Consider the following 247,336-nt stretch of genomic DNA (forward strand, 5'->3'; position numbering starts at 1 on the left):
TGCCTTGTACGTTCTCATCCATGTTGTTGACAAAAACCACAAACAGCAGTGAGCCCAGTACCAATCCCTGAGGCACAGTCTCAGTCTCAGACCTCCAGTCTGAAAAACAACCACCCCTCCACGATACGATACGATAAAACTTTATTCATCCCCGGAGGGAAATTGGTCTGCCGACAGTTACAACACACAAGGTGCACAAAAACTTGAAATTAAAGTGAAAAGAAAAAGAAAAAGGCCAGCGACTGTTGGCTGGCTGCCGTGTGCACAGCGCCTTCACCGGAACAAATGAACAAACAAACAGAGACCTATCCCCTGGGCGGAGGATTCTAAACTAGAGGGCCCCGCACCCTCCCCCACACCGGGTCCCCCTTTGATCTCCCACAGTCCCATACAGCGGTCCCCCCATGCCGGGTTCCTATTGTTCTTCATGGCCATCCCCCCACAACGGGTCCTCATTGTTCTTCACGACAGACCCCCAATGCCGGTCCCGATTGTTTTCCCCTCCCCCCATCATGCTCATCGACCGTGAGGCCCCACCACCACCAAGGTTCCTGCTGCCACCGAGTCTCCCGCTGCCGCCGAGGCATCTGCTGCCGCTGCCAAGGCTCCCATCGCCGACACATCTGAGGCTCCTTCTGCCTAGACAGGCCTCGCCGCCGGGCTTCACTACAGTCCCGTGGGAGGCCTGTAGAGTGAGCCGGGCATATCGGGACGCATTCCGGTCTTTGGTCGTCGCTCTAGTCGTCGGTGCCACGGTTGTTCACCACCATTTGACTCCATCCATGAAGCCAATTCTATATCCAGTGAGCTCGCTCTCTCAGGATCCCATGTGATCAAACCTTTCAGAGCAGCCTCCCATGTGGAGGCATATTAAAAGCTTTGCCGAAGTTCATACAGACAATGTCTATGGCCTTGACCTTGTTAACCTTCTCGAAGTGAAGTCAAAGTGTAGTCAAATTCACGAGACAAGATCTCCAACAATGAGACAATGCTGATTATCTCTGATTATCCCATGTCTATCTTAAATGCCTATATATTTCTTCCATCAGAATCATCTGCCTACCACGGATGTTAAGTTCACTACTTCATAGTATCCAGGGTTTGCCTGCTGACTGCCTTATAGCGGCACAGCATTAGCCAGTTTCGAGTCTTCCAGCAACTCACCCGTACCTAATAATGATTCAGTTCACTGGCACAACGGTAGAGTGCCAGAGACCTGGGTTCGATCCTGACTACATTCTCCCTGTGACCGCATGGGTTTTCTGAGGACACACATTCCAAGGATCTGCAGTTTTGAAGTTTTGAAGGTTAACTGGCTTCTGTAAATTGTCTCTCGTGTGATGGATGCAAAGGTGGGATAGCATAACAGTGTTTCCACACTGTATATCTCTACCTATATCTCTCCCTGTCTTTCTCACTCCCTCCTTCCCAATTTAACTTGTCAACCCAGGCTTCCATGACTAATGAGTTTGCAGATGACACCTCAGAAGGCGGTACTGTAGACGGTGTAGATGGTTATCAAAAATTACATCAGCATCTAGATCAGTTGGGAAAGTAGGCGTTTAAAGGATAAGTATGAGGTGTTGCAATTTGGAAAATCATACAAGGACAGAGCCTTCACAATAAATCATAGGGCCCTGGTGAGTGTTGTAGCAATGGAGCCTGAAAGTGGCATTACAACTGGCTAAAGGGGAGATGCAGGTCTTTTAGCATGCTGGTCTTCACTGAGCAGAGAAGGAGTGTAGAGTTGGAAGGTGAAGAGGATCTTCTACCTCAGTAGTCCCCTTATTCTTTGAATGTCTGATATTCATCATTCTATTCAACGATATTCATTTATATTCATTAAACCTCACCTTTACTCATCGAACAACCGAAAATATAATTAAGGACATTACAATCTCCATCTCCTTCCGATTCACAACTCCCTCTGTGAGACAGGGGAGTGGACGGGGCTCTTAGAAGATGGTCTGAGATTAAAACAATGGGAGAAAGGGAGGTCTTCAGTCGCCAAACCCAAAGAAAGTGCAGCCCTGGCTTTTCAGAGCGTACACCACATCCCATGTGGCCGAGCGCAGTGACAGATGGCTGATTTGGTGATAGCCTGGATGTTTTCTCTGGAACATCAAGGACTGAGGGGAGATCTTGTAGTTGTGCATACATGAGGAATGGATAGGAGAGAGTCAGAACCATTTTCCCAGGATGGAACTGTCAAAGACTATAGGCTATAGCTTTAAGGTGAAAGAGGGAAAGGTTAAAGGAGGTGTGCGGGGCAATGATTTTACACAGAGAATGGTGAGTACCAGGAACGCATTGCCACGGGTGGTGGAGCAATTCAAATGCAATCGGATTAAGGGCATGGAAATCAAGTTACTGGTCGCCTCTCTATTGAAATTAAGCTAACCCAATGCAAGTATCCGAAACGCAGAATGAAACTTTGGCTAGTAGTAGTGCCGTAACAAACAAAATGATACGATAAAGGCACAAGTAAGGCAGCCAGTAAGAAAATGAAATATGACTGAGAATTAATGCTTGGCTCCGTTATTTCTGCATTGTTTCAAACTCAGACCATCTTCCCACAATCCAAATGCCTCTCTATGGGAATTGGAGCAAATGCCCCTCTGTGGGAAGTGGAGCTGTGCTAGTGGAGCATCTAAACAGTCATTTTCGGCATAGTTTAATTTTATTGGTTGGAATGTGGCTATGATACAGATTTTTGATTGGCTGTTGCTCTGCAGCTTTCAGGTATATTTTGATCCATCTATGCAAATGAGATGTCCGGTTGCTCCACAAATGGTTGACTGTTGGCTGCGGATTCAGACAACAGAGTTAGAATAACAAGGTATTATATTACACTAGCAAATAGGCCACATAGACTCACATATCCACATATGCACTCGCAAACCCCGAGTACACAGCCCACTGCCAGATCGTCCTGTTGTTGGCACCTTTGTGGACACGGTCCAAGGCTGGGGTTCTCTCCTCTCTGGAAGGGCGCCTGACACGGTCCTTTATGCCATTTCTCGTTTGTTCAGGCCGTGCCATACCCCCTCCCGTGAGCCAATCATGAGCCCGTCCTCCGCAACGTTTCTGGTAGGGGGTGCAGGTGGTCCGCCCAGCTGTTGCAGTGTTCTGCTCAGCAAACCCAGACATGACCAGACATTGTTTGGGAACATCTACTGAAACATCCTCTGCTTGTTTGGGAACATCTACTTGTTTCCGAAGGGTTTGGAAAGCTGTTAATTTAGCTCCCAACTCAATTTTAGCCAACATGGTCCACTTGACCCTTCCAATTGGAGTCGTCAGCCCACATAGCGCCCATCTAACTACATGAAACTGAATATACAAATAACAATTATCAAAGGTTCAGTTTAATAATTTTAGCTCTATGAATGTGAGGTGATTATGTGTCAAACTAACTATCCGTACCATAATGGCATGAGTTATGCGTTCTATCAGACACCGAGCTAGTTTTGCATGTATTGTTGAAAGGAAAGCTTATCTTAATCACCTCGCAGGTGTCCTCAGCCCGAGTATGTGAAATGGTGTTTTAATCATCAATCACCAAAGATTAACCCCATGCACCCCTAACCGCAGAACATTCGTCCCTCAGGCTGTACCATTGCATACGACCCGCTGGTTCAATACCACCCCTCTACCTTCCTGGCACTTCTCACGTAGGTACGCATGCAGGAACGAGAGATAGGTCTTTGATTCTGTGCAGACAGGCAGTGCAGCAGCCAACACTGCCAGATGTATCAACCACGCCATAGTTCGGTATACATGCTGGGCCTCGCGGTTGTTCCGTAAAGTTAGGGCGGAGCAGGGTCACTCACGCCTGGTTAAACGCTATCAGGGTAAACATATAGGTTTATCCTCCGCGGTCACCATAAGCCACTGCATACTGGCCTGGGCTGCGGCAATTACTTCCCCCTTGCGAGTGCTCCCCCGCCGGGGTCTGCAACCCACACCCTCCAGGCGTCTTCCTGTTGTTCTGTCGTTGGTGTAGTCAACTGTGGCAGCCAGATGTAAGCTCATGGGTGATCCCCTGCCACAGGTCGTTGGTTCAAGTTGTTTACTGCTTACTAATGCAAGGGCCCACTCCTTGAGCGTGTGGGAGGGAGGTAGCATACGTATCAGCTGTTTGAGTAGACCATTCACATGTTCCACCAGCCCTGCTGCTTGCGGATAATATGGGATGTTGAGGGTCCACCACATCCCATTATCAGCTGCTCACTGTCGTACTTTATTACCGGCAAAGTGGGATCCGTTGTCAGATTGAATTTCCCATGGGGTGCCACACATGGCCATTAACTGTTGCAGGCCAGGCAATGTCTGGTCCTGATCGACCTTACTAGCTGGAAAAGCTATTAGGATACCAGAGAAGGTGTCCACCATGGTCAGTGCATTTCTCTTTATCTGACACATGAGCATTGGGCCAATATAATCCATTTGCCAGATTCTTCCTGCGCCAGTTCCCCACTTATTCTGAACCACTGGGCACTTCCGGGGTTGCACTTCCTGACACACGCCTGGACAGCCTTTCATACCTCATCCTGGCAAAGGGCCATGACCTCCTCATGCTAATCCCGTTGGGGCCTTTTGCAGCCCTTTCAGATATGTACCATTTCCATTTTATAATAGAGGAGTACTGTGCGTGACCCTCCTTATATGAAACGTCGGCAGACATAACCCAGGTTACAATCGGTAAGTGAGGGCGCATAAACCACTATCCCACTCGCTGTAAGGTGTTCGGCAGCAAGGAAGCTCAAGTAACATGCAAGCAACTGTCGTTTAAAGGGCAAATATTGCGCAATGGGATCAGGTAACATCTTGCTCCAGAATCCGAGAGGCGCCCACCGTCCATCATGCTTTTGCCACAAACTACCCTCTGCCGAGAGGTTATGGGGAGAAGGCAGGAGAATGGAGGGAGAGTTAAATCAGCCAATGGTGAGTAGACTTGATACTCCATTGGCCGAAAGGTCTAATTCTACTCCTATCACGCATGACCTTATGACCTCTTGCTTCACTTTTCTCCTTGTCTAACAAGTTATCGTGAATAGAGAAGCAGTTAATTCTCATACAGGTCATGTTTAATTTACTCTTACAGTTTCAAGAACCAGCGGACAAAGTGTTTAGGTAAGAGGGGAAAGATTTCCATTGATTGGAAAATTGCAAATATTACTCCGCTGCTCAAAAAAGGGAGCGAAGCAGAAGAGTGGAAACTATAGGCAGGTTGGCCTGACTCAAGTGGTTGGTAAGATTTTAGTGTCCATTCTAAAGGGTGTTTCTGATTACTTTGAAGCTCATGATAAAATAGGCCAAAGTCAGCATGGTTTTGTGAAGGGAAGATCTTGCCTGACTAATCTGTTGGAGTTTTTTTGTGGAAGTAAGTAGCAGGATAGACTAAAGCGAGTCAATTGATGTTTTTTACCTAGATTTGGTGCTGCACGTGAGGTTGCTAAAGAAGACGAGAGCCCATGGTACCAGAAGGAAGGATAGCAGGTTGGCTGGATGGCAGAAGACAAAGAGTGGTAATAAAGGGGGCTTTTTCTGTTTGGCTGCCAGTGACTAATGGAGTTCCACAGGGGCCGGTGGGGGCAGCTACTCTTCACATTGTATATCAATGATTTGGATGCAGGAATTGAAGGTTTTGTGGCCAAGTTTGCAGATGATACGAAGTTAGGTGGATGGGCAGCTAGTGTAGAGAAAGCAGGGACTCTGCAGAACGACAAACACGTTGGGAGAGTGCGCAAAGAAGTGGCAGATGGAATACAGCGTAGCAAAGTGCGGAGTCATGCATTTTTGGTAGCAGAATTAAAGATGTAGACTATTTTTTAAATTGGTTGAGAATTCGGAAATTGGAGTTGCAAAGGGACTGGTTGCAAGATTCCCAAAAAGTTAATTTGAAATTCGAATCAGTAGGAGGACAGGCAAATGCAATGCTGGCATTTACTTTGAGTAGATTTGATGGGCCAAATGGCCTAATTCTGATCCGATCATTTATGAACTTGTATTAGGAATCTGAGGGGCAAACTTTTCATGCAGGAATGAGTTACCAGAGGAGGTAGTTGAAGTACACACTGTGACAACATTTAAAAGACATTTGGACAGGTACATGGATAGGAATGTTTTTGTGTGATATTCGCCAGAAGTAGGCAGGTGGGACGTGCGTAGATGGTGGTTCTTGTTCGGATTGGGAAAGTCGGGTCGAAGGGCTGGTTTCTACACTGTGACTCTGTGACATGTTGAAAAAGAATTGTATGATCTAATAAAATCGGAGTAGGAGTAGATTAGTGGCCCCCTCAAGCCTGCTGCACCATTGAATACGGGGTTTTTGGCAGATCTACAATAAACCTCATCTCCCCTTTTACGCCATTTCATTCATTGATCTACCCCTTTCAGTTAAAAAAAATCTACCGCTTCTTTAAATACCTCACCCCCACAACCTACCAGGGGAGAAAGTTCCAGATATTCACCAATCTCTGCAAGAAGCAATGTCGTCTGTCCATTCTCTCCACTGATACTGCCTGACCTGGTAAGTTCCTTCAGCGCTTGTTTTTTGCCCTGATCTGCAGTTCCCTGTGCCTCCAGTACACATATTTAAGCCTGGTTGCGAGATTTGTGTCTCACTATCCCCCCTCCCCCCCCTAAATCCAATTAATTCATTATCTTTTTACAAATCAGAAGTGATAAAAGTTATTGCTGCTACATTACATTATAGTATTTCAATGTCTAATATTAAGGAAACCTATTTAAATCAATTGTACACTTCAACTAATCAACTTAATATCCCTAATTACGTAGGGAAATACACTTCCCTAATCAACTTAATTTAATTGGAAGTCCAAAACGGACCATAAAATAAAAATAGATACCGTTTGAAATAATCAGCGGGTCAGACGGCGTCCAAGAGAAAGTGTCAAATTCTCGGGTTGATGCCATATGCTAATTAGTAATAAAGAGCTAAGATCTCGATTTTCATTCGCTGAGATTTTCGAGAACACCAATGAGAAACAAAGGGGAATCCATTGACCAATAAAAACGGTTCGAATTTCTATCAGTGACAAAGCTGCGACCGCGGAATCCGGTTCATTTCAGTTTATGAGGAGTGAAGCGAAGATGTCAGGAAGAGGTAAAACTGGAGGAAAAGGACGCGCGAAAACCAAGACCCGTTCCTCGCGAGCTGGTTTGCATTTCCCGGTAGGTCGCATCCATCGATTGTTGCGGAAGGGTCACTATGCTGAGCGCATTGGTGCTGGCGCTCCGGTTTATTTAGCGGCGGTGCTCGAGTACCTGACAGCTGAGATCTTGGAACTGGCGGGTAACGCTGCCCGTGACAACTAAAAGACCAGTGTAGTGAGTCCAAAACGAGCGATGTTATCAAAAAGACTTTATTCTTGGTAAAATCCGTGACAAGACGCAACGCACTTACATTGGACACACACTACTTAACTAGCTAATATAATCTAATCTCATCTCTCCAGTTTGGCGCCAGACACAACTATACCTTGCGCTCCCGCACCACGTGACCCGTTAGCCCAACCGAGGGTTCTAGACCCCCCCGCCAATCCGTATGTCCCTACATGACCCCCCCCAGAACCCTCGAAACCATACCTCATGGGCGCCCGGACCTCCCTCCCGGAACGCGTACGGAGGGGGGAAACCGATACCGCCAACATGACAGGAGGTGGGGAGGGCGCCGCAGCCAGAGGTGATGAAGGGGGCACGGAAGCGGAGGGCGTAGGCGACAGAGAGCGCTTGATCGGGAACGGCGGCCCGGGCCCAACCATAGGTGGCGGGGGGCCGAGAGGTGGTAAACAAGGCGCCGCTGGCGGGACCAGTGGGGCGGCCACAGGCCGGCCCCTGTGCGGAGGCTGGGCCACCGACACAGGGAGGTCCTGGACCAAATGGGCCGGCTTGAGCCGGGATACCGAAACGAGCTCCTGGCGATTGCCCACCTGCAAGGTGAAGGTGACAGCCCCTCTTTTAAGCACCTGGAACGGGCCCTGATAAACCGGCCGAAGAGGGGGGCGGTGGGAATCTTTCCGAAGGAACACGAAATCGCAGTCCCGCAAGTCCGACGGGACGTGGACTGCCGTGCTTCCGTGCCTGGAGGTCGGGACTGGAGCCAGAGAACCCACCCGTGCCCGGAGGGAACCCAACACCGACGTGACGGGCGGCGGCAGGGCGGGGGCGGAAGGGAGAATGTCACCCGGCACCCGCAGGGGCGAACCATAGACGAGCTCGGCTGAGGATGTGTATAGCTCGGCCTTTGGGGCCGTACGAATGCCGAGGAGGACCCAAGGCAGCTGGTCAGCCCAATCGTGGCCGGTCAGTCGGCCACAGAGGGACGCCTTCAGCTGCCGATGGAAACGCTCCACCATCCCGTTGGATTGGGGATGGTAGGCGGTGGTCTGCTGTAAACGAGACCCATACAACTGTGCCAGCACGGCCCAGAGGGAGAAGGTGAACTGGGCTCCCCGATCTGTGGTGATGATAGCCGGGACGCCGAAACGGGCCACCCAATGCAACGCCAGGGCCCGTGCACAGGAGGCCGCCGAGGTGTCCGACAATAGGAGCGCCTCCGGCCAACGTGTAAACCGATCCACCACCGTCAGCAGATGAGTATAACCCCTGGAATAGGGCAATGGACCCACCAAATCCACGTGGATGTGAAACGGACTGGTGGGACCTCCAATCTCTGGTATGGGGGCTAGACATGGCGATGAACTTTGGATGTCTGGCACGGAATATAGGCACGTGCCCAGGCCGCCACCTGCTTCCGCAGGCCATGCCAGACAAACCGGGCGGCCACCATGGCTGAAGTCGCCCTGATGGACGGATGTGCCAGGCCTAAAATGGCCTCAAAAACCTTACGCCGCAGGGCGGCAGGCACCACCGGGCGAGGGCGTGAAAGGGAAACGTCACACCACAACTTGGTACCTGTGGGGCCACACGCCACCTGCTCCAAACGCAGTCCCGAGGCTGTGGAGGCGTACACCCTGGCAGTTCCTTCCAGGCGCTGAGCCTCCGCTAGCTCCTGGAAATCCACCTGTCCGCCTACCACGGCTACGGAGGGAATGGCCAGCCGGGACAGGGCATCAGCAACAGCATTAAGCCTACCCGCAATATGATGGACATCGGTGGTAAATTCCGAAATCAGGGTGAGGTGCCGCTGCTGGCGAGCCGACCACGGATCAGAAACCTTAACAAAAGCGAATGTCAGAGGTTTGTGATCCGTGTAGGCCACAAAAGAACGGCCTTCCAAAAAATAACGGAAGTGGCGGACTGCTAAATAGAGGGCCAGGAGCTCCCTATCAAACGCACTATTGTTTGAGATCGGCTCGCGAGAGCTGCCGGCTGAAAAACGCCAGGGGCTGCCATTGACCTTCGACCTGCTGCTCCAAAACCCCACCCACCGCCATGTCTGAGGCGTCCACCGTCAGCGACGTGGGGGCAGAGGAGCGCGGGTGCACCAGCATGGTGGCGTTGGCGAGGGCCTGTTTGACCGCGACAAAAGCCGTCTCTGCAGCTGCGGACCACGCAAACTCAGCGGGGTTACCAGCGAGGCATTGAAAAAGGGGGCGCCTGACCCGAGCTGCTGCAGGCACGAACCGGTGATAAAAGTTCACCATGCCCATGAATTCCTGCAAACCCTTGATGGTAGTAGGGCGTGGAAAAGAGCGTACCGCGTCCACCTTAGCTGGCAAAGGTGTGGCACCGGCCGGTGTAACCCGGTGGCCCAAAAAATCTACCGCCGACAGGCCGAATTGGCATTTGGCCGGGTGCAAAATCAGGCCGTGGTCCTGCAGCCTCTGGAATATAGTGCGGAGGTGGACTAAGTGCTCCTGGACCGAACGGCTGGCAATCAAAATGTGATCGAGGTAAATAAACACGAACGGCAAACCTCGACCCACACAGTCCATGAGACGCTGGAATGCCTGAGCTGCGTTTTTAAGGCCGAAAGGCATGCGTAACCACTCAAACAACCCGAACGGAGTAATGGTAGCCGTCTTTGGAATGTCCGGCGGGTGGACCGGGATCTGATGATATCCCCGCACTAAATCGATCTTTGAAAAAATTGTAGCCCCCTCCAGGCTGGCTGAGAAGTCCTGTATGTGTGGAATCGGGTAGCGGTCTGGCCGTGTTGCCGCGTTAAGTCGTCGGAAATCCCCACATGGTCTCCACCCCCCAGATGCTTTGGAAACTATATGCAAGGGGGAGGCCCACGGACTACTTGAAGGCCGCACAATTCCCAGCCTCTCCAAGTTCAGGAACTCCTCTCGAGCCATGGCCAGCTTGTCGGGTGGGAGGCGCCGTGCCCGGGCAAAAACCGGCGGCCCCTCGGTCGGAATGAAATGCACGACCCCATGCTTCTCGGAAGGTGCATCGAACCGCTGAACGAGGAGCTGCGGGAAATCCGCTAGGACCGCATTGAACTGACCGGGGGCCGTGGTGATGGCCTGGATCGCTGAACTGGGTGGGGCGGCGCGGCGCATGGAGGGGCCGCAGGCCCCATACTTCGGGGCCGTACGCCAGCCGAGGGCTGCAGGCCCCTACCGCGGACGTCTATGACCAACGAAAACGGCCATAGAAAATCCGCACCCAAAATGGCCTGGCCCACATCCGCCACGATGAAATCCCAACGGTAGGTCCTGGACTCGAAGGACAGGGACATAGCCCTTTTACCGTAAGTGCGGATGGGGCTACCGTTCACCGCAATGAGGGGCGGCCCCTTCCCCCCCGCTTGAACTTCGCAGTCGTAGAGGGGCACAATACTCACAACCGCTCCCGTATCCACTAGAAACACGATCCCGGTACCTTGGTCCGTCGCGTAGAGGCGGCAATTACGGCCAATCGAAACTGCCTCTACATTCGATGGGCCCAGGCATTTCCCGGAAACGCACACGGGGCTCTGCAGCTTTGGGCCTCACTGCCCCACCGCCGATGGAAGAAACACCAGCCGCGCCTATTCGGCCCTGTTGCTAGAGCCCGTGACCAATAAACATGTTCCGCAGCCCCTTCTTGGCGGGCTGACTGCGAAATAGCGGCCGATGCGTCGCTCTCTCGGCCGCTCCACCGACTGCCGCTGGGCCTCGAGACCCAATTAACCGAGTCGTCTCGGGTGTGCCGCTCCCTGACGAGCGCGTCGGCTTTCTCGGCGAACGCTACCGGATCTTCAAACGAGACATCGGCCAACACTAGCCTGACGTCCCGGGGTAGTTTCTCCCGAAAAGCCGCTTCAAAAACCATGCACGGCTGATGGTCGCCCACCAAGGTCAGCATCTCGGTCATCAACTCCGACGGTAGCCGCTGCCCCAGCTCTGGTAAATGGAGGAGCTTCAGAGCCCGCTGGTTCTGGCTCCAGCCGAAAGTCCTCAGTAGGAGCCTCTTGAGCCCCACGTACTGCTCCGTTTGGGGTGGACTGGTCAGGTATTGACTGACCCGCGCAGCCACCTCCGCCTGCAGACAGCTCACCAGGTGGTGGAACTTCTCCTGGTCTTTCTCCACCCTCTTAAGATGGAACTGGGATTCCGCCTGCACAAACCACAGGTGCGGCTGATGGGCCCAGAACGGCGGTAGGTGAACCTTGCCCGCGCTTGCTCCCACCTGTGATATTCTACGTGTTCGCTTCAGATCTTATGTTCGAGGTCACCAATGTAGTGAGTCCAAAACGAGCGATGTTATCAAAAAGACTTTATTCTTGTTAAAAACCGTGACAAGACGCAACGCACTTACTTTGGACACACACTACTTAACTAGCTAATATAATATAATCTCATCTCTCCAGTTTGGCGCCAGACACAACTATACCTCGCGCTCCCGCACCACGTGACCCGTTAGCCCAACCGAGGGTTCGAGACCCCCCCGCCAATCCGTATGTCCCTACACCAGGATCATTCCCCGCCACCTACAGCTCGCCATCCGCAACTATGAGGAGCTCAACAAGCTGTTGGGTGGTGTCACCATCGCCCAGGGTGGGGTTTTACCCAACATCCAGGCTGTGTTGCTGCCCAAGAAAACTGGCCACCCCAGCAAAATCTGCATCTGAATTACAATAACAAACCCAATTTGACACAAAAGGATCTTTTAAAAGCCATTAAATATGTCATGAAGTAGTTTTATCGTGGTGTAATATTTGTTTTAATAGTTAAATTTCTGTTGTAGTTTAAAAATACAACATGAAAAAATACACGAAAACGGCCCACCGAGTCCACGCCGACCATTTATCACCCGTTCACCGTAGTGTTCTGAGTTTTATGAATTTGTCATCCACTCCATACATAATAAGGGTATTTTGAAGAAACTGCAAAATTCTACAAACCCACACATCTTTCTGATGGAACACCAATAGTTTCACTTGGTCACAAGACTGTGGTCCACATAAACAATAGCAGAAGTCAGGATCGAACCTGGGTCTCCAGCTACTGTGCGGTCCACAGGAATCCATCGTGTATTCTGTTAACACTTTAACAACCTGACTGCGGGCGAGGACAGCAGGAGAAGGGAAAGACATTGTGGCCTTCCATCACAGTGAGGAGAGGACTGGAGGAGACTCACTGTGATGGATGTTTCTTTGATGGATGTTTCTTTTTTTGTGTGTTTTTGGGGTTGTGTAATTTTAATGCCTATTTAATGCTTTTATTGTTGGACTGTGTTTTTGGGGTTGTGTAATTTTAATGCCTATTTAATGCTTTTATTGTTGGACTGTGGGTGGCTGAATTTCGTCCAATATTGGATGACAAATAAAGCTATCTTGAATCTTGAATCTTGAATTTGAGATGTTTTTACTAAAATAAGAGGAGTATTTGAAAAACAATGAACACAATCATTAAGTTTAAGGAATGCAGAAGGGTCTGACCTACAAGGAGAGGTTGGGCAGGTCTTGGAACATCGGAGGATGAGATGTAATTCAAAAGAGGTGTTCAAGATCATGGGAATAGATATGGTAGATGCACTGTATTTTCCCAGAGTAGGGAAATGAAGAACCAGAGGACATAGATATAAGGTGCACGAGGAATGACTCAGGAACTCGAATGGCAACTTTTTTTACAAAGAGCGTTGTGGGTAAATGGAACAATCTGCCAGAGGAGGTATTTGAGGGAAATACTATAACAATGTGGGTACCATCTAGATTGCACTCACCAATCCATTGAATCACCAAGGAAGAGAAGGGAATAGACTAAATGCTTGTAAATGGAATTCACTATATAGGGGTGTGATTTCAGAATATTGTTGAATTTTGAAATTCTATCCCACTATAGCCTGAGCCACCTGTTTCAAAACTGGATGTAGTGTTCTTGGGTCTTTAGTGGTGTTGGACTGGTCGATTTTCATTTAATGAATATTACTCCTCTTGATAACTAATTTAACTTCTACTTCACTTGTTAACACTTTAATTAGTATAACAATTGTTTCCAGTAAACCCGCTGGGAATCAGGGAAACTGGATATACACAAGCTCTCTGGACCCTGGCTCCATCTGCATATCCACCCACAATCTTGACCTCATCAAAACATCCACAGCCAATCAGTGCGTACAATTTGTTGCCTACGGCGGGGCTCTGGCGCTCTGTCCCGGCCGAAGCTGGCGGATCCGTTCCCATAGCCAACTTCTGCGGCCGGCCTTCCAATCAGAGGGCTGAATTTGCCTCCTCCAGCTGGAACTATAAACTACGGAGGTAGTTTAGAATACTCTTGCAGATGTCAAGTCAAGTCAAGTCAAGTCAATTTTATTTGTATAGCACATTTAAAAACAACCCACGTTGACCAAAGTGCCGTACATCTGATTAGGTACTAAGGAAAAAAAGAAAAGAAACATACAGTAGCACGCAAACAGTTCACAGCGTCTCCTCAATGAGCCTCAAACGCTAGGGAGTAGAAATAGGTTTTGAGCCTGGACTTAAAGGAGTCGATGGAGGGCGCAGTTCTGATGGGGAGAGGGATGCTGTTCCACAGTCTAGGAGCTGCAACCGCAAAAGCGCGGTCACCCCTGAGCTTAAGCCTAGACCGCGGGATAGTGAGTAGCCCCAAGTCGGCCGACCTGAGGGACCTGGAGTTAGAGAGGGGGGTTAGAAGATTTTTGATGTAGGGGGGGATGTCCATTTAGGGCTATATACGTGAATAGGAGGAGCTTGAAGTTGATTCTGTATCGTACAGGGAGCCAGTGGAGAGAGGCCAGAATCGGGGTGATGTGGTCCCTTTTACGGGTACCCGTCAGGAGTCTCGCTGCGGCGTTTTGGACCAGTTGCAGGCGGGACAGGGAAGATTGGTTGATCCCAGTGTATAGGGAGTTGCAGTAGTCTAGGCGGGAGGAAATGAAAGCGTGAATGATTTTTTCTGTGTCGTCGAATTGGAGGAAAGGTTTGATTTTAGCTATAGTTCGAAGTTGGAAGAAGCTGGCTTTTACCACAGCGTTGACTTGCTTATCAAATTTTAATGCAGAGTCAAATATCATGCCGAGGTTTTTGACATGCGGTTTGACTAGGCAGGATAGACTTCCAAGACTGCCTGTTATCGATTTGATGGAGTCGGGGGGGCCGAATAGGATGACCTCAGACTTGCTCTCATTTAATTGGAGGAAGTTCTGTGCCATCCAACATTTTATGTCCTCAAGGCAGTGTAAGAGGCTGTTTAAATTTGACTGGTTGTTGGGTTTCAGGGGGAGGTAAAGCTGAGTGTCATCGGCATAGCAGTGGAAAGAAATGCTGTGCCTTTGAATGATTTGGCCAAGGGGGAGCATGTATAGAGAGAAGAGAATGGGGCCTAGGATGGAGCCTTGTGGAACTCCGCAGGAGAGGCTAGCTGGAGCAGAGGAATAACTGCCTATGTTGATGGCGAAACTCCTATCTTTGAGGTACGAAGCGAACCAGCTCAGGGCAGTGCCATCAATGCCAACCGCGTACCGGAGACGGTCAATAAGGATGGTGTGGTCCACTGTATCGAACGCTGCGCTGAGGTCGAGAAAGAGCAGGATTGCACAGTCGCCGGTGTCGATGGCGAGAAGCAGGTCGTTGTGTACCTTCAACAAGGCAGACTCTGTGCTGTGGTGGGCTCTGAAACCTGACTGGAAACTTTCCAGGATGGTGTATTGGTGCAGGTAGGGCACTAATTGGTTTAGAATTGCCTTTTCAGGGACTTTTGACAGGAATGGCAGTTTGGAAATGGGTCTGTAGTTGCTAGGCAAGGTGGGGTCTAGGTTAGGTTTTTTCAGTAGGGGCTGGACCACCGCGTGCTTGAAACTGGTTGGAACAGTGCCAGTGGCCAGAGAACTGTTGATAATAGAGAGGATGCTGGGACCGGCTATTGCAATGACATCCTTCAGAAGGGCAGTGGGGGCAGGATCAAGGGGGCAGGTTGCAGGTTTCATAGCGGAGACAAGCTTTGCAAGGGAGGATAGAGTGACGGGTTGGAAGCAGTCCAATTTAGATGAACAGACTAGTGAGACAGCTAGGTCACGGGTGGGAGGGGAAATGTTCATTCTAATGTTCTCAACTTTGTTGGTGAAAAATTTAGCGAATTCTTCGCACTTAGCAGGGGACCCAACTAAGCTGGTACTGGGGGCGGGACATATGACAGAGGTAATTGTTCTAAATAGGACCTTGGAGTTATGAGAGTTTTTGGAAATAAGGTCGGAGAAGTATTGTGCAGACTTTACTGCTTCCTGGTATTTGAGAAGATTGAGAAGATTGTTTCTCAGAATTTCGAAGGAAATTTGAAGCTTGTCACATTTCCACCTCCTTTCTGATTTTCTGCACTCCCTTCTTAGGGCTTTGGTGGTGTCATTGAGCCACGGCCGACCTTTGGGCTTAGGCTTTTTCATTTTAAGGGGAGCGATAGAATCCAGGATGGAAGAGCAAGTGATATTAAATAAAGAGGCGAGATCTTCAGTGCTGAGATGGGGGGGAGAGGCCTCAATAGTGCAGATGTTGGGGGCAGCTGTGAGAGCCTCGGAGAATTTACTAGCAGTCAATGAATTTATGTCGCAGTAGTAACGAACAGGGAGATGAGATTTTGCGGGAGATAAAGGCAGAGATGCGTCAAAAATGATAGCGCTGTGGTCCGATAGACAGGCTTCAGTAGTTTCAATGTTGTTGATTGGGAATCCGGACGATAACACTAGGTCGAGAGTATGGCCTAACTTGTGTGTGGGTCCCGTGGTGTGAAGAGTCAGATTGAAGGACTCAACCAGGTGCATAAATTCACTCACAAGAGGCTTAGTGGGACAGCAAACATGAATATTAAAGTCACCAAGAATCATGATCCGGTCAAATTTGGGCAAAATGCTAGAAATCAGATCAGCAAATTGGGTGATGAAGTCCTTATGCATTTTTGGTGGGCGATACACAAGAACAATTAAGAGGGGATAGGCTAGGCCTACTTTAATTAGTTGCACCTCGAAACTGGAGAAATGATCAGCGTTCAGGAGGCGGCAGTTGAAATGTTTCTTAAACACAGTGGCTAAGCCCCCACCGCGTCCGGAGAGCCTAGGCGAGGTGAAGAAGTTACAGTCATCAGGACAGAGTTCCACGAGTGGAGCAAGCTCACCAGGGTTAAGCCAGGAAGAGCAGTAAGAAGTCCAATCCACGGGTGGTGAAGAAGTCGTTGAGGATGAAGGTCTTGTTCTGTAAGGATCTTGCGTTGATCAGGGCCACTTTAGCAGGGACAGCAGGTGAGCTTCGGTCTGGTAGCGGCTCCCACGCCAGCGGGCGGAGGTTCAGGGAGACCACGCCGCTGCGCTTCACAGATGGCCTTGCTGGGAGCCCACGGGCCGGCAGTCCAGGGACCAGGATGATCGGTCGAAGAGCGGCATACCTGAGCTCGAGGGAGCTCCGGTGGATGGAGCAGTAAGGTCGACCAGGTCCGACTTCGCAGCGCTGGGCGAGGTAGGCCGCTGTTGGATGAGCGCGGGCGAGGTTTTTTAAATTTTCGAATGTTCCCGCGCGTTTACCCCACCTCCTAGCGCGGTGCGTGCGGCGGTGGATGTAAGGCTGGGCCCGCACATCTACCGGGAGTTGATCGAGGAGCGATCGCTGGAAGAAACTTTGTCCGGGACCTGGACTGAAGAAGTCGACGACGGAGAGTCGGATCAACAGGAGGGTTCGGCGGTCATAAACCAAAGTGGCTCGAAGAACACTACGATCTCCAGGTGAGCGACGACAGGCAGCCAAACACAACGGCGCGGCCATCTTGGTGGTAGTGAAAGCGAATGTAATAGTGGCACATGCGACATCTTTAGATAAGGAAATTGAAACACAGAGAAAGGAGGAATATGGGTCACATGTAGGCAAAGGAGATTAACATGGCATCACAGCAAGCACATATATTGTGGGCTGAAGGGCCTCTTCCTGTGCTGTATGCAGTACATTCTATATTCTCTACAAGGAATGGTAACACCTTGGAATTCAGATGTTAAGAGTCGAAGAGCAATCTTTAGTCTGTTTTCTGGGTGTTAAAACCTGATGAGATAAAACTCCTTGAACCTGTGGAAATCTCCCTACATCCCTGAAGCACCTTTTTGCAACAAAAAATACCTTTTGCAACAGCAAACTAGATAAACTGTAACAAATGAAAGTCTGAAGGTAATTCAGAAAAAGCTGGAATGGAGATGAGGGAAACTATAGCTGTCAATCAGAATTTTCTCCGCTCCACCAGCTTATTTAGTTAAATTAGCTAAATAATGAAATAGCTCAATGTTGCTCCTTGTTTCAAGCTCTTAAACTCTGTCAGTAACAATATTGAAAATTAAAATGGTACAGTTATTGACTAACATTGGTGATTGTGGAGGCAAGGATGTGAATCACATTGAATAAGAGCCAACTTTGGCCCACCAAAATCACTATTCAGTGAATTTCATTAATATTCATACTTTATTGAATAGTGAATGATAGTGGTGAGAGATGCAAGTGTCTGTTTGTGTAGAATCAAATGGGGGTTGAGGATTCATTGTATCTGTTGGATAAAGCCGTTTAGGTTCCACCACATTTCAGCTGGCTCACCCCATGCATTTTGCAGTGGTTAGAAAAAGACTTTGGGTTATTTTCAGTTGAAACCACTCGAAGAAATTTAGATGCACTTGCCACGAATGTGCCAAATGTCCTTGATGAGCTAGGTGTGGATTGTTCATAGGTTGGTGTTCTATGGCACAGGGTGTTGTGGTAAAGACAGCACAAACATCGGGGTTGCTGTGTGCTATATACAGCAACTTGTCTACTTGTCAATTTTACTTCAAAACCACTTTCCATTGCAATGACAACCAGACTTTGACCATTGTTACTAATTAGCACACTTATTTTAGACTTTAGAGATCCAGCTCTGAAACAAGCCCTTCGGACCACCAAGTCCGTGCCAACTGTCATGCACTAGCACTATCCTACACACTAATGACAATTTTACCAAAGCCAATTTACCAACAAAACCTGTACGTCTTTGGAATGTGGTAGGAAACCGGAGCACCCAGAGAAAACACAAGCGATCACAGGGAGAACGTACAAACTCCGTACAGACAGCACCCGTACTCAGGATCGAACCCGGGTCTCTGGTGCTGTCAGGCAGCAACTCTACTGCTGCGTCACTTTGCCACCCTCAATTGCTTATATTACAATTCCTTGCTTTTGCTTTAGACATTTTTCTTGTTAATGTCTTGCTGATTTTTCATGTGCACTATGTATATGTTTGTTCACAAAATGCTGGAGTAACTCAGCAGGTCAGGCAGCATCTCGGGAGAGAAGGAATGGGTGACGTTTTGGGTCGAGACCCTTCTTCAGACTGATGTCAGGGGGGCGGGATAAAGGAAGGATATAGGTGGAGACAGGAAGATAGAGGGAGATCTGGGAAGGGGGTGGGGAAGGGAGGGACAGATGGACGATCTAAAGTTGGAGAAGTCGACATTCACGGGAATGTATATGTGAGAGAGGGATAAAAAGGGATAATTGATTTAGACTAAGGACCCTGAGAAATAGCTGACCCGACCGTGCTCGGCTAGAAAAAAAGGGACCCTGAGAAATAACTGACCCGACCGTGCTCGGCTAGAAAAAAAAAACGCAAGAACAAATGGTGACAGTCCAAGGACAAGTGTTAGAAGATAATCAGAGAACTAGGAGGAAGGGCAAAATAATCAGAGAACTAGGGGAGAGGAAGGGCATGAACTACTCTGTACTGCGCTTGCCTAATGAGATAAATGAATATTACAAAAACGTCCAGCATGACAAGATGTCTCATTTAAATGCACATGCGATGTATGATGTGGGAGGCAACAGGGGCGATGACGGTGGATTGTGCACCTCAGTGCTCCGATTGGAAGGAGCCCGAAGGGGAGGAATTAAAGGAGTGACAATTGTAAATTGAAGTGAATAAAAAGAAGGGATTTTCCCGACCTCGGTGTGTCTCGAGAGGGGAGGCACCCAACTCTGCAGACTTGCAAATAAACTATATTTGTTTCTCTAGATTGTCTCGAGCATCGTGATTGTGAGCACTCACATTTGCATCTCACAGCTTGGGGACTCGTCCGGGATCGCCACTCCGGCCGGCTGACGGGAGTATACGGAAGAAGGGACGGTGCACCCCGCTGAGTTCAGCGGTCTCAGACTCCTTGCTTGCCATCAGCGGTTTGAGCGAGTGATACCTAGACCAGAGACTCGAGAAACAAGTGGGAGTAGCAGGAAATCGCGAGGAGCTAAATCAAGTGATTCTTGTGCACAGGACCCGGGTAAGAAAACTGACTATTAAGTACTACTCGGGCGATTACAGCTAAGATCGGAGAGGAATTCCGATCGGGAGGATAAAAGATCGGAGGGGAATTCCGATCGGGAGGATAAAAGATCCGAGGGGAATTCCGATCTGGAGGATGGGCAGTGAAAACGTAAAGCCCAAAAGGGAGGGGAAGGGCGGTAAGCCCAACCCCCGCATTCCGCCTGATAGTCCGTTGGGGCGAATGCTGAGCCATTGGGGGCGGGGAAAAACCCAGGGATTGGAGAAGACAAAAATGATTCAACTCTGTTATTTTGTGTGGCAGAAATACCCGATCAAAGGGAGTTCAGTCTGGTGGCCACGACTGGGCTCCGATGAGGATTGAGTACGGCAGGCATTAAATGTGTTTGTTAATTGAAAAGCTTCCCCTAATCTGGAGGAAAGTTGTTATGCTTGTAAGGGGAAAGCGAAGAATAAATCCTGAAAGAATCGCAGGAATCACAGGCTTGCCGATGCCTCGGAATAAATATTAAAGGAATATAGTAGAACTATAGAAGATAGAAATAGCGTAATAGGTAGCATAGTGACTATAGAGACGGAACGGAGTGAGAACAAGGACTGCATTTAAACTGACTGACCAAGTGCACTAACATAACATAAGACGAATACAATGAATAAAATAACTGCAGTTGAACTACTACGAAGTTCCCCGTATCCAAAGAGGATATTAAAAAAAACACTGAGAAATGGGAAAAAAAAAAAAGGACGAAAAAAATCGGTTACGAAATGGCCCACGGAATGATATAAATATGATATAAATTTTGATATAAATTTTGATATATTTATATTTTGATATAAACATGTGTGATGAAATCGGAGTGTTAATTAAGAACTATAAGCCTAAGGATAAATCAGAAACCCGAGTAACGAAAAAGGAAAAAGAACTAGACGTACTTAAATTGTTTAGAATAGAAGGAGAAAGGCTGAGGAAAGCATAGCAGGAAAAGAATACCACCCCAAACTAGGGTGAAAGACCCCCAAAACAGCATGAAAGTCAGGAGCTTCAGGAGAAAAAAATCAACTCTGCCTATGGGACCCTGGGTATCCCCCTCCCTATTCCGGCCAGGACGGAACAAAGTAGTGCCCTTTGGTAAAAGGGAATAGTGGAGATAGAGGGAGAAGTCACAACTTGGAACGATGAGCAAGACATAAAGGAATATAGACAGAGAAGGCGGCAGCGAGAAAAGGAAAGGATGAAGCAAGAAGCACACTCCAAAGACGTACAGGTATGTAGGTTAATTGGCTGGGTAAATGTAAAAATTGTCCCTAGTGGGTGTAGGATAGTGTTAATGTACGGGGATCACTGGGCGGCACGGACTTGGAGGGCCGAAAAGGCCTGTTTCCGGCTGTATATATATGATATGATATGATATGATATGATAGAAGCAGACATCAAAAGGCTGCAGGACCTCAGGGACCTCAGGGACAGAAAGATTTATGGGACCCGTCAGGCAGCAAATGAGGAGTATGAGGGAGACAGCAACACAGAAACACAGGCGAGTAATCAGCAGGCATCAGAGAGAAGGCAAAACTGTGAGAATGAAGCAGAATTAGAAAGTGATGGGGAAAGAACAAGGGAGTGTAGAAGGGAAATAGAGGCATCCATAAAGCGCTTAGAGATAGAGATAAGGGAGATGGAAAAAGATATGGAAAGAAAAGAAAGGAAAGCCAGGGGTACGCCCAGAGAAGAATGAGGTGGGAAAGTATACAGATAGAACCACAACAGGAGATGGTGAACGAGAGACAGGAGCTGAGGGGGAGAATGATGCCATTACTTTTGAAAAAGGCAGGACAAACCCAGTATATTCCTTGGGCGACCCGAGACCTAGAGGGGCTGAGAAACGTCTTGCCCAACATATGTTTGTAAATGCGGAAAATGGGATAGCCTTCGGGGTATTGACTCAAAGGAGGGGGGGAAACCGGCAGCCCGTGGCATTTTTATCAAAAATATTGGACCCAGTGTCACGAGGATGGCCTGTCTGTATACAGGCAGTGGCAGCCACAGCGGTCCTAGTAGAGGAGAGCAGGAAATTGACCTTCGGGGGGGTTTTGGTGGTCTCCACCCCACATACGGTGAGAACAATATTGGCTCAGAAATCCAACAGATGGTTAACGGACTAGAATTTTAAAATATGTAGCTATCCTGATGGAAAAGGACGATTTGACCATGATTACAGACAAAAATTTAAACCCATCTCAGTTTCTGTACCCGCCCGAAGAAAGAGAAAACGAGACAGGGAAGCCAGAACACTGCTGTAGTGATATAATAGATTTACAGACAAAAAGTAGAGAAGACTTGGAAGAACAACCTCTGGCTGAGGGTAGCCGGTGGTTTATAGACGGGTCCTCCAGATGTATAGATGGAAAAAGACATAGTGGATACGGTATAGTGAATGGGGAAACTATGGAGGAAATTGAAAGCGGCAGGCTGCCTGGTAGATGGTCAGCCCAATCTTGTGAATTATACGCATTAATGAGAGCTTTGGAACTATTGGAGGGAAAGGAAGGAACAGTGTATACCGACTCAAAATACGCCTTTGGGGTAGTACACACCTTTGGGAAGATCTGGAAAGAGCGAGGAATGATAACAGCTCGGGGGAAAGAATTAGCGCATGAGCAATTGATAGGACAGACATTGGAGGCCTTGCAGAAACCAGAACGGGTAGCCATAGCACATGTGGCAGGGCATCAGAAGGGTAACGCCCTGGAAGCCCGAGGAAATAGGGCAGCGGATGAGGTGGCAAAGAGAGCAGCCACAGATCAGACGGTAGAAATGTTGTCACTGATACCTTTAAGGGAACCCGAGGAAAAGATACCTATCTTTGGTGAAAAAGAGCAGGAACACTTGAGAGAAATGGGAGCCCGGCGTACCCCAAATGGGAAATGGTGGACACCGGATGGAAAGCAGCTATTGAACAAAGAAATTATAAGGGAATTATTAGGGAGGCTGCACGGGCAAAGCCATTGGGGAATCCAAGCCCTCTGTGATACCCTCCTCAGGACCTACGCTTGCCGTGGGATGTATACCATGGCCAAACAAGTCATAGGGGGTTGTGTAATATGTCAGCAAATCATCAAGAAAATCATTAGAGCAGTCCCAGGAGGAGGACAACCATTGGCAATAAGGCCCTTCCAAAGAATACAGATAGACTTCACCGAGTTGCCCCAACTACAAAGATGGAAATACCTGTTAGTGGTAGTGGACCATTTCACTAGATGGGTAGAGGCATTCCCTACAGCAACTGCCACCTCACAGTCGGTAGCCAAGGTATTATTGGAGCAAATTATACCCAGATATGGGATTGTGGAAACAATAGACTCGGATAGAGGGACCCATTTTGCCTCTAAAACACATAAAATGATATGTGAAGCATTAGGAATTGAATGGAAATTGCATACACCATGGCATCCCCAGAGTTCCGGAAAGGTGGAAAGAATGAATGGCACCTTTAAGACCCAAATCACCAAGTTAATAGAGGAAACGAGTGCCTTCCGATAGCCTTGTTAAGAATCCGAACGGCACCTCGGAAAGACATAGGGGTATCACCATATGAAATGTTATTCGGGCTCCCGTACTTAGGAAAGATAGAAGGGAACAATACCAGGGAACGACGTGTTCCTAAGGAACTATTTACTGGCAGTATCCCAATCTCTTGCAGAACTAAAAACTAAAGGATTACTGGCCCAGAGCCCGCCACTGGATTTCCCGATTCACTCAGTCAAGGCTGGAGACTGGGTACTAATAAAAACGTGGAAGGAAGAAAAGTTGCAACCTAGGTGGACTGGACCCTACCTTGTGTTATTAACCACCGAGACAGCAGTACGAACAAAAGAAAAAGGGTGGACACACACAAGTCGATTTAAGGGTCCCGTGGAGGCCCCACCATACAATATCAGCCCGTGGACGGTACGTGGAGGAAAGGAGCCATTGACTTTGGTATTCACCAAAACCCCGCACGGAAAATGAAAACTTCGTGCTGGTGGATCGGGTGCTGGGTGGTTACCCAACTTGTGAGTAATGTAGCATGTATAAAAATCACTATACCACAGAATAGAAGGGCCACCACCATCCCATTTGATGTATGTAAAGGAAAATCGTGGTGTGGTTATAGAATGTATGTATGCACCCATCCCTGTAAAAATTGGCGCGAGGTATTCACTTCATCCAGAGAAGGGTGGCATAAGTCCACCTATCAAACTGATAGGTGGAGAGTATATCAAAACCCAAACAAGGGATTGCCAGGACGTGTATATGTAAGCATACAGAGGGTTCAAATAAAGGAAAGTGGTAGATATTGGATATGTGCAGATAGAACAGGGAAGGACGCATGCCTGAAATAGAGGTAGAACGGGACGGATATATAGTAAAATATGAGGATAAGGGGGAAATGTTCCGGATAGATGACAGTCAGAGTAGGGATCCCTGGTGTAAGATTTGAGAAGTTTTCCCTCATTCGGAAAGCAACACCAAACCAAAGAGCATAAGAAAATAACTGCAGATGCTGGTACAAATCGATTTATTCACAAAATGCTGGAGTAACTCAGCAGGTCAGGCAGCATCTCGGGAGAGAAGGAATGGGTGACGTTTCGGGTCGAGACCCTTCTTCAGACCAAACCAAAGAGCTGCAGTTTGGACATTTTAAACGGGAGACTGGGGCTGATAGCGGAGAAAGGCTGCGGTCAGATTACCAAAGGATGTCACAATCCGTGGGTCCTAAAATGGCCGCAGGACCTCATGACCAGCCACAAAAAGTAAAAACCTTACAACCCAGTCTCTAGGTTTCTGCAAAGCCACGGCCAGAACAATGGATGGGTATTGGCCATGCAGAAACCTGCGAAACCAGGTCGAAGTCCAGACACTGGGGCGCTGACATCAGCATACTCACAATGCCCCAAGCCGACCTAAACAGTTCATCTCGTTAAGGGGGCACAATAGCCCATAGAAAACTACCTGGTAGGTGATGGGAAATCAGTTAAAACCCATCACCTCGCAACGAAATACCAATTAACACCGTCTGGCCATCCCCGTTATCCCTGGACATAAGCGCAGATCAGAGAAAGAACTCATATATATCTTTTTGAACAAAGAGATTCCAAGATCTGGCGGGAGATAGGACGGGTCAGAATATTATAACTGGCCACGACTTTTGGGTTCAAAGCGCGGAGAAAACCGGGTTCCAAGAAACGGACGCAAGAAGGAAGTCAAACAAATGCAGGAGGAAGAAACGACAGGCATGAAGAACGGATGCAAGAGAGAGGAACAGGCACGCAACTCGAGGAGAAATACTGAAAAACGAACAGCCAGTAACCCCAGTAATAGCCCCATGGTGAGCATGCACCCCGATCTTGCATATCCTGGACATAGTTTAGTGTAGAGGGGAGGGTGGTTTGAATAAACGTTGGGTGTGTAAAGAAATATGTGTTGGTCAATGTTGCGATGTGTCGTACGTTCCCCATCTTACAGTCGTGTATATGTCTTGTAGAACTGTGTGTTTAAGAATTCAGCGAAAAAAGGTATTCGTGTATATGTCTTGTAGAACTGTGCGTTTTATGATTCATAAGTCAAAGGTATTCATGTGATTCAATATGTGTTTAATAGATATGTCATATAGAAATGTATAAATATTCATGGACAATAGTCCCAAGCGCTAAATAAAAGCCTTTTTCATTTAAAACCTGGTTTTCAAATCTGGTCTGGTGGAATTTTTCTGCACTATAAAAGCTCCTGCATCTAAGTCCAGTGTCTAGAACCGTAAGGGGTGAGTGGGTCGAACCACTCAAGGGGAACCAGTGTGCGCGGCCTGGTGAAGGGATCAGAGCAAGGCACGGGGACCTTAGGTCGGGCGAAAGCTCGGCGCAGAAACCCCTTACATTGGGCAACCCCAGCACCACCGGTAGTCAGCAATGTCACCACGGAATATGAGCCTAAGGATTTGAAGATAATGATAGTAACAGGAGAAATAGAATTAATCCAATTGTATGGGGAGGGAATACCAACAGGGGAAAAGGAACCAACACCTGGCTTACCTGGATGATGTACACGGCCAGAAGTATGCAACAAACCAATTGCTACGCCTGCGCCGGAGCTAAGCCTCAGCTGGTCCCAGTACCATTTCCCCTGAATTGGAATAGGACACCTGGGACTATGTCATGTATACTACAACTATTCACGAATCCCATACTACCAAAGAATGAGACCTGCCAGAGCTACCATTACCTATTCCCGGCTAGCAACAACAACACGAAGGGCTGAAGGGAAGACCCTCGACCTCCCCCATTCACCATTCCCCTCGGGGAGGAGGAATTCAGTGCTATACAAGATATAACCCAGATGGACAGGAAATGGGGGAGGTGCTAAACTGCAATCAGATGTATAACATAACAGCAGAGGAACGGGGGTCACTGTTCAGTAGCTCCTGGCCGAGAAAGCAGATAGTCAGTAGAGCCGATGTCTGGTGGTGGTGCGGAGAAAATACCCTGTGGCCCCGGCTACCAGGGTCATGGACGGGAACCTGTACCCTCACACAACTGATGATGCCCTTCACCATAGCAGTAGAACATGCGGTCGAACTCAATGAAGGAGGCCGACGACAAAGGAGAGAGGTGAGAGGATCATTCGACACACACATCTATATAGATGCAATAGGGGTGCCAAGAGGGGTACCCGATGAATTCAAAGCCAGAAACCAGATAGCTGCTGGCTTTGAGTCCATACTCTTCTGGTGGTCCACAATTAATAAAAATGTGGACTGGATCAACTACCTATACTACAATCAACAACGCTTTATAAATTACACTCGAGATGCGGTTGAAGGATTAGCGGAACAACTGATAGCTACCAGCCTAATGGCCTAGCAAAATCGCATGGCCTTGGACATGCTACTGGCTGAGAAAGGGGGGGTGTGTGTAATGTTTGGGGAACAATGTTGCACCTTCATCCCCAACAACACTGCTCCTGATGGGTCCGTGTCAAGGGCCCTAGCAAGTCTCACCTCCCTGTCTATCGAATTGGCCGAGAACTCTGGAGTAGACACCTCCTGGACCGGGTTTCTAGACTCCTGGTTTGGGAAATGGAAGCACATCTTTACATCAGCCCTAACATCAGTGATAGTTATGATGGGGTTGCTGTGTCTATTCGGATGTTGCATCATTCCCTGCATACGGGGGTTGTCTCAGCGATTGATAGAGGTAGCTCTGACAAAGAACGACATCGCCATGATAGCCTTTAGAACACAGCATGACCAGCAGGAGGAATATAGAGAGGCAAAGACTCTGCTGCTAGCATTAGAAAAGGAGGAAATAGTATAAATCAAAGTAGCGTGGCATAAGAAAAAGGGTGGATTGTGAGAGAGGGGTAAAAAGGGATAATTGATTTAGACTAAGGACCCTGAGAAATAGCTATCCCGACCGTGCTCGGCTAGAAAAAAAGGGACCCTGAGAAATAACTGACCCGACCGTGCTCGGCTAGAAAAAAAAAACGCAAGAACAAATGGTGACAGTCCAAGGACAAGTGTTCGAAGATAATCAGAGAACTAGGAGGAAGGGCAAAATAATCAGAGAACTAGGGGAGAGGAAGGGCATGAACTACTCTGTACTGCGCTTGCCTAATGAGATAAATGAATATTACAAAAACGCCCAGCATGACAAGATGTCTCATTTAAATGCACATGCGATGTATGATGTGGGAGGCAACAGGGGCGGTGATGGTAGATTGTGCACCTCAGTGCTCCAATTGGAAGGAGCCCGAAGGGGAGGAATTAAAGGTGTGACAATTGTAAATTGAAGTGAATAAAAAGAAGGGATTTTCCCGACCTCGGTGTGTCTCGAGAGGGGAGGCACCCAACTCTGCAGACTTGCAAATAAACTATACTTGTTTCTCTAGATTGTCTCGAGCATTGTGATTGTGAGCACTTACATTTGCATCTCACAGTATATGTTTGTGTTTGTTTATATGTTTCAATGTGCCTGTGATGCTAGTGCAAACAAAATTTTATTTGGACCTGTACCTCGACAATAAACTTGATTTGACTTACATAAAATAACATTATCAACACATGATAACATTATCAACACATTCTAAATTTAGCTCGCAGGACAACCGAAATATTCTCCTGAAGTAAATCAAATATTCTGATTGAAATTGACCAACCAAACAGCCCTTGGGATATTTTAAAGCTATTCAATATCATTAAAATGTTGGCATTTCCCGTTTTCATTTGCAGGTTTGAACATTCAAATCATCCAACGGCCAACAGTGAACGTTTGGAGAGTAACCGGCATCTCATTTACATAAACGGATCGAAAAAACACCTGGAAGCTGCAGAGTAACAGCCAATCAGAAAGCTGTTCCCATGTCACATTTAACCAATAAAGGATGCCGATGACGACGGTTTAAATGCTCCAATAGCGCAGCGCCCCACAGAACATCTGGTCTGTGGGTGTTGAGACATCATGGGAAGATGGTCTGAGTTAAAAACCACGCAGAAACAACGGAACCAAGTATTAATACTCAGTGTCAAATTACAGTTTATTACTGGGCGTCTTCCTTGTGATTTTATCATTAACTTTTGTTTGAGTTAAGGCGCTACTAATTCAATGCCAAGGCTTAATTCCCCGTTTTGATACTTAGGTTTATTTTAATAGAGAAGCAACCAGTAATCCTCTTCCAGTGCCCTCAGTCCGATTGAATTTGAATTGCCCCACAACCCCTGGATGTGCGTTCCAGGAACTCACCACTCTCTGCCTAAAAACATTCCTCCGCACACCTCCTTTAAACTTTCCATCTCTCACTTTAAAACCATAGCCTGTCATCTTTGACAGTTCCATCCTGAGAAAATGGTGTCTCTCATGTCTGTCTCTCCTATCTATGCCTCGTAATTTTATATACTACTATGAGATCCCTCCTCAGCCTCCGACACTCCAGAGGAAACATCCAGGGCATCAACAAATGAGCCGTCCACCACTTAGCTCACCAGGTGGGGTCAAGTGAATCTCTGGTCTGATCCATGAGGAGACCCGCGGGATGCTGACGGATTTCCAGGAGAATGTGATCAGGGATGCGGTCACGTAGACCGAGCACGGCAAGCGCAAGATGGTCATGCCATGAATGTGATGTACGCTCTCAAAAGCCAGGGCCACTCTCTGTGGGTTTGGCAACTGAAGAACTCACCCTTTCGGTTTGGTTGGGATTCTGACTGATGAGAGGAAGAGGCAGGACGAAGCATGGCAGGTTATAGCTGGACATAAGCCAGGGTGGTGGGGTGGGTTTGAAGGACAGATGGTTGGAAGAAAGGCTAGAGATTAAAGCAGAAGGTGTGGGCGGCGTGGTGGTACAGAGGTAGAGTTGCCGCCTTACAACGCCTGCGTTGTGAGACCTGGGTTCGATCCCGACTATGGGTGCTGTCTCTTTGGAGTTTGTACGTTCTCTCCGTGAACGCTTGGGCTTTCTCCGAGATCTTCGGTTTCATCCCACACTCCAAAGACTTATTGGCTTTGTATGCGTAAATTGTTCCTAGTGTAGGATGGTGTTGATGTGCAGGGATCTACGGTCACGGTGGGCCGAAAGGCCTGTTTCCGCTCTATATTTCTAAACTAAATGAAATAAACTAAAAGGACAACAAGAAAAGCCATTAGTTAGCATCACCCTATCATTTGAAGAGTTGCAAATTTTGAAGCCAACGAAAGAAATAGAAGATAGACACAAAATGCTGGAGTAACTCAGCGGGACAGGCAACATCTCTGGAGAAAAGGAATGGGTGATGTTTCGGGTTGAGAAATAGAAGAGATGGTGGAGAAGAGAAGTAGGATTGAGTCCAGGTGGGGAGCGGAGAAGGATGAGGGGGGGGAGATAGAGGGGGGTGGGTGGGAGGAAGGGGGAGTGTAGGGTAGGAAGGGGAGGCGGAGGTGGGATGTTAGAGGTTACCAAAAATTGGAGATATTTATATTTCATTATTAATGCACAACACTCATATAGACTCAAACTTTCTTTTCTTTTTTTTTTTTTTTTTTTTTTTGAAAAGCATATGTACAGATAGAAATAAAAGACACATTTGTTACTAAGTTCTTACATAGCTTCAATTTTTAAATTTTTAAAGAGAGAAAATAAAAAATAAAGAAGAAAGAAAAAAAAACTATAAACTATTCAGGGATGGCGGTAGCGCAGCGGTAGAGTTGCTGCTTTACAGCGAATGCAGCGCCGGAGACTCGGGTTCGATCCTGACTACGGGTGCTGCACTGTAAGGAGTTTGTACGTTCTCCCCGTGACCTGCGTGGGTTTTCTCCGAGATCTTCGGTTTCCTCCCACACTCCAAAGACGTACAGGTATGTAGGTTAATTGGCTGGGTAAATGTAAAAATTGTCCCTAGTGGGTGTAGGATAGTGTTAATGTACGGGGATCGCTGGGCGGCACGGACTTGGTGGGCCAAAAAGGCCTGTTTCCGGCTGTATATATATGATATGATATGATATGATATGATATTGGGAAGAGAGAATTAAAAAAAAAAGGTATAACTATAAAAATTAAAGGGGGTAGATCCGGGAGACAATAACCACAGTTGTACATCCAACCCTAAACTCAAGTTTCAACTTTTAATTTAAAATTTTTATTTTAGTCCTGTGTCAAACCCATTTACTTTTCTAAAAATTCAATAAATGGAGACCATATTTTAAAAAATAAATCAGGTTTGTCAATTAAGGCAAATCTTATTTTTTCCAAATGCAGGGTCTCTGTCATTTCCGTAGTCCACATTTTAATTGTGGGGGTTATTGGTTTTTCCCAAAATTTAAGTATTAATTTTTTCGCAGTTATTAAACTGTAATCAAGAAAATGTACCTGACTTGTTGTAAAGTTTGTAATATGTTCTGATAATCCTAATATAATTAATTTTGGATCCATATCCAATTGCTTGTCGATAACTTTAGAAACTATTTAAAAAATATCCAACCAGAAATTTTGCATTTTTATGCAAGTTACGAAAATATGAGTTAAATTAGCTTCTTGAAATTGACATTTATCACAAATAGGAGAGATACTAGGAAAAATCCTATTTAATTTCGTCTTCGAATAATGTAATCTATGTATTATTTTAAATTGTATTAAGGAATGTCTAGTATTTAATGAACGTTGGTGTATATGTTGTAAACTTTCATCCCATATATCTTGCATTATGAGTTGGTTCAATTCGTCCTCCCATGCTCTATATGATTTTGATGACGGAATGTCAGTATCTAGGAGAGTATTATAAATAAAGGATATTAATTTATTTGAATTATAATGTCGATTCAGGCATACATCAAGAGTTTCTGGACCTCTAAATTTATATTCTTGCATGTGTAATTTTACATAATCTCTAATTTGTAAATATCTAAAATAATTATTAACATGTAATCCGTACTTCTGCTGTAAATCCTGAAAAGAAAGAAAAGTTCCCTTATGATAAAGATCTCCCACCCTTTTAATTCCATAACTTTTCCATTGAACAAATCCTCTATCTAAGACTGACGGTTTAAAAGAAGGGTTATTCGCAATAGGGAGGAAAGCAGATAATTTACTCAGTTTTAAAGTAAGTTTTAATTGTTTCCAGGTACGGATAACACTGTGTATAATCGGATTACATCCATATGTTTTTTTATTTAAATTTATTGGAGCTAAGAGGATCGCACCAATATCAAATGGTAAACAATCCTCTTTCTCCATCTTTAACCAATCCGGTTGTAGATCAGTGTCACCCAACCAGCAGGTTATATTTTTAATATTAACCGCCCAATAATAAAATAAGAAGTTAGGTAAGGCAATTCCTCCATTAGTATTAGACTTACATAGATGTCTTTTATTTATTCTATGAGTCTTGTCGTCCCAAATAAAATTAGTAATAATTGAATCGATTTTAAAAAAAAACTTTTGGAAGATAGATCGGAATTGCTTGAAATAAGTATAGTAGCTGTGGAAGAAAGATCATCTTTATAGCATTACTACGACCAACTAATGATATAGGGAGTGTTTTCCAAAATTGGATATTTCTGTGTAATTTAGTAAGTAAAGGAGGAAAATTTAATTTAAATAAAGAAGTATATTTCCTAGTCACGTAAATTCCAAGATATTTAAACTTTTCATAGGCAATTTTAAAAGGAAATTGTGGAAGTATGGCCGGATTTTGCTCCATTATTGGCATAATTTTACTTTTGTACCAGTTAATTCTATAACCTGAAAATGAACCAAATTGAGTTATGAGATTTAATAAATTCGGAATGCTAATTTCAGGATTTGTAATGTATATTAATACATCATTCGCATATAAAGAAATTTTATTGGTTGTATGTTTAGTGTTATAACCGTGAATATCTGAATTTGATCTAATACTCTCAGCAAGTGGTTCTATAACGAGGGCAAATAGAAGCGGAGATAGTGGGCATCCTTGTCTACAACCCCTAAATAAATGAAATTTGGATGACAGCATTTGATTAGTTAATATTCTAGCTGTTGGGGATGTATATAAAAGTTTCACCCATGAACAAAAATTTTCACCTAATTGAAATTTTTCCATTACTGAGAAAAGATAGGGCCATTCTACTTGATCAAATGCTTTTTCAGCATCTAGCGAAATGATTGCTAAATCTTCGTTTAATAGTCTATTTGAATATATTATATTGAACAAGCGTCTCAAATTGAAAAATGAATATCGTTTAGCTATAAAGCCTGATTGGTCGGGGTGTATCAATTTATCTATAACTAGACTTAATCTATGAGCTAAGATTTTTGCTAATATCTTCTGATCAGTATTTAAAAGAGCTATCGCTCTGTACGAACCAGGGTCTTCAGAATCCTTATCTTTTTTAGGAATAAGTATTATTGTTGATTCAGTCAGAGTTTGTGGTAATCTCTGTTGTTTAAAGGTGTAACTATATACAGTTTGCAAACGTGGAGAGATCAAATCACTACATTTTTAATAAAATTCATTATTTAAGCCGTCAGGGCCAGGAGTCTTCCCATTTTTCATGGATTTAATGGTCTCTTCAACGTCTTTCATAGTTATTTCTGCGCCCAGTAAGTTTCTGTCACTCTCATTCAAACCAAGGAGGTTACATTCCTGCAAAAAGTTTTGCATTTGCGCAGAGCTATCTGTTATTTTTGATGAATATAATGTCTGATAAAATTGCAAAAATCTCTGATTAATATCCTTGGGTAGTTTAAGCAAATCTCCGTTATCTGATCTAATTTTATGAATTGTAGATTCATCTTCTAATTTACGGAGTTGACGTGCTAGCAATTTCTGTGGTTTATCTCCAAATTCAAAATGTTTTTGTTTAGTATATTGAAAAAGCCTTAAAATGTGAGCTGAGAGTATAATAATAATAATAATAATATATTTATTTTATATAGCGCCTTAACACATGCACAAAGCGCTTTACAAATACAATTAACATAGAAACAAACAGACAAACAGACAAACTATCCTGACGGAAAAGCGGCGAATAATCAACGCCAGCGTCCTCTCAAGTATATAATTTAACTTATATTTGAGAGCAGCGATTTTATTATGTATTTCAATAGAGGGAGCGATGTCATTTGTTATGTCTAACTGTTTTATCTGTCTTTCTAGCTCATGTTGTTCAACCTGTTTCTTCTTGTTTTGAGACGCTTGAAAGGCAATAATACATCCTCTCACAAACGCTTTAAATGTTTCCCAAAGCAGGGACGCAGGTGTTTCAGGGAGGTCATTTGCATAAAAAAAGGTTTCAATTTGCGATTTAAGATAGTCATAACATGCTGTTTCATTTAAAATTTGAGGATTAAATCTCCAATTGGTCTGTTTCCCCGTTACTCCTTGGAGTTTTACCCTAAATGTTAAAGGGGCATGATCGGATATAATAATATTATGATATTTTGAATTATACGTATAAGGAATAAGTTTGGAGTCCACCAAGAAATAGTCAATTCTTGAGTAAGTTTTATGCACTGGTGAATAAAATGAATACTCTCGGCCTGAAAGGTTTTCAATTCTCCAAACATCTTTTATATTTGCACTATTTATATAAGAGTTTAATAATTCACACGACTTGGATTTTGTTTTCCTTTGAGTTGACGATCTATCCAAGTAAGGATCTAGTGTACAATTTAAATCTCCTCCAATTATCAAGTTATATTGTCCAAATTCTGGAATGGTATTAAATATATATTTTTTAAATAACGGATTATCAAAATTTGGTGTGTAGACATTCATCAATATCAATTTTGTGGAGTATAGTTCTCCCACTAATATAACATATCTACCTTCAATGTCAACTATAGAGGAGGTATGTATAAATGGTATACCCTTACGAATTAAAATGGCAACACCTCTTGATTTAAAGGGAAATGATGAGTGAAATAATTTATCAATCCATTTGCCTTTCAATCTGTTATGTGCTACATTTTTGAGATGAGTTTCCTGAAGGAACATTATATCAGCATCAATAGATTTTAAATGTGAAAGTACTTTACCTCTTTTAATTGGTTCATTAATACCCTTGACATTCCAACTACAAAATGTAATACCTTTACCCCCTGTTTTCATAGTAGTATCTTGCATCTTAACCGATAAATAGTCTATAATAAAGCAAATGGCCTGGCACCCTAACTACAACATTTTTCTTGAATGAAGGGTGGATGATCTTTTGTACTACGTGGAGTGTCTCCCGGAAATATCTCCCAAAAGTATATAAATTCTGAATAATGACATAATGATAAAAAATTGAATCTAAAAAAAAAATCAATATATAAAAGGTTAAAAGAGTGCAGGAAAAAAAAAGAAACAACTAAAACTACAACTACAATTAGTGCAGTTAATGATAGCCACCCTAAGGTTTTGCAAAAAATCTAAGGACTTCCGTGGGATGTAAAAAAAATAATAATACTAGCTCCGATTTTTAACGAAGTTGTTGTTTTTTAAAAAATAAAAGAGAGGTAAACGGGGCAGGCCCGAAACTAATTAGTCTATAATAAATCGATTTTTCTGTCTAAGGTATATTAATTAAGTGTTCGAAATAAAGTTTACATAAATCAAATATTACTTGTACTTCTTATTAGTAATGATTAATAATAATATATATGTTTTTTGATTAATAGTAATTAGTTACGATTAATATTCGTATAGTATGTACACTAAGCTTAAATCTTTAGATTTTAATATCTTAAAGTCCAATCAGTTGTCTGCCAATTAATAAAGCCGTGAAGTAATATTCAACCCTTCAGCGACCTTTCGATCTCCCGAGCGAATTCCAGTGCTTTATTGTGGTCAGTAAAAAAGGATTCTGTATGATTGTAGGTAACTCGGAGTTTTGCTGGATACAACATACCAAATCTGAGCGATGGGATCTTCCTAAGAATAGATCTTGACTCATTGAACAGTGCTCTTTTCTTGACCACCTCAGCAGGATAATTTCTGAAGATGCGAATCTCATCGCCTTGAAATGATAAAGTTCTGTTGCTAGCAATTCTCGACAGCATATCTTCTAAAACGTGAGGATAATGCATCTTCAGTATCAAATGTCTTGGAGGGGCGTTAGCACCTGGACGTGCTCTCAGTGCTCTGTGGGCTCGATCCAGCAAGGGCTTTGAGTCCATTTTCAAAACTTCTTGTAAAAGCTCAGCAGTAAAGTCACGGAGGATTTTAGCTTTCTCTTTACCTTCTTTAACTCCAAGAATTCTTAAATTTTGTCGTTTAGAATGACCCTCTAGGTCAGTACATTTTTCAGTTAATTTCATTAATAGATCAGATAAACGCTGAGTCTCCGTCAATACTGCTTTTGTTGTTTCAGCACTCGTCTCGGCTAAGGCTTCCAACTCACATATAGCCTCGTCATGTTGTTGTATTGACGCAGTGATGTGGTTCACCTTACCGGAAAAATCTGAGTCCAACTTTTGTAGCTTGGAGGTTACTTCCTCCAAGTGTTCATTCATGATTTCACATATTTCAACCTTTGATGAAGCCAACTGGTCCTTAATAATAGTTAGTATTTCCCCCTTCATTCCTTTAAGCGATACTAATTCAGCTTTCATCTCTTGGAGTTCAACCGTAATATTCATTACTTGAGACTTCATACCTGAAAGCTCCTCACCAACAACGCTACGAAATTCTTCCAAACCAATTTTTTTTGGCTGTGGATTCCGGGATCGTTTGGAAGTTTCTTCCTGAGTCAACGCTGAAGTTTGGGCTGCAGCAGAGGCTTCCATCTGTCCTGGTTCTTCTTCTTCCAACAGTCTTGTTTTAACCGTTCCTTTTTTAACGGTTTTTAACGGGGGGGGGTGCGACTTAGCGACATTTAATATTAAAAGTCGCGATCTGATGACGTCACCCACCCTTCGTTAAGAATTGCCGGTAAGTTACAACGGGCCCGTCCCGTTCCTCTCTCCTTAAGTCGAAATTTTCACGGAGCTAGTTGGCGTGCGACTTACTCAGTCCATAGCGCCACCGGAAGTCTGACTCAAACTTACAATCTCCAGTCTCCGGGGATCTGAACACCGGTCAATAAACAGGAAACAGGTATAGAATGAAAGATAAATCTGAACAATAGACACAAAATGCTGGAGTAACTCAATGGGGCAGGCAGCATCTCCAAAGAGAAGGAATGGGTGACGTTTCGGGCCGAGACCCTTCTTCAGACAAGTCAGGGGAAAGGGAAACAAGAGATATAAACAGTGATGTAAATAGATATAGAATGAAAGATATGCAAAAAAGTAACAAAGATAAAGGAAACATGCCATTGTCTGAAGAAGGGCCTCGACCCAAAACGTCACCCATTCCTTCTTCAGAGATACTGCCTGTCCTGCTGAATTACTCCAGCTTTTTGTATCTATCTTGGATTTAAACCAGCATCTGTAGTTCCTTCTTACACAGGCCATTGTTAGCTGTTTGTTTGGTGAGAACCTAGTGCGACTTGGGTGGGGGAGGGATGGAGAGAGAAGGAGTTCAGGGGTTACTTGAAGTTAGAGAAATCAATATTAATACCACTAGGTTGTAAGCTGCCCAAGCAAAATATTTAGCATCAGTCTTCACAGTGGAAGACACCAGGAATGTGCTTGAAAATCAGGAGAGTCAGGGGATGGAAGTTAGTGGAGTGGCTATTACTAAGGAGAAGGTGCTTGGGAAGCTGAAAGGGCTGAAGGTGGATGTCACCTGGACCAGATGGACTGCACTCTTGAGTTCTGAAAGAAATGGCTAAAGAGATTGTGGAGGCATTAATAATGATATTTCAAGAATCACTAGAGTCAGGGGTAGGATTCCAGATCATTGCAAAATTGCCAATATTACCCCACTGTACAAGAAGGGACCACAGCAGAATAGTGGGAACTATTGGCCAGTTAGTCTTACTTCAGTGGTTGGTAAGTTTTTAGAGTCCATCAAAAAGGATGAGGTTTGGGAGTATGATAAAATAGGCCGATATCAGCATGGTTTTGTAAAGGGGATCTTGCCTGACAAATCTGCTGGAGTTCTTTGAAGAAGTAAATCGTAGGACAGACAAAGGAGAGTCAATGGAGGTTGTTTACCAAGATTTTCAAAAAATCTTGGTAAGGTGCCACACATGACACCGCCAAGGAAGATGAAAGCCCATTGTATCAAAGGGCAGACACAAGCAGGGGTGGGAGAAGGTAAAGAAGGGGGCGGTAATAAAGGGGGCGTTTTTTGGATTGGCTGCCAGTGACTAGCAGAGTTCCGCAGGGGTCGCTGCTGGGACCGGTACGCTTCACGTTGCATATTAATGACTTGGATGAGGGGATTTAAGGCTTTGTAGCTACGTTTGCAGAAGATACAAAAATATGTGGAAGGCCAGGTGGAGCAGAGAAACCAGGGACTCTGCAGAAGGACTTGAACAGATTGGGAGAGTGGGCAGAGAAGTTGAAGATGGAATATAGTGTAGCAAAGTGTGGAGTCATGCATTTTGATTTAAATTTTAAAATGTGAATAACTTTTAAAAATATAACACCTATTTTAATGAAACTTCTTCCAATAAGACCATGGGACGACGGTAAGGTGGACCTAAAATTGTTGCACAACCGTGTACCGTTTTGGCTGTAGTTCAGGAACAAACTTTATTTGTATAAAGATTTTATTTGCTGCTGAGCTGCTAAAGATACCCCCCCTTAAAAACTCCCCCAAACCTTCCCTGCATTAACTAAAATTGAGTTAAGGTTGTTTTAAAGAACCCCACTCACCCACTCATCCCCCCTCCACCAACATTATCCCCCCCCATCTCCTCTCCCCACTCACGCACTCCATCCCCCCTCCATCCCCTTTATCCCCCCTCCCTTCACCTGATAAATACCTATCTCTTTTTAACATCATGCAAAGAGGGAGAAGACCTCCGAGGTTATGCAGACCTCCGAACACTTCCAAATTTGGAAGAAATCTTCTGCCTTCTTATTTCATTGCCGCTATTCCGATTTCGCCTCACATTTTTCCGGAAAACACATGCCTTGACACTTGCCCCGCCGCTTATCCCACCGCTAACCCCACCGTGCCTCTTGCCTGGCTTCGCCGCTCGCCCAGCATCGCCAGTCAGGACTGGGCCTCGCCGTTCACCGGGTCTCTCCTCGCCGTTACGCTCGCCAGGCCAGGCCTCGAAGCTCGCTGGGCCTTGACTCATCTCGCCGCTCACCGGGCCTCGCCTCGACACCCACTAGGCCTCTCCGCTCGGTGGGCTTCACCTCACCGCTCGCCGGGCCTCACCTCGGCTCACCGGGCTTCGCCTCGCTGCTTGCACCTTGCCGCTCGCCAGGACTCACCTCGTCACTCACCGGGGCCCTGCCTCGCCGGGCCTCACCTCACCTCACCTCGTCGCTCCCCGGCCTCGCCCCACTTCACCGCCCGCCGGTCCTCGCCTCGCCGCCCGCTGGGCCGTTGTGATTTGCTGTTGAAGACCATTGGAGCAAGTATGACTTCAATGAAATTAGGTATGTGCAGTTTTAAATTAAACTCTTTCTTCATAACTTAGTCATACATTTTATGACCATTGTTCTTTTATTCAATATCAAGAGAATTGTGATGTGTACGGAAAAACCAAAATAGAAAAACCAAAACGAAACAATTTTTTCTTTGTTGTAAAAAGTATTTCTGTTCAATGACCTTTCTATAAATACCAGAATATACTCATGATAGGCCTGACATTGTAAATATAGTCCAAAAACTCCAGACTGTTGGAAATAATAGTAATTTTTCACACATGAATGTAGCGCAGACGCGTATGTGCATTTTGCGTGCATGTTTTTTTTGCTGAAAAGTTGCATTACGGGCCATATTCTGAATTTGATGTAAAATTCTGAATTTTGGACATCAAAATTATGAATTTGTAAAACCAAATGTTGGGAGGTCTGTTCATGAACCATATTGCGACCACACCTCTCCATGTTGGAAGAATGGAAGATGCAGAAAGAGATTCCCAAAGCCGTTTATCGAAAGCACAAGGTGTGGAGATGAGTCACATCCTCTGTACAGGAGATGATCTCCAGATATGAGAGGATTTCAGGGACATCAAGAATGACGCCGGGATCGACCTGTAATGCTCAACTCTTGAAGTTGTTCAAATGTCACATCAATGTTGAGATATGCTCCTCTGTAAAGTCGGTCAAATGCGTGTTCAAGTACACCTTGAAGGGGTGTGATCAAGCAGTTTTTGGAGTTAACAGGGATGACAAAATTGCACAGTACTTTACTGGCAGATTCATTGGTCTGTCGGAAGCAGTGGGATCAATCCTTGGATTTCCATGAGAGACGCCCCACTGTCATTCGACTCCAGGTATATCTACCACAAGAACAACAAGTCGTCATCAGAGTCAAAGCTGGTTGGCTGGTGAGGAATGAGGATATCACGAGGACAACTTTAACTGAATTCATGGAATTGTGGTCTCGAGATCAATTTGCAAGAACGCTGTACTACGCTGATGTACCCTGATTTTACACATGGAACAATAAGAAATGGCAAAGAAGGAAGGTTGGGAAGATAGTGGAAGATCTCCCAGGTATTTATAATAATAATAATAATAATACATTTTATTTATATAGCGCTTTTCATATACTCAAAGACGCTTTACAGAGATTTTGAGAACATAGGGAAATTAATAAATAGATAAATAAGTAAATAAATAAATGAACAGAGAAAGGAGACAGTAGGTGAGGTGACCTTCAGTGGTTGAAGGCAGTACTGAACAGGTGAGACTTCAGCGATGTTTTGAATGTGGTGAGTGTGGGGGAGTCTCTAACGGTTTGGGGTAATGAGTTCCATAGGGTGGGAGCAGCGATGGAGAAAGCCCTGTCCCCCCAGGATCTGAGTTTAGTCCGGATGTGGGGGGATAGGAGATTGGCAGCGGCAGAGCGGAGGGTGCAGGTGGGAGTGTGCCTGTGGAGGAGGTCGGTCAGGTAGGATGGGGCCAGGTTATGGAGGGCTTTGTAGGTTATGAGGAGGATTTTGTACTGGATTCTCTGGGGGATGGGGAGCCAGTGGAGTTTATAAAGGACGGGGGTGATATGGTCACGGATCGAGGTGTGTGTGAGTAGACGGGCAGCGGAGTTTTGAATGTATTGAAGTTTATTGATGATTTTTGAGGGTGCGCCATAGAGGAGGCTGTTGCAGTAGTCCAGACGGGAGGTGATGAAGGCGTGGATGAGGGTTTCTGCAGCTGTGGAGGAGAGGGATGGACGGAGACGGGCAATGTTTTTGAGGTGGAAGAAGGCTGTCTTTGTGATGTGTTTGATGTGTTTGTCGAAGGAGAGGGTTTGATCAAGGATGATTCCAAGATTCCGGATGTGAGGTGAGGTGGATACTGGGAGACCATCAATGTTGAGGATGAAGTTTTGGGTGGATTTGGTGAGCATTTTTGGACCAATGATGATGATTTCAGATTTGTTGCAATTGAGTTTGAGGAAGTTTGATTGAAGCCAAGATTTTATTTCAGTAATGCAGTTTGTCAGTGTAGAGTGTGTGGTGGAGGAGATTGACTTGGTGGAGATGAGGAGCTGGATATCATCGGCGAAGCAGTGGAAGTTGAGACCATGACGGCGGATTAATTGACCAAGGGGGAACAGGTAGAGGATGAAGAGGAGGGGGCCAAGGACTGAGCCTTGGGGGACACCTTGGGGGAGGGGAGCGGTGGGGGATTTACAGTTGTTAATGGAGATGAACTGGTGTCTGTCAGAGAGGTAAGATTTAAACCAGGATAGGGCTGTGCCGGTGATGTTAAGGGAGGTTTCAAGTCGGGTGAGGAGAATGGAGTGATTTATGGTGTCAAAGGCGGCGCTGAGGTCAAGTAGGATGAGAATGTTGAGGTTGCCAGCGTCGGAGGAGAGGAGAATGTCGTTTGTGATTTTGAGGAGCGCAGTTTCAGTACAGTGGTTTGAGCGGAATCCAGATTGGAAAGTTTCATACAGCCAACGTTTTATGAAGCCAACGTTCTGGGACGAGTGTATACCATTTCTCCAAGATGTGACCTTTACTACTTGAGACTGCTTCTCCATCACGTAAAAGGGCCAGTATCCTTCGATTCATCGAGGACACATGACGGACATATTCTTCCTTCCTTCAAAGACGTCTGCATAGAAAGAGATTTGTTGCAAACTGACGACCATTGGCAACAGACGATGGAAGATGCTGAGCGGACTAGACTCCCCGAAGCAATGAGAGATTTGTTTGTTTTTCTGACGATTGCTGAGATCAACACTTCTCGACAATTCTGGGATCGCTTCAAGAATTCAATGTCTGAAGATTACCTTCAAAGAGAAGGAAGAACAATCGATGATCCAAATATCATGATTGATGAGAGGCATCATGATCAGGCTCTGTTGTATATTCAAGACAAGCTTGTGAATTACATCAAAACACTGGGATACTTTCATGTGCCACTAGCAAGACATGGAAGAATGAACCTTGATAGAATAGAATAGACAATAGACAATAGGTGCAGGAGTAGGCCATTCAGCCCTTCGAGCCAGCACCGCCATTCAATGCGATCATGGCTGATCACTCTCTTGATGGTGACAATCCAGAATTGCTGAAGAGAAGGAGCCTCTGCTGAATGCTGAGCATAGAGCAGTGTACAGCTGCTTGGGAAGGAATGTTCCTTGAATGTTTTTCATTGATACAGCAGCAGGAATGGGCAAAACAATTCTCACCAAGTGACCGATAATACAATGTGCAACATTGAGAAGAACTCCAACATGGTTCAATCTGATAGGAGTGTGAGACTAATTGTTTGGGATGAGTGCCCGATGATTAGGAGAGAGAACTTTGAAGCGTTGGACAGAACTCTTCGAGATCTATGCAAAAAGAACAATGAGCCTTTTGGCGACATTCTTACCTTTTGTTGTGGCGATTATCGACAACTCCTTCCTGTTGTGAAAAGAGGAAATGATGCTAATGTTGAAAATTCCTGCTTCAAGAAATCCTATTAACGTTCAAATTGGTATATTTTGTTATTCACATTTTAAACTTTATAAATGCCTTTTCCACTTGCTGTGCCCGTCAGCCGCCCATGCGCAGTAATGCCTCAATTTTTGACGTCACGATGGAAACCCGATGGGCGGGAATGGCAGCGCCACCGGAGAGCCCCTAAGAATGGAGAGGGGGGAGATAAGGGGGGGATGGAGTGGGTGACTGGGGGTTGGGAGGGGAAGGGGGGAGTTGGTGGGGAAGAAGGGGGTTTGAGGGGATGGAGTGAGGGAGAGGAGGGGAGGGTGCTAGACCAATGCAGAAAAAAAAATATTTTAAAGAAAAATCGCGATTTTCATTGAGATTTATTTAAATATATTTTTTAAGCCATTTATTTTAAAGAAAACAGTGCGATTTTCTCCACATCACAATGGCAATCAATGAGTTGTTGGCCGAACAGGTCCACTTGGTCTAGTTATAAATAAAAGTAAAGACAAGGATAAATTGTCATCAGTTTTCTGTGTAATCTTAACTGTTACTGTTGACTCGTCTGGTAGGAGCAGTGCTGGTTGTGCAGTCTCACAGCAGTGGGAAGGAAGGACCTCCTATATCTCTTCTTCACACACTTGGGGTGAAGGAGTCTGTCACTGAAGGAGCTACTCAGTGCAGTGACAGTGTCCTGCATGGGGTGGGAGTCGTTGTCCAGCAGCAATGTTAACTTTGCCATCGTCCTCCTCTCTCCCACCATCTCTACTGAGTCGAGAGGGTAACCCAGGACAGAGATGGCCTTCCTGACCAGCTTGTCAAGTCTCTTCCCCTCCGCTGCTGAGATGCTGCTGCTCCAGCAGACCACTACATAGAAAATGGCTGATGCAACCACAGTGTTATAGAAGGTCTTTAGGTGTGCCCGCTGCACTCCAAAGGACCCGAGTCTCCTCAGCAGATAAAGTCTGCTCTGGCCCTTTTTGTATAGCGCATTGATGTTTTAGGTCCAGTCAAGTTTATTGTTGAGGTATTGTTGAAGAAGTTCTCCTCCTCTCTTCATCCTTCCTTTGTCCCGCCCCCCTGACATCAGTCTGAAGAAGGGTCTCGACCCGAAACATCACCCATTCCTTCTCTCCCGAGATGCTGCCTGACCTGCTGAGTTACTCCAGCATTTTGTGAATAAAAACCTTCGATTTGTACCAGCATCTGCAGTTATCTCCTTATACTTATTGTTGAGGTAAACACCCAGGTACTTATAAGCGTCCACCCTCCCGATGTCTATTCCCTGGATGTTCACCGGTGTCGGGGGGACTTGGCTGCGCCTGCGGAAATCCACCACCATCTCCCTGGTTTCCCCATATATACCATGTGCTGAGAACCATGTGCTGAGACGTTTGTGCATGATATATATATACATGATATATATATATATCAGTCATGCACACACTTCTCAGCACATGGTTCTCCCGATCATGATCACTGTTCGCTCACATACCTTTCATTAGGGCCTACCCATACACATTCGCAATCAGTGACATCAAACCTATTTCCAGAAATCCTAATATTGTGAATAAAATAACTATGAACACCTGTCAAGATTTTTTTTCATTCTATATTAGTGTAATAAAATGTAATGCATACATACCTACACTGATACAGAAGCGCCAGCTTTAGACATGAATAATGTACATTGCTACCATAGTTTAGTTTTGAATTTAACATATAATTGAGGGGGTCAGTGCAATATAGTGTTCACCCTCACTTTTGTGAAAAATTAGTTACATGCATTAACACCATCCTTACCCACCACCCTACAACCTGTAACAATTTCATATTTAAATTCAACCGATAAGTTAGTCAAATAACATAGGCACCATCTTGTATTTTTTGCGATCTATGGATTTTTCAAATGTGAATATCTCATAACGACACATTTGTGGGTAAGCAGTATATTGCACCAACCCCCTTCAATTTTACATCATTCAAAAATGAACTTCATAAACAAGGAAAACACTTTTTATTTCTGTCTTTCATGGTAAGATTTACATCATTTTGTTTGCGAGATATACAGGGTGCATTGTTTCGCATATCAGTGAAAAGATCAGATCCTGATTTATACCAGCTCTTCACCCCCCCCCCCCCCCCCCCTTGTCTGAAGGTCCCAACCTGAAACATTACCCATCCTTTTTCTCCAGAGATGCTGCCTGACCCGGTGATTTACTCCAACACTGTGTCTATTTGAATTGGATTCATGCTTCTGTACCACGTCAGGCAGCATTAGTCATTTTAGTGGCTGTAACTAATCAATTCACCAATTGAAATTTTCTTGGCTTTAAGTATTAAGTTAAATGTCTTTTCAATTATATTGTGGATACAGTAGAGTCTAATCTCTGCTTCCATGACTTTTTACAATAAAACAAAAAGAGATACAGCTTGTGGAGGTGAAATTAAAATTAACGGAGAAAGCAAAGAAGAACAGTCCAATTGGCCTGATACAGACAGAGTGGATCTCTAGTGCAAATATTCAATCAGTAATATCCAAAGTTTAAAGATCACAAAGCAGCAACTCTTCAATAAATAGTTATAGATGTCAACTATCAACTTATCCAAGAAGTTGAACAAAAGCAATTGTTTGCAAACATTTTATACACAAAGAAATTGCAGAGTTATGAACACTGCCCAGTCTAGCACACAGAATCTGCCTACTAAAATGGCGCTGAAATTTACCCATGCCCTACTACGGTTTTTAGAGTCGAGTGGTCTATCTTGCTCCTGTAGTATCTTTGCTGTAAAGCAGCAACCCTACCATAATGCCACAGTGCCACCGCTTTCAGTACATGCTTGTAGCTTTACATTCTTTATTTAGTAGCTCCTTAAATGTCAGCTCATTCGTGTGAGAACAGACAGCATTCTCAGCATTCTCAGTTTGAAGTTCAAGGTGATAATAATATTAAACTGGGTGTTATAATTTAATTTTAACATCGCCGGAAGTGGCAGCGCTGCGCAGCAGCTGCGGCTCACCTGCAGTCCGTTTGTCTTTTTGTGGTTTTTTTTTGTTTTTGTCTTAATTGTAGTGTTTGGATGTGATGTAGTATTTTTTGTGGTTGTGTACTATGTGTGGGGGGGGTAAAACTATAAAAAATTGTCTCTAACGTACGGAGACGCGACCTTTTTTCTGGGTCGTGTCTCCATTCACGCTGCGGCCTACCATCGGCCAAATACCTGGAGCTGGCGGCCTACAGCTGGGAACCAGAGCCCCAGGTGTACTCACTGTACTCACCACCTGCGGAGCTGGCTGTCTTCGGAGGCTGTGGTGGAGCTGCGAGTGCGGCTGCGACTCGCCTTCGGAGGCTTCGCCGTGGACCATGTGGACATCGGAAGCTCGCAGGTCCCTGGGTGGGGGCTGACTTCGGGTGTTCCGGCAGTGGCAGCGTCTTCGTCCGCCCCGAATCGTGGGGCTTGGGTCGGCCCGCTGCGGAACTTTTACCGTCCGGCGCGGCTTGGAATACGCCGTGCGATTTTCCACCCCCGGCGGGGGCTTCAATGTTAGGAGCCCCGACCGCCCCGACGTGGCAATTTCGACTACCTGACCGCGGGAGAAGATGGCAGGGAAGAGAAAGACATTCTGGCCTTCCATCAAAGTGAGGAGGTGACTGGAGGAGACTCACTGTGATGGATGTTTTTTGTTTTTTATGTTGGTTTTGTGATTGTGTGTTTTATTGCTTTCTTTTTTATTGCCACTCATTGTTGTCTGTGGGTAACGTAATTTCGTCCAAAAACATGTTTTTGGATGACAATAAAGGCTATTCTATTCTATTCTATGCTATTTTGTGTATTTCCAAGATGCTATAGACAATAGACAATAGACAATAGGTGCAGGAGTAGGCCATTCAGCCCTTCGAGCCAGCACCACCATTCAATGCGATCATGGCTGATCACTATCAATCAGTACCCCGTTCCTGCCTTCTCCCCATACCCCCTCACTCCGCTATCCTTAAGAGCTCTATCCAGCTCTCTCTTGAAAGCATCCAACGAACTGGCCTCCACTGCCTTCTGAGGCAGAGAATTCCACACCTTCACCACCCTCTGACTGAAAAAGTTCTTCCTCATCTCCGTTCTAAATGGCCTACCCCTTATTCTCAAACTGTGGCCCCTTGTTCTGGACTCCCCCAACATTGGGAACATGTTATCCGCCTCTAATGTGTCCAATCCCCTAATTATCTTATATGTTTCAATAAGATCCCCCCTCATCCTTCTAAATTCCAGTGTATACAAGCCCAATCGCTCCAGCCTTTCAACATACGACAGTCCCGCCATTCCGGGAATTAATCTAGTGAACCTACGCTGCACGCCCTCCATAGCAAGAATATCCTTCCTCAAATTTGGAGACCAAAACTGCACACAGTACTCCAGGTGCGGTCTCACCAGGGCCCGGTACAACTGTAGAAGGACCTCTTTGCTCCTATACTCAACTCCTCTTGTTACGAAGGCCAACATTCCATTGGCTTTCTTCACTGCCTGCTGAACCTGCATGCTTCCTTTCATTGACTGATGCACTAGGACACCCAGATCTCGTTGAACTCCCCCTCCTCCTAACTTGACACCATTCAGATAATAATCTGCCTTTCTATTCTTACTTCCAAAGTGAATAACCTCACACTTATCTACATTAAACTGCATCTGCCATGTATCCGCCCACTCACACAACCTGTCCAGATTATATGTAGATTGGTTGGGAAGATGGGGTGCAAGGAATTGTTTCCCTCAGGCAAAAGGGTGTAGAAATTGTTTGTTTCGACAAACAGCTGTCAGGACTGACAACTCTTCTGGGGCATCAATCATTTAAAATGTTATAAGTATGTAACAGGGAATTTGAACTTTCAACTATTCATAACAATTGTTCTTCATTCTGCCATATCTACAGTTGTAGTGCCTTTGCGTTTCAGTTTAGGGAGCAGCTGCTGAAGAAATCTTGGTTAATTGGCCAAGATAGACTGGCAATTGATTCTTAAAGGGTTGACGGTGGATATGCAATGGAAGGCATTTAAAGACCGCATGGGTGAACTACAACAATTATTCATCCCAGTTTGGCAAAAGAATAAATCAGGGAAGGTAGTGCATCCGTGGCTAACAAGGGAAATTAGGGATAGTATCAAAACAAAGATGAAGCATACAAATTAGCAAGAAAAAGCAACCTACCAGAGGACTGGGAGAAATTCAGAGTCCAGCAGAGGATGACAAAGGGCTTAATTAAGAAAGGGAAAATAGATTATGAAAGAAAACTGGCAGGGAACATAAAAACTGACCGCAAAAGCTTTTATAGATATGTGAAGAGAAAAAGATTAATTAAAACAAATGTAGGTCCCTTGCAGTCAGAAACAGGTGAATTGATCATGGGGAACAAGGACATGGCAGACCAATTGAATAACTACTTTGGTTCTGTCTTCACTAAGGAAGACATAAATAATCTGAAGGAAATAGCAGGGGACCGGGGGTCAAATGAGATGGAGGAATTGAGTGAAATTCAGGTTAGTCGGGAAGTGGTGTTAGGTAAATTGAATGGATTAAAGGCCGATAAATCCCCAGGGTCAGATAGGCTGCATCCCAGAGTGCTTAAGGAGGTAGCCCCAGAAATAGTGGATGCATTAGTGATAATTTTTCAAAACTCTTTAGATTCTGGAGTAGTTCCTGAGGAATGGAGGGTAGCTAATGTAACCCCACTTTTCAATAAGGGAGGGAGAGAGAAAACGGGGAATTAAACACCAGTTAGTCTAACAGCGGTAGTGGGGAAAATATTAGAGTCAGTTATTAAAGATGGGATAGCAGCACATTTGGAAAGTGGTGAAATCATTGGACAAAGTCAGCATGGATTTATGAAAGGTAAATCATGTCTGACGAATCTTATAGAATTTTTCGAGGATGTAACTAGTAGAGTGGATAAGGGAGAACCAGTGGATGTGTTATATCTGGACTTCCAGAAGGCTTTCGACAAGGTCCCACATAAGAGATTAGCTTGCAAACTTAAAGCACATGGTATTGTGGGTTCAGTATTGATGTGGATAGAGAACTGGCTGGCAGACAGGAAGCGAAGAGTAGGAAGAAACGGGTCCTTTTCAGAATGGCAGGCAGTGACTAGTGGGGTACCGCAAGGCTCAGTGCTGGGACCCCAGCTATTTACAATATATATTAATGATTTGGACGAGGGAATTGAATGCAACATCTCCAAGTTTGCGGATGACACGAAGCTGGCGGGCAGCGTTAGCTGTGAGGAGGATGCTAGGAGGCTGCAACGTGACTTGGATAGGTTAGGTGAGTGGGCAAAGGCATGGCAGATGCAGTATAATGTGGATAGATGTGAGGTTATCCACTTTGGTGGCAAGAACAGGAAAGCAGACTATTACCTGAATGGTGGCCGATTAGGAGAAGGGGAGATGCAACGAGACCTGGGTGTCGTGGTACACCAGTCATTGAAAGTAGGCATGCAGGTGCAGCAGGCAGTGAAGAAAGCGAATGGTATGTTGGCATTCATAGCGAGGGGATTTGAGTATAGGAGCAGGGAGGTTCTGCTGCAGTTGTACAGGGCATGGTGAGACCACACCTGGAGTATTGCGTACAGTTTTGGTCTCCTAATCTGAGGAAAGACATTCTTGCCATAGAGGGAGTACAGAGAAGGTTCACCAGATTGATTCCTAGGATGGCAGGACTTTCATATGAAGAAAGACTGGATAGACTCGGTTAGTACTCACTGCTATTTAGAAGATTGAGGGGGGATCTTATAGAAACTTACAAAATTCTTAAGGGGTTGGATAGGCTAGATGCAGGAAGATTGTTCCCGATGTTGGGGAAGTCCAGAACAAGGGGTCACAGTTTAAGGATAAGGGGGAAGTCTTTTAGGACCGAGATGAGAAAGTTTTTTTTCACATAGAGAGTGGTGAATCTGTGGAATTCTCTGCCACAGAAGGTAGTTGAGGCTAGTTCATTGGCTATATTTAAGAGGGAGTTAGATGTGGCCCTTGTGGCTAAAGGGATCAGGGGGTATGGAGAGAAGGCAGGATACTGAGTTGGATGATCAGCCATGATCATATTGAATGGCGGTGCAGGCTCGAAGGGCCGAATGGCCTACTCCTGCACCTATTTTCTATGTTTCTATGTTTCTACCCCTCCCCTGGTCCAGTCACCCCTGCTGCAGCCCTTGCCGGCACATCCAGTACACTGCCCCACCTCCCCTCTCACAGCACTTGGGTCACAGTCACCGCCCACTGCTTCTGCTTCTCCTGCCCCAACCTCAACACCACCACCTCCTCCCCCACCTTCCCCCCACACCCCCTCCCCCTCTCAAACCCTTGAGCACCCAGCCCCTGTGCTGCAATCTGTCTTTCTCCACAGAATAGGTGAGAAATGAGCTCAGGATGATCAGTGAGAGGAAGGCGGCTGGTCCGGACAGCATCAGCTCGAAGCTCAAGTCCTGTGCAGACCAGTTGTGCGGAATAGTAGAGCATGTCTTCAATCTGAGCCTGAAACTGGGGAGAGTTCCACAGCTGTGGAAAACATCCTGCGTCGTAACGGTGCCAAAGACGCCACACCCGAAGGAACTCAATAGCTACAGGTCGGTGGTACTGACATCACACCTGATGAAGACACTGGAGTGTCTGGTCTTCGTTCATCTCCGCCTGGGTGTTTACCTCAATAATAAATTGGACTGGACCGAAAACACCGATGCGCTCCACAGAAAGGGCCAGAGCAGACTTTATCTGCTAAGGAGACTCGGGTCCTTTGGAGTGTAGGGGGCACTCCTAAGGACCTTCTACACACGGTGGTTGCATCAGCCATTTTCTTTGGAGTGGTCTGCTGGAGCAGCAGCATCTCAGCGGCGGAAGGGAAGAGACTCGACAAGCTGGTCAGGAAGGCCAGCTCTGTCCTGGGTTGCCCCTACGACTCAGTGCAGATGGTGGGAGAGAGGAGGATGATGGCAAAGTTAACATCGCTGCTGGACAACGACTCCCACCCCATGCAGGACACTGTCACTGCACTGAGTAGCTCCTTCAGTGACAGACTCCTTCACCCCAATTGCGTGAAGGAGAGATATAGGAGGTCCATCCTTCCCGCTGCTGTGAGACTGCTTCTCCCAGTCGAGTCAACAGTAACAGTTAAGATTACACAGAAAACTGATGACAATTTATCCTTGTCTTTACTTTTATTTATAACTAGACCAAGTGGACCCGTTGGGCCCACAACTCATTGGGTTGCCATTGTGATGTGGGGGAAAATCTTACTTTTTACTTTAAACTAAATGCCTTAAAAAATTTAAAAATCTCAATGAAAATCGTGATTTTTCTTTAAAAGTGTGTTGTTTTCTGCATTGGTCTATCACCCTCCCCTCCCCTCCCTCACTCCATCCCTTCAACCGCCCTTCTTCCCCACCAACTCCCCCCCTTCCCCTCCCACCCCACAGTCATCCACTCCATCCCCCCCTTATCTCCCCCCCTCCATTCTTAGGGGCTCTCTGGCGACGCCGCCATTCCCGCCCGTCGGGTTTCCATGGTGACGTGGAACATGGAGGTATTACTGTGCATGGGCGGCTGATGGGCACAGCAAGTGGAAAAGGGATTTATTAAAGTTTAAAATGTGAATAACAAAATAAAACAATTTGAACGTTAATAGGATTTCTTGAAGCAGGAATTTTCAACATCAGCATCATTTCTCCTTTTCACAACAGGAAGGAGTTGTCGAAAATCGCCACAACAAAAGTTAAGAATGCCGCCAAAAGGCTCATCGTTCTTTTTGCATAGATCTCAAAGAGTTCTGTCCACCACTTCAAAGTTCTCCCTCCTAATCATCGAGCACTCATCCCAAACAATCAGTCTCACACTCTTATCAAATGAACCATGTTGGAATTCTTCTCAATGTTGGACATTGTATTATCGGTCACTTCGATGGGTATCTAAAATCGAGAATGTGCAGATCTTCCACTGGGCATCAATGTAGCTGCTATACCAGAGGATGCTACAGCAAAAGCAACATCAACTTGACCTCGAACTTTGGCGAGGATCAAATTGGTGAGAATTGATTTGCCCATTCCTGCTGCTGTATCAATGAAAAACATTGAAGGAACATTCCTTCCCAAGCAGCTGCACACATGGTCATACACTGCTCTTTGCTCAGCATTCAGCAGAAGCTCCTTCTCTTCAACAAATCACTGTTGTTCATATCATATCATATCATATCATATATATACAGGTCTATTGTACTGCAATTGTACTGCAATTCACTCAGCAATTCAGGATTGTCACCATCAAGGTCCATCTTTCCATTTCTTGGTCGTGGCACATAAAGTATTCCAGAGTCTTATTGTAATTCACAGGGCTGAGCAGTGAAAGTCTCGCCCGCGGTGGGAGCTGCAGCAGGAGCGTCGATGCTGAGCGGGAACTGGAGGGCGGGGCGGAGCAGCGGCCATGATGGAGACGCCTGGGGTTTAGAGCGGGAAGAAGCAGCAGCAGTGGCGCGATGGATCAGCGGGGCTCCGGGGCCCTGGAGTGAAGGAGACGCCCGGGGTTTGGAGAGGCGGTAGCGGTTATGGCGGGGGCTCCGGAGCGCTGGCAAAGGTGATGGCGGGGGCTCCGGAAAGGCGACCATGATGGTGACGCTTGGGGTTTGGAGCGGGAGCGGAAGTGTTTGGCCGGAAGTGGGAGCTGATTGAAAATGACAACCCTTCCCCCAACTGCGCACGCGCAGTCACCCGGTGGCCATCTTACGTAAGTGTAGACGCGGGTCTGGCGGCCATCTTACGTGAGGACCGGCCCCAACTGCGCATGCGCTGATTTAAAAAAACTTTATAATAGACAATAGGTGCAGGAGGAGGCCATTCGGTTCTTCGAGCCAGCACCGCCATTCAATGTGATCATGGCTGATCATTCTCAATCAGTACCCCGTTCCTGCCTTCTCCCCATACCTCCTGACTCCGCTATCCTTAAGAGCTCTATCTAGCTCTCTCTTGAATGCATTCAGAGAATTGGCCTCCACTGCCTTCTGAGGCAGAGAATTCCACCAATTCACAACTCTCTGACTGAAAAAGTTTTTCCTCATCTCAGTTCTAAATGGCCTACCCCTTATTCTTAAACTGTGGCCCCTTGTTCTGGACTCCCCCAACATTAGGAACATGTTTCCTGCCTCTAACGTTTCCAACCCCTTAATAATCTTATACGTTTCGGTAAGATCTCCTCTCATCCTTTTAAATTCCAGTGTATACAAGCCTAGTCGCTCCAGTCTTTCAACATATGATAGTCCCGCCATTCCGGGAATTAACCTAGTAAACCTACGCTGCATGCCCTCAATAGCAAGCATATCCTTCCTCAAATTTGGAGACCAAAACTGCACACAGTACTCCAGGTGCGGTCTCACTAGGGCCCTGTACAATTGCAGAAGGACCTCTTTGCTCCTATACTCAACTCCTCTTGTTATGAAGGCCAACATTCCATTGGCTTTCTTCACTGCCTGCTGTACCTGCATGCTTCCTTTCAGTGACTGATGCACTAAGACACTCAGATCTCGTTGTACATCCCCTGTTCCTAACTTGACACCATTCAGATAATACTCTGCCTTCCTATTCATACCACCAAAGTGGATAACCTAACACTTATCCACATGTACCTGCCATTTTTACTCTGCCATGCATCCGCCCACTCACACAACCTGTCCAAGTCACTCTGCAACCTCATAGCATCTTCCTCACAGTTCACACTACCACCCAGCTTTGTATCATCTGCAAATTTGCTAATGGTACTTTTAATCCCTTCGTCCAAGTCATTAATGTATATTGTAAATAGCTGCGGTCCCAGCACCGAGCCTTGCGGTACCCCACTAGTTACTGCCTGCCATTCTGAAAGGGACCCATTTATCCCACTCTTTGCTTTCTGTCTGTCAACCAATTTTCTATCCATGTCAGTACCCTATTGTGGATAAATAAATTCAGTGTCCACACTTAGTTGTTAGTTACTCGACGGTTGCCTGATTTTATTCTCTTATGAGGGAGCGTCTCACAGAGGACCAGCATCTGTATGAGTCTCGTCTGACTTGGTTACATTCAGTCAGTCTTTATAGGCAGAGACAGACAACCTTTCCGCGTGACACATACTCCGCCTATCTTGTGACGAACAACCTTTCAACTTGTTTTCCTAAGCTGAGTTTCGTTTCTCCAGAAGTCGTTATCCACTTCCAGAGAAGGCAGTTGTAGTCTTACCTGTGGCTTGCAGCTTTAGCTAAATCAACCGTACTATCTTCGTATGTCTGGCATACAAGAAGTGTCTCATCGGTGTTTTTTCTGTAAGTCATGCAACATATTTTTACTCACAATCCCCCCTTTTATACATGTAACATACATTTTATAACAAATTTTCTTCATTTCATCCAGCTGTGGCCCGACACTTCCATGCCTTGTGCCCACAGCCTTCATACACAAAAGTCTTCATAAATTTGTATATTAACCATGTGATCTTCGGGACTTAAGTCCGCCGATGCTTCACCTTCCACATCTGGCCTTATTTCCTTCTCGGAGTCACCTGGCTCCTCTTGCCTGAGGGACTCGTACATCATATTTTCCTGCTTGGTCAGCGCTGTCTCAATCAAGCGCTGGGTCAGTCCCCGCATACAAGGTATAACACAACATCCAAACAATGTCAACAACGCTACGCATACAATAATAGTTGTTATTGTAGAGACAAAGAAATTCTTCCATTTTCCAAACCACCCATCCAAGAACCCGGTCCATGAGGTATCGACCCCTGAGTTCTCTGCCATTTCAATGGAAAGGCTGGTGAGACCCGTCAATGCCCGTGACACCGATCCATCGGGGGCAGTGTTATTGGGAATAAAGGTACAGCATTCTTGTCCAAACATTATGCAAACACCCCCCTTCTCTGCCAATAACATATCCAAAGCCATCCGGTTTTGCCATGCCATAAAGCTCGTTTTATCCAATTGTTCGGATAATCCTTTAACTGCGTCTCTAGTATAGTTAATAAATCGTTGCTGATTATTAAATAGGTAATTAATCCAATCTACGTTTTTGTTGATCGTAGACCACCAGAAGAACACGCTCTCCAATCCTGCCGCAATCTGATTTCGTGCTTTAAACTCATCCGGTACCCCTCGGGGTACCCCAATAGCGTCAATGTAAATGTGTGTGTCAAACGACCCCTGTACCCTCAGGCTGCGCTTAACCCTTCCCTGGGCCTTCGTTGCGTCGTTCTTCCCAGTTCCTTGGGTGATAATAGTAAATGGCATGACTAGCTGAATCATTGCACACGTCCCCTGCCATCCTGTTGGGAGCTTGGTCCTTAATATTTCCCCCCCACAATACCACCACACGTCCGCTCGTCCTACAGATTGATTGGCAAACTGGGATATGTTAGTGACGTTTATGGTCTCATTACAGCCCGTCAAATGGCCCAACTCTTGTCCCCCATGTTTTTGTACCCGAAGTGCCCCTGTCCCCTAGTTGGGACCACAAAGGGCGGGGCCTGTTGCCCTTGCCCCGTGATAGGTGGAAACAAGTAGTGTAATGCTCCACATGACTCATCACTAGGTCTCTCCTTATTCGTATATAACAACAGCATACATTTTACTCCCCCGCTACTTTCTCGCATGTTAAGGGGAAACGCCGTGGGCACCATCCGTTGTTTAGCCGCGGCGCAGGCTTAACAGTTTTCCTTTCCCATTGTTCGGGTGTTGTACATCATCCACTTTATCCACTCATTTGTTCCGTCCATTCCCGTTCCTACCTCTAAGTTGGCTCGTAACTGTTCAAACCCTTTAATCTCCACTACTTTAATCGGATGGGCCGGTATTGTGGTGGCCCCCGTTGCTGGTGGCTTGGTGGGCTCTGCCTTATTCGTTGGTTGCTCCATTACCTGGAACACTTCCCCATTCTCTGCCCAAAACACCAGGATGGAATCCCGCTTTATTTCTATAGTGAACTCACAACAGTTATCTACCCCACTTTGGTCAGCGCATACCCAGTATACCCCAGCAGGGTGATTCCACTTCTTCTTCTTCAAGACTTTCACAAAGACCCAATCACCTGGCCTTACCTTCAATTCAAGGTCTTCCTTTCCTGTCTCACCTGGTGCTGGGGGAGCAATAGCAGAGGTTTGGTTCATTGTGGCGGCGCCTAACGGCAGCGGATGGTTTTTATATATTTTTTTCGGTTGTGTATGTGTGGGAGGGGATGGTGGTGTGGGTGTGGGGGGGGGGGAACTTTTCTCTTCCTCACGGCGCGGGGTGCGGCTCGGCTGCGGGGCCTAACATCGCCCGCTGCGGCTCGGCCGCTGGACTTTACATCACCCGGTGCGGCTTGGCCGCTGGACTTTACATCACGGTGCGGCTTGGCCGCTGGACTTAACAGTGCCCGGTGCAGCTCGGCTGCGGGGCTTAACATCGCCCGGTGCAGCTCGGCTGCGGGGCTTAACATCGCCCGGTGCAGCTCGGCTGCGGGACTTTTCACCGCTGGTGCGGCTCGGCTGCGGGACTTAACAGTGCCCGGTGCGGCTCGGCTGCGGGGCTTAACATCGCCCGGTGCGGCTCGGCTGCGGGACTTAACAGTGCCCGGTGTGGCTCGGCTGCGGGACTTAACATCGCCCGGTGCAGCTCGGCTGCGGGGCTTTACATCGCTGGTGCGGCTCGGCTGCGGACTTGACATCGCCCGGTGCGGCTCGACCACGGGACTTAGCTGCGCAAGGCTTGGTCGCGGGCCTTTCATTGACCCGGTTCGGCCGCGAGACGTTTCAGCGCCCGGTGCGGGGACTGTGCGGGTCGGTCGGGGACGAGCTGTCTGTCCGTGGGTGTGGGGAAGAGAGTGGAAGTTTTGTTGCCTCCATCACAGTGAGGGGGTGTTTGGAGTCACTGTGATGGACGTTTGTGTTGGGGTTATGTGTCTTGTGTTCTTTTTTTTTTTTTTTTTTTTTTTTTTTTCTATGACTGCTATGTAGTTTCGTTCGGTACTTCGGTACCGAACGACAAATAAAGCTCTGTTATACCTGTTATATCTAGCCGTTTACGCATATATTCTGCCAGTGTTGCTTCTTCCATTACCGTTTCTTCTTCCCTCTGCAGCCCAGGGTACGTGTAAAGTCTCCCAAACAGTATCTCATATGGTGAGGGACCCTCCTTCCCTGGTGTCATCCTCATATTTAACAACACCAAGGGGAGGCAATCCTCCCACCCGAACCCTGTCTCGGCCATAGCCTTCCGTAACTTATTCTTCACCGTTCCATTTGTTCGCTCAATCAATCCTGCTGACTGTGGATGGTAGGAGCAGTGTCGTTTACATGCAATGCCCATTTTGGTAGCCAGGCGATCTACGATTTCATTCACAAAGTGACTGCCGTTGTTACTATACAACATTTCCGGGACCCCGAAGCGAGGAATGATGTCACACATTAGTGCTTTGGCCACGGTTAGGGCGTCGGCTGTAGAAGTGAGGAAGATCTCAACCCATCGGGAGAAAACATCAATAATCACCAGGCAGTACTTCGCCCCTTTGCACATACTCAGTTCAATAAAGTCCATATGCAAAATTTGAAAAGGGTAATTTGGTTGTGGGACAGACCGGGCTTCTGGCGGACAGCTCCCTGATGGTTGTACCGACTACAGACATCACAGAGCGCACAATGCCGTTGCGCGTACCCTGTAAACCCATAATGTTGATAATGTTCTTCCACTATCCTTATCATTCCCCCTGACGAGACATGGGTTACCCCATGGCTCGTAATAGCCGCATATCGATAGAGGGACTTGGGAAGAATGGGCAAGCCGTTTGTTGCCGTCCAGATTCCTTGTACATTAGGTGTTGCCCCTTCTCATCTCCAGCGATCCTTTTCTTTGCTGGGTGCATTTTTCTGAATGTCATGCAAAACTTGTTGGTCCAGTGGCTCCATTGGTTCTAGAACTGCTGTAGTGATCGGTTCCGGAGAGGCAGCTTTGGCCGCCTCATCTGCCTTTCGATTTCCTTGTGTCACTGCATCTGTCCCCTTAGTATGGGCTGCACATTTGCAGATTGCGAGGGCTGCTGGTTGTAGAACTGCTTCCAGGAGACGTAGAATTAACTCGGCGTGTAGTATCTTCTTGCCTGTTGACGTCACCATGCCCCGGTTCCGCCATTGTGCGGCAAATACATGTACCGTGGAGAAGGCATATGCGCTGTCAGTGTAAATTGTGACCTTCTTCCCTTTTCCCAGTTCGCACGCCTTTGTTAGGGCGATTATTTCTGCGGCCTGGGCTGAGTAGTGTGCTCGGACCCTACCCAGGAGACCTTCTAACTCGGTTTGGAACATATTACCGTTCAGATTACTCCAGGGGACCAGGACTCCGTCCCGCAGGGGTGCCCATCCTCCTTCAACCAGACACCAATCTCCTCCTACCAGTTGACGCATTACTTGTTCAACTTCACCCAGATTTAACCGGTAACTGTCCACTATAAGACGGAATGCGCGTTGGAAAGGCCCGGAATTCCCTTTAGGCGACGGAATCCCTTCAACGGCCTTTCGTACGTCTTTTGCCGTCCAGGGGCGGTCTACGTACAAGGGGACTGCTGCCCCGCCGTCTGCTGGCGCATGTGGATTTGGCATTTGTATTAGTGGGTACATTTCATCTGTCTGTTTCTTCATCCTCCATAGCCCCAAACATTTTATACACCCTACCTGATCGCAGCCGGGATGTCGTTTTGTCCGATGGATCGTATCCCGTTGCCCCTTTGGAGGGCAAGGGTGGATCTAGGTCTGGCGCTTGGTCCAACTCCTCCTGTCGTCGGTCACCTCCACCGTCCCGACGGTGCGCTGTCCATTCGTATGAAGGTGGCGCGGATGGTGGGACCGGTGGGTATAGCGGCGCAGATGTCGCTATCGGAACAGATGTCTCCGCCGGGGCTGGTGGTCCTGCCGGTGCCGGTGCCGCTGGTCTTCGTCCTTCTACAACACACAAATCACTATCTTCCTTGTTTAGAAAAGCACTTGTTACTTGTTTGCCGGTAGGGGTTCTCCCTTCATCACCTGCCTCTTTTTCCTTTCGCCTTTTCTCTTCCTCTGCCTCTCTCCTTTTATCCTCCCCATCCCAGCGATTCCTTGCCTCCATTAGCCATAACCTTGCTTCATGATATCCCATTCTAGTTTTCATTTCCACATCTCCATTTGCTCTCTTACTTATAGCACATACTAATTTGTTACATTCATCTATTTTTAAAGTCCCTTTCCACTGGAACTTTTCCTTCCATAATTTTGTATATCTACAACATTTCTGGTCCTGCCCAAACATAAATCTCTCATCGCCTGTCAGCGATTCTGCCTTTGATTTTGATGACCCCATGTCAAGTCCGACTTGACTGTGTCCCTGACACTTGGTTTGAAAAACTCCTTATTTTAACCGTCCCTCTGTTTCCCTGAAACAGTGTCAAGTCCGTTTTGACTGTGTCCCTGACACTTGGTTTAAATAACTCCTTATTTCAACTGTCCCTCTGTTTCCCTGAAACAGTGGTCACCCTCCCTATCTCCGGCAGCAGCAGAAGTTTATATCTGTCCAGTCCCTTTCAGATTTACGACAACCGCCGATTTCTAGATTTACGTTCGTGTGCCCTGATAGCCCAAAAAGCACTTACTTGGAACTCTCGTTCAGTACTTCTTAGTCAATCACATGACGTGGGGCCCCACGTTGGGCGCCAATTATGTGGATAAATAAATTCAGTGTCCACACTTAGTTGTTATTTACTTGACGGTTGCCTGATTTTATTCTCTTATGAGGGAGCGTCTCACAGAGGACCAGCATCTGTATGAGTCTCGCCTGACTTGGTTACATTCAGTCAGTCTTTATAGGCAGAGACAAACAACCTTTCCGCGTGACACATGCTCCGCCTATCTTGTGACGAATAACCTTTCAACTTGTTTTCCTAAGCTGAGTTTCGTTTCTCCAGAAGTCATTATCCACTTCCAGAGAAGGCAGTTGTAGTCTTCCCTGTGGCTTGCAGCTTTAGCTAAATCATGTATGTCTGGCATACAAGAAGTGTCTCATCTGTGTTTTTTCTGTAAGCCATGCAACATATTTTAACTCACACCTACCTCCAATACCATGTGCTCTAATTTTGACCATTAATCTCCTATGTGGAACCATCTGAATAATTTTTAAAATATAACACTAATTTCAATAAAACTGTAGCGACCATAGGGATTGGTCCTGAGAGTCGAACCCTCGGATTGGCCAGCTAGGTCAGGTGGTGGTTTTGGCGCCCAAAACCAGTCAGTGGGAAGAGAACTTCGAAGCGAACAGTTTGATTTAATGGTTGTCTGTAAATTCGTTTGTTATACTTTGTAATCGAATATTGCTGCCGCAATAAACTTCTTTAACAAAGAACAAGCCTCCAGACGCGCCATATTGGTGACCCCGACGTGATCTAGCCGATCATCTACCATGGAGGAACAAGACGCTCCTCCTGCTGCTCCAATGCCTGGCGTACCGCAGCTAAACGCGGTCAGCGTTCATCTTCCTCCGTTTTGGGCACATCAACCCCACCTTTAGTTTGCCCATGCTGAAGCGCAGTTCCACCTAAGAAACATTTCGGTGGATGAGACGAAGTATTATTACCTGGTCAGCGCCCTACCCCTTGAGACGTCCGCGCGGGTGATGCAGTTCATCACCTCCCCTCCGGCAGACGGCAAGTACGAGGCGCTGAAGGTACTCATGCTTCGAACCTTCGGATTCAGTAGGCATGAACGAGCTGAGAGACTTATGCACCTACCGGATCTCGGAGATCGGCTGCCGTCCGCCCTCATGGCTGGAATGTTGGCGCTGGCAGGTGAGCACAAGGATTGCCTCATGTTCGAGCAGGCATTTCGAGAGCAACTGCCAGAAGGTTAGGCTTATGCTCACGGATTGCTCTTTTAAGGACCCTGTGGCATACGCAGAGAAAGCCGATGCGCTCATGGTGTCCAAATCGAAGAAACATAGATCGATCAACAGGGTCTCGGCTCCATCAGGCAGCCTGCAACGGCAACAAGATGGCGCCGCGACTCCCGCCATTTCGCCAAAACCCCGACAAAAAGATCCGCACAAGCGCGGCTGGTGTTATTATAATCTGAGATGGGGTGGAGAAGCCCGCAACTGCCGCTCGCCTTGCACCTTCTCAGGAAATGCCTCGGCCGATCGTACATAGAGGCGGTTGCGATTGGCCAGAACCGACGCCTCTACGTCCGAGATCAATTCACGGACACAGAATTCTTGGTCGACACGGGAGCCATAGTCAGCATCGTTCCGCCGACCGACCTTGAAGCCCGATCGGGTAAGAAAGGGCTTACCCTCATCGCAGTTAACGGTAGCCCCATCCGCACGTATGGTACACGGGCAATGTCTCTGACCTTAGGCACCCGCACGTACGAATGGTCGTTTATCGTCGCGGAAGTCGGTCAAGCGATCCTGGGCGCAGATTTCCTCTGGGCCTTTTCGCTAGTTCCCGATGTCCGAGGTAAAGGCCTTCGATCCTCCGCTAGCAGCGATGAGCTCGCTGCTCCACCGCCGGTCACCCCGCCCAGCCCGACTGTCCAGGCCGTAGTCGCGGCCTCCAGCCCGTATGCTGAGGTCCTGGCTGAGTTTCCGGAGCTGCTGGTTCAGCGTTTCGACGCCCCTTCTGCAAGGCACGGCATTGTCTGTCACATTCCCACCGAGGGGCCCCCCGTTTTCGCGCGGGCCCGGAGGTTGCCGCCGGACAAACTCAAGGTGGCGCGGGAAGAATTTCAGAAGATGGAACAAATGGGCATTGTCCATCGGTCCAACAGCCCGTGGGCCTCTCCGTTGCATATGGTCTCCAAAGCATCTGGGGGGTGGAGGCCATGTGGAGATTACTGGTGCCTTAACGCCGTCACCACGGTGGACCGCTATCCCATACCGCACATCCAGGATTTCTCGTCCGGGCTGGAAAGTGCCGTAGTGTTCTCCAAAATTGATTTGGTGCGGGGCTACCACCAGATTCCTGTGCATCCGGGAGACATAGCAAAGACTGCCACAATCACTCCGTTCGGGTTGTTCGAATGGTTGCGTAAGCCTTTCGGTTTGAAAAACGCGGCACAGGCGTTCCAGCGGCTAATGAACCGTGTGGGTCGAGATTTGTCTTTTGTTTTCATTTATTTGGATGATATCCTGGGTCGCCACTCTCTCGGTGCGAGAACACCTAGTCCATTTGCGGACGGTGTTCAAGCGGCTTCAAGACCACGGGCTCACCATACACCCCTCCAAGTGTAAATTTGGCTTCCCCTCTATTGATTTCTTTGGACACCGGATCACCTCAGCCGGCGCCACTCCGTTGCCTGACAAGGTGGAGGCGGTTTGTGCCTTCCCGCAGCCCACCACAGTAAAGGGGTTGCAGGAGTTCGTGGGTATGGTGAATTTCTATCACAGGTTCGGCACGGGTCATGCGTCCACTCTTCTTGTGTCTCGCAGGCAAACCTGTGGAGTTGGAGTGGTCTGCGGCCGCTCAGATGGCCTTTGAGGCAGCTAAAGTGGCTCTGGCAGACGCCACCATGCTTGTCCACCCGAGCACCTCCGCCCCCACGGCCCTGCCGGTCGATGCGTCGGACGGTGGGAGGGGTTTTGGAACAGCAGGTAGATGGCAGTTGGCAGCCCTTGGCGTTTTTCAGCCGACAGCTTAACACGGCTGAGCTGAAGTATAGCGCCTTTGACCGAGAGCTTCTGGCTCTCTATTTAGCTGTCCGCCACTTTAGGTATTTTTTAGAAGGCCGCCCATTTGTGGCGTTTACGGACCACAAACCGTTGACTTTTGCTTTTTCGAAAATGTCCGACCCATGGTCGGCCCGCCAGCAGCGGCACCTGACTGCCTTCTCAGAGTTTACTACCGATGTTCGCCACGTCGCGGGTAAGCTGAATGCCGTTGCTGACGCCCTGTCCTGGCCAGCCATTTCCCCAATTTCAGCGGTAGAATGCGAGGTGGATTTCCAGGAGCTTGCGGAGGCACAGAGCCTGGCTGACACTGCCTCAGCATACCAGTCCACCACTTCGGGGTTGAAGTTAGCCCAAGTGGCTTACGGGCCTGCGGGTACAAAAGTCTGGTGTGATGTTTCCCTTCCCCGCCTTAGGCCGATGGTGCCGGCCGCCCTTCAGCGCCGGGTGTTTGATGCCATTCATGGGCTGGCGCACCCGTCCATTCGCTCCATCTCTGCCTTAGTAGCCACTAGGTTTGTGTGGCATGGCCTGCGGAGACAATTGGCCGCTTGGACCCGTTCCTGTGTTTCCTGCCAGACCGCTAAAGTTCACAGGCATGTCCAACCTCCGGTGCAGGAGTTTGCAGTCCCTGAGGTCCATTTTTTCCATAAGTTGATTTAGTTGGACCCTTGCCTTCCTCCAGGGGCTACACTCACCTACTCACGGTGGTTGACCGATTTACCCGTTGGCCGGAGGCTTTCCCATTGTCCGACACCTCCGCCGCCTCTTGTGCCCGGGTCCTGGCCCTCCATTGGGTGGCCCGCTTCGGTGTTCCGTCCATTATTACCACCAACCGGGGGTCCCAGTTCACCTCTGCCCTTTGGGCTACGTTAGCGGAGCTGTACGGGTCCCGGTTGCAGCATACCACGGCGTACCACCCACAGGCTAATGGGCTCGTGGAGACGTTTCACCAGCAGCTTAAGGCGGCCCTCAGTGCGCGGCTGGACGGCCTTGACTGGGTAGACCAGCTCCCCTGGGTCCTTTGGGGCATCTGTACGGCTCCTAAGCAGGACCTCGGAACTTCGTCCGTGGAACTGGTATATGGCTCGCCACTCAGAGTGCACGGGGATTTCCTTCCGGAGTCCTCTGGTCAGCAGCCCTCGGTTCCGTCGGTTTTAGCATCCCTCCGGGCGCGAGTGGGTTCCCTGGCTCCGGTCCCTACTTCACGTCACGGGTGTTCCATGGTGCATGAACCACCTGCCCTGAAGGACTGTGAATTTGTGTTTCTGCGTAGAGATGCCCATCATTCCCCGTTGCAGAGGGTCTATGAGGGACCGTTCCACGTGTTGCGTAAAGGGACGGTCACCTTCACCTTAGACGTTGGGGGCAGGAGTGAGCTCGTCTCCGTGTCCAGGCTCAAACCTGCACACTTGGATCAGGACCGCCCTGTCCTGGTCGGTCAGCCGCCTCGGCGGGGCCGACCTTCTGCAATTCCACCTGACCCGGGACCCCCTGCTCCTGTGGTGCCTGCAGCCCCTCTCCGTACTCGTTCTGGTCGTGAAATCCGGCTCCCTGCTAGATTCCGTACCTCGGGTTCTGGGGGGGGGGGGTTCATGTAGCGACCATAGGGATTGGTCCTGAGAGTCGAACCCTCGGATTGGCCAGCTAGGTCAGGTGGTGGTTTTAGCGCCCAAAACCAGTCAGTGGGAAGAGAACTTCGAAGCGAACAGTTTGATTTAATGGTTGTCTGTAAATTCGTTTGTTATACTTTGTAATCGAATATTGCTGCCGCAATAAACTTCTTTAACAAAGAACAAGCCTCCAGACTCGCCATAAAACGACCATTTTTACCATTAAAGCGACGACGGTGAGTAAGGTGGGCCTAAAATTGTCGCGCTATCTTGTACCGTTTTGGCTGAAGTTCGATCACAAATAAACAAACAAACGAGAGTTTTAGTATATAGAAAACAACAAAATGCTAGTTGATGGATGAAATATATTCTGCATTTTAATGGTTTCATCACACATACTGTTCCCCCACAACATTGATTACACTGCGAGAGGCAGTTTTGCCAACTAAAATGGCAGTCGTTCCGCTCCTTTGCGTACTACGCTCTTTGCTTGAGAGGAGGGCTTTTCAAGAGGAAGTTCGACATGTCCCCAACAACTCTCACCAAGGTCTCCAGATGTGCCGTAGAAAGCATTTTATCCGGAGACGTGCGTGAGATGTCTTGACAAAGCGAAGAGTTGAATCTTGCTGAAGGATGAAACGGTGCATTAAACCAGAGGGGAAATGGAGTGGGGAGATGGAGATCAGGGACGCGGTTTAGAGGCGTTAGGAGCAGCGGATTGGGCAGCTCCATTGGGGTTGTGGGAGTGGCCCAACGGATTGTCTCTCCCCTGTCCGCCTTTCGTATTTATAACCGTGATCCTGCACAGAGCTGCCACTTCCGTAGCGGTGTCCGTCAGCTAGAAGTGGAGATGGCTGAGATTGCACCCTTGAGGGCGGACATTGCCGCCGCTATCCCTCCTGATCTCACCAGTGGTCCCGTTTCCTCGGCCCCTCCCGCACCACTCGCTGCCACCAAGAAGAAGGCGGCCTATCGCCCGCAGAAGGTCGCAGCAGCTGCCGCGGCCGAGCAGATCCTGGAGGCTGTGGCCGCCACCAAGGAGCGTCAGGTTGCCAAGATGGGCGCCGGAAAGAAAACCCTGTCGGCTGCCGGCTGCAGGACGGACAAGGTCGGCGCCCGGCCAAACCAGTCGGGCAGCGCGTTGGCGAACAAGTGCGCTCCATCTGAGGACGGCACTGACACTTCCGCGGCCACTCTCCCGGAGCGGGATACGGAGCCGAGAGCGGCAGAGGGCGAGCAGGGAGAAGGCAAAGATCGGAACAAAAGGATCTTCAAGAGAAAAGCGCCTGCGAGGAAAATGGGCCCGAGGACAGCGGTAGGAGTCAAGCCTGCCGCCCAGAAAAGGGCTAAGAAACCGGCGGCCAAGAAAGTGTCGAAGAGACCTGCCTCCAGAGCTGGGGGGCGGCAACGACGGGGAGCCAGAAAGAGGTAGACAGAACCTGAATAGCCAAACACAAAGGCTCTTTTCAGAGCCACCCAGACATCTTTATCTAGGAGTTACTGACAAGAGGGTCATTTCTCCCAGATAAATCTTAATAGTCATAGAAACATCGAGCTGTCAGACTTTGTCACGCCCCTCCTCTTTTTCAGCTTTCTCCCACGCCCCATTGCGATCAATCTAGAAGGGCCGACCTGAAACATCGTCTGTCCTTTTCCTCGACAGATGTTGCCTGACTCGCTGAATTCCTCCGGCACTTTGAGTCTTGCACAGAAACAGGCCCTTCATGATATATCATCCATGCCAACCACATTGCCCTACCGAGCTAGTCACATTTGTAGCCTGGTCCATAGCCTGTCCAAATATCTTCATTTAAATTCCATGAGTTGATAATAATAGAGGTAACTCATCTATATCATGTTTTCACATTTATGCAGCTTCAAATGAAATAGTAACATTTTTTGTCATCTTATAATTTAGATCCAATCCGCTAACATTGATTACGTTTGTCACCATTATCAATTCATCTTTGCATGAAGATAATTTATAGGCTCACAGAATCTGAAATGCTGGACACGTATTCATGCAAACACCTGTGTTCCAAATCGTAATATAATTCAGCAAACCATTAGTAACTAACAATTAGGATACATTTTGAAAAGTACACATAGCATTTCTAGGGAACTCCAACTTCACCCCCTCATCGTCAGCTACTAATGTGTAATTGTGAAGAAACTCATCCAGGTCAATCGTGTCCATCCATTCCCTGCCACAATTATGGTATTTGGGTTGTAATATTGTTCTTATAGAAACATAAACAATTCTTAAGGGATTGGACAAGTTGGATGCAGGTCGTGGCTCGAAGGGCCGAATAGCCTATTCCTGCACCTATTTTTCTATGTTTCTAATATCAGCCATTTGCAGGCAGGTGGGATGAGTGGATATGGAACATCATGTTTGGCTGAAGGGCCGGTGTCCAAGTTGTATTACTCTCTGATTCTATAACCTGTTGAAGAAGTATAGAAGGACATAACAAAATCGGAGCAGGAATACACCAGTCAGCCCCTCAAGCCTGCTGCACCATTCACTAATGTCATGACTGGTCAACCCTGGACCTCATCTCCTCTTCTAGACCAGTTATCTATAGCTGTTCATTCCTTGCTTTACCTCGTTAAGTTTAAGAAAAATCGACCACTTCTTTAAAATACCTTGCCTGCACATCCTGCGAGGGGAGAAAGTTCAAGAGATTCATGACTAACGGAATAAAGAGATATAGGGGAAAAGCAGGAACGGGGCATTGAATTTGGATGATCAATCACGATCATATTGAATGGCGGTGCTGGCTCGAAGGGCCGAATGGCCTACTCCTGCACCTATTTTCTATGTTACTAATATGTATACAGACAAAAGACCAGGCCAGATCAGTGAGAGGAAAGGTCCCCTCAGAAATAAAAGTGGCCATCGACGTGTGGAGACGTAGGAGAACTTTTTCAATGAGTATTTCTGCTCACTGTTTTTTTACCATGGAGAAAAACACGATGGTTAAGGCGATGGAATGGAGATGTCTTGTGGTCGAGGAGGGTTTAACGTCTAAAAGCATATACATCATTTATGCACTCCAATGCACTTGGAAATTGAAATTGCAAACACATACTTCCCATTTGATAGCTTGGAAGAACAGTTTTTAGTGGGGACTGGAGTGTAAATTCAATGGTCAATGCGAAGAGATAGTTTCCTTGCAGCAACCATAGTTCTATAGTAACTAAAGTAATTTTAGGGTTAAAATTAAGAATAGAGAACTTTATCTCGTTCCGAAGTACTCATCGTTTCCCTCACATTATTCGTTTTCCTGCCATGAAATATTTAATTTCACACAAAAACGCCTCTGTTGTCGCAATTATTTATATAATGTCACAAATTGCAAGAAAATCGACAAATATACGCAACATTTTCCGTTGAGGAAGAGCATTGTTTATTTAATTTTACTTGATGTCGGCAGTGATAGGTCTGCGCCGAAGGATGAGTCACGTCATTTTTACTGGCTCGCGTTTCTTATTGTTCTTCACCCAGGTCCGCACAGCCGGTATAAGAACAAGTCGAGGCACCCGTTAATTTTCAACGACAATTGGCGTCATGACAGGGAGAGGGAAAGGTGGGAAAGGACTGGGCAAGGGTGGTGCAAAGCGGCACCGCAAAGTTCTTCGTGACAACATCCAAGGCATCACCAAACCTGCCATCCGTCGTCTGGCTCGACGAGGTGGCGTCAAACGTATTTCTGGCCTCATCTACGAGGAAGTGCGGGGAGTTTTGAAGGTTTTCCTTGAGAATGTCATCCGGGATTCAGTAACTTACACGGAACATGCGAAACGCAAGACAGTGACAGCAATGGACGTGGTGTATGCACTGAAACGCCAGGGGCGCACCTTGTATGGGTTTGGGGGCTAAAAGATTCATGTGAGAAGTAATCAGAAAATCAAAGGTTCTTTTCAGAACCACTACATCATTCTAAAAGAGCGATAACTTAGTTTAACTGCTCTGAACAGAAAACAATGATCTTACACGTGGCAAATCTACAAAATTAAATTGAAAATTGTTATCTATTCAATTCCCCCTCGACTAGTCACAATCTCCTCCATCTAGTTACTGTTTTCTTAATTGTACATTAAGAAAACTAACTAGATGGAGGAGATTGTGACTAGTCGAGGGGGAATTGAATAGATAACAATAGATGTGGCAAAGACTATGAATAATTATTATGAATGGTTTAAAGTTCCAATCCCCTGTTATTTCCTTATCAACATTTTAGATGACTGATTCCCCAGAAGAGTGGGAAGAATGATACCATTACTGTACCATTCTTCCCACTTCTGTGGACTAAAATAACAAATCTAACACTACTGCAATTTCAGAGATTATTATCAACGTAATTTATTTTGCCTTCTCTCCTTAAAGTGTGCTTGATATCCATGATGATTGTAACTTTACAGTTCCAGTATTTTCTTATTAGATTTTTATACAATACATTCTTACAGTTTCGCAATCTTAATTTAGTAGTTCCTTAAATGTCAGTTCATTTGTATCTGAACAGGCAGTGTTCTCAGCACAGATCCCAGTGGTATGTACAATTTAGGCAGTGTGAAGTTCAGGGTGATAATAAAATTAAATTGGGTGTTATAATTTAATCTTGTGCGTCACCAAAATACCGCATGTAGATTGGTTGGAGGCATGCGGTGCATTGAATTCAATCTGTCAGACAAATAGGGGTGGAAATAATTTGCCTTGACAAACAGCTGGCCGAACTGCCAACTCTTCTGGGGAATCAGTCATCTAAAATGTTGATAAGGAAATAATAGGGGATTGGAACTTTAAACCATTCATAATAATTATTCATACAGTCTTTACCATATCTATTGTTGTACTTGCTGCCTCTGTGCTTCCGTTTAGGGAGGTGCTACTGAAGAAATCTTGGGGAGTTGCTGTAAATTGTGCAGTGTGGCCACAGTGATTTTATGGTGGACGAGGTGCCAATCAATGGTATCCTTCTCTGAAAAAAAGACGCAAAGGGTTGCAGACACTCAGCAGGTCACGCAGCATCTCTGGAGAACATGGATAGGCGAGCGTTCTGGTCGGGAACCTTCTTCAGGCCGTTCAAGGAAGGATACCCTCAAACCGTTTAGAACATCTTTCCCTGAATGGCTTCACACTTCTTGAATATTGCAGCTGCCGTTACTCAGATGAGTGGAGAGTATTCCCTGCACTCTTGATTTGTGGTTTTACAAATTATTGAAGTGCTTTAGAATCAACCTTTTTGTTGCAAATTGCCCCTCACATCTACCTTTTGTATGCCGGGCATCATCATAAGGGCAGCATTTATTGCCAATCCCTCACCATCCTTCAAAACAGTAAAGGTGAGATGCCTCCTTGAACTGTTGCAGTCATTGAACAGAGCAGAGAACATCCCAGAACAGGAACAGGCCCATCTGCCCACAATATCTGTGCCTAACGATGCCAAGATAAACTAAGCTCATTTTCCTGCATATGATCCATATCGAGTATCTAGTGTAAATGTCACTCTCATTTATCAGGTTGTGCTGGATGTCCTAACTCTCTATCCGTAGTCATTCTATGAGGTTGCAAATAACAGCACTGTGATGTAACAGTTACTGAGATAACCTCGCAGCTCCAAAGACACAGCACGCTAGCAGGCCCGACTCGCCGGCCACACGACGGAGGACACCCCACAGGGCGCCGCGGCCCACAGATCCGGCTCGAAGTCCCGACGGTCGGGGTAACCTCGATGAAGGAGTCCCGGCCGTCGGAGCGTCGAGGTCGGGCCATCAAATTCGGAGTGAGTCGGGCCAAGGCCGGAACCTCGAGGTCGGAGCGAGTCGGGCCCAGGTCGGACTCTCGAGGTCGGGGCGCGCCTCAATCAATAAAGCGGGACCTGGCCTGGAGCACCGCGGAGAACTGTGCGGTGTTTAAAGATTGCTGCCGACACATTCTCCTCCCTATTATGACTGAGCAAATGACCACATTCTCACAGGGGGCTAATTTCATTTACATCAGCCTCTGATCTGTGGGGAAATGCCATTGGATGCAATTGCAACCTTTGCTTGCTGGTTATTAAAAAATATTAATTGGTCGAAATATAACCAATTAATTGGTTGCCATTTAATTCATGAGGTGAAATTTTATGCAAAATGCATTACTTACTTCGCAGTCGCTACCTGTAACCACGGTGATATTTATTTTCAAATGTCGCGCAAAACTGTATTTAAATGTAGCGGGATTTAAACCGCTAGAGCTCCAGTGCCATCAAATCAAACCGCATGCTTCCACACAAAAGTATTTTCAAATCCTGGAGATTGGACACCTCTGACTAAAGTCAGGAAATTTTGTGATCGGACAGCTCAGATAAACGAATATCTGGAAATTAGCAATAATACTCCAAAGACGTACAGGTATGTAGGTTAATTGGCTGGGTAAATGTAAAAATTGTCCCTAGTGGGTGTAGGATAGTGTTAATGTACGGGGATCGCTGGGCGGCACGGACTTGGAGGGCCGAAAAGGCCTGTTTCCGGCTGTATATATATGATATGATATGATGATGATAATAATGGGACAGGCCCTGGATAAGAGCGATGGGGGAGCAATACATGTACAATACATGTGTTATCTGGATCTAGAAAAATGTAAAGATTACCGACAATTGTCTGCTTCATTAACAAAAAGGCTGGGAAATGGTACAATTAGAATACCAATGACCAAGAAAAAAGATTACAGAAAGAAAAATTAAATGCTGAAAAAGGTCATATACAATTGATTATTAAGAAACAAACAGTTAACAAAAATACCTCCAGATATCCCTTGCCTGGCATAGAAGACCCCTGTTTATAGAGGAGGACAAACAAGGGTGGTATAGACCTCTGCCCTTTGTGCCCCCACTCCAGGGAGCCCAGGATCTCTACCCTGCCTCACGCCAGGCTATAGCCCCTCCCCCAGTTAGACAAAGAGAAGTCGAGTCAGAAGAAAAGACAGATAAAGGGCCGAGAAATGTATGGAGGAAGGAGAAGTAATCGACACAAGTGGTGCGGAGGGAGTTAAAATACACCCGCAAAAGACAGCAAAAAGACTAATGCCAATCAGAGCAATTGCAAACCCCCGAGCCGAAGAGACAGACAGCCAGACACCATAAGGATATACATGGCTGGGAAACCACAAGACAGGTTGGTAATGAGAGATAAGTATTCTCCTTGACCAAATCCTTGCTGGACCCCACTTAAGGGGCGCGCTGAGAAAAAAACACCTAATGGGACATGAAACCTGGGAGAAGTTACACGGAGCAACAGGCTTTGGGAGAATGCCACTAGCTAGAGAAAGACAGAGCAAAATGCTGGGAACAGGAGAACAAAGAAACACTGTGAAAATGGTCACGTGATAGACATCTGGTGAGAACAGAACTGCAAGTAACCATGGCTGAGCAGTATGGCCTTGAAGATAGTGTCTGGGAACGGTTGTTTATTCAGCACTTGGATGAGTGACAACTCAAAATGATGGACTTTAGAATTGTGAGAGCCTTTTTACGATTGGTTAACTGTAGTTACCCTCCTGAGCAACCCATACCCTACCTTCCATCATTGCACCACCATTAATCCTTCAGCATTTCTTACAAAACTGCCCAAACATCGCGAAGAACCACTTCATGACTGTGCATTGGCAAATGAACTATTAACCACAGTCCGACAGGACCTACAGGATGGACACCGAACCTCAGGCGATGCGATAGTTGCAGACAACGGGGCCATAATAGAAGAAGGCCGGTTCTAAAACACTCTCTACGCCCAGGAGGCAGAACTTTATGCTCTCACAAGGACGTGCATTCTGAGCCAACAAAAGACACTTAACATCTATACCGATTCCGGTGGGCCTCACTATGGCACTGAAGGAGGCCTCCTTCAACTCCCCCTCCCATTCCCAGCCTGACCTTTCTGTCATAAGCCTCACCTGGAAAAACTGTTTGGGTCCTTGGATGGAGTCGAGTGGGGGGGGGGGGGGGTGGTAAAGGGACAGGTGTTGCATTTCCTGCGGTTGCAGGGAAAAGTACCTGGGGAGGGGGTGGTTTGGGTGGGAAGGGACGAGTTGACCAGGGAGTTTCGGAGGGAATGGCGTCTGCGGAAATCAGAAAGGGGTGGAGATGGGAAGATGTGGCCTGTAGTGGGATTCCATTGGAGGTGGTGAAAATGTTGGAGGATTATATGATGTATGCGATGGCTGATGGGGTGGAAGGTGAAGACAAGGGAGACTCTGTCCTTGTTAAGAAAGAGGGTGGGGGGGGCAAGAGGGGAGCTGCAGGATATTGAGGGGACCCTTGTGAGAGCCTCATCTATAATGGATGAGGGGAATCCCTGTTTCCTAAAGAATGAGGACATCTTCGATGCCCTGGTATGGAACACTTCATCCTGGGCGCAGATGTGGCATAGACGGAGAAATTGAGAATAGGGGATAAAGTCTTTACAGGAAGCAGGGTGGGATGAAGTGTAGTCAAGACAGCTATGGGAGTCAGTAGGTTTGTAGTAGATGTTGATCAATAGTCTGTTTCCTGTGATGGAGACTGAGATCTAGAAACGGTAGGGAGATGTCGGAGATGGTCCAAGTTAGAAGGTTTTCGACCGGAAATTATGCTATCCATGTTTTCCAAAGATGTTGCCTGACCCGCTGAGTAAACCAACACCTGAAGTTTCTTGTCACTAACCCGCCTTCCCCTCCCCGCTTCCCCTCCCCTTCCCCACCCCCCTTCCATTCCCCCTCACTCCATCCACCTCAACCCCCCTTATCCTCCCTCCCTCCACCCCTTCCTCTCTCCCTCTCCACTGCCTCTCTAGGATAGATTTAAACTTTAAAATGTGAATCACTTAAAAAATTTAACACCGATTTCAATGATTTTTTTTCCATTAGAACCATGGGACGACGGTAAGGTGGGCCTAAAATTGTCGCACTATCATGTACCGTTTTGGCTGTAGTTCAGGAACAAACAAATAAACAAGAGGTTTAGTACATAGATTTATTTGCTGCTGAGCCGTTAAAGATAACCCCTCTTAAAAACTCCCACAAACCTCTCCTGCATTAAATGAAATTGTGTTACGGTTGTTTTAAAGAACCCCACTCACCCACTCCATCCCCCCTCCACCCCCTTTATCCTACCCTCCCCCTCCTCACCTGATCAATATCTATCTCTTTTTAACATGCCAAGAGGAAGGAAAAGAGCTGTAAGATGGTCAACGAACGACCGAAGGAGACGTCGAGTAGCAGTAAAGAAAAGAAGGGAAGAAGATGCAACAGGAAAGAACTCGATGTCTCGAGGATCAATGAGAAAGATCGCAAAACTGAAGGGAATGAGAGACACACAGGAAAGAACTCAACATCTCGATGATCGAGGAGAAAGAATGCAAAGGAGAAGGGAAGAAGAGACGCAACTGGAAAGAACTGAACGTCTCGAGATGCTGGTATTCAAAGGGAAATTGTTGAGATGTTTGAAAACTTGATAAGACGAAACAACCCTTACATTTCTTCTCTTCAAATGGCAATCGACGGAATGAGAGATTTACCCGAGGCATCAATCGTCATTGACCCAGATCGCCGGCCAGCTTTGAAACATGAAAGGCGGTTTAACGCACAAATTGCTGACAAAGTTTCCGTCATAATACCAAACAAGAAATCATGGCACATTGTCTTGAACGAAAGTGGAGGAGGCCTGTGGATCATTTCAGAGTCTCATAGGTCCTATGATAATTTTCAATACGTCCTTTTCTTTCCGCGTGGAGATGACGGATGGCATCACCAACTCCAAATGAGTAACAGCAAGAAATTGACAGCAATGCGATATTATGCGTATAGGATCATGAATCATGATAATGAATTAAACCAACTTTTGAGAGGAGGACTCTTTCAACAATATGTTGTTGATTTGGCAGCTAAGTTTGAGAATGATAGGCTCAATTATATTCGCATGAATCAAACATCATTGAGATTGACAACTTACAGAGTCCTGACAGATGCATTAAATAATAATGATATTTGGAAAACGTCGGAAAGCGCATCATCCTCTCCTTGACATTTGTCGGTGGACTGGGATACATGATGGAACGATGCCAGGACGCCATGATGTACCTTTGGAAGTACGCCAATGCTTCGTTCTTCATTATAATGACTTGCAATCCGAAGTGGGGCGAGATCCGCCGGTGCCTCTTTCTGAATCGCAGAACATTGGAAAATGATCACCAATGCGTCCACAATTTCTAGCGCCACCTCCTTAAGTACTCTGGGATGCAGACCATCGGGCCCTGGGGATTTATCAGCCTTCAGTCCCATCAGTCTACCCAACACCATTTCCTGCCTAATGTGGATTTCCTTCAGTTCCTCCGTCACCCTAAGATCTCTGGCCACTAGAACATCTGGGAGATTGCTTGTATCTTCCTTAGTGAAGACAGATCCAAAGTACCGGTTCAACTCGTCTACCATTTCCTTGTTCCCCATAATAAATTCCCCTGCTTCTGTCTTCAAGGGACCCACATTTGCCTTGACTATTTTTTTCCTCTTTACATACCTAAAAAAGCTTTTACTATCCTCCTTTATATTATTGGCTAGTTTACCCTCGTACCTCATCTTTTCTCCCCATATTGACTTCTTAGTCATCTTCTGTTGCTCTTTAAAAGAGTCCCAATCGTCTGGCTTCCCACTCTTCTTTGTTTTGTTGTACTTCTTCTCTTTTATTTTTATGCTGTCCTTGACTTCCCTTGTCAGGCACGGGTGCCTCTTGCTCCCCTTGGAATCTTTCCTGCTCTTTGGGATAAACAGCAACTTCTGCATTATTCCCAGGAATACCTGCCATTGCAGTTCCACCGTCTTCCCTGCTAGGGCCTCCTTCCAGTCAATTCTGGCCAGCTCCTGCCTCATGCCTCTGTAATCCCCTTTGCCATACTGTAATACTGATACTTCCGATTTTCCTTTCTCCCTCTCAATTTGTAGAGTAAAACTTATCATATTGTGATCACTGCCTCCTAATGGCTCTTTTACCTCGAGTCCCCTTATCAGATCAGGTTCATTACACAACACCTTGCTCTGCTCCCGACCTTTTCTGACTGACTACTAACGGCCTCTTGGTGCTCTTTTTAAACTGCCTTTTCACACTGCAATTACCACTTACTTTGCTCTCAGCCAACGGTCATCCTTGCCCTGCTCCCGATCTTTTCTGATCAACGAGAAAGAACGCAAAACAGGGAAACAAGAGACGTGACAAGAAAGAACTGAACATGTCGAGGATCAAGGAGAAAGAACGCTAAACAGAAATTGACAAGTTACTTAAATAAATCTCATCTTTAATGTTCAAATTGTTGTTATATTTTGTTATTCACATTTAAAATTGTAATAAATCCCTTTTCCACTTGCTGTGCCTGTCAGCCGCCCATGCGCAGTAATACCTCCATGTGTGATGTCACAATGGAAACCCGACGAAACCCTGAATGGCGGAGACCCCCTAAGAATAGAGGGGGGGGATAAGGGGGGATGGAGTGGGTGAGTGGGGTGGATAGTGGGAGGGGAAGGGGGGGAATGGGTGGGGGAGGAGGGGGGGACAGGGGGGTTGAGGAGGGATGGAGTGGGGGAGGGTGCTAGACCAATGCAAAAAAACCACACCATTTAAAGAAAAATCACAATTTTTATTGAAATGAAATTTTATTTTAATGAAAACCGCGATTTTCCCCACGTCACAATGGTAACCGAACGAGTTGTGGGCCCAACGGGTCCACTTGGTCTAGTGTATTTATAAAATCTCTTGGGCTTGTCCATAATGCTATCTGCCAGAGCTATCTCCTGGTTTGCCCTTCCGATTCCCTTTTTTACTTTGGTTTTTTGTTCCTGAAACTCCTCCAGGGATACACTTGATCCCAGCTGCCTACACCTGTCCCATGCGCCTTTCTTATTCTTGATCAATGTCTCAATTTCCTTCGCCATCTAATCATCCTTACGTTTGCCTGCCTTGCCCTTCACGTACATATCCTGAGCTTTTTTCAGCACACTTTGAAAAACATCCCACTTGGCTGATGTTCCTTTCCCCTCAAATAACCTGCTCCTATCAACTTCAGCGAGACTTTCTCTCATACTCTCAAAGTTAGCCTTACCCCTAAAATCTCACCCATTCATCTCTCCAGAGATGTTGCCCGATAATCCAGCATTTTGTGTCTATCTTCGATTTAAATCAGCTTCTGCTGTACCTTCCAACACTTAGCATTATAACACGTGGGCCGTCTCTGTCATTCTCCATAACAATCTTAAAGCTAATTGACCAGTGGTCATTGGTCCCAAAAGGCTCCTCCACGAACACTTCATTCAATTACCCGTCCCAATTTCCCAAGACTAGATCAAGTATTGACCGTTAACGTGTGAGGCCCTCTTGAGAAATTGCTTCCCTTCTAAACCTTTCACACAATGATTTTCCCAGTCAATATTGGTAAAGTGAAAATCCCAGATTACAACAACTGTATTTGACCTGCAGCTGTCTGCAATCTCCTGCCTTATTTGTTCTTCTAATTTCCGCTGACTATTTGGGGGTCTGTAAAACACCTCCAATCAGGTGAACATCCCTTTCTTGTTCCTCAGCTCCACCCATAGAGCCTCACTAGATGAACCATCTGCAACGTTACCTCTGACCACTGCCGTGACATTCTCCTTCACCAATAATGCAACCCTCCCTCCTCTTTTACCCTCACCACTGTCTCTCCTCAAGCACCTGTATCTCAGAACACACATTCATCTCCCCAAACTTTCTGTTCTCACTAGCACGAAGTACTGGAAGCAAACCAGAGATAACTATCCCAGTGGTCCACTGGGATCTCCTGCACTCCACATATAATTCCCTTCCTCTTCGTCACCCACTTTCGCTCTTGCTGCTCCAGTTCCAGCATGCATTATTTTTTTACAGTGGTATTTTACTGTATTTTTAATTCTATACTGTTTGCTCTGCACCCTCTTTAACCAGCAGATCCCTGCCTACACATATCACACATTTTGCCAGGCAGCACAGTGGTAGAGTTGTTGCATCACTGCACCAGAGACCCTGAATACAGATACTATCTGTGCTGTGTTTATACCTTCTCATCTGTGACCGCGTGGGTTTCCTCCGGGTACTCTGGTTTCCTCCCGGAGGAAACCCACGCAGTCACAGATGAGAAGGTATAAACACAGCACAGATAGTATCTGTATTCAGGGTCTCTGGTGCAGTAGGTTGTAGGTCCAGGGTTGTAGGTTAATTGACTTCTATAAATTGCAAATTATCACTGGTGTGTGGGATAGTGCTAGTGTACGTGGGTCACTGGTCAGTGTAGTTGGAAGGGCCTGTTTCCAGACTATCTCTAAATTAAACTAAATATTGAAATAAAACACCAAAGCAGTTAATATATAGAAATATATATACATACAAGTTAACACACAAAGAGGTTATGGGCATGCCATTCATCAAATTTATTTCTTTTGGGAACAGATCGAAACAATCAACTGTTTCTGAGCGTCCAGTAGTGCCGATAGATGGTCAACGTGTAAACGACTGCAGATTATGGACGGGCTGCTCTTCATAAGCTGCGGTGAGGGAGATACTGTGTAGTTTGCAGAAGGTTCCCAAGCCGAATCGTCACCTGTCCATGTTCTCCTGAGATGCTGTCTGACTGGATGAGTAAAAAAGCACCTGGAGTTCCTTATTTATACTGCATAGTTGTTTTGTGAAAGGACCGTGAATTAATTTCCATCTGGGATTGTAGTGGGAATCAGAGCAGTTACAAAACAGGAAAGGGAGGGGGTGCAACTTTTAACGCACTGTTTTCACCACAGCAATTATACGCCAGCAGCAACAGGCTCGGAAATGTTTTACCCACAATTAATGGCTTGAAATTGTCATTAAATGTGATGACAAAGACACACATATAGAGAAAGAAATTGTTCACTTTCCGTGGTGTTCCAGCGGCAGGAATTCTGCAGCTACACCGGGGATATCCCGGACAGCGGATGCTTAAATGTGGAAAAAAATCAAGGTTATTAAACCCGAAGCAGAAACCTTGAGAGCAACCTCTGTGTTAAAATAATTTGTTGAATTATTTGATGAAAATGTGGGTGGTTATGAAAAGAACCGTTGGACTTTTGGTTTCATTTGTCCGCACTCACTGCCTTTGTTCCTTGCGACACGGCGATCAGAAAAAGGTGGAGCCCACTATGCTCCATTGTTGACTGGAGAAAAGGTGATAACGAGGGGATACAAACAATGAAAATAATCAGAACACTGAAACTAGTCAGATGACAAGGGCGGCAGAGGGATGTAGAGAGAGGGAATGCAAGGGTTATTTGAAATGAGAGAAATCAATATTCCTACCGCTGGGTTGTAAGCCGCCTCAGCAAAATATAAGGTGCTGTGCGTCCAATTTGCATTTGGCCGCACTCTGAAAGTGGAGGAGGCCCAAGACAGAAAGGTCAGTATGGGAATGGGAAATGGAGATAAAAGGTTTGGCATCTGGGTAAGATGAGGTCTATCCTCTACTCCCACTTCCCCAGTACCTGCCCCATTCTTTGATTTGTCATACATTTTAAGAAGCCCATTAGCTCCAATGCAGTAATGCAGACTATCTGCAAGATTCATCATTATTTTACCCTCTTCCCTCGTTTTCACGTTACCTCCCTGGTAAAAATTCTGTCTCCACTAGTAGATGTTCCTCTTATACTTTGAGGGGACTTATTCTCTCTCTAGTTAGTCTTATTTTTGTTAACATACCTTGAAAATATATTTTGTATTTTTCTTAATCTTCTCTGTCAAAGATATCTCACACCCCTATTAAGCCCTCCTGTACATCGCCTGCAATTACCTAAAGTCGTCCAGGGGTTGACTTGGTCCCAGCTGCCTGTACCTGACCATTCCTCCTTACTTCTTTTCTGACCAAAGACTCCATACTTTTGGTCACCCAGCATTGCATCCTCCTACTGGCCTTGCCCCATACTCCAACAGGAAGATGCACATCTTGAGCAATCACTATATCATCAACCGATGTCCCTTTTCCCTTAAACAACAAACTCCAACCAACATTTCTACGCTTCTATTTAATACCATCAACAGCCACTTTGCTGCACTTTGTAACTTCAGCTCATGGAGCAGTCCTGTCCTTTTCCATAACTATTTTAACACAAAAAGAACTATGGTCACTGGACCCAAAGTGTCTCCCCACTGACTCATGCCACTTACCCAATTTCACAAATATAGGAAATCTTTGGAGGGATATGGGCCAAACATGGTCAAATGGGACTTTTGTAATTGGAGGAGTTCCCCACTACACGGCCTTCCATCGCTACCAGGCGGGTAGTTGTGGCAGGGACTACAACAGCATTTTAAAGACATTTGGACAGGTACATGGATAGGAACGTTTTAACGGTATATTAGTCAAAGTGGGTAGATGGGATGAGTGATGATGGGGCATCTTGCTCGGCATAAGCAAGTTGGCTGAATATCTCGTTTCCATGCTGTATTACTCTGTGATTCTGACATGTTGAAAAGGTATGAGAGCACAGAACAAAAACGGGGTAGGAAGAGACGTTCACAAGTTATAGGAGTACAATTAGGCCATTCGGCCAATCAAATCCACTCGGCCATTCAATCATGACTGACCGCTGCCTCCGAATCCCATTTTCCGGCCTTCTCCCCATAACCCTTGACACCAGTTCTAATCAAGCTTTTGTCTATCTCTGCCTGAAAAATATCCAGACTTGATCTCCACTGCTCTCAGTGGCAATGAGTTCCACAGGTTAACTACCCTCTGACTAAAGTTCCTCCTCACCTTTCTCAAAGAGCGCCCTTTAATTCTGAGGCTGTGACCTCTGGTCCTAGACTCTCCCACCAGTGGAAACATCCTTTCCACATCCACTCGATATTTTTCATTATTCTGTAAGTTCCAATGAGGTCCCCCCTCAACCTTCTAAACTCCAGCGAGTAGAGGGCCAGTGCGGTCAAACGCTCATCGTATGCTAACCCACTCATTCCTGGGATTATTCTTGTAAACTTCCTCTGGACCCTCTCCAAAGCCAGCATATTCCTCAGATATGGGGCCCAAATTTGCTCACCAGTCGATCCCTCAAGTCTACCGCACCATTTAAAATGCTCATGGATGATCTACCCGGGAACTCATCTCCTCGTCCACGCCAGTTCTCCATTGCCTTTATTGATTTATTTCTTGAAATTTTAAAAAAATCTACCGCTTCTTTAAATACCCTCGCCTCCACAACCCGTTAGGGAGAGACAGTTCCAGAGAGTCAACACTGCATGAAAAAATGTCATCCGGCCATTCTCTACACAGATGTAGATTAACACGCTACTGCAATGCATTATTACTGTGCCTAATCCCGGTGAAATATATCTTAATCAATTGTGAATTTACAGTTCCTTGATGGTCCATTAAACAACTTAATTGACATTGATCTGCTAAATGGAACCTGAAGTAAAATCAGATACCGCTAGAAATACTCAGCGGTCAGATGGCGTCGAAGAAAGAGAAAGTGTCAAAAGTATACCATATGCTAATTAGGGATAGATAAGATCTCCATTTGCTGAAATTCAGGAACGTTTCGCCATTAGTCTGTTCTAGAAGGCCAATCAGAAACAAAGTGGAAATAATTGACCAATGAAAAACGGCTCCAGCTTCTATCTGTGACGAATCTATAAAAAGAAGCTGCATCGTAGTTTCACGTTTATTCGCTTTCCTGTGGAGTATAGAGATGCTGTCAGGAAGAGGTAAAACTGGCGGGAAAGGTCGCGCCAAATCTAAGCCGTTCCTCCCGAGCTGTTTTGCAATTCCCTGTTGGTCGAATCCATTGACTGTTACGAAAAGGTCACTATGCTGAGCACACATTATATTCTCTGGCCGAAAAAAAGGTGCAGGCAGAAGCCAAAGCTTATTGTGCCTACCCTTAATACTTAACAAAGAATTATCCTAACTGGCCAAAATAGCAATGAAACAAAACAATAAAACAAAATATAATTTGAAAAACACAACCTCATAAGTCAAGCAGATAAACAAAACATAGAAATAAACACAAATATAGTCAAGAAACATCATTTCTGTCATGTCAGTCATTTCTCAGTGCTGATCTCATTTTGTATCTTTCAAATATAATTTTTTGGAACATTTTCTTGAATTTACACATATTACTACACTTTTAATTCATTGTTGCAACTATTCCATAAATTTACCCCTTTAACAGTCACACATCTAAATAAGAAACAAGTAAAAATTGAACGATGATGTTACACTTCAAGATTTTGTGATAGAAAGAAATTTAGCTCAAAGGATCCAAAAAAAATGTCCTAAAATCAATCAAATATTCAGATCGAAATTGTCCAAATAAACAATCTTTTGGATATTTTAAGGCCCTTTAATATCATGACAATTTCTGAAATTGAAGGTTTCATTTGCAGGTTTGAAATGTGAAATCCGCCAACGGCCAACAGTGAACCGTTTGTTGAGGAGCTGGACATCTCATTTGCATATTTATTCACAAAATGCTGGAGTAACTCAGCAGGTCAGGCAGCATCTCGGGAGAGAAGGAATGGGTGACATTTCGGGTCGAGACCCTTCTTCAGACTGATCTGCATCCCAGAGTACTTAAGGAGGTGGCGCTAGAAATTGTGGACGCATTGGTAATCATTGGGTGGGAAGAAGGGCGATAGTGGGAAGGGGCTTGGGGTAGGATCAGCCATGATCGTATTGAATGGCGGAGCGGGCTCGAGGGGCCGGTTGGCCTACTCCTGCTCCTATTTTCTTGTGTTCTTGTGAGCCAACATGTGAAATAATAGGGCAATATTACAAATGCGTAGGAAGGAACTACAGATGCCGGTTTAAACCGCAGATAGACCCAAAACGTTGGAGTAACTAAGCGGTCAGAAAGCATCTCTGGAGAAAATGGGTGACATTTCAGGCCCAGACCCTTCTTCATTAATACATTAATAATGTACGAGTCTTGAACTTCCCGAGAAAATGTTAAACTTTAAATTCCTGCACTTGATCTGACAAGCTTGATACAGGGGATGTGATCACCTGTCAGCTCAGAAGGGCAAACCCGTGGTGCGTATGCTAAACCGATAGTCTCATTTATTGTTGACCATCCTATTAAGTGTGGATGCATATGTCGCGGTTCGTCGATACCACTCAATATCTCGCCAATGAAAAACAGGATGAATATTCAATTCACCAATTTTAGGCAGAATCCACCCCATTCCCCTTCCCCGATATCGCGCCTTCCGTTTCACATCGCACACCACTTCTCTCTTTTTTTACAACTCTTCGACTGTTTTTTACAACTCTCGTGTCAACCCATCTACCTGTCACGGATTTCAGCTCCACTTTTCTTCTCCGACCTGCTCAAGGATTTCAAGCTCGCCCGTGTGCAAACGGGGACCCTACCGATTCTACCCGACCCAGCCGCAGTCCGAACCAATCCCCTGGTTCTGGGATCCCAAGACGCCCAGAGGCTTGTAGATAACATCACCAGTCTCAGCAGACACTGGAGACAAAGGCGTTACACTTCGCACAGCAAGTGACTGCGCCACCATTTCACCTAAACCTGTGCGGAGACATTAATATAACAGGACAAGGGCGCAGCTCTTTCTGCTGCCGGGTCGGTGGCTCTTAAAAGAGCCGTTTGTTGTCGGTGGTGCACTGGCCGTGTTCAGGCGCGCTCCCCGCGGATGCGGCGGGCCAGATGGATGTCTTTGGGCATGATGGTGACTCGCTTGGCGTGGATGGCGCAGAGATTGGTGTCCTCAAAGAGCCCCACCAGGTAAGCCTCGCTGGCCTCCTGCAGGGCCATGATGGCCGAGCTCTGGAAGCGCAGGTCTGTCTTGAAGTCCTGAGCGATCTCCCGCACCAGGCGCTGGAAGGGCAGTTTGCGGATGAGTAGCTCGGTGGATTTCTGGTAGCGCCGGATCTCTCTCAGAGCCACGGTGCCGGGCCGGAAGCGATGAGGCTTCTTCACTCCACCCGTGGCCGGAGCGCTCTTCCGCGCTGCTTTGGTCGCCAGCTGTTTGCGAGGAGCTTTCCCTCCGGTCGATTTGCGCGCTGTCTGCTTGGTCCGGGCCATTATCCTTCACTAGTAGAACTCAGTGCGAAATCCAGGGACTGGAATGACGGAGCCGGCTCTGGGAGCGGCTTTTAAAGCGTTGCTGAAGGGCCGGCCCACAGCCTGTGATTGGCTGGAGTGTAGGCGGTCTATCACAGTGTCCCAGCGCTGAGATTGGCTGCAGGTCTGTCAGCACCGGCCAGCAGTTTCAGAAGGTCTGAGGTCGGCGGAGAGAATATTATCTGCGACCAAATATAGGGTTTAGTGACAGGCAGGGAGAACATTGTTTAGTTTAGTTTCATTTAGTTTAGTTTAGCTTGAGTTTTAGTTTAGTTTATGGTCACGTGTACCGAGGTATAGCGAAAAGCTTTTTTGTTGCGTGCAATCCAATCAGCAGAAAGACTATTATTGTGATTATTATTAAGCCATCCACTGTGTACAGGTACAGGTACAGGATAAAGAGAATAACACTTTGTGTAATATCAAGACCAGTAAAGTCCAATGGAAGATCAAGGGTCTCCAATGATATAGATGGAACCAAGACCACTCTCTAGTGGGTGGTAGGATGGCTCATGGTTGGGAAGAAACTGTCCCTGAATCTGGAGGTATACATTTTCACTCTTCCAGACCTCTTGATTTCTTGGTTATTGCTTTGATGTGGCAAGTCCTGGAGAATTTGCAGGTGATATTCACTTCTAGGAAATTGAAGCTTTCAAACGTCTCTACTTTGGGGTCGTCAATGTACTTTGGGTCTGTGTTCATTTCCTGAGGTCGATCACTAGCTCCTTTGCTTTGCTGGCATTGAGGGTTCAGGTTGCTGTCATGACACCAGGTTACGTGGTTCCCAATTTCATTCCTTTACTCTGTCTCGTCATTATTTGATATCCAACCCACAACGATGGTTTTGCCTGCAAATTTGTAAATTGAGTTGGATTCGAATTTGGCTGCACAGTCATGCATGTACAAGGAGTAAATAAGGGAGCTGAGAATGCATCCTTGTGGAGCACCATTGTTGGGAATTATTTTTTTGTAGGCAGGATGGGGTTGCAGTAAGACACTAATCTGACAACCAGGTCATCTGCAGATGTACATCAACGGGTCAGGCCGCATCTGTGGAGAGAATGGCCAGATGACATTTCTTCTTGTAGAGAGTGATGAATTTCTGGAACTTTCTCCCCTGGCAGGTTGTGCAGGTGTGATATTTAAAGAAGCGGTATATTGTTTTTTAACTTAATCAAAGATTTAACAGCTATGGAGAACTGGCATAGAAGAAGAGATGAAGTCCAGGATAGATCAGCAATGACAATATTGAATGCTGTGGTAGGCTTGAGGGGCCGAGTGGTATACACCTGCTCTGAATTTGTTCATCACTGGGTTGAATTTCAATTCCCTCTGAATGAAGTGCTGCCCATGTTAATGACAAAATAGCTCAGTTCTTCCCATAATCCCACCTTTTGGCCTAACAGGACAATATTAAAAGGTGTTTGTCAGCATCATTATACAGGTAGATTGTTGTAAGATGCACAAAGGCATGATCAGCATTATATTGAACCATGATAAGCATGGTTATGCTGATAAGCAGCTGGGACTGTCGTGGTTACCGGTGTTCAAAATGAAGCAGATGACACGGAGAATTCCTCAAGAAGTTAAAAGCCTTTATTTGTAAACAACGGCTGGAACAATCAGGATGTCAACCATCTGACTGCCCACTTAGTACATCGGGCAGCCTACTTTTATAGGATTCTTCCAACTTTATCTTCTTTACCTTATCTCGCACTCATACTCCTTTTTACAGTCATTCATCTTTTTGCAGTCACCCTGTCTACCCTGCCACCATTAAACCCCACTCATTGATGAATATCTGTATCTCTTCACATTTCACCTTTCACCCTGCCACCATTAAACTTCCAAGTCTCACCCCACTCATTAATGAATGTCTGTATCTCTTCACATTCTGCCACCCTTATCTTCAATTCTGGTTCATCCACCATTCCAACTCATATGTTTTATTCCTCCTCGCTCCACCATTAATTATCGTTTGACAGGGGGTAGGTAAAGGCTAAAACAAAGGAATCTTGTCGAGTGCCACTGAGCAGTTACAGACACGTGTCAAGGGTAAGGAATATCTAGAGCGCCTTAATTAGTTACAGAGAGAGGCGCCTTAATTAGTTACAGAGAGGCGCCTAATGCCCAAGCAGTAACAATGTATAAAATAGTACAATGTCTAATGTATAAAATAATATCATATTATCTCCCATAGGACCAAGCGAAGCCCTGGAGAATTGTAGGTGATGTTGGAGTATTCAAGGCAATCAGGAGGGGTACGAAGGTGTATGAGATAGCAATGGCAGAGAAAGTTAAGACTAATCCAAGAGAGATTTATAAACGTATTTTAACTCGGGAGAGAATAGGTGCCTCCAAAGACCAAAGACAACATCTACGAGTAGTCACAGAACGTTGGGGAGCTCAGCACAAAATATTTTACCTAGGTTTTTCCCAGAGAAGAAACGTGAAGATGAGGGAACTCGGAAAATTAATTGGGGGGTCTTGGGAATAGTCTGCATTACTGTAGCGGAGGTCGTGAGCATCTTAAAATGTATAGCAAAACAAAGGATTGCAGATGCTGGTTAACATACAAAAGGACACAAAGTGCTGGAGTAACACTAGCAGGTCAGAAGAACAGCTCTGAAGAACAGAGCTAGGTGACTCAAAATGCTGGAGTAACTCAGCGGGAAAAGCAGCATCTCTGGAAAGAAGGAATGGGTGACGTTTTGAGTTGAGACCCTTCTTAAGACCCGAAAGGTCACCCATTCCTTCTCTCCAGAAATGCTACTTGTCCTGCTGAGTTACTCCAGCATTTGGTGTCTACCTTCAACTTAAACCAGCACCTGCAGTTCTTTCCTACACATAGGACGTGTTGGTTAAAGATCCTGCTTCAGACAGAATGGTCTCAACCAGAAACATCATCCATCCATGTTCTCCACAAATACTGCCTGACCTGCTGAGGTAATCAAGTAGGATGTGCCCTTAAAAGGTGTAAAATCTCAGCAGCCTCAGCAGCGACATCACCATATGAAGCTAGAGAAGAAATTGTGGGGGCCCTGGTTGAGAGCCGTGTATCATTGTAAGCCACCGGTGAGATACCAGAAGATTGGGGATTGGCCGATGTTGTGCTTCTATTTTCTTAATAGGAAAACCTGGGAACGATCGACAGTGAGTCACGTTGCTGGAGGGATTCAACAGGGGTTGAACGGCGCCAATTCCCAGTCCGCAATGTGACCCGGACAGCATCATGGGTTATGGGAACGCCTTCTGATTGGTGGAGGGAGGGAGGGATTGTGACGCTTCCCCCTCAGGTATCCAATCAGAACGTCTGAGCAGTGTAATTATTCAACTCTCAAACCAACCAATAGGATCCGTTCCAGCTCCATCCCTCATTAGCATAGGGTGACGGCGCTGTCTATTTAATCCGCGCTCCGAATAACTGTTTCTGTATTTGATAAAAAATTCTCTGAGCAAATGCCTGAACAGCAAAAAATAGATCCCAAGAAAGGCGCCAAGAAAACCTTATCGAAGCCAGTGGGCAGAAAACGCAAGAAGTCAAGGAAGCAGAGTTACTCCATCTACATCTACAAAGTGATGAAGCAGGTTCACCCTGACACAGGCATCTCTTCCAAAGCCATGGATATTATGAGCTCGTTCGTCAATGATATATTTCAGCGGATCTCGGGTGAGGCGTCTCGCCTGACCCATTACAACAAGCGGTCCACCATCAGCTCCCGGGAGATCCAGACCGCTGTGCGCCTACTTCTACCCGGGGAGCTGGCCAAACACGCCGTGTCGGAAGGGACAAAGGCGGTGACCAAGTACACCAACTCCAAATAAATATCCACAGAGTACGGACAAAACAAATTGATAACCCAACGGTTCTTTTCAGAACCACGTATATTTTCGGTAAAGAGTAAAATTTCGCCAAGTAATTCTGACACGTTGCTCTCACGATTTTTGCTTCAAATTTAATAAACTTGTTTCTTCCACATTTAAGCATCCGCTGTCCGGGATACCCCTGACAGAACTGCAAATTTCCTCCACTGGAAAACCACGGAAAGTCCACAATTACGTTCTCCTCATGTGGGGCCCTCTGCAATTATACATAATGCCAATTTGGAGCTGACTACGGTGGTCAGCATATATTTACGTGCTTGTTGCTTGTCTTTTAATTGTTAATTAATTACCGTCACCCCGTGTTGTAACTGTCCTGAATCCCACGACAAGTCAAGGCCGCATTGAATTCGCGGACTTTCACAAAACAACTACACAGTGGAGACAAGAAGCTCAGCGGGTCAGGCAGCATCTTAGGAGAACGTGGATGGTATTGTTTCCCGTCAAGAACCTTCTTCAAACTACACTAGTTTCATTTGCGCAGTTTGTGAAGAGAAACCCGTCCATAATCTGCAGCTATTTACTCACTGACCATCCATTGCCAATGGGCGCTCAGGAACAGTTTATTCTTATTTCGATTTGTAACCAGTTGAAATAAATGTGGTGAACAACATTCCCATAAAATCTAGGGATGTTAATTTAGGAGGGGCGTGGCTGCGTTCTGCAGCTGCGGCTCACCGGCAGTCTCTCTGTCTTTTTTTTTGTTGTTGTCTATTTTCATCGTTTAAATGTACGTTTTGATTTATTTTAAACTCTGATTATGTGGGGGGTGGGGGAAACCTTTTTTTCCAATCTCCTCCTCAACGGAGATGTGACCTTTATCGTGTCGTATCTCCGTTCGCGCTACGGCCTAACTCCGTGGAGTCGGCGGCCTCCAGCTGGGATTGACCTTGAAGACTCCGGTCGCAGGGCCTGGACTTACCATCTCAGAGGCGTCGGCCGTGGGCCCTGCAGACCGCAACATCTGGTGTTCGCAGGTCCCTGGCTGGCGACCGGCTTTCAGGAGCTCCAGCCGTAGCAGCTTCGACCGCCCCAAAGCGCGAGGCTTGATCGACCCGCTCGCAGGTCCTGGGACTTTCCATCGCCCGGTGGGGGCTTCAAAAGTCGGGAGCCTCGAACGCCTCGTGGCACCACGGGAGAAGAATGAGGAGGAGATAAGACTTTTCTTTGCCTTCCATCACAGTGAGGGTGTGCCTGGAGCAATCACTGTGATGGCTGTTTGTGTTAAAATTGTAATTGTGTGTCGTGTTCTTTATTTTCTACTGCCGGACCCTGATGTGAGAGGACGCTGGCGCTATTTGTTTGCCGCTTCTCCGCCAGGACAGTTCGTCTGTTTGTTTTTATGTCTTGACCGTTTTGTAAAGCGTCTTTGAGCACTTGGAAAAGCGCTATATAAAATAAATGTTTATTATTATTATTATTATTAGACTTAAAGATAATGGTAAAACTCAAATATAGATATATATATATATATTAGACTTTGCAAGTTAACCGTTTTTCAAATGTCAGTTATGTGTGGAGGGGAGCTGGTGGTTAAAGAGGACGCAGTCTGCGCTCGGCAGATACCACAGCAGAAGAAACTAGTGAATGAAACCACGGCTAAGAAGGAACATAAACCAAAGCTGAGGCGGAAACTGAAAGGCGAACGGAGATAAAACAAAATACTGTAAAACATGCGTGAAAATGGAAGCTTGGAAAGAAAATGAACGTTTCAGAGCCACACCATTTCAGCACTATTCTCTCCCGTGGTTTGTTCATCAGGTTAAAGCAACTTTGGGACAATGGTAAAGTAAGCACGTGAATCAATTATAGAAATAAAAACAGGACATATTGGATGATTTGGCTACGACACCTCCGCCTAGCAGAGCTGGTCCTCACTCTCAACATCTTATCCTTCGACTCCTCCCACTTCATTCCTCCAGATCCCAAGGTGCAGCCATGGGCATTGGTATGGGGCTCCAGCTATGCCTGCCTCTATAGGATACGTCGAGCAATCGTACCCAGGGGTACACTGTCCCTATTCCTGAATATCTCTGCGACATTGACAACTGCACTGGGGCTACCTCCTGCACCCATGCAGAACTCACTGACGAGATTAACTTCACAACTAATATCCTTCCTGCACTCAAATTCACTTGGACCATCTCCGACATATCCCTATCGTTTTTTGATCTCACCGTCTCCATCACAGGAGATAGACTATCGACCGACATCTATTATAAATCTACTGATGCTCATAGCTATGTCGATTGTACTTTTTCCCACCCTGCCTCCTGCAAATACTGTCCCCTACTCCCAATTCCCCTGCCTGCACTGCATCTGGACCATACCAGGACATCTCAGATGTCCTAATTCTTTAGGGAATGGGGGTCTCAATAGACAATAGACAATAGACAATAGGTGCAGGAGTAGGCCATTCCGCCCTTCGAGCCAGCACCGCCATTCAATGCGATCATGGCTGATCACTCTCAATCAGTACCCCGTTCCTGCCTTCTCCCCATACCCCCTCACTCCGCTATCCTTAAGAGCTCTATCCAGCTCTCTCTTGAAAGCATCTAACTAACTGGCCTCCACTGCCTTCTGAGGCAGAGAATTCCACACCTTCACCACTCTCTGACTGAAAAAGTTCTTCCTCATTGCCGTTCTAAATGGCCTACCCCTTATTCTTAAACTGTGGCCCCTTGTTCTGGACTCCCCCAACATTGGGAACATGTTTCCTGCCTCTAATGTGTCCAATCCCCTAATTATCTTATATGTTTCAATAAGATCCCCCCTCATCCTTCTAAATTCCAGTGTATACAAGCCCAATCGCTCCAGCCTTTCAACATACGACAGTCCCGCCATTCCGGGAATTAACCTAGTGAACCTACGCTGCACGCCCTCCATAGCAAGAATATCCTTCCTCAAATTTGGAGACCAAAACTGCACACAGTACTCCAGGTGCGGTCTCACCAGGGCCCGGTACAACTGTAGAAGGACCTCTTTGCTCCTATACTCAACTCCTCTTGTTATGAAGGCCAACATTCCATTGGCTTTCTTCACTGCCTGCTGTACCTGCATGCTTCCTTTCATTGACTGATGCACAAGGACACCCAGATCTCGTTGAACTCCCCTTCCTCCTAACTTGACACCATTCAGATAATAATCTGCCTTTCTATTCTTACTTCCAAAGTGAATAACCTCACACTTATCTACATTAAACTGCATCTGCCATGTATCCGCCCACTCACACAACCTGTCCAAGTCACCCTGCAGCCTTATTGCATCTTCCTCACAATTCACACTACCCCCCAGCTTAGTATCATCTGCAAATTTGCTAATGGTACTTTTAATCCCTTCGTCTAAGTCATTAATGTATATCGTAAATAGCTGGGGTCCCAGCACCGAACCTTGCGGTACCCCACTGGTCACTGCCTCCCATTCCGAAAGGGACCCATTTATCCCCACTCTTTGCTTTCTGTCTGTCAACCAATTTTCTATCCATGTCAGTACCCTACCCCCAATACCATGTGCCCTAATTTTGCCCACTAATCTCCTATGTGGGACCTTGTCGAAGGCTTTCTGAAAGTCGAGGTACACCACATCCACTGACTCACCCCTGTCAATTTTCCTAGTTACATCCTCAAAAAATTCCAGTAGATTTGTCAAGCATGATTTCCCCTTCGTAAATCCATGCTGACTCGGAATGATCCTGTTACTGCTATCCAAATGCTCAGCAATTTCGTCTTTTATAATTGACTCCAGCATCTTCCCCACCACTGATGTCAGACTAACTGGTCTATAATTACCCGTTTTCTCTCTCCCTCCTTTCTTAAAAAGTGGGATAACATTTGCTATCCTCCAATCCACAGGAACTGATCCTGAATCTATAGAACATTGAAAAATGATCTCCAATGCTTCCACTATTTCTAGAGCCACCTCCTTAAGTACCCTGGGATGCAGACCATCAGGCCCTGGGGATTTATCAGCCTTCAGTCCCATCAGTCTACCCAAAACCATTTCCTGCCTAATGTGGATTTCCTTCAGTTCCTCCATCACCCTAGGTTCTCCGGCCCCTAGAACATTTGGGAGATTGTGTGTATTTTCCTCAGTGAAGACAGATCCAAAGTAACGGTTTAACTCGTCTGCCATTTCTTTGTTCCCCATAATAAATTCCCCTGCTTCTGTCTTCAAGGGACCCACATTTGCCTTGACTATTTTTTTCCTCTTCACGTACCTAAAAAAACTTTTGCTATCCTCCTTTATATTATTGGCTAGTTTACCCTCGTACCTCATCTTTTCTCCCCATATTGCCTTTTTAGTTAACTTTTGTTGCTCTTTAAAAGAGTCCCAATCCTCTGTCTTCCCACACTTCTTTGCTATGTTATACTTCCTCTCCTTAATTTTTATGCTGTCCCTGACTTCCCTTGTCAGCCACAGGTGTCTCTTACTCCCCTTAGAATCTTTCAACCTCTTTGGAATAAATTGATCCTGCAACCTCTGCATTATTCCCAGGAATACCTGCCATTGCTGTTCTACCGTCTTCCCTGCTAGGGCATCCTTCCAGTCAATTTTGGCCAGCTCCTGCCTCATGCCTCTGTAATCCCCTTTGCTATACTGTAATACTGACACTTCCGATTTTCCCTTCTGTCTTTCCATTTGCAGAGTAAAACTTATCATGTTGTGATCACTGCCTCCTAATGGCTCTTTTACCTGTAGTCCCCTTATCAGATCAGGATCATTACACAACACTAAATCCAGGATTGCCTTCTCCCTGGTAGGCTCCAGTACAAGCTGTTCTAAGAATCCATCTCGAAGGCACTCTACAAACTCTCTTTCCTGGGGTCCATTTCCAACCTGATTTTCCCAGTCTACCTGCATGTTGAAATCTCCCATAACCACCGTAGCATTACATTTTTGACACGCCAATTTTATCTCCTGATTCAACTTGCACCCTATGTCGAGGCTACTGTTTGGGGGCCTATAGATAACTCCCATTAGGGTCTTTTTACCCTTACAATTTCTAATTTCTATCCATACTGATTCAACATCTCCTGATTCTATGTCACCCCTTGCAAGGGAATGAATATCATTCCTTACCATCAGAGCAACCCCACCCCCTCTGCCCACCTGTCTGTCTTTTCTATACGTTGTGTACCCCTGAATATTCAGTTCCCAGCCCTGGTCCTCTTGTAGCCATGTCTCAGTGATCCCCACAACATCATACTTGCCCATGACTAACTGAGCCTCAAGCTCATCCACTTTATTTTTTATACTACGCGCATTTAAGTACAACACTTTAACTTCTGTATTTACCTCCCCTCTCACATCGGTCACAAATGGCCCTGCCCTTAATTTATTTTCCCCTCTAGAACTTCTGTTCCCATTCTTCCGAGAGTCTTTTGCAATATCTCCTGTATTCCCTTTTACCTCATCTTCATATTCACAATTTGTTAACCCCTCCCCCCCACTACTTAGTTTAAAGCCACAGGTGTCGCACTAGCAAACCTGCCTGCCAGAATGTTTGTCCCCCTGCTGTTAAGATGTAACCCGTCCCTTTTGTTCAAGTCACCCCTAGCCCAGAAGAGATCCCAGTGGTCCAGAAATCTAAATCCCTGCTCTCTGCACCAGCCCCTCAGCCATAAATTCATACCCTCTATCTCTCTGTTCCTGGCCTCACCAGCACGAGGTACCGGTAGCAGTCCAGAGATAACCACCTTCGACGTCCTACTTCTCAGTCTTTTTCCTAACTCTCTAAACTCCCGCTGTAGCACCTCCTTCCTCTTCCGCCCGACGTCATTCGTGCCCACGTGCACAACGACTTCAGGTTGATCGCCTTCCCTCATAGATGAAGCAATCACTACGGTCTCCACGATATCCCGCAACTCTGCTCTGGCTTGCCCTCCCCCCCAGTCACAACAGGGGCAGAATCCCCCTAGTCCTCACCTTTCACCCCATCAGCCGTCGCATACAGCACATAAGTCTCCAACATTTTCGCCACCTGCAAGGGGATCCCACCGCTAGCCACATCTTCCCATCTCCACCGCTTTCAGCAGAGACTTCTGCAACTCCCTAGTTAACTTGTCCCTTCCCACTCAAACCACCCCCTCCCCAGGTACTTTGCCTTGCAACCACAGGAGATGCAACACCTTTCCCTGTACCTCCTCCTTCGATCGGTCCAAGGACCCCAACAATCTTTTCAGGTGAGACAGTGGTTCACTTACACCTCCACCAATCTCATCTACTGTATCCGCTGTTCCAGGTATGGACTCCTATAACTGTACACCTCCGCTCAGTACTCCCAAACCTACCTGATCTGCCGGTTACTAAATTCTCTCGCCCTCGCTCTCCCCATCCCTCTCAACCTCCCTCTCTACCTCCCTCTCTACTTCCCTCTCTACCTCCCTCCCTCCCTCTCTACTTCCCTCTCTACCTCCCTCTCTACCTCCCTCCCTCCCTCTCTACATCCCTCCCTCATTCTACCTCCCTCTCTCTGCCTCCCTCCCTCCCTGTTTCTGCCTCCCTCCTCTCTACCTCGGTCTCTCTCTACCTCTCTCTCTCTCTCTCTCTACCTCCCTACACTTGAACAGGTACATTGAGAGTAAAGGTTTCAAGAGACTTTGGACTAACGTGGGCAGGTTGGATTAACGTAGATGGGCCATTTTGGTTGGCATGGACAAGATGGGCCAAATGACCTGTTTCCATGCTGTATGATTTCGTGGCACTCAGAAATTAGAGCAAGATTTTATCATGTTGCTATTCAAGAATCTAAACAAATTTCATTGTTTTTATATTGTAATTGTTTTTAAAAGTAGATTATTTCAATACATGCAAAAATCAAAAGTTAATTCACAATAACGTTATTAAATTTAGTTTACTTCAGAGATACAGAGTGGATACAGGCCCTTCGCTCAATGATCCCCGCACATTAACACGATCCTACATAAATGTACAATTTTATCAAGGCAATTAACCTACAAGCCTGTAAGTCTTTGGAGTGTGAGAGGAAGAGGATCTCCTGGGGAAAGCCCACATAAATCATGAGGAAAATGTACAAACTCCTTACAGACAAGTACCCGTAGTCAGGATTGAACCCGGGTCACTGGTGCTGTAAGGCAGCAACTCTACCGCTGGGCCTCCGTGCTGTCCCAGGTGTCTCACCAGGGGGCTGTCATTTATTGTGAAGGTGCTGTATGACTTCCCAAATTGCAACACCTCAAATGGTCAGGTGAGAGTCAGCGTGTAGGAAGGAACTGCAGATGCTAGTTTAAACCGAAGACAGACACAAAGTTACTTAGTGGGTCAGACAGCATCTTTGGAGCAAAGGAATAGGTGACTTTTCGGGTCGTGACCCTTATTCAGTCTGAGTTAGGGGAAACGGAAAGGAGAAATATAGACGGTGGTATACAGAAATATACAACAAATGAATGAAGGATATGCAGAAAGTAACAATAATAAAGGAAACAGGACATTGTTAGTTGTGGGCTAGGTGAAAACGAGTTACAGCCAATGAAACTCAGCAGGACGACATTTAAACTAGTACAACGACTAGGGTGGGGACGGACGGACAGAGAGGGGATGCAATGGTTACTTAAAGTTAGAGAAATCAATATTAATACCGCTGGGTAGTAAGCTGCCCAAGCAAAATATGAGGTGCTGTTCCTCCAATATACCTTTGACCTCACTCTGACAATAGGGGAGGCCAAGGTCAGAAGGGCCAGTGATGGAATGGGAAGGAGAATTAAAGTGTTTGGCAACTGGGAGGTCAGGTAGGCCCAGGCAGACTGAGCAAAGGTGTTCAGCGAAACAAACTATGATTGTTCTCACCTGTAAGAATCCACACCTTGAACAATGGGTACAGTAGATGAGGTTGGAGGAGGTACAAGTGAATCTCTGCCTAACCTCAATGGACTGTCCCTGGGGACAGGTGAGACAGGGAGGTGTTGCCACTCCTTGTGTAGTAGGGGAAAGTACTTGGGAAGGGAGTGGTTTGGGTGGGAAGGGGATGAGTTAACCAGGGAGTTGTGGAAGGAACGGTCTCTGCGGAAAGCGAAAAATGGTGGAGATGGGATAGTTAGTGTCTGATACTAGTACTCATGCAGTTTTATTTCATGAGATTTCCGCTAACGACAAAAAATAAAGTGTTCGTCATCCTTTTGCGTTATTCTAAGTAGCTCTGAAAAGAGCCTTGGGGTTGTGTTGTGGTGAAGCAGGCCTTTATTTGCAGCTGGTGTATTTGGTGACCACTTTTGTTCCTTCAGAGATAGCGTGCTTGCACAGTTCCGCGGGCAGTAGGAGGCGAATGGAGGTCTAGATCTCACGAGGAGAGATGGTCTGCCGTTTGCTGTACCGGATAAGTTGGGAAGCCTCAGACGTGATGCGTCGAAGATGTCGTTAATGAAAGAGTTACTGATACTCATGGCCGAGGAAGCGATGCCCGTATCTGGGTGAAACTACTTCAGCACTTTGTAGATGTAAATACCGTAGCTCTGCCTCCTTATTTTTCTACATTTCTTTTCACCTTTACGGTTCTTTTTCGCGGCTGCATTCTTTGCCCCTCTTTTCGGCGCTCTGCCATTTGATACCAATTCAGGCATGGTCAGAGATGGTCATTGCGTGGAAAGTGTGTTGTGTGCGCTCTTTAATAGCTGACTATATGCAAATGAGGAATCACAAAGTGAAGGATTCCTATTGGTGGACCGGCTCTGGCTTTGTTGTATCCAGTGCGAGCTGGAAGTTGGTGCGCTTTCTTGGTCATTGCTTCAATGTGGGTGGTCCAGAAGTTGTTGGTGATATTTACTATTAGGAATTCGAAATTTTCAACCATTTCTACTTCAGCGCCATCAATGCAAACTGGGGTATGTGTTCCACTTTGCTTCGTGAAGTTGATCACTATCTCCTTTGTCTTGCTGACAATGAGAGAAAGTTGTCATGTCACCAGAACATGAGGTTCTCAATCTCCTTCCTGTACTCCATCTCATCATTATTTGATATCCAGCCCACAATGTTAGTATCATCTGCAAATTTGAAAATTGAATTAGATTTGTACATGGCTGCACAGTTGTGGGTGTTCAAGGAGTAAAGAAGGGTAATGGGAGCGCATCCTTGCGGAGCACCAGTGTTGAGAATTATCATAGATGATGATTTGTCCCCTTTCCTCACTGATTGGGGTTTGTTGGGCAGGAAGTCAAGGATCCAGTTGCAGAGTTGAGTGCTGACTCCAAGTCCTGCGTGTTTGGTGATAAGCTTTGATGGCTTTGAGATAGCCACATGAATATATATGTAATAGAGGGATATTGATCATGTGCAAGCAGATGAGATTAGTTTATCTTGGCATTCTGTTTGGCACAAATATTGAGCGCCGAAGGGACTGTTCCTGTGCTGTGTTGTTCTATGTTCTGTGTTCTATGTTCTAAGACTGCAGCAGTTCAAGAAGGCAGCTCATTTTGATCTTTGCAAAGGATGTTTAGGGGTGGGCAATAAATGCTCGTTTTACACGTGCTACACAGATTCCAAACGAGAACGTTGACTGACATTTTCCAACAAATAGCCCAACAACCTATCCATTAGCATTGTCAGGTCCCTCACCATAGATAGGTGAATAGTAAAAACGGGACCAGTGGTACAAAACAAACAGAGGTGCAACGGAAAATAGCAGGGTGGTTGGCCTGTAGCAAGGAAGTCAACAGTTAACTCGAAAACCCTTCAACTATTTATAAGAGCATAAATCAAGAGTGGAGTGAGTAAACCATATAACCATATAACAATTACAGCACGGAAACAGGCCAGCTCGGCCCTACCAGTCCACGCCAACCACTTTCTCTGACCTAGTCTCATCTACATGCTCTCAGACCATAACCCTCCAATCCCCTCCCATCCATATACCTATCCAATTTACTCTTAAATAATAAAATCGAGCCTGCCTCCACCACTTCCACCGGAAGCTCATTCCACACAGCCACCACCCTTTGAGTAAAGAAGTTACCCCTCATGTTACCCCTAAACTTTTGTCCCTTAATTCTGAAGTTATGTCCCCTTGTTGGAATCTTCCCCACTCTCAAAGGGAAAAGCCTACCCACGTCAACTCTGTCCGTCCCTCTTAAAATTTAAAAAACATCTATCAAGTCCCCCCTCAACCTTCTATGCTCCAAAGAATAAAAACCCAACCTGTTCAACCTCTCTCTGTAGCTTAAGTGCTGAAACCCAGGCAACATTCTAGTAAATCTCCTCTGTACCCTCTCCATTTTGTCGACATCCTTCCTATAATTTGGCGACCAGAACTGCACACCATACTCCAGATTCGGCCTCACCAATGCCCTATACAATTTCAACATTACATCCCAACTTCTATATTCGATGCTCTGATTTATAAAGGCAAGCATACCAAACGCCTTCTTCACCACCCGATCCACATGAGATTCCACCTTCAAGGAACAATGCACAGTTATTCCCAGATCCCTCTGTTCCACTGCATTCCTCAATTCCCTACCATTTACCCTGTACGTCCTATTTTGATTTGTCCTACCAAAATGCAGCACCTCACACTTATCAGCATTAAACTCCATCTGCCATCTTTCAGCCCACCCTTCCAAAAGGCCCAAGTCTCTCTGTAGACTTTGAAAATCTACTTCATTATTAACTACACCACCTATCTTAGTATCATCTGCATACTTACTAATCCAATTTGCCACACCATCATCCAGATCATTAATGTAAATGACAAACAACAGTGGACCCAACACAGATCCTTGGGGTACTCCACTAGACACTGGCCTCCAACCTGACGTACAGTTGTCAACCATTACCCTCTGGTATCTCCCATTCAGCCATTGTTGAATCCATCTTGCAACCTCACTATTAATACCCAACAATTTAACGTTCTTAATCAACCTTCCATGTGGAACCTTGTCAAATGTCTTACTGAAGTCCATATAGACAACATCCACAGCCTTGCCCTTATCAATTTCCCTGGTAACTTCTTCAAAAAATTTAAGAAGATTAGTCAAACATGACCTTCCAGGCACAAATCCAAGTTGACTGTTTCTAATCAGGCCTTGTTTATCCATGTGATTATATATATTGTCCCTAAGTATCTTTTCCATTAATTTTCCCACCACAGACGTCAAACTAACAGGTCTATAATTGCTAGGTTTACTTTTAGAACCTTTTTTAAACAAAGGCACAACATGCGGCACGGTAGCGCAGCGGTAGAGTTGCTGCTTTACAGCGAATGCAGCGCCGGAGACTCAGGTTCGATCCTGACTACGGGTGCTGCACTGTAAGGAGTTTGTACCTTCTCCCCGTGACCTGCGTGGGTTTTCTCCGAGACCTTCGGTTTCCTCCCACACATGGCGGCGCCTAACGGCAGCGGCTGACTAACTTTTCTCTTCCTCACGGCGCGGGGTGCGGCTCGGCTGTGGGGCCTAACATCGCCCGCTGCGGCTCGGCCGCTGGACTTTACATCACCCGGTGCGGCTTGGCCGCTGGACTTTACATCCCGGTGCGGCTTGGCCGCTGGACTTTACATCCCGGTGCGGCTTGGCCGCTGGACTTTACATCCCGGTGCGGCTTGGCCGCTGGACTTAACAGTGCCCGGTGCAGCTCGGCTGCGGGGCTTAACAACGCCCGGTGCAGCTCGGCTGCGGGACTTTTCACCGCTGGTGCGGCTCGGCTGCGGGACTTCACATCGCCCGGTGCGGCTCGGCCGCGGGGCTTAACACCGCCCGGTGCGGCTCGGCTGCGGGGCTTTTCATCGCTGGTGCGACTCGACCACGGGACTTTACATCGCCCGGTGCGGCTCGACCACGGGACTTAGCTGCGCAAGGCTTGATCGCGGGGCCTTTCATCGCCCGGTTCGGCCGCGAGACGTTTCAGCGCCCGGTGCGGGGACTGTGCGGGTCGGTCGAGGACGAGCTGTCTGTCCGTGGGCGTGGGGAAGAGAGTGGAAGTTTTGTTGCCTCCATCACAGTGAGGGGGTGTTTGGAGTCACTGTGATGGACGTTTGTGTTGGGGTTATGTGTCTTGTGTTCTTTTTTTTTTTTTTTTTTTTTTTTTCTATGACTGCTATGTAGTTTCGTTCTGTACTTCGGTACCGAACGACAAATAAAGCTCTGTTATACCTGTTATACCTGTTATACCAAAGACGTACAGGTATGTAGGTTAATTGGCTGGGTAAATGTAAAAAAAAAAAAAAAAAAAAAAAAAAAAAAAAAAATTGTCCCTAGTGGGTGTAGGATAATGTTAATGTACTGGGATCACTGGGCGGCACGGACTTGGAGGGCCGAAAAGGCCTGTTTCCGGCTGTATATATATGATGATATGATGATGATGCGCAATGCGCCAATCTTCCGGCACCATCCCCGTTTCTAATGACGTTTTAAATATTTCCGTCATAGCCCCTGCTATTTCTGCACTAACTTCCCTCAATGTCCTAGGGAATATCCTATCAGGACCTGGAGTACTTTCCACTTGTCTGTATGACTGCAGCTCGAACCTTAAGGAAGTGTGAAACTATTCAGGGAAGGATACTGTCGATTGGCATCTCATCCACAACAACAGCACTGTGGTCACACCGCACCATATACTGCAACTACCCAAGATTTATTCAGCAGCACCTCCCTAATCTGAAGCACAAGGGCAGCAAGTACAACAATAAATGTGGCAAAGACTGAATGAAGAACAATGGCTGTGAATGATTGAACGTTCAAGGCCCCTGTTATTTGTTTGTGAGCATTTGAAATACCTGATACCCCAAAGGTGTTGTTAGTACTGCAAGCTATTTGCAAAATCAAACTATTTCCACCCCATTTGCTTGAAACATTCACATCCCTGCACCAGATCCACCCTATTTATTTAAACTGAATTCCATTTGATAACCATGTTTGCATCTAATCTATAACCTATGTATCTTTTGGCTACTTTTCTCACTTTCCACAATTCTGCCAATTTTGTGTGTTATCTGCAAACTTACTAATTATTCCACTTGCACTTACATTCAAATTGTTTATATATATATCACAAATAATTAGCATTAATAAAGATGCCTTGTAACGTACCACGGGACTCTGAGCATTATTAAATAGCGTGCTCCAACAGCCATAGAAGACAAGGGGTAGTGGTACGAGAGTATTATTTTGACTGGAGGAGCAGATCTGGGATCTCTGTTGTTTGTGATATATATAAACAAATAGGATGAAAAGGCAAGTGGAATGAATAGTAAGTTTGCAGACAACACAAAAATTGGCTGAATTGTCAAGATATGGTCAGTTATACAGTGCATTCAGAAAGTATTCAGGCCCCTTCACTTTAACCACATTTTGTTACGTTACAGCGTTATTTTAAAATGGATTAAATTCATTTTTTTTATCATCAATCTACACTCAATACCCCAGAATGAAGAAGCGAAAACAGGTGTTTAGAATTTTTTTAAAAACCAACTGAAATATCACATTTACATAAGTATTCAGACACTCAAAATTGAGCTCAGGTTCATCCTGTTTCCATTGATTATCCTTGAGCTGTTTCCACAACTTGATTGGAGTCCACCAGTGGTCAATTAAATTGATTGGACATGATTTGGAAAGGCACACACCTGTCTATATAAGGCCCCACAGTTGACAGTGCATGTCAGAGCAAAAACCAAGCAATAAAGATGAGGGAATTGTCCGTAATAATAATAATAATATATTTATTTTATATAGCGCCTTAACACATGCACAAAGCGCTTTACAAATACAATTAACATAGAAACAAACAGACAAACAGACAAACTATCCTGACGGAAAAGCGGCGAATAATCAACGCCAGCGTCCTCTCACGTCCGTAGACCTCTGAGACAGGATTGTGTCGAGACACAGATCTGGGGAAGGGTATAAAACAATTTCTGCAGCATTGCAGGTCCCAAAGAACACAGTGACCTCTGTTATTCTTCAATGAAGAACTTTGGAACTGCCAGGACTCTTCATAGAGCTGGCCGCCCGGCCAAACTGAGCAATCGGGGGAGAAGGGCCTTGGTCAGGGAGGTGACCAAGATCCCGATGGTCACTCTGACAGAGCTCCAGAGTTCCTCTGTGAAGATGGGAGAACCTTCCAGAAGGACAACTATATCTGCAGCACTCCACCAATCAGGCCTTTATGGTAGAGTGGCCAGACGGAAGCCACTCCTCAACAAAATGCACATAAATTGCCAAAAGGCACCTAAAGGACTCTCAGACCAGGAGAAACAAGATTCTCTGGTCTGATGAAACCAAGATTGAACTATTTGGCCTGAATGCCAAGCGTCAGGTCTGGAGGAGACCAGGCACCACTATTCACCTGGTCAATACCATATCTACGGTGAAGCATGGTGGTGGCAGCATCATGCTGTGGGGATGTTTTTCAGTGGCAGGAACTGGGAGATGAGTTAGGATCGAGGGAAAGAAGAATGGAGCAAAGTACAGAGAAATCCTTGATGAAAACCTGCTCCAGAGCGTTCTGGACCTCAGACTGGGGTGGAGGTTCACCTTCCAACAGGACAACAACCCTAAGCACACAGCCAAGACAACTCAGGAGTGGCTTTGTGACAAGTCTGTCAATGTCCTTGAGTGGCCCTGCCAGACCTGAACCTGATCGAACATCTCTGGAGGGACCAGAAAATGGCTGTGCATCGACGCTCCCCATCCAACCTGAAAGAGCTTGAGAGGATCTGCAGAGAAAAATGGGAGAAATTCCCCAAATACAGGTGTGCCAAGCTTGCAACATCATACCCAAAAAGACTTGAGGCTGTAATCGCTGCCAAATGTGCCTCAACAAAGTACTGAGTAAAGGGTCTGAATACTTATATAAATGTGATATTTCAGTTATTTCTTTTCAATTATTTTGTAAAAATTTCTAAACTCCTGGTTTTGCTTTTTTATTATGGGGTATTGTGTGTAGATTGATGATAAAAAAAAAGAATTTAATCCATTTTAAAATAAGGCTGTAACATAACAAAATGTGGAAAAGGTGAAGGGATCTGAATACTTTCTGAACGTACTGTAGTACCGGCAACAGGTGTCGTGCACTTTGGGAGGGAATGGTGATGGGATGAAAATGTGCAAGGCAGTGACTTTGACACCAACAAGTCCCTGTTGCAAGAGACCAAATTGTCGGCTTCTGTGGACTACAGGAAATTAGAAAACCGGATTCCCTCCTCCGATGCCGAGGTCCCGCTGCAGTTGGAGGAGAGGTCCGACTCTAATGTAAATGATGACAGGAGCACTAGCTCCGTGGATAGCGATATTCTCTGTTCCAGCCGCAGCAGCGACACTTTGTGCAACACAGACACGGCCCCCATTTCCCTGAGTAACGTCCTGGACTCTCACAGCATCACGTACAGTCGCCGCTCGAAGGCTAGCGAAGGGAAGCGGCGTGTTTCTCGGAAATAGCTCCTGTGACACCATGACGGATGCAGATCCTCCTAGACCTCTTAATGGAACTTATTTGGTGTGTGATTTGTGGGCTTACCCTTGGTTACCAGGAATGCGACCAAGTGACATGGGATCGTGGGGAAGGCCCAAACCATGGGATGGGTGTTGTTATCAGGCCTATGTGGTCCCCCACATGTGTATGGTGCTACAACTGGCCGAGTTATCCTTCCCTTTACGGTCCAAATGAGGCATATCAGAATCTGAACGGGTTTGGATGATTGCCTTCCCTTTCCATGGGACGGCCTGCGCCTCACGAGAATTGATCAACATGGCATCGGCTATGGAGAAACTGTCTAATGAAACCGTAGATGCCCTCACTGATACCCAGAAGACCCCATACTCTGAAGCCGAGCTGGTCGCACTATGCACCATGACCTTGCAGAATCGCATGGCATTGGACTTTATTTTGTCCAAAAAAGGGGGAACCTGTGTCATAATAGGGTGAGAATGCGCATCTACATCCCTGATGAATCCTCCAACATAACCAATTTGGTGGCCCACCTATCCCAAGAGGTTAATAAGATCAGGAAAATTGTGAGTTAGATGCATGGATATAATGAAGGAAGTGGCTGGTGGCCTTTTAGTTAATTCTGTGAACTTTGGGGATCAATATTACATTATGGATCTATCTTCATGCTGATCATCGCTGTAATCCTTATTATACAATGTCTCTGACCACTTTGTCCTCAAGGGGACTCTGAATGAGGTTATCATGTTATGATAAAAGGAGGGAATGTAGAGGAGGATAGGAGTTTAAGAGGTAATGTGTACAATGTAGTGACCATAGAAAGTGGTCCTAGATGTCGAACCCTCAAATTGGCCAGCAAGGTCACGTGTGGGTGCGACCGTAAGGATTGGTCCAGGGAGTGAGACCGCTGATTGGACAGCGTCGTCACGTGTGGTTTTGGCGCCCAAAGGAGTTAGTTGAGAGACTCCTTCGAAGAGAACAGTTAGTTTTAATGGTTGTCTGTCATCTCGTTATGTAAACTTTGTGATCGAATATTGCTGTCGCAATAAACTTCTTCAACAAAGAACGAGCCTCCAGACTCGCCATAACAGATTGCATGCTACGTGTGATGAGCCTGTTTTACTTACTTAGAATTGCTAGCTAAAGTATAACAGGTTGTTTTGCATAACTGCAGAGTGTGTTGTGACTAAATGAGAAAGGCCCAGATACCAAGTAGTACTGCAAAGAACAACAAGTCTATTCTGGGCAATAAGAACCGGTGCAGAAATGTGCTGATTGTGTGATTAGCTGGACCCGTTACTACTCGTGTATAAATATACTGCCAGTGCACAAAATAATTGAGTGGGACCGCGAGGAGCTGCAAGAATGTGGCCATACTTGCAGTGACTCTCCCACTCCCGCTAGCGTAATAAGTTTGTGTCTTTACTGTCAGTGTCTGACGGTGTTTGTTATTTCAGAGTGCGGACGGGCTTTAACACAATGAATATTAGATGATAGTAGTCGCTGAAGCAAGTGTCTGTTGTGTATAATTGAATGGGAGTTGCAGATTCATTGCACATGTTAGATAACTGACTTGCATTTTTATCAGATTTTGTGGTACCAAACTTGGGATAAGGCTGTTTAGGTTTCACTGCATTGCAGCTGGATCACCCCATGCATTTTGCAGCTGTTTAAGAAAGGAGGGAGAGAGAAAACGGGAAATTATAGACCAGTTAGCCTGACATCAGTGGTGGGGAAGATGCTGGAGTCAATTATAAAAGACGAATTTGCGGAGCATTTGGATAGCAGTAACAGGATCGTTCGGAGTCAGCATGGATTTACGAAGGGGAAATCATGCTTGACTAATCTTATGGAATTTTTTGAGGATGTAACTAGGAAAATTGACAGAGGATGTGGTGTACCTCGACTTTCAGAAAGCCTTCGACAAGGTCCCACATAGGAGATTAGTGGGCAAAATTAGAGCACATGGTATTGGGGGTAGGGTACTGACATGGATAGAAAATTGGTTGACATACAGAAAGCAAAGAGTGGGAATAAATGGGTTCCTTTCAGAATGACAGGCAGTGACTAGTGGGGTACCGCAAGGCTCGGTGCTGGGACCGCAGCTATTTACAATATATATTAATGACGGATGAAGGGATTAAAAATAACATTAGCAAATTTCCAGATGACACAAAGCTGGGTGGCAGTGTGAACTGTGAGAAAGATGCTATGAGGTTGCAGGGTGACTTGGACAGGTTGTGTGAGTGAGCGGATGCATAGCAGATGCAGTTTAATGTGGATAAGTGTGAGGTTATCCACTTTGGTGGTAAGAATAGGAAGGCAGATTATTATCTGAATGGTGTCAAGTTAGGAAAAGGGGACATACAACGAGATCTGGGTGTCCTAGTGCATCAGTCACTGAAAGGAAACATGCAGGTACAGCTGGCAGTGAAGAAAGCCATGATCGCATTGAATGGCGGTGCTGGCTCGAAGGGCTGAATGGCCTACTCCTGCACCTATTGTCTATTGTCTATTGAATGTTGCACTTCATAACAAGAGGAGTTGAGTATAGGAGCAAAGAGGTCCTTCTGCAGTTGTACAGGGCCCTAGTGAGGCCGCACCTGGAGTACTGTGTGCAGTTTCGGTCTTCAAATTTGAGGAAGGTTATTCTTGCTATTGAGGGCGTGCAGGGTAGGTTCACTAGGTTAATTCCCGGAATGGCGGGACTGTAGTATGTTGAAAGATTGGAGCGACTAGGCTTGTATACACTGGTATTTAGAAGGATGAGAGGGAATCTTATCAAAACATATAAGATTATTAAGGGGTTGGACACGTTAGAGGTAGGAAACATGTTCCCAATGTTGGGGGAGTTCAGAACCAGGGGCCACAGTTTAAGAATAAGGGGTAGGCCATTTCGAACAGAGATGAGGAAAAACGTTTTCAGTCAGAGAGTTGTAAATCTGTGGAATTCTCTGCCTCAGTGGAGGCCAATTCTCTGAATGCTTTCAAGAGAGAGCTAGATAGAGCTCGTAAGGATAGAGCAGGGGGTATGGGGAGAAGGCAAGAATGATTGAGTATGATCAGCCATGATCACATTGAATGGTGGTTCTAGCTCGAAAGGCCGAATAGCCTACTCCTGCACCTATTGTCTATTGTCTATTGAATAGAAGGGTTACATGTTATCCTCCCCTGGAAGGAATTTGCTGTTTTCTTGATTCAATTAATCAATCAATACTTTATTACAGACTCAAGGTCGAGATAAAAGCCTAGACATTACTTATAATAAACATACAGAAGCACAATAAGTTACATACAAAAACACAGTAAGTTACTAATAAATTACTAACAAAAGCACAATAAATTACCTACAAACACAATATGGTTTAAAGCATCAGCCATCAGTGATCAACAACGAGACAACTATACCAATGTCTCCACAACTGTGATTGGTAACGTGTTGTAAGATTTGAGAAGTTTTCCCTCATTCTGAAATCAACACAAAACCAAAGAGCTGCAGTTTGGACATTTTAAACGGGAGACTGGGGCTGATAGCGGAGAAAGGCTGCAGTCAGTTTACCAAAGGATGTCACAATCTGTGGGTCCTAAAATGGCTGCAGGACCTCGTGACCAGCCACAAAAAAAGGTAAAAACCTTACATCCCAGTCTCTAGGTTTTCTGCAAAGCCATGGCCAGAACAAAGGATGGGTATTGGCCATGCAGAAACCTACGAAACCAGGTCGGAGTCCAGACACTGGGGCGCTGACATCAGCATACTCACAATGCCCACAAGCCGACCTAAACAGTTCATCTCAGTGAGGGGGCACAATAGCCCATAGAAAACTACCTGGTAGGTGATGGGAAACCAGTTAACACCCATCACCTCACAATGAAATCCCAATTTACACCTTCTGGCCATCCCCGGTATCCCCGAACATAAGCGCAGATCAGAAGAAAACCTCATACATATCTTTTTGAACAAAGAGATTCCAAGATCTGGCGGGAGATAGGACGGGTCAGAAACAGTATAACTGGCCACTACTTTTGGGTTTTAAACTCAAGAAGAAATACTGGAAGAAGAAGCTGAAGCTAGAAGAAAACCTGCAAGAAACGCAAGCAGGCAAGAAAACGAATGCAGGAGGAAGAAAAGACAGGCAAGAAAAACGGATGCAAGAGAGAGGAACAGGCACGCAACACGAGAAGAAATACTGCCAAACGAACAGCCAGTAACCCCAGTAATAGCCCCATGGTGAGCATGCATTCCAAATCCTACATATCCTGGACATAGTTTAGTGGAGAGGGGAGGGTGGTTGTGAATAAACGTTGGGTGTGTACTAAAATATGTGTTGGTCAAGGTTGCGGTGCGTCGTGCGTTCCCCATCTTACAGTCGTGTATGTGTCTTGCAGAACTGTGTTTAAGAATTCATAAGAAAAAGGTATTCGTGTATGTGTCTTGCAGAACTGTGTTTAAGAATTCATAAGTAAAAGGTATTCGTGTATATGTCTTATAGAACTGTGTTTTATGATTCATAGTTATAAGTATTCGTGTGATTCGGTATGTGTTTCATAGACATGTATTATAGAACTGTATAAGTATTCATGGACAATAGTCCCAAGTGCTGAATAAAAGCCTTTTTCATTTAAACCCTGGTTTTAAAATCTGGTCTGGTTGAATTTTTCTGCACTATAAGAGCTCCTGCATCTAAGTCCAGTGTCTAGAACCGTAAGGGGTGAGTGGGTCGAACCACTCACGGGGAACCAGTGTGCACGGCCTGGTCAACGGATCAGAGCAAGGCACGGGGACCTTAGGTCGGGCGAAAGCTCGGCACAGAAACCCCTTACAGATAATGGCGACCACGAAGGGACACTGGCAGCAGGATGATAGTGTACCAGAAAAAGATTTTAAAACTAGGGACATAATGGACGAGCGCATTGCGGACTATGTGTTTAGTAAGGTGAATATCACCAAACAATGGATGTGTGCGTTACTAGATGACAAGCGCCCACTGGATGCAGCAATCCGGTGGACGGCCAGTAAAGCCCATAAGAAATCTGTAGAGAAGGCGGTCTGGCTGACCTGCTATAAAAAGCAGGTCCAGCTTTTGGACCGTGTGGTTGTGGCACAGGCAGCCCAGATCAGGGACCTTCAGGAGGAGGTAGAGGAGAAGGCTGCGGGTGGGAACCAGTTGATTGAGGCTCTGGACTCTTTAAACAAGGAGCGCCGGGTCGTGACCAATCGCCACGAAGCCAGGGTAGAGCTGATGGAGTGTCAGATCACTGAGGCTATGCGCAGTAAGGGCAAGCTCAGGGAGCAGTGCGCTTCCCTGAGCCACCAGCTGGAGACCCAGGAAGAGAAACTTAAGGGTGTTAGGGCAGCCTATAAAATGGTTTTGGAGGACAGGTCGGAAGGGGCCGACCACGGGGCCTGCCTGCAGGAGATAGAGGGTCTGCGGGGTGCTTTAAATAAAGCAAGCGGGCTGGTCTGTTTGATGAACCCCCCCGCGGGCCAGTCACTAGCGGGTGCGAAGGTCCCGGTTCCGATCCCTAGAAAGACCATGGTGGCTTCAGCCCCCAGACTCCACAATTCCCCTAGCTACGAGGCATCCTGGAAAAGGGGTAGTGTAGGGGAGAGAGAGGAGCTCCCGGTCGAGGACTCGGCACCGGCGCCCATGTGCCCGGTCCTGGAAACTAGACGGGGACCCACCGCGCTGAATGGGGACGCCGGACCCATTCAGAGCGAGATCGTGGTGCCCCACAGCTCCCAGCAGTTAAGAGCTATGATCGGACATGTAATTAAATTGTCCGAATCAGGGGACCCTTCGCTGCATTTTAGGGAGATCGAGCAAACCGCCGCAATCAACGGTTGCGACGAGGGAGAACGGGCAAAAATGTTGCTGTTCTCCCTGGACAGCTCGATCCTCCAATGCCTCTCAGACGAGAGTAAAAGAGGGACCAGGACCTACGATCTCCTGCAGGACGAGGTCCTGGAAGTCTTGGGGGTAGGCGATGAGGGTCCATTTGCCCGATTAGGGAAGACCCTCCAGATGGAGCGAGAACCCCCAAGGGTTTTTGCGGCGCGACTGTGGACAGTATATCAGAGCAGTTGCCCGCACGTCCCCGCGCGGGATGACCTGGCCGGGAATGGGAGAGCACAGTGGCTCCGTTGCTTGGTGTCAAACAGCCTGGCAGCCGTCAGGGAACAGGCGAAAGCCTGGTTTGATCCCACAAATAGCACGGAGGAGGCGGTTTTGGACCATCTCACGGTAGGGTATAGAAACACCCGGAGTACGTCTACCCGACTCGAAAAAGGGAAGGTGCACGTAGCGGAGGCTACTGCACTGGCCCAAAAGGAGTGGCGACAGGAGGGTAACCCTACCGCACAGTCCAAGTGTTTCAGGTGCGGTAAGGTGGGGCACTGGCAGAAGGATTGCAGGGCCCACACCAAGGAAGATAGGGTTGGCACCACCCAGCGCACCGAGGTCCCAGTTAAGCCCGAGATCATCGAAACGATGATCGAGGTGATGCAGTCCCTCATGGCCGCCCAGGGGAAGGTGGCAGTCGCTACCGGCTCCCCGGGTGCGAGGGGGGCACTGGACATTCCCCAATGACATCAGCCCACGCAGCCTGCCTATCTGTGTCCTCTCCGCTACGATGCGTGGAAGAGACCGCTTGTGGAGATGGTAGTGGAGAGGCAAAGGGGCAGTTATCTGTTGGACACGGGGGCTTCATGCACCGTGGTCCACACAGAGCAACCCTTTGACTCTCCCCTGTCCACGGGGGTCCCTTTCGCACTGGCGGGGTTCACAGGGAAGGAACAGGCTGGCGCGCGTTCACAGCCAAGGATGAGGCAGGTCACGCAGACAGGCAAGGTTGCCTGCGTGAGGGGGGAGGACATTCTCCAGGAATGGAGGGTCTCCCGTTTTGGGTGGGATTCAGGTGAGGAAGAGCCTGATCAGCTCGACCAGGGGCTGGATCCCATTACGGAGGAAGAGGAGTCGGAGGGGGACGACAGTAACGTCCCCGACTCAAGCACCAGGAAGGCGGGGGTAGCGAGCGAAGGCTCACCACCTGTAGATACAGGTAGAGTGAGGCAGGATGCCGCGGGTATACCCAGCACCAAGGGTGCAGAGCTGGATGAGGCGGGGCCAGGGTCGGCAGCTGCGGGGGGTACCCGAGCTGCGGCACGGCAGGAACCGGTCCTCAGCCAGGCTGTCCAGGGGGCAGTGTCTAAGATGATCCTCCGTAGGTCCAGCAGGAAACCCCAACTTAGGAAGTTTTGGCCAGAGGTCAATCACACCCCGAGGTACGGGAGCCAAGTAGGGAGGAGGGAGCTTACGTCCCGGAGGGGACCTAGCCCCCGCCAGGCAGCGACAGGCTGCGGAGGATCAAAGGTGGGAGACAGCGTGGTGCAGCCGCAGGGGACGACCCGCTGCAGCCCTGACAGGGATTAGCTGAGCCGCCCGGGGAAGGCGGCACTGTATTATATTTTAGATAATATAAATAAGGATAGGTATTTTAGATAAGGATAAGCTATTTTAGATAAGGATAAGCTATTTAAGATATTTTAGGTAATATAGATAAGGATAGGTATTTTAGATAAGGATAAGCTATTTTAGATAAGGATAAGCTATTTTAGATAAGTTTTGTGGGGATAGTTAGAGTTTAAATAAAGTTGATGCGTCCAGGATGTGTGGGTGTGGGTGTGGGGTGCAGGCTGGGGGTCAAGAGTCCCGCCCGCAGAGGCGTTTAACAAAGCCAAGCGCTCCCCAAGAGGCTGGCTATACCATTCTTCTTTATCTATTTTCTGGAGTGGAAGGAGGCACTCGTATGGTGGATCTTTGCCACGGCGATCGGATGTGGGTGGGCCTATCGGGGCCGCACCAAGGACATCATCGTCTACGGCTGCTCCGGGGACACGGCTCCCATCGCGACCGATGGGACTGGAAGGAGAGAAGCGGAGGAGACCGCAGTTTACTTCCATGAAGGCCGGTGGCCGGGGTGGCTGGGATCGAACTCTTCAGAGTATTCCAGCGCCCCAGGTTTTGCTTATCGGGACTCTTCATTATTGTGCCCGAGAATCAAGATCATCGCCCAAAAGATCAGCGCCACCGTTGGCAAAAGGATCTGCCTGGTATGCACGGGGAAGGTCCCCGCGAGCAGGCGGTGGTGGCTGAGGAAAATGAGCAGGACAATGGCCAACTCCACTGTTGAGTGGGAGAGACTTAACAACAACACTCACAGAACTATTTCTGGGACTAAAGAACAGTTGAGTGTGTGTTGGGACAAATGGTGGGAACCGGATGAGGGGATTTATATGTGTATGTGGGGTTCAAGGTATCGTTGCCCCACGGGCAACAGCATATTTTTTTCAGAGACAGTGGCAGGATGACGGTAAGGGGATGAGGTGGGATGATAGCTCGCGGGCTTGTGGGGTCCCCCTTTCCCCGATCCCGGTAAACGCCACTGAACTCATCACCAGACCACGCATGACACCTCCCACAGTTCCGCTGGCAGTAGCACAGGAGGGTGAGTGCCCAAAAACCACTAAGGGGCCCGGGAATGGCCTGGTACTGATACTGACTGACCAGGTATTGTACCAGGGGGTGCACTACGCGGTAGCCTCGGTGATTTTAAACCTCACCGAGGTGCGGTTGCCGAAGTGGTGCCCCAGGGAAACTGAAAGACTTACCGGGTATATCAAGGAGAATGGAGAGACCGTTACGTGCGGGTGGGCGAGCAGGACCCAGCCGCAAGCTGCTAGGAGGACGTGCCCCCCTCCACACCGAGTAGACTGTGTTTTATATTGTCCCCTTTAAAATTTGTATAAACTGTGTTTTTTGTATTGTTTTCTTCAAATTTGTATCAAGAGTGATTGTGAAGAAATGTACAAAATGTATCGTTTTGCTGTTGTGTTGTTTTCGTGTCCTACATTACAGCTGACACCAGTAGGAGGATGGCGGAGGCATCGGCCTGGGACAAGGTGTAGGTGTATATGTCCGACATGAAAATGTACATACTTGTAATATAGTTTTGCCCGGGACACGGGCAGTAAAGGTCAGCCTAAGAGATGGGGACTGTACGTTCGCAATGAAACACTAGTTTAGTTAAAACCTCAGGGGTCTGGATATGGAGAATCGGGAAAACATTGCTCAACCACATTATTTAATTGATTCGATAAGCTGGGGTTATGCAAATCAACAGGAGGGACTGTAAGATTTGAGAAGTTTTCCCTCATTCTGAAATCAACACAAAACCAAAGAGCTGCAGTTTGGACATTTTAAACAGGAGACTGGGGCTGATAGCGGAGAAAGGCTGCAGTCAGTTTACCAAAGGATGTCACAATCTGTGGGTCCTAAAATGGCTGCAGGACCTCGTGACCAGCCACAAAAAAAGGTAAAAACCTTACATCCCAGTCTCTAGGTTTTCTGCAAAGCCATGGCCAGAACAAAGGATGGGTATTGGCCATGCAGAAACCTACGAAACCAGGTCGGAGTCCAGACACTGGGGCGCTGACATCAGCATACTCACAATGCCCCAAGCCGACCTAAACAGTTCATCTCAGTGAGGGGGCACAATAGCCCATAGAAAACTACCTGGTAGGTGATGGGAAACCAGTTAACACCCATCACCTCACAATGAAATCCCAATTTACACCTTCTGGCCATCCCCGGTATCCCCGAACATAAGCGCAGATCAGAAGAAAACCTCATACATATCTTTTTGAACAAAGAGATTCCAAGATCTGGCGGGAGATAGGACGGGTCAGAAACAGTATAACTGGCCACTACTTTTGGGTTTTAAACTCAAGAAGAAATACTGGAAGAAGAAGCTGAAGCTAGAAGAAAACCTGCAAGAAACGCAAGCAGGCAAGAAAACGAATGCAGGAGGAAGAAAAGACAGGCAAGAAAAACGGATGCAAGAGAGAGGAACAGGCACGCAACACGAGAAGAAATACTGCCAAACGAACAGCCAGTAACCCCAGTAATAGCCCCATGGTGAGCATGCATTCCAAATCCTACATATCCTGGACATAGTTTAGTGGAGAGGGGAGGGTGGTTGTGAATAAACGTTGGGTGTGTACTAAAATATGTGTTGGTCAAGGTTGCGATGCGTCGTGCGTTCCCCATCTTACAGTCGTGTATGTGTCTTGCAGAACTGTGTTTAAGAATTCATAAGAAAAAGGTATTCGTGTATGTGTCTTGCAGAACTGTGTTTAAGAATTCATAAGTAAAAGGTATTCGTGTATATGTCTTATAGAACTGTGTTTTATGATTCATAGTTATAAGTATTCGTGTGATTCGGTATGTGTTTCATAGACATGTATTATAGAACTGTATAAGTATTCATGGACAATAGTCCCAAGTGCTGAATAAAAGCCTTTTTCATTTAAACCCTGGTTTTAAAATCTGGTCTGGTTGAATTTTTCTGCACTATAAGAGCTCCTGCATCTAAGTCCAGTGTCTAGAACCGTAAGGGGTGAGTGGGTCGAACCACTCACGGGGAACCAGTGTGCACGGCCTGGTCAACGGATCAGAGCAAGGCACGGGGACCTTAGGTCGGGCGAAAGCTCGGCACAGAAACCCCTTACAGTGTCGTACTAAACCTTATTAGTGATAATGCCAAGATGATCTCATTTTCAGAGTCATTAATTCGGCAAATAAATTTATACATTAAATTTCTTAGCATAGCTTGTAGGGTATTAACTCCTGCAGCCACAAGCATTTCACTTGCACTACGCCATCTAGGTCTCTTAAGTAATACTCTCATGGCATCATTAAAAGCTACCTGAATACTCTGTAAGCTAGCTTTTTAATAGTTTGACCACAAGTGTGCATTGTAGAGTGATGTACAGTATGCTCTGAACAGAGACATCTTCACCCCATCTGTACATGCACCAAACTTGCGCAAGAGAATGTTTGCTTGTGCATACATCATGTGGCGTGGCCTATAAATATCCTCATCATCTGTCATTTGTTCTGTAATAAAATGTACAAGATATTTTACCTTATTACATACACTAAGATTATTATCAGTCAATTTAATATCAGGAAATTTTAGACATTTATCCTCTTTGGTTCTACTTGCACCACTTACTGGCATTATATTTGATATCATGCTCCACACCAAACACAGAACATATAGCAAGGAGCTGCTGTAGACCAGCGCTAGATGGACTAAGGACCACAAGATCATCAGCATACATAATATGGTTCACTAAAGTGTTACCAGTCATGCACCCAGTATTACAGGCTTTCAATTGCTTGGATAGATCATCAATATAGAGATTGAAGAGAACTGGGGACAAGATTCCCCCTTGTCTGACACCATTGCTAACCCCAAATGGGCCTGAGACCATATTGCCCGATTTTACTTGCATAGTCTGGTGGGCATACCAGTAAGCCAGAATTCTCACAATGTATTTGGGCACCCCCCTTTGACTCAATTTAACAAACAACTTTTTATGATTAACACGATCAAAGGCTTTGGAGGTATCAATAAAGCACATAAGGACTGATGATTTTTTACCTCTATATTTGTTTACAATTTCCTTTAAGGCATAAATGCACAAGTCGGTGCCATGATTAGCTTTAAAACCAAACTGGTTATCTGTGGATTGAACAAACTCATTCAATCTATTCAGCAGAATTCGTTCTAGGACTTTTGATAGTATACTTGCTAAAGCTATGGGGCTGTAATTATCTAGGCTGCCCACTTTACCAGTTTTGTCCTTAATGACTGGCACTAACAGAACAGACAACGCTGAGTCTGGTAACCAACCATGAATCATAAGGCCAGTAAAACAAATAGCAAGGAGAGGAGCCATCCTCATACTGGCATATTTAAGATGTTCAGCAGTAATATGAACTAATAAACCACTTGCATTGTTGTCGGACAGCTTGTTTATAGCTTGGTACACCTCATGTGACATAATCACCATTGTATGGCGAGTCCGGAAACTTGTTCTTTGTTGAAGAAGTTTATTGCGACAGCAATATTAGTTTACAAAGGATTCACAACAAGATAACGGACAACCATCAAAAACTCACAGTCTTCCTTGAAGACGTCTCCGAACTAACTCTTTTCGGGCGCCGAAAGCGCACATGACAACGCTGTCCAATCAGCGATGTCGCTCTCAGGACCAATCCCTCCGGTTGCGCCCACACGTGACCTTGCTGGCCAATCTGAGGGTTCGACGACCTGGACCATTCTCTATGGTCGCTACATGACCCCCTCCAGAACCCGAGGTACGGAACCTAGCAGGGAGCCGGATTTCACGACCAGAACGAGTAAGAAGAGGGGCAGCCTGAACCACAGGAGCCGGGGATTCTGGACTTGGTGGAACAGCCGGAGCGGGGGGTCCTGGACTGATCGGAACTGCCGGAGGCCGGCCTCTCCTAGGTGGTTGGCCGTCCAGGACTGGCTGGTCCGGATCCAAGTGTGCAGGTTTAAGCCTGGACACCGAGACGAGCTCACTCCTGCCGCCCACGTCTAAGGTGAAGGTAACCATCCCCTTACGCAAAACCCGGAATGGCCCTTCATAGACCCTCTGCAACGGGGCACGATGGGAATCCCTTCGCAAAAATACAAACTCACAGTCCTTCAGGGAAGGCGGTTCGTGTACCATGGGACACCCATGACGTGAAGTCGGAACTGGGGCCAGGGAACCCACCCGTGCCCGGAGCGATGCTAAGACTGATGGGACTGGAGGCAGCTGGTCGGAGGGGTCCGGAAGCAAATCCCCGGGTACTCGAAGTGGCGAGCCATACACTAGCTCCGCGGACGAAGCACCGAGATCTTGCTTAGGAGCAGTCCGGATGCCCAGAAGGACCCAGGGGAGTTGGTCTACCCAGTCCGGGCCTTCAAGCCTCGCACTGAGGGCCGCCTTGAGTTGACGGTGGAACCTCTCCACAAGCCCATTTGCCTGGGGGTGGTATGCTGTAGTGTGTTGTAACCGGGAACCGTACAGCTCGGCTAGCGTGGTCCAGAGGGACGAAGTGAACTGCGGCCCCCTGTCGGTGGTAATAACCGCCGGAACCCCGAAACGTGCTACCCAATGGAGGGCCAAAGTCCTGGCACAAGAGGCGGCCGAGATATCGGACAATGGGAAAGCCTCTGGCCACCGGGTGAACCGATCCACCACCGTGAGGAGATGGGTGTAGCCCCGGGAGGAAGGCAAGGGCCCGACTAAATCCACGTGAATGTGGAAAAAACGAACTGCTGGGACCTCAAACTCCTGTACGGGGGGCTGAACATGGCGCTGGACTTTAGCGGTCTGGCAGGGAACGCAGGAACGTGCCCAACCAGCTACCTGTTTACGCAGGCCATGCCAGACAAACCGAGCGGCTACTAATGCAGAGGTGGAGCGGATGGACGGGTGCGCCAGCCCGTGAATGGCATCGAAAACCCGGCGCTGAAGGGAGGGCGGCACTACCGGCCTGGGACGGGGAAGGGAAACATCACACCAGACTTTTGTGCCTTCCGACCCGCAGGCTACCTGAGCCAACTTCAACCCCGAAGTGGTGGACTGGTATGCCGAGGCGGTATCCGCCAGAAGCTGTGCCTCCGCAAGCTCCTGGAGATCCACCTCGCAGTCCACCGCCGAAATGGGGGAACAAGCAGGCCTAGACAGGGCGTCAGCAACGGCATTAAGCTTACCCGCGACATGACGGACATCGGTGGTAAATTCGGAGATGGCAGTCAGGTGCCGCTGCTTGCGGGCCGACCATGGGTCAGACAATTTGAAAAATGCAAATGTTAATGGTTTATGGTCCGTAAAGGCCACAAATGGGCGGCCCTCAAGGAAATACCTGAAATGACGAACAGCTAAATAGAGGGCCAGAAGCTCTCGGTCAAATGCGCTATACTTCAGCTCAGCCGAATTCAGTTGCCGGCTGAAAAACGCCAAGGGCTGCCAAAGGCCACCGACCTGCTGCTCCAAAACCCCACCCACCGCCACGTCAGACGCATCAACCATCAGGGCCGTGGGGGCGGAGGGGCTCGGGTGGACCAACATGGTGGCGTCTGCCAAGGCTGCCTTAGCTGCTGTAAAAGCCGACTCTGCAGCCGGGGACCGTATCAACTCTACCGGTTTACCCGCAAGGCACTGGAAGAGCGGGCGCATGACCCGCGCAGCTGCCGGAACAAACCTATGGTAGAAGTTAACCATACCTACGAACTCCTGCAGCCCTTTTACCGTGGTGGGCCTGGGGAATGCCCGGATAGCCTCCACCTTCTCGGGCAAAGGGGTGGCGCCGGCAGGGGTGATTCTGTGCCCTAAAAAATCGAGAGAAGGGAGGCCGAATTGACACTTGGAGGGTTGTATAATGAGCCCGTGGTCTTGGAGCCGCTGGAATACAGTCCGCAAGTGGACCTGGTGTTCCTGCACTGAGGGGCTGGTGACCAGGATGTCGTCTAAATAAATAAACACAAAGGGTAAACCTCGACCCACACGGTCCATCAGTCGCTGGAAAGCCTGTGCCACGTTCTTTAAACCGAAAGGCATGCGCAACCATTCGAACAACCCGAACGGAGTGATCGTGGCAGTTTTTTGTATGTCCTCCGGCCGCACAGGAATCTGGTGGTATCCTCGCACCAAATCGATCTTGGAGAACACCACCGCCCCTTCCAGCCCAGACGAAAAGTTCTGCAGGTGAGGTATGGGGTAGCGATCAGCCGTGGTGACAGCATTGAGACGCCGATAATCGCCACATGGTCTCCACCCCCCAGATGCCTTGGAGACCATATGCAACGGCGAGGCCCACGGGCTGTCGGACTGACGGACAATGCCCATTTCCTCCATCTTCCTAAATTCCGCCCGCGCCACCACCAGTTTGTCGGGCGGTAGTCTCCTGGCCCGAGCGAAAACGGGAGGGCCCTCGGTGCGAATGTGGTGGACCACGCCATGCTTGGCCGAAGGGGCATCAAAACGCTGGATGAGCAGCTCTGGAAACTCCGCCAGGACCTCAGCATACGAGTCAGGGGCCGCGACGACGGCCTGGACAGTAGGGCTGGGCGGGGAGGTGATTGTCGGAGCGATGGGCTCCTCGCTGGCTGAGGGTCGGAGGTCGTTACCACAGACATCAGGGACCAGTGAAAAGGCCCAGAGAAAATCTGCGCCTAGGATCGCTTGTCTGACGTCTGCTATAATGAATGGCCATTCATACGTGCGGAGGCCTAACACAAGGGACATCTTCCGCGTACCGAACGTGCGGATGGGGCTGCCATTAACCGCGATGAGGGTAGGACCTGTCTTACCCGATGTGGTCTCAAGGTCGGTCGGCGGCACTATACTGACAATGGCTCCCGTGTCCACCAAAAATTCTGTGTCCGTGAATCGATCTCGGACGTAGAGGCGCCGGTTCTGGCCAATCGCAACTGCCCCTATGTACGATCGGCCGAGGCATTTCCCGCGAAAGTACAAGGTGAGCGGCAGTTGCAGGATTCTCTACCCCATCGTAGATGATAATAGCACCAGCCGCACTTGAGCGGATCTTTTTGGCGGGCTTTTGGAGGACTGGTGGGAGACGCGGCGCCATCTTGATGTCGCTGTGGCGTGGTCGCTGATGTCGAGACCTTGTTGATCGAACCGCTTCCCTTCGATTTGGCCGCCATGAGCGCATCAGCTTTTTCTGCATATGCTTCGAGGTCCTTAAAAGAACAATCCGTGAGCAGAAGTCTGACATCTTCGGGAAGCTTCTCTCGAAATGCCTGCTCGAACATGAGGCAATCCGTATGTTCACCGGCTAGCATCATCATCTCGGCCATGAGAACGGACGGCAGTCGATCTCCGAGATCCGGTAGGTGCAGAAGTTTTTTAGTGCGATCATGCCTATGGAACCCGAAGGTTCGTAATAACAGTGCCTTCATGGCCTCGTACTTGCTTTCCGCAGGAGGATTTACGATGAACCGCATCACGCGTGTGGTCGTCTCCGGCGATAGAGCGCTGACGAGGTAGTAATATTTCGTCGCGTCTGTCGATATGTTTCTTAAATGAAACTGGGCTTCGGTGTGGACAAACCAAGATTGTGGTTGATGTGTCCAAAACGACGGAAGGTGAACGCTTACTGCGCTTAACTCCGGTGTGCCAGGCGCAGCAGTCAACAACGCGTCGTGTTCGCTCATGGTCGGTGATCGCCCAGATCACGTCGGGGTCACCAATATGGCGAGTCCGGAAACTTGTTCTTTGTTGAAGAAGTTTATTGCGACAGCAATATTCGTTTACAAAGGTTTCACAACAAGATAACGGACAACCATCAAAAACTCAGTCTTCCTTGAAGACGTCTCCGAACTAACTCTTTTCGGGCGCCAAAAGCGCACATGACAACGCTGTCCAATCAGCGATGTCGCTCTCTGGACCAATCCCTACGGTCGCGCCCACACGTGACCTTGCTGGCCAATCTGAGGGTTCGACGACCTGGACCATTCTCTATGGTCGCTACAATTGAATCATTACTCTCATTATTGTCCACCCAATACAAATCACTTTGGACACAGTTGAATAAAGTAGTATAGTGCTGTCGCCATAACTCTGTAATATTGTCTGTTCCGGAAATTCCATCTACAGTGCATGGTAGAGAAGTTTTGCAGTTGTTAAGAACTCTCACTTCTTTCCAAAAATCAGTAACAATGTTACTTAGCAGCTTCTTAGCCATGGATTAGTCCTCATGGCTTGCTCATTTTTACAGATGAATCGAACAGCATACTTATATCTTGCATTAGTGCGCTTCTTGTACACAAGCTCAGGGCCTTGTCTGGGTCTACCTACTCTAGCCCATAATTTAGTGGCTGCTAATACTTCAGCATGATACTTAGCTACATACTTATTCCATCCAGGCCTGATGTTACGTGTCTTATTTTTATGCTTGTAGTAGGGCTTACTGCCTACATATAAAGCGCTTACTATATCATGGAGCAGATATCCTATGCCTCTCATCCTTACAAGAACATTATTACACATAATAACACAGATTGTTTGGTGGCTCTGAAAAGAGCTGTTTTATAATAGACTGTTACACATTTAACTCCCCTCGAGGCGACACCGTCAACAGGCGAGAGCAGTTCCCTCTACCGGCGTCTGGGTCCGGATTTGCATGGGCGCCCCACTGGCCGCTGGATCCGTATGCAGGCCGTCTTTCTTCCTCTGCCCGGCCTGTGCCAGCGGTAGTCCCACGCCGTCCGGGGTTGGAAACGGGCCTGAGTCTTGGTGCGTGGACGGACATCCGCTCTGGGGCGGCACTTGAAGGTTCAGGCGACGGTCCAGCGCGTTTTGGTTTGGCACTGGCGGCCCTTCCCCATGAGCGACGACCTTTTGCACAACCTCTCTTTCTTCTCCGGCTTGGACGACGCCTTCCTGAGCACGGCCCCTGCTTTCTTCTCTCGCTTGGGCGCCGCTGTCCGGTTGAACCTGAAGGAGCCGGAGGCGCCGGTCCGCACCAGCGGGCCCCTCTGCACCATGTTGTTGTTGCAGCTCACGACGTAGCCTGTGGCCGACAGCACTTTCTTGAGGGCAGCCAGCGAGATGCCGTGCCGCTGCTTGCTGGACGCCGCCACCGACAGGATGCGCTCAGTAACGGTGACCTTCTTGGGCCGCTGCTGGGATGGGCCTGCGGCTGTTGTTGTTGCCGCCGCTTCTTCACCGCCGTTCTCTTATCCGCCGACAGATGCGGGATGGTGTTGCTTCCCCCGCCCCCTCCACCGGAACCGCTGACATTATCCGCCTTCTGGTGTTCAGCCATGTTGGAGTGGCCCAGGAACCGCTCTTTTCTCCTCTCTCTGGCCGAAACTAGAGAAGCGAGGAGCAGCAGTTGCGGCTTTTATGGAGCGGAGGCAAAGAGCAATCCCGGAAACTGCAAGAAATTTCTTCACCCGCCATCAACACTCATGTCACTTTGAGAGCGTTAGTTCAACAGCCTCTGGAACATATTTTAGCTCATATGTTCAAAATCCCCCATTAACTTCTTACATTGTCAATCACAATTTCAAAAAAAATGCGAATGCAATAAAGAGGGGAATGTACGGATAGTGTCGAATGCTATTCAATTCGAACCAATCTAGATTTTAAAACGACTGCTTTTTTTAGAGTTTCTTCAAAATAAGAAACAAACTCATCACATTGCTACTGGATTAGCGCTTTCAAAGTGACAAGAATGCTGAGCTCCCTTGATCACTACGAATTAAAAAGAAAAGGAACAGAGCATATTAAAACGCACCGAGAATAAAGGGATTGGTGAACGGACTGTTACAATATATCAGGCAAACATGGCCAACATCAAGTTATGCTGTTGCCCAAGAAAATCGTTGAATTTATTTCTGTCGGAGTTATTTTTGCGCTGTTTAATATTGCTTTCAATCATTTTTGATTACCAGAACGGTCCTTGTGAAGGGGGTGGTACGCCTACAGGACAAACAAGCATAAGCCAATATCGTAATAAGCGGGTGGTTTACATTGACTCCATAAATAATTTAACACAGGGAGAAATCACCGTATCTCCTGCCGATACTGTGAATTCAAGCCCAAAGTTCCCATTTCATGACAAAAAACTTTAATTAAATTCCCCTTTCTCAAAGTCAAATGGCAATTTTCTAAAAGGTTTGTAAACTATTGAATAATCAGTCGGGTGTAACTTCCGAGTTAAATGACACCAGGCAAGAAAAATCCCAGAAAGAACTACTTGGTTGAACTTAAATTTATGGTATTTTGAAAATGCTTTATTTGGAAGCCTACTATTGTCTTGATGGAACTGGGATCTAACGGTTTTAAAATTGTGACATTTAAAAACTTTTTTGCAGGACTTTTGAAAATACGAATATTATCCTGATTACAGGTAATGATTGTGCATTGACTTATTGAATTTGCATAAAGGATATTCTTGGTATTGAGAGCGTGCAGCATAGGCTCACTAGGTTAATTCCCGGAATGGCGGGACTGTCCTATGTTGAAAGACTGGAGCGAGTAGGCTGGTATACGCTGGAATTTAGAAGGATGAGAGGGGATCTTATTGAAACATATAAGATTATTAAGGGATTGGACACGTTAGAGGCAGGAAACATGTTCCCAATGTTGGGGGAGTCCAGAAACTGGGGCCACAGTTTAAGAATAAAGGGTAGGCCATTTAGAACGGAAATGTGGAAAAACTTTTGCAGTCAGTTGTAAAGTTGAGAAGAGTGGGAAGCCAGAGGATTGGGACCCTTTTAAAGAGCAACAGAAGATGACCAAGAAAGCAATACGGGGAGAAAAGATGAGGTACGAGGGTAAACTAGCCAATAATATAAAGGAGGATAGTAAAAGCTTTTTTAGGAATGTAAAGAGGAAAAAAATAGTCAAGGCAAATGTGGGTCCCTTGAAGACAGAAGCGGGGGAATTTATTATGGGAAACAAGGAAATGGCAGAAGAGTTGAACCGGTACTTTGGATCTGTCTTCACTAAGGAAGATACAAGCAATCTCCCAGATGTTCTAGTGGGCAGAGATCCTAGGGTGATGGAGGAACTGAAGGAAATCCACTTTAGGCAGGAAATGGTGTTGGGTAGACTGATGGGACTGAAGGCTGATAAATCCCCAGGGCCTGATGGTGTGCATCCCAGAGTACTTAAGGAGGTGGCGCTAGAAATTGTGGACGCATTGGTGATCATTTTCCAATGTTCTATAGATTCAGGATCAGTTCCTGTGGATTTGAGGGTAGCTAATGTTGTCCCACTTTTTAAGAAAGGAGGGAGAGAGAAAACGGGAAATTATAGACCAGTTAGTCTGACATCAGTGGTGGGAAGATGCTGGAGTCAATTATAAAAGACAAAATTGTGGAGCATTTGGATAGTAGTAACAGGATTGTTCCGAGTCAGCATGGATTTACGAAGGGGAAATCATGCTTGACTAATCTTATGGAATTCTTTGAGGATGTAACCAGGAAAATTGACAGGGGAGAGCCGGTGGATGTGGTGTACCTTGACTTTCAGAAAGCCTTTGACAAGGTTCCATATAGGAGATTAGTGGGCAAAATTAGAGCACATAGTATTGGAGGTAGGGTACTGAAATGGATAGAAAATTGGTTGACAGACAGAAAGCAAAGAGTGGGGATAAATGGGTCCCTTTCAGAATGACAGGCAGTAACTAGTGGGGTACCGCAAGGCTCGGTGCTGGGACCACAGCTATTTACAATATACATTAATGACTTGCATGAAGGGATTAAAAGTACCATTAGCAAATTTGCAGATGATACAAAGCTCGGTGGTAGTGTGAACTGTGAGGAAGATGCTATGAGGTTGCAGGGTGACTTGGACAGGTTGTGTGAGTGGGCGGGTGCAGGGCAGATGCAGTTTAATGTGGATAAGTGTGAGGTTATCCACTTCGGTGGTAAGAATAGGAAGGCAGAGTATTATCCGAATGGTGTCAAGTTAGGAACAGGGGACTTACAACGAGATCTGGGTGTCCTAGTGCATCAGTCACTGAAAGGAAGCATGCAGGTACAGCTGGCAGTGAAGAAAGCCAATGGAATGTTGGCCTTCATAACAAGAGGAGTTGAGTATAGGAGCAAAGAGGTCCTTCTTCAGTTGTACAGGGCCCCAGTGAGACCGCACCTGGAGTACTGTGTGCAGTTTTGGTCTCCAAATTTGAGGAAGGATATTCTTGCTATTGAGTGCGTGCAGCGTAGGTTTACTAGGTTAATTCCCGGAATGGCGGAACTATCATATGTTGAAAGACACGGTAGCGCAGCGGTAGAGTTGCTGCTTTACAGCGAATGCAGCGCCGGAGACACAGGTTCGATCCTGACTACGGGTGCTGCACTGTAAGGAGTTTGTACGTTCTCCCCGTGACCTGCGTGGGTTTTCTCCGAGATCTTCGGTTTCCTCCCACACTCCAAAGACGTACAGGTATGTAGGTTAATTGGCTGGGTAAATGTAAAAATTGTCCCTAGTGGGTGTAGGATAGTGTTAATGTACGGGGATCGCTGGGCGGCACGGACTTGGAGGGCCAAAAAGGCCTGTTTCCGGCTGTAGATATATGATGATGATGATATGATATGAGTGACTAGGCTTGTATACACTGGAATTTAGTCGGATGAGAGGAGATCTGATCGAAACGTATAAGATTATTAAGGGGTTTGATCACGTTAGAGGCAGGAAACATGTTCCCAATGTTGGGGGAATCCAGAACAAGGGGCCACAGTTTAAGAATAAGGGGTAGGCCATTTAGAACTGAGATGAGGAAAAACGTTTTCAGTCAGAGAGTTGTGAATCTGTGGAATTCTCTGCCTCAGAAGGCAGTGGAGGCCAATTCTCTGAATGCATTCAAGAGAGAGCTGGATTGAGCTCTAAATGATAGCGGAGTCAGGTGGTATGGGGAGAAGGCAGGAACGGGGTACTGATTGAGAATGATCAGCCATGATCACATTGAATGGCGGTGCTGGCTCGAAGGGCCGAATGGCCTCCTCCTGCACCTATTGTCAATTGGCTATTGTCTAAATCTGTGGAATTCTCTGTGTCAGAATGCCAATTCTCTGGATGCTTTCAAGAGAGAGCTCGATAGAGTTCTTAAAGGGGGTATGGGGAGAAGGCAGGAACGGGGTACTGATTGTGAATGATCAGCCATGATCGCATTGAATGGTGGTGCTGGCTCGAAGGGCCGAATGGCCTACTCCTGCACCCTATTGTCTATTGTCTATTATCTCTCTCTTCTTTATTGATCTCTCTATCTCCATCACAGAAGACAGAATTCCGATTGATATCTACCACAAACCTACCAACATCCATTGTTATCTGGACTACACTTCCTCTCTCCCTGCCTCTTGCAAATATGTTCTCCCCTACTCTCAAGTCTCCATCTCTACCGCATCTTCTCCCAAGATGCGGATTTGCATTTTAGGACCTCCAAGATGTCCTCTTTTTGCAGTAAACGTGGTTTGGAACCTGCTGATAAATGGATTCCTGAGCCACATTTCCTCTCTGTCCAAATGTTCTGCACTTGCTTGCTCTCCCTCCAGACAGTTAAAGGATAGAGTTCCCCTTGTCCTTACCTTTCACAACACTAAGTATTCAACATTTCATTCTCCAACATTTCCACCACATGGAATGTGATTCAACAACCAGTCACATCTTCCAAACCCCATCCATTTCCACCTTCCACAGAGACCGCTCCCTCCACAAGTTCTTGTTTCACTCATCCATTTCCCATCCAAACTACCCCCTCCCCAGATACTTTCCCCTTCAACTGCAGAAGTGACACCAGTCCCTGTTACTGGATCGCTTGAGTTTAACTATTTCATTCTCATTTATTGACCATTTTCTCTATCATCCATCCTCAAGTTCAAGCCCCCTCAATATCCAACATGTAACTCTCTTCAGCATGCCTTGGCCAGCCCAATGTTCTTTTGCTTATTTATGTTCTGCTTTGAGATGCATGGCTATGCTGGCAGGTCAGATTATCTGTACAAAATTATTTATTTGGAATCAACTTCAGCTCTTCAACTCTTGAGTGCCTGTCCCCTCACCATTAAGTCACAAACGGTGAATAACTTTCTCTGAAACATTGAAAGTTCACGTGATGATAATATTGTTTAAGTCCTCAAGCTGAGTTTATTGTCGAGGTGCAGGTACAAGGAAAAAATTGCTTGCAGCAGCAACACAAGCACATGGACCCAGACAAACACACAAAAACAGAAACTCAATGAGCCATGCTCTGTCCTGGCCCACCTCTCTCTCAGCTTTCTTTACCACCTTCCATTCAATCAATCGGAAGAAAGGTTCTGACCCAAAACATCACCTATCCATGTCCTCCAGGGATACTGCCTACCCACCTAGTTACTCCACCAATTTGTGTCTATTTTGTGGTATAAACCAACGTCTGCAGTTCCTTGTTATTGCATTTTCAAATCCAATGTACCATGACAACCATGTTCAGATATTTTAACCTTACCCCCTGTGAATGTACAGCCCACCGTTCACTCTGCAGCAACCCCAAAATTATCATCAAACCTGCCGACAAGGGAGGTGCAGTGGTAGTCTGGCGAGCTAACCTACACTGAGGACAGGCGCTAGCTCTCAGACACCTGCGTCTACTTATCCTTGGATCATGACCCCACAGATGAACACCAGGCCATAATCCCACAGACCCCTCCCCTCCCCCTCCCTGCCCCCCCCTCCCCCCTCCCTCCTCCCCCCTCCTCCCTCTCCCCTCTCCGCCCCCCAAACCTCTGCTGCACTAACTGAAGTTGCGTTAAGGTTGTTTTAAAGAACCCCACTCACCCACTCCATCCCCTCTCCACCCCCTTTATCCTCCCCTCCTCTTGTCACCTGATCAATATCTATCTCTTTTTAACATCATGCCAAGAGGGAGGAAAAGAGCTGCAAGATGGTCAACGAACCACAGAAGGAGATGTCGAGAAGCAGTAAAGTGAAGAAAGGAAGAAGAGACGCAACAGCAAAGAACTCGACATCTCGAGGATCAACGAGAAAGATCGCAAAACCGAAGGGAAGAGACGCAACAAGAAAGAACTGAACGTCTCGAGCATGAGCGAGAAAGAAGGCAAAGCACATGGAATGAAGAGACGGGAGATGAAAGAACTAGAAGCTTGGCTGAACAACGGTTTAATGCACAAATTGCCGAGTATGTTGCCGTCATAATACCAAACAATGATAAACCCGAGGCAAGATCATGGCACATTGTCTTGAACGAAAGAGGATGAGGCCTTCGGATCATTTCAGAGTCTCATGAGTATGATAGTTTTCAATAAGTCCTTTTCTTTCCCCATGGAGATGATGGATAGCATTACCAACTCCAAATGAGTAATAGCAAGAAATTGACAGCAATGCGTTATTATGCCGATAGGTTCATGAATCGTGATTATGAATTAAACCAACTTTTGAGAGGAGGATGACTCCTTAAGATCGACAACTTACAGAGGCCTGGTGGATAATGATAATGATGATTTGGAAAAGGTCGGAAAGCGCATCATCCTCTCGTCGACATTTGTCGGTGGACTGAGATACATGATGGAACGATGCCAGGACGCCATGATGTACGTTCGGAAGTACGGCAATGCTTCGTTCTTCATTATGATGACTTACAATCCAAAGTGTGGTGATCCACCGGTTCCTCTTTCTGAATCAGCAGCAGTGTGATAGACCAGACTTGATTGCGAGAGTATTCGATTTGATATGAAAACTATTCATTGAGTACCTCACTGGACTAGATGGCCTCTTTGGAAACTGTATAGCAATTGTCTCGACTGTGGAATATGAGAAGAGAGGCCTGCCTCATTTGTACTGTCTGCTGTGGCTTGACGAAGCGACTAAGCCATGACCACGAGATTTTGACAGATTTGTGCAAGCTGAAATATCAGACCCGCAAGCAGATCCTGAGCTGCATGGATTGGTGCTGAAGCACATGATTCATGCAGCCCTCCCAACCCTCCCGAATTTGGTGGAGTTTCAGCTTTCTTATTTCATTTCCGCCATTCCGATTTCCGCAAAAAACATGCCTTGCCCCGCCGCGCCGCGTAACGTGAGGCCCGCTGATGTTGAAAATGGCTGGGATGGTTGAATGGGAAGGGGGTGGGGAGGGTGGCAGGGGAGGGGGGGAGTGGGGGTGGGGGGCAGAGCAAGGGAAGGGGAGTGGGGGTGGGAGGGATAGTGGGGGTGGAAGGGAGGAGTGGGGGGGGAGAGGAGGAGGAGGCGTGAGGGAGGGGAAGGGGGAGTGGATGTTGTGGGGGGGACATGGACAGTTGTGATTTGCAGTTGAAGACCACTGGAGCAAGTATGTCTTCAATTAAGTTAGATATGTGCAGATTTAAATTCAACTCTTTCTTCAAACATTTTATGACTGTTCTTTTATTCAATACCAAGAGAATTGGGATGTGTAAGGAAAAAGCAAAATAGAAAAAACAAAACAAAACAATTTTTTCTTTGTTGTAAAAAGTATTTCTGTTCAATACTCTTTCTATAAATAGCAGAATATACTCATGATAAGCCTGACATTGTACATGTATGATGTCATGTGTGGCGGCGCTGCGCAGCAGCTGCGGCTCACCTGCAGTCCGTTTGTCTTTTTTTTTTTTTTTGGCTTTTTGTCTTTAATTATAAGTGTTGGATGTGTTACTTTTTTGTGGTTGTGTACTACGTTTGGCGGGGTGAACTATAAAAATTGTCTCTTCCGAACGGAGACGCAACCTTTTTTCTGGGTCGTGTCTCCGTTCACGCTGCAGCCTACCATCGGCCAAACACCTGGAGCTGGCTCTCTTCGGAGGCTGTGGTGGTGCTGTGAGTGCGGCTGCAACTCGTCTTCGGATGCTTCGGCCGCGGGCTGCGGGCCCTGTGGACGTCGGAAGCTCGCAGGTCCCTGGGAGGGGGCCAACTTCGGGAGCTCCGGCAGTGGCAGCGTCTTCGCCCACCCCGAATTGCGAGGCTTGGGTCGGCCTGCTGCGGGCCTTTCACCGTTCAGCGTGGCCTGGAATAGGCTGCGGGATTTTCCACCGCCCGGCGGGGGCTTCAATGTCCAGAGCCCTGACCGTCCCGACGTGGCAGGTTTGACTGCCTGACCGCGGGAGAAGACGGCAGGGAAGAGAATGACATTCTGGCCTTCCATCACAGTGAGGAGGTGACTGGAGGAGACTCACTGTGATGGATGTTTTTTGTTTTATGTTGGTTTTTGTGATTGTGTGTTTTATTGCTTTCTTTTTTATTGCCTCTCATTGTTGACTGGGTAACATAATTTCGGCCAAAAACATGTTTTTGGATGACAATAAAGGCTATTCTATTCTATGTAGTCCAAAATCCACAGACATTTGGAAATAATAGTCGTTTTTGACACATTATCATATCATATCATATATCTACAGCCGGAAACAGGCCTTTTCGGCCCTCCAAGTCCGTGCAGCCCAGCGATCCCCGCACATTAACACTATCCTACACCCACTAGGGACAATTTTTACATTTACCCAGCCAATTAACCTACATACCTGTACGTCTTTGGAGTGTGGGAGGAAACCGAAGATCTCGGAGAAAACCCACGCAGGTCACGGGGAGAACGTACAAACTCCTTACAGTGCAGCACCCGTAGTCAGGATCGAACCTGAGTCTCCGGCGCTGCATTCGCTGTAAAGCAGCAACTCTACCGCTGCGCTACCGTGCCGCCCGATTAATATAGCACAATGCGTATGCGCATTTGCTGTGCATACTTTTGTTTGCTGATATTTGCATTTCACGCCATATTATGAATTTTGATGTAAAATTCTGAATTTTGGACATATAAATTATAAATTTGTAAAATCAAATGCAACCACAACTCTCCATGTTGGAAGATGCAGAAAGAGATTCCCGGAGCCTTTTATCGACGGCATAAGGTGTGGAGATGATTCATATCCTCTGTACAGGAGAAGATCTCCGGATATGGGAGGATTTCAGGGACATCAAGAAGGACGCTGGGATCAAACTATTACTTCTGAATGGGTGGTGCCCTGTAATGCGCAACTATTGAAGTTGTTCAAATGTCACATCAACGCTGAGATATGCTCTTCTGTAAAGTCGGTCAAATACGTGTTCAAGTACACCTTGAAGGGGAGTGATCAAGCAGTTTTGGGAGTTAACAGGGATGATGAAATTGCACAGTACTTTACTGGCAGATACATTGGTCCATCGGAAGCAGTGTATCAATCCTTGCATTTCCAACTCATGAGAGACACCCGTTATCATTCGACTCGAGGTACATCTGCCACAAGAACAACGAGTCGTTATCAGAGTCAATGCAGGTGTGAAATGAAGATATCACGAGAATGACTTATACTGAATTCATCGAATTGTGTTCTCGAGATCAATTTGCAAGAACACTGTACTATGCTGATGTACCCCGATTTCACACATGGAACAATAGGAAATGGCAAGGAAGGAAGGTTGGGAAGATGGTGGAAGATCATCCAGGTATTTTTGAAGCCGACATTCTGGGACGAGTGTAAACCATTTTGCGAAGATGTGGTGACTTCTACTACTTGAGACTGCTTCTCCATCACGTAAAAGGGCCAGTTACCTTCGATTCATTGAGGACACATGACGGCCATATTCTTCCTTCCTTCAAAGATGTCTGCACAGAAAGAGGTTTGTTGTAAACTGACAACCATTGGCAACAGACGATGGAAGACGCTGAGAGGACAAGACTCCCCAGTGCAATGACTCCCCTGTGTAATGAACCTGATCTGATAAGGGGACTCGAGGTCCTAAAAGACTTCCCCCTTATCCTTAAGCTGTGACCCCTGGTTCTGGACTTCCCCAACATCGGGAACAATCTTCCCGAGTCAGAAGATGACTAAGAAGGCAATACGGGGAGAAAAGACGAGGTACGAGGGTAAACTAGCCAATAATATAAAGGAGGATAGTAAAAGCTTTTTTAGGTATGTAAAGAGGAAAAAAATAGTCAAGGCAAATGTGGGTCCCTTGAAGACAGAAGCGGGGGAATTTATTATGGGAAACAAAGAAATGGCAGACGAGTTGAACCGGTACTTTGGATCTGTCTTCACTAAGGAAGATACAAGCAATCTCCCAGATGTTCTAGTGGGCAGAGATCCTAGGGTGATGGAGGAACTAAAGGAAATCCACATTAGGCAGGAAATGGTGTTGGGTAGATGGTGATGGAACTGAAGGCTGATAAATCCCCAGGGCCTGATGGTGTGCATCCCAGAGTACTTAAGGAGGTGGCGCTAGAAATTGTGGACGCATTGGTGATCATTTTCCAATGTTCTATAGATTCAGGATCAGTTCCTGTGGATTGGAGTGTAGCTAATGTTGTCCCACTTTTTAAGAAAGGAGGGAGAGAGAAAACGGAAAATTATAGACCAGTTAGTCTGACATCAGTGGTGGGGAAGATGCTGGAGTCAATTATAAAAGACGAAATTGTGGAGCATTTGGATAGTAGTAACAGGATTGTTCCAAGTCAGCATGGATTTACGAAGGGGAAATCATGCTTGACTAATCTTCTGGAATTCTTTGAGGATGTGCCAGGAAAATTGACAGGGGAGAGCCGGTGGATGTGGTGTACCTTGACTTTCAGAAAGCCTTTGGCAAGATTCCACATACGAGATTAGTGGGAAAAATTAGAGCACATGGTATTGGAGGTAGGGTACTGACATGGATAGAAAATTGGTTGACAGACAGAAAGCAAAGAGTGGGGATAAATGGGTCCCTTTCAGAATGGCAGGCAGTAACTAGTGGAGTACCGCAAGGCTCGGTGTTGGGACCGCATTTATTTACAATATACATCAATGACTTGGATGAAGGGATTAAAAGTACCATTAGCAAATTTGCAGATGATACAAAGCTGGGTGACAGTGTGAACTGTGAGGAAGATGCTATGAGGTGGCAGGGTGACTTGGACAGGTTGTGTGAGTGGGCGGATGCTTGGCAGATGCAGTTTAATGTGGATAAGTGTGAGGTTATCCACTTTGGTGGTAAGAATAGGAAGGCAGATTATTATCTGAATGGTGTCAAGTGAGGAAAAGGGGACATACAACGTGATCTGGGTGTCCTAGTGCATCAGTTACTGAAAGGAAGCATGCAGGTACAGCAGGCAGTGAAGAAAGTGAATGGAATGTTGGCCTTCACAACAAGAGGAGTTGAGTTGAGGAGTTAAGTATAGGAGCAAAGAATAGGAGCAAAGAGGTCCTTCTGCAGTTGTACAGGGCCACCAAGCCTCCAGCAACGGGGGCCACCACAATACCGGCCCATCCGATTAAAGTAGTGGAGATTAAAGGGTTTCAACAGTTATGAGCCAACTTAGAGGTAGGAACGGGAACGGATGGAACAAATGAGTGGATAAAGTGGATGATGTACAACACCCGAACAATGGGAAAGGAAAACTGTTATGCCTGCACCGCGGCTAAACAACGGATGGTGCCCACGGCGTTTCCCCTTAACATGCGAGAAAGTAGCGGGGGAGTAAAATATATGCTGTCGTTATATAGGAATAAGGAGATACCTAGTGATGAGTCATGTGCAGCATTACACTACTTGTTTCCACCTATCACGGGGCACGGTAGCGCAGCGGTAGAGTTGCTGCTTTACACCGAATGCAGCGCCGGAGACTCAGGTTCGATCCTGCCTACGGGTGCTGCACTGTAAGGAGTTTGTACGTTCTCCCCGTGACCTGCGTGGGTTTTCTCCGAGATCTTCGGTTTCCTCCCACACTCCAAAGACGTACAGGTATGTAGGTTAATTGGCTGGGTAAATGTAAAAATTGTCCCTAGTGGGTGTAGGATAGTGTTAATGTATGGGGATCGCTGGGCGGCACGGACTTGGTGGGCCGAAAAGGCCTGTTTCCGGCTGTATATATATGATATGATATGATAAGGGCAACAGGCCCCGCCTTTTGTGGTCCCAACTAGGGGACAGGGGCACTTCGAATGCTATAACAGGTACAAACATGGGGGACAAGAGTTGGGCCATTTGACGGGCTGTAATGAGACCATAAACATCACTAACATATCCCAGTTTGCCAATCAATCCGTAGGACGAGTGGACGTGTGGTGGTATTGTGGGGAGAAAATATTAAGGACCAAGCTCCCAGCAGGATGGCAGGGGACGTGTGCAATGATTCAGCTAGTCATGCCATTTACTATTATCACCCAAGGAACTGGGAAGAACGACGCAACGAATGCCCAGGGAAGGGTTAAGTGCAGCCTGAGGGTACAGGGGTCGTTTGACACACACATTTACATTGATGCTATTGTGGTACCCCGAGGGGTACCGGATGAGTTTAAAGCACGAAATCAGATCGCGGCAGGATTGGAGAGCGTGTTCTTCTGGTGGTCTACGATCAACAAAAACGTAGATTGGATTAATTACCTATTTAATAATCAGCAACGATTTATTAACTATACTAGAGACGCAGTTAAAGGATTAGCCGAACAATTGGATAAAACGAGCCTTATGGCATGGCAAAACCGGATGGCATGGATATGTTATTGGCAGAGAAGGGGGGTGTTTGCGTAATGTTTGGACAAGAATGCTGTACCTTTATTCCCAATAACACTGCCCCCGATTGGATCGGTGTCATGGGCATTGACGGGTCTCACCAGCCTTTCCATTGAAATGGCAGAGAACTCAGGGGTCGATACCTCATGGACCGGGTTCTTGGATGGGTGGTTTGGAAAATGGAAGAATTTCTTTGTCTCTACAATAACAACTATTATTGTATGCGTAGCGTTGTTGACATTGTTTGGATGTTGTGTTATACCTTGTATGCGGGGACTGACACAGCACTTGATTGAGACAGCGCTGACCAAGCAGGAAAATATGATGTACGAGTCCCTCAGGAAAGAGGAGCCAGGTGACTCCGAGAAGGAAATAAGGCCAGATGTGGAAGGTGAAGCATCGGCGGACTTAAGTCCCGAAGATCACATGGTTAATATACAAATTTATGAAGACTTTTGTGTATGAAGGCTGTGGGCACAAGGCATGGAAGTGTCGGGCCACAGCTGGATGAAATGAAGAAAATTTGTTATAAAATGTATGTTACATGTATAAAAGGGGGGATTGTGAGTAAAAATATGTTGCATGGCTTACAGAAAAAACACCGATGAGACACTTCTTGTATGCCAGACATACGGAGATAGTACGGTTGATTTAGCTAAAGCTGCAAGCCACAGGTAAGCCTACAACTGCCTTCTCTGGAAGTGGATAACGACTTCTGGAGAAATGAAACTCAGCTTAGGAAAACAAGTTGAAAGGTTGTTCGTCACAAGATAGGCGGAGTATGTGTCACGCGGAAAGGTTGTCTGAATGTAACCAAGTCAGGCGAGACTCATACAGATGCTGGTCCTCTGTGAGACGCTCCCTCATAAGAGAATAAAATCAGGCAACCGTCGAGTAATTAACAACTAAGTGTGGACACTGAATTTATTTATCCACAGTAGGGTACTGACATGGATAGAAAATTGGTTGACAGACAGAAAGCAAAGAGTGGGATAAATGGGTCCCTTTCAGAATGGCAGGCAGTAACTAGTGGGGTACCGCAAGGCTCGGTGCTGGGACCGCAGCTAAACATGGCACAAAAAGTAAGGAAATTTGTGTTTGGTAGATTATTTCTTTGTTGTAACAATGCTTCTTGGCAATAAATCTTATACCGTTGGAAAGCCTGTTTATTTCCCCTTTAAATGGTGCCACATTTGTAAGGAACATGCATTTGTGGGATGAGCAGCAGAGCTGAGTATATGGGTTGCGCCCATGAAAAATTTGCCAAATCTTCTCTGCCAATGCCAAACAGCTTATTCTGCCATTGACTCTTGTTCGGTGTTGTTTGGTGGATTGGATGATTGAAGTCTGAAGAAACAAGACATATTGGCAATTTAACAATTTATTCATTTAATAAACAGGAGACTCAGTAGCGTGTGGAAGAACCATACACAGCCACAACTGCCTGGCACCTCCTCCTCATGCTGGTCACCAGCCTGGTCACACACTGTTGTGGGATGGCATCCCATTCTTGTCAGCACCTGGGGGTACCAGAAGCTCAAAACAAGAGTCAATAGCAACAGCAGAATAAGCTGTTTGGCATTGGCAGAGAAGATTTGGCAAATTTTTCATGGGCGCATCCCATATACTCAGCTCTGCTGCTCATCCCACAAATGCATGTTCCTTACAAATGTGGCACCATTTAAAAGGGAAATAAACAGGCTTTCCAACGGTATAAGATTTATTGCCAAGCAGCATTGTTACAACAAAGAAATAATCTACCAAACACAAATTTCCTTACTTTTTGTGCTATGTTTATTTACAATATACATTAATGACTTGGATGAAGGGATTAAAAGTACCATTAGCAAATTTGCAGATGATACAAAGCTGGGTGGTAGTGTGAACTGTGAGGAAGATGCTATGAGGTTGCAGGGTGACTTGGACAGGTTGTGTGAGTGGGCGGATGCATGGCAGATGCAGTTTAATGTGGATAAGTGTGAGGTTATCCACTTTGGTGGTAAGAATAGGAAGGCAGAGTATTATCTGAAAGGTGTCAAGTTAGGAACAGGGGACGTACAATGAGATCTGGGTGTCCTAGTGCATCAGTCACTGAAAGGAAGCATGCAGGTACAGCAGGCAGTGAAGAAAGCCAATGGAATATTGGCCTTCATAACAAGAGGAGTTGAGTATAGGAGCAAAGAGGTCCTTCTGCAGTTGTACAGGGCCCTAGTGAGACCGCACCTGGAATACTGTGTGCAGTTTTGGTCTCCAAATTTGAGGAAGGATATTCTTGTTATTGAGGGCGTGCAGCGTAGGTTTACTAGGTTAATTCCCGTAATGGCGTGACTTTCATATGTTGAAAGATTGGAGCGACTAGGCTTGTATACACTGGAATGTAGAAGTATGAGAGGAGATCTTATCGAAACGTATAAGATTATTAAGGGGTTGGACACGTTAGAGGCAGGAAACATGTTCCCAATGTTGGGGGAGTCCAGAACAAGGGGCCACAGTTTAAGAATAAGGGGTAGGCCATTTAGAACTGAGATGAGGAAAAACTTTTTCAGTCAGAGAGTTGTGAATCTGTGGAATTCTCTGCCTCTGAAGGCAGTGGAGGCCAATTCAAGAGAGAGCTGGATAGAGCTCTTGAGGATAGCGGAGTCAGGGGGTATGGGGAGAAGGCAGGAACGGGGTACTGATTGGGAATGATCAGCCATGATCACATTGAATGGCGGTGCTGGCTCGAAGGGCCGAATGGCCTCCTCCTGCACCTATTGTCTACTGTCTGTTGATATTTGTTTGTTGTTTTGCTGACGAGTGCTGAGATCAACATTCCTCAACAATTATGGGATCACTTCAAGAATTCAATGTCTGAAGATTACCTTCAAAGAGAACGGTGAACAATAGGTGATCCAAAGATCATGATTGATGAGAGGCATCATGATCAGGTTCTGTTGTATATTCAAGAAAAACTTGCGAATTACAAGACACCGGGATACTTTCATTTGCCTCTACAAAGACATGGAAGGATGAACCTTGATGGTGATGATCCAGAATTGCTGCGTGAATTGCAGTACAATAGACCTGAACAACAGCGATTTGTTGAAGAGAAGGAGCCTCTGCTGAATGCTGAGCAAAGAGCAGTGTGTGACTATATGTGCGGCTGCTTCGAAAGGAATGTTCCTTCAATGTTTTTCATTGATTCATCAGCAGGAACGGGCAAGACATTTCTCACCATTTTGATCCCCTCCAAAGTTCGAAGCCAAGGTGATGTTGCTTTTGCCGTAGCATCCTCTGGAGTAGCAGCTACAATGATGCCTGGTGGAAGAACTGCACATTCTCGATTCAAGATACCCATCAAAGTGACCGATAATACAATGTGCAGCATTGAGAAGAACTCTAACACGGCACATTTGATCAGGAGTGTGAGACTGATTGTTTGGGATGAGGGCCCGATGATTAGGAGGGAGAACTTTGAAGCGGTGGACAGAACTCTTTGAGATCCATGCAAACTTTTCGTTCAATGCCGTTACTGAGGGAACTAACACTACTCATTTCCCGACGGAATTCCTCGATTCAGTCGAGATCTCTGGATTACCACCACACAAATGGGAGTTGAAAAAAAGATCTCCAATCATTTTAATGAGAAAATTGGAACCCCCAAGGCTATGCAATGGAACGAGGATGATCGTGGAACAGCTACATGATAATCTGATCATTGCAAAGATCAACATTGGTGCCTTCAAAGATGACATTGTTATGATTCCTAGGATAATGTTCACTTTGACAGAAGACGAAGACATTCCCCTTAAGCGGAGGCAATTCCCAATTCAGTCAAGTTTTGCTATGACGATTCATAAAGCGCTAGGACAAACCATGGAGAATGTGTTGATATACCTCGAGAAACCGGTATTTCAGCATGGACAACTGTATGTGGCTCTTAGCCGAGGAAAGGTTAAGGAAAATGTCAAAGTATTCCTGAAGGATGGGAGATCGACCAAGAATCTTGTCATTAGAAGCATGCTTCATTGAGCTATGACTCCTGAGGTAAATGATCACTTTTTCTTCAAGTTAAAGCTTGACCGAACAATAATATCTCTACATTAGAATAATGTGGCTTATTTTTTCATCAACAGCAAAGAGACATTGAGAGGCGGTGAGGAGTAGAAAGGAACAAGAGAAGTGACAAAATATAACTGAACGTCGGGGATCAACGAGAAAGAACGCAGAACAGAAACTAACAGGTGAATAAAGAAGCATTTTGATTGAGATTTATTTTATTTCAAACAGAAAAATAAAATTTTGATCAAATGCTTCCGTGTTGATTAATAAATAATATTTTATTTAGATGTTTATAAATATATACATTCTGATGAATATCTATCTCTTTTTTATACATCATGACAACAGCAGGGCAAAAACGAGTCACAGCATGGTCAAAGAAAGAATGCCGCAAAGACACATCGAGAGGCGGTGGGGAGCAGAAGGGAACAAGAGGCAAAAAGAAATAACTGAACGTGTCAAGGATCAATGAGAAAGAATGCAAAACAGTGAAACAAGAGATGCGATAAGAAAGAACTGAACATGTCGAGGATCAACGAGAAAGAAAGCAAAACAGAAACTACCAAGTTACTTAAATAAATCTCATCTTTAACGTTCAAATTGTTGTTAGACTTTGTTATTCACATTTTAAACTTTAATAAATTCCTTTTTCACTTGCTGTGCCCGTCGGCCGCCCATGTGCAGTAATACCTCCTTGTTCGATGTCACAATGGAAACCCGACGGGTAGGAATGATAGCGCTGCTGGAGAGCTCCTAAGAATGGAGTAGGGGATAAGGGGGGATGTGGAAGGGGAAGGGGGGGTACGTAGGTGGAGGAAGAGGGGAGGTTGGGGAGGTTGGTTGCAGTGGGGGAGGGGAGGGTGCTAGACCAATGAAGGAAAAACTGCCATTTTAAAGAAAAATCACGATTTCTGAGATTTATTGTGGGTTTTTTTTTTAAAGCCATTTATTTTAAAGGAAAAACATGATTTTCCCACGTCACAATGGCAATCCAATGAGTTGTGGGCCCAACGGGTCCACTTAGTCTAGTATATTACTAAAACTCTCATCTTGTGTATTTGTGGGTTTGTGGATAAATTTGTTCCCAAAATACAGCCAAAAAGGCACAAGATAGTGCAACACTTTTAGGCCCACCCTTCTCACCATTCCCCTGCGGTCTCAATTGATCAAGTTAAGTTACATTTTAAAAACAATTAACTTAATAAACTTTAATAAATGTGCTCCCCCCCCCCCCACTGGGAGGACCGGCCCCCATCCTGGAGCCCGTCCTGGCATGCCCCACCCCTGACCTTCCTCACATGGTGCAGCGCGGTGGCGGAGGAGCAAACAAGATGGCCATCGCCACCAAGCTGCCGCTGCAGGAGAGCTTTCCGCCCAACGGGTACACGTCTCTCTCTGACTGACGCGATGGCCGCCCGGGGACAAGGTGCATGGCTCCCTTCCCCTTTCCTCTCCCCCCCTTGCCGCCCACAAGGACACTCCCCGGCCGGCAACGGGTCCACGGATCATCAGTTGTGGGAGGGTTGACGGTCCCGCAGGAGAGATATACCCTAAAACTGCAGAGCAACAGCCAATCAGACTGCATTTGGACTGTGTTCAGACATCATGGGAAGAAGGTTCATAACACTCCAAATGTGATCTAATCAAAGTCCTATACTGTTGCAACATGGCTTAATGACTGTCACACTCAATGTCCTGATCGAGAAAGGAAAGCATATCAAATGCCCTCTATACCATTCTACCACTTGTGTTACTAATTTCAGGGAGTTATAGACTTGGACGGCAAGATCCTTCTGCTCACTCTCTTCCCAATGCCGTCTTTCCACTGCCCAATGCAGTGCACCACGTCACCCACCAACCACCACTGTAAATGGACACCTCCGTCCTCTATGACCAAAATCTGTTATAAAGAAGTCCGTACTGACAAGAGTACACTATATATACATATATATCAAAAGACCACAGGTCCCAACATAGATCCCTGTGTATCTCCAATGGTCACAGAGTGTACCTCCAGTCTGAATGTCCCCCATTGTCTTTCCGACATCACGCTCTGTCTTCTGCCTGTAAGCCAGTTATAGACCCAAATGAACAATGTCAATCCTGTGCATTTTAATCTTCTGGATCAGGCTACCATGGAGAACATTATCAAATGCCTTACTAAAATACATGCAGACAACATCCACTGCTTTACCCACATCAATCACCTTTGTCACACCCTCAAAAAACGTGACCAAGTTCGTAAGAAACAAACTTGTTGTTACTTTGTAAGGAACATTTAAACCATGCTGACTGTCCATAATCAACCGATTGCCTTCCAAATGGGAGTAAATCCTATCTTGAAGAATCATATCTAATACCTTTTCTATCACTTATAGGAGGCTTACAGCTCTACTGTCTCTACTTTCCCTCTTGTACAAAGCACCAACCTTGGCCACTCTACAAACCTCCAGAACTCATCTGGAGCTAGGGAAGATGCAGAGAGCTTCATCACAGCTTCCACAATCTCCTTTCATTCCTCTCACGAACTGATCTCACTGTTGTAAAGTACTCATTTCAAAACTTGCCACATCCCCTGACTCCAAGTAGAAATTTGTCATTTATCCCTGAGCGATCCAGGATATCCACTTGTTTTTAATGCAAGAAAAAGCATTGAGATTTCCAATAATTCAAATCATCAAATCTATTTTATGGCCATTTTTTGCCACTCTAATTTCCTGCTCAAGTTCAGATGCAACCCTTCCCTCTTGCACAAGTCATCTCTGGAACAATTTTGCCAGGTCCATGGATTAGAAAGATTAAGGGAGATATGGGCAAAACATGGTAAAATGTGATTAGCTGAGATGGGGTATCTTGGTCAGTACGGATGAGTTAGGCTGGCGGGCCATTTTCCACATTGTATAAATCTATGATGCTATTACATTAAATCATAGCAAGGAAGTCATTTTGATGTGGAATGACTTACTTGAAAGGTTGGTAGATGAATATTCAATTACACCCTTCAAAATAGATTTGAGATAAAGCTTTAAACTGGAGAATTTGCAGTTGGGTGGATAGGGCGCGATTAATGGGAGAGATGGTTCAAAGTGACAGGCGGGGGGGGGGGGGGGGGGGGGGGGCAGAGTGGGGTGGCACAGTGGTGAAGCAGTAGAATTGCTGCCTTAGAGCACCAGATTCCTGGTTTCAATCCTGATTATGAGTGCTGTCTGTACAAAGTTTGCTCGTTCTCCATGTGACCGCATGACTTTTCTCTTGGTGTCCCGGATTCCTCCCACATTTCATAGGCGTGCAGGTTTGTAGGTTAATTGACTTTCATTAAAAAAATGTCCCTATGATTAAATGTGAATGATTTAATGATTAAAGGTGATTGCTGGTCGGCGCGGATTCGATGGGCCCAAAGGCCTGTTTGCACAATGTTTCTCTGAACTAAACTGAACTAAGAGGTAGCACAAGCATGATAGGCAGAACAGACTCATCATCTTTTATGAGGATCAAATCTGGGTCTCTAGCGCTGTAAGGCAGCAACTATTGCAACAACATTGTCCTTCTCTAATTGATGGCTTTGTGGCCAAGTTTGCCAAAGATAGATGGAGGGCCACGTACTGTTGAGGAAGCAGGGAGATTGCAGAATGATTTGGACAAGTTGGGAGAATGGGAAAAGATGTGGGAAAATGGAATAACATTTAGCAACGTGTATGGTCATGCACTTTGGTAGAAGGAATAAAAGTGAAGTATACTTTGTGAATTGGTTGAGGATTCAGAAATCGGTGGTGCAAAGGAAATTGTGTAATGATGGTGCAAAATTCCCCGACATTTAATATACAGGTTGAGCCAGTGATAAGAAAGGCAGATGCAATGTTAGTATTCAATTTGATGAGACTAGAGTATAAAAGCAAGGATGTAATGCTGAGGCTGTATCATGCGTTGGTGAGGCCACATTTGTAATTTTATGAGAAGTGAGCAGTTTTGGGCCCTGTTATCTGCTGGTTTTGGAGAGGGTCCAGATGTGGTTTACCAGAATCACTGGTTAACTTATGAGGAGCATTTAAAGGCTCTGGGCCTGTAGTTGCTGGAGTTTAGAATGATGATGAGGTTTGCACTGAAACCTCCTGATAATGCACGGCTTAGAAAAAGTGGAAGTGGAGAAGATGTTTCCAGCAATAGGAAATTTTAGAACCAGAGGGCACAGCCTCAAAACAAAATTACATACCTTTAAAAAGGAAATGAGGATATATTTATTTAGCTACAAGTGATAAGACTAGATATTTTTAAGGCAGTGATTGATAGGTTCTTGATTAGGAAGGACGTGAAAGGTTAGTGTGAAAAGACAAGTAGAATGGGGAGAGAAGGAAAAATAGACCAACCATAATTGAATGGCAGAGTAGACTCGATAGGGTGAATTGATTCATTCTGCTCCTCCATCTTATGCGTTGTGGATCTTTCCGTAAATTGCTTCAGCTTCCACATAAAAACCATCAGCAGTATTACGCGAAAGACCATGTTCTCATCTGTGTTTATCGCATCTCCATCTTTGGACCAGCTTCTGATTGTGGGGAGAAATGCCTTTGAATGCAATTGCAACCTTTTATTAGAATTAGCTCATTGGTCGTAAAGCAACCCCCTTGATTGGTTGTTGTTGAATCCATAAAGAAGAACTTTATGCAAATTCAATTAGTCAATGCACAATCGCTACCTGTAATCAGGATAATATTCGTATTTTCAAAAGTCGCGCAAAAACGTTTTTAAATGTCACAATTTAAAAACCGTTAGATCCCAGTTCCATCAAGACAATAGTGGGCTCCAAATAAAGCATTTTCATTCAAAAGGCCGCACTTTTTAAAAATACCATAAATTTAAATTCAACCAAGTTGTTGTATCTGGGATTTACCTTGCCTGATGTCATTTAACTCGGAAGTTACACCCTACCGATTATTCAATAATTTACAACTCATTTTAGAAAATTGCCATTTGACTTTGAGAAAGGGGAATTTAATTAGTTTTTCGTCATGAAATGGGAACTTTGGGCAAAAATTCACAGTGTCGGCAGGAGATACGGTGATTTCTGCCTGTGTAAAATTATTTATGGAGGCAATGTAAACTACCCGCTTATTACGATATTGGCTTATGCTTGTTTGTCCTGTCGGCGTACCACCCCACTTCACAAGGACCGTTCTGGTAATCAAAAATGAATGAAAGCAATATTAAACAGCGCGAAAATAACTCCGACAGAAAGAAATTCAAAGTTTTTCTTGGGCAACAGCATAATGATGTTGGGCATTTTTGCCTGATATGTTGTAACAGTCCGTTCACCAATTCATTTATTCTCGGTGCGTTTTAATGTGCTGTTCCTTTTCTTTTTAATTCGTAGTGATCAAGGAAACTCGGCATTCTGGTCACTTTGAGAGCGCTAATCCGGTAGCAATGTGATAAGTTTGTTTCTTATTATGGAGAAACTAAAAAAAACAGTCGTTTTAAAATCTAGATTGGTACGAATTGAATAGCATTCGACACTACCCTCTTTATTGCATTCGCTTTTTGTTTTAAATTGTGATTGACAATGCAAATAAGTTAATGGGAGATCCTGATCATATGAGCCAAAATATGTTCCAGAGGCTGTTGCACTGACGCTCTCAAAATGCCATGAATGTTGATGGCGGGTGAAGGAATTCCTTGCAGTTTCCGGGATTGTTCTTTACCGTCCGCCTCCGCCCCATAAAACGACTGCTGCTGCTCCTCACTTCTCCAGTTTCGGCCAGAGAGAGGAGAAAAGAGCGGTTCCTGGGCTGAGAACCAGAAGGCGGAAGATGTCAGTGATTCCGGCGGAGGAGGGGGCGGGAGAAGCAACACCACCCCGCCTCTGCCACGGCCGGCGCCGGATAAGGGAGTGGAGGTGAAGAGGCGGCGGCAACGACAACAACAACAACCAGAGCTCCTGCCTGTGCAGCGGGCTAAGAAGGCGCCGGTCGGCCCCACCGTTACCGAGCGCGTCCTGTCGGTGGCGGCGTCCAACAAGCAGCGGCGCGGCATCTCGCTGGCCGCCCTCAAGAAAGCGCTGTCGGCCATGGGCTACGACATGAGCCGCAACAACAACCGCGTCAACCGGACGGTGTGGCAACTGGTACAGAGGGGCTCGCTGGTGCGGACCAGCGGCACCGGTGCCTTCGGCTCCTTCAGGTTCAACCGGACAGCGGCGCCCAAGCGGGAAAAGAAAGCGGGACCCGTGCACAGGAAGGCGTCGTCCAAGACGGAGAAGAAAGCGAGGTCCTGCAAACCCACCGCCGCCCCTTCCAAGAGGTCGTCGCCCAAAGGGAAGGGCCCCAAGCGCCAAACCAAACCGCGCCGGACCGTCGCCCGAACCTTCAAACGCCGCCCCAGAGCGGGCGTCCGTCCCCGCACAAAGGCCCGGGCCCGTCTCCAACCCCGGACGGCGGGGGAGTACCGCCGGCATGGGCCGGGCAGAGGAAGAAAGGTGGCCCGCGGACGGATCCAGCGGCCGGTGGGGCGCCCAGGCGCCGGTAGAGGGGACCACCCTCGCCTGTTGACAGTGTCGCCTCGAGGGGAGTTAAATGTGTAACGGTCTTGTAAAACGGCTCTTTTCAGAGCCACCAAACAATCAAGAAAACAGCAAATCTGTTCCAGGGGAGGACGACCTGTAACCGTACTATTCGACCTGCCAAAGAACAACCTGTAGATTTAATATTAATTTCGTCACAAAGCCCTCCAACAGAATTACTTTAACTAGTCATTGTGTAAATTATGGGTGTCACAGAGCAAATTTATCAAATCCATTCGTTTTATTTGCTCGGTACATTTGAAAATTAGATGATTATCTTTGCTGCAGTTATTTAAGACCTTACGTCAATATACTTTTCGTTTGCAGACGATTTGACAAGGCAAATAAACGAATAACGCCAGGAAATAAATATATTGACCTGGATTAATTTCTTCAATAGCTGGCGACGACACGCTGGGGTTGGAATTGGCTAGGCATTTTATGTACTGTACTTTGCAAGTCATATTTTAAATTGGTCACTAATTATTACAGTTGGACACACGGCCGTTTGTACGAATGTTGTGCTTTGAAGATCACTGTTCTATGATCCCAAATATTAACCTATTAAATATTTTAATTGATTAAAAGAGATGCACTGTGTTAATCCCTGTGGGCTTGGTAGAAATAAATTGAGACGAGAAAATGTCGCAATTGCTCTTCATTTGAACTTGAATAATCGAATGAATTAGATGTCTCACCTCAATTATGTCTATAACTTACTGATACTAAACTAGAGCTCAGAGCAGAATGGAAATGGAGCAATGCAATGGGATGACTTTAGACATGGCCTCAAATTCAACATATGCAGAGCACAAATAAATGTTTAGGAAAGAACTGCAGGTTTAAATCGAAGGTAGACACAAAATGCTGGAGTAACTCAGCGGAACAGGCACCATCTCTGGAGGGAAGGAATGGGTGACGTTTCGGGTCGAGACCCTTCTTCAGCCAAATAATTGTTTGACGTTACTAGAGACAAGATTTATATTCTATTGATTGTATATCGAATGTCAAGCCGAAGAAGATAATTGACTTGAAGCGTTGATGGCAGATGGAACTCTGAATCTCCCGGGAGGGGATGGTCTGTCAGCGGGTGTAATGCACCAGACGGGAGGCCTCGGAGACGAGGTGCTCAAAAATGCCTGTCGAATGAGTTTGGCCTTGAAGGAGATGCTCGTGGTCGGATGGACCTGTCTTAACACCTGGTAGATGTAGTCCCTATAACTTTCCTTCCTGCTCGTCTTCATGGTGGCTTTCTTCGAGCTCTTCTTTGAAATGGCGCCTTTGGAACTCGCTGCCAAGGCACTAGTGGAAACAGCGACAGGCATTAAAAAATACTTTATTCAAGTAATAAATATACAAAACATCATTTTTAACAACCCCATCCGACATTTCCGGAGGTTACACATTCAATACAGTATGGCGAGTCTGGAGGCTTGTTCTTTGTTGAAGAAGTTTATTGCGACAGCAACATTCGATTACAAAGTTTAACGAACGAGATTACAACCATTAATTCTAACTGTTCACTTCGAAGAAGTCTCCTAACTGACTGGTTTTGGGCGCCAAAACCACACGTGATGACGCTGTCCAATCAGCGGGCTCAACTCCCTGGACCAATCACTACGGTCGCACTCACACGTGACCTTGCTGGCCAATCTGAGGGTTCGACTCCCAGGACCAATCTCTATGGTCGCCACAACAGGCATTCACTTCCAAATTTACAGATATTTACAGTATCCCTTATTTGGAGGGGTGCCTCCACCACACCCTGTCCCCCATGTCCAGCAGCGGAAGGACCCTAGACTGTGGTCCTCCCCCACAGGGCCTTGGCGTTGGCTGCACCAAGCTTCACTGCGTCCCTCAGCACGTACTCCTGCAGTCTGCAATGGGCCAGTCGGCAACATTCCTTGATGGACAGCTCGCTCTGCTGGGAGGTCAAGAAGGATTGTTCACGCCTGCCCAATTCAAAATAAAATCCCGATGAAGTATCAGGTCAGTGCCACCCCGGCGCCTCTCTGATATAGGGCAGCGGTATGCAAATGAGGGATGGGAAATCACTAATTCCAATTGATTAATCCTTGTTCATCTGCACCAATCACAGCAGGCGCCGGGTTTCCTTTTGCAACTGCAAGGGAACGGGGAGAACCTTAACATGGCAGAGAAGAATCCTATCATTTAATATCCAGATTACATATTAAAACTTCATCTACTGTGACAACCATGTTCAAATTCATTGATTTCAATTGGAAAAAATACCTAAAATAAATCTTTGGTGAGCCTCGAGATATTGAAATTCAACTCTCCTTGAAAGGAAAAGGAATGTCTGTGAGGAAAATACATATCAAAAGTAAGATTTCTACAACAACCTCAAAATGCATTAAAACAAATCCCAAGGTAGAAATGTTTTGCCTGGTGTCATTGGTTATATATTTGGTTTAGGTTTAGGTTTGGTTTTATTATTATTATATTCAATGAAAAGCTTTGCTGTGCATGGCATCAGTCAAGTCAGATAAAACTATAGATAACTAAAATCAAGCCAAACTCGAGTACAATATGTAGGACAAAGGGAAAGGGAAAATGGATCAGGCGCTGCTCCAAGAAGCCGAACGCAGAGATTGGACGTAGTCTGTCGCGGCATGGAGCTTGCTTGGAGTAATGGTGGAGGACATCAACATCACCTGAGGGGGCAATTCAAATTCATACAGACTGAGGGCACTGGAAAAGGGTTACTGGTTGCCTCTCTATTAAAATAAGCTTAACCCAATGTAAGTATCCGAAACGTGGGTTGAAGTCTTGGTCCTTGCTCATAAGTCACTTAATGTTAGCATGCAGGTATAGCAGGCAGTGAAGAAAGCTAATGGCACGTTGGCCTTTATGACAAGAGGAGTTGAGTATAGGAGCAAAGAGGTCCTTCTGCAGTTGTACAGGGACCTAGTGAGACCACACCTGGAGTACTGTGTGCAGTTTTGGTCTCCAAATTTGAGGAAGGACATTATTGCTATTGAGGAAGTGCAGCGTACGTTCACTAGGTTAATTCCAGGAATGTCGGGACTGTCGTATGTTGAAAGACTGGAGCGACTAGGCTTGTATACACTGGAATGTATGAGATGAGAGGGGATTTTATTGAAACATATAATATTATTAATGGATTGGACACGTTAGAGGCAGGAAACATGTTCCCAATGTTGGGGGAGTCCAGAACCAAGGGCCACACTTTAAGAATTAGGGGTAGGCCATTTAGAACGGAGATGAGGAAAAACTTTTTCAGTCAGAGAGTTGTAAATCTGTGGAATTCTCTGCCTCAGAAGGCAGTGAAGACCAATTCTCTGGATGTTTTCAAGAGAGAGTTAGATAGAGCTCTTAAAGATATAGATATAGAAAACAGGTGCAGGAGGAGGCCATTCGGCCCTTCAAGCCAGCACCGCCATTCATTGTGATCTTGGCTGAACGTTCACAATAAATAACCCGTGCCTGCCTTTTCCCCATATCCCTTGATTCCACTAGCCTCTAGAGCTCTATCTAACTCTCTCTTAAATCCATCAAGTGATTTGGCTTCCACTGCCCTCTGTGGCAGAGAATTCCACAAATTCACAACTCTGGGTGAAAAAGTTTCTTCTCACCTCAGTTTTAAATGGCCTCCCCTTTATTCTAAGACTGTGGCCCCTGGTTCTGGACTCGCCCAACATTGGGAACATTTTTTCTGCATCTAGCTTGTCCAGTCCTTTTATAATTTTATATGTTTATATAAGATCCCCTTTCATCCGTCTAAACTCCAGTGAAAGATAGTGGAGTCAGGGGGTATGGGGAGAAGGCAGGAACAGGGTACTGATTGTGAATGATCAGCCACGATCACATTAAATGACGGTGCTGGCTCGAAGGGCCGAATGGCCTACTCCTACTCCTGCACCTATTGTCTATTGAATTCGTAGCGCCGTAATTTCAATAAAATTCAATAAAAATAAATTTCAGTAATAAACTGAAATATAACACTGAGAATTAATCTGTGGTGTCGTTATTTCTGCATTGTTTCAAGCTCAGGATATTTTCCCACGATGTCTGAACACGCACCGTCCAAATATATCTCTGACCATCTGTGGGACGCTGTGCATCTAAACAATCGTCATCGGCATCCTGTAATTTCATTGGTTGAAATGTGGCAAGGATATAGTTTTCTCATTGGCTGTGACTGCAGTTTGCAGGCAGATTTCGATTGGTCTATGTAAATGAGATGTTCGGTTACTCAACAAACGTGTTTACTGTTGGCCGTTGGCAGATTTGAATTTTCAAACCTGCAAATGGAACTATCAAATTCAGAAATATGAATGACCTTAAATATCTTCAAGACTGTTTCTTGGGACAATTTGAATCTGAATATTTGATTGACTTTAGGATTTTTTTTCCTGCTATACTGGTGGCTATACTTAAAATTGTATTTTGTGCGATTACACAATAGACAATAGGAATAGACATAGGAGTAGGCTCCTATAGACATATAAGTAGGCCATTCGGCCCTTCGAGCCAGCACCACCATTCAATGTGATCATGGCTGATCATTCTCAAACAGTACCCCGTTCCTGCCTTCTCCACATACCCCCTGACTCCGCTATCCTTAAGAGCTCTATCTAGCTCTCTCTTGAATGCATTCAGAGAACTGCAGCCACACTCGCACTCGCAGCGCCACCACAGCCTCATTAGACCGCCAGCTCCGCAGGTGGTGAGTACAGTCCGGTCCGCGGGCTCTGCAAACCAGAGCCCCAGGTGGTCCCAGCTAGAGGCCGCCAGCTCCAGGTGTTTGGCCGATGGTAGGCCGCAGCGTGAACGGAAACACGACCCAGAAAAAAGGTTGCGTCTCCGTACAGAAGAGACAATTTTTTAATAGTTTCCCCACACACATAGTACACTGTAGATCCATGTCTGGTTTTACTGTTGTGCACCCGGTCCGTAATCCAGGCCGGGTTTTGTACTGCGTTATCCTGCATTATCCTGATGATAGCTCTGATGTTAGCTGGGAGATCTTCCTGGGGACTGGAGGTAACGGTAGCCAGCATCTGTACAAGAAGGATCCGCTAATAAAGGACTTATATATATACCAGAGTGCCTCTGAATGAACACACTCACAAACATGGTGTCAGAAGTGGCCGTTATTTAACTTTTGAGTCACCACAATTTGTTTCCTCAAGACTTTTGACGTCTCTAACCATGGCTGATTCTTTTCGGAAGCGTGATCCACTTGTCTTTGATGGCAACATCGGTGAACGTTGGCGCACCTTCGAGGAAGATTACGATGTATTCATTGCTGCTGCACACCACGACAAGACTCCCCACGTACAAGCATCCATTCTCCTCAATCTTGCAGGTTTGGAAGCAATCCGTTGGGCAAAACTGTTTGTTTATGCTGAGGCTGTGCTGGATGCGGCTGGTGCAGTTATCACAACTGCCGGGACGATTCATGACCCTGTGTGCCTTAAGAATAAATTTCGGCAGCTGTGTGATCCACAGACTAACCTTATCATGGAATGGCACAAATTCTTTACGTTCCCAGAAACCGGGTGAGCCGGTTGAAGCCTATATAAACTCATTGAAATACGCCGCGTCAAGTTGCAGATTTGGTAACCTCTGTGATGAACTCACGAGAGACAGGCTTGTGTGTGGTATCACTAACGACAAATTGAGAAGGGACCTTCTGCGTGATTGCGATCTTACTCTAGCTAAAGCGATTAGCACCTGTCGGATTTATGAATTGACAGATGTCAACACAAGAACTTTGAGTGTCGTGCCTCAGCCTGTTTTCAGCGTTGACTCGACAGGACCATTTATCAGAAAGGAACGTTGACCGTTCAAAGTGACACAAGCCCAGCCTGGCAGGGCTGGCATCAGATTCGTTAGTGATTGTACTAATTGTGGTTACTCTCATATAGCCAAACGGGAGAACTGCCCGGCTTTTGGACCGATTTGTCACGGTTGGATTATCCTGATGTTAGCTGAGAGATCTTCCTGGGGACTGGAGGTAACGGTAGCAGCATCTGTACAAGAAGGATCCGCTAATAAAGGACTTATATATATACCAGAGTGCCTCTGAATGAACAGACTCACAAACATACACAACCACAAAAAATACTACATCACTTACAATTAAGACAAAAAACAAAAATGCACAAAAGGACAAACGGACTGCAGGTGAGTCGCAGCTGTTGCGCAGTGCCGCCACACGAAAAATGATGAAGGCACAAATAAAGCACCCAGCAATTAATTGAAATGTGGCACTGAGAATGAATGTTTCGTTTTGATATGTCTGTGTTATTCTAAACTGTGACCATCTTCCCATGATGTCTCAACACGCACAGTCCAAATGTCTCTCTGACCATCTGTGGGACGCTGTGCTATTGGAGCATCTAAACAGTCGTCATCGGCATCCTTTACTATCATTGGTTGAAATGTGGCAAGGAAGCAGCTTTCTGATTGGCTGTGACTCTGCAGTTTTCAGGCATATTTCAATGGACAATAGACAATAGGTGCAGGAGTAGGCCATTCAGCCCTTTGAGCCAGCACCGCCATTCCAATGCGATCATGGCTGATCACTCTCAATCAGTACCCCGTTCCTGCCTTCTCCCCATACCCCCTCACTCCGCTATCCTTAAGAGCTCTATCCAGCTCCCTCTTGAAAGCATCCAACGAACTGGCCTCCACTGCCTTCTGAGGCAGAGAATGCCACACCTTCACCACTCTCTGACTGAAAAAGTTCTTCCTCATCTCCGTTCTATTGTTTTGTTTCACTGCTATTTTGGCTAGTTAGGATAATGCTTTGTTGAGTATTAAGGGTAGGCACAATAAGCTTTGGCTTCTGCCTACACCTTTTTTCAGTCAGAGAATATCACGTGTGATTATTTTGTTTTGTTTTTGATATAATGATTTCTTACTATTTAACTTTCACAATTGCATGGTCGATCTGTTGTATTGTATTGACCGGAAATAATAAATTAATAATAATAAATAATTGTATTCAATACATTGAGATAACCCTCGATAAGGTCACCAACATTTAAATGAATGGCTCAGCCGACAACGTTAAATTGCCTGCAGATAATTATTTGCATTTAACTTCTTCTCTGCAACTGTTCATTAGCTGTGCCAATACAATAAAGTCACAAATAATGTAGAAACCTCTCCGTATACATTGGAAATCCATGTGATGATAATGTTATTTAATTTAAGTCAAATCAAGTTTTTTGTTGACATTCAGATACCAATGAAATCTTGTTTGCAGCAGGATGACAGGCACATAGACCAAGATCACTTAAATCATACATAAATAGCATATGAAAAGTCTGCAAGACAGTAACAAGAAAACTGTGAAGAATAAACAAGGAATTGCAATATCATAAGTAAGTGTTAATGAATATCTCTGGTCAAAGTCTGGTTCGGTCATTGATATGGAAAGTGATTTTGAAGTAAAATTGGCAAGTAGATAATTTGCTGTACGTAGCACACGACTACCCTGATGTTTGTGTTGCCTTTGCCACAAAGCCCTGTGCCATAGGACACCAAACTGAAACATCCATACCAAGTGGGCTATCGCCATGCCCAAGGACATCCATTAGCGGTGCGCATTCCCTAATTTCTTTGGGTCTGGCGATTTGCCTGAAAATAACCCAAAGTCTCTTTTAATAGCTGCAAACTGCATGGGGGCAATTCAGCTATGAGGCATTGAAACCTAAACTGCATTATCTCAAGTTTGGTACCACAAAATATGATAGAAATGCGTCAGTTATCGAACATGTGCAATTATTCTCAATACCCATTCGATTCTACAGAGACACTTGTATCTGCTCGCACTATTATCTAACATTTGTTAAAGTACTGTATATTCATAAAATGCACTGCATAATGACTTTGATGAGTCCAGATTTGCTCCTATCCCATAAGTGTTTCACATCCTTGCCTCCACAAACATCCATTCCTCCACAGTGCGTTTTCATAATCTTGGCAGGATTAAAGAAGGTTCCGGACCATCAGTTGCCGGAAAATCAGCGGTGGGCCTGTATCGAGGCTGAGACGACTTACAGGCTCCTCATATTGTACTCCCCCAATCCCAGGAAACAGCCTTGTGAATCTTTGCTGCATTCCCTTTTTAGAAAAGTAGTCCATATTAACCATGGAAAAGTAGTCCATATTATTATTATTACCTTGTATCCTGCAGTATTTTGGACACCAGAGCACTAAGAATCGCAAAAATGGCTCCAACAAATATTCCTTTAAAAAATATTATCAATTTAAAATATGGTCTTTGCAATTGTTTCTATAGATAGAATGCAAAGATTCAGGAGAACCAAGGATCTGTGTAAACAAGGAAATAATGGAAATTAGTAATAGGAAAGAAACAGAGGCTGATTGACCTCAAAACAATTGGTCTATCAAACACCAATGATCTGGCACCCAATTGTTTGGTGATCCTGATTGTCCAACATCCGGCTCAGTGATTATGAGAGCCGGGTGGTCCAGAATGCAATCATGGTGTTTGGCCGTAGTCAAGGTTGGAGGCCGGAACACCAGGGGTCAGGAATGTGGGTGGATTTGCAAATGGAGCCAGGGTCCAGAGAGCTTGTCTATTTCCTGCTCCCCTGATTCTCATCTGGTTTACCATTAAATTTATTATATTGCTGATAACGTTTTAACAAATGAACTAGAAGTAAATTTGGTTATCAATAGGAATAACGTCCATTTGTCCCAAATATCTATCAGTCAAGCAACACTAAAAACTCAAGATTCAAGAACATTACATTCCACAGTTTGGAAACAGGTGGGTCTGGCAACAGTGGTTATCATCTTCCAAAATTCGATAAGATTCTGAAATCACTTCCCCATATAGTGAAATACATTTATGGGCATTTAGTCTATATCCTTCTCTTCCATGGCGATTTAACAGCTTGTTGAGATACTTAAACTTTGTGATAGTCTCTGCCTCCATCGTGACTCCTTATTGCAATCAAGTTATTCTGGTATATCCTTCAACCGCCTCCTCTGGCAGCTTGTTCCATATACCCACTATGCTCTGTGTCAACAAGTCACCCCAGGTACAGATTGAGTAAATCCCCTGTCACATTAAACATTTGTCCCCTCGTTATTGATTGTCCTATTCTGGGTATACACAGTGCATCGACCATAATATTCTCCTCATGATCTTGTCCATCTCCGTGAAATCACCTCTCAACCTCCTATGCTCCAAGAAATAAAGTCCTAGCTTACCCAACCTCTCCTTATAGCTCAGACCCTTAAGAACTGGCACCATCCATGTAAATCTTATCTGCACTCCTTTCAACTTTATAAATTTGTTCATTATTTTTTAAAATACTCGTCTTATGTTCACATAAACGTATCAAATAACATGTTAATGTTGCACGGTGGATTCGAGAACACGGCGCAGCGGCCATAGATACTGGTTCGATCCTGACCTCGGGTGCTGCCTGTGTGAACTTCGCACATATTACCTGTGACAACGTAAAATCACCGGTCCTCCCGTCTACTCTCACATCAGAAAGATGTGTGGATTTGAAGAATTGCTTTGTAAATTACCCCAATGTGTATGGACATGGTGACAAAGTGGGAGAACGGCTACGGTGAACGGCTTACCGATGGTCAGCGTTGACTCGGTGGGCCGTAGAACATGTTTCCATGCCAGATCTAGAAACTATAGATTTATCTATTAAAATATATTACACCAGGGTAAAACTCTTTACGGATAGGTTTAGTGGCTCTGAAAAGAGCCCTTTGTGTTCAGTTGTATATTGATTTCATTTAGATATAAACTTTGCTCTGCTGGCCGGTTTTCTTGGGCAGCAGTACAGCCTGGATGTTGGGCAAAACCCCACCCTGGGCAATGGTGACCCCACCCAACAGCTTGTTGAGCTCCTCATCATTGCGGATGGCGAGTTGCAGGTGGCGGGGGATGATCCTGCTCTTCTTGTTGTCGCGGGCCGCGTTCCCCGCCAGTTCCAAAATCTCCGCTGTCAGGTACTCGAGTACCGCTGCTAAATAAACCGGAGCGCCAGCACCAATGCGCTGAGCATAGTGACCTTTTCGTAACAGTCGATGGATTCGACCAACAGGGAATTGCAAACCAGCTCGGGAGGAACGACTCTTAGATTTGGCGCGACCTTTCCCACCAGTTTTACCTCTTCCTGACATCTTCGCTCCACTGCACAGAAAAGCGAATGAACCCGAAACTACGGATGCAGCTTCTTTTTATAGATTTGTCGCAAATAGAAGCTGGTGCCGTTTTTCATTGGTAAATTGTGTTTCCCTTTGTTTCTGATTGGCCTTCTATAGCGGACTAATGGTGAAACGTTCCTGATTTTTAGCCAATGGAAATCGAGACCTTATCTATCCCTAATCAGCATATGGTATCAAACTGAGAAGGTGACACTTTCTCTATCTTCGATGCCATCTGACCCGCTGAATATTTCGAGCGGTATCTGATTTTACTTCAGGTTCCATTTGGCACATCCAATTCAATTAAGTTGTTTAATGGACCATCAAGGAACTGTAATTGCACAATTGATTGAAATATGTTTCACCGGGATGAGGCACAGTAATAATGCATTGCAGTAGCGTGTTAATCTACATCTGTGTAGAGAATGGCCGGATGACATTTTTTCATGCAGTTTTGAATCTCTGGAACTTTCTCACCCTAGCGGGTTGTGGAGGCGAGGGTATTTAAAGAAGCGGTAGATTTTTTTTTTATTTCAAGAAGTAAATCAACAAAGGCCCTGGAGAATTGGCGTGGACGAGGAGATGAGTTTCAGGGTAGATCATCCATGATAATATTAAATGGTGCGGTAGACTTGGGTCGAGTGGTGAGCAAATCTGGGCCCCATATCTGAGGAAGAATATGCTGGTTCTGGAGAGGGTCCAGAGGAGGTTTACAAGAATGATCCCAGGAATGAGTGGGTTAGCATATGATGAACGTTTGACAGTACTCATATCATATCATATCATATATATACAGCGCGGAAACAGGCCTTTTCGGCCCACCAAATCTGCGCCGCCCAGCGATCCCCACACATTAACACTATCCTACACACACTAGGGACAATTTTTTTTTTTACATTTTACCCAGTCAAATTAACCTACATACCCGTACGTCTTTGGAGTGTGGGAGGAAACCGAAGATCTCGGAGAAAACCCACGCAGGTCACGGGGAGAACGTACAAACTCCTTACAGTACAGCACCCGTAGTCAGGATCGAACCTGAGTCTCCGGCGCTGCATTCGCTGTAAAGCAGCAACTCTACCGCTGCGCTACCGTGCCGCTGGAGTTTAGAAGGTTGAGGGGGGACCTCATTGGAACATACAGAATAATGAAAGGCATTGGGTGGATGTGGAAAGGATGTTTCCACTGGTGGGAGAGTCTAGGACCAGAGGTCGCAGCCTCAGAATTAAAGGGCGCTATTTTAGAAAGGAAGTGAGGAGGAACTTCTTTAGTCAGAGGGTAGTTAACCTGTGGAACTCATTGCCACTGAGAGCAATGGATATTTTTAAGGCAGAGATAGACAAATTCTTGATTAGAACGGGTGTCAAGGGTTATGGGGAGAAGGCAGGAAAATGGGATTTGGAGGCAGCGGTCAGTCATGATTGAATGGCAGAGTGGATTTGATTGGCCGAAAGGCCTAATTCTACTCCTCTAACTTGTGAATGTCTCCTCCTGCCCTGTTTTTGTTCTGTGCTCTCATACCTTTTCAACATGTCTTAGAATCACAGAGTAAAACCGCATGGAAACCAGTCATTCTGCGCAACTTACTTATGCCGAGCAAGGTGCCCCATTATCACTCATCCCATCTACCCGCTTTGGCTGATATACCGTTAAAACATTCCTCTCCATGTACCTGTCCAAATGTCTTTAAAATGCTGTTGTAGTCCCTGCCTGGTAGCGATGGAAGGCCGTGTAGTAGGGAACTCCTCCAATTACAAAAGACCCATTTGGCCATGTTTGGCCCATATCCCTCCAAAGATTTCCTATATTTGTGAAATTGGGCAAGTGGCAGGAGTCAGTGGGGAGACACTTTGGGTCCAGTGACCATAGTTCTTTTTGTGTTAAAATAGTTATGGAAAAGGGCAGGACTAATCCATGAGCTGAAGTTACGAAGTGCGGCAAAGTGGCTGTTGATGGTATTAAACAGAAGCGTAGAAATGTTGGTTGGAGTTTGTTGTTTGAGGGAAAAGGGACAACTGGTTGATGATATAGTGATTGCTCAAGATGTGCATCTTCCTGTTGGAGTATGAGGCAAGGCCAGTAGGAGGATGCAATGCTGGGTGATCAAAAGTATGGAGTCTTTGGTCAGAAAAGAAGGAAGGAGGAATGGTCCAGCTGGGACCAAGTCAGCCCCTGGAGGGCTGTATGTGACTTCAGGAGATGTACAGGAGGGCCTAATAGAGGTGTGAGATATTTTTGGCAGAGAAGATTAAGAAAAATACAAAATATATTTTCAAGGTATGTTAACAAAAATAAGACTAACTAGGGAGAGAATAAGTCCCCTCAAAGTATAAGAGGAACATCTACTAGTGGTGACAGAATTTTTAACAGGGAGGAAACGTGAAAACAAGGGAAGAGGGAAAAATTATAATGAATCTTGCAGATAGTCTGCATTACTGCATTGGAGCTAATGGGCATCTTAAAATGTATGACAAAGCAAAGAATGGGGCGGAGACAGGGGAATTGGGAGTAGAGGATAGACCTCATCTTACCCAGATGCCAAACATTTTATCTCCATCTCCCATTTCCCATACTGACCTTTCTGTCTTGGACCTCCTCCACTGTCAGAGTGCGGCCAAATGCAAATTGGATGCACAGCACCTCGTATTTTGCTGAGGCGGCTTACAACCCAGCGGTACGAATATTTCATATAACCCTTGCATTCCCTCTCTCTCCATCCCTCCACCGCCCTTGTCATCCGACTAGTTTCAGTGTCCTCCTGATTATTTTCATTGTTTGTATCCCCTCGTTATCACCTTTTCTACAGTCAACAATGGAGCATTGTGGGCTCCAGATTTTCCTGATCGCCATGTCGTAAGGAACAAAGGAGCCAGTACACCAGCTCCATGTAAATATCCTGAGAGTGCGGACAAAAGAAACCAAAAGCCCAACGGTACTTTTCATAAACACCCACATTTAATCAAATAAACTTACTAATAATTCAGCAAATAATTTTAACACAGAGGTTGCTCTCAAGATTTCTGCTTCGGGTTTAATAACCTTGTTTTTTTTCACATTTAAGCATCTGCTGTCCAGGATATCCCCGGTGTAGCTGTAGAATTCCTGCCGCTGGAACACCACGGAAAGTGAACAATTTTCTTCTCTATATGTGTGTCTTTGTCATCACATTTAATGACAATTTCAAGCTGATAATTGTGGGTAAAACACTTCCGAGCCTGTTGCTGCTGGCGTATAATTGCTGTGGTGAATACAGTGTGTTAAAAGTTGCACCCCTCCCCTCCACCCGTTTTGTAACTGCCCTGATTCCCACTACAATTCCAGATGGAAATTAATTCACGGTCATTTCACAAAACAACTATGCAGTAAAAACAAGGAACTCCGGGTGCTTTTTTACTCATCCGGTCAGGCAGCCTCTCAGGAGAACATGGACAGGTGACGTTTCGGCTTGGGAACTTTCTGCAACCTACACAGTATCTCCCTCACCACAGTTTATGAAAAGCTCATCTATAATCTGCAGCCGTTTACACGTTGACCATACTGGATGCTCAGAAACAGTTGATTGTTTCGATCTGTTCCCAAAAGATATAAATTTGATGAATGGCATGCCCATAACCTCTTGGTGTGTTAACTTGTGTGTGTGTGTGTGTGTGTGTGTGTGTGTGTGTGTGTGTGTGTGTGTGTGTGTGTGTGTGTGTGTGTGTGTGTGTGTGTGTGTGTGTGTGTGTGTGTGTGTGTGTGTATATATATATATATCAAACACATCACAAAGACAGCCTTCTTCCACCTCAAAAACATTGCCCGTCTCCGTCCATCCCTCTCCTCCACAGCTGCAGAAACCCTCATCCACGCCTTCATCACCTCCCGTCTGGACTACTGCAACAGCCTCCTCTATGGCGCACCCTCAAAAATCATCAATAAACTTCAATACATTCAAAACTCCGCTGCCCGTCTACTCACACACACCTCGATCCATGACCATATCACCCCCGTCCTTTATAAACTCCACTGGCTCCCCATCCCCCAGAGAATCCAGTACAAAATCCTCCTCATAACCTACAAAGCCCTCCATAACCTGGCCCCATCCTACCTGACCGACCTCCTCCACAGGCACACTCCCACCTGCACCCTCCGCTCTGCCGCTGCCAATCTCCTATCCCCCCACATCCGGACTAAACTCAGATCCTGGGGGGACAGGGCTTTCTCCATCGCTGCTCCCACCGTATGGAACTCACTACCCCAAACCGTTAGAGACTCCCCCACACTCACCACATTCAAAACATCGCTGAAGTCTCACCTGTTCAGTACTGCCTTCAACCACTGAAGGTCACCTCACCTTCTGTCTCCTTTCTCTGTTCATTTATTTATTTACTTATTTATCTATTTATTCATTTCCCCTATGTTCTCAAAATCTCTGTAAAGCGTCTTTGAGTATATGAAAAGCGCTATATAAATAAAATGTATTATTATTATTATATATATATATATATATATATACATATATATTAACTGCTTTGGCGTTTTATTTCAATATTTAGTTTAAACTTAGAGATACAGTCTGGAAACAGGGCCTTCCAACCGCACTGACCAGCGACCCTGGTGTGTATCACCAGCGACAATTTGCAATTTATAGAAGCCAATTAACCAACAACCCTGGAGTGAGGGAGGAAACCGGAGTACCCAGAGAAAACCCACGTGGTCACAGATGAGAAGGTATAAACTCAGCACAGATAGTAACTGTAATCAGGGTCTCTGGTGCAGTGATGCAACAACTCTACCGCTGTGCCACCTGGCAAAATGTGTGATATGTGTAGGCGGGTATCTGCCAGTTAAAGAGGGTGCAGAGCAAACAGTATAGAATAAAAAATACAGTAAAATACCACGTAAAAAAATAATGCATGCGGGAACTGGAGCAGCAGCTGGATGACCTCAGGACCATCTGGGCAAATGAGAGCTTCCAGCACCTATAGTGATGTAGTCACACCGAGAATATAGGAAGAGAGAAGATGGGTGACGAAGAGGAAGGGAATTAAATGTGGAGTGCAGGAGACCCCAGTGGACCACTGGGATAGTTATCTCTGGTTTGCTTCCAGTACTTTGTGCTAGTGAGGGTAAGAACAGAAAGATTGGGGAGATGAATGTGTGGCTGAGGAGTTGGTGCAGGGGGCAGGGATTTAGGTTTCTGGATCATTGAGATCTTTTCTGAGGCAGGGGTGACGTTTACAAAAGGGCCGGGTTGCACTTTAACTGGAGGGGTACCAACATCCTGGCAGGCAGGTTCGCTAATGCTATAGGTGTGTTTAATCTAGATTGGCAGGGGGCTGGGATCTCATACAGGACAGAGGCAGGTGAGAGGTTAGAAGTTGGTATGGAGGGTGGGGAGAGAAACGTTGGAGGACAGAATAGGCAGGAGAAAGACGGAGAGTGAGGAAGGATGGTTGATTTAAACTGCACGTATTTTAATGCAAGGGGCCTGATTGGTAAGGCAGATGAGCTTCGGGCATAGATGGGTACGTACGACTAGGGCATTGTAGCCATTACTAAAACCTGGTTAATAGAGGCACAGGACTAGCAGCTCAATGTTCTGAGATACAGGTGCTTTAGGAGAGACAGGTGTGAGGGTAAAAGAGGAGGGAGGGTTGCATTATCGGTGAAGGAGAATGTCACGGCAGTGGTCAGAGGTAACATTGCAGATGGTTCATCTAGTGAGGCTCTATGGGTGGAGCTGAGGAACAAGAAAGGGATGATCACCTTATTGGAGGTGCTCTGCAGACCCCCAAATAGTCAACGGAAATTAGAAGAACAAATAAGCCAGGAGATTGCAGACAGCTGCAGGTCAAATACGGTTGTTGTAGTGAGGGATATTCACTTTCCCAATATTGACTGGGAAAATCATAGCGTGAAAGGTTTAGAAGGGAAGCAATTTCTCAAGAGGGCCCCACACATTAACGGGCAATATTTGATCTAGTCTTGGGAAATTGGGATGGGCAAGTGAATGAAGTGTTCGTGGAGGAGCCTTTTGGGACCAGTGACCACTTGTCAATTAGCTTTAAGATTTTTATGGAGAATGACAGAGACGGCCCATGTGTCATAATGCTAAGTGTAGGAAGGAACAGCAGAAACTGATTTAGATTTAGATTTAGAGATACAGCGCGGAAACAGGCCCTTCGGCCCACCGAGTCCGCGCTGCCCAGAGATCCCTGCACATTAACACTCCTACACACACTAGGAACAATTTTTACATTTTACCCAGTCAATTAACCTAAATACCTGTACGTCTTTGGAGTGTGGGAGGAAACCGAAGATCTCAGAGAAAACCTACGCAGGTCACGGGGAGAACATACAAACTCCGTACAGACGGCGCCCGTAGTCAGGATCGAACCTGAGTCTCAGGCACTACATTCGCTGTAAGGCAGCAACTCTACCGCTGTGCCACCGTGCCGCCACGAAGATTTAAACCGAAGATAGACACAAAATGCTGGAGTAACTTACCGGGACAGGCAACATCTCTGGAGAGATGAATGGGTGAGGTTTTAGGGTAAGGCTAACTTTGAGGGTATGAGAGAAAGTATCACTGAAGTTGATAGGAGCAGGTTATTTGAGGGAAAAGGAACATCAGCCAAGTGGGATGTTTTTCACAGTGTGCTGACAAAAGCTCAGGATATGTACGTCCTTGTTGGAGTGAAGGGCAAGGCAGGCAAACATAAGAATGATTAGATGGCGAAGGAAATTGAGACATTGGTCAAGAATAAGGATGCATGGACAGGTGTAGGCAGCTGGGATCAAGTGTTTCAGGAACAAAGAACCAAAGTAAAAAAGAGAATCGGAAGGGCAAAAAGGGGCCAGGAGATAGATCTGGCAGATAGCATTATGGACAAGCTCTAGAGAATTTATAAATACACTAGATCAAGTGGACCCGTTGGGCCCACAACTCGTTCGGTAGCCATTGTGACGTGGGAAAATTGCGTTTTTCTTTAAAATAAATGGCTTTTAAAAAAAAATCTCAATGAAAATTGCGATTTTTCTTTAAAATTGTGTTTTTTTCTGCATTGGTCTAGCACCCTCCCCTCCCCCACTCCATCCCCCCTCAACCCCCTTGACCCCCCCACTCCTGCCCTACACACTCCCCCCCTGCCCTCCCACCACCGCCCAACTCCATTCTCCCGTATCCCCCCCCTCTATTCTTAAGGGCTCTCCGGCGGCGCCGCCATTCCCGCCCGTTGGGTTTCCATTGTGACGTCAAACACAGAGGTATTACTGCGCATGGGCGGCTGACGGGCACAGCAAGTGGAAAAGGGATTTATTAAAATTTTAAATGTGAATAACAAAATATAACAACAATTTGAACGTTAAAGATGAGATTTATTTAAGTAACTTGGCAGTTTCTGTTTTGCTTTCTTTCTCGTTAATCCTCGACATGTTCAGTTCTTTCTTCTCCCGTATCTTGTTTCCCTGTTTTGAGTTCTTCATCCTTGATCCTAGGCATGTTCAGTTATTTCTTGTTGCCTCTCGTTTCCTTCTGCTCCTCTCCGCCTCTCAATGTATCTTTTTGGCGTACTTTCCATGACCAGGCTATGACTCGTTTGCATGATGGACTCGTTTGTCGTGTTGTCCTGTTGTCATGATGTAAAAAAGAGATAAATATTCATCAGGATGTATTTATTTGTAAGCTTCTAAACAAAATACTATTTATTATTCAACACGGAAGCATTAAATCAAAATGCCATTTTTCTGTTTGAAATAAAATAAATCTCAATCAAAATGCTTCTTTATTAACCTGTCAGTTTCTGTTCTGCGTTCTTTCTCGTTGATCCCCGGCTTTCAGTTATTTCTCATTGCTTCCCTTGTTCGCTTCTGCTCCTCACTGCCCCTCGATGTGCCTTTGCTGTTGATGAAAAAGAAGACACAGAATTTTAATATCGAGATATTATTGTGGGCCAAACTTTAAATTGAAGAAAATGTGATCATTTACCTCAGGAGTCATAGCTCAACGAAGCACGCTTCTAATGCCAACATTCTTGGTCGATCTCCCATCCTTCAGGACAACTTTCTTGGTATTTCTCCCATCCTTCAGGAATACTTTGACATTTTCCTTAACCTTTCCTTGGCTGAGCCACATACAGTTGTCCATGCTGAAATACCGGTTTCTCGAGGTATATCAACACATTCTCCATGGTTTGTCCTTGTACTTTATGGATCGTCAAAGCAAAACTTGTCTGAATCCGGAATTGTCTCCTCTTAAGAGGAATGTCTTCGCCTTCTGTCAAAGTGAGCGTTATCCTAGGAATCATAACAATGTAATCTTTGAAGGCTCTACTGTTAATTTTTGCAACGATCAGATTATCATGTAGCTGTTCCACGATCATCCTCGTTCTATTGCATAGCCTTGGGGGTTACAAGTTTCTCACTAAAATGATCGGAGATTCTTTTTTCAACTCCAATTTGTGGTGGTAATCCAGAGATCTCGACCAAATCGAGCAATTCTGTCGGGAAGTGAGTAGCATTAGTTCCCTCAGTCACAGCATTGAAAGAAAAGTGCTCCTTCATGATTCCATCTTGAATTGACGCTCCTCATCATATCGTTGAGAGAAACCAAGATATAATAATCGGAGAATAATTCGGCAGGATTATTGAAGGTGGGATATATAAAATCAATGCAATCCTCCAGTGATCTTGCTGATAAAACCATGTCTTCTGGGATTTCAATTTCATCGTCATCATTTTATGAAATCCTGTTTTTCCCGACTTTCAGCAAAAATCGAAAATAGTCATTTTCTCCTTCTCTCTGTATCCTATCATTCACAACCTGCGTTGAGACCAGCCACAAAACAACTTAAACTAGTCATTTTTAATGCTGGATCTTTAGCTAATAAATCTCTTTTAATTAACAACTTGATTAGCTCCTATATATTGGATTTCTTATTCGTGACTGAAACGTGGCTAGACAAAGATAGCAAGGCACCGATCCTTATTGAGTCAGCCCCCCCTAATTAAAGAAGCTTAGATATTGTTAGAACACATAAAAAAGGAGGTGGAATTGCCACCTTTTCCAACTATATTTTTAATTGCAAACAGACATCATTTGGAGAATTTCTATCATTTGAATATCTTTCAGCTATTTTTAAATGCACTTCCAGAATCCATTTAATAATTTTATATAGACCACTCTGCTATCTTTTTCAATGAACTCGCTGAGCTTCTTTCCATTATTACTACTGAATTTGATGATTTAATCTTTACCGATGATTTTAATATTCATGTAGATAACTCAGGGGATAACAGAGCCAAATAATTCTCTGTCTTGTTGGACGTTTTGGGACTTCAGCAACATGTGAAACATCCAACTCATAATCAAGGTCACATTCTGGACCTTATCACGACCAAAGGTCTAAACATTCTTAATGTTATTGTAACTGACATTGCCTTATCTGACCATTCTTGCATACTCCTTGATGTGTCTACTTCTCCTAAAGGGGTTGTTCGCAAGTTGCAGCTCATCCAAAATGCCGCTGCTAGAGTCTTAACAAAAGCTAAAAAATTTGAACACATTACACCAATTCTCAGATCTCTACACTGGCTACCAGTCAGTCAGAGAATCGAATTCAAAGTACTCCTAATTGTCTACAAATCTCTAAATAGTCTTGGACCAAAATACATATCAGACCTTCTCTCACCTTACATTCCAGCTAGATGCCTTAGGTCAGCTGGGACCAGTCTATTAAACACTCCAAGAGTAAAAACAAAACACGGCGAAGCAGCTTTTAGTCACTCTGCATCTGGAATAAACTCCCCGAAGAACTCAAACAGGCCCAAACTCTAAATATTCAAAACTAGGCTTAAAACCTTGATGTTCTGCAGTGTCTATGACTAGCGCTTTGATTCTTGCTACTCTATGTATCTTACTTTTGGTCTATTCTTATTACTTTTTATATCTTATTACATTTTATAGACAATAGACAATAGGTGCAGGAGTAGGCCATTTGGCCCTTCGAGCCACCACCACCATTCAATGTGATCATGGCTGATCATTATCAATCAGTACCCCGTTCCTGCCTTCTCCCCATACCCCCTGACTCCGCTATCCTTAAGAACTCTATCAAGCTCTCTTTTGAATGCATTCAGAGAATTGGCCTCCACTGAGGCAGAGAATTACACAGATTTATTACTCTGACTGAAAAAGTTTTTCCTCATCTCCGATCTAAATGGCCTTCCCCTTATTCTTAAACTGTGGCCTCTGGTTCTGGACTCTCCTAACACTGGGAACATGTTTCCATATAACCATATAACCATATAACAACTACAGCACGGAAACAGGCCCGTTCGGCCCTACCAGTCCACGCCGACCACTCTCTCTGACCTAGTCTCATCTACCTGCTCTCAGACCATAACCCTCTAATCCCCTCTTATCCATATACCTATCCAATTTACTCTTAAATAATAAAATCGAGCCTGCCTCCACCACTTCCACCGGAAGCCCATTCCATACAGCCACCACCCTCTGAGTAAAGAAGTTACCCCTGATGTTACCCCTAAACTTTTGTCCCTCAATTCTGAAGCTGTCCCCTTGTTGGAATCTTCCCCACTCTCAAAGGGAAAAGCCTACCCACTTCAACTCTGTCCGTCCCTCTTAAAATTTTTAAAACCTCTATCAAGTCCCCCCTCAACCTTCTACGCTCCAAAGAATAAAGACCCAACCTGTTCAACCTCTCTCTGTAGCTTAAGTGCTGAAACCCTGGCAACATTCTAGTAAATCTCCTCTGTACCCTCTCCATTTTGTCGACATCCTTCCTATAATTTGGCGACCAGAACTGCACACCATACTCCAGATTCGGCCTCACCAATGCCCTGTACAATTTTAACATTACATCCCGACTTCTATACTCGATGCTCTGATTTATAAAAGCAAGCATAACAAACGCCTTCTTCACCACACTATCCACATGAGATTCCACCTTCAAGGAACAAATGCAGAGTTATTCCCAGATCCCTCTGTTCCACTGCATTCCTCAATTCCCTACCATTTACCCTGTACGTCCTATTTTGATTTGTCCTACCAAAATGCAGCACCTCACACTTATCAGCATTAAACTCCATCTGCCATCTTTCAGCCCACCCTTCCAAAAGGCCCAAGTCTCTCTGTAGACTTTGAAACTCTACTTCATTATTAACTACACCACCTATCTTAGTATCATCTGCATATTTACTAATCCAATTTGCCACACCATCATCCAGATCATTAATGTAAATGACAAACAACAGTGGACCCAACACAGATCCTTGGGGTACTCCACTAGACACTGGCCTCCAACCTGACATACAGTTGTCAACCATTACCCTCTGGTATCTCCCATTCAGCCATTGTTGAATCCATCTTGCAACCTCACTATTTAACCTTCTTAATCAACCTTCCATGTGGAACCTTGTCAAATGTCTTACTGAAGTCCATATAGACAACATCCACAGCCTTGCCCTTATCAATTTCCCTGGTAACTTCTTCAAAAAATGTAAGAAGATTAGTCAAACATGACCTTCCAGGCACAAATCCAAGTTGACTGTTTCTAATCAGGCCTTGTTTATCCATGTGATTATATATATTGTCCCTAAGTATCTTTTCCATTAATTTTCCCACCACAGACGTCAAACTAACAGGTCTATAATTGCTAGGTTTACTTTTAGAACCTTTTTTAAACAAAGGTACAACATGCGCAATGCGCCAATCTTCCGGCACCATCCCCGTTTCTAATGACGTTTGAAATATTTCCGTCATAGCCCCTGCTATTTCTGCACTAACTTCCCTCAATGTCCTAGGGAATATCCTATCAGGACCTGGAGACTTATCCACTTTTATATTTTTCAAAAGTGTCCGTACCTCCTCTTCTTTAATCCTCATAATTTCTATCACTACTCTACTTGTTTCGCTTACCTCACATAATTCAATATCCTTCTCCTCGGTGAATACCGAAGAAAAGAAATTGTTTAATATCTCCCCCATTTCTTCCGGCTCAGCACATAGCTGTCCACTCTGACTCTCTAATGGACCAATTTTATCCCTCGCTATCCTTTTGCTATTGACATATCTGTAGAACCCCTTGGGGTTTACTTTTACATTACTTGCCAAAGCAGCCTCATATCTTTTTTTCGCTTTTCTAATTACCCTCTTATCATATCATATATATACAGCCGGAAACAGGCCTTTTCGGCCCACCAAGTCCGTGCCGCCCAGCGATCCCCGTACATTAACACTATCCTACACCCACTAGGGACAATTTAAAAAAAAACATTTTTATCCAGCCAATTAACCTACATACCTGTACGTCTTTGGAGTGTGGAATCTTAAGATTCCTTTTACATTCTTTATATTCCTCAAGAACCTCATTTACTCCCTGCCGCTTATATTTATTGTATATCTCCCTCTTTTTCCGAACCAATTGTCCAATTTCCCTGGAAAACCACGGCTCTTTCAAATTATTATTCTTTCCTTTCCACCGAACAGGGACATAAAGACTCTGTACTCTCAAAATTTCACCTTTAAATATCCTCCATTTCTCTATTATATCCTTTTCTAAAAACAAAAAGTTCCATTTCACTCCTTTTAAATCCTTTCTCATCTCCTCAAAATTAGCCTTTCTCCAATCCAAAATCTCAACCCTTGGTCCAGATTTGACCTTCTCCATAATTATATTGAAACTAATGGCATTGTGATCACTAGACCCAAAGTGCTCCTCAACACATACCTCCGTCACCTGACCCGTCTCATTTCCCAACAGGAGGTCCAACACTGCCCCTTCTCTGGTAGGTACCTCTACGTATTGCTGCAAAAAACTATCCTGCACACATTTTACAAACTCCAAACCATCCAGTCCTTTAACAGAATGTGATTCCCAGTCTATGTACGGAAAATTGAAATCACCCACAATCACTATTCTGTGCTTACTACTAATATCTGCTATCTCCTTACATATTTGCTCTTCCAATTCTCGTTCCCTATTTGGCGGTCTATAATACACCCCTATAAGTGTTGCTAAACCTTTCTCATTTCTGAGTTCCACCCAAACAGCCTCCCTAATCGAGCCTTCTAGTCTGTCCTGCCAAAGCACTGCTGTGATATCCTCCCTGACAAGCAATGCAACACCCCCACCTCTTGCCCCTCCGATTCTATCACATCTGAAACAATGAAATCCTGGAATATTTAATTGCCAATCGCAACCCTCCTGCAACCAAGTTTCACTGATCGCCACAACATCATACTTCCAGATGTCAATCCAGGCTCTAAGCTCATCCACCTTTCTTACAATGCTCCTAGCATTAAAATATACACATTTAAGGGACCCATCATTTCTTATTCTCAGTTTATTTCTTTTCACTTCTTTCTCTCCTACATATTGGGTCTGAGTGTTTCCCTTTTCTGCCTCCTGCCTCACACACTGCCTATTAGCTATCTGTGTTTGAGTCCCTCCCCCCAACCGTAGTAGTTTAAAGTCTCCGCAATTACCTTAGCAAATCTCCCCGCCAGGATATTGGTTCCTCTCAGGTTCAGATGCAAACCGTCCTTTTTGTACAGGTCATACTTTCCCCAGAAGAGGTCCCAATGATCCAGAAGCTTGAATCCCTGCTCCCTGCACCAGTTCCTCAGCCACGTATTTATCCTCCACCTCACTCCATTCCTATTCTCACTATCGCGTGGCACAGGCAGTAAGCCTGAGATTATTGCTTTGGAAGTCCTTTTATTTAACTCTCTTCCTTGCCCCTAAATTCTCCTTTCAGGACCTCTTCCCTTATCCTACCTATATTGTTGGTACCTATATGTACCACGACCTCTGGCTCCTCTCCCTCCCCTTTCAGGATATCCTGGACACACTCAGACACATCCCGGACACCGGCACCAGGGAGGCAAACCACCATCCGGGTCTCCCGACTGCGTCCACAGAATCGCCTATATGACCCCCTCACTATAGAGTCCCCTATTACTATCGCTCTCCTCTTCCTTTCCCTACACTTCTGAGCAACAAGGCCGGACTCCGTGCCAGAGGCCCGGGCACCGTCGCTGCCCCCAGGTAGGCTGTTCCCCCCAACAGTACTTAAACAGGAGTACTTATTTCCAAGGGGTACAGCCACCGGTGTACTCTCTAGTCCCTGCCTCTGCTCCTTGCCCCCCCTAACCGTGACCCACTTGTCTACCTCCCGTGGTCTTGGAGTGACCACCTCTCTGTAACTCCTCTCTATAACCTCCTCACTCTCCCTGACCAGACGGAGGTCATCAATCTGCCGCTCCAGGTTCCTAATACGGTACCTTAGGAGCCCCATCTCGTCGCACCTGGCGCAGATGTGGATGTCTGGAAGACTATCAGACTCCCAGATTCCCCACATCCGACACCCAGAACAATAAACTGCCCTGGCACTCATACTCCCCAAACAAAGTCCCGTGCTCGGTTTCTAAACCTACCGCCCGGCCGCTGCTCCAACCGCTCCAACCGCCCACCCAAAAGAACTGAGTGATCTCCTGGGAGAGGCGAAAAACCGGATAAAAAACCCAGGCCAATTTGGGGAAAAAAAATCCGGGAAATTCCTCTCCGACCCCAAGCTAGGCGATCGAAACTTGTCCAGGAGATCACACAGGTCTTACTCCTTACTATCCCCACACAATACTTCCCTGCCTCTAACATGTCCAACCCCTTAATAATCTTATATGTTTCAATAAGATCCCCTCACCCTTCTAAATTCCAGTGTATACAAGCCAAGCCGCTCCAGTCTTTTAACATAGGACAATCCCGCCATTCCAATTAACTTAGTAAACCTACGCTGCACGCCCTCAATAGCAAGAATATCTTTCCTGCAAATTTTCTAATGGTACTTTTAATCCCTTCATCCAAGTCATTAATGTATATTGTAAGTAGATGCGGTCCCAGCACCGAGCCTTGTGGTACCCCACTAGTCACTGCCTGCCATTCTGAAAGGGACCCATTTATCCCCTCTCTTTGCTTTCTGTCTGCCAACCAATTTTGCCCACTAATCTCCTATGTGGGACCTTGTTGAAGGCTTTCTGAAAGTCGAGGTACATTACATCCACCGGCTCTCCCCTGTTAATTTTCCTAGTTACATCCTCAAAAAATTGCAGAAGATTAGTCAAGCATGATTTTGCCTTCGTAAATCCATGCTGACTCGGTACGATCCTGTTACGGCTATCCAAATGCTCCACAATTTTGTCTTTTATAATTGACTCCAGCATCTTCCCCACCATTGATGTCAGACTAACTGGTCTATAATTTCCCGTTTTCTCTCTCCCTTCTTTCTTAAAAAGCGGGATAACATTAGCTACCCTCCAATCCACAGGAACTGATCCTGAATCTATAGAACATTGGAAAATGATCACCAATGCGTCCACAATTTCTAGAGCCACCTCTTTAATTACCCTGGGATGCACACCATCAGGCCCTGGGGATTTATCAGCCTTCAGTCCCATCAGTCTACCCAACCATTTCCCGCCTAATGTGAATTTCCTTCAGTTCCTCCGTCACCCTTGGATCTCTGGCCACTAGAACATCTGGGAGATAGTTTGTATCTTCCTTAGTGAAGACAGATCCAAAGTACCTGTTCAACTCGTCTGCCTTTTCCTTGTTCCCCATAACAAATTCCCCTGCTCTATCTTCGAGGGACCCACATTTGCCTTGACTATTTTTTACCTCTTCACATACCTAAAACAGCTTTTACTATCCTCCTTTATATTATTGGCTAGTTTAACCTCGTACCTCATCTTTCCTCCCCGTATTGCCTTTTTAGTTATCTTCTGATGCTCTTTAAAAGAGTTGCAATCCTCTGGCTTCCCACACTTCTTTGCTATGTTATACTACTTCTCTTTTATTTTTATGCTGTCTTTGACTGCCCTTGTCAACCACGGGTGCATCTTAGAATCTTTCCTCCTCTTTGGGATAAATTCATCCTGCAACTTCTGCATTGTTCCCAGGAATACCTGCCATTGCTGTTCCACTGTCTTCCCTGCTAGGGCCTCCTTCCAGTCAAATCTGGCCAGCTCCTGCCTGTGTAATCCCCTTTGTTATACTGTAATACTGACACTTCCGATTTTCCCTTCTCCCTCTCAATTTGTAGAGTAAAACATCATATTATGATCACTGCCTCCTAATGGCTCTTTTACCTTGCGTCCCCTTATCAGATCAGGTTCATTACACAACACTAAATCCAGAATTGCCTTCTCCCTGGCAGGCTCCAGTACAAGCTACTCTGAATCCATCTCGGAGACACTCCACAAACTCTCTTTCCTGGAGTCCATTACCAACCTGATTTTCCCAGTCTACCTGCATGTTGAAATCTCTCATAACCACCATAGCATTACATTTGCGACATGCCAATTTTAGCTCTTGATTCCACTTGCACCCTATGTCGAGGCTACTGTTTTGGGGCCTGTAGATAACTCCATTAGGGTCTTTTTACCCTTACAATTCCTCATTTCTATCCATACTGATTCTACATCTCCTGATTCTATGTCACCCCTTGCAAGGGAGTGAATATCAATCCTTACCAACAGAGCGACCCCACCCCCTCTGCCCACCTGTCTGTCTTTTCTATACATTGTGTACCTCTGAATATTCAGTTCCCAGCCCTGGTCCTCTTGTAGCCATGTCTCTGTAATTCCCACAACATCATATTTGCCCATGTCTAACTGAGCCTCAAGCTCATCCACTTTATTTTTCATACTTCGCACATTTAAATACAACACTTTAACTTTGGTCTTCACCTCCCCTCACACACAATTGGCCCTGACCTTACTCTCTTATCCCATCTAGAACTTCCCTTCCCATTTATTCGAGAGTCCTTTGCGATTTCTCCTGTATTTGTTTCCCCTTTAACTCCATCTTCATATTCCCAATTTGTCAACCCCTCCCCCCCACTACTTAGTTTAAAGCCACACGTGTAGCACTAGCAAACCTGCCTGGCAGAATGTTGGTCCCCTGGTGTTAAGGTGCAAAGGTGCAACCCGTCCCTTTTGTACAGGTCACCCCTACCCCAGAAGAGATCCTAGTGGTCTAGAAATCTAAATCCCTGCTCTCTGCACCAACCCCTCAGCCATACATTCATATCCCCGATCTCTCTGTTCCTGCCCTCACCACCACAAGGTACAGGTAACAGTCCAGAGATAACCACCCTCGACGTCCTACTTCTCAGTCTTCTTTTGCATTCCCGGATGGCCCTGAGGTCATCCAGCTGCTTTTCCAACTCCACCACACGTCCATTCAGGAGCTGCACGTGGACACAGTTCTTGCAGGTGTAGCTCCCAGAAGCTCCAGCAGTGTCCCTACCTTCCCACATCCTGCAGGAAACACACTGCACCAACTTATTAGCCATTACTTTATTGTCTAAAAACAAATCAGGCTCAAAAACAAGTGTAACCTCCTCACCTCAGCTTCCTCGCCGAAGACTCGCAGCGAAAGACTCGCCCTCTTCTCACAGGGCCCTCTTCTCACAGGGCCCTCTTCTCACAGGGCCCTCTTCTCACAGGGCCCTCTTCTCACAGGGCCCTCTTCTCACAGGGCCCTCTTCTCACAGGGCCCTCTTCTCACAGGGCCCTCTTCTCACAGGGCCACACCCCTTCTGCAAGCCTTGTTTATATCAGTCACTAAATTGCCTAATTGGCCAATTTACGAAACTTCTAATTTAATTGATCAACCAATCCACGTACTCACTTCTATCCTGCCTTCCTGACGATCTTGGAGGTATGCGCTTCACTGATTGCCTGCTAGCGTTCCTTTGCCGCTCTTTTTAAACTGACATTTTACCTTCAATTAACACTTACTTGCTTTCAGCCAACAGTCGTCCTTGCTCCCGCTCTCCCGACCTTTACTGACTGACTGCTAGCATCCCTTTGGCGCTTTTTTTAAACTGACTTTTTACCTTCAATTAACACTTTCTTGCTTTCAGCCAACGGTCGTCCTTGCTCCTGCTCTCCCAACCTTTACTGACTCTAATTTATCTAATTTTATTACTCGCTTGTGTGTCAGACGATGTTAGATCGCTGTTGGCTTCAGTCGTCATCCAACATGTTGACAGAATTGGTCGCCCGACGTGTCACAGAGTGCATCGTGTCTTCTTTTCTGGGGGATCGCCACAAGGAGGCTTCTGTCATGATCCCCCATTACTCTATTAATCTTACTTATAACTATTATTTATTCATCTTACTCCTCTTATTATTTGTATTTTCCTACCTTTCTCCTTGTTTTGTATTTTTATGCTCCGTGTAAAGGGCCTGGCCCAATAAGGCAATTTTAAGGCGACTGCCGGCGACTATGACAGTTCGCCGGGGTCTCGTGGGCATGATCGTGAGGAGTCTTCCAAAAATCGTAGTGGATCTCGGCTCATCGCTGAGAAATCATCCGGTTTGAAATTTCTCGGCAACAGCTAGCTTATTGCGGGCGCTGTCGCATGCTGTCCCCAGGTTTGATAAGTTCTTTTAGATGCATTTAGAAGCACATAATATTAAAATAAGTAAAGTCATTTCACAATACAATAAAATGCTTGTGTTTAACCAATTTATTTACCGTCAGGCCATTTGACAGGAAGATTGGAGGCAACAGTTTGACGGTCAGGTAAGCGTGGGAATTTTCACAATGTTTATGGCCTCAGCCATTACATTTAAAGTGGGCTCCAAGCCCAGGTATGCAAGCCAGAAACCAGATATGCATCTCCCTTACATTTTCAAAGAATGCCCACACACTTTTCACAAAAATCCACTGAACCACTTTTTAAATTTTTTTTTTGAATACAGCTATTATTAAACTGGAAGTAAATCCAGTTTATTCCTTGTTACAGTGAAGTTTGGTTTTCAAGTAACCCGGGCAAGATGTTTTATTTCAAAACTCTAAAGTACTTACTGATTTCAGCGAAAATTAGGACGCCGGAAAAGCATTGACAGCGTGGGAATTTTTGGGATATTTCAGAAGACGGTGTAATCTCGACCTGACTCAGCATTGTCATGGTCATTGTCATCGGATAAAAGAAAATTTTGGCGATCTGCTACAACTTTGACAGTCGCCGGCAGTCGCCAAAAAAATCGCCAAAATGGGACAGGCCCATTTGAATTGCCATTGCTGTATGAAATGTGCTATATAAATAAACGCCTTGCCTTGCATATTCCTCTTCAATTGAAACTTGGTGAAAGTTCTCCACAAGTGGGATTTCTTGATGTAGGAATTTTCAACATCAGCATCATTTCCCCTCTTCACAACAGGAGGGAGTTGTCAAAAATCTCCACAACAAATGGTAAGAATGCCACCAAAAGCCTCATCGGTCTTTTCAGAAAGATCTCAAAAAGTTCTGTCCACCACTTCAAAGCTCTCCCTCCTAATGATCAAGCACTCATCCCAAACATTCAATCTCACACTCCTGATCAAATGTGCCGTGTTGGAGTTGTTCTCAATGTTGCACCTTGCATTATCAGTCACTTCGATGGATATCTTGAATCGAGAATGTGCAGTTCTGCCACCAGGCATCAATGTAGTTGCTACAGGATGCTACAGCAAAAGCAACATCACCTTGACCTCGAACTTTGGAGAGGATCAAGTTGGTGAGAAATGTCTTGCCCATTCCTGCTGGTGAATCAATTAAAAACATTGAAGGAACATTGCTTTCCAAGCAGCCGCACACATGGTCATACAGGTTGTGTAGGAAAATGACTGCAGATGCTGGTACAACTCGAAGGTATCACAAAATGCTGGAGTAACTCAGCAGGTCAGGCAGCATCTCGGAGAGAAGGAATGGGTGACGTTTCAGGTCGAGACCCTTCTTCAGACTGATTTCAGGGGGGCGAGACAAAGAAAGGATATAGGTGGAGACATGAAGACAGTGGGAGAACTGGGAAGGGGGAGCGGAAGAGAGGGACAGAGGATTGAATGGCGGAGTAGACGACGAGCTGAATGGTACAATTCTGCTCCTGTCACAGGAATTTACGGATTCATAGGCAATTTAAACCATTCAATCTGTGAAACATCTTATCAGAAAAAAAGTTTTATTTAATTCTTCTTGCAAGCACAATCCTTTTATTGCAAATACACTTTTCTTTCTATTATGTATTTTACAAAGGCAGAATAAATGTTTCTTCTCAAAATAAGCACAAACATAAAACGTATAGTGTTGTTTGCCGGGTACATTTACTGCACAAGATTTTTATTGAGGGCTCTTTGTACTGTGATTATAATGTTTCTTTATATTTATTCTCTTTAATTCAAAATGATTGTATTGTTTTTTTTGTTATTTTTCTAATAATACATGGGCAAATACTTTCCTTTCCATTCTTATTAAAGTAATTTCTGAATATCTTGCATTATATCTAAGCTGAATGCATTTACAAAATTCAGTAGAAAACGTGGAATAAAGCCTTGGAAATGAATTAGGAGCGCCGTAATTAAACGAAAAGGCACAAATAAGGCTCCCAGTGATAAATTGAAATATGGCACTGAGAATTAATCCTAGGTGTCGTTATTTCTGCGTTGAGCTAAACTGAGATCATCTTCCCATGATGTCTCAACGCGCACAGTCCAAATGTCTCTCTGACCATCTGTGGGACGCTGTGCAATTGGAGCATCTAAACAGTCGTCATCAACATCCTTTAATATGATTGGTTGAAATGTGGCAAGGACGCAGCTTTCTGATTGGCTGTGACTGCAGTTTTCAGACACATTTCGATCCGTTTATGCAAATGAGATGTGCGTTACTCAACAAACGGTTCACTGTTGGCCGTTGGCGGATTTGAAATTTCGACCCTGCAAATGTAACCGTCAATTTCAGAAATTGTCATGAAATGGCCTTAAAAGATCCCAAAGATTGTTTTCTTTGGACAATTTCAATCTGAATATTTGATTGACTTTTGGATTTTTTTTCTGCTCTCCTGTGAGCCAAATTTAACATTGTATTGTTGTACAAGTCTAAATACATTGCACAGTCCAGAAAGTTCTTAATTCATTTTTTGCATTTCTTTCTGTTACAAAATCTTGAAGTGTAACATCATCGTTCAATTTTTACTTGTTTCTTATTTCCATTCAATGCATTGAGATAAGATCACCAACATTTAAATGAATGGCTCAGATGGCAACGTTAAATTGGCTGCAGCTAATTATTTACATTTAACTTCTCTTCAACTGTTGATTAGCTGTGTCCATACAATAAAGTGACAAATAATGTAGAACCTTCTCAGTACACTGTGGAAGTTCATGTGATGATAATGTTATTTGATTTAAGTCAAATCAAGTTTATTGTTAGGGTACAGGTACAAATGAAATCTTGGTTGCAGCAGGATGACAGGCACATGGACCAAGATAAACACACACAAACACAAATCATACATAATAGCACATGAAAAGTTTGCAAGACAGTAACAAGAAAATGTTAAGAAAAACCAAGGAATCGCAATATCATAAGTGGTCAAAGTCTGGTTAAGTTATTGGAATGGAAAGTGATTTCGAAGACAATTTGCTGTATGTAGCACACTGCTACCCTGATGTTTGTGCTGCCTTTACCACAACACCCTATGCCACAGGACACCAACCTGTGAACCATCCACGTCAAGTGGGTCACCGCCATGCCCAAGGACATCCATTCGGCCTGGCGCATTCACAGTGAGCGCACCCAAATTTCGTTGGGTCTGGCAATTTGACTAAAAATAGCCCAAAGTCTCTTTTAACAGCTGCAAAATGGATGGGGCAACCCAGCTGCAAGGCGGTGAAGCCTAAACTGCATTATCCCAAGTTTAGTACCACAAAGTATGATAGAAATGCAAGTCAGTTATCCAACATGTGCAATTATTCTGTAACAACCATTTGATTCTACACAAACAGACACATGCGTCTGCTACCACTATCATCTAATATTCGTTGAAGTACTTTATATTCATAAAATGCACTGAATAGTGATTTTGGTGAGCCCAGGTTGGCTCTTATCCAATAAGTGATTCACAGCGTTGCCTCCACAAACATCAATTCCTCCACAGTGCACTTTCATAATGTTATCAGGATTAATGAAGGTTCCAGACCATCAGTTGCCTGAAAATTAGCAGTGGATCTGTATAGAGGCTGAGACGACTTAGTCTTATCATATTGCAGTCGCACCCATCCCAGGAATCAGTCTTAAAAATCTTTGCAGCACTCCCTTTATAGCAACACCGGGTGGCGCCACCAGCTGTGGATGCCTCGCCAACAGTCTGTCTGTCCTTTCTTCTTTTTTGTTATTTTTTGTGTTAAAAAGTATGTTTTAGTGTTCCTTGGTTTGTTTTATGTGGGAGGTTGAGGGAAACTATTTTTCAATATCTTACCTCGACGGAGACACTATTTTTCTTCTCAATCGTATCTCCGTCCTCACTAGGGCCTAACGTCATGGAATGGAGTGGCCTTTCCTGGAGACCAACGGGCACTCCAAGCCGCAGGAGTCTGCAGGACTTTAACATCACAGAGCTTGTGATCCCTTTGCCAGGCATCGAAGCTCCAACCGTGGGGCCTCTGGACTTTAACATCGTGAAGCCCGTAGGCTCTGGTAAGAAGAGGCTGATTCGGGAGCTCCATGCCGCGGAGAGAGTTTCAACCGCCCCGAAGCGGGAGTTTCGATCGCCCCGATGGGGGCTTCGATCATCGGCTGCGGTGGCTTTGATCGCCCCGACTGCGGATGGTTTGACTGCCCCGACCGCGGGAGAACAAGAGGAAGAAGTTTTAACTTTATTGCCTTCCATCACAGTGAGGAATGTGGAATCCATTGGGATGGATGTTTATGTTAACTTTTATGTGGTTGTGTGTCTTGGTACTTTTCACTTAGTATGGCAGTATGGTACCTCAAATTTCACTGTGCTCTAATTGGTACATGTGACAATAAACTGACCTTGAAACCTTTTAGAATAGTAGTCCAGTTTTACATACAGTAATCAGATATGGTCCCACCAATGTCCCATGTCACTGCAGGAAGACATCTTTATTTCTGCACTCAAAACCGCTTACAATACTATTAACCATCATAACTGTGTGCTGCATCTTCTTTGTTTCATTTCCAGATCCATTTGAGCATCAACATTTCTTGTTTGTTATTGAAAATACTTGTTACTGTGTTTTCCTCTCATTTTTCCATGTTGTACTCTACCTGCGATCTTACTGTCCACTTGTTCATCTTGTCCACTTGAAGCCTGTTAGTCCTGTTAGCCTCTTCCTTGGTATAATTCGACCCTTGCAGCAGGATCTCTCCCAGCATGTGCACACCACCTTCTGACATTGTATGTTTAATGGAACATCCTGGCAAACTAATGTTAATCGTTCATTTAAAGAATATTCCTTTAAAATTTCAATTATTAATTTAAAATATGATCTCTGCAATTGTTTCTACAGATAGATTGCAAAGATTTAGGAGAGCCAAGAATACGTGTAAACAAGGAAATAATGGAAATTAGTCATAGCAAAGAAACAGAGACTAATTGACCTCAAAACTGTCAGTCCATCAAACATAACACCATTTGTTTGGTGATCCTGATAGTCCAACATCTGGCTCAGTCATTATGTGAGCTGGGTGATCCAGAATGTGTGTGGTCAGAGTCAGGGTTGAGGTCCAGAACACCAGGAGTCAGGAATGTGGGTGGATTTGCAGATGGAGCCGGGGTACAACAGGCTTGTCAATTTCCAGTTCTCCTGATTCTCATTGGGTTTACTGGAAATTGTATTATACTGCTGATAACGTTTTAACAAATGAACTAGAAGTAAATTTGGTTATCAATAGGAGTAACGTCCATTTGCCCAAATATCTACCAGTCAAGCACCATTATAAACTCAAGACTCAAGAGCGTTATATTCAGCAGTTTGAAAGCACATGGCTCTGGAGACAGTGGTTATCGTCTTCAAAAACTTTGTAAGATTCTGAAATCACTTTACCAAAGAGTGAACTACATTTATGAGCATTTTGTCTATATCATTCTCTTCCTTGGTGATTTAACAGGTTGTCGAGATATTTAAACTTTGTGAGAGTCTCTGCCTCCATCACCACCTCAGGCAGTGAGCTCCAGATTGCAATCATGTTGTTCAAGTATCTCCTTCAACTTCCTCCTCTGGCAACTTGTTCCGTATACCCACTATGCTCTGTGTCAAATGGTTGCCCCCCAGGTACATATTGAGTCAATCCCCTCTCACCATAAACATTTGTCCCATGGTTGTTGATTGTCCTATTCTAGGTAAAATACAGTGGATCAACCGTAATATTCCCCCCATGATCTTGTGCACCTCCATAAAATTACCTCTCAGCTTCCTGTGCTCCGAAATAAAGTCCTCACCTGCCCAACCTCTCCTCATAGCTCAGACCCTTCAGAACTGGCAACTTCCATGTAAATCTTGTCTGCACTCCTTTCAACAATGATTTTTTTTCATTAAAAAAAAAATAAATTGTCTTTTCTTCACAGAAACATTTAAAATAACGTGTTAACAGGCTGCACAGTGGATTTCAGTACACCGCGCAGCAGCCAAAGACACTGGTTCGATCCTGATCTTGGGTGCTGCCTGTGTGGACTTCGCCATTTTCCCTGTGACAACGCAAAATCAACGGTCCTCCCTTCTCCTCCCACATCAGAATGATGTGTGGATTTGTAAAATGATCGCACTTTAAATTACCCCAATGTGCATGGAATTGATGACAAAATGGGACAACGGTTGACCGATAGTCGACATGGACTCGATGCGACGCAGGGCCTGTTTCCATGTGACATTTACAAACTAAACTATAGGGGGATTGCACATAAGGTAGTAAGGTCAAAGTGTGTGACGCAAGGAGTTCCTCAAGCCGTCTGGAGGACATGGCAAACTTACAGCATACACTACCAACACGCAACCGGTACATTCTTACCTTGTAAAATCCACCAAAAGGCCAATTTTTGTACTGTAAAAAATGAGGAAGAAGCTGGAGGATACGTCGAAGGAAAAGGAACCGGGAGAAGGGCTTCCAAGCCCCTATAAACAAGAAGCAGCTGGGAAGACATCTGGCCAGCCGGCAGGAGAAGGGGAAACGCGGCCGGGAAGGGAGGCAGGAGAGTAAGGCCGAGAAGTAGAGGGCCGCCTACCGGCCGAGGGAGGAGAAGAGGAGGAGGAAGAGGAGGAAAGGACAGGGTTGAGTGAGCTGCGAGAGAACAGCGGGAAGAACCAGAGTAGAGGGGCCTAGAGGTCTGCAGGAGCAGAAGCAGCGGGCGCTGGAGGTCGGCAGCCTGCCGGGTCCTGAGGGCGAAGGGACCAGAGAGCCGTGCTCGACGGCCTGGAAGGAGGAGGCGGTGGAAGAGGAGCGGTGTCAAGCCCCAAGAGGAGGAGGAAGAGGACCAGGGAGAGACCGATCAGCAGCGAGAGCTGGGCCGGGCGCTGGGAGTTGTGGCGGAGAACGACGCCACGGCTCTGCTCGGCGTCCCCAGCCATGAGGTGTTGAGCGACGGTCAAGTAGAAGCGGACCCCGGCTGACGGAGATGGCGGGCGGAGAGAAGGGCTGGAGGGCCAGCAGGAACGGCGAGGGGCCAAAGAGCCACAGGAAGTGAGGCGCGGAGTAGGGGTGCAGAGCCTGGAGGAGCGAGGAGCGGGGAGAGGTGTCGGGACACTCGGAGCTTTGGGAAGGAGCCGGAGACGCGTTGATGGTCACCCTCTGGCTCCCTCCCGGCGCTCCGGGTGAAGCCAAGCTGCAGCAAAGTGTATTCAACTGCAACACCCTCCCCTTAGGAGTGGCGTACTGTTCCACAACACAAGTCGTTCCAAACATAAAATAGAAGAAAAAGACTAATCTGCACTGTAAGTGATTACTTGCATTACACGGCCTACCCTCCAGTAGGCGTTGCGTGGCGATAGTATGGGTCAGGGGTCGTGACCTCGCCTTCCGTGCAATCCCTCTATAGATGTATCTATTAAAATATATTACACCAGGATAAAACTCTTTAGGGATAAGATTAGTGGCTCTTAAAAGAGCCTTTTGTGTCCAGTTGGGTTATGTTGATGTCATTTAGATATAAACTTTGCTCTGCTGGCCGGTTTTCTTGGGCAGTAGTACAGCCTGGATGTTGGGCAAAACCCCACCCTGGGCAATGGTGACCCCACCCAACAGCTTGTTGAGCTCCTCATCGTTGCGGATGGCGAGTTGCAGGTGGCGGGGGATGATCCTGCTCTTCTTGTTGTCGCGGGCGGCGTTCCCCGCCAGTTCCAAAATCTCCGCTGTCAGGTACTCGAGCACCGCCGCTAAATAAACCGGAGCGCCAGCACCAATGCGCTGAGCATAGTGACCTTTTCGTAACAGTCGATGGATTCGACCAACAGGGAATTGCAAACCAGCTCGGGAGGAACGACTCTTAGATTTGGCGCGACCTTTCCCACCAGTTTTGCCTCTTCCTGACATCTTTGCTCGACTGCACAGAAAAGCGAATGAACCCGAAGCTGCGGTCGCAGGTTCTTTTATAGCTTCGTCACAGATAAAAACTGGAGCCGATTTTCATTGGTCAATTGTTTCCCCGTTGTTTCTGATTGGCCTTCTATAGCAGACTAATGGTAAATATCAGCCAATTGAAATCGAAATCTTAGCTATCCTTAATTAGCATATGGTATCACATCCGAGAAGTTGATACTTTCTCTTTCTCTGTTCCGCTAAGTTACTCCAGCTTTTTGGGATACTTTCTCTTTCTTCGACGCCATCTGACCCGCTGAGTATTTCTAACGGTATCTGATTTTACTTCAGGTTCCATTTTGCACATCCAATTAAATTAAGTTGTTCAATGGACCATCAAGGCATTTTATGTTTGTACCTACATCTGTGTAGAGCAGAGCTTTCCAAACTTTTCATGTTGGTGGCACACTTTTTAGACATACATCATTTCGCGACAGTAATTCAGTTTTACTAGCAAACCGGAGGTTAAACCAACCCCTTGTAAGAGATACGGACACATAAATAAATTTTAATAACGAAATGTATGGCAATAGACAATAGACAATAGATAATAGACAATAGGTGCAGGAGTAGGCCATTCAGCCCTACGAGCCTGCACCGCCATTCAATGCGATCATGGCTGATCACTCTCAATCAGTACCCCGTTCCTGCCTTCTCCCCATACCCCCTCACTCCGCTATCCTTAAGAGCTCTATCCAGCTCTCTCTTGAAAGCATCCAACGAACTGGCCTCCACTGCCTTCTGAGGCAGAGAATTCCACACCTTCACCACTCTCTGACTGAAAAAGTTCTTCCTCATCTCCGTTCTAAATGGCCTACCCCTTATTCTTAAACTGTGGCCCCTTGTTCTGGACTCCCCCAACATTGGGAACATGTTTCCTGCCTCAAATGGCGACACGAAATATCTCATGAAAACCTTTCATTTATATTTATATAAATATATGATTTGTAAGATAATAAGATACATTAACAAGATTAATGTGATTGTTATCATTTATGAGTAGGACTCGGAAAAAAACCCGGCAAAACAAAAAAAAAGATGGGATTTTTACGGCATAAATTCGGCAATTTTATAAATTACTAATCAATGAATTAAAATGCAAGAACAGACATTTTTGAAGGTTTTCTTGTGATAAACTTTTCCTATCATCAGCAAGTAAATCTTTATATACTGAAAAACTTCTCACAACACCTGCTGAAACCAATGGCACAAATTCATTTGTTTTTACTACATTTTAAAATGTTAAATTTTCTAAAATAATTTAAATTTGGATTTCTGGGTAAAATTCTTGAAAATTTTATACTATAACCATTATTTGGAAGAATTTGACTTTCCACAGTTTCAAGAATCTTTATTTGTTCTACAGTTGAGAAATTATTATTTTCTAATCCTGAAATTGCATCAACTACCAAACGATGTGCATAGATATCGTCCAGCTTTGTATTTAATCATCTTTTCCTATTAAGTTTTTCATTTAAAAAAATTATTTTGAACTTTCTGTTTCATAATTTTTTTAAATAATTTTTTTTTTAAACTTTCATTTGTAAGTTTCGAAGGGTTTAATTTTTTTAAAACTTTTTTAATTTTTATGGGGTTTTTACTGCTTTTTGAAAAGCAGTATAGCCCTATTTATGAGTAACAGTATGTAAATATGTGCAAGAATTAAAAAAATTGAATAACCCCAATAACGTACCATTTTAATGAGATATATGAGCTTGATGGGATGAACACAGCTTTTGAATATTTGGTGGAATATTAGACACTCGCATTTCGTTATCAAGAATTTTTAAGCTTCCATGTTTTAGTGACTTTAAGTTTGTCATTGTTGAAAAGGATACTTCACAAATGTGTGTAGTAGAAAACTGCAGAAGAATGTTTAACGCTTTTTTAGCTATGTTTGGATGCATTCTTGAAATGCAAATCCAAAAGCTGTCTAAGTCATCCTCTTCATACATCATTAACAGGCTCCGATCATTTTTTATTTCAGCTAATTCTTCTTCTTCAATAAGTGAAAAGTTAATTGTTGCTTGAAAGAAATGGATTTCTGATCCAATTACAGTCTTTGATTTCAACATTTGGGAAGTAATGATGAACTTTCTCTTCGAGCAATGTTAAATGGTCAACAATTAGCGAGCTGGTATCACATTTTAGCTCGCACTCAGCAGTTTTGGAAAACATTTCAAAATTTCCTTCTTTCACTTTCCTTTTCCAAATTGCTATCTTGTCTCTCATAGCACAAATTTTATCTATCGCTGTTAAGATATTTTCTCCTTTTCCTTGCATACTGGTGTTTATTTTATTCAAATGTTCAAATATGTCAGCAAGATATGCCAATTTTGTGCACCAAAGTTTGTTTTGAATTAGATCGCAGAATTAATTTTGCTGATTTTCCTCAAAAAGTTTAAGCATCATTTCCCTGAATTCGTATACACGACAAAGCACTTGACCTCTTGAGAGTGTGGTATAAGATTTTTAAACTTTGCCCCCATTTCTTCAAGAGCAAATAATCTTGATTTAAGAGGTCTACTTTTAATGTAATTGACCATTTGAACCACTTTGTCCATAACTTTTCTTAATTCATTTCCAATGGTTTGCGATGCGAGTGCTTCGCGATGTAAAAAGCAATGAGTAGTTATAATATTTTCATTCTCTTTCTTTGCTAAAGCTGTAAGACCTTTTGTTGAACCAACCATTGAGGGTGCGCCATCTGTGCATATTCCTACACAATTTATCCATGGTAAATTATTTTCCTTCATGAAGCAATCTAAAGTTTTAAATATGTCTTCACCTCTGGTTCTCATTGGAAGTTCTTGACAACACAAGAATTGCTCAATAATTCTGTCATTATGAATGAAACGTATAAAAACCAGTAATTGTGCTAACCCACTTACATCTGTTGATTCCTCTAATTGCAATGTAAACATCATATTATCGTCTTGAAAAATATCCTTCATTTGCAGCTTAATGTCATCAGACATGTCTTTAATACGTCTTCCAATCGTGTTATCTGCAAAAGGGATTTTATTAACTTCTATCTCAAATTTGGCCCCAAACATTGTCCGAACAATAGCACAGCAAGATTCCTTTATAGTGGTTTTGGCAATAGTGTGTGGCTCCTTGTTTTTGGCAATTATTTGAGCAACCAAGTAACTTGCCTCTTGAGCTTTCTCTGATGTCTTCATTCTCTTGGTGAATGTTGCAGACTGCTTCTTTATAGATTTTGAAAGCTCAATAAAGTATTCTACTGATTTTTCTGACAAATGACTGTGATTTGAGGTAAAATGACGCTTTAATATGTTTGGTACCATACTTTCATTTGCAAGTATATCCCCACAAACTAAACACTGGGAACAAGGATTGTTTTCATTACCAGAAAATGTGAACCCCAGTTTCATATAATCTTTAGTGTATAAACGAGGCTTGTCCACTTCTTACCCACTAATGCAGACCGTTCAACAGTTGATTCTTGAGTAGTTTCCTCTATAGCCGCTACATTTTGTTCATTGCAACGTCATCTTCACCAGCTTTTCTTTTCTTAATTAGAAACTTATTCATTTTACAGGTAATTCAAATGCAATTAATGAATAAAACTGTGTGAATTTATTATAAAGTTTTAAGAGTAACTAAACATGAAGTTAACAGCACCAGCACTCCAGCAATGATAAAGTGAGAGAACAATCACGCTTTGCACCCACTTAGAACAGCCAGACGAGACTGATGATACTTGTTAATGTCAGAGAGGGGGACCTGTAGTAGGGGATGGGCAGTAGGACCCAGCGGTGCTGTGGGATTCTGCCTGGTGGGGGCTGTGGGCCCAGCGTGGTGTCTGTGAGCCGGGTGGAGTGCGACCTGCTGCTGATCCTGGGAGCCAGGTACAGCGACGGCCGCTGGGCCTGGGAGCCGGATACAGCGACGGCTGCGACCTGCTGCTGGGCGGAGGAGCGGTGCGGGTCGACACAGTCGCTGGGGGAGGCCCACGGGAAACTGGAGCCCGGGTAAGTGGCGGTCGGCACGGTCAGCGGATGGCCGGGGAGGACGTCGGCAGCAGCAAAGAGGTCTGGAAGGTCGGCGGCAGCAGCGGTGAAGAGGTCAGGAAGGTCGGCGGCAGCGGCGGTGAAGAGCCTTGGACGTCGGCGGCAGCAGCGGTGAAAGCCTCAGGTAGGCCTTGGACGTCGACGGCAGTGGACCCGAGGAGGCGGTGGAGATTGGGGCGGGCGAAGATGTTGCCACTGCCGGAGTTCCCGATGTCGGCCCCCATCCAGGGGTCTGCGAGGTTCCGATATCCACGCGGCCCACGGCCGCAGGGCTCTGCGAACCTGAGCCCAGGTGGTCCCAGCTGGAGGCCGCCAGCTCCAGGTGTTTGGACGATGGTAGGCCGCAGCGGGAACGGAGATACCACCCAGAAGATAAAAGGTCGGGTCCCGTTCCGAAGAGACAATTTTCCAGTTACCCCCCCCCCCCCCCCGCACACACATAGTACACAACCCCCAAAAACACTACATCACATCTAAACACTTCAATTAAGACAAAAAACAACAAAAAACACAAAAGACAAACGGACTGCGACTTCACATAGTTTCCCCTTACCTTCGCGACACACCTACTCACTCAGGCGACACACTAATGTATCGCGACACACAGTTTGGAAAGCTCTGGTGTAGAGAATGGCCGGATGACATTTTTTCATGCAGTGTTGAATCTCTGGAACTTTCTCCCCCAAGCGGGTTGTGGAGGCAAGGGTATTTAAACAAGACGAGATTTTGTTTTAACTTAAAGAAGTAAATCAAGGAATTAAAGGCAATGGAGAACTAGCATGGAAGAGGAGATGAGTTCCAGGGTAGATCATCCATGACAATATAAATTATGCAGTAGACTTGAGGGGTCGAGTGGTGAGCAAATATGGGCCCCATATCTGAGGAAGGATGTCCTGGCTCTGAAGAGGGTCCAGAGGAGGTTTACAAGAATGATTCCAGGAATGAATGGTTTGACAGCATTGGGCCTCTACTCGCTGGAGTTTAGAAGGTTGAGGAGGGGACGTCATTGAAACTTATAGAACAAATGAAAGGCATTGAGTGGATGTGGAAAGGATGTTTCCACTGGTGGGAGAGTCGGGGACCAGAGGTCACAGCCTCAGAATTAAAGGGGGCTCTTTCAGAAAGGAGGTGAGGAGAAACTGCTTTAGTCAGAGGGTAGTTAACCTGTGGAACTCATTGCCACTGAGAGCAGTGGAGGTCAAGTCAGTGGATATTTTTAAGGTAGAGATAGACAAATTCTTGATTAGAATGGGTGTCAAGGGTTATGGGGAGAAGGCAGGAAAATGGGATTCGGAGGCAGCAATCAGCCATGATTGAATGGCAGAGTGGACTCGATGCGTCTCTTCCTGCCCCGATTTTGTTCTGTCCTCTCATACTTTTTGAATGGGTCATAGAATCACGGAGTAATACAGCATGGAAACCTGTCATTCAGCGCAACTTGCTTTTGCCGAGCAAGATGCCCCATCTACACTCAACCCATCTACCTACGTTGGTTGATATACTGTTAATTCATTCCTCTCCATGTACCTGTCCAAATGTCCTTAAAATGCTGTTGTAGTCTCTGGCACAAGTACTCGCCTGGCAGCGATGGAAGGCCATGTAGTAGGGAACTCCTCCATTTGGCCATGTTTGGCCCATATCCCTCCAAAGTTTTCCTATACTTGTGAAATTTGACAGGTGTCAGTGGAGAGACACTTTGGGTTGAGTGACCATAGTTATTTTTGTGTTAAAATAGTTTTGGAAAAGGGCAGGACTGCTCCATGAGCTGAAGTTACAAAGTTTGGCAAAGTGACTGTTGATGGTATTAAACAGAAGCGTAGAAGTATTGGTTGAGGTTTTTTGTTTGAGGCGAAAGAGTCGTCTGGTTATGGAGATAGTGTGCATTTTTCTGTTGGAGTAAGAGGCAAGGCCAGTAGGAGGATGCAATGCTAGGTGACCAAAAGTATGGAGTCTCTGGTTAGAAAAGAAGGAAGGAGGAATGGTCAGGTACAGACAGCTGGGACCAAGTCAGCCCCTGGAGGACTTTAGGTGACTGGATGATGTACAGGAGGGCTTAATAGGGGTGTGAGCAATCTTTTGCAAAGAAGATAAAGAAGAAAATTGATTTTCAGGGTATTTTAACCAAAAAAAAGCCTAACTAGGGAGAGAATAATTCCCTTCAAAGTATAAGGGGAACATTTACTAGTGGAGACACAATTTTTACCAGGGAGGAAACGTGAAGACGAGGGAACAGGGAAAAATAATAAGGAATCTTGCAGATAGTCTGCATTACTGCTTTGGAACTAATGGACATCTTAAAATGTATGACAAAGTAATGAATTGGGGTGGAGACGAGGGAATTCGGAGTGGAGGATAGACCTCATCTTATCCAATTGGCAAACATTTTACCTCCACTTCCCATTCCCATACTGACCTTTCTGTCTTGGGCCTCCTCCACTGTCAAAGTGTGGCCAAATGCAAATTGGACGCACAGCACCTCATATTTTGCTGAGGCAGTTTACAACCCATCAGTAGGAATATTAATTTCTATAAATTAAAATAACCCTTGCATTCCATCTCCATCCCTCCCCTGCCCTGGTCATCCGACTAGTTTCATTGTCATCCTGATTATTTTCATTGTTTGTATCCCCTTGTTATCACCTTTTCTAAAGCCAACAATGGAGCATTGTGGGCTCCACCTTTCCATAATGCATGCGGGGACTGGAGCAGCAGCTGGATGACCTCAGGACCATCTGGACAAACGAGAGCTTCCAGAACCTACAGTGAGAGTATAGGAAGAGAAAAGGTGGGGAATTAAATGTGGAGTGCAGGAGACCCCAGTCTACCACCAGGATAATTATCTTTGGTTTGCTTCAAGTACCTCATGCTGGTGAGGGTAAGAATAGAAAGATAGGGGAGATGAATGTGTGGCTGAGGGGGCAGGGATTTAGGTTTCTGCATCATTGAGATCTCTTCTGGGGCAGGGGTGACCTTTATAAAAGGGACGGGTTGCACCTTAACTGGAGGGGTACCAACATCCCAACATACGGGTGGGTTTAATCTAGATTGGCAGGGGGGGTGGGATCTCATACAGGACAGAGGCAGGTGAGAAGTTAGAAGTAGTGAGAGAAACGTTGAAGGACAGAATAGGCAGGAGAAAGGCGGAGAGTGAGGAAGGATGGTTCTTTTTAACTGCATGTATTTTAATGTAAGGGGCCTGACGGGTAAGGCAGATGAGCTTAGGGCATGTGTGCGACTGGAACATTGTAGCCATTACTAAAACTTGATTAAGAGAGGGGCAGGACTGGCAGCTCAATGTTCTGAGATACAAACTGGTTAGCACACAACAAAAGCTTTTCACTGTACCTCGGTACACGTAACACTAAACTAAGCTGAGAAGCATCTTAAAGACCACTTTTGTATCTGCCTCCATCAAAACCCCTGGCCTCGTTTTCCAGGCAGCCACTGCTCTCTGTAAAATTCTTGCTCTGGACATTTACTTCAAACATTGCCCCTTTCAACATAAGCCTCTGTCCTCTAGTCTTGTACATTTCCACCCTCAAAAAAGGCTGTCTACCCTGGTGGGGAGGGAGTTCCAGTATTTGGACACACGGGTGAATGAGAATCAGCAATATGTTTCTGAGTCAGGATGGTGCATGACTGAGAAGGAAGCCTGCATGTGGTGTTATTCCTCTGACTGGCTACTCTGGTCCTTCTTGGTCTTAGGTTTGGGAGATGCTGTTGGAATAAACCAAACAAGCATTATGTCTTGTAGATGTTCCACACTGACAGTGTCAATGTTGCTCTCATTATCAGGCTGTGCTTGAAGTCCAGGTTTAGCAGCCGACAGCATTAGACTGCTTCTATGTATTTGCCAAGATCTGTGGTGTGATGGAGCAGCTATTGAGGTAACCTCACAGTTCCCAATGACCCAGATTCAATCCTGACCCTGCCTGCAGTTTGCACATTCTCTTCCTTTAGAAAAGCTGGAGGCTGTTACAACTGCAGCATTTAACAGGCTTTTAGATAGGACTGTAAAAATGCAGTGAATAGAGATTTTGATCATGAACAGGCAAATGCAAATCAGTTTAACTTGGCATCATGTTTGGCACAAACAATGCACTCCTGTGATGTGCTGCTCTCTGTTCCAACACATTCTCCATGGAAGTAAACCACAGTTAAACCAAAAGCAAAAATAAACCCATACCTGCAGATGCTGGACATCTGAAGTAAAATTCAGACATGTTGCGAATACTCAACAAGTCAGGCAGCCCTTGTGTAGAAAGAAACTCAATGAATATTTCAAGTCCATGTTCTTCCATTAGAACGATGAAAAGTTTGAAATTAATTATGTTTTAAACACCAGAGAAGGGGAAGGATGGAGAGAATGGACATGTCTGCAGTTGAGTGGTTTAAAATTTGGAACAGAAGTACTTTGACCAAGATGAAAAAAGTAGAGGGAGAAAACAACATTCCTGACCGTTATGATACTGAACAACGTGCACGCTGGAAAGGCTGTTTTTCAAAAAACTGATGGTTGAGTTGTTCAATTAACTAATTACATTCCTCTTTTAAAAGCCGGAGAGGGTTACTCACAAGTGGCCTATATAATCTTGCAAGATAAACCGCACCTTGCATTTGCAGTCTTCGTCGTATAATTAATATAATAATAATAATAATAATGAATAATATAAACCCCGGGTGCAAACACTCGACTTTTGTACAGCTCGTACAAAGAACGAACGTTTGAGAGAACCACGCGATGGATTTGCTGGCTGTGCGGGGCTGCAGGCATCTTTCGTCGAGCTTCTCACGAATACTGCCATTACCAAGGGGATGGGCGGCGGGAGTACCGACATTTGGAATTAGAAACAGAAAATGTTGGAAGCACTGAGCGCGTCAGCCCATCGACTTGAAACATTCGGCTTGATTCTCTCTGCACAGATGCAGCCTCGCCTGCAGAAAATTCCCAGTATTTTTCGCTATATGCTATTGCACTTTCCAGCATCTGTAACAATCGGATCTGTTTCCCTTTAAGTTTTCTTCAGCGGAGTTGATAAACTTCCCAGCTAATACAACGACAATTATAACTTTTCATGGGGGGCTGGAGGCAATGAAGAGCGCCATGAATGCGGCAGAAAGTGTCTGAATAGCGGTCATGTGGATTCAATGTCTCTCGCCGTTGATATTTGCATGAAATACTGTGGAGGTTGCTGATTGGCTAACTGGCACCAATCGTTGCTCAGCTCGCACTGGATTCGACAAGCCCAGAGCCTGTTCACCAACAGGAATCCTTCACTTTGTGATTCCTCATTTGCATACGGTCAGCTATTAAAGAACGCACACCCCACACTTTCCGCGCAATGACCATCTTCGACCATGCCTGAATTGGTATCAAAGGGCAGAGCATCGAAAAAAGGGGCAAAGGAAGCAGCCGCGAAGAAGAACCATAAAGGTGAAAAGAAACGTAGAAAAATAAGGAGGCAGAGCTATGGTATTTACATCTACAAAGTGCTGAAGCAGGTTCACCCAGATACGGGCATCGCTTCCTCAGCCATGAGTATCATCAACTCTTTCGTCGAAGACATCTTCGAGCGCATCGCCTCTGAGGCTTCCCGTCTTATCCGGTACAGCAAACGGCAGACCATCTCCTCTCGGGAGATCCAGACCTCCATACGCCTTCTACTGCCTGGCGAACTATCCAAGCACGCTATTTCTGAAGGAACAAAAGCGGTCACCAAATACACCAGCTGCAAATAAAGACCTGCTTCACCACAACACAATCCAAAGGCTCTTTTCAGAGCCACTTAGAAGAATGCAAAAGGCCGACCAACGCTTTATTTTTTGTGGTTAAAAGTGAAATAAAATCTCATGAGTACTAGTATCAGATACTAACTCTTCAATCTCCACCCTTTTCTGCCTTCCGCAGAGACCGTTCCCTCCACAACTCCCTGGTTAACTCATCCCCTTCCTACCCAAATACTTTCCCCTACAACGCAAGGAGATGAAACACCTCTCCCTGTACCTCCTCCCTCAACTTTGTCCAGGTACCCCGACAGTCCTTTCAGGTCAGGCACCTCCTCTAACCTCATCTACTGTACCCATTGTTCAAGGTGTGCACCCTTACAGGCGAGAACAAACATAGACTGGGTGATCATTTCGCTGAACACCTTCGCTCAGTCTGCCTGGGCCTACCTGATCTCCTAGTTGCCAAACACTTAAATTCTCTTTCCCATTCCCTCTCTGGCCTTTCTGTCCTCGGCCTCCTTTATTGTCAGAGTGAGGCCAAACGTAAGTTAGAGGAACAGCATCTCATATTTTGCTCGGGCAGCTTGCAACCCAGCAGTATGAATATTGATTTCTCTAACTTCAAGTTGAGAATCTATACTATTAGCTGATATAGTCAATTAGAGATATTGTATTTTGTTGTAGTTGAGATGGTTTCTTTTGTTGTTTCAGCTAATATAAAATGAATGCTTATTTTCAGTGGAAAGCAGTAAGATGGATGCTTGTGGCAGAAATGTTATCCTTGGGAACAGAATGTGTTTGTCCCTTTACGAATGATAAGGAGTATACAGAATAGGGGCTCTTGTCCTCACCCACTACTCTGTCTGACTGTGTGAGTGCTGTGTATTGAAACAGTAAAGCAAGGTCATGTAGCTGCGAGATTGCTCGTCTATAGAGATAAAGAAAGTTTCTTTCTTAATAACAACTCCTTATATGGGTGCGTGTGAAAGTAGGAAAAGTTTTGAATCCACTCTAGGTAAATTGATGCGTTTCCCCAAAAGCATGTGACATATTAATGGTTTGGTTTCTGAGCATGTGACCTGTATCAATGATTTTGTTTTCTCTGTAACCATGGGAATTGTATTAGAATTGTAATTGGTCCTTGATTTCTTTTTGACACACCTCTCTTTTTCTGTATAAAAAAGTAAACAATCGTGGAGAAGTTGTTCTTCCCCTCCCCTGAGTTGAGATCTTTTCAGACACTAGTATTGTGTCTGGAGATCCTCACGAGAAGAACCCCATGGTGGAATAAATCTGATGTGCTCATCCAGTATTACGTGTGATTATTCAGACTGAAGGTAAAGAACTTGATTTAACATTTTGGTGGCAGCGGTGGGATTTCAAAAGATAATTACCACGAGTTCGCGGCCAAGGAGCTGAGAAGTCTCGGAGGCAGAGAGAGGAATTGGGCCCCCGATGCAAGTGGTTTGTTTTACTGCATCGGTTTCCTCTGATCTGTCGTCTGATGACGAATTGGCCATTCGCTAACTCTTGTGTGATGTCTTGACGAAATCAGGTCAGTCTGGCGAATACTGGAAGCGGCAGATATTTTGGTCAGTGATTGCTATCACTGGGAGTCGACTATAATTAAATGACATCGATATCAATACCACTGGGTCAGGTTTCAGTCCTGAGAGGGACACAGGTCAGGTTTCAGTCCTGAAAGTGCGGACGCTGTTCAGGTTTCAGTTCTGAAAGCGTGGACGCTGTTCAGGTTTCAGTCCTGAAAGCGTGGGTTACAGTCGCTGTAAGATTGGGTCCGATTGTGTGTATGAAAGTGTTGTGAGGTGTGTGAGCTTGTGTGTAGTGTTGTGGGGGGGTATTAAGATTTGTGACGTTTGGAACGCGACTGTGTAATTTGTGTCATTTGCAACGCACTGTGTTGAATTATCAGTCAGCAAGATGGGTAATCGTTTGGATACTACAACTGAATCAAACAGTGCTTTGCAAATCTTATGTGAACGGTATCCTGACAAATTGGAGCAATTCAGACAATTGTCGGGGGAGTTAAACAAGAAATTAGGGGATGACTTTTGGCCATTAGGAGGAATAAATGCTCTGGATGATGTTAAGAAGGTTCAGGAGATAATTTGGAAGAGTAATAGGGGTACTCTGGCAAAGGAACTTATTGCCCGGTGGAAACAGTATTGTCAAGAATTAAGGGAAGCTTCAGTGTTGGCAAGTTGGCAGGATAATGCCTTGAAATTGGGAATAAGAATTACTGAAGGGGGAGTGGCTAAATCAACCGGAGTGTTAAAGAAGGAATGTGCTCATGAAAAACTTTTGAGACAGAAGTCTGGTAAGACCCTGATGGGGTCTGGGGATATGGATGTAAGGGATTACATAGTCCAATGGCTGGCTTTCCCCGAACGAAGGGAGACTGTTTTTTTTCCTGATTTGGATGAATGGAATCACAGAATTTCCTGAAGTTCCTAACTCCCCCATATGTTGTCAGGATGGCAAACTGGAGTCAGCAGCTTTGAGCATTCTGCTCAGCCAGCTGAACTAGTTGTCCTAATACAACAGAGCAGATTTCCGTTATGAAATGATCTGCCCACACAACAGGTCAAACACCGGTGGATGTAGGGAACCGTTTAGGAAGCTAGAGAGGCGTCCCGGGGACAGCGGGTGGTTGTGCCTAAAATGATGGGCCAGACTTAAAGCTCAAATAAAAGCAAGTCTCCCTCGGAAAGGAATGCCAACCATCCAAGACGTCATTAAATTACAGGAGGACGCTCCTGACCAGGATAAGGTACTGTGGAAACAGCTCGGGTGCACAGTTGATTGTGAATCTAAACTGTGGATCACCCCTGCTGGACAGGCTTGTATGTCAGATGATTTAGCAATGTGGGTTATTGAATATATACACTTTGCAACTCATTGTGGTGCTAAAGCAACCAGTGATATGCTCCTAGCCACATGCTGGCATTCACGGTTACAATCTCTGGCTCAAGGTATTAGCAATTGTTGCCTGATTTGTCCGCAACATAATCCTGGAAAGGGTGTACCTTATGAGATGGGTAATTGTCCGTGGGTCCCTTTGAGACCCTCCAGATGGACTACAGTGAGCTGGAGAGATGTCAGTGTTATAAATATGTATTAGTTATTGTAGATGAGTTTAGTAAATGGATTGAGGCTCACCTGACAAGGGATAACAAAGCCTCTACTGTCGTGGAGTGTTAATGAGATTATTCCCAGGTATGGAATTCCAAACCGATTAAGTTCAGACAACGGCTCTTATTTCATGTGTCAAATAAACAAGGAATTCTGTACCCAGATGGGCATCCAATAATAGTTGTATAGTGCCTACAGACCTCAGGCTGCCGGACTAGTTGTAAGGGTTAATCAGGCCTTAAAAGTAAAAAGGCCAACTACAGGCTGAAACGGGAATTACATGGTTCAAATGACTTCCAGTAGCCCTGTTCCAGATACGTATCACCCCGGCTGGGGAAGCACGGCTGAGTCCTGCTGAAATTATATACGGGATCTCGCTGGGACCATCTCCAACAACTGAGTAAGTGGCTGTGGTCTGACCGGGACCTTGAAGGGAGTAAAAGTGCACGATCAGATCCCTTGTGTCTGGACTCCTGAAAAAGGTTCCTGGGAACACAGTGGTCACATAGAAGCCAATACCGAGTAAGAAAGTTTTATGAATTGGAGACTTTAAATTGAGTAACCCGTCTCAGGGAGGATGGGGTCTGTAGAAATATGTTATGAATTGGTCAGTGTGTTAACCTTGTTTCCCTCCTGGAGGGGAAAGGGGGGATATGTGTTACTTAGACCCTGGAAAACATACAGATTACACACAGTTATCAGCTTGTAACCAAGAGATTAGGAGACGAAGGATGGTCAGTGTGCGGGAAGCATGGAATGTAAAAGCCGAAGGCAAAGCAAGTTTATTTATATAGCACATTCCAGCAACAAGGCAATTTAAAGTGTTTTACAAAAAACATTAAAGAGCAGGAAGCTGAAAAAGAATAAGACAGGTATAAAGGTGTGGGATCTGGGAATCTGGGAATAACATGGAAGGTCATGTTTGACTAATCTTCTTGAATTTTTTGAAGAGGTTACCAGGGAAATTGATTGGGGCAAGGCTGTGGATGTTGTCTATATGGACTTCAGTAAGGCATTTGACAAGGTTCCACATGGAAGGTTGATTAAGAAGGTTAAATCGTTGGGTATTAATAATGAGGTTGCAAGATGGATTCAACAATGGCTGAATGGGAGATACCAGAGTGTAATGGTTGACAACTGTATGTCAGGTTGGAGGCCAGTGTCTAGTGGAGTACCCCAAGGATCTGTGTTGGGTCCACTGTTGTTTGTCATTTACATTAATGATCTGGATGATGGTGTGGCAAATTGGATTAGTAAGTATGCAGATGATACTAAGATAGGTGGTGTAGTTAATAATGAAGTAGATTTTCAAAGTCTACAGAGAGACTTGAGCCTTTTGGAAGGGTGGGCTGAAAGATGGCAGATGGAGTTTAATGCTGATAAGTGTGAGGTGCTGCATTTTGGTAGCACAAATCAAAATAGGACGTACAGGATAAATGGTAGGGAATTGAGGAATGCAGTGGAACAGAGGGATATGGGAATAACTGTGCATTGTTCCCTGAAGGTGGAATCTCATGTGGATAGGGTGGTGAAGAAGGCGTTTGGTATGCTTGCCTTTATAAATCAGAGCATCGAATATAGAAGTTGGGATGTAATGTTAAAATTGTACAGGGCATTGGTGAGGCCTAATCTGGAGTATGGTGTGCAGTTCTGGTCGCCAAATTATAGGAAGGATGTCGACAAAATGGAGAGGGTACAGAGGAGATTTACTAGAATGTTGCCTGGGTTTCAGCATTTAAGCTACAGAGAGAGGTTGAACAGGTTGGGTCTTTATTCTTTGGAGCGTAGAAGGTTGAGGAGAGAGAGAGAGAGAGAGAGAGAGAGAGAGAGAGAGAGAGAGAGAGAGAGAGAGAGAGAGAGAGAGAGAGAGAGAGAGAGAGAGAGAGAGAGAGAGAGAGAGAGAGAGAGAGAGAGGGGAGGGAGGTGAGGGAGAGAGAGAGAGAGAGAGAGAGAGAGAGAGAGAGAGAGAGAGAGAGAGAGAGAGGAGAGAGAGAGAGAGAGAGAGAGAGAGAGAGAGAGAGAGAGAGAGAGAGAGAGAGAGAGAGAGAGAGGAGAGAGAGAGAGAGAGAGAGAGAGGAGAGAGAGAGAGAGAGAGAGAGAGAGAGAGAGAGAGAGAGAGAGAGAGAGAGAGAGAGAGAGATAGATATATAGATATATGTCTTGGACATCGGTGTGGAGGGATTTAACCGGAGGGGGGTACAGCAGTCACTGAAAGTAAGCGTGCAGGTACAGCAGGCAGTGAAGAAAGCTAATGGCATATTGGCCTTCATAATGAGAGGATTTGAGTACAGGAGCAAAGACGTCTTTCTGCAGTTGTAGATTGCCTTGGTGAGACCACATCAGGAGTACTGTATGCAGTTTTGGTCTCCTAATTTGAGGAAGGACATCCTTGCTATTGAGGCAGTGTAGCATCGGCTCACAAGGTTAATCCCTGGGATGGCGGGACTGTCATATGAGGAAAGATTGGAAAGACTGGGCTTGTATTCACTGGAGTTTAGAACGATGAGAGGGGATCATATAGAGACATATAAAATTATAAAAGGACTGGACAAGCTGGATGCAGGAAAAATGTTTCCAATGTTGGGGGAGTCCAGAACCAGGGGTCACAGTCTAAGAATAAAAGGGAGGCCATTTAAAACTGAGGTGATAAGAAACTTATTCACCCAGAGAGTTATGAATTTATGGAATTCTCTGCCATTAAGGTCAATTCACTGGTTGAATGTAAAAGAAAATTAGATAGAGCTCTAGGGGCTAGTGGATTCAAGGGATATGGGGAGAAGGCAGGCACAGGTTACTGCTTGTGGCTGATCAGCCATGATCACAATGAATGCCGGTGCTGGCATGAAGGGTCTAATGGCCTCCTCCTGCACCTATTTTCTATGTTTCAAAAATGCTGGAGTAACTCAGTAATTTCTGGAAAGAATGAATGGGTGACATTTCGTGTCTGATGAAGGGTCTCAACCGGAAACGTCACCCATTCCTTCTCTCCAGAGATGCTGCCTGTCCCATTGAATTACTCCAGAATTTTGTGTCTATCTTCGTGCGCACTTGTTTACAAGGTTAACTATTGTTCTGGGTATTCTATAATTTCCCCCTGAAAAACATGTCCCTGTCACCAAACAAACAAGTTAATCAGACTCTAGTTCTCCGATTAATTTTACTGTTTCTATGCCTCGTCGCCTTCCCCTCAGCGAACAATGAACCTGCATCCATCTGTTGTTTTTAGGCCTTCTATTCTCTTTGTACTCTTCCATATCTCCAGCATCCCTCTCCCCTAGACTCTCAATCTGAAGAAGGATCTCGACCCAAAATCTCACCCATTCCTTCTTTCCAGAAATACATCTTTCCAGAGATACGTTGAGTTACTCCAGCATTTTGTATCTATCCTCGGAGTTAACCAAGCAAGTTTAGCCTAATGTAAAAAGGAAAATTCAATGGAGTAAATTTTGATTCCCACAGAATTAAGTGCTGCCCATGTTGATGACAATATAGAAAAAAAATCCGGTTCTTCCCACAATCCACGGTTCTTCACACAGAGAGTGGTGAGTCTGTGGAATTCTCTGCCACAGAAGGTAGTTGAGGCCAGTTCATTGGCTATATTTAAGAGGGAGTTAGATGTGGCCCTTGTGGCTAAAGGGATCAGGGGGTATGGAGAGAAGGCAGGATACTGAGTTGGATGATCAGCCATGATCATATTGAATGGCGGTGCAGGCTCGAAGGGCCGAATGGCTTACTCCTGCACCTATTTTCTATGTTTCTATGTTTCTAATCCCCCTTTTTTATCCCATCAGAACAACACAAACAGGCATTAGTCAGCATCATCACATTGGGAGATATTTGTGAGTTTCACAAAGGCATGATCAGCATTATATTGAAGAATGATATGCTGCGGGTCGCATTAGATTGTATAGGATACAGGGAGCTAATCGACTGGATAGAGAATTTCTTACACGGAAGGAAGAACTGTGGGGCCCACTGCTGATGTGGATTATATAAAGGACTAGACCAAGTGGACCCGTTGGGCCCAAACCTCTCTTGCATTGGTGTAGCACCCTCTCCTCCCCCTCCCCCTCCCCTCTGTCCCCCCACTCCCCCCCTCTCCATCCCTTCCTCCCTCCGTTCCACCCCTCCTCCCTCCCTCCCCCCTCCCTCCCTGAGATATATTTAAACTTTAATATGTGAATAACTTAAAAAATCTAACACCGATTTCAATGAAACTTCTTCCATTAGCACCAAAGGGATGAGGGTGAGTAAGTTGGGTCTAAAATTGTCACGCTATCATGTACCGTTTTGGCTGTAGTTCAGGAACAAACAAACAAACAAACAAGAGTTTTAATATATAGATTTCAATGAGAATACAGAAGGCATGATTTGTAAGTTTGCACAAACTTAAGTGAGTCGTATCATCAATAGCAAAGCTAGTTATTAAAAATTACTGCAAGACCTTGATCAGTTGGGCAAGTGGGCTGAGCAATCAATAATGCAGGTAGACACAAAATGCTGGAGTAACTCAGCGCGACAGGCAGCATCTCTGGAGAGAAGGGATGGGTGACATTTCGAGTTGAGACCCTTCAGAATAATGGATAATGCAGTAAATAAGTGTGATGCATTACATTTTGTGAAGACAAATCAGGGCAGGACATTCACAGTGAATTGCAGGGCCCTGCAGATTATTGTACAGCAGAGATATCTAGGAGTGCAGGTGCATAGTATCTTGAAAGTGGCATCACAGATAGATAGGGTGGTCAAGAACTTGGTGGGCCGAAAAGGCCTGTTTTCGGCTGTAAAAAAATGATATGAAGAAGGCTTTTGGTGCATTGACCTTTATCAGTCATGGTATTGAGTATAGGAGTTGGGATGTTACGTTACAGTTGTACAAGACGTTGTTGAGGCCACATTTGGAGCATTGTGCTTAGGTTTAGTCACCCTGCTACAGGATGGATGTTGTTAAGTGGGAAGGACTGTAGAGAATGTTTTTAATGTTTTCTTTAGTTTAAAGTGCAGCATGGAAACAGGCCCTTTGGCCCACGGGGTCCATAATGACCATCGATCATCCATTACCACTTGTTCAATGTTATCTCACTTTCTCATTGACTCCCTTCACAGTACAGCGGATTGTTTTACAGAAACAAATTAACCTAAAATGCACAAGTCTTTGGGATTTGCACCATGAGAAAACCCATATGGTCATAGGGAAAACGTGCAAACTCCCCACAGACAGCACCCAAGGTCTAGGTCAAACCCAGGTCTCTGGCGGTGTAAGGCCTGAGGAGTGGAATCGGGAGTCCTTTAACCATCCCTAAGGGGAGCGACCAGCTGCGCAGCTTGGTGTCAATAGAAATACGGGCAGCTGGAACTTAGCATACATTACCATGCGCACATGTCGGTGGCAGATTCTTGATAGCTACTGGCCTGTGTGTAACAGTTTTGGCCGGACCAGAGTAACTAGCTGCCCGAGGCTAATAAAGCTGACATAGGCTGGCCGTTAGTAAAGAAGGTGCATATTTGGGTTGAGGGGAGGCCTCGGTCTATAGACATGGGCTTGTCCTCGAGTTCTGGTCATGAGGGGTGCTCATGCCATTCCTTCCTGCCTGCTGGCTCAGTCAGTCAGGTCCCCACCTCCCTCCAGTGTTAAGAGGGGCTTTTGCCCATGCAGGGATCCCGTGCCATGGATCGTATGGCTTCAGCTTGTTCAGCCTAATCCATATTCTCCGCATAAGTTTGGGTGGGCTGCTGTACCACTGCACAGTGGTCCTCAGCTGGCAGGCTCCTTAGATAATGTTCCATTACCACGCGATTCACAACTTCCTCCGAGGCATGTCGGTTGGGCAGGAGCCAGCGAGTGGCAAGCCTCTTTAGTTGGGCCAGCTCCGCTTGGAGAGATTTGTTGAGGTGGTTCACCCAGTCATGGAATTGCTGTGTCGCACCCACAAGGGAGATGCCAAGGCAGTGTAATACCTCCATCTTGATGGCATCGTACTCTACAGCCACTGCCTAGGGTGACAAAATGAAAAGCCTGTTGGGCCTCACCATCCAGGTATGGAGCCAAGTTGTGCATCCACTCTGACGCTCCTATCCTCTCTCTCAGGAGTCAGTTCAAATGCTTCTACACAGTCCTGCTTGGCCAGTTTGGCGAGAAGCCCTTGAGCTGTAGTTATGCTTCCACGTGCATCCCTGGGCTGTGTGCATTCACTGGCAGGAAACAGCAGTGATTCTGTTCCCCAAGCAAAGGTATGGGTCAGCTCTTGGGTTGCCTGCTGTAGTTTCAAGCCAAGCCAAGTTCGATGCTGACCTCAAATAAGTGCCAGATCGGTCTCCCCATTGTGTGTGGACGCAATGGTCTCATACACATTTTCTCCACTAGTGTAGGGTCGGCAATGACACCGGAACAGCATTGAGCACACTGGCACACACAGTAAGGTGAACCTACCCAATGGGCTTTATTTCCAACAACAAACAAGAGCAAGTAGAATCATCCCAGCAGCTTTGTCTCTTCCTCTCTTCCCTCTCTCCACCACAAACCCCTCTCTCCCCCACAGAATGATGCACTTCCAGGATTTTGCCTTAGTACTATGTTCAACTGTTCAATGTTTTAAAGGTACTTTATTGTCACGTGTACCTAGGTGCAGCGACATTCCTTATTTGCACACAGTTCAGTAGAAATCTAAGTTTTAACTTGGCCTTAAAGGTCCGTTGTCCAGGCGACGATACTGGGTTGGAGTTGTCATGCAGGCTGCGTCCGATCTGACCTCTCGGAACGGCATCTGATACAGTTGCCCTTTCGCTTTTCCTGGACTATTGTACTCGAGTTTGGCTTAATTGTTTTTTATCAAAAGTATTATCTGATTTGATTGGATAGCATGCAAAACAAAGCTTTTAACTGTACCTTGGTATATGTGTCAATAATAAATCAAAACCTAAACCAAAATCCAGAATCTAACCAGCATTGAAAATGTAGTTGAGTAACTAACACAAAGTCGACAGGCAAAACATTTCTGCCGTGCTATTTGTAATGCATTTTGTTGTTGTTTTTGCAAAACAAAAGAAGTGTTTCTTTTGGCACCGATTTTTCTCACAGCCATTCTCTTCACTTATGAGACAATTTGGATTTCAATATCTCGAGGCTCGCCAAAGATTTATTGCAGGTTTGCAATTCAGAATAATGTATTAGAACGCGGCGCGGAAGTTTAAAGATATTCCATTAAAGTTTATAGGTCTGAGTTACTCCAGCTTTCCGTTTTTTTCTTCAGTTTAAAATGTAATTTGTATATCAAATGACACACTAACGGTTGAAAAGAGACCATAGCTCCTGCTGTGATTGGTGCATCTGAACAAGGATTAATCAATAGCAATCGGCGACTTCCCATCCTTCATTTGCATACCACTGTTTCTATATCAGAGAGGCGACGGGGTGGTACTGACATGAAACTTCATCGGTAGGAAAAAAAACTGCATATGCTGGTTTAAATCGAAGGTAGACACAAAATGCTGGAGTAACTCAGCGGGCCAGGCAGCATCTCTGGAGAGAAGAATGGGTGACGTTTCGGGTCGAGACCTTTCTTCAGTCTGACGACCCGAAACGTCAACCATCCCTTCTCTCCAGAGATGCTGCCTGACTCGCTAAGTTACTCCAGCATTTTGTGTCTACCTTTGATACTTTGTTATGGCGATTACTGTTTCTGTTTCCACAAGTACCTCGCTGGAGAAAGTCCGGCAGCGCCCAGAAAGAAATAATCAACGCTTCAAGTCAAGCCCCTTCTTCGACTTGTCAATCCGTAATATCAGAATGCAATCAATAGAATATAAATCTTGTCCCTGGTAACGACAATCATGTCGTTGCACTCTGCATATTTTGGAATTGTCGTCATGCCAAACGTTATTTCGTGGTGATGCTCCGTTTCCATACTGTTTACCACCTTTATTTAATTTGCATTTAATAAACCGGCCTAGCTCTACCAGATCAGGCTGAAGCTGTGACACGGAAGGCGCGGTTGGCTTCACTGCCTCCTCCTCCTCCCTTGGTTTCCCTGACTGCCCTTTCTCACAATGCTCGGAAGACCATCAATCGTATCCCTTTCCATCTTTAGCAATGGTGTAAACAGCTTCTGGTGTCAAAGCTGTCTTTAAAAAAAAATCTTGCAGAAATATTGTGGCCCTGAAAAAAAGCATAGCTTTCTAATTTTTAATTCCCCTGCAATTGTTTTTGGTTCAGTGGTGTTTTCTGCATTTTTAACTCTTAATAATTTTGCTGGGGTTTTTTCTGTTGACATTCTGTTCCCGCTTCTTGGCCGTATTATTTCTTTTTTCGCTTCGGTTTGGCTCCCTTAGCGTCGCTTTAATTCACAGATTTATTCTACTGTGGTTCTACCTCTTTCTGAGTTTGAAGGAGTCCGTGCCACTTTTGCCACCTTTTGTCTGCACCAACGAGGCGGAACTCACCAAGCTTTTGACCAGGACTCGTCGACGTTCGTGTTTCCGGGGGAATTTTCACCCTCGGGCACCATGGTCATATTCTCTGACTCTATGAATGATGTTTTAGCAGACAAACTATGATTTGTGTTTTTTAAATTTAATAACATTCAAAATTATACATTTTTCAGAATATTGGTATATCATATCACGCCTGTACCTGAAATCGGTAAGGTCTGCAGGAGGATGAGGGGTAATCATCGCAGGAGGATGAGAGGTGATCTAACCGTAAGAGGATGAGAGGTGATCTTATCGCAGGAGGAGGGATGATCCTATAGATATGTACGAAATCATGACAGGAATAGATCGGGTAAACACACAGAATATCTTCCCAAAGTGGGGAAATCGAGAACCAGGATTAAGGGGACAGGAGGAAGATTTAATAGCAATTGAAGGTGTAACTTTTTTTTACACAAAAGATTGTAGGTATATAGTACGAGCTGCCGAGTAGGTACTGTCGCAACCTTTAAGAAACATTTAGATAGGTACATGGATAGGATAGGTTTAGAGGGATATGGGGCAAATGTAGGCAGGCGGGACCTGTTGGCCGATGTGGGCAAGTTGAGCCGAGGGACCTGTTTCCATGCTGTATGACTCTAAGTTGGTTTCTGCGTAGAGCTCTGGTCACTCTGCTATAGGATGGATGCAATTCGACTGGAAACGGTGGAAGCGGGAATTGCAAGAATGTTTCCAGGCCTGGAGGGCTTGAGGTATAAGGAGAGGCTCGATTTTTTTCCCCCCTGCAGCACAGGAATCTGTCTATATCATCATGAATAGTCCATCTTTTTCCCAGGTAGGAGAGTCTAAAACTAGAGGGCTTTAGTTTATGGAGAGGGGGGGGGGGCTTAAAAGACACTTGATGGCAACTTTTACCAAGATGCTGGTGTGTATGTGGAATGAGCTGCCTCAAGAAGAGTGGAAGTGGGTACAATTACAGCATTTATAAGATATTTGGAGGATTTTCGGGCGAATATTCACCATTGGGCACCATACTTTGTTTCGCCCGAGGATGAAGCGGTTTAATCGCAAGTAAACATATTTGCAAAAAAAAACTGCAATTATGTAGACTACCTCTGCTAGTCAGATGTTATACACAGGAAACAAACACATTCATACTGCAATTTGAGAGTAAACGTAATTACATTTTTGTGTTTTTCATTAAAGATTAACATTTTGTGCTCTTCGTTCCTCCGTGGAGATTGATGGAACGTCATAAAATTATTTTAGCTTTTTGATGAAATATTTAGTGGATCTGAAAAGAGCCGTTCTCTGTAAATGATCTGCCTTCACTCAGGTTGCCCCGGTTTGAGTCTTCACCTCCAAACTGAACGTTTTTTTTCTAAACTCTCCCGCTACGTTTATTTTTTTCGGTTTATTCAAATACACCCCTTTCCCTTCAAGGGAATTGGTTGGTATATTTGCGCGTAACACGTCGCAGGAGGAACTCAGCGGTGTGGAGCAGCGACGTTTGGAATCAGAGCCTTCTTCAAAATACTAGCCTAGTCAATTTTAAAGAGATTTTTGAGCCAAAGTGTAAGAGATTCAAGAAATATTTTCCGTGACACTCGGCTGTTTAAAGAAAAATCTAGTTGTTTATTGGCTCTGAAAAGAGCAGTTGTGTTCATGGATAGATTACAGCACCTTTACATCAGCCGGTCGTTTGGGTACATTCGCCGGCGGCCGTCCCTGTCTAGATTTTTTCGACGTTTTGCTGCCTCGGGTCACATTCGATATTTTAGCTTTGGTGGATTTGGTCTTGGGATGCCTGCTGCGGGCTTGGGGCTTCGATCGGCCGACGAGCCTCTGGGGCCGGCGGTGACTCTGCAGCACCCTCCTGCGCTTGACCGCCCCCTTATGTTTCCCGGCCTGGCGACTCTTGATCCGCCCCGAATTCGCGGAAGGCGCTGGGGTGAGTTTGGCGGCCGATTGCTTCTTGGCCGCTTCTTCCTTCGACGATCCTTTCCCCGCGTCCGGCGACGTAGCCTGGCCGCTCTTGGAGCGATTAAAGCGGAAAGATCCCTGAGCGCCGGTGCCGCTGGTCTGCACCAACGAACCCTTCTTCACCAGCTGCCGCACCGTCCGGTTGACGCGGGTGTTGTTGCGACTCACGTTGTAGCCCCTGGCCGACAGCGTTTTCTTCAGGGCGGCCAGCGAGATGCCGCGCCGTCGCTTGGTGGCTGCCGCCACCGACAGGACGCGCTCGGTCACCGTGGGGCTCCCTCTCCTCTTGCGGCGCTGCGGCGCCCGCTGACGCTTCTTTCCGTCGACCGTCGCTTTGTCCACTCCGCCGCTCCCTCCCCCAACACCGACTCCTCCCCCCCCGGAGTTGCCGACATCTTCCATCTCGTGGTTCTCAGCCATGGCGAGCCGACCGGGAATCGCTCTCTCACACCTCCCTCCTTCTCACTCGCCTTCCCAGCGTCGCGCTGAAAGTGGCCGAAACGGGAAGAACAGCGAGGCCGGGCATCGCTTTAATATCTGGGAGGCGGACGGGAAGGGGAGAAGCTGGCTGCACCTCGCCATGCTCCCGTTGTTAAATTTGTGTTTCTCACTTTTATTAAACCCTGGGATACCGGCACAAAAACACCCGCCCCGTCCCTCTAGACCTAGTAAGTCCCGACCTAACGACATCAAATCATCCAAATCCCTCGGCGTTGCCATTTCGGGCTTGATTGAATTTGCCTGAATTCCCATCAAGTTTGAAAAACATTCCAACACGTTGGTGTTTTACTCCATCCTCTTTTGAAAAGACGAATAATACTCCAGCCTCTGGCGGAATTTAAATGTTTCCTTCAAAGTAGAGTTGCCAAGGAAAATGTTTCAGTAAAAATCCGTGGTTTCCCAGGCTAGATTGCTTTGAAAATATAAGATAAACGTGGCTGCAAAAGCACAGGTCATTCAGGAAACGGGACTACCTAACGCGTTCCATTGTGCAATGGGATCGCTTTTTGTTTAATCACCTTCATATGAATTTTCTTTCCAAGAATGGATTCACGGATTTTGAAATGTATTTGTGCTGGTAGCACATTCTGATTTGCTTTAGAAATAATCCTCAAGCGATTCCAAACTCATTTATTTGTAAAATGCCAGTATTGTTGAATTACTTTGCCAATCCAACATGGGACGCTTTGTTTCCGGAAGAAGGAATCTTGCATTTATTTTCCGAATTGCTTTTCGGAGGTGGGGAATATGAAAAAAAAGGCTCGATTATTGGAGAGTGTAGGATCAAAGAAACCTGTGTAAATGTAGAAAAAAAGTCGTTCAGATCTCAAAATGAATTTGAAATGTATTAAAGATGCATTTTGGATCCTTAATTTTATGAATGGAGATGTAGAAGGCAAAAGTTTAAAAAAACATGTCTTGATAGGACACTCGTTGGAGGTCAGATGGACAATTGTGTTACATTTCAGGGGACGGAGAAAAACAATTTCTCGAAATGAAGGTCTATGTTATATGTGGAGACATTGGAGTAAATTGGCTTCTTCTCTTTTCAGCAGAGAAGATCAATAGGGGATTTGATTTTTTTTAAATCATGTAATAAGAAATGATAGTTACCAACTGTCGAGGTGCATAACCCAGAGTATATAGATTTACCATGTTATAGCCTTTTGCGATAATGCGATAATGTCGGGCCACAATTATAGTGGGACCTTATCTGACACTCTATATGCCACAAAGTGATGGAGCAACACAACGGGACAGACGGAGATCATGGATAAGTGACGTCTCTGATCAGGATCTTCTTCACACTAATTGTGGGGGCGAAGTATCTGATCAATATCCTGCAGTTATTTGTGTTTCTGTAATGGCTTTAATAGCACAGTCCCGTGAACCTATCCATGTCTGAGTTCATCCAACTTGCCTGTTAGGACACTGGCATAGAAATGAATCAAGTCAAGCCAAGTCAAGTTTATTTGTCACATACACATACACTATGTGCAGTGAAATGAGAGTGGCAATGATTGTGCAACAAAAAAAATTGCAATTACAGCATATAAATTAAAATTAATACAGAAAAAAAAATGTAGTCCCTGGAGTTATGATAGTTAACAGTCCTGATGGCCTGTGGGAAGAAACTCCGTCGCATCCTCTCCGTTTTCACAGCATGACAGCGGAGGAGTTTTCCTGACCGTTGCAGCTGGAACAGTCCGTTGCTGGGGTGGTAGGGGTCCCCATAATCTCGCTTGCTCTTGATCTGCACCTCCTGATGTATAGGTCCTGCAGGGGGGCGAGTGTAGTTCCCATGGTGCGTTCTGCCGAATGCATTACTCTCTGCAGGGCCTTCCTGTCCTGGGCAGAGCTGTCCCCAAACCAGACTGTGATGTTGCCGGACAGGATGCTCTCTACAGCCCCATGTCATTTGATTCATTGGCCCTACCCTCGCTCCCTCAGCCGTGTTCCTGTCGGCCTTGTTGATTAACTTGCTGTTGCTGACTTCTGCATCAAATCCTAAATTCTCATCTGCAGCACTACTGCTTTGGACCCCAAAGACCTAGCTTAAACCCGACCGAGTAGCAGCAGCAAATCTGCCCAGCAGGATACCGGTCGCACTCCAGTTCAGATGCAACCCTTCCATCTCTGCCAACAAGAGATCCAGGTGATAAATCTGAATCCCTGCCCCCTGCAACTACTACTTAGTCAAATATAGAATTAGAATTATGCAGCATGGAAACAGGACCTTCAGCGCATCCTGGCTACGCCGACCAAGATGCCCCATCTACACTAGTTCTACCTGCCCGTATTTGGCCCATATCCCAAAATACCTTTCCTATCAATGTACTTGTCCAAATGTCTTCTAAATCAACAATGTCCTCTGGCAGCTCGTACTATAAATGCATCACCCTTTGTGTGGAAAAGTTACCACTCAGGTTCCCATTAAACCTTTCCCCTCTCTTAAAACTATGTCCTTTGGTTCTTGGTTTTCTGGGTACTCTGGATAAAAGACTCCGTGCATAGATCCTATCTATTCTCCTCATTATCTTGGGCACCTCTATAATAACAGCCCTTACCCTCCTGAACTCCAAGGAATAAATCCCTAGCCTGCCCAGCCTCTCCCTGTAGCTTAGACCCTCATCCTGGCAAGGTTCTCATAAATGTTCTGTACAGTCCTTCGCACTTAACAACATCCTACCTGCAGCAGGATGGGTGACCAAAACTGAACAGAATACTCCAAATGTGACATCATCAATGTCTTGTACAACTGTAACATAATATCCCATCACCTATATTCAATAAACTGACTGATGAAGGTCAATGGACCAAAAGCCTTCTTGATCACCCTATCTACCTGTGAAATCACTTTCAAGGAAATATGTACCTGCACTTTGAAATCACTCTGCTCTAAAATACTCTGCAGAGCCATGCCATTCCCTGTGAAGTTCTTGCCCTGGTTTGTCTTTCCAAAATGCAACACCTCACACTTAACCGCATTAAACTGCCTCATTGCATATACCCAACTGATCAATAACCTGCAATTATTTTTATAACTATCTTTGCTACATACGATACCACTCACTTTAGTGTCATCTGCAAATTTACTAATCATGCCCTCTGAATTCTCATCCAGATCCTGTATATAATCCACAAACAGCAATGGACCCCACCCCTCCCTCTCCTTCCATGAAACCAAATCTATCCATTTGAAGGTATTTATTCACAAAATGCTGGAGTAACTCAGCAGGTCAGGCAGCATCTCGGGAGCGAAGGAATGGGTGACGTTTCGGGTCGAGACCCTTCTTCAGACTGATGTCAGGGGGGCGGGACAAAGGAAGAGTTCTAATGAGGGTAGTTGGCCAAACGGGGGGGTCCAAGAGGAGGGGGTCCGTTGGAGACAGGAGAAGGGGTCATCAGTGGGGGGTGAGGACTCCTTCCCATGGAAAAAGGCTCGGAGGCAGAGGCGGCGGAAGAAGAGCTCCACGTCATGGCGGATGCAGAACTCGTTGATGTGGGGGTGGAGGGGAACAAAGGTAAGGCCTCTGCTGAGGACAGACCGTTCGGTGTCTGAAAGGGGGAGGTCAGGGGGGATGGTGAACACCCGGCAATGGTGGGGGTTGGGGTCGGATGGAGGCAGGGGGGCAGGTGGAGGGGGAGGGGATGTATGGTGAGGGGGTGGTCGGTTAGCAGGGCAAAGGGGGGCATGAGGACCGATGTGGGGAGTACTTGGGGTCGCCTGGCTAGAGGGGGAAGGGGAGACCCAGTGGAACCTGTAGTAGGGGGTGTGCAGTAGGACCCAGTAGTGCTGTGGGAGCTGTGGGCCCAGCGCGGTGTTGGTGGGCCGGGTGCTGCGGCCTGCGAGCCACAGCATATTTGGTTCAGTATAATGCTGCTCATGCCATTATGCAACTCATGAACATCATCTTGTCTGTTGATATTAACACCTTTTTGTGTTGTCCTATAGACAAGAGACAATAGACAATTGTGCAGGAGTAGGCCATTCAGCCCTTTGAGTCAGCACTGTCATTCAATGTGATCATGGCTGATCATTCATAATCAGTACCCTGTTCCTGCCTTCTCCCCATACCCCCTGACCCCGCTATCATTAAGAGCGCTATCTAGCTCTCTCTTGAAAGCATCCAGAGAATTGGCCTCCACTGCCTTCTGAGGCAGAGAATTCCACAGATTTACAACTCTCTGACTGAAAAAGTTTTTCCTCATCTCCGTTCTAAATGGCCTACCCCTTATTCTTAAACTGTGGCCCCTGATTCTGGACTCCCCCAACATTGGGAACATGTTTCCTGCCTCCAAAATGTCCAATCCCTTAATAATCTTATATGTTTCAATAAGATCCCCTCTCGTCCTAAATTCCAGCATATACAGGCCTAGTTGCTCCAGTCTTTCAACATATGACAGTCCCGCCATTCCGGGAATTAACCTAGTGAACCTACGCCTCAATAGCTAGAATATCCTTCCTCAAATTTGAAGACCAAAACTGCACACAGTACTCCAGGTGCGGTCTCACTAGGGCCCTGTACAACTGCAGAAGGACCTCTTTGCTCCTATACTCAACTCCTCTTGTCATAAAGGCTAACATACCATTAGCTTTCTTCACTGCCTGCTGTACCTGCATGCTAACTTTAAGTGACTGATGAGTCACCTGTTAGGACAAAAGGGGGGATTGAACAGGTATATGGATTAGAAAGTTCTAGCGGAATATTAATGTTTTAGATAAGGGAATTAAATGTGACATCTCCAAGTTTGCGGACGACACAAAGTTGGGTGGCAGTGAGCTGCGATGAGGATGCTGTGAGGCTGCAGGATGACTTGGATAGATTGGGTGAGTGGGCAGATGCATGGCAGATGCATATATTGTGGATACATGTGAGGTTATCTACTTTGGTGGCAAGAACAGGAAGGCAGATTAGTATCTAAATGGTGTCAGATTAGGAAAAGGAAAGGTGCAACAAGACCTGGGTATGCTTGTACATCAATCACTGAAAGTAAGGATGTAGGTACAGCAGGCAGTGAAGAAAGCACGTTGGCCATTGCGAGACGATTTAATTTAAGAGCAAGGAGGTCCTGCTGCAGTTATACAGGGCCCTGATGAGACCGCACCTGGAGTATTGTGTGCAATTTTGGTCTCTTAATTTGAGGAAGGGCATTATTGCGATTGAGGGAGTGTAGTGTGATGGCGGGACTGCCACATGATGAAAGAATGGGTCGACTGGGCTTGTGTTCACTGGAATTTAGAAGGATGAGAAGGGATCATATAGAAACATATACAGATCATATTCAGTGGCGGTGCTGGCTCAAAAGGTCAAATGGCCTCCTCCTGCACTTATTTTTGCTATGTGTCTCTGTTTCAAATATCAACTATCAGCGGGCAGGTGGGGCTAGTGGATATGCAGCATCTTGTTTGGCATGAGCAAATTGGGCCGAAGGGCCGGTTTCTAAGCTGTATTACTCTCTGATTCTGTAACCTGTTGAAGAAGTATAGAAGGACATAACAAAATAGGAGCAGGAATAGACCACGCGGCCCCTCAAGCCTGCCGCACCATTCACTAATGTCATGGCTGATCTACCCTGGACTTCATCTCCTCTTCTACACCAGTTCTCCATAGCTGTTCATTCCTTGCTTTATCTCTTTAAGTTTAAGAAAAATCGACCGCTTCTTTAAATACCTCGCCTGCACAACCTACAAGGGGAGAAGGTTCATGAGATTCACGACTCTCTGAAAAATAAATATTGTCTGGCCATTCTCTCCACAGTTGCTCCCTGACCTGCTGAGTTCTTTCAGCACTTTCTTTGTTTTGCCCAAGTTTTCAACATTTGCAGTTTCTTACATCTCCACTACACGCATATGGCCTGGTTGTCAGATTAGTGTTTTATCACAACCTTCCCCCCCACCCACCCAAAAAACAAATCCCAGTTCATTGCATCTTCTCATCTTACAAAATCAAAAGTGGTGAAAAGGCATTGCTGCTCCAATGCTTCATTTATGTCTCTAATTCCAAGGAAACATATCAAAGCAATGCTACACTTACAGTTTCCTGATGGTCAATTAAACGACTTAATTTAATTGGATGTCCAAAAGCTCCGGGTTATTTAGCGACGGTGCTCGAGTACCTGACAGCGGAGGTCTTGGAACTGGCAGGCAACGCACAACAAAAAGACCAGGATCATCCCCCGCCACCTGCAGCTCACCATCCACAACGATGAGGAGCTCAACAAGCTGCTGGGTAGAGTCACATTCGCTCAGGGTGGAGTTTTGCCCAACATCCAGGCTGTGCTACTTCCCCCAAAAACAGGCCACCCCAACAAAGTTTACATTTAAATAACACCGACAAACCCAACTGCCCACAAAAACCTGTTTTAAGAGCCAGTAAATGTCTCTTTAAATAGTTTATCCTGATGTAATTTTTTCTTTAAATACTCAACTCTGGAGGTTAGTTCACCGATATTGCGTGGAAATGGGCCCCACGGCCCACCGAGTTCACGTCAACCATCAATCACCCATTCACAGTGTTTTGTGTTATCCCAATTTGTTATGTACCCTATGCACAATAGTACAATTTAAAAAGACCAATTAATCTACAAATGCACACGTCTTTCTGATGTGGGAGGAGACAGGAGCGCCAGTTATTTTATGGGGTCTCAGGAAAAATGTGCGAGGTCCACACAGAATGCACCCAAGGTCAGGATCGAACCTGGGGCTCTGGCCACTGAATATTATTTGAAACATCGTAAATAGGTTCAGGAATAGGCCATTCAGCCCATCGAGCCAGCACCGCCATTCAATATGATCATCTAAAATTAGTACCCCATTCCTGTTTTCTCCCCCATATCCCTTGATTCCATTAGCCCAAATATCTTTGAAAATAGTGAACAAAATAATTAATCTGAAAGGAGTACAGAGAGGATTTACAAGGAGCTACAAGGAGAGGTTCGGCTTGCTAGACTTTTTGTTTCCTGGAGCATAGAAGGATGTGAGGTGATTTTATAGAGATGTACAAGATCATGAGGGGTTAGATAGGGTAGATTCACTGTCTTTTACCCAGAGTAGGGGAATCATGAACCAGAGAACACGTGTAAGGTGAGAGAATAACTCAATAAGAGCTCAAGGGGCAACGTTTCACACAAAGTACAGTGGATATATAGGACGAATGCCAGAGGAAAATAACTTTTTTAAGTGGGAGGAGTCTGAAGAAGACTCTCACATCGTTTAAGTATCTTGACAAGCAGTTGAATCAACAAGGAACACAAGAATTTACACTAACAGCTCATAATGGAATTCACTATATAGTGATTTTAAAAGGTGATCATCATTGTCTCCAGTGTCACCTGTTTCCAAACTGTGGAATGTAATGTTCTTGGGTCTACAGTGGTGCTGGACTGGTAGATTTACTGAACAAATAGGCGTTATTCCCAATGATAAACAAATTTACATCCAGGTCATTTGTTAACAGCAGTATAATGAATTTTCCAGTAAACCCGTTGAGAATCAGGGGAGCAGGAAATAGACAAGCTCTCTGGACCCCAGCTCCATCTGCAAATTCACCCACATTTCTGACCCCGAGTATTCGCGGATATCATTACTTCTGTATAAGGCTTGGGAAGTTTGGCATGTCCCAAAAACTTTCACCAAGTTCTACAGATGCGCCGTAGAATGCATTTTATTAGGATGCATCACGGCTTGGTTTGGGAACAGCTCCATCCAAGACCGCAAGAATTTGCAGCGAATTGTGGACGCACGCCAGACCATCATGTAACATGATTTAATCTACACTTCACACTGTCTTGGCAAGGCTACCAGCATAATTAAGGACAAGTCTCACTCAGGGCACTCCCTCTTCTCCCCTCTCGCATCAGGCAAGAGGTATAGGAGACAATCCATGCCTCCAGATTCAGGAACAGTTTATTCTCGACTGTTATTAAACAACCATCATCCCATCACCAACTAGAGAGCAATTCTGAGTTCCCACCTACCTCATTGTAGACCATTGGACTATCTATAATTGTACTTTACCATACTTCATATTGTTCCCTTCATCTTGTTTCTGTGCACGGCTTGATTGCAATAGAGCCCTTGCAAGGCAGGCGAGGTCACGACTGTTTGGTATGTCCCAAAAACTTTCACCAAGTTCTACAGATGCGCCGTAGAATGCATTTTATTAGGATGCATCACGGCTTGGTTTGGGAAAGTTTTTGGGACACGACCGTACTGTTGCCATGCAACGCCTTCTGGGGAACAAGCGGTGTACTGCAGGCAAGCACTTACTCTGGCTGCCAGTGCTGCGGGACCGTCTTCGGTCCCCCGAGCCATTGAATTGTTGCAGTTGTTTGCCAGAATTCTGCCAGAATTTTGCCAGAGACTCTGAAGCCGAAATCGCCACTAAACTTGGAACACCTCAGTCCCAAACAAAAATCTTTATGAATGGCACCAAATAATTACAGTGCTTAATCACATCAGGATGCTTAACTGTTGTTTCCCTGCATGTCATAAATGTGCCTTGACTTGTGTCTATGTCCGATACCAGTGCATGAAGTGAAGCCTCTCTGGCCAGGGATGGCAGATCGGTTCTCCACTCATTACAATACAATGGTTGACATCGCAGTTTGGAAGCCGCTTCCCCTTGAGGTGATGCTGTGGAGGACACGTTAGATACCTGAGACCTGGTGACCCACGGCACACTACAGAGCTGGGGTGTTGGTGGGGGAGAGGGGGGGGGGGGGGGGGTGTCAGCGAGAAGGAGCTCTAATGAACTCTGAAGGCTCGCTGTACAGTAAGTGTTCAGGGTTTCAGATGCATGACCTGCTGAGTTACTCCAGATTTTTGTGACTCATCTTCGGTTGAAGTGTCTGCAGTTCGTCCCTACTCAAGCGTTCAGCGTTGTCGATGTGGCACCACTGGACTGACAAAAGCCGGCTTGTAATGCGCAGTCATCTTATTCATCCTTCTCTGCAATCAATTCCCAGGCACAGCCTGTTGTTAACTCAGTGCATTCTCCTCCTTTCTCTCTTTTTTTCAGGGAAGAATACCGTTGATTGGCCTCTGATCCACCATAGTAGCACTGTGGCCACGTGGTGCACTATTTACTGCAACTCCTCAAGATTTCTTCAGCAGCACCTCCCTAAACTGAAGCACAAAGGCAACAAGGACAACAATAGATATGGCAAAGACTGAATGAAGAAGAATTATGAATGGTTGAAAGTTCAAATTCCCTTTTATCTCCTCATAAACATTTAAATTTACCGATGTTCCATGTGCACACCATCCTCTTTGTACAAGTTGCCTTCTGGTGTCTTTTAAATATTTCACCACCACTGTTCATAAACCAAAGTCCCCTATTTTAGACTACTCTACCTTGGAAAACAATTGTGACTATTCTTAGTATTATGAACCTCTTTAAGGTTACCAGTCAGTCCCCTGCACTGCAGGGACAAAAAAAACCCCAGCCTCTCCTAATATATCAAACCCTCCAGGCCTGGTAACATCTTTGTAATTCCTGTTTGCACTGTCTCCAGTTGAATGACATACGTCCTACAGCAGAGTGGCCAGACCGATATGCACTACTCCAAACATGGCCGTAACAATTTCAGGTACAGGCATGACATGATATTCCAACTCCTGTAGTCAATATCCTGAAAATTTTACCTTTTGCAACAAGTCAAAAAATGTCTTAAAAAGAACACTAATCATAAATGGCCAGCTAAATTATCAATTATAGAGTTATAGTCAGAAAGTCATAGAGCTGTACAGAACCAAAACACGCCCTTCCGCCCGACGTGACAAAGCCCACCAAGTTTCCTTACTGCCTGATTACATTTTGCCTACTTTTGGCCCATATCCTTCCAAACCTACTTTGTATATTTAGCTGCCCGGGAGTCTTGTTATGCCTGCCGCCATCGCTAACTCAAGAAGCTCATTCCATAGACCCATCACCCTCTGGGGTAGTGGGATGGTAGGGTGGTAGGTTGATGCCTAAAATGGAAATATTGGGCACGGAAGCAGCAGAGATGGAGGCTTGAGACTAGGGCATACCGTCTTTTTAAGAGGAAGTTCGACATGTCCCCAACAACTCTCACCAACGGCTACAGATGTGCCGCAGAAAGCCTTTTATCGGGAGAAGTGCGTGAGATGTCTTGACAAAGCGAAGAGTTGAATCTTGCTGAAGGATGAAACAGGGTGCATTAAACCAGAGGGGAAATGGAGTGGGGAGATGGAGATCAGGGACGCGGCTTAGAGGCGTTAGGAGCAGCGGATTGGGCAGCTCCACTGGGGTTGTGGGAGTGGCCCAACGGATTGTCTCTCCCCTGTCCGCCTTTCGCTTTTATAAATCGTGATCCTGCACAGAGCTGCCACTTCCGTAGCGGTGTCCGTCAGCTAGAAGTGGAGATGGCTGAGATTGCACCCTTGAGGGCGGACATTGCCGCCGCTATCCCTCCTGATCTCACCAGTGGTCCCGTTTCCTCGGCCCCTCCCGCACCACTCGCTGCCACCAAGAAGAAGGCGGCCTATCGCCCGCAGAAGGGCGCAGCAGCTGCCGCGGCCGAGCAGATCCTGGAGGCTGTGGCCGCCACCAAGGAGCGTCAGGTTGCCAAGATGGGCGCCGGAAAGAAAACCCTGTCGGCTGCCGGCTGCAGGACGGACAAGGTCGGCGCCCGGCCAAACCAGTCGGGCAGCGCGTTGGCGAACAAGTGCGCTCCATCTGAGGACGGCACTGACACTTCCGCGGCCACTCTCCCGGAGCGGGATACGGAGCCGAGAGCGGCAGAGGGCGAGCAGGGAGAAGGCAAAGATCGGAACAAAAGGAGCTTCAAGAGAAAAGCGCCTGCGAGGAAAATGGGCCCGAGGACAGCGGTAGGAGTCAAGCCTGCCGCCCAGAAAAGGGCTAAGAAACCGGCGGCCAAGAAAGTGTCGAAGAGACCTGCCTCCAGAGCTGGGGGGCGGCAACGACGGGGAGCCAGAAAGAGGTAGACAGAACCTGAATAGCCAAACACAAAGGCTCTTTTCAGAGCCACCCATACATCTTTATTAGGAGTTACTGACAAGAGGGTCATTTCTCCCAGTTAAATCTTAATAGTCATAGAAACATCGAGCTGTCAGGCTTTGTCACGCCCCTCCTTTTTCAGCTTTCTCCTACGCCCCATTGTGATCAGATTGAAGAAGGGCCGACCTGAAACATCGTCTGTTCTTTTCCCCGACAGATGTTGCCTGACTCGTTGAATTCCTCAGGCACTGAGTTTTGCACAGAAACAGGCCCTTCGTGATATATCATCCATGCCAACCACATTGCCCAACCGAGCTAGTCCCATTTGTAGCCTGGCCCATATCTCCATACCTTTTCAATCCCTTGCCTGCCCAAATATCTTCATTTAAATTCCATGAGTTGTTGATACATTTTTTTTCACGTAATTTATTCAACTTCAAATAAAATAGTAACATTTTATCTCATTTTATAATTTACATCTAATCCGGTGACATGGATTATGTTTGTCACCATTATCAATTCATCTTTAACTAAAAAGTTAATTTGTAGGCTCACTGAATCTGAAATGCTGGACACTTATGCAAACACCTGTGTTCCCAATCGTAATATATTTCAGCAAACAATTAGTAACTAACAATTAGGATAACATTTGAAAAGTACACAGCATTTCTAGGGAACTCCAACCACAGCCCTTCATCGTCAGCTACTAATGTGCAATTGTGAAGAAACTCATCCACATCAAATGTGTCCATTCATTCCCTGCCAAAATTATTGTTTTTATAGAAACATAAACAATTCTTAAGGGATTGGACAAGCTGGATGTAGGTGCTGGCTCGAAGGGCCAAATGGCCTACTCCTGCACCTATTTTTCTAAGTTTCTAATATCAGCCATTTGCAGGCAGGTGGGATGAGTGGATATGGAGCATCTTGTTTGGCATGACCATGTTGGGCTGAAGGGCCGGTTTCCAAGTTGTATTACTCTCTGATTCTATAACCTGTTGAAGAAGTATAGAAGGACATAACAAATTCGGAGCAGGAATAGACCACTCGGTCCCTCAAGCCTGCCGCTACCCTGCCGCGGCCCGATGACTGATCTACCCTGGACCTCATCTCCTCTTCTAGACCAGTTCTCCATAGCTGTTCATTCTTGCTTTCCCTCGTTAAGTTTAAGAAAAACCGACCACTTCTTTAAATACTTCACCTGCGCATCCTGCGAGGGGAGAAAGTTCCAGAGATTCACGACTCTCTGTAAGAAGAAATGTCATCTGGCCATTCTCTCCACAGTTGCTGCCAGACCCCTTGAGTTCTTTCTGTATTAACAGAATCAAGGGATATGGGGAAAAAGCAGGAACGGGTTATTGAATTTGGATGATCAATCATGATCATATTGAATGGCGGTGCTGGCTCGAATGGCCAAATAGCCTACTCCTGCACCTATTTTCTATGTTACTAATATGTATACAGCCAAAAGACCAGGCCAGATCAGTGAGAGGAAAGATTCATTCTGAAATAAAGGTGGTCATCAACGCATGGAAACGCAGGAGATAGGCAAAGTTCTCAATTAGTATTTCCGCTCACTGTTATTTTACCAAGAGAAAAAACACGATGGTTAAGGAGATGGAATGGAGATGTCTTGTGATCGAGAAGGGATTAATGTCTAAAAGCATAAGCATCCAACAGTCAATGCGAAGAGATAGTTTCCTTGCAGCAAAAATGGTTCCATAGTAACTAAAGTCATTTTAGGATTAAAATTAGGAATAGAGAACTTTATCGCGTTCCGAACTACTAATCGTTTCCCTCGCATTACTCGTTTCCCTGACATGAAATCCATCGCTTTTAAAATATTTCATTTCCCATAAAAACGCATCTGTTGTCGCAATTATTCATATAATATCACAAATTGCAAGATAATCGACAAATATATGCAACATTTTCCGTTGTGGAAGTGCATTGTTTTTTTAAATGTTACTTGATGTCCGCAGTGATAGGTCTGCGCCGAAGGATGAGTCACATGATATTTACTGGCTCGCGTTTCTTGTTGTTCTTCTCCCAGGTCCGCACAGCCGGTATAAGAACAAGTCGAGGGACCCGTTTATTTTTCAATTGTGAACCGGCGATTGGTGTCATGTTAGGGAAAGGAAAAGATGGGAAGGGACCGGGCAAGGGTGGTGCAAAGCGGCACCGCAAAGTTCTCCGCGACAACATCCAAGGCATCACCAAACCTGCCATTCGTCGTTTGGCTCGAGGAGGTGTATTTTGGCTCGACGAGGTGTACCTTCTGTCTCCTTTCTCTGTTCATTTATTTATTTACTTATTTATCTATTTATTCATTTCCCTATGTTCTCAAAATCTCTGTAAAGCGTCTTTGAGTATATGAAAAGCGCTATATAAATAAAATGCATTATTATTATTATTATTATTTCTGGCCTCATCTACGTTTTGAAGGTTTTTTCCTTGAGAATGTCACCCAGGATTCAGTAATCTGCATGGAACATGCGAAACGCAAGACAGTGACAGCAATGGACGCGGTGTACGCACTGAAACACCTTGTATGGATTTGGGGGCTAAAAGATTAATGTGAGAAGTAATCAGAAAACCAAAGGTTCTTTTCAGAACCACTTCATCATTCCAAAAGACCGATAACTTAGTTTAACTGCTCTGGACAGGAAACAATTATCTTACACTCCATCAAGTTACTCTGTTTTCTTTATGTACAGTAATGGTAACATCACATTCTTACCCAATTCTACGTATTAAAATGACAAATCTAACAAACCACTTTACAATTTCAGATTATTATTGTATTATCAACGTAATTCATTTTGCTTTCTCTCATTACTTAAAGTGTGCTTGATTTCTATGATGATTGTAACTTTACAGTTCCAGTATTAGATTTTTATACAGTACATTCTTACAGTTTCACAATCTTAATTTAGTAGCTCCTTAAATGTCAGTTCATTTGTGTCTGAACAGATGTTATCACAAAGAACTTTGCAATTCAGGAACAAACAAAGAAAATAGAGTTTTAGTACATAGAAGCCATTTATCGAAAGCACAAGTCGTGGAGATAATTCATATCCTCTGTACAGAAGATCTCCACATATGGGGGGATTTCAGGGACATCAAGAAGGACGCTGGGATCGACCTATTACTTCTGAATGGGTGGTGCCCTGTAATGCTCAACTATTGAAGTTGTACCAATGTCACATCAATGTTGAGATATGCTCCTCTGTGAGGTCAGTCAAATACATGTTCAAGTACACCTTGAAGGGGAGTAATCAAGCAGTTTTTGGAGTTAACAGGGATGACAAAATTACACAGTACTTGACTGGCAGATACATTGGTCCATCGGAAGCAGTGGCATCAATCCTTGTATTTCCAACTCATGAGAGACACCCCACTGTCATTCGACTCCAGGGACATCTGCCACAAAAACGAGTAGTTATCAGAGTCGATGCTGTTCGGCAGGTGAAAAATGAGGATATCGTGAGAACGACTTTAACTGAATTCATGGAATTGTGTTCTCGAGATCAATTTGCAAGAACACTGTACTACGGTGATGTACCCTGATTTTGCATGTGGAACAACAAGAAATGGCAAAGAAGGAAGGTTGGGAAGATCGTGGAAGATCTTCCAGGTATTTTTAAAGCCAACATTCTGGGACGAGTGTATACTGTTTCTCCAAGATGTGAAGACCTCTACTACTTAAGACTGCTTCTTCATCACGTAAAAGAGCCAGTAACCTTCGATTCATTGAGGACACATGACGGACATGTTCTTCCTTCAAAGACATCTGCATAGAAAGTGGTTTGTTGCAAAGTGACGATATTGGCAACAGATGATGGAAGATGCTGATAGGACAAGACTCCCCGGTGCAATGAGAGATTTGTTTGTCGTTTTGCAGATGAGTGCTGAGATCAACACAATTATGGGATTGTAGTGGCCTGGATGCAGTCAGAATAAGGCTAGACGCCAGGCAGGTTTCAAGGTATCTTTAATGCCGATAACTTGCATCCACACACCACGAGTTCCACCGAAGCAATGAACAATAAAAAGAACCCTCAGGAGAAACCCCATAGTCTTGGGCAGTCCCTCTTCCCTGTCCATCTAGTGCCAAGGGGAATGACCCAAGAAATGGCCTAATCCCCAGGGACCGCCACAGGATCGCTTCAAGAATTCAATGTCTGAAGATTACCTTCGAAGAGAATGGAGAACAATGGATGATCCAAAAGTCATGATTGATGAGAGGCATCATGATCAGGCCCTGTTGTATTTCAAGACAAGCTTGCGAATTACAAGACGTTGGGATACTTTCATTTGCAACTACCAAGACATGGAAGGATGAACCTTGATGGAGACAATCCAGAATTGCTGCGTGAAGTACAATAGACCTGAACAACACCGTTTTATTGAAGAGAATGAGTCTCTGGTGAGCAAAGAGCATGTGTGCGGCTGCTTGGAAAGGAATGTTCCTTCAATGTTTTTCATTGATTCACCAGCAGGAATGGGCACGGCATTTCTCACCAACTTGATCCTCTCCAAACTTTGAGGTCAAGGTGATATTGCTTTTGCTGTAGCATCCTCTGGCATAGCAGCTAAATTGATGCCTGGTAGAAGAACTGTACATTCTCGATTCAAGATACCCATCGAAATGACTGATAATACAATGTGCAACATTGAGAAGAACTCCAACCCAGCACATTTGATCAGGAGCGTGAAACTGATTGTTTGGGATGAGTGCCCGATGATTAGGAGGGAGAGCTTTGAAGCGGTGGACAGAACTCTTCGAGATCTATGCAAAAAGACCGATGAGCCTTTTGGCGGCATTCTTACCATTTGTTGTGGCGATTTTTGACAACTCCTTCCTGTTATGAAAAGGGGAAATTATGCTGATGTCGAAAATTCCTGCCTCAAGAAATCCTACTTGTGGAGAACTTTCACCAAATTTCAATTGAAGAGGAATATGCGATTGAGAAAAGGAGAAGATGACTATTCTCAATTTTTGCTGAAAGTCGGTTAAGACAGGATTTCAAAGAATGATGACGATGTAATTGAAATCCAAGAAGACATGGTTTTATCAGCAAGATCACTGGAGGATTGCATTGATTTTATATATTCCGCCTTCGATAATCCTGCCGAATTATTCTCGGACAATTGCATCGTGGTTCTCTCAACGATATGATGAGGAGCATGAATTTTAGATGTATCAGACACTTCCCTGGAATCATGAAGGAGTACTTTTCTTTCAATGCTGTGACTGAGGGAACTAATACTACTCACTTCCCGATAAAGTTCCTCAATTCAGTCGAGATCTCTGGATTACCACCACACAAATTGGAGTTAAAAAAAGGATCTCCGATCATTTTAATGAGAAACGTGGAAACCCCAAGGCTATGCAATGGACAAGGATGATCGTGGAACAGCTACACGATAATCTGATCGTTGCAAAAATCAACATTGGAGACTTCAAAGGTGAGATTGATATGATTCCTAGGATTATGCTCACTTTGACTGAAGGCGAAGACATTCCCCTTAAGCAGAGACAATTCCCGATTCAGTCAAGTTTTGCTTTGACAATAAAGCACAAGGACAAATCATGAAGAATGTGTTGAAATACCTCGAGAAACCAGTATTTCAGCATGGACAGTATTTCAGCATGGACCAGTATTTCAGCATGGTATGTCGCTCTTAGCTGAGGAAAGGTTAAGGAAAATGTCAAAGTATTCCTGAAAGATAGGAGATCGACCAAGAATGTTGTCATTAAAAGCGTGCTTCGTTGAGCTATGACTCCTGACGTAAGTGCTCACATTTTCCTCAAGTTATAGTTTAACCCATCAATAAATCTCTATATTCATGTTTTTTTTCATCAACAGCAAAGAGATATTGAGAGGCGGTGAGGAGCAGAAGAGAACAAGAGAAGTAACGAGAAATAACTGATTGTCCGGGGTCGATGAGAAAGAATGCAGAACAGGTTAATAAAAAAGCATTTTGATTGAGATTTATTTTATTTCAAACAGAAAAATTGAATTTTGATCTAATGCTTCCGTGTTGATTAATAAATTGTATTTATTTAGAAGTTTATAAATATGTACATACTGATGAATATCTATCTATTTTACATCATGACAACAGGAGGGAGCAAACAAGTTCCAGCATGGTCAGGGAAGGAATGCCGCAAAGTGATATCGAGAGGTGCTGAAGAGCAGAAGGAAACAAGGGAGGTGAAAAGAAAAACTGAACATGTCGAGGATCACCGAGAAAGAACGCAAAACAGAAACTGACAATTTACTAAAATAAATCTCAACTTTAATGTTCAAAATGTTGTTATATTTTGTTATTCACATTTTAAACGTTAATAAATCCCTTTTCCACTTGCTGTGCCCGTCAGCCGCCCATGCACAGTTATACCTCCGTGTTCCACGTCACAATGGAAACCCAATGGGCGGGAATGGCGGCGCCGCTGGAGAGTCCCTATGAATAGAGAGGGGGATAAGAGGGGATGTAGTGGGTGTGGGGAGGGGGAGGGGGGGCTGGGTGGGGGAGGAGGGGGATAAGGGGGGTTCAGGGTGGTGGAGTGGGGAGGGGAGGGTGCGAGACCATTGCAGATAAAAACACAATTTTAAAGAAAAATCGCAATTTTCATTGAGATTTTTTTTTAAACCATTTATTTTAAAGAAAAACCTCGATTTTCCCATGTCATAATGGCAACCCGATGAGTTGTGGGCACAATGGGTCCACTTGGTCTGGTACATCTGAGTTTTCCCATTATCTTTAAGTCTAAATTAACATCCAGAGAGTTTATGGGAATGTTGTTCACCACATTTATTTCAACTGGTTACAAATCGAAATAAGAATAAACTGTTTCTGAGCGTTCATTAGCGGCAATGGATGGTCAATGTGTAAATAGCTGCAGTATGTGGACATGTTTCTCTTCACAAACTGCGGTGATTGAAACTAGTGTAGTTTGAAGAAGGTTCCTGACCGGAAACGATACCATCCATGTTTTGCTAAGATGCTGCCTGACCCGCTGAGTTTCTTGTCTCTACTGTGTAGTTGTTTTGTGAACAGTCCGGGATTCAGGACAGTTACAACACGGGGTGGTGGTATTTTAATTAACAATTAAAAGACTAGGAACAAGCACGTAAATATATGCTGACCACAGTAGTCAGCTCAAAATTAGCATTATGTATAATTACAGATGGCTCCACAGGCGGAGAAAGTAACTGTGGTTTTCCAGTGGAGGAATTTTGCAGTTCTGCCAGGGGTATCCCGGACAGCGGATGCTTAAATGTGGAAGAAACAAGCTTATTAAATTCGAAGCAAAAATCTTGAGAGCAATGTCTGTTAGAATTACATTGCAAAATTTTACTCTTTACCACCTGTTCAAGTGTAGGGAGATACAGAGAGAGAGAGGTAGAGAAAGACCGAGGTAGAGAGGAGGGAGGCAGAGAGAGGGAGGGAGGCAGCGAGAGGGAGGTAGAAAGAGGGAGGGAGGTCGAGAGGGAGGGAGGTCGAGAGGGAGGGAGGGAGGGAGGGAGGTAGAGAGGGACGTGGAGAGGGAGCGGGAGAGAGAATGTTTAGTAACCGGCAGATCAGGTAGGTTTAGGAGTACTGAGTGGAGCTGTTCAGTTATAGGAGCCCATACCTGGAACAGCGGATACAGTAGATGAGGTTGGAGGAGGTGTAAGTGAACCATTGTCTCACCTGAAAAGACTGTCAGGGTCCTTGGACCGATCAATGGCGGAGGTACAGGGAAAGGTGTTGCATCTCCTGTGGTTGCAAGGCAAAGTACCTGGGGATGGGGTGGTTTGGGTGGGAAGGGACGAGTTAACCAGGGAGTTGCAGAGGTCTCCACTGAAAGCGGTGGAGATGGGAAGATGTGGCTCGTGGTGGGATCCCGTTGGAGGTGGTGAAAATGTTGGAGGATTATGTGCTGTATGCAATGGCTGAGGGGTGAAAGGTGAGGACTAGGGGGTTCTGCCCCTGTTGTGACTGGGGGAGGGCGAGGCTCAGCAGAGTTGCGGAATATCGAAGAGACCGTAGTGATAGCTTCATCTATGATGCAATAGAGAAACCACCGTTCCCTAAAGAATGAGAACATCTGAGATGTTCTGGTATGGAACACGTCATCTTGGGCACAGATGCAGCGTTGGCAGGGAATTGGTAGGGGACAGTCTTTGCACGAGGCAGGGTGGGAAAAAGTACAATCGAGATAGCTATGAATATCAGTAGATTTATAATAGAATTCAGTCGATTGTCTATCTCCTGTGATGGAGACGGTGAGATCAAGAAACAATAGGGATATGTCAGAGATGGTCCAAGTGAATTTGAGTGCAGGATGGAAATTAGTCAGTGAAGTTAATCTAGTCAGTGAGTTCTGCATGGGTGCAGGAGGTAGCCCCAGTGCAGTCGTCAATGTCGTGGAGATATTCAGGAGTAGGGCCAGTGTATGCCTGGGTACGATTGCTCGACGTACCCTATAAAGAGGCAGGCACAGCGGAGGGGGGGGGGGGGGGGGGCGATCGACAGCAGCCAGGTTCCAATGCCCATGGCTGCACCTTGGATCTAGAGGAAGTGGGAGAAGTAGAAGGATAAGTTAAGAGTGAGGACCAGCTCTGCTAGGCGGAGAGCGTCGTAGCCAAATCATCCAATATGTCCTGTTTTTATTTCTATAATTGATTCACGTGCTCACTTTACCATTGTCCCAAAGTAGCTTTAACCGGATAAACAAACCGCGATTTTCAAAATACTGTACATGCGATTCTCTATCGAGCATAACGCAAGTTCGCATTTATTTACGCTTTATGATTATTTTAATAGCGGAAATATCGCAATACAACTGTTTTTCTTAACATTTGAGCGCAGAAATGGTGTGGCTCTGAAACGTGCATTTTCTTTCCAAGCTTCCATTTTCACGCATGTTTTACATTATTTCGTTTTATCCCTGTTCTGCTTACAGTTTCCCCCTCAGCTTTGGCTTAAGTTCCTTCTTAGCCGTGGTTTCATTCACAGGTTTCTTCTACTGTGGTATCTGCCGAGCGCATACTGCGTCTTCTGTAACCACCAAGCTCCCCTCCACACACAACTGACATTTGAAAAACGGTTAACTTGCAAAGAAAGTCTACTATTAGTGTGTGTGTGTGTGTGTGTGTGTGTGTGTGTGTGTGTGTGTGTGTGTGTTTTAACACGTCTGAGTTTTAACATTATCTTTAAGTCTAAATTAACATCCCGAGATTTTATGGGAATGTTGTTCACCACATTTATTTCAATTGGTTACAAATCGAAATAAGAATAAACTGTTTCTGAGCGTCCATTAGCGGCAATGGATGGTCAGTGAAAGATTATGGACGGGTTTCTCTTCACAAACTGCGCGAATGAAACTAGTGTAGTCTGAAGAAGGTTCTTGACCGGAAACGATACCATCCACATTTTCTTAAGATGTTGCCTGACCCTCTGAGTTTCTTGTCTCTACTGTTTAGTTATTTTGTGAAAGTCCGCGAATTCAATGCCGCCTCGACTTGTCGTGGGATTCAGTTACAACACGGGGTGGCGGTAATTAATTAACAATTAAAAGACCAGCAACAAGCACGTAAATATATGCTGACCACCGTAGTCAGCTCCAAATTGGCATTATGTATAATTGCAGAGGGCCTCACATGCGGAGAAAGTAATTGTGGACTTTCCTTAGTTTTCCAGTAGAGAAATTTTGCAGTTCTGCCAGGGGTATCCCGGACAGCGGATGCTTAAATGTGGAAGAAACAAGTTTATTAAATTCGAAGCAAAAATCTTGAGAGCAACGTGTCAGAATTACTTGGCGAAATTTTACTCTTTACCGAAAATATACGTGGTTCTGAAAAGAACCGTTGGGTTTTCGATTTGTTTTGTCCGTACTCTGTGGATATTTATTTGGAGCTGGTGTACTTGGTCACCGCCTTTGTCCCTTCCGACACGGCGTGTTTGGCCAGCTCCCCGGGCAGAAGTAGGCGCACAGCGGTCTGGATCTCCCGGGAGCTGATGGTGGACCGCTTGTTGTAATGGGCCAGGCGGGACGCCTCGCCCGCGATCCGCTCAAAAATATCATTGACGAACGAGCTCATAATGTCCATGGCCTTGGAAGAGATGCCTGTGTCAGGGTGAACCTGCTTCATCACTTTGTAGATGTAGATGGAGTAACTCTGCTTCCTTGACTTCTTGCGTTTTTTGCCCACTGGCTTCGGTAAGGTTTTCTTGGCGCCTTTCTTGGGAGCTGTTTTCTGCTGCTCTGGCATTTTCTCAGAGGATTTTAATCAAAGATAAAAACAGTTATTCGGAGCGCGGATTAAATAGACAGCGCCGTCGCCCTATGCTAATGAGGGATGGGGCACGAACGGATTCTATTGGTCGGCTTGAGAGATGAATAATTACACTGGTCAAACGTTCTGATTGGATACCCGAGGGGGACGCGTCACAATCCCTCCCTCCACCAATCAGACGTCATTCCCATTAGCCAGGATACTGTCCGGGTCACACTGCGGACCATAGATACTAGAGCAGGGATCTCCAAACTATGGCCGGCGGGTCACATCCGGCCCGCAGCAAGCTCTTAGGGGGCGGGGACTAGAGGCAGAAGCTGCCTGCGAAGGTTCACTGGAGAGCAGATCGCCGCCGACCCAGAGCCGGGACAAGGCGAGAGATCGCAGCCCCCCTCACCAACAACAAACTCAAGGAAACTTACCTCCTCGCCGCCACCGCCGCCAATCACCCCGGGGAGGGAGAGAGTGAGAGGGAGGGAGGGGGGGAGAAATTGGGGGCAGTGGGAGCAGCGGGTGAGAGTGGGAGCGGGAGCGCGGGAAGGGGGAGGGTGTCAGCTCCCTCTCTCCCAGCGCCAGCGAGATCTGCGCCGCTCCTCCACTCTCTTCCCTGGCCCCGTCTCCCTCTAACGCAGTGAAAAAAGAACAAACACAAGTGAAACTTCCCTCCTCGCTCCGGGGATGCGGGGTTTCTGAACAACAACTACACTTGTGTTTGTTCTTATTTCGCTACACGGAACACAGCTACCAGCCTTGGAGGACATCTACAACACACGATGCCTCAGAAAAGCCACCAGCATTCGCAAAGACTCCTCACACCCCTGCAATAGTCTGTTTGAAATTCTACCATCAGGCAGACGCGACAAGGCCTTCTACGCCCGCACCTCCAGACTCAGCAACAGCTTCAACCGCAGGGCCCTAGCTGCTATGAACTGGTGCTACTGAGCCGGATGGTCACATCGCCCAGTGATCCGGCACAGACCTACTTGAACTTTATACTGTTTTAAAACAGTTTCTAATTTTGTTTCACTGGGTTGTAAACATTTATACTGATTAGCTAATTCATTTATTGCATCGTAGGGAAGGCGCATTCCCAATCTCATTGTACCACTGTACAATGACAATAAAGATATATTGTATTGTATTGTTGTTTTGTATTAGAGGGAGATGGCACGGGGAAGAGAGTGGAGCAGCGGCGCAGATCTTGCTGGCTCTGGGTCGCCAGACAGATTTCAAGGTATCTTTAATGCCGATAACTTGCATCCACACACCACGGGTTCCACCGAAGTGATGATCGATAAAAAACCCCTTCGGAGAAACCCCGTAGTCTTGGGCAGTCCCTCGTCCCTGTCCATCTAGTGCCGAGGGGGATGGCCCAAAGAGCGGCCTAATCCCCAGGGACCATCACAGAACCCCCGCAACATCCAGAAGCACTAAATGAACAGGGAGGCGCACGAGGCGACCAACCCGGGTGTGCACCTTGCCCGGTGTAGGAACCGGCGACCGGCCGACATGCGGAGGGGACGGAGCAGATACCAGAGGGGATACCCAAGACGGAGGGTGACCCCGCAGGCAGGGCCGCGCAACCAGTACTGGCTGACCAATATCCACATGAGCTGACTTCAACTGCACAACCGAAACGGTCTCTCGCTGACCCCCCATGTCCTGGACGAATGTGGATGAGCCATGCTCGAGGACCCGGAAGGGGCCCTCGTACGACGGCTGGAGAGGTGTCCGATGAGCATCCTTGCTCAGGAAGACAAACTGGCAGTCCTCCAGAACAGAAGGAACATGCAGATGGAACGACCCATGACGAGGCGTGGGCACCGGCGCCAGCTTGCCGAAGGCTGCTCCACCTGGCCCTGTGCCGGTGGGATGAACTGCCCGGGCACCGTCAACGGGCCCCATACACCAACTCGGAGGAGGAGGAGGCCAAGTCCTCTTTTTCTTTTAAATTAAAAATAATATTTACAATACCTTAAAACAAAACAGAACCCACCACCATAATGCAAGACAAACAAATATACTAAATAAACCACTATACAACTATGTTACAATCCTTGTCAAGGATGCATTCAACACCACGGGGTGCCCAGCGGCCCCGGAAATCCTCCAGGGTGGCCGTGGACAGTGCGTAGTCCCTCTCCAACACCACCCCGGTGCGGATGTAATCCCGTAAAAGGGGTAGGCAGCTGGCTCGGGCAGAGCCCTCTTCCACCTGGCTCCGTGAGTCGCGGATGGCCAGTTTGGCCAGGCCCAGGAGCAACCCAACAAGGACATCTTCTGGCCCTACCCTCTCCCCTATGCACAGCATATCCAAAGATATTGGAACAGGGGCTGCAACCTCACACATTCCATGTACACGTGGTACACACACTCTTCCAACCTGCAAATGTGGCAGGCGGCTGGCGAGTCTGTGAACTGCCAGAGAAACAGGTTGCAGGGGACTCCTCGGTGTAATACCCTCCACCCCAGGTCCATGATGGAGAGGGGCAGAATCCCTGCGTTGAGTGACCCCCACCGGGGGGCCCGCTCGCGACCGGAAGGCAACACCGACCGCCACTTAGTGTCCAGACGGTGGACCGGGCGAGGAAGTGCAGGGTGTGGAGGAAGAGCCCGTAAAGGACACGCCTCCATGTGTCTCGGAGGGAGATGAAGCGTGTCGAGGAAATGCGGCTTATGTTGTGGGACTGGCTCCCGGGAAGGATTACGGCGCCTGGGTCCGACGAGTACTTCCGGTTGAGTGGGGGTTTGCTCAGCCGCAAGTACTCCACACGTTAGAGCCCCCCGACACCCGGCGGGGCGGGACAAGGGCCGGCTGCTCTTGTTAAATCAAATTATTTACCTTCAGTCTGAATAATCACACGTGATACTGGATTAGCACATCAGATTTATTCCACCATGGGGTTCTTCCCGAGAAGATCTCCAGACACAACACTAGTGTCTGAAGAGACCTCAACTCAGGGGAGGGGAAGAACAACGTCTCCACCATTGTTTACTTTTTTATACAGAAAAAGAGAGGTGTGACAAAAAGAAATCAAGGACCAATTACACATCTAATACAATGACCAATTACACATCTAATTCAATTTCCATGGTTACAGAGAAGACAAAATCATTGATACAGGTCACATGCTCAAAAACCAAACCATTAATATAAGTCACATGTATTTAGAGAAACGCATCAACTTACCTAGCGTGGATTCAAACTTTTCCTACTTTCACACGCACCCAAATAAGGAGTTGCTAATAAGAAAGAAACTTTCTTATCTCTATAGACGAGCAATCTCGCAGCTGCAAGACCTTGCTTTACTGTTTCAATACACAGTACTCGCAGTCAGACAGAGTGGGAGAGGACAATAGCCCATCTCTTCTGTACACTCCTTATCACTCGTAAAGGGACAAACACATTCTGTTCCCAAGGATAACATTTCTGCCACAGGCATCCATCTTACTGCTTTCCACTAAAATAAGCATCCATTTTATATTAGCTAAAACAACAAAAGAAACCATCTTTACTACAACAAAATATAATATCTCTAATTGACTATACCAGCTAATAGCATAGATTCTCATTCCCTCCTTTTATCATTCTATGATAACTATCAAAGCTTAAAACAATAAATCACCTTAAACACTTCAAGAGTAAAACAACGCCTTCATATTACCTCAGGTGGATAGAAAACAAACTAAATACAACCAACCCTCTAAATATAATCAAATCAAACTTCTAATCAAATCAAACTTCTAAATATAATCAAATCAAACTTCTAATCAAATCAAACTTCTAAATATAATCAAATCAAACTTCAAAATATAATCAAATCAAACTTCAAACTTCAACTTCTAATCAAATCGAACTTCAACTTCTAATCAAATCAAACTTCAAACTTCTAATCAAATCAACTTCAAACTTCAACTTCTAATCAAATCAAACTTCAAACTTCAACTTCTAATCAAATCAAACTTCAACTTCTAATCAAATCAAACTTCAACTTCTAATCAAATCGAACTTCAACTTTTAATCAAATCAAACTTCAAACTTCAACTTCTAATCAAATCAAACTTCAACTTCTAATCAAATCAAACTTCAAACTTCAACTTCTAATCAAATCAAACTTCAACTTATAATCAAATCAAACTTCAACTTCTAATCAAATCAAACTTCAAACTTCAACTTCTAATCAAATCAAACTTCAACTTCTAATCAAATCAAACTTCAAACTTCTAATCAAATCAACTTCAAACTTCAACTTCTAATCAAATCAAACTTCAAACTTCAAACTTCTAATCAAATCAACTTCAACTTCTTATCAAATCGAACTTCAACTTCTAATCAAATCAAACTTCAAACTTCTAATCAAATCAACTTCAAACTTCAACTTCTAATCAAATCAAACTTCAAACTTCTAATCAAATCAACTTCAACTTCTTATCAAATCGAACTTCAACTTCTAATCAAATCAAACTTCAACTTCTAATCAAATCAAACTTCAACTTCAACTTCTAATCAAATCAAACTTCAAACTTCTAATCAAATCAAACTTCAACTTCTAATCAAATCAAACTTCAAACTTCAACTTCTAATCAAATCAAACTTCAAACTTCAACTTCTAATCAAATCGAACTTCAACTTCTAATCAAATCAAACTTCAAACTTCAACTTCTTATCAAATCAAACTTCAAACTTCAACTTCTAATCAAATCAAACTTCAAACTTCAACTTCTAATCAAATCAAACTTCAACTTCTAATCAAATCAAACTTCAAACTTCTAATCAAATCAAACTTCAACTTCTAATCAAATCAAACTTCAAACTTCAACTTCTAATCAAATCGAACTTCAACTTCTAATCAAATCAAACTTCAAACTTCTAATCAAATCAACTTCAAACTTCAACTTCTAATCAAATCAAACTTCAAACTTCAACTTCTAATCAAATTAAACTTCAAACTTCAACTTCTAATCAAATCGAACTTCAACTTCTAATCAAATCAAACTTCAACTTCTAATCAAATCGAACTTCAACTTCTAATCAAATCAAACTTCAAACTTCAACTTCTAATCAAATCAAACTTCAACTTCTAATCAAATCAAACTTCAAACTTCAACTTCTAATCAAATCAAACTTCAAACTTCAACTTCTAATCAAATCGAACTTCAACTTCTAATCAAATCAAACTTCAAACTTCTAATCAAATCAACTTCAAACTTCAACTTCTAATCAAATCAAACTTCAAACTTCAACTTCTAATCAAATCAAACTTCAACTTCTAATCAAATCAAACTTCAACTTCTAATCAAATCGAACTTCAACTTTTAATCAAATCAAACTTCAAACTTCAACTTCTAATCAAATCAAACTTCAACTTCTAATCAAATCAAACTTCAAACTTCAACTTCTAATCAAATCAAACTTCAACTTATAATCAAATCAAACTTCAACTTCTAATCAAATCAAACTTCAAACTTCAACTTCTAATCAAATCAAACTTCAACTTCTAATCAAATCAAACTTCAAACTTCTAATCAAATCAACTTCAAACTTCAACTTCTAATCAAATCAAACTTCAAACTTCAAACTTCTAATCAAATCAACTTCAACTTCTTATCAAATCGAACTTCAACTTCTAATCAAATCAAACTTCAAACTTCTAATCAAATCAACTTCAAACTTCAACTTCTAATCAAATCAAACTTCAAACTTCTAATCAAATCAACTTCAACTTCTTATCAAATCGAACTTCAACTTCTAATCAAATCAAACTTCAACTTCTAATCAAATCAAACTTCAACTTCAACTTCTAATCAAATCAAACTTCAAACTTCTAATCAAATCAAACTTCAACTTCTAATCAAATCAAACTTCAAACTTCAACTTCTAATCAAATCAAACTTCAAACTTCAACTTCTAATCAAATCGAACTTCAACTTCTAATCAAATCAAACTTCAAACTTCAACTTCTTATCAAATCAAACTTCAAACTTCAACTTCTAATCAAATCAAACTTCAAACTTCAACTTCTAATCAAATCAAACTTCAACTTCTAATCAAATCAAACTTCAAACTTCTAATCAAATCAAACTTCAACTTCTAATCAAATCAAACTTCAAACTTCAACTTCTAATCAAATCGAACTTCAACTTCTAATCAAATCAAACTTCAAACTTCTAATCAAATCAACTTCAAACTTCAACTTCTAATCAAATCAAACTTCAAACTTCAACTTCTAATCAAATTAAACTTCAAACTTCAACTTCTAATCAAATCGAACTTCAACTTCTAATCAAATCAAACTTCAACTTCTAATCAAATCGAACTTCAACTTCTAATCAAATCAAACTTCAAACTTCAACTTCTAATCAAATCAAACTTCAACTTCTAATCAAATCAAACTTCAAACTTCAACTTCTAATCAAATCAAACTTCAAACTTCAACTTCTAATCAAATCGAACTTCAACTTCTAATCAAATCAAACTTCAAACTTCAACTTCTAATCAAATCAAACTTCAACTTCTTATCAAATCAAACTTCAAACTTCAACTTCTAATCAAATCAAACTTCAAACTTCAACTTCTAATCAAATCAAACTTCAAACTTCAACTTCTAATCAAATCAAACTTCAAACTTCAACTTCTAATCAAATCGAACTTCAACTTCTAATCAAATCAACTTCAAACTTCAACTTCTAATCAAATCAAACTTCAACTTCTAAGCAAATTAAAAAGGGAACTACATCAATACTGGACCACCATTAACACTTCTAAACAATGACCCCTGACACCAGAAAACTGCTCCCTGCTACAATATCTCTTACATGAACTGTTTCTTGCCTACATCACCTTAACCCTTTTAGTTTCAAAACTCCACACATGCATCATTCTTCTGGTATAGCCCTCCAAAGGGCGCATATCCTATTACACCTATTCTATTATGTTGCTCATCCTCAAAACCACTTCATCTTCCCCTTCACTCTTACCTCCTAATCTAATAATCTTCCTAGTCGTTCAAAACTCTTCCTTCACACTATCAACATCCTCAGCCTCCTTATCATATAATTCAGTTTGTCTTACCACTAACATTCTTGAAGTACCAATACACTCTAACACCATCTCCATTCTTCTCAATACACATTTCAGAATAGCCAACCTGACAAAAATACAAACAATTAAAATTCCCATATACAATGCTATATTAATCAACTTGTCCGACCAGCCCCCAAAATCCTAATCACCCCTACTATTCGACTCCTTCATGTTATCCATTTACTCTCTTATCTTTGTAATAAAACTAGTAATATTCTCTGTCTGATCCCTAACTCCCATCATACAACTACCTTTTACTATAGCACAGACACCTTCCAGAGCCAACAAATAATCTAGGGCATATCTGTTCTGCATAGTAAAGAGCCTAAGTTCAGTAAGTCCCTGGGTAATCATGTCGAGGGCCCCCGTGGTTGCATTACCCAAGATAGTGAGACCACAAATGAGGTAATTGCGATTATTGGCAGCCAAATAACCTCCAGTGAAGCCTAGACTAAACAAGCTTGCCCATCCCTATCCCACAGAGCTCCCATGTGTTCCTAGAGATGTGGGATCTTTCCACTTTGAACAAAATTCTTCTGAAACAGTTTTAGTCACCAACCTTTGACGAGAGACCCATTGGGAGGGACAGGTTATTGTCATAGGAATCAGGGTTCCTATTGCCACCTCGGGACTGGTGGATTCAGGACATTAGTGGCTGTACCATTAAAGAAAAAGAAAAGGTTTGTATCCGTTAAAACAAAGTGCCATGACATATCGAATACATGTTTAACTCACCTCCCTCTATCAAGATCCTAAACTGCTCAGAGAACCATTGTGCATCTCTGCCACCTCTTTCTTTCATCATCTGGGTAAAAGTTGGGTGTGAATTTGCACGGTTTGGCGATATCCGCGACCAAACATACGTCCTGTGAATGTGAATTATCATTTGGTAACGGAAGACCAATAGCAGGCGGGGCAGTAAAGGGTTCATAAATAAGGTGGGTTTAGACGCCTTTATTTTTGCTTTCTCCCTCCAATTATCACATATAAGGTACTTTAGGGGGTCCCATTCTGGTCATGCTGAATAATGCCTGTACTGAGGTTATGGGTGGGTAGCAAACAACTGACTGTGGGGAGTACATAGCTGAGTGATCTCGGAGAAATAAGTTACCTCTTGGGACTTCTCCGAGGAACTTGAGATCATGTTTACATCTCTGTAGTGGAGAGACCAGACATAGTTCTGTGAGAATCCAACCTACCGCACTTCGACATACATCATCAAATTTTACATTTAGTCCAATAACAAGGTAACATTTTATGATGACAGTCCTTCAACAGTCACGAAAAGTGAAGATGCCTCAAAAGTCCAATACAGGCCTTCAGTCGGCTGACGTTCCATTTTCCAAATCCCTCCGGGTTATCATCATCGCATTAGAGTACATCTCCTTGGCACAGGTGGTGATCGTGGTTAGGTTGGTTCGGCCTGCACTTCTTTCCTCCATCATACCTGGAATCTGCAAGGCTTTAAGACAGATGATCACCAGGGGCATTTTCATTATACGTTAACCTCGTGTACTCCAAGGAGAGATTTCAGCACGTAGTCTCCTGGTATTATGGACTCGTCCCCTTATGTAACTGGTAGTGGCTTCGGTGCCTCTTGTACCTGGGAATGCAGGACTGGTAAAGCAGGGGTTAATTGCTGTGCATAAATAATTAATTCATCGCTGAGGGCGTGTGGGTCAGAATAACTTACACACACTTAATCATAATGTGCCCCTGACAACTCTATAAGATCTACTTATATACACTCAAAGGGTCAATAGACAATAGGTGCAGGAGTAGGCCACTCGGCCCTTCGAGCCAGCACCGCCATTCAATGTGATCATGGCTGATCATTCAAAATCAGTACCCCGTTCCTGCCTCTAACGTGTTCAATCCCTTAATAATCCTATGTTTCAATAAGATAGGATTTGTGCCTGGAAGGTCATGTTTGACTAATCTTCTTGAATTTTTTGAAGAGGTTACCAGGGAAATTGATAAGGGCAAGGCTGTGGATGTTGTCTATATGGACTTCAGTAAGGCATTTGACAAGGTTCCACATGGAAGGTTGATTAAGAAGGTTAAATCGTTGGGTATTAATAGTGAGGTTGCAAGATGGATTCAACAATGGCTGAATGGGAGATACCAGAGGGTAACGGTTGACAATTGTATGTCAGGTTGGAGGCCAGTGTCTAGTGGAGTGCCCCAAGGATCTGTGTTGGGTCCACTGTTGTTTGTCATTTACATTAATGATCTGGATGATGGTGTGGCAAATTGGATTAGTAAATATGCAGATGATACTAAGATAGGTGGAGTAGTTGATAGTGAGGTAGATTTTCAAAGTCTACAGAGAGACTTGGGCCTTTTGGAAGGGTGGGCTGAAAGATGGCAGATGGAGTTTAATGCTGATAAGTGTGAGGTGCTGCATTTTGGTAGGACAAATCAAAATAGGACGTACAGGGTAAATGGTAGGGAATTGAGGAATGCAGTGGAACAGAGGGATCTGGGAATAACTGTGCATTGTTCCCTGAAGGTGGAATCTCATGTGGATAGGGTGGTGAAGAAGGCGTTTGGTATGCTTGCCTTTATAAATCAGAGCATCGAGTATAGAAGTTGGGATGTAATGTTGAAATTGTACAGGGCATTGGTGAGGCCGAATCTGGAGTATGGTGTGCAGTTCTGGTCGCCAAATTATAGGAAGGATGTCGACAAAATGGAGAGGGTACAGAGGAGATTTACTGGAATGTTGCCTGGGTTTCAGCACTTAGGCTACAGAGAGAGGTTGAACAGGTTGGGTCTTTATTCTTTGGAGCGTAGAAGGTTGAGGGGGGACTTGATAGAGGTTTTTAAAATTTTGAGAGGGACGGACAGAGTTGACGTGGGTAGGCTTTTCCCTTTGAGAGTGGGGAAGATTCCAACAAGGGGACATAGCTTCAGAATTGAGGGACAAAAGTTTAGGGGTAACATGAGGGGGAACTTCTTTACTCAGAGGGTTGTGGCTGTATGGAATGGGCTTCCGGTGGAAGTGGTGGAGGCTGGCTCGATTTTATTATTTAAGAGTAAATTGGATAGGTATATGGATAGGAGGGGATTGGAGGGTTATGGTCTGAGTGCAGGTAGATGAGACTAGGTCAGGGAGAATGGTCGTCGTGGACTGGTAGGGCCGGACAGGCCTGTTTCCATGCTGTAGTTGTTATATGTTATATGTTATAAGATCCCCTCTCATTCTTCTAAATTCCAGCGTATACAAGCCCAGTCGCTCCAGTCTTTCAACATACAACAGTCCCGCCATTCCGGGAATTAACCTCGTAAACTTACGCTGCACGCCCTCAATAGCAAGAATATCCTTCCTCAAATTCGGAGACCAAAACTGCACACAATACTCCAGGTGTGGTCTCACTCCAGGTGCAGTTCTCCAACTGCAGAAGGACTTCTTTGCTCCTATACTCAACTCCCCTTGTTATGATGGCCAACATTCCATTGACTTTCTTCACTACCTGCTGTACCTGCATACTTCCTTTCAGTGACGGATGGTCAGTCCAATATGAGTGTCATTCCCTTTGTCTTTCCGGGATTATTTCATCTGCAAATTTCAAAATCTGAGGCTTGTTTTAACGCCTTCTGGTGAATTTTCGGATGCAACCAGATTTCCTTTGCCATCCTGACCATACCCTCCTTACTAGCATGCGTAAGGAAGTGTATAAAGTTGAAAAGAACGGGCAGAAAAACATCAGGTACACAAATTTGCCCAAGAGGGGTAAGCCAGAGCCCAGTCAAGGAGTCAATGGCACAATCCTCTCATTTCCAAGATCACGTTGCCCAGCAGAGGCATCCCCCTGCATTAACCCTACATCACCCATGTCTGGCAAGGCCGTTCTGCCCATTAGAATCTTTGGTTCTGTGGGGACCATAGTGCAGGATTCGCAAGCTACGGTGCGGGCAGTGATGTCAGCAAAGGGCATTTCCCTGGCAATTTTAGTCGCGGCCACCCGGATGGGCATTGCACTTGATAATGGCCAGTTGTGTTGGGAGAGCTGGGGCTTGCAATAGGTTGATCACATAAAGCTGAAAATGGGCAATCTTATAAGGAACATCCAATGTCTGGTGCAGTGACTAGCACTGTTTTAGATTGCGGCACGCTTCTTCTTGTTGGGGTGAGAGAGTGAATTGCTGCGGTGCCTTGGCGGAGGCAAGGGTGACAGTAATTTAATGTACACTGCCACGTTGGGGATCCACTCCGGCAGAAATTCACCAAGCCCAGAAAAAACCCTCATCCGTCTAGGGGTGGTCGGGCTGGTATGGTTCCCAAAGGGTTCTCCATCGTACCCCCTCGGTTGGATTCAGGATAGCGGACGTTAGGGTGAACACATCTCTTGCGACTGTTTCATACATGGTTAATGTTGATCTTATACAATTCACAAATCCAAACACAGTCTGGACCATTCCTAGAAATTTTCATCATTTCCTGCAACTTCCATAGGGTGTATACATGCATCACAGCCTGCGCCCCATTCCGTCCTGCTAATGGGTTTGGCATTGCTCTCAGTAGCATTATCTTTTTAATCTTTTTAATTTCCTGCTGGTTCTCAGCCTCGCGTTTCCTTTGCTCTTCGTTGCACTCTCTCACTGATGAATTCAATTACTGCTGCTCCTTCCTCTTCTGCCTCAGCCCTTCCCCTCCTTTCATCCTCCTTTTCAGTTTCCCAGTCGCTATCGGTATCATCTTCCTCTGGGGATGCCCTTCCCTGTGGGGGTGCCAATGCCCCCCCCCCCCCCCCGATGGGATCTTAGTGGGGCAGTTCCTGCTCTTGGGGACAGGTAGCTAGGGACATATGGGGGAGGTGTTCTACACCATTCCCGACTTTCCCAATTTACTCCTCATCCTCCTCTTCTATAAACAGGGTCGCCATGCCAGACAAGGAGTCCTCGGGGTTATTTCGCTTAGGTTTCCATTTTTGCATAACCAATTGTTTACAATCCTGTTGGCCAACTGCATTTTTCCTCCTGATCATCATGCCATTGGCACTCTGCCAATAATACATCCCAACCTTTCAATATGCCTTCCTTCGTATGTAACTCTATCCCTCTACAACTTAGATTATCCATCCAATATGCTGAAACTCCTCCCACACCTCTTTCTTCATGGTTCCCATTCCTCAATCTATTTCTTCCATTTCTTGCCTCTCTCTCTCTCTCTCTCTCTCTCTCTCTCTCTCTCTCTCTCTCTCTCTCTCTCTCTCTCTCTCTCTCTCTTTTTTTTTTTTTTTTTTTCAAAGACTTTATTCAGCACATTCACATGATACAGCACATCAAAACCACATTCAGGGGTTACAAGTCATCAAATAATCATTATAATACAATGTTGCCTTCATTATTTACAATGCTCTCAACCCCCCGCGGTGACCAGCGCCCACGGAAGGCCTCCATAGTCCCCGTGGTCTCCGCGTGTTCCCCCTCAAGGGTCACGCGCGCACGGACGTAGGCCCGGAAAAGGGGAAGGCAGCCGACTCTGGCAAGACCATCGACCGCCCGCTGCCTGGACCCCCGAATGGCCAACTTGGCCAGGCCCATGAGCAAACCGACAGGGAGGTCCCACCCCCCCCGAAAGACCCTCCCCACCCCCTGCCTTGTGTCCAAACACTAGAATCGTAGGACTAAAGTGTAACCAGAGGTTGAGGAACAACCCCTTCAGATATTGGTACAGGGGCAGTAACCTCTCACATTCCATCTCTCTCTCTCTCTCTCTCTCTCTCTCTCTCTCTCTCTCTCTCTCTCTCTCTCTCTCTCTCTCTCTCTCTCTCTCTCCCTCTCTCCCTCTCTCCCTCTCTCCCTCTCTCCCTCCCTCCCTCCCTCCCTCCCTCCCTCCCTCCCTCCCTCCCTCCCTCCCTCCCTCCCTCCCTCCCTCCCTCCCTCCCTCCCTCCCTCTCTCCCTCTCTCCCTCTCTCTCTCTCTCTCTCTCTCTCTCTCTCTCTCTCTCTCTCTCTCTCTCTCTCTCTCTCTCTCTCTCTCTCTCTCTCTCTCTCTCTCTCTCTCTCTCTCTCTCTCTCTCTCTCTCTCTCTCTCTCTCTCTCTCCCTCTCTCCCTGCTTACTGACTTCAGTCAGTCTACTATCACCTTAAGAATATCTCAAGGGTTAAATGACGTATGGCTCAGAAGGATAGCTGCAGCGGTTTCAGAAGCAGCCACTCAAGTTTCACTTAGGCCAAGAAAGTGAATCACATCATTCCAGTTCTGAGGTCTCACACTCGCATCCAATCTATCAAAGAATTAATTTCAAAATACTACTGTTGATTCATAAAGCACTGAATGGTTTAGGGCCAAAATACATTTCTGATCTTCTGCTACACTATAAACCATCCAGACCTCCCAGGTGTTCTGGGACAGATCTGCTCTCTGTCCCAGAGTCAGAAATAAACCTGGAGAAGCAGCGTTTAATTTTTTATGCACCACATATATGAAACAAACTCCCAGAAAACTGCAGGTTCGCTGCAACACTCAGTTCCTTTAAATCGAGGCTGAAGACTTCTGTTTGACGCTGCCTCTTATTAAATCAAATAATTATTAATTCTAACATTGCACTGTAACCTTTATTCTGGTATTTTATACCTGTCTTATTCTATTTCAGCTTCCTGCTCTTTAATGTTTTATGTAAAACACTTTAAATTGCCTTGTTGCTGGAATGTGCCATATAAATAAACTTGCTTTGCCTTCGGCTTTTACATTCCATGCTTCCCCCACGCTGACCATCCTTCGTCTCCTAATCTCTTGGTTACAAGCTGATAACTGTGTGCAATATGTACGTTTTCCAGGGTCTAAGTAACACATATCCCCCCTTCCCCTCCAGGAGGGAAACTCGGTTAACACACTGACCAATTTCTAAAGTATTTCTACAGACCCCATCTTCCCTGGGACGGGTTACTCAATTTAAAGTCTCCAATTCATAAAACTTTCTTACTGGCTTATTGGCTTCTATGTGACCACTGTGTTCCCAGGAACCTTTTTCAGGAGTCCAGACACAAAGGATCTGATAGTGCACTTTTACTCCCTTCAAGGTCCAGGTCAGATTGTTGGATATAATTTCAGCAGGACTCAGCCGTGCTTCCCCAGCCGGGGTAGTACGTATCTGGAACAGGGCTACGTGAAGTAATTTGACCCATGTAATTCCCATTTCAGCCTGTAGTTGGCCAATTTACTTTTTAAGGTCTGATTAACCCTTACAACTAGTCCGGCAGTCTGAGGTATGTAGGCACAATACAACTATTACTGGATGCCCATCTGGGTACAGAATTCCTTGTTTATTTGACCCATAAAATAAGAGCCGTTGTCTGAACTTAATCGGCTTGGAATTCCATACCTGGGAATAATCTCATTTAACACTTCACAACAGTAGAGGCTTTGTTATCCCTTGTCAGGTGAGCCTCAATCCATTTACTAAACTCAACTACAATAACTAATACATATTTATAACACTGACATCTCTCCAGCTCACTGTAGTCCATCTGGAGGGTCTCAAAGGGATCCACGGACAATGGTGTTTTACCCATCTCACAAGGTACACCCTTTCCAGGATTATGTTGCTGACAAATCAGGCAACGATTGCTAATACCTTGAGCCAGAGATTGTAACCGTGAATGCCAGCATGTGGCTAGGAGCATATCACTGGTTGCTTTACCACCACAATGAGTTGCAAAGTGTATATATTCAATAACCCACATTGCTAAATCATCTGACATACAAGCCTGTCCAGCAGGGGTGATCCACAGTTTAGATTCACAATCAACTGTGCACCCGAGCTGTTTCCACATTACCTTATCCCGGTCAGGAGCGTCCTCCTGTAATTTAATGACGTCTTGGATGGTTGGCATTCCTTTCCGAGGGAGACTTGCTTTTATTTGAGCTTTCAGTCTGGCCCAACCGGTTCCCTACATCCACTGGTGTTTGACCTGTTGTGTGGGCAGATCATTTCATAACGGAAATCTGCTCTGTTGTATTAGGACAACTAGTTCAGCTGGCTGAGCAGAATGCTCAAAGCTGCTGACTCCAGTTTGCCATCCTGACAACATATGGGGGATTTAGGGACTTCAGGCAATTCTGTGATTCCATTCATCCAAATCAGGAAACAAACAGTCTCCCTTCGTTCGGGGAAAGCCAGCCATTGGACTACGTAATCCCTTACATCCATATCCCCAGACCCCATCAGGGTCTTACCAGACTTCTGTCTCAAACGTTTCTCATGAGCACATTCCTTCTTTAACACTCCGGCTGATTTAGCCACTCCCCCTCCTGTAATTCCTATTCCCAATTTCAAGGCATTATCCTGCCAACTTGCCAACACTGAAGCTTCCCTTAATTCTTGACAATACTGTTTCCACAGGGCAATAAGTTCCTTTGCCAGAGTACCCCTATTACTCTTCCAAATTATCTCCTGAACCTTCTTAACATCATCCAGAGCCTTTATTCCTTCTAATGGCCAAAAGTCATCCCCTAATTTCTTGTTTAACTCCCCCGACAATTGTCTGAATTGCTCCGATTTGTCAGGATACCGTTCACATAAGATTTGCAAAGCACTGTTTGATTCAGTTGTAGTATCCAAACGATTACCCATCTTGCTGACTGATAATTCAACACAGTGCGTTGCAAATGACACAAATTACACAGTCGCATTCCAAACGTCACACATCTTAATACCCCCCACAACACTTCACACAAGTTCACACACCTCACAACACTTCCATACACACAATCGGACCCAATCTTACAGCGACTGTAACCCACGCTTTCAGGACTGAAACCTGAACAACGTCCGCACTTTCAGGACTGAAACCTGACCTGTGCCCCACTCTCTCAGGACTGAAACCTGACCCAGTGGTATTGATATCGATATCATTTAATTATAGTCGACTCCCAGTGATACCAATCATTGACCAAAATATCTGCCGCCTCCAGTATTCACCAGACTGACCTGATTTCGTCAAGATATCACACAAGAGTTAGCGAATGGCCAATTCATCATCAGACGACAGATCAGAGGAAACCGATGCAGTAAAACAAACCACTTGCATCGGGGGCCCAATTCCTCTCTCTGCCTCCGAGACTTCTCAGCTCCTTGGCCGCGAACTCGTGGTAATTGTCTTTTGAAATCCCACCGCTGCCACCAAATGTTAAATCAAATTCTTTACCTTCAGTCTGAATAATCACACGTGATACTGGATTAGCACATCAGATTTATTCCACCATGGGGTTCTTCCCGAGAAGATCTCCAGACACAACACTAGTGTCTGAAGAGATCTCAACTCAGGGGAGGGGAAGAACAACTTCTCCACCATTGTTTACTTTTTTATACAGAAAAAGAGAGGTGTGACAAAAAGAAATCAAGGACCAATTACACATCAAAGTCAAAGTCAAAGTCAATTTTATTGTCAATCCTCAGCCAGTTTACACAGACAGAAAATCGAAATACCGTTTCCCACAATCCCGAGGAACAAAGTGCATAAAACAAAAGGCACAGCAAACAACAATCAACATAAAATATAAAATATAAAATATAGTCACTTCAAATTTTTTTTTAAAAAAGTGTCTGGTGCTGGATGTGCGTGTGTGTGGGGTGTTAAAGTCCAGGTCCCATAGGGGCAGGGGAGAGAGGAGGAAGGGAGGGGAGAGTGTTCAGCATCCTGACAGCCTGGTGGAAAAAACTGTTCTTTAGTCGGGTGGTGCTTGACCTCAGGCTGCGAAACCTTCTCCCTGAAGGCAGGAGGGTGAAGAGGCTGTTGGAGGGGTGGGAGGGGTCACCCACAATGCTCAATGCTTTGCGGGTGAGGCGGGTGGTGTAAAGGACCAGGAGTGTTGGGAGTGAGGCGCCAGTGATCCTCTCAGCAGTGTTCACTATGCGCTGCAGGGTCTTACGGCTGGAGGCTGTGCAGCTTCCGAACCACACAGTGATGCAGCTGCTGAGGATGCTCTCGATGGCACCTCGGTAAAAAGTGTACATGATGGGTGTGGGGGCTCCCGCTCTCTTCAGTTTGCGGAGGAAGTAGAGGCGCTGCTGGGCTTTCTTGGCGATGGACGTGATGTTGTTGCTCCAGGAGAGATCCTCGGTGATGTTCACCCCCAGAAATTTGGTGCTGCTCACCTGCTCCACAGCAGCACCATTGATGGTCAGTGGGTGGGGGTGTTGGGTGTGCGTTCTCCTGAAGTCGACAACAATCTCCTTTGTTTTCTCCACATTCAGGAAGAGATTGTTGTCTGTGCACCACGCGGCCAGCTGGTCCACCTCCTTCCTGTAGTGGGTCTCGTCATTGTTGCTGATGAGACCCACCACTGTTGTGTCATCCGCAAACTTGACGAAGTGGTTGGAGCTGTAGGTGGGTGTGCAGTCGTGGGTCAGCAAGGTGAAGAGCAGGGGGCTTAGCACACATCCTTGTGGGGCACCCGTACTCAGCGTGATGGTGTCCGATGTGTTGCTGCCGACCCGTACGGACTGGGGTCTGGCAGTGAGGAAGTCCAGCAGCCAGTTGCAGAGAAGGGGGCTGAGGCCCAGATTTGTTAGTTTACAAACCAGCTGCTGGGGGATGATGGTGTTAAATGCTGAGCTAAAGTCTATGAACAGCATCCTAACATATGAGTTTTTAGTGTCCAAGTGGGTGAGGGCTGGGTGTAGAGCAGAGGAGATGGCATCCTCAGTGGACCGCTTAGCTCGATATGCAAACTGAAACGGGTCCAGGGAGGGGGGGAGGTTGGATCTGATCTGCTTCATGACCAGCCTCTCGAAGCACTTCATGATGGTTGAAGTCAGCGCTACAGGGCGGTAGTCGTTGAAGCAGGATGGAGAAGACTTCTTGGGCACAGGTATGATGGTGGTTTCTTTGAAGCACAAGGGAACAACAGCCTGGCTCAGGGAGATGTTGAAGATGTCTGTGAGGACATCTGTGAGCTCAGCTGCGCAGTCTTTTAGCACACGACCAGGAATGTTGTCAGGTCCAGAAGCTTTCCGGGTGTTAATCCTTAACAGTGTGCTCCTCACACTGCCTGGAGACAGACAAATAGCCTGGTCGTTGGGGGGGGAGTTGTTTTCTGCGCAGGTGTGTTGCTCTGTGCTTCAAAGCGTGCGAAGAAGCCGTTGAGGTCGTTCAAGAGAGAGGTGTCACTGTCACAGGTCTGTGGTAAGGGTTTGTAGTCCGTGATAGTCCTAATACCCTTCCACAGGCTCCGTGTGTCTCTGCTGTCACTGAAGTGGGCTGTGATGCGCCGGGTGTAGTGTTGTTTGGCTTTCCTGATGCCACTGGAAAGGTTGGCCCTGGCTGCTCTGAGACCGGCTGGATTGCCCTCTCTGAAGGCAGCGTTGCGGACCCTCAGCAGCCCATGGACCTCCCCTGTCAGCCATGGCTTCTGGTTAGCCCGGATGGTGATGGCTCTGGTGTGGGTCACATCGTCAATGCATTTGGTGATGTAGCCTGTAACTGTCTCTGTGTATTCCTGAATGTTGGTTGTGTTGTTGTATGTTGCTGCCTGCTTGAACATGTCCCAGTCTGTAGTCTCAAAGCAGTTTTGGAGTGCAGCTGTGCTGTCCTCTGACCACACACGTACCTCTTTTGAAACCGGTTTGGTGACTTTCACCCGGGGTCTGTATGCCGGTTTCAGCAGAACGGTGAGGTGATCAGAGAGGCCGATGTGGGGGAGGGGGGAAGCCTTGTATGCTCCTTTGATGGTCGTGTAGACAAGGTCCAAGGTGTTGTTTTCTCGTGTTGGGAAATCAACATGCTGGTATACTTTGGGCATGACAGTTTTTAGGTTAGCATGGTTGAAGTCCCCAGCTACGATGAGAAAGCCATCTGGGTGTGCTGTCTGCTGCTCAGAGATGGCCCGGTACAGTTCGCAGAGTGCCTCCTCTCTGTCCTTGTTGTTGGAACTGGGAGGGATGTAAACAGCGACTAACAGGATAGCTGTTAGCTCCCTCGGGAGGTAGAAAGGTCGGCACTTCACAACCATAAACTCCGCCAGCGGTGAACAGTGTTTGTAGACCAACACAGCGTCCCGACACCAAGCATCACTGATGTAAACAATCACACCGCCGCCGCGAGTCTTCCCCCCGCTAACCGTAGCTCTGTCCGATCGGTAGCATGTTAGCACATCAGATTTATTCCACCATGGGGTTCTTCCCGAGAAGATCTCCAGACACAACACTAGTGTCTGAAGAGATCTCAACTCAGGGGAGGGGAAGAACAACTTCTCCACCTTCTAATACAATGACCAATTACACATCTAATACAATTTCCATGGTTACAGAGAAGACAAAATCATTGATACAGGTCACATGCTCAAAAACCAAACCATTAATATAAGTCACATGTATTTAGAGAAACGCATCAATTTACCTAGCGTGGATTCAAACTTTTCCTACTTTCACACGCACCCAAATAAGGAGTTGCTAATAAGAAAGAAACTTTCTTATCTCTATAGACGAGCAATCTCGCAGCTGCATGACCTTGCTTTACTGTTTCAATACACAGTACTCGCAGTCAGACAGAGTGGGAGAGGACAATAGCCCATCTCTTCTGTACACTCCTTATCACTCGTAAAGGGACAAACACATTCTGTTCCCAAGGATAACATTTCTGCCACAAGCATCCATCTTACTGCTTTCCACTAAAATAAGCATCCATTTTATATTAGCTAAAACAACAAAATAAACCATCTTTACTACAACAAAATATAATATCTCTAATTGACTATACCAGCTAATAGCATAGATTCTCACTCTCACGCCTGGGCCGCCGCCCTCCGCCAGCGGAGGGGGGGCCCGATAGACAGCGGCCAGGTTCCAGACTCTCAGCAAGTCCCGGTAGAAGCTGGGCATCCCCAGCAGGACAGCACGGCTGACGCCCACCATCGGGATCCGCGTAACTCCTTGAAGGCAGCAGCCCCGTTGGAAAAAGTGCGTCGCCAGCACGTGCCACCTGGGAGGACGCCCCGAATACAGGTATCTCTGCAGAGTCCTGAGGCGGAGAGCCGCCAACTGGGTGCAAATGCACACCAGCAACTGCCCGCCCTCCTCAATCGGGAGACTCAGGACCGCTGCAGAGACCCAGTGCTTTCCGTTGCCCCAGAAGTCCACCAGCCAAGTTCTCTTTGGGTGCGGAGCGTATCCCCAGCAAAACCCACGGCAGGGCGTCCACCCAGTGAGCCGTGCCTTTAGGGCCGACTTGAGTTTGTGGTGGAAGTGTTCTACCAGGCCATTCGCCTGCGGAATACACACCGTAGTGTGGTGTAGTTGAACTCCCAGGAGATATGCAATGGCCGACCACAATTCCGATGTTAACTGAGGCCCCCGGTCGGATGTTATGTCCAGCGACACCCCGAACCGGACAATCCAGTGCGCCGCTAAGGCCCGTGTGCAGGTGGCCATCAAGGTGTCCACCAGGGGAATGGCTTCAGGCCACCGCGTGAAGTGGTCCACCACGGTGAAGAGGTGGATCATGCCCTGAGACAGCGGCAGCGGCCCCACGATGTCCACATGAATGTGGTCGAACCGCTGGCGAGGGACGCAAAACTCCTGCTGCGGCGCGCGCACGTGTCGCTGGACCTTGGCAGTCTGGCACGGGATGCAGGTGTGTGCCCAATGTCCAACTTGCTTTTACAGCCCTTGCCACATAAAGCGGGAGGCTACGAGGGCCATCGTCGCCCGAATGGAGGGATGGGCTAGCCCGTGGAGCACCTCGAACACCCTGCACCGCTGTGCTCTGAGGATAACTTTTTCACACAAAGGGGTGGTGGATGTATGGAACAAGCTGCCAGAGGAGGTAGTTGAGGCAGGGATTATCCCAAAATTTAATAAAAAGTTAGTCAGGTACATGATGAATAGGACAGGTTTGGAGGGATATGGACTAAATGCTGGCAGGTGCAACCAGTGTAGCTGGGACATGTTGGCCGGTGTGTGCAAGTTGGTCCGATGAGCCTGTTTCCACACTGTATCATACTGACTCGAATAAATAATCACTTTAAATCTGTTTAAATTCCTGAATAGCAATATGAAACGATCTTGCTATAATTTCTGATAACTATTTTAGCTGACTATGATACCACCTACTTTAAGTGTCATGGAGTCATACAGCATGCAAACACACCCTTCGGCCTAACTTTTCAATGCCAACCAAAAAGGCCCATCCACCCAAGTCCAATGTCCCCCTAAACAGGCACTCTCCATGTGCCTGTCCAAATATCTTTGAAATATGGTTGTAGTACCTGCCTCAACTGCCTCTTCTGGTGGCCTGTTCCATTTACTGAAAACCCTGTTTGAAAAAAACAGTCCAAAGGTTCCTATTAAATCTTTCCCCTCTTACCAATGTCCTTTGATTCATGATTTCCTGATAATTCCAGATAGACATCCATTATTAATTGTTTACAGTGTCGAGTATACTAAAACCTGCCAGGTTAGTTCATCAGGCACGTCACAGAACAGACATTTCTTCATCCAAGCAGATTTTTACCTCAAAGATTCTCGATCAGTGAATATATTCAAGGACAAGATTAGATTGATAGCACCTTGGGGTTAGGAGCTGAAAGAGATTTCAAATACAGCACGAGGCATGGTACCAGTGAATGGCAGAGCAGACTGAGAGAACTATATAGACACTTCAACTTATTTGTGACAGTACACTCAAAAGTTATCTCTAAAGTAAACTTAAATTAGAAATGTAAACACCATAAGAAAACATTACACAAGCATACAACTCTTTTAAGGATGTATTCAGTGGCTCTTAAAATAAGTCTGTTGACATCATTTACATGTACGCTTTGCTGGGATGGCCGGTTTTCTTGGGGAGCAGCAAAGCCTGGATGTTGGGCAAAATTCTACCCTGGGCGATGGAGGCCTTACCGAGCAGCTTGGTGAGTTCGTCATTGTTGCGGATGGCGAGCTGCAGGTGGCAGGGGATGATCCTGGTCTTCGTCCTCGTTGCCCACCTATTCCAGGTTCTCAGCTATCAGGTACTCGAGCACTGCCACTAAATAAACCTGAGCGTCAGCACAATTTGCTCAGCAACGTGACCCTTCTGTAACAGTTGGTGGATTCACTGTATCCTGCAAACCAGCTCGGGAGGAACGGGTCTTAGCATTGGCACGTCCTTCACCGGTCCAGACCTGCGCTCCATTCCTCAGAAATGTTATTGAACTTGAAACTAGTCGCATCTCCTTTTATATATATTCCCAACTGTTGTGTTCGATAAATCATTTGATTCAGATAACAGTTTTAATTCACTCAGTAATTTATTACACTACTAAATAAGGCACATACAGTCATGTGTTCCTGAATATCCCCGAACGCACTCGCAAACCACGAGTACACAGCAGAGCACGCTGCAGGATGTTTCTGTTCAAAATCACCTGGCACCGTTCGCGATACGGTCCAATCTTTATGGCATTTTTTATCAGAGCAGACCACGCCACTGCCCCCTCTCTGAGCCAGTCATGAGCCCCCAATGTCTGCAACGTTTCTGCGCTACTAGCGGTAGGGGCTTGGGTGGTCGACCCAACTATTGCTGTTCTGTTTTGTTCATCAATGCAGCCTTTCCCATAGAACGGCATGGGAAAGACTGCGTTCCCAGGCAATGATCACAGGAGATAAACTTGTTTTTGAGAGGCTGTGAAATGTAAGGGCAGCTAACTTAGCTGATAACTCCATTTCACATTTTAGCTGAAATTGTCAGTTTCACCCTCACTCTACACCAACAGATAGAGAATGGAGCCGTTTTCATTGGTCAATTGATTTCCCTTCGTTTCTAATTGGCCTTCCATCGCAGAACAGAATGAATGAAACGTTCCAAAATGTCAGCCAATGGAAATTGAGACCTTACCCATTCCTAATTAGCATAAGGTATCATCCTGAGAAGTCGAAACAACACAAATATATATATTTGCAGATATATATATATATATTTATATATGCACACACACACACATACAGAGTTAGTGTGTGTACTGTCAACATCTTGTTGACAATTTACATCGGGGAGCTGAGCGCTGCTCATGTTAACCAAGGGCATCCCCTTTTCTCTTACAAATCCCCAAATATACACTTTGTACGGTTTATTTTTCTCTGAACGAAAACTCATGTTGGTTTCCATGACCCAGAAATTCTGGTAAAAATCCCTGTAGCGTGTTTGATAGGACGC

The 247,336-nt window shown here is 45.5% G+C and overlaps 10 protein-coding genes and 4 pseudogenes across 11 annotated transcripts; 7 read left to right on the forward strand and 7 right to left on the reverse strand.

The window, feature by feature from the left end:
- The first annotated feature begins 7,119 nt into the window (after positions 1–7,119).
- Positions 7,120–12,052, forward strand: LOC144607336 (histone H2A-like; annotated as a pseudogene).
- A 54,967-nt stretch (positions 12,053–67,019) lies between these two features.
- On the forward strand, positions 67,020–67,331 carry LOC144607434 (histone H4-like). Its single transcript, XM_078424291.1, has one exon. It carries the CDS (start codon positions 67,020–67,022, stop codon positions 67,329–67,331), a length of 312 nt encoding a protein of 103 aa, XP_078280417.1.
- A 12,852-nt stretch (positions 67,332–80,183) lies between these two features.
- Positions 80,184–209,158, forward strand: LOC144607435 (histone H2AX-like; annotated as a pseudogene).
- Positions 82,134–82,544, reverse strand: LOC144607277 (histone H3-like). The gene has a single exon (XM_078424007.1). The coding sequence runs from the start codon at positions 82,542–82,544 to the stop codon at positions 82,134–82,136; it is 411 nt and encodes a 136-aa protein (XP_078280133.1).
- LOC144607282 (histone H2B 1/2-like) lies at positions 85,997–86,408 on the forward strand. The gene has a single exon (XM_078424011.1). The coding sequence runs from the start codon at positions 86,043–86,045 to the stop codon at positions 86,406–86,408; it is 366 nt and encodes a 121-aa protein (XP_078280137.1). The 5' UTR covers positions 85,997–86,042.
- Positions 94,662–95,041, reverse strand: LOC144607280 (histone H2B 3-like; annotated as a pseudogene).
- LOC144607275 (uncharacterized) lies at positions 118,902–119,572 on the reverse strand (annotated as a pseudogene).
- On the forward strand, positions 135,448–142,516 carry LOC144607421 (uncharacterized). The gene is made up of 3 exons (XM_078424280.1): positions 135,448–135,672; positions 141,572–142,340; positions 142,428–142,516. The coding sequence occupies exons 1-3, from the start codon at positions 135,448–135,450 to the stop codon at positions 142,514–142,516; spliced, it is 1,083 nt and encodes a 360-aa protein (XP_078280406.1).
- LOC144607278 (histone H2A-like) lies at positions 152,168–152,557 on the reverse strand. The gene has a single exon (XM_078424008.1). The coding sequence runs from the start codon at positions 152,555–152,557 to the stop codon at positions 152,168–152,170; it is 390 nt and encodes a 129-aa protein (XP_078280134.1).
- Positions 178,571–178,960, reverse strand: LOC144607279 (histone H2A-like). Its single transcript, XM_078424009.1, has one exon. It carries the CDS (start codon positions 178,958–178,960, stop codon positions 178,571–178,573), a length of 390 nt encoding a protein of 129 aa, XP_078280135.1.
- LOC144607281 (histone H2B type 1-A-like) lies at positions 188,398–188,778 on the forward strand. Its single transcript, XM_078424010.1, has one exon. The coding sequence runs from the start codon at positions 188,398–188,400 to the stop codon at positions 188,776–188,778; it is 381 nt and encodes a 126-aa protein (XP_078280136.1).
- Positions 200,543–202,749, reverse strand: LOC144607422 (histone H1.5-like). The gene has a single exon (XM_078424281.1). The coding sequence runs from the start codon at positions 202,747–202,749 to the stop codon at positions 202,021–202,023; it is 729 nt and encodes a 242-aa protein (XP_078280407.1). The 3' UTR covers positions 200,543–202,020.
- A 4,023-nt stretch (positions 209,159–213,181) lies between the features above and the next one.
- Positions 213,182–220,084, forward strand: LOC144607276 (uncharacterized). Of its 2 annotated transcripts, XM_078424004.1 has the most exons (3): positions 213,182–213,798; positions 219,689–219,786; positions 219,948–220,084. In XM_078424004.1, the coding sequence occupies exons 1-2, from the start codon at positions 213,221–213,223 to the stop codon at positions 219,750–219,752; spliced, it is 642 nt and encodes a 213-aa protein (XP_078280130.1). In that variant the 5' UTR covers positions 213,182–213,220; the 3' UTR covers positions 219,753–219,786; positions 219,948–220,084. The 2 variants fall into 2 exon arrangements, with proteins under 2 accessions (XP_078280130.1, XP_078280131.1); XM_078424005.1 differs by lacking the exons at positions 219,689–219,786; positions 219,948–220,084 and adding an exon at positions 215,869–216,388.
- Positions 220,085–223,717: 3,633 nt separating this feature from the next.
- On the reverse strand, positions 223,718–224,128 carry LOC144607139 (histone H2B-like). The gene has a single exon (XM_078423764.1). It carries the CDS (start codon positions 224,081–224,083, stop codon positions 223,718–223,720), a length of 366 nt encoding a protein of 121 aa, XP_078279890.1. The 5' UTR covers positions 224,084–224,128.
- Positions 224,129–247,336: the final 23,208 nt, after the last annotated feature.

The sequence above is a fragment of the Rhinoraja longicauda genome, chromosome 28, assembly GCF_053455715.1.
Source record: "Rhinoraja longicauda isolate Sanriku21f chromosome 28, sRhiLon1.1, whole genome shotgun sequence".
Taxonomy (NCBI): domain Eukaryota; kingdom Metazoa; phylum Chordata; class Chondrichthyes; order Rajiformes; family Arhynchobatidae; genus Rhinoraja; species Rhinoraja longicauda.

Bases quoted from the DNA above. Each gene is read 5' to 3' on its own strand.
- LOC144607434 (XM_078424291.1), top strand. From the start codon at position 67,020: ATGACAGGGAGAGGGAAAGGTGGGAAAGGACTGGGCAAGGGTGGTGCA.
- LOC144607277 (XM_078424007.1), bottom strand. From the start codon at position 82,544: ATGGCCCGGACCAAGCAGACAGCGCGCAAATCGACCGGAGGGAAAGCT.
- LOC144607282 (XM_078424011.1), top strand. From the start codon at position 86,043: ATGCCTGAACAGCAAAAAATAGATCCCAAGAAAGGCGCCAAGAAAACC.
- LOC144607421 (XM_078424280.1), top strand. From the start codon at position 135,448: ATGATCGTGGAACAGCTACATGATAATCTGATCATTGCAAAGATCAAC. The intron at 135,673-141,571 runs GTATTTCAGCAT...TCACTTCTCCAG, and splicing joins TGATATACCTCGAGAAACCG to TTTCGGCCAGAGAGAGGAGA. The intron at 142,341-142,427 runs GTAGAGGGGACC...CTCTTTTCAGAG, and splicing joins GGTGGGGCGCCCAGGCGCCG to CCACCAAACAATCAAGAAAA.
- LOC144607278 (XM_078424008.1), bottom strand. From the start codon at position 152,557: ATGTCAGGAAGAGGTAAAACTGGTGGGAAAGGTCGCGCCAAATCTAAG.
- LOC144607279 (XM_078424009.1), bottom strand. From the start codon at position 178,960: ATGTCAGGAAGAGGCAAAACTGGTGGGAAAGGTCGCGCCAAATCTAAG.
- LOC144607281 (XM_078424010.1), top strand. From the start codon at position 188,398: ATGCCTGAATTGGTATCAAAGGGCAGAGCATCGAAAAAAGGGGCAAAG.
- LOC144607422 (XM_078424281.1), bottom strand. From the start codon at position 202,749: ATGGCTGAGAACCACGAGATGGAAGATGTCGGCAACTCCGGGGGGGGA.
- LOC144607276 (XM_078424004.1), top strand. From the start codon at position 213,221: ATGGCTGAGATTGCACCCTTGAGGGCGGACATTGCCGCCGCTATCCCT. The intron at 213,799-219,688 runs GTAGACAGAACC...TTTCATCAACAG, and splicing joins CGACGGGGAGCCAGAAAGAG to CAAAGAGATATTGAGAGGCG.
- LOC144607139 (XM_078423764.1), bottom strand. From the start codon at position 224,083: ATGCCAGAGCAGCAGAAAACAGCTCCCAAGAAAGGCGCCAAGAAAACC.